The sequence below is a fragment of the Jaculus jaculus genome, chromosome 5 (assembly GCF_020740685.1).
Source record: "Jaculus jaculus isolate mJacJac1 chromosome 5, mJacJac1.mat.Y.cur, whole genome shotgun sequence".
Classification (NCBI taxonomy): Eukaryota; Metazoa; Chordata; class Mammalia; order Rodentia; family Dipodidae; genus Jaculus; species Jaculus jaculus.
Window position 1 is genome coordinate 56,537,682 of NC_059106.1, and position 284,964 is coordinate 56,822,645.

Here is a 284,964-nt window from a genome sequence, read left to right on the forward strand (position 1 = left end):
CCTGTTTGTCTCCCCCACCCCTGCTTGCAAATAAATAAATTAAATTAAAAAATTATTAAATAAAAAAAAAGTTACAGCAAACACGGGGACTTCTGGTTAAGATGGCAGCGTAGGAACCACGCCAAAGCAGCCTAGGGGAGAAAAAGCCAAAACAACCCAGCAAAATATATTTTTCTACTAAAAAGTGAGGTGTATAAGAAATCATCAACTGCAGAAGAGAAGGAGGAGAGATCCAGAGTGTCTAGAGCCCACAGAAGCAGGCAAGAGCAGCTCCAGCACCAGGTCCACATGGCTACGGCTGCAAGGCTCAGCCTGAGCTGCAGAAAAAGCCAGGTGAGGGAATCCGCCACTCACACCAGCCTCCTTGCAAACTCAGGAAACATGAAGAGTGGACAGCAGGGACCAACAGAGTGGCTACTGAGGAAGAGGATAGTGAGGACCAGCGGGAGAACTGCAGCCACCATCCACAGCCTCCCCTCCCCCACCACCAGCGCAAGCACCAGAGACCTGGGGAAGGGAGCTCACCGACACAGCACACAGCACAGGTGATCAGGGCAGTGACCCACCAACCCAGCCAGCCTACCTGAGCCCACAACGCAGCAAAGAGGGACCCAAGTGGGCACACGGCATAACTGAGACTGAAGCCATCCCCAAAAGTGACTGGGATTACACCAGATCAGTACCTGCCAAATAAGCCTGGCATATAGGCTTGAATCAGAAGTGCTAATTGCACCTTCCATGTCAGGGTAAATTATATGTTAAATCTGAAGGATGGTCGGATTTGCCATTCCTTTTCTTTTTTTTTTTTTTTTGGTTTTTCGAGGTAGTGTCTCACTACTAGTACAGACTGACCTGGAATTCACTATGTGGTCTCAGGGCAGCCTTGAACTCACGGCGATCCTCCTACATCTGCCTCCCAAGTGCTGGGATTAAAGGCGTGCACCACCACACCTGGCTGGATTTGTCATTCTTAAATAAGCTATATTTTGGGATTGGCATTTGTTACTTCCTGATTTATAGTGCCTTTGTTTCCTCTTCTGTTGTTCATTAGTGAAGGGGTCTCACTTGGTCACAAGCTGACTTGGAACCCTCTACAAACCAGAAATCTTAGCCTCCCAGTTGACAGGATTAACAGTGTGGAGCAGCATACATCCCTAGGGACTGTGACTTTGGTAGAGGTTCTGGTTGTCACAATACCTGCTCTTGCATAAATACTCTGTGCTGCTTTTCATTGAAAGTGTACATTGTTTAGTTAGATTTTAGAATATGCCTATATTTTGTCCACTCAGCCTACTTGAATACTTTCATATCAGGCAAACCCAACACCTAGGGTCACTTTTGTAGAAACTCTGAGAGTCTTGAGAGCCACACCTAGTGCCTGAAGCTCCTACCCTGAAGATATATAATATCAGATTGATTGATACATCTAATAATACTGCAGCTAACTAGAAAATCCAAGCATTAAATTAATCCAAGATGCAGATTACATAGTGAATTCCAGGTCAGCCTGGGCTAAAGTGAAAATCTACCTCAAAAAAAAGAAGGAAAGAAATTGCAGAAGACACTAGGAAATGGAAAGCTATCCCTTGTTATTGAATTGGAAGAATCAATATTGTGAAAATGACAATCTTACTAAAAGCAATCTACACAAATACCAATGGCATTCTTCACAGAAATAGAAAAAAAAATCCAAAAATTAATTTGGAAACACAAAAACCTTGAATATCTAAAACAAATTTAAAAAAATTTTTTGTTTGTTAATTTTTATTTATTTATTTGAGAGTGACAGACAGAGAGAGAAAGAGGCAGAGAGAGAGAGAGAATGGGCGCACCAGGGCTTCCAGCCACTACAAATGAACTCCAGATGCATGTGCCCCCTTGTGCCTCTGGCTAACATGGGTCCTGGGGAGTCAAGCCTTGAACTGGGGTCCATAGGCTTCACAGGCAAGTGCTTAACCATTAAGCCATTGCTTCAGCCCTCTAACACAATTTTGAACAACAAAAATAAGGCTGGTGGTATCACCATACCTGATTTTAACCTATATTACAGAACCATAGTAACAAAAACAGCATTGTACTGGCACAAAAGCAGATATGTATACCAATGAAATAGAATAGAGGACCCAGATGTAAGTCCAGGGTAGCTATAGCTACCTGATCTTCGACAAAAATGCCAAAAATACTCATTGAAGAAAAGACAGACTCTTCAGCAAATGGTGCTGGAAAAACTGGATGTGTATCTGTAGAGGGATGAAAATAGATCCTTATCTCTCCCCATGCACAAGGATTAAGTCCAAATGGATTAAAGACCTTAATATCAGAACTGAAACTCTGAAACTAGAGGAAAAAGTATGGGAAACCCTTCAACATATTAGGCAAAGACTTTCTGAATATAACCCCAATTGCTCAGGAAATAAAACCACAGATCAACCACTGGGACCTCATGAAACTACAAAGCTTTTCTATAGCAAAGAACACTGTGAATAGAGCAAAGAGGCAACCTGCAGAATCTTTGCCAGCTGTATATCTGATAGAAGATTAATATCTAGTATATACAAAGCACTCAAAAAATTAAATAATAAGAAATCGAGAAACCCAAGTAAAATTGGGCTATGGAACTAAATAGAGAGTTCTCAAAAGAAGAAATACAGATGGCCTATAAACATCTAAAAAAATGTTATATATTCCTAGTCATCAGGGAAATACAGATTAAAACTACTTCCATCTCACTCCTGTCAGATTGGCTACCATCATGAAAACAAATGATCATAAATGCTGGCAGGGATGTGGAAAAAAAAGAACCCTTCTACACTGTTGGTGGGAATGCAATCTGGTCCAGCCATTGTGGAAATCAGTGTGGAGGTTCCTGAGACAGCTAAAAATAGATCTACCATGTGACCCAGCTATAGCACTCCTAGGCATATATCCTAAGGACTTGTCTCACTATCTTAGAGATACTTGCTCAACCATGTTTATTGCTGCTCTACTCACAATAGATAGGGAATGGAACCAGCCTACATGTCCCTTAACTGATGAGTGGATAATGACAATGTGGCATATTTACACAATGGAGTTCTATCCAGCAGTAAAGAAAAATGAAGTTATGAAATTTGCAGAAAAATAGATGGATCTGGAAAGTATTATACTTAGTGAGGTAACCCAGGTCCAAAAGCCAAATGTCACATGTTCTCTCTCATATGTGGATCCTAGCTATGAATGATTGGACTTCTATGTGAGTAGGAATAAAATTCAGTAGCAGAGACCAGTAAACTAGAAAGGAGATATAAAGGGAATAGAAAGGGAGGGAGTGGGGGGACTTAATAGGATGGTATCGTGTATATATAAGTAGAACAGATTAATGGGGAATGAAAAGGCCTAAGTAAGGTCAGGGGAAGAGATTGACTAAAGGTAGAGGAGGGCTAATCAAAATCTAAGAAGCATGCCGCAGGCATGGTGGCGCACGCCTTTAATCCCAGCACTCAGGAGGCAGTGGTAGGAGGACTGCTGTGAGTTTGAGGCCACCCTGAGACTACATAGTTAATTCTAGGTCACCTTGAGCCAGAGAGAGACCCTACCTCATAAAAAAAATAAAAATAAGAGCCAGACATGGTGGCACATGCCTTTAATCCCAGCACTTGGGAGGCAGAGGTAGGAGGATCGACGTGAGTTCAAGGCCACCCTGAGACTACGGAGTTAATTCCAGGTCAGCCTGGACCAGAGTGAGACCCTACCTCAAAAAAACAAAAATAAAAATAAAAATAAAAAAGGCATGCTCCAAAAATCTAAGAGGATATAAATAAGTCACATGGAAACCTCCTTTTTGGGAGCAATGGGACACTCGGAAGCCATAGATTGTTACTAGAAAATTTTCAGTGCCAGGGATGAGATACCTTCCAGTGAGTTGTTGCCCAGGAAGTTCCCTGAAATCCCCAAAACATTATAGACCATTGCTGAAGCCTTGCTTTCCCACCAGGAATAGATGGTAAGATCCTATTGCTGAAGACTACACATACTTGGGCTGCAAGGTCACTGAGAAATCCTGCTGGAGCTGAGCTGAAAACCTCCTCCATGTAGACCAGCTGACAGAAAGCTGGAAAAGCCACACTGCATGCAGTTTAATGGGAGAGAAAGAAATCACAGTGAAGATACTCAACAGTGGATACTGAAAGCCTCATATTTGGCCAGACAGGCCAAATGAGCCAACAGGCTTAATAGTGGCATGTCTGTTATGGGGGAAACCAACCGCCCTCTAATTTGATGGGAGGCCTGCTCCTTGGGAGGGAATACATCTCTGATACTAGAAACCTACAACGGGGGTAATCATGAGTCCTAAGGGGTGTAACTTCTGCTGGTGTCTGGCTAAATATATATACTATGCTCACTGTCTAGGAAGCACTTCTCTTAATGTTCATACCCATATATTAATGCTACTCTCACTTTTGGTTAGAGAAGCTTCTCTTTTCAGATGGCAGTGACCTTGGGCTGACTCAGAAGGCACCATGGTGCTGAGAAGTGACAGAGGAATGCTCAGCACTGCAATATTTCTATCAAACCTTCCAAGGCTCAGGGTCCATTGTGGAAGAGGTGGCGGAAAGAATGTAAGAGCCAAAGGAAGGGTAGGACTCCTTACACCGTGCTCCTCCAGACACAAAATGGCCTGGATATCCATGACCTCACAGTGCCTGACACTACCTACACCAGACCATCATAATAGGAGGAAAAGATCATGACATCAAAATAAAAGAGAGACTGAATGAGCGGTGGAGGGGATATGATGGAGAGTGGCATTTTAAAGGGGAAAGTGGGGGGAGGGAGGGAATTACCATGGGATATTGTTTGCAATTATGGACATTATCAATAAAAATATAAAATTTAAAAAAATTAAATGTGGCTGGATATAGTGGCCTTTAATCCCAGCACTTGAGAGGTAGGAGGATTACTGTGAGTTCAAGGACACCCTGAAACTACATAGTGAATTCCAGGTCAGCCTGGGCTAGAGTAAGACCGTATTTTGAAAAACCAAAACCAAAAATGAAAAAAAAATAATTTAAATGTGGCCAGGTCCGGTGGTACATACCTTTAATCCCAGCACTCAGGAGGCAGAGTTAGGAGGACCACCATTAGTCCAAGGCCACCCTAAGACTACATAGTGGATTCTAGGTCAGCCTGGGCTAGAGTGAGACCTTACCTTAAAAAAAAAAAAAAAAAGCTGGGTGTGGTGGTGCATGCCTTTAATCCAAGCACTTGGGAGGCAGAAGTAGGAGGATCACATGAGTTCAAGGCCACCCTGAGACTCCATAGTGAATTCCAGGTCATCCTGGGCTTCAGCTTTCCTCGAAAAACAAACAAACAAAAAAAAGTTAATGTGGATGGAGGGATGGATGTCCTGACTCACACCCCAGTACTCAGGAGGATGAGGCAGGAGTATTTCCATGAGTTCAGGCCATCCTGTGCTGTAAGATGTGTTTAACATGACAATGTATGTTTAACATGCCTAAGACTCTTTGATCATCAACACCAAAAAACAAAACTACTGATCTAGAGTGAAACCCTACCTTGAAAAAAAAAAAAAAAAAAAGGGCTGGAGAGATTGCTTAGTGGTTAAGGCACTTGCCTGCAAAGCTAAAGGACCCAAGTTCAACTCTCCAGGACCCACGTAAGCCAGATGCACAAGGTGGCACATGCACCTGGATTTTGTCTGCAGTGGCTGAAGGTCCTGGCATGGCCATTGTTTCTATTTCTCTGTGTCTGCCTCCCTCAAATAAATAAATAAATAATAACAACAAAACAAACAAACAAAAAAATACAAAACCAAGTGCTGGAGAGACGTCTCAGTGGTTAAAGTCACTTGCTTACAAAGCCTGCTGCCCAGGGTTCAATTTCCCAGTGTTAGATGAGACAGGATCCCAAAACAGAGTCACCAAGGAAGGAGGATAGCAACAAACACTTAATCACATTCTCAAGAAACTGCCCAGCCATTATCCCTTCCTTGCCTAACAATACTCCCAGGTCATGGTTTTCTGCTCCCTTATCTCGTAAATCACCTGGTCACTGTTCTTATCAAACACCCTGACTATCTTAGACCTCTCCTAAAGAAACCTTTTTTATTCAACTTCTTCCTTCCTCACCTTCCCCCAACTGAAGAAGCCCTATAAACCCCATTATCTGAAAACTCAGGTTGGCTGTGGATGTTAGGTTTGGGAGTGACCAAGACCATACAAACCACTCTGGGGCAAAGATGAAATCTTTTATTATATAAATAAAATAAAACACCATTATTTTCAGTTTATATTTGTTAGGAACTGTGTTTCTGATATCCAATTCTGGCAAATTCTCAGGAATGACACCTGATATAGTTCAAAGCATTTTTTTTTTTTAATTTTTATTTATTTATTTGAGAGCGACAGACACAGAGAGAAAGACAGATAGAGGTAGAGAGAGAGAATGGGCGCGCCAGGGCCTCCAGCCTCTGCAAACGAACTCCAGATGCGTGCACCCCCTTGTGCATCTGGCTAACGTGGGACCTGGGGAACCGAGCCTCAAACCGGGGTTCTTAGGCTTCACAGGCAAGCGCTTAACCACTAAGCAATCTCTCCAGCCCAGTTCAAAGCATTTTTACAGCCTGCATGAGATCAAATACTTAACTAGACCCTTCCATGTCCTAAAGGTACAAAGATGAATGTGATAAGGGTTTCTCCCTTCTGGTCTAAGATCTTCATATCCTTAGGAGAGTTGATCTGGGCCCTGGCTCTCTAAGAGGGAGATTTGGCCCTTAAGGTAGAGGTACAGATTCAGCATGTGAAAGTCCACATAGGCATATCCACGTATAAGGTAGATACGGCCGGGGTGGAGCTCAGAGGCAGAGTACTGCTTGCTCCTGGTGAGAGGCCCTGGGTTTCATCTCCAGCACTGAAAACAAAACAAAACAAAATAAAAGCTTTTTATTTTAAATATAAAGTTATGGGGGTGAGGAAACAGTTCAAGCCTAAAAGCTTGAGAAAGAATGCCTGAGACCTCATGAGTTTGATTCCCTAGCATCCACATAAACATGCAGGCATGGTCATGCATGCCTGTAACCTTGGTCCCACGGGGGAGAACAGACTGGACAATCACCAGAGTTTGCAAAATCTGCAACTCCAGTTTCAAAAAGCGACCCCCCCCCAAGGAAATACACGGATGGGGTGACAGAGGAAGACACTAGATATTTTCCTCTGGCTTCCTCATGAGTGTAAGGTTCAGGAGTGACCAAGGACCACGGAGACCACTCTGAGGCAAAGATGGAAGTTTTTATTTGGGGGTGGAAGGCACGAGCTGCCAGGACTGACTCTCAAGAGTGGAGCAGTCAGCTTGGGGTTACAGATAGTGGCTTTATAGGCTCTTCAGTTGGGGGAAGGTGAGGAAGGGAAGGAATGTCTTTGTTGGGGCAGTAAATCTCTGTTCTTTACATTAGCCATAGGGTGAGACCAGAAGTGACCCAGTGAGAGACAAGAGGGCAGTAAATCTAGACCTGGAGCCTTGTGAGGCAGGGGAGGGATAATGGCTGGACAATTTCTTGAGGAATGTGGATGATTCACTTCACCCTCCTGCCGTAACTCCATTTGTCCTGACCTAACAATGAGCATGCATCTGAACGCGCATGCACACAAACACACACACACACACCATCCCACATACATACTATACAAAAAAAGAAAGAAAGAGAGAGAGAAAAGAAAAGAAAAGAAAAGAAAAGAAAAGAAAAGAAAAGAAAAGAAAAGAAAAGAAAAGAAAAGAAAGTTAACCAGGAAGGGGCTGGAGAAATGGCTCTGAGGTTAAGGCACTTGCCTGAAAAGCCAAAGGACCCAGGTTTGATTTCCTAGGACCCATGTACGCCAGATACACAAAGTGGAACCTGTGTCTGGAGTTTATGATAGCTAGAGGTCCTGGCATACCCATTCTCTCTCTTTCTTTTCTGCCTCTCTCTTTCTCTTTTTCTTCTGTCAAATATATATATATATATATATATATATATATATATATATATTTTATTTTTTTTTTTTTTAAACAAAGAAAGTCTTTTTCTCTGGCAGCCCTACCCAGACCATTCAGCAATGCCTAAAGACATTTGGTTGTCACACCTGGCAGGGGCAGTCTACTGACATCTAGTGGGTAGAGGTTAAGCATGTTGTTAAATCTACATTTGGCAGAACAGCCTAGCAATAGGGAATTATCCAGCCCACCATGTTGACAAGATAGAGGCTGAAATTTCTCGCTCTAGGCCTGGCCCGCGGCCCCTTCCCTGCAAACCCTATGCTGGGGTGTGGGGGTGCTTTCTTTGATAATGAGACCCTTTGGGAGGGGGCAAAGTGGTGGCTTCAGCTTTTGCTCCTCTCTCAAGAGCAAAGAATTAACCCGGAGGAATGAGGCAGAGGGCCTGAGGCTCGACGGAAAAGAACAGGGGCCTGGGGACATGGGGGTGGACACGCAGCCTACATCTGTCTGCTGTGGACTCAGAAGTTGTGGACGCCAGGGGTGAAATGGATGAGCTCTAGCAGACGTTTCCAGAATAGTAAATCCTAGACCTGTGGCCTCCGGAGGAAGCCCCTGTTATAGTAAAAAAAAAAAGGTGACCTGTTCCCTAACACCTGACTCTCTCATGTCGCTCAGAGGGTGTGAGGACAGGAAGAAGCAAAGACGCTAGTTCAAGGCTAAGGTGGAGAGAACACCCAGAATCTGAGTTCTTTCTGGTGTAACAAGTCACTTCCTGTATCTGGTCTCAATTTCCCCATTCCTGGAATGAGGAAGTTGAAAAGAAAAGATGCCTCTAAACCTTCCATCCACGTCTGAATCACCCAGAGTGCCTATAAAACAGATTGCCGGTGCATCCTACAGATTCTGTGGGATGGGGCCCAAGAATTCACATGCCAGACAAGCTGCCGGGCACAGCCGTGGGCCCACCTCAGGCAGACATGGCCAGTGAAAGCATTCCACCATCTCCAAGTGCCCAGGGGATCCTGAGCTGGCTGACTAGGCACCCCCAGGACATGGGTCCTCCGGGCTAGTCCTCATGTTGTGAGATGTCGCCATCTACTGGCCTTGTCTGTGCCGTGCAGAATGTGAAGAGCTGTGGCCTTCAGGGTCTGGTTAAAGGAGGGATCCTGGGAGCTTCACTCTCCCTAGCAGGTCCCCTTGGTCATATCTGGGTCACTAATGCACTCAGGTGATTGTCTGCAGTGTGGGTGTTGGTGCCTGGGTTAATTTGGCAAAATAAAAACAAAGGTGTTTGCAAGCCAGGGGGATGACATAGTCTCACCAAACAATTGCTATAGTTTGCCTTAAAAACAAACAAAACCCTCCCATTCCATCTGGGCGTGGTGGCATATTCCTGTAATCGAAGCACTTGGGAGGTTGAGACAGGAAGATTGATACAAGTTTGAGACCAGCCTGAGCTATATAGAAAGACCCTTTGTGACAAACACAGCAAACCCAGGGCTGGAGAGAAGATTTTGTGGGTAGGAGGGCTTCCTGGGCAAGCTCGAGAACGGGAGGGCGTGAGTGAGGCTGTGGTAGAAAAGAAGCTAACAGTGAAACCCATTCACTGAGCTACTGTAGGCTAATTGCTGAGGAGCTAAAATGTATCCTTGTGAAGCAGATGGAAAGAATCCCACAAAGGAATTGTCTAGAAAGGATCCAAAGGAAGGAAAGACAGTTTCAGTCTAAAATAAAGTAAACTGGAGTTCACTGTTAGGGTGGCCTGGCAACAGAAATGATTGACACGTAAATTGTCACACCTTGTTTGTTCACTTGCCCCTCCTCTTGGCTATGAAAACTATAAAATGGAAAGAAAATCTCTGTTCCGGGCCAAAGCTTCTTTGGTCTTTGGAGGGCTACCTCAAGGTTTTTGGCCCCTGGGAATTTTCCAACAAGACCATCTGAGTTTGATTTTCCAGGACCCTAATCCTGTGGGGAGCAGAGCCCAGAAAATTGCCAAGGCTCATGAAAATGGCAGGTTCAGTGAAAGACTGTCTCAGGGACACACAGATGAGCCAAGGAGTGGGACCCCTGGTGTTCTCCTCTGGCCTCTGCACCCAAGCACAGGCACTGTGAGCAAAATAAATAAATACATGCGCACACAAAACTGCCTGCTGCCATCCAGGGCTAGGGGTGTCACTCAGCAGCAGAGCAGAGGTTACTATGTGGAGGCCCTTGGTTCCACTGTAGCACCCTGTGGCCCAGGCATGAGGCCTAGTGGGACTTCCTGAGTCTAGCTGCAGTTTGGCGACCTGTCTCTGGCCAGCTAGGACTCAGCAAGACGCCTAATGGCTTCTGGCCTGCCACCTCCACGTGGCAATTGTAATTACCATTTCAATAGTCACAGTTTACTATTGGCCCTTACCTCTTCCCCCATCCTAAAATCCCCGCCTTCGTCCCCAGCATGATATAGGCAACTGCTCATAGCAATAAAGCGAGTTGTTTCTGCGAGTTCCTGCATGGAAAAGACTCCCGACTCAGTGTGGTTTTTCTCCGGTGGCCAGGAGAGGTCTGGGTCGTCTGACGCTCATCATCCCCTCAACCCCCAGGGAGGAACAAGCAGGCCTGGTCCTTCCCTCGGCACTGCCTACCTGCCCGGGAAGGAGCCCAGCAGCACCCCCAAGAAAATCTGAGCATGCAGTTGTTTTAGGGCTGCTGGAGATGTTGGCAGACGCTGTCACCAACAGAATCTCTCTCTGGCCAAGCTTCACTTAAGCCTAGAGCTGGGCAGGGTGGTGCGCACCTATAATCCTAGCCCTTGGGGAATGAGCTAGCACACCTGACGGTTGCAGATTCCTCGTGTATTAAACGTGGAGGTTATGTATTTACTTCAAAGAATTAACAGGACTGTGTGAAATTATCTACATAAAGGGCACAACATAGTATTTGGCACATGGTAGACACCAAGCAAATCAAATGCTGGTGAGTGTGTAATTTATGTGAATGTCAACTTGCTAGGACCTGTGATGGATTATATAGACTATGTGAGCCTCTGCACACCTCTGAGATATCCGGTCTTACTTGGCCCATGTAGTCACAAAAGAAGGGAAGAAAAGAGAAGCAGAGGCTTTATGATTCCATCAAACACTCCCTGACCCATTTCAGTGTCAGTGGGACTGTGGAGGAGAGAGAGGGAGAGTTATTTGAAGATAACTCTCAGGACAAGAGGCTCTGTGGAAACTTTTTTTTTTTTTTTATTTGAGGTAGGGTTTCACTGTAGTCCAGGCTGACCTGGAATTCACTATGTAGTCTCAGAGTGGCCTTGAACTCAAGGTGATCCTACTACCTCTGCTTCCCAAGTATTGGGATTAAAGGTGTGCACCACCATGCCCGGCTGAAACACTTTTTTTGTTGTTGTTTTTCGAGGTAGGGTCTCACTCCGGTCCAGACTGACCTGGAATTCACTATGTAGTCTCAGGGTGGCCCTGAACTCATGGCAATCCTCCTACCTCTGCCTCCCGAGTGCTGGGATTAAAGGCATGCGCCACCACGCCCGGCTTAAAATAGGATTTCTCACCAGGGGTAATGGAGCATGCCTTTAGTCTCAGCGTTCGAGAGACAGAGATAGGAGGATTGGCATGAGTTCAAGGCCACCCTGACACTACATAGTGAATTCCAGGTCAGCTTGGGCTAGAGCAAAACCCTACCTCAAAAGAAAAAAAAAATCTGAGCCATAAATAATAAACAAGGTGGGCTGGAGAGATGGCTCAGCCGCTAAGGCACTTGCCTGGAAAGCCTGACGACCCAGTTTCACTTCCCTGGTAACCCCATAAAGCCATATGCACAAAGTGGCCCATGTATCTGGAGTTTCTTTGCAGTGGCTAAAGGCCCTGGTGTACCCATTCTGTCCCCCACCCACTTACAAATACATAAATAATTTTATTTAATTATACACAGGGAGAGGGAGAGAGAGAGAGAGAGAGAGAATGCCAGGATCTCTAGCTAATGCAAACAGCTCCAGATGCATGTGTCACCTTGTGGGTCCTATGGCTTTGTAGGCAAGCACCTTAACCACTAAACCATCTATCCAGACCAATAATTAAAAAAAAAAAAAAAAAAAAAGGTGAAATTTCCCATTCCTTTGAGATGGGGAAACAGCATTCTCTGACTGGAGAGTAGAGTGCACAGCTATTTTGTTTTGCTTGTTTTTATTTATTTTTATTTTTTATTTTTCCCATTCCCCTGAAATGGGGAAACAGCCATCTCTGCCTGGAGAGTAGAGTGCACGGCTATATTGTTTTGCTTTTATTTAATTTTTAAATTTTTATTTATTTATTTATTTGAGAGTGACAGACAGAGAGAGAAAGAGGCAGAGAGAGAGAGAGAATGGGCACATCTGGGCTTCCAGCCACTACACATGAACTCCAGATGCGTGTACCCTGTTGTGCATCTAGCTAATGTGGGTTTTAGGGAATTGAACCTCGAACCGAGGTCCTCAGACTTCACAGGCAAGCACTTTACCGCTAACCATCTCTCCAGCCCTTGTTTTGCTTGTTTTTTTGAGTTGGGCTCTGTAGCAGTTATGCCCTGAACCACGGCAGTTAGCAGTGCTTATGAGCCAAAGCTAATGCCTGCTCCACAGTCCTTCGTTTGTTTTTTAAAAATATTTATTGGTTTGGGCTGGGCATGGTGGCGCATGCCTTTAATCCCAGCACTCAGGAGACAGAGGTAGGAGGATTGCCGTGAGTTCGAGGCCACCTTGAGACTACATAGTGAATTCCAGGTCAGCCTGGACTAGAGTGAGACCCTACCTCGAAAAAACAATAAATAAATAAATAAATAATAAAAATATTTATTAAGCCGGACATGGTGGCACATGGCTTTTATCCCATCACTCGGGAAGCATAGGTAGGAGGATCACTTTGAATTTAAGGCCAGCCTGGAACTACAATGTGAGTTCCATCCAGATCAGCCTGGTTTAGAGACCCTACATCTAAAAATCAACAGGGCTGGAGAGATGGCTTAGCGGTTAAGCGCTTGCCTGTGAAGCCTAAGGACCCCGGTTTGAGGCTCAATTCCCCAGGACCCACATTAGCCAGATGCACAAGAGGGTGCGCGTGTCTGGAGTTCGTTTGCAATGGCTAGAAGCCCTGGTGTGCCCACTCTCCTCTCTCTCTCTCTGCCTGTTGCTCTCAAATAAATAAATAAATATAAATAAACAAAAAAATTAAAAAACAACAACAAAAATAAATAAATAATTTTTTTGATTTATCGAAGTAGTTGTCTCACTCTAGCCCAGGCTGACCTGGGATTCACTATGTAGTCTCAGGTGGCCTTGAACTCATGGCGATCCACCTACCTCTGCTTCCCAAGTGCTGGGATTAAAGGTGTGTGTCACCATGCTGGGCTAAATAAAATATTTTTAAAAAACAAAAAAATTATTGGGCTGGAGAGAAGGCTTAATAGTTAAGTACTTGCCTACGAAGCCTAAGGACCCAGGTTCAATTCCCCAGAACCCACATAAACCAGATGCACATGGTGGCGCATGCATTTGGAGTTTGTTTGCAGTGGCTAGAGGCCTTAGTGTGCTCATTCTCTCTCCCCCCTCTCTCTCACTCACTTTCTCTCTCTAAAAATAAATAAATATAAAAGATTATTAATCTGGGTGTCATGATACATACCGTTCTTCTCAGCACTGGGGAGGTTCAGGTAAGAGGATGTCTGTGGAGGTTTGATTCAGGTGTCCCCCCCATAAACTTAGGTGTTCTGAATGTTAGGTTCCCAGTTCATGGAGATTTGGGAAATAACGTCTCCTGGGGGGAGTGTATTGTTGGGGGCGGGCTTATGGGTGTTATAGCCACTTTCCCTATGCCAGTGTTTGGCACACTCTCCTGTTCCTGTTGTCCACGTTATATGGGCCAGGGGGTGATGTCCACTCTCTGTCATGCCATCGTGTTCCCTGCCATCATGGAGCTTCCCCTTGAGCCTCTAAGCCAAAATAAACCTCTTTTTCCCACAAGCTGCTCTTAGTTGGGTGATTTATACTGCAACAATGTCCGTGAGTTCAAGGCCAGCCTGGGGCTACAAAGTGAGTTACAGGTCAGCCTGAGCTAGAGTGAGATCTTACCTTGAAAAAGAAAAAATGCAGCTGGGCGTGATGGCACATGTCTTTAATCCCAGCACTTGGGAGGCAGAGGTAGGAGGATCGCTGTGAGATCGAGGCCACCCTGAGACTCCATAGTTAATTCCAGGTCAGCCTGGGCCAGAGTGAGACCCTACCTCGAAAACAACAACAACAACAACAAAAAATGTACACACACCATATGACTATTTATTTATTTCAAAATCTCACATATTTCAAGCTGGCCTCAAACTTGCTATGAACGTCTGACCCTTGTCCTCCACCTTCCTGGGTGTGGGGCCGCAGGTGCTGAAGGAATCTCAGGAGGGGGACCCCATGCTCTGCCCGGATATGGCGACACCCCAAATCACTCACGAGAAGCGGTCTTGATGCAAACTGCAAGAGGATTTTATTCCAAGCACGCTGGGGCCCACAGTCATACACCTCTCAGGGGTAGAGGACTGCAGAGCCCCGAATGCAGGAACAGGACAGTTTTTATAGGGTTTCTAACAAAGCCTGTGCATTAGACCAATCATTTTTTAATATCAGGAGCCCGCAAGCTGTTAGCCAGTCAGTTTGTGCCACCCCATAGTTTCTAAGCCAATTAGTTTATGACCTTGGAGGTCAGCATTTGCGCAGGTCCTTAGGTGGGGGTAGCAGAGTATGGTATCAGCCTCCTATGACCTTGGTGGTCTGAGGCAGACTGCTACAGCTTATGGTGTGAGCTACTAAGGCTTACAGTGTGGGCTATTAAGGCTTATAGTGTAAGGCTATTTACAGAAACCAAATAAGTGGTTCACTTTATTACTCATTTCCCATCCTTGAGGGCTATCTCATGCCCTTTTTACCTAGTTTTATATTAGGAGCAGGCTCTGATATAATGAGAAGAGGGATTCTTTACTTGCTTCCAACAGAGAGTAAAGCCTGGAGTTTGAGGTATGCAGGGAGCCCGCTTAAGCTCCCCTTGGAGTGTGATAGTATTTCTGAGCTTCTGAATTCTTGGGCCTTTCATTTCCCACTTTTTCTCTTGTTAATAGTTCTAATCCTAGAATTTGGAAGGACTAAATGTAATCTTCCTCTCTTCCCTGAAGGCCCTTATATTGTTGTTTAAGCATCATGATCTGGACCACACTCACTCGTTCTCTAACAAAAGTAAAAATCTTATTAAGTATGCAAGGCCCAACTGAAAGCATCAGGAGCAAAACCATTAAGGGTCCCATCAGGGTGGAAAGCAGAGTAGTCATCCAGGAGGACTTGTTAAACCATCCCTCAAACCATCCTTGCTCAGTTTCCCTCTCCCTTTGACGTTTTTTTAGTCTTTCCCTGAGTTTACTCATGGAGTCTCTGATAGCTCCTGAGTGATCTACATAGAAGCAACATTCTTCCTTTAAGGCTGCACATAATCTGCCTTCTTTTAGGAACAGTAGGTCTAATCCCCTCCGGTTTTGTAGGACCACTTCAGATAAGGAGGTCAGGGACTCCTCTAGATTACTAACAGATTTCTCTAAAGCTTGGACATCCTCATTTATGACAGCATGTAGTTCACCAAGCCCTCTTTCTAATTGTGGTCCCGTGACCAGGGCTGTGGTCCCCGTCCTCACACCGGCGGCTATCCTTAAGCCAAGTATGACTGCTAGGGTAAGGGTTACAGGCTCCCTTTTGGATCGGGTGGGATGATAGTCATATTCATCGATGACTACTTCTTCAGGATGGTAGTAAACCTGGGGGACAAGCTGGACTATTATGCAGAAATTTTTGGATGGGTTAAAAACTGAAGTAGAAACACAGGGAGTTAGCCCAGTATCACATGCCCACCACCTGTTATACCCTGGCACTAGATATTGGTTGTCTGAAGTCTTACTATAGGTCAGAGTAACATTACAAAGATGTTGGTGGGACAGGGGGCCTTTCCTATATATGCCCCCCTTCCTGAGACCTCGGGGAGAGTCTACTTGTTTTTGGTCCCCCATGAACACCGGCTATTTTGTTCTTTAGTCATATTAAACTCTCCCATAGTTGCCATCCCCTCATAGTAGGGTGGTCCTGAGGATAAACAAAGCCAGCAGGCAGAGGTAATGTTGGGGTTGGTGGCATTTATGGCAAGGAAGGCCCCTTGGATTAGGTTAAAGAGCCTCTGTCTTGTCCCGTGTAGGGCTTCCGAGAGTGGGCTAGTCAAAGGGGTTCTAGCAGTCGTTATGCGATGGGTCTTGGCTGCCACTGTGGGTGGGAGCTTGGGTAATGCCACTTTAGGGGATCCCTGTTCTACTAGAACTTTATTAGGTCCTACTGGTCTTGGGGTGGGAGGCTCTATCTTAAGTCGTATAGTAAAGGTTAGGCCCTTATCCCATCCTGTCATATAAAACCTGAGTCCCCAAGTTTTTTCTTTTATCCAGTCTTGGGACTCTTGACCTTGGGGGGTGAAAGAGATGCTGAGAGGAACTGCTTTTTTCCCATCTAATCCTTCCTGCACAGTAATCAGGTCCCAGAAGGAAGCTGGGTGCCAGTAGGTATTGCCTGTAGTTTCACAACCCCAGTATTTACAGTAGAACTGTTTTATCCCTCCACAACTTCGTTTAGAAGTTCGGGGGTAGACATAAAATGGAGTATGCTGCATCTTACGTTGGGCTGGCCCAGAGCTGCACCCCGGGTTGTCTGCCATGTATTGGCCTTGGGAGATGACCCCTTGCGTGAGTGCCCGCTTAGCCACATGAGAGTGGACTTCTCTAGAGACCTCCTCCGGGGTGAGCTCTGGGATATCCCAAAATTTTATCCCGGCTACCAGGGCACATATATCTGGGGTCAGGACAGGCCACCAAGTCCAGGGGGGCGCTTTCCTAGCTGCAGTCCATATTATATCCCCCGTTTGAGAAAGCACTTGCCAAGTCAGCTTTTGGGGGCCATGGGGATTGGAGGCATCACCTAGCTGGAGAAGGAGAAGCCACACGGCGAAGCCTAAGTTTAAGGGGATTGTCTGTTCTCTCGGCTTGCCATTTGGGGCCCGGTGGCGGAGCAGGCTTGACGTGAGATGCATGGATCCAGGCAGGTATTCCTTCAACTTTCACAGCTGTTGGAGTGGTCAGTAGGACGAGGTAGGGGCCCTTCCACCGAGTCTCAAGGTTTCCTGCGCGGTGGCGTCTGACATAGACCGAATCTCCCACCTGGAAGCGATGTGGGACCTGTAAGTCTCCTTCTCCTGAGTAAGCCTCCCGGAGTCGCTTCCACGCTCGTTGTCTCACCCACTCGAGCGCCTTGAGCCTAGAGAACAGAGGCTGGGAAAGCGGCACATCAGTACCATGTATAGAGGTTATTTCTACCAGTGGAGGAGGCCCCCCGTATAGCAATTCATAGGGGGTCAGTCCAAATTGTCCGGGTGTGTTTCTGACCCTAAAGAGCACAAAGGGTAGGAGAGCTATCCAATCATTAGCGCCAGTCTCTGCGGTCAATTTGGTGAGGGTCTCTTTAATGGTTCTATTCATCCTTTCTACCTGTCCTGAGCTTTGGGGTCTGTATGCACAATGTAATTTCCAATCAATCCCCAATATTTTGGCCAGTCCCTGACTTACCTGGGCAACAAAGGCTGGACCATTGTCTGATCCTATTACCTTGGGTATCCCAAATCTTGGGAAAATTTTTTCCAGTATTTTCTTAGCCACCACGGTTGAGGTTTCTTTCTTGGTAGGATAAGCCTCTACCCAGCCTGAAAAAGTGTCTACAAAAACTAGTAAATACTTATTACCATACTTAGCTGGTTTTACCTCAGTGAAGGAAGTCCACTTCCCAGTGAGCACCTGGGCTGTCTCCCCTTAGCCTCTTCCCAGGAGGCATTCTTGAGGGATTAGCATTGACCATCTGGCAAGGTACACAATGCTTGACTACTGAACCAGCTATCTCTGGCAACCTCAGAATATGGTAAGGAGATGTCTGCAGCAGTTTTTGTAGATGTTTGGCCCCCAGATAGGTTAGGTGGTGTATTTGTTGAACGTACTCTAGTCCCTTTGCTTGAGGTAGAATCTCTTTTCCCTCTGAGGTAAAACAGGCCCCCTCTGGAGTTTTGGAGAACTGGCCTAACTTTCTAACTTCTTGCCAGTCACCTGGGGTATATCGTTGTTTACTTTTTTGGTTCTTTGGCTTTTTTATTATGGGCAGAAGGTTGACCCCCTGGGCAGCCTGCTTGGCCACTTGGTCAGCCATCTGGTTTCCTTTGGAGATAAAATCTTTGGCTTTTTGGTGGCCAGGGCAATGCATAATGGCCAGTCTTTTGGGTAGATGTAGAGCTTCTAGCAAACTTAGAATTTTTTCTTTGTTTTTAATTTTTTTCCCTGCTGAAGTAAGTAGCCCTCTCTGTTTGTAGATGGCCCCGTGTACGTGTGCAGTAGCAAAAGCGTACCTGCTGTCCGTGCAGATATTCACAGACTTTCCTTTAGCTAGTCGTAAGGCCTGTGTGAGGGCCATGAGCTCAGCCTTCTGTGCTGAAGTTCCTTCTGGCAGACTGCTGGCCCAGACTGTTCGTGTCCTGTCTACTATCGCCGCCCCAGCCATCCTCTTACCTTCTACAATGTAACTGCTCCCATCTGTGAACCAGGTTAATGTTCCTCCAGTCAGTGGGACATCTGTGAGATCCTTTCGGATCCCAGTTTCCTCAACCAGCAGTTGATGACAGTCATGAGTCACTGTCTCGTCAGTTTCTTCAGGCAGAAGGGTAGCGGGGTTGAGGATGGCAGGAGGGGCAAACGTTATCCTGTCGGTGAGGAGCAGGCTCTGGTAGTGAGTCATAAGGGCGTTAGTCATCCATCGGTCTGGGGGCTGCCGGATAATGTTCTCCAGGGCATGGGGGGCAATGACAGTTATCCTCTGCCCTAGAGTTAGTTTATCAGCATCTTTGATCAACGTGGACACTGCCGCTATGGCTTTTAGACATATAGGTCATCACTTAGCCATGGGGTCAAGTTTCTTTGCTAGGTAGGCAACGGGTCTTCTCCATGGCCCTAAGGATTGGGTTAGGACTCCCCGGGCTATCCCCTTATGCTCATCTACGTAAAGGGTGAATGGTTTAGTCACATCAGGGAGGGCTAGGGCAGGCGCACTTAATAGTGCCTTCTTGACGGCATCAAATGCCCCCTGGTGTTCAGAGGTCCAAATGAATTTTCCTTTCTCTTTAGTTAGTGGATAGAGGGAGGCTGCTAGGGTTGCAAACCCTGCCCCTCCACCTTCAGAGTTACCCTGGGCTTGGGGAGGGGCTCCGAGCCCCGTCCTCCCTAGTCTTCATCTTCTCCAAGGGTTAGGACCCTAGGTCTGGTGCTGTTCTTCTTAGGGCAGTCTCTTGCCCAGTGCCCTTTCTCCTTGCAACAGGCACATTGATCTCTATCAAGTTGGGTCCTGTTGCCCAGGTTCCCTATCTGCCTAGGGCCTGTCCTAAACTTTCGAATATTTCTCTCCCTTTCTCCTTTTTTTTCTACCACTGTGGCCAGGATCCTGGTCAGATTTTTCTCTTGTCGTCTATTGCGCCTATCCTCCCTTTCTTCTCTCTCTTTCTCACGTCTCTCTTCACGTTCTTCTCTCTTTCTTTCTCTCCTCTGCTCCTTTTCCTCTTCTGTCTCCCTTTTGTAATATACCTTTTCTGCCTCTTTTACTAAATCACGCAGCTCAGCTTCCTGTAATCCCTCCAATCTCTGAAGTTTCTTTCTGATATCAGGAGCTGACTGTCCTATGAAAGCTAATGTTATTGAGCCTTTTTGAATCTCAGAGGTGGGGTTAAAGGGTGTGAACCTCCTAAATGCTTCCATAAGCCTCTCAAGAAACACTGAGGGAGACTCCGTTGGCCCCTGCATCACCTCTCTCACCTTGGCCAAATTGGTGGGCCTTCTGGAGGCACCCAGGTAGGCTGATGAGAAAACATAAGAGACTCCATCAGCCTCGTGAGGCGTTGGGGTTCCTCTGAAAAAGGGGGGTGGTTAGCTTTCCAGTTATAAAGATCTGCAGAGGAAAAAGGCCAATATTGGAGGGGTTGTAGTTAGCCCCCCAAGCATGGGAGGACCTGCTTCGCGTAGTGGCAGTGTTACAATTCCATTTGCTCCCTCCGGGGTAGCATCTCTCCGGCTCCGCGTCCTTGCGGCCGGCCCTCCCATTTCCAGGGGCTCGGGAGGGGTGGAAGGAGGAAGCCCGGGCAAGTTGGGAGGCGAAGGCTTGGGAAGGGCGGAGGGCGGAGTTTCGGGAGGGGCTAGAGGCCCTCTTTCAGCTCCCGGGATTAGGTAAGGCGGGGTGGGGCAGGCTGAGTCTCTGGCCAAGCCGGAGGCTCTTTGATCTCAGGATAGATGCGAGGGGGAGGTCTGGCTCCCTCAGGAGAGGGCTTTTTTGCATTTTTGAGATTCAGGACTCTGGCACTTGAGTTCCTGGGTTTATTCAGCCACAGCCTGACCCACGGCAGGGGCTTGTCCATCAAATCCTTCCAGGTGAGGATATAAGCCTCTTGGTTGGGACGGGAGCCTGGTCCATTCTGAAAAATAATATCTTTAACAGCCAGAATAGTCTTAGAATTAAAGGTTCCTTCTGATGGCCATCCAACCTCATAAGTTGGCCACTCAAAGGCACAAAGCGTTTGCAGGGTCTCCTTCTAACCTCAACTGACAAATTATGGGCCCTAGATTTAACTTCAGTCCAATGGTCAAGAGTCAAGCTAAGGGGCGTTGTCACCATCTGTCCCATTTTAGAACTATAGACAAAGACACAAAGAACAACAACAACACACACAACTGAGACTAACAAATCCAGACACCAGCGACCCGTCCGCATCTTCCACAAGCAGGCAAAAGAATCGGACGGCCACAAAGGAGGAAGCTTCCACTCTAACAACAGTACCCGGTCCTCTGACCAACAGTAGGAGACTGCCAGAAGTCCCTGGCTCTCCTCACCTCCCAGGGCGTCCCCCAGGGTGGCAGCCTGTGATCCTCCTAGCACGTCTGCTGATCATGGTCCTCTGGTCCTTTATGGCCCTAGAGGACGGCTGCAAATCAAACCAAACCAAAAGTGCACGTCCCAGAAACCAGATACTCAGAACGAAAACACTGGCCGGCACACACTCACTCCAGAGGGGGCCCCCCGTACCTCCAAGTCAGTTCTCGGGTGTGTGTGTGGGGCCTTCACATCCCGAACAAGCCCCCAATTGAAGGAATCCCGGGAGGGGGACCCCCACGCTCTGCCTGGATATGGCAACACCCCAAATCACTCACGAGAAGTGGTCTTGATGCAAACTGCAAGAGGATTTTATTCCAAGTGCGCTGGGGCCCACAGTCGTACACCGCACAGGGGTAGAGGACTGCAGAGCCCCGAATGCAGGAACAGGACAGTTTTTATAGGGTTTCTAACAAAGCTTGTGCATTAGACCAATCATTTTTTAATATCAGGAGCCCGCAAGCTGTTAGCCAGTCAGTTTGTGCCACCCCATAGTTTCTAAGCCAATTACTTTATGACCTTGGTGGTCAGCATTTGCGCAGGTCCTTGGGTGGGGGTAGCAGAGTGCGGTATCAGTCTCCTATGACCTTGGAGGTCAGCATTTGCGCAGGTCCTTAGGTGGGGGTAGCAGAGTATGGTATCAGCCTCCTATGACCTTGGTGGTCTGAGGCAGGCTGCTACAGCTTATGGTGTGAGCTACTAAGGCTTACAGTGTGGGCTATTAAGGCTTATAGTGTAAGGCTATTTACAGAAACCAAATAAGTGGTTCACTTTATTACTCATTTCCCATCCTTGAGGGCTATCTCATGCCCTTTTTACCTAGTTTTATATTAGGAGCGGGCTCTGATATAATGAGAAGAGGGATTCTTTACTTGCTTCCAACAGAGAGTAAAGCCTGGAGTTTGAGGTATGCAGGGAGCCCGCTTAAGCTCCCCTTGGAGTGTGATAGTATTTCTGAGCTTCTGAATTCTTGGGCCTTTCAGTGCGTGACTGCCAGGTCACATCCTGGAAAGTTCCATCTATGGACGGAAAATGTGAGTAAATGCTATTGTGGGAAAATCTTAATCCATTCCTGGAATACTCAATCTTTGCCTCTCCTTTACTCGTGAAAAACCCTCTCTGCATTAAAGTTTGCCCATAAAATGTGCTGTCCAAAAAGCCCCAGGCATGTGGCTCTCTTGAGAAGCAGACACTCACCTCTGCAGTGAAACTTCCTCCCAGTTGCTGTTACTCTCTGAATTCTTCCTTTTTTTTTTTTTTTTGGTTTTTCAAGGTAGGGTCTCACTCTAGCCTAGGCTGACCTGGAATTCACGATGTAGTCTCAGGGTGACCTCAAACTCATGGCAACCCTCGTACCCCTGCCTTCCGAGTGCTGGGATTAAAGGCGTGGCCACCACACCTGGCTCCTCTTGTTTTTTAAATAAATAAATAAATAAATATAAATATAAATATAAATATAAATATAAATATAAATATATATATATATATATATATATATATATATATTTTATTTATGAGAGAGAGAGAGGGGGAGAATGGGCATGCTATAGCCTTCAGCCACTGCAAACAACCTCCAGATGCGTGTACCACCTTGTGCATCTGGCTTACATAGGTCCTGGGGAATCAAACATGGGTCCATTGGCTTTGCAGGCAAGTGCCTTAACCATTGAGCCATCTCTCCAGACTTCATTTACCTCTCTTAACCTCAATGTTGTCATTTGCCCAGTGGGGATACTAATTACCATTGACTCCAGTAGGATTGTTGTGAGAGTTAAATAAGATAATGCATATAAAGTGGCTACTCATGTAGTGTCTTGCTGATGTAAAGCACTGAGGACTTACTGTCTAATGGGTAGGACTATGTTTGCTTTTCTGGTACTACTGGAAGTTGAACCTGGATCCCCGTATATGCTAGGCAAACAATATACAATGGAGTTATGTCCCCAGACCTCATTAGTTAATTTGTAATATGCAAACGATTCTCATTTGTGAATTGCATAACTGTCACTTACAACAAAATAAAAGCAGAACAGTGAAGGGTAAGGAGATATTGATAACGTTCAACCATGGGGAATGAACTGGAATTGACAGATCAAAGCCAGGCTTGGTGGTGATTGTCTAATGCCAGCGCTTGGGAGGTTTAGGGATCTTGAGTTTGAGACCAGCCTGGGCTACATGTCATGATCCTGTCGTGAGGAGAAAGGGGAGGGGCGTCATACTAACCCTTCCTCCTACAGGACACTTCACAGGAATTCCTTATGCTTTTAAAAAATATTTTATTTATTTAATTATCCGAGGGGGGGGGAGGGAGAGGGAGAGAGGAAAAGGGGAGGGAGGGAGGGAGAGAGGATGGGCACCCCAAGGACTCCAGCCACAGCAAATAAACTCCAGATGCGTGTGCTACTTTGTGTATCTGGCTTATGTGAGTACTGAGGAATTGAACCTGGGTCCTTTGACTTCTCAGGCAAGCACTTTAAGTGCTAATCCATCCCTCCAGCCCCTCCTTATGCTTTAGAAGCTGTTGGCTTGTAGCCAGCTGTCCCTTAAGAGTGAAATCACACTGTGCTTCAACTAGGCCAAGCTGTTTTAATCATTTATTTAAGATATGCAAATTTTAGTCTGTGTCAAAACACAGGCTCTTTATTCAGAGAAATTTGGTTCATAGTCTCTTCCCAAACCTAAGCAGTGAGCTAAAGGACAAATATTGGCTTGCCTGAGTCAGTGGAAAATTCCAGATTTTTGTAGTTCAATGGGTGTTGGGATTAAAGGCATGTGCCACCACACCCAGCTAAAAATGCCTTTTAAAAGGCTTTTCATGCCCAGCACGGTGGCGTGTGCCTGTAATCCCAGAATTCAGGAGGCAGAAGTCAGAGGATCCCTGTGAGTTCCAGGTCAACCTGTGACTACATAATGAATTCCAGGTCAGCACAGGATAGAGTGAAACCCTACCTTGAAAAACCAAAAAAAAAGAAAAAAAGATTTTCACAATTTCTCTTTTAAATAAATTCAGTTTATCACAGATCTAATTTCCGCTATAATTAGTAATATGAAAGACCAGAATCCTCAAAGTCAGGAGCTGGGACTGGGTTTGTACTTTTATTATTTATTTATTTATTTATTTTTGTTTTTTTGAGGTAGGGTCTCACTCTGGCCAGGCTGACCTGGAATTCACTCTGCAGTCTAAGGCTGGCCTCAAACTCATGGCGATCCTCCTACCTTTGCTTCCAGAGTGCTGGGATTAAAGGCGTGCCCCACCATGCCCGGCTTGGATTGGTACTTTTATGATGAGGACTTAGATGGACACATAATTGTTTGTTTGTTTATTTATTTATTTGAGAGAGAGAGGCAGAGCGAGTGAGACAGAATTGGTGCACCAGGGCTGGAGGGATGGCTTAGCAGATAAATCGTTGGCCTGCAAAGCCAAAGGACCCAGGTTTGATTCCCCAGGACCCATGTTAGGCAGATGCACAAGGGGACACACACATATGGAGTTTGTTTGCAGTGGCTGGAGGCCCTGGAATGCCTATTCTCTCTCTGTCTTTCTCTGTTGAATACATAAATAAATAAAAATAAAATATTACAAAAATAAAGAATTGGTGCACCAGCATCTTTAGCCTCTGCAATTAAATTCCAGACGTGTGCACCATCTTGTGTGCGTGTGTGTTTGTGTCACCTTGTGTATCTGGCTTACTTGGGACCTGGGGGGTCAAACATGGGGTCTTAAGCTTCACAGGCAAGCACCTTAACTACTAAGCCACCTCTCCAACCCAATTCTTGTTTTGTTGTTGTTGTTTTTTTTTTTTTTATTTGTTTGAAATAGTCTCATTGTGAGTGACCTCAAACTTACTATGTAGCCTATGGTGTCCTCTAACTTGTGGCTATCATCTTGCCTGAGTGTGGGGATTACAGGTGTAAGCCACCATGTCTAGTATGGATACATATTTTCTAGAAAGTATCTGGTAATATGAATCAAAACCTTACCCAAGGACTGGAGAGATGGCTTAATGGTTAAGGTGCTTGCCTGCAAAGCCTAAGGACCCAGGTTCAGTTCTCCAGGTCCCATGTAAGCCAGATGCACATGGTGGCACATGTGTCTGGAGTTCATCTGCAGTGGCTGGAGGCCATCGCATGCCCATTCTCACTCTTTCTGACTCTAACTAAAAAAACAAAACAAAACAAAACAAAACAAAAACAAAATAAAAACACCTATGTGGTGGCACACACCTTTAATCCCAGCACTCAGGAGGCAGAGGTAGGAAGATCACCATGAGTTCGAGGCTACCCTGTGACTACATAGTGAATTCCAGGTCAGCCTGGGCTAGAGTGAGACCCTACATTGAAAAAAATCAAAAAACAAAAACTTACCTATATGTTTATCATATAACTTAGTAATTGCATAATTAGGATTTTTATTTTTCGAGGTAGGGTTTCACTCTAGTCCAGGCTGACCTGGAATTCACTATGTAGTCTCAAAGTGGCCTCGAACTCATGGTGATCCTCCTACCTCTGTCTCGGAGTGCTGAGATTAAGGGCGTGCACCACCACGCCGGGCTATAATTAGGAATTTTTGTTTTATTTACTAGACAGGATCTCATATATATAGCCCAGGATGACTTTGAAATTACTATGTAACTGGGAATGATCTTGACCTGGTGATCCTACTGCCTCTACCTCCCAGGTGTTGGAATTACAGGCATGCATCACCAAACTAAACTAGGCTTAGTTTGTTATTGCTATTATTATTATTTATTGCATTTTATTTTATTTTAGGTGTTTCAAGGTTGGGTCTTGCTCTAGTCCAGGCTGACCTGGAATTCACTATGGAGTCTCAGGGTGGCCTCAAACTCATAGCAATCCTCCTACCTCTGCCTCCCAAGTGCTGGGATTAAAGGTGTGCGCCACCACAGCCAGCTATTATTAGTTTTTAGACAGTGTGTCTCCTAGGTGATTCCAAATCCTGTAAAGTTGACACTGAAGATTAACCATCACGTGTGGATTCTCTTTAGTGCCTACCACTCTTCAGTTGATCTTCACCAAAAAGCCAAGAAGTGATTATCATTCTTGTTCTTTATTCTGAGGTGCTTTGGATGGAACCCATGGTCTTGCACATGCCAGGCAAGCGTTCTCCCATTGAACTACAGCCTGAGCCCAACTCCCTTATTTCTGAGGAGAGAATGTCTGTTCTTTGCTGTGGTGTGAATAGCTGGGAGACAGGTGGTATGGTTTCCCACATAAGGGTGGGCTTTTATTTTTTATTTTTTCCTTCTTGGACTGTTGTCAGCTTTGGCCTTATTTTGGTCCCTCTTATCAAGCTTCTTGCTCATGTCTGGGTTTTCCAGCTTCTGTCTGAAGGACTAGATGCTCAGCTCTCAGGGGAAGGGAATAGGCAAGCAATGAATAGCTGGGACCAAAGACCAACCAGGGGCCTGGTGTGGCAGAGCCCAGGAGTACACCTTCAAAAAATAGCTGCCTTCAAAAGCTAAGCTAAAAGCCCGGCATGGTAGTGCACACCGTTCATTCCAGCCCTTGGGAGGCAGAGGTAGGAGGATTACCATTAGTTGAGGCCACCCTGGGACTACAGAGTAAATTCTAGGTCAGTGAGACCCTGCCTTGAAAAAGAAACAAACAAACAAAAACAACAAAAAAAGCTAAGCTAATACCAGGTGTGGTGGTACACGTCTTTAATCCCAGCATTTGGGAGGCAGAGGTAGGAGGATTACCATGAGTTTGAGGCCACCCTGAGAGTACAGAGTGAATTCTAGGTCAGCCGAGGCTACAGTGCGACCCTACCTTGAAAAACAAACAAAAAGCTAAGACCAGGTGTGGTGGTATACATCTTTCATCCCAGCACTTGGGAGGCAGCTGTAGGAAGATTACCATAAATTCAAGGCCACCCTGAGACTACATAGTGAATTCCAGGTCAGCCTGGGCTGGAGCAAGACCCTATCTCAAAAAGAAACAAACATAATAAAAATATATTTAAAATAAAAAGCTGGGCTGGAGAGATGGCTTAGGGGTTAAGTGCTTGCCTGTGAAGCCTAAGGACCCGGTTTGAGGCTTGATTCCCCAGGACCCACATTAGTCAGATGTACAAGGGGGTGTATGCATGTGGAGTTTGTTTGCAGTGGCCGGAGGCCCTGGCGCACCCATTCTCTCTCTCTCTCCTTCTTTCTCTCTCTGTCACTCTCAAATAAATAAATAATAAAATAAAATAAAATAAAATAAAATAAAATAAAATAAAATAAAATAAAATAAAATAAAAAGCTAAGCTAAAGGCTAGAAAGATGGCTCAGCAGTTGAGTGGGATTTCTGGGCATGAGGGCCTGTGGGGGCCTGGAACTGCTGAAGTTCAACTTCCTAGAATTGACTTGTGGTAGTTTGTTTGTATGGCCCCATAGACTCAGGCAATTTTGAGTAAGCTTCCTACTTTTGACCCTAGCAAGCAGATTCCAGAAAGAAGGGGCATGTCACTGTGGGTTGATCTGAGTGCAGTCCTAAGGTGTTTGGGGGCAGATCTTCATTCCAGCCCAAAGGCACTTGGAGAGCAGTTTGAGCTGTTCTGTTTGTGCTGGGCTGTTGGTGGTGTCTCTCTGCTTGGATCTATGAAAGGAAACCAGCTTCTTCTGCCACTGATGGAACTTCTGGATGCCACAGCCTGAAATAAATCCCTTCCTCTAATAAACTGTCTGGCTCGATAGTCATCCCAGCCACATGGAGCTGACTACATATCCCGTCATTTGAACATCTGGGGGTGGCCATGCACATCTGTAACACCCATAACCTGAGAATCACTGGAGTTCATAAACAGCAAACTCTAGGATCAGTAAGAGACTCCTTCACAAGGAAAAACCAGGGGGATGAGTGATTGAAGGGGACATCTCATATCCTCCTCTAGATGCTGCTATAGCAGCAGCAACAACAACACACACAAGCAAATGATAAAATTTCTGTACAAGCCAGGCATGGGGCTGGAGAGATGGCTTAGCGATTGAGGCACTTGCCTGTGAAGCCTAAGGACCTAGGTTTGATTCCCCAGTAGTCACGTAAGCCAGATGCAAGGTGGTGCATGTGTCTGGAGTTCATTTGCAGTGGCTAGAGGCCCCGGTGTGCCCCATTCTCTATCTGCCTCTTTCTCTCTCAAACAAATAAATAAAATATATATTCTTAAAGCCAGGCATGATGGTGCACGCCTTTAACAGCACTTGGAAGGTAGGAGGATTGCCGTGAGTTTGAGGCCAGCAGGGGTTGGAAAAATGGCTCAACAGTTAAAGGCACTTGCTTACAAAGCCTGCCTGCCCAGGTTCAAGGCCCAAGCCACCCATGTAAGCTGGATGCAAAGAGTGGCCCAACAGTCTGGTGTTTGTTTGCAGTGGCAAGAGGCCATGGAGTGCCCATACACACATACACATGTGCAAATAAAAACATTTTTATTAAAAGCTAAATAACCCTGGATGTTCAGAAACTGCTTTTTCATTTTGTTGTTGTTTGAGAACTTCACAGGAAATGGAGCAATTCCTTCATACATGCAGCTCTACAACAAGGGACTGTCATAGAAAAACTTAAGAGTAGGAGACCAAGGATGGAGCTCAGTTGGTAGAGTGCCTGTCCAGCATGCAAGAGGCCCAGCACCACATAAACCAGGCTGGAAGTGCAGACAGTACTGCTAGTGCTGGGAAGGTGGAGGCAGAAGGATCAGAAATTCAAGGTCATCCGTGGTTATACAGTGAGTTCCATGCCAGCTACCAGCTGACAGATCTGCGAACACTTAAGTAGACACAAATTCATAATGAGCTTAAAGAAGAATCAAACCAGCCCTCATTTTGAAATACACACATTATCCAGGTGTGGTGGCTAATGCCTTTAATCCCCATTGAGGCAGAGGTAAGGAGGATCGCTGTGAGTTCAAGGCCACCCTGAGACTACATAGTAAATTCCAGGTCAGCCTAGGCTAGAGTGAGACCCTACCTCAAAACAAAACAAAACAAACAAGAAAAAGAAAGACATAGACACATTAAACTGGGCATGGTGGCGCACATCTTTATCTCTAGCACTTATGAGGGTGAGGTAGGAGGATCTGTGAGTTTGAGGTCAGCCTGGGCTAGAATGAGACCTTGCCTTGAAAACAAGCAAACAAACAGTGACAACAAAAATTCAGGGAAGAAAAACTTAGAGCAAGTGGCAATGCTAATGAGACATTAAGGGCTGGAGAGATGGCTTAGTGGTTAAGGTGCTTGCCTGTGAAGCCTAGGGGCCCAGGTTCCATCCCCCAGTACCCATGTAAGCCAGCTGCACACAGTGGCACATGCATCTAGAGTTTGTTACCAGTGGCTAAAGGCCCTGGCATGCCCCTTCTCTCTTTCTTTCTCTCAAATATTTTTTTAAAAAGAATGCGACATTGGAATTAGCTGGACTGGAATACTCACAGGCCCATTCCCCAAAGATTCTGATTCTAGGATGGCATTATGGCATCAGAATCTTTTGTAAGTCTTGAAGTCTGAACTCCTCGGTCAGTCATATGAGGTATGGGAGTTTCCCACTGACTTCCTGTGCCCCATTTAGTAATTAGAGTGAAATGGCTGTCATGGCCAATAGTAGAATTTGTAAGTTCTTCGGAATGTGTGAGCTTGTGGAACTGCCCTAGATGCTTCCTCAGGAAACAAACAGCTAATGTGGAGAAGGGTGTGTGTTTTAACACTAGCTTGGCAAGATCAGAGGTCTGAAGTGCTTGGAAGCCCAGGGCAGGTGATCTCCTTTCCTTTTGGCAAGTGTCAAGAATTTGCTTGAGCTGGGCATGGTGGCGCACGCCTTTAATCCCAATACTTGGGAGGCAAAGGTAGGAGGATCACTGTGAGTTCAAGGCCACCCTGAGACTACATAGTGAATTCCAGGTCAGCCTGAGCTAGAGCGAGACCCTACCTTCAAAAAACAAAACAAAAAAATTGCTGCTTCTAACTGAAATAAGCTATCAGCTGACAGCCCCATAAACAGGGAAGTGGACAGTGAATTCATAATGAGCTTGAAGAAGGAACAGCCCTGTCTGAAGTAAACCTAGCCTGCAAGCCAGTTAGTGCGACTAGAGGCTTGTTTTGGGGTACATCTAAGTGACCGCTTCAATTCCTCTTGCCCTCTAGGGTCTAAAATCATGGGCTGGGGAGATAGCTCATTGCTTGCACTTGCTTGCAAAGCTTGCTGGCTGGGCTTCAGTTCCTAGCCAGATATAAAAGTCAGGTGCACATGCGGCACATGCGTCTTGAATTCATTTATAGCAAGCAGTAAGAGGCCTCATGCATCCATTGTTTCTCTCTCTATTCACAAATAAATAGTAAAATCAGCCTACAACTTACCCATCTGCCTCTAAAGCCAAGTTTTTGGAAACATGTCCTTTTCATTTAGTTTTGTTAATTTCAATACGTATTTCAAAAGACTCTCTTGTGAATTTTTTTTATTTATTTATTTATTTTTTTTTTTTTAGCTGGACCTCTCTTGCTAAGTAGAATTAGCAGGTTGATATTTAAGTCTAGAGTTGGCATTCCCTGGTGTTGATGTTTGCGGCAGAATGTAGATGACAAATGTCCCCAGACCTCAGCTTCCCTTTGGGAAATAGAAAAGCAAGCAGTTTTTGACCTCCTTTGGGATCCAGACAGAGCCTCCTTTACTTTCATAACTGCAGGGTTTGGCAGAGGGCCTGGCACAAAACAGACACTAAATAACTCTTGACCTCATAAGCATTTTGTAGTAAACACCCATGTATTTATTATGCATTTGGCTCACAGTCTCAGGTCACTGTTTGCATCCACATTTTCCTATTTAATTCAAGGATAAGTAATTCAATTGTGTCAGTGTAACTAATTTTAAAGACCAGCATGGTACACAGGCAGAGGCTCTATAAGATGTCCCAAGGAGGGCCTTATTTTTAATGCCTTCTGAGTTGCTGTGGGCTTGGTTGATATTAATGAATGAGGCTGGAATTAACTTGACAAGGTGTGGGGAAACAAGGAAACAGCAAGAGCCCTGAGAACACTCTCAAGGGCAATCTGACTCTGACCTTGTGGCACAGAAGCTGGTTTAGCCAGATGGCAGGTTGGACAGCTGGGCAGCAGTCCATCTGTATCTGCTATGGACAAAGGAGCATTTCATTTATTTATTTTATTAACAACTTCCATGATTGTAAACAATAGCCCATGATAATGCACCTCCCTCCCCGACTTTCCCCTTTATTTATTTATTTATTTTTATTTGTTTTTTGTTTTTCGAGATAAGGTTTCACTCTAGCCCAGGCTGACCTGGAATTCACCATGGAGTCTCAGGGTGGCCTCGAACTCTCGCTGATCCTCCTACCTCTGCCTCCCGAGTGCTGGGATTAAAGGCGTGGGCCACCACGCCCAGCTTGACTTTCCCCTTTAAAACTCCACCTTCCATCATATCCCCTCCCCCTCTCAATCAATCTCTTTTATTTTTACTTTGATGTCATGATCTTTTCCTCCTGTCATGATGGTCTTTTGTAGGTAGTGTCAGGCACTGTGAGGTCATGGATATCCAGGCCATTTTGTGTCTGGGGAAGCCATTATTTTATTTTATTATGTTTTGAGACAGAGTTTCACGCTAGCACAGGCTGACCTGAATTCACTATGTAATTTCAGGGTGGCCTTGAACTCATGGTGATCCTCCTACCTCTGCCTCCCAGGTGTTGGATTAAAGAGGTGCGCCAGCATGCCCGGCTCTGGACAAAGCACCTTTGAAATGCTGGGTGGACAGAGAAGTGACTCAGAACTACAGAGAACAGGAGCCTGCGCTCTGGGATCCTAGTGTGGTATTCTGCCTGACAAGTGCTCTGCTACTGGACTTTATTCATTCCCACTAGCATCTGCTTTAAAATGACTGAAAAAAATAAAATAACATGGGGCTGGGAAAATGGCTTAGTGGTTAAGGCATTTGCCTGTGGTTTGATTCCCCAGGACCCACGTAATCCAGATGTACAAGGGGGCACGTGCATCTGGAGTTTGTTTGTAGTGGCTGGAGGTCCTGGCGTGCCCATTCTCTCTAACTGCCTCTTTCTCTCTCTCAAATAAAATATTTAAAAAATAAAATAGAATAAAATGACAGCCCAAGAATACAGATGAGATCGGAAAGGCACCCACCAGATAAAATAGCACCTACTGGATAAAGTTGCCATGAGGATTGAATGACAAGCAAAACAATCTAGCACAGGGCAGAAAGCAAAGTGAGCATACTAAATGGCTCCTGGGCAATGGAACCTGGGTCCTTTGGCTTTGTAGGCAAGCGTCTTAACCACTGAGCCATATCTCTAGCCCTTGAATAATTTTCTTTTTTCCAAATTTTTATTAACATCTTCCATGATTATAAAAAATACCCCATGGTAATACTCTCCCTCCCCCCACTTTCCCCTTTGAAACTCCATTCTCCATCATATCCCCTCCCCATCTCAATCAGTCTCTCTTTTAATTTATTTTTATTTTTATTTATTTGAGAGTGACAAAGAGAAAGAGAGAGAAAGAGAGAGAGAGAGAGAGAGAGAGAGAGAGAGAGAGAGAGATAGAGATAGAGGGAGGGAGAAAGGCAGAGAGCGAGAGAGAGAATGGGCATGCCAGGGCTTCCAGCCACCGCAAAGGAACTCCAGACACGTGCGCCCCCTTGTGCATCTGGCTAATGTGGGTCCGGAGGAAGAGAGCCTCGAACTGGGGTCCTTAGGCTTCATAGGCAAGCACTTAACCACTTAAGCCATCTCTCCAGCCCTCTCTTAATTTTGATGTCATGATCTTTTCTTCCTCTTATGATGGTCTTGTGCAGGTAGTGTCAGGTACTGCGAGGCCATGGATATCCAGGCCATTTTGTGTCCATAAGGAGCACATTGTATGGAGTCCTACCCTTCCTTTGGCTCTTACATTCTTTCCACCACCTCTTCCGCAATGGACCCAGAGCCTTGGTGAATAATTTTCTAAATGTTTAGATTTTATTCTGTATCACAATTTGGAGTCACTTAAGTGTTTTCTTTGTTTACACAGTCTCTGGTAGTCCAGGTTGGCTTTGGGGAAGGGGGAGGGTGGGAAGATGAAGCTGTGGTGATGAAACTCCCATTGGACACATGGCCTGTAATACTAGCAACTCAATAAAGTAAGGCAGGCTGGAGGGATGGCTTAGCGGTTAAGGCACTTGCCTGCAAAGCCAAAGGACACAGGTTCCATTCCCTAGGACCCACTTTAGCCAGATGCACAATGGGGTGCACTCGTTTGCAGTGGTTGGAAGACCTGTCATTCCCATTCTCTCTCACTCCCCCTCTTTCTCTGTCAAATAAAATAAAATATTAAAAAAAAAGAAACTAAGACAGAGGACAGGCTTCATAGCGAGTTCCATAGTGAGACCCTGTCTCAAAAATTTCTGGCTTGGCGTGGTGGTGTACTTTGGAGGCTGAGCAGTAGGAAGAAATCCATCAAAGCCAGCTTGAGCTACAGAGTGAGACCCTACCTGGAAAGAACCAAAACAATCTAACTGGTTTATTTATTCTTTTGTGCTCTTGAGACCGGGTCTTGCTATTTTACCTAGGCTGGCCTCAAATGTGAGATGACGATACAGGTGAGCCACCATCCATCAGGCACTAGAAATGAGTGTTTACTGGGCTGGAGATTGCTCAGCGATTAGGTGCTTACTTGCAATGCTTGAAGGCCTGGATTCGATTCCCCAGGGCCCACCTAAAGCCAGATGCACAAGGCAGCCAGTGCAAGCGTCTGGAGTACCTTTGCAGTGGAGGGAGACCCTGGCACGCCCATTCTCTCTCTCCTTGCAATAAAGTATTAATTTAAACCGAGAGCGGTGGCGCACACCTATAATCCCAGCACTCAAGAGGCAGAGGCAGGAGGAGGATCGCCGAAAGTTCGAGGCCACCCTGAGACTACATAGTGAATTCCAGGTCCGCCTGGACTACAGCGAGATGCTATTTCGAAAAACCAAAAAAGAAAGGGGAAAAAGATATCGCCTAAGCCACTGGTGAGTCGCACTCGGCAGTGCCCGGGAGGGCGCGAGCCGAAGGGCTGAATCGCCTCGATTGTTTGCGCCCCCCTGGCCGGACCCTCCCGGAGAGCACGGAACCAGCGGAAGCTCCCCGGGTGCACGTACGGAAGCCGGCCCGTCCAGGCCGTTATTCCCGACATGCTCCTCCCGCAGGATTTCAAACCCTCAACAACATCCACCTCCCCGCCCTAAACGCGGCCTGCCTCAGCAACAGGCGGTGGTCCGCTGCTCATTGGCCGCGCTTCCCACCGCCGCGTCCTGATTGGCCGCCGAGTCTCCGGCCCTCTTTCGGAGCTCGCCGGACCCTCCATTTTGTCGGTAGACGCAGGAGAGTTCAGTGGCTCGCTCGCTCGCTCGCTCGGAGGTGCTCGCGGGCTGCGTTCCATCCGTACCTCGGCTCTCCCTGGAGAGGGAGGGAGGCTTCGTGGATCGGGAGCGAGCCTCCGCCGCGGCAGTCAGCTCGAAGTCGGTGAGTAGGTGGCGCGGCCATGTTGGCTCCCGCCTTCTCCATTGTTGGCGAGGAGGGATCCGGAGCCGGCGCGCGCAGCCCTCGCTCGGCAGGGCCCTCCCCGAGCCGGGCCTCGGGCTCGAACTGGATTTATTGAGGTGCAGCCCATCCCCTGGGGAGAGATGCGCGTGGGGATCTAGTTCCTTCCCTGAAGAGGAAACCCGACGGTCGGACTGCGGGCTCTAGGGAGACGTGTTTGGATGGAAAAGACGGGTTCAGGCTTGAGAAAACACGACACAGGGAGCCCCGGGCAAAGGAAGGACTTTACATGGAGGGGAAGCTTGGCATGAGGACGCTTATAGTGTCGCAATATTGGAAAAAAGCATTATCTCTGTAGGAAATAGGGAATATAAGTATATATGCTTATCTTTTTCCGAGGCAAGATCTGTGTAGATCACGTTGGCCTTGAACTCACAGTGATCCTTTTCTCTCAGCCTCCGCTGTACTGGGATTATAAGGGAGCATAATCACGCCTGGCCAAAAAATATTGACCCTCGGCTGCCCTCGAACTCACGGCCATCCTGTCTCCCTAGTGTTGGGATTAAGGGCGTGTGCCACCACGCCTAGCTACAGATAACTTTTAATAAGTCAGTTACTTGGTGTGGTCATAAAGGTGAATTTCTAAAAACAACTTGTAGGATCAGCAGATACTTCCAAAGACATTTCCCAAAGCTTGATAAAATTTTTTTTACTAGCAGTTAAAGATGTCCAAAGGAAGCCATCGTCTAGGAAATCGGATCACTCTCTCTCTCCTCTGGTTCTTGAAGTAATCAAATAACCTTTTCTTTTCTAGCTAGGACTTCTCTCAAACTTGTGTGCTGAGGAGACTCAGATGTTGGCCTCAGCTCCTAGGCTGAACTCAGCAGATTGGCTCATGAAAACTAATGTATTGAGACAAAGGAAAGGATCTGGCAGAAAGCAACATCTATTATCCTGGGCTTGGCAGCAAGGAAGAGGACAAGTAGTGGAATTCCTGCAATCTGAAAACCACACTGAAAGGTATAAAATATTTTGTAACAGACCCATCCTAAGCCATTATAAAAGACTGCAGTTGTGTTTGGTGGACTTTGGAAGGCTGACTGTAAGATCCAGTGCAGCTTGGCCTCAAAAATAGTCAGGCTGGGTGTGGTGGCACTGGCCTTTAAGCCCAGCATTTGGAAGGCTCAAGTAGGAGGATCACCATGGATTTGAGAGGCCAGCATGGGGCTCAAGAAAGACCTTAGCTGGGTTTGAGGTAGGATCATTTTTCTTAGGAAGGTAATACAAGCTTGAGGTACATAACTGTAATCCAGCACTCAAGAGGCCAATGGTCGCTTTAAGTTAAAGGGCCACTTAAGTGAGACCCTGTCTCAATGTAAAAGAACAACAAAAAAGGCTAGGGGCTGGAGAGCCTAGCTTAATGGTTAAGGCATTTGTCTATAAAGCCAAAGGTCCCCAGGACCTTATGTAAGACAGATGCATAGGGGGATGCGTGCATGTGGAGTTTGTTTGCAATGGCTGGAGGCTCTTATGTGCCCATTCTCTGATTCCCTTCTCTCAAAAAAGGCCAGTCTGTTGGGCTTGCCTCAAAAAAAAAAAAAAAAAGTTGGAGCTATACAAGCAAAATTTTTTACACGGTAAGATTTTAGGAAAGTAGGATGGGTTTTCAAGTGAGTAATCCCAGAAATTTTTAATTGGAATTGTACTTAATATTTCTTTGCGTTTACTTACAGGTGACATAGAAGCTGAACGATGGGTGGCGGAGAGAGGTATAACATTCCAGCCCCTCAATCTAGAAACGTTAGTAAGAACCAACAGCAGCTTACTAGACAGAAGACTAAGGATCAGAATTCCCAGATGAAGATTGTTCACAAGAAAAAAGAACGAGGACACAGTTACAACTCATCAGCAGCTGCATGGCAGGCTATGCAAAATGGCGGGAAGAACAATTTTTCTAGTAATCCAAATTGGAACGCTAGTCTATCAAGTCCCAGTTTGCTTTTTAAATCTCAAACTAACCAGAACTATGCTGGAGCCAAGTTTAGTGAGCCACCATCACCAAGTGTTCTTCCCAAGCCACCAAGCCACTGGGTTCCAGTTTCATTTAATCCTTCAGATAAGGAAATAATGACTTTTCAACTTAAAACCTTACTTAAAGTACAAGTTTAAGATGAAGTACTAATATTTAAATTTAGCACTGTTTACATAGTCATGAATTGGTCTGAACCAAATTGACTTAAGGAGGTAAAACTTGTAATTTACAAATATAATCAAGACTATCATTTATGTGCTGTTTGCATGGTGACATATCAGTGCAACTTAAATAACTGTACTCGATACAAGTGAACCATTCAGGTTGATTTGGGAAATAGGTGACTTTTAAAATTGTCAATTGTGGAGACAGTAGTTTACAGTCAGTCAGGTTATATATAGCTGAAATATACAGGAACTGAAAAATGTAGACATTAGGAAATTAAATATCCTAAAGGCACCTAACTGCCAAAAGAAAATGAATTTTTACTAAAGATCTCATTTTACTAAATTGTACTTACTAATTGGTGTATGTGTGAAGGTCAATCAGGGCTTGCTAGAACAAAGCAGTCTATGGCCAAGTGGCCCGTTTTTTGGATCTCACTCTAGCCCAGGCTGGCCCTGAACTCAGTGATCCTACCTCAGCCTCCCAAGTGCGCTGGGATTAAAGGTATGTGCCACCATGCCTGGCTTTGTGTGTTTCTTAAGTATAGTGGATATGCATCAGCCTGCAGATGGACTAATTTTTTAAAAACTGATTTAAGTATCTAGAGAAGAAAGAGCCATGTAAATACATGTAATATGCTTGTAACATATGTAAGATTTTCTTTCATCCTACAAAGACTATTTTAGTATGAATTTGCTAGATGTATGACCATGGACTTTTTTCTACGAGGGCCTAATTTTAAAGGTCCCCAATTATTTTAAAGAAGCTTACCCTCATGCTAAAGTGCCAGTGTATGTACAATTGATTTGATTTTAAGCTACATATCAAAGTAAAGCCTAATATTAAGCTTATATTAAAAGATTTAAGCTGCTAAGACATTTCTTATTTTTGAGATTTAAAATTTAGTACAGGATCTCCACTCTATTCCCATCTTTAAACCCAAAGATTCATTTTTGTTTTCACCAATCCTGATGAGACAGTGCTTGGTTCCAGTGGCTCTGATGCTTGGTGATTAAGTGCAATTTAGGGAGACTAAGGCAAAAGGTGTAACCTCAACCCAAAGGGTGAAAATACTAATAGCTGTTAATGCTACTAATTTGATACCCATATTTTGCTGTTGACAAGGCAAGTTAGCTAAGTTGTAATTTTCCAAATTCTGATGCAATGTGGAAATCTTATGAAGCAATTTAAAGTAGATTAAAGAAATCAAGGAAGACTTCCAAGAATGGGAGGAGTCCACAAAAGAAAGGATGGGGTTACTTAATGCATCTGATGTGTTTGAACCATGAAATTAAAAATAAATTCTGCTCAGTAGCTTGCTTTTATTAAATAACTTATGTTGATAAGACTATTTGGCTGTCATTTACCTTGGATTCACTTAATTTCCTTGCAATGTTATTAAAAAGGGGCTGGAGAGATGATTTAGCAGTTAGGCACATGCCTATGAAGCCTAAGGACCCAGGTTGATTCTCCATGTCCCATGTAAGCCAGATGCACATGTGTCTGGGACTTGTTTGTAGTGGCTAGAGGCCCTGGAGTGCCCATTTTCTCTCACTGACAATAAATAAATAAAAGTAATTAAATTGGTTTTTTTTAAAAGTTAAATCAGCTGGGTGTGGGGGCACATGCCTTTAATTCCAGCACTTGGGAGGCAGTGGTAGGAGGATCACCGTGAGTTCGAGGCCACCCCGAGACTACATAGTTAATTCCAGGCCAACCTGGGCTAGGGTGAGACTCTATCTCAAAAAACCAGAAAGTTAAATCAGTAAAATCTCATAGAAAAAGAACCCCTCAAAACCGGCAAAATTAGAAGGGTAATAGAGTCATTTATAGTCTCAGGGCAGCTTTGAACCCACACAGAAATCCTACCCCTGCTGGGAATAAAGGCAAGCACAGCCACACCTGGTTTAGGAATCCTTTGTTGTTAAAACATTACACTCATTTTCTTTCTTGATTCGACTTCTCTCTAAAATCTAAGTCTCACAGCAAACTGCAGGAAATACTTGGAAGCAAGATATCACCTGGTGTTTTTGCCCAGGCTGACCTGGAATTCACTCTAGTCTCAGGTGGCCTTGAACTCACGCTGATATTACCTAGGCCTGGGACTAAAGGGATGTGCCACCACACCTGACACATATATATCAGTATAACTAGATTTATAGTTTGGAAATTGAGGCCTTGCTATCAAGGCCTCACTCTTGGTTAGTCTTCAGAAATTATTGGTAACATGAATTTCTCCTCTCGAACCAGAAAACAGCTGCTATAAAGAACCTACTGTGCAGAATTAAAAGTTAGCCCCTTGGGGCTTTCAGTAAATGACTTCAGCCTTTTTTGTTTCTGGAGGGGTCCACTATGTAGTATATCCATAACTAATGATCCCTGTAAGCAAACTGTGGGTGTGGAGGGGAGGGCAAAGGACTTTGGGGTACATTTTGCAGTTTCCCAGTGTATTCTCATAGGCATGAACAGTTACTTTTTATGTGTAAGAACTTCTCTCAAAGCCTCTTACACAAATGAACAGTCTACTGGGATAAGTCACACCTGTACGGTACAGCAAAATCTGAAGAAAACCAAAGATATTTTGGCTCCTAGACCAGTTTATTTCACGCTCCAGCATTCAAAGAAATGTGATCTCAAACTATATTACAAAGAAAGGCCTTTTACTTTTTAAAAACAAAACTGTCAGTTATCAAGGGGATAAATTTTACATGCCTCACTTTTTATTCCAAAGAAAAATCTCCATCTTTTAACACAAGGGTGAAACGGCTTTACAAACACACAAATATCATAATAACTAACACTGTTAAAAGAGGCAAAGGAAAAGACCCAAAAGGAGTCTTTCCCCCATAATGCCTAGCAGAATGTCTTGTAGATGTTAATAGCTAAAGACAAACAGGTTTTACTTCACCTATTTATCAGGTCATCACTGAAAAGTAAGAACATTTCACTCCTGGTACACCTAAAAGTCTTGATGACCGCTTCCAATTCCTCACTCAAGTTAACAGCCTTCCCATGTTAAAATATAATCTCAATACTTTATAACACTAATGTGGCCAAAAAGCAATACAACAACAAAAAATTTAAAGGAAACTGAAATTTGGAAAGCCAGTGAGATTTTGTATTACACTTCATCTAATTCTCAGAACTAAGTTTTCAAGGCAGTAAGGAATGAACCAGTGTTTGCAAAAAAGCCTGTCACAAGATAGATATTGGACACCTTTCTCATCTGTAAAAATAGGAATAGTGACCTAATTCCCAGGAGTGTTTTGAAGACTAGGAATATCTGAGAAACATATAGCTTGGCACATTAAGTGCTTAAGGAGTATCAATAGCTTTCAGTATACATGGGAACCAAAGATAGACTAAAACAATGTAACAGCTGCCAAAACCACATGGGCCCATTCTGATTTACATTTAAAACTTAAGAGAACCGTCAATTGTTATTTTACTTATAAATGAACACGGCATTTTTCCAGCAAAAAATAAAATGGAAGTACAATATTCAACTTTAAAATGTCAACAGGCAACTTAATCCTTCCCTCTGAAGGTTTTAACCTCAATTCAAAAGGAAATGGAGACGGGAGGTAGAGTACAAACATTTATGAATTACAGATACTGTTTTAAATATACAGAACCTCTACCTGTAAAACAACCAATTCAATGCTAATGATTATGCAAAGGTATAAAATAAAATCTTTAAACCTATAATTTTTGCTCTAATTATATCAATTTTATTGACTCCTTGAAAATACAAAGCTATAAAAACATTTCCAACTTGATTAAAACAGGAAAAAGAATTAAGTAAAAATCTATGGACTCTAACCTGTTTACCTGCCACTTTGTGTGATCCTATGCAGGCTAAAAATTTTTTAATACAGATACAAATACCTTCAGTTACGTGTATTCTACATTTTCAAAATGCTGTAAAGGCTTACACTCCATTTCCAGATTTTAGACTTTTACATAATTATATGTGGCAAAAATACAACAAATTCAAATGTGATGGAATCAATGTATGATAAACAAGCTTCATATCCTGATAATTAAGGAATCCAAAACATTTTGTGACACTACAAAAGTTATTCACTACACATAAAATGTCTCCTATAAAATTTATGTACATTTTAGTAATGTACACGTACGTTACTAAAAAGTATAATTTGGTGTTACAGAACAAACTAAGTTGGGATGAGAGCTGTTTGCCTCAATCTAATTATAGCACCCTGGGTCTGCTTTATATCTAGTGTAAAATTAAATACTTATCTTGAGGATTATTTTCTAGTACTTGAGGCAGTCAACTATTTAGTATTACTCTAGTATATTATACAGTCACTGCACAAAACAATCAGCTTATATTTTTTCATTTGTAGTAATGAGATGCAAACAAATTCTACTTTTAAGTCGCAGATAACTGTAAAATTATCTTTGATAGTATACTGGTTTTTAAAAATTAGGATATGAATGATGTGAAATATTGTTATAATACCTCAAACAAAACAATGAGGCCATATTCTAATGATTGACTAGATTGTGCTTGGTAGACAATTACTGCATGAAGGATTATGTACTCTCTCCAATTATCCAATACAATGTTTTGCCCAGAATAAGGGCTCAATAAATATTTGTTGAGCATACTGTCTAGGAAAAAGGTGAGAAGAGATGGGCCCTCTCAGCCGGATATCAAGTAGAAGTGGAATTAACCTGGGAAAGAGTGGTTAAAGAAGATGTAAACTGCATATGGTGTACAATTCAGATGCCAACAAAACAAACAGGCAGGAAATACTGGCACCAGAATAAACAAAGGCAAGACCTGCCAATACTGGCATAAATGGAATTGACTTTTAAGGGATAACCAAGAAAAAGTTTATATCGGACTGTTATCTTTTCCCATCCAATTCAGTTTGAGACAACCAATAGAGGCACTGTTTAGAGACTATGGCTGTCTTCCTTGATATTCAGACATCCTACTTTCCAATAACTTATCATGGATCTGTTGCCCATGAGTAAACCTGTTCATATTTAGGGATTAGTTTCCACAAGTACAAAGTTGAATTTCCTTTTATTTGTCCTAAAATGCTTACTTTCAAACTTGAAGGGACTTCAATTATTCCATGTAGTTTTCGATAATTCTTTTATCTTTTCAGACCAGTCAAAATATTCGTACAGTATTCATACTGCAGCACCTTCCACCCACCCTTTGGTCGCTTGAACTGCCCTTCTTTGGTTCTTTTTCCGCTTTCAGATCTTTCTTGAAGTGTAGTAAGCAGAACTGTACTGGGTATTCCAGCTGCAGTTTGGTCTTAAATAAAAGAAGGATGTTTGTCAGTTTGGTTTTCTTTATTCTTCTCTGTGGTATACAGGATTTTGTTAGTTGAACTGGATGTAGCAGCTTACTGGGCCAAATTTTCAAGAATAGTACAGTAGTTCTCAGGTCTTTTCCCTAGGCTGTAACTTAACAGCTCAAACTAGGAAGCACCTGTCCTTTCTTACTGAAGCATTATCTCTCACTTTTCTTCTTACTTGGCTTAAAAAAAAATGCAGAGATCTTAAGTAAAAAGAATGATGAAGTGTCAGCCTTCACGTGAGTGTTGACACGACTATTCTACTCAAGAGCCCAGTATCAGACACTTGACAGGTACTCAGTAACCGTGGAACTCAATAATGTAACCCAAAATTAGCTAAAAATCCTGTATAAGATCTTCAGGATCCTACCATGAGTTCAACTGTAATATAATCCTTGTGAAACTCGGTTAGATACATCATTTGGTAAGCAATATATAAGCTTCGAGTAATGTAGCCTGAGTCTAAAAATAAATTGACCAAAACAAAAAATCTATACAGAGACTAAATACACTTTAATTGGGCCACCTCTGCAATCTATACTTTTCTCAAATTATAGTCTCTTTTAAAAAAATATATCAAGGGCTGGAGAGATGGCTTAGTGGTTAAGGCTTGTGAAGCCTAAGACCCAGGTTCGATTCCCCAGAACCCACATAAGCCACATGTGCATATGTCTAGAGTTCATTTGCAGTGGCTAGAGGCCTTGGCACACTCATTCTCTTTCTCATAAATAAATAAAAAAACATAAAATAAAAGGATCTGATCTGGGCTTTGCCATCTACAGCCTCTGCATCCTATCTGTAATACGGGGAAAAATTAACTCCTTACAGAGCTTTGTGAAGAGTGAATGAATCAATAGTCTCTTGAACAGTGAATGCCTGACACATCATAAATACTGTAATAGCTATAATTGTCACTGCAAAATACCTAGAATTTAATCCATGACATATCTAAACCACCCCCAAAAGTGTAATCATTTAAATGCTCACCAACATGCAATGAAAAAGAACTTAGAATCAATGATCATAAATATATGGACCAATATATCTTTTTTTTAGGAAGGGGAAAGGAGCAGAATTGTATGATTCATCTAACAAAAGTATAAATTTATAATTAGCTGGTCCAAATCTCATTTTTACATATATATTAACACTATCAAATAACCTCTTTTATTATTATTTAACCCAAGAGGCTTAAATGAGCAATCATGGAACCACTTTGATATAAGGAATTCTTAAGTGGAATGTAAAGAATGTAGATTTCTGTGAATTTTATAATTTCTAAAGTTAGCTGTGCCTAATGCAACAATGATTAAAAATATACCTAAATCTACAAAGGATTATTTCCACTGTTATTTTAGAATAATTCAATACTATAATAATTCCAGTTAATCATCATTTCCTTCATTTTGTTTTTATTATAGCATGTTTGCTTAATTTACAGCAAGCAGAAAATAAGCTGGGTCTTGGTTTGATCCAAACATTGATGTTTTAAGGTTGTACACAATATTTGTTAAAAAGAACATATAAAAATACCTTTTTAGAAGCTTCTATAAGAAAGAAAATACAAAGTTTAACCCCACAACTTTCCTCTTTGCTAGAACTGCAAACTACTGCTACAGTTTTAAATAGACTTTTTGTTGTTTAAACTATACATCCAGGAAAATCTAAAAAAATTAAAGAAACGTGCATATAAATGATTGCATAGCAGAACATGAACATTAACTGCAAACAGTAAAGAAAAGAAAGTTAGAAATGCTATCAAATATACAAAGGTTCTAGAATCAATCCTTTTAAACACATTCCACACACAGTATTTAAAAACCATCTTTGTTCTCTACAGGCAAGGCCTACATTTTAAAACCAAAATTGAAAAATGTAAGCCTCTAAAAGGAATTGTTTCCCCACAGTATTTCTCACCCATTATCTGCAAGCAAGCAGCCTGAGATTATTAAAGATGGTAGCTTTTTATTTTGAAATGAGATTGGACAGTTCATGTCAAATTTTTTTTACCCCCAAATGATCTTCCAGAGAAATACTAGAAATAATAAATATTTAAGGGTATTTTTTCCTATTTTTAGCCATGTTCTACACTGATTATCAAAAACTAAGTAATGAGGCTCTTACTTAAAACTGACTAATCATTTTTCCAACATTAAATGTCATGGCACCACAGAATCACCTAGGATGGGAGTGTTCTTTCAACTTGCCTCACGCTAATAAACTGAGGTGTAAAGAGCAAGCCTCCCTCATGAAGAGGTAGGCCAACTTTGATAAAAATGCACATGCCAAGTGCTATAGGGATCAGTTTTTTACACTATGTTCACAAACAAAATCTACTTTCAAACAATTTGCTTCTAAAGCAGTAAAAAAAAAAAAAAAAATCCAACAACAAAACCTAAGTAACAATGGCCAACAATATTCCCTAAATTTTAGAGTTAAGAACATCTTTTCCCCTTAAAATTATTTGTCATCATTGACATGCTCAAAATTTAAGGGGAGTGTTTCTGATGTTTCTTATGTCCCAAACTTAGAAATTGGGGGGGGGGGGGAGGAGGGAAGCAGCAAAGGCTCCATGTTTCAGTAAAAAAACAAAACAAAAAAAGCCCCTCAATCTCCTTGATAATTCTACTTTACTTAACCCAGTTGGCATCATTCCCCAAGAGTGGGGTAAACAAAGGAACTATTCCATACTGCATCTTAAATAATCTATTATCATGGACCTCGACATCCTGACAAGACTTAAAGGTCCACCCTGAACCTAAATGTGTTTGAGGAGTCAGTGCTGAAATGTGGCTGCAACTTCACTTTTGTATCACTTGTATCATTCTATCTTATTAGCAAGCTACATTTCTAGGTTAACAGTTCTACCAAATATGGATATGAAAATTTATTTTTAATAAGACAATGTTGCAAATTATGGTCAACCAACATCTTTTCACCAAATACTTCAAGCATAAAAAATGAGAATCTTTACAAAAATATACAGAGACACCACAAATTGGTAGCTGCCCATAACATTAAACAAACTGGACTCTTAAGAGTGGCTTCTCAACAGCATATCATTTTAATTATAACCATTGCCTGGTACAGGGAAAACTAACAGGTGTTTTTTTCTTTTTACGCATCATTGCAACATTGTATTCCTGATAATTTAAGTATACCAAACTATGAGTAAATGAATGATACATGCCTAGGTTTATACTATCAGTGGCCACTGGACTTAGGACTAGTCCAAGACCTTGATCTAGATTTTGACCTAGACCTAGACTGTGATCTTGACTGAGATTTGGATCTAGGTGGTTCTTTTTTCCTTGATTCCTTTTCATATCTTGAGCCAGACTTATAATGTGTTTTGGAATCTGTTTTAGAGGTGCCTCTAGATTTGGTGTGAGATGCAGACCTAGAACGTGATTTAGCCTTCATTTCTTTCTTGGGCTGGGACTTGGACCGTGATCTTGAATTGGATTTAGATCTTGAAAAAGATCGATTTCGGTGTTTGAATCTTTCAAAACAGAGGAGAGATACAATTAGAGTAAAAATTAGATTCTATATTAATAAAATTTCGTTATTTTTAGAGCAAAAGTTCACTCTGAAATTGAAAATCATACGGGTCTTTTTCAAAGCAAAATTATTTACCTATCATTGTCGGAATGGCTTCTGCTACGCCGTGGTCTTCCAGTCGGTCTACTGCTAAAAAGCATATCAGAAAAAGCAAACAGTGACAAATGTCTATATAGCTGTAATAATTTTTTTAAGTAAGCTAACACAAATATCTTTAGTCACAATGAAGCATTTAACACATACAGTTCAAAAAATTTTTTTAAAATTGTCAAAATAACTTTTAAGATGTTAACAAATACATCTTTGCTTTTGAGAAAGGCTTTCACCAAGGCACCCAGGCAAGTCTAGAATTCCTGGGCCTCCCACCTCAGTCTTCTGAGTAATGGGATTACAGGTACGTATCACTGTACCTGGCCACAAACACATCTTTTTAAAACAATCATTGCACATCACACTTACTTTCTAGGACTATAAGATCTCCTATAGTTGTAATCAAAAGAACGACTCCTTGATCTCCTCCTTTCATAACTTCGGCTTCTAGAACGTCTGTATCTGTCATAATCATCATAGCGAGAAGAACTGTACACATTCCTTCCTTCCTTGGCTTTCATTTGATTTGGTGCTAGAATACAGAGTAGAAATACTTAGAAACATTAAAACTTAGCATTCAAATCCTCACTGTAGGACAACATTCCTGTATCTCCTTTGTTTTGTAACAAAGCATTTTGTAATGTTTGACAAATGTCTTAATTTTGGAAGTGTGAGATGTAACTAGAATGTAGTATTTTCAAGATGTGTATCAAAACATTGTTGTTAAAATGATCCTGATAATCAGTTTTTGATGACTTCTCACAAACTTTAATTTTTAAAAAATTATTTGTATGTGCAGTCAGAGGACAACTGAGGTGTTTGTACTCCACTTTCTTTGAGGAGATCTTTTGCTGCTTCAAATAAACCGACAGACTGCTATGAAATCAGACTAGATGATCTGGCCCCTCACACTGTTGTAGAGTTGGGATTACAGATGCATGAGCCACTCTGGACCGAGTTTTACATGAATGCCAGGGAACTGAATGTGTGCCAGCAGACTTTACAAGCAAGTGCCTTTAACAGTTGGGCCGTACATATCTCCAGGGCTTGCAATCTAGCATGTTGATCAACTCACATCCTCTACTTTGACTACAGGAGTTTTACTGAAATTCTGAACTTAGCCTATAATGAGAACAATGTGAAGTACCAAGATACAGTAAACACAAAATTGTGCAATGCACACAAAACAGAACATTTAATGTCTTAAACATACCCATCATCTTTTCTTAAGTGTTTGAGAGAATAGACAAGTAGAGAGGGGCAGAGGGGAGAGAGAATGGGTGCACCAGGGCCTCCAGCCTCTGTAAATGAACTCCAGATGCACATCTGGCTTACATGGGTCCTGGAGAATTGAACCTGGGTCCTTCAGCTTTGCAGACAAGTACCTTAACCACTAAGCCATCTCTCCAGCCCTCATCTTTTTTTTTTTTCCCCCGAGGTAAGAGTTTTGCTGTAGTCCAGGCTGACCTGGAATTCACTATGTAGTCCCAGGGTGGCCTAAAACTCAAATGCCACCACACCCAGCCCATTTTTTTTAAAGGCAGGTGTTCACTGTAGCCCAGGCCTAGAATTCTCAGGTTGGCTCTGAACTCACAAGTGATCCTCCTACCTTTGCCTCCCCAGTGCTGGAATCAAAGGTGTGCACCATCATGTCTGGCTTCAGCAGCTATTTAAATCTGTATCTTTTAGCATCTTCCAAGTCTGCACTATAGGTAAGCAAGAATTCAAATCCAGGTTTACATGACCCCTAAGTGACATATACTTGCATAATAATAAAAAAAGACCTGGACTGATGGCTTAGCGGTTAAGGTACTAGTCTGCAAAGTCTAAGGACTCAGGTTTGAGTCCTTAGTACATACATAAGTCATTTGCACAAGGTGGCACATACATCTGAGTGAGTTTGACGCAGCTAGAGACCATGGCGTGCCCATTTTCTCCCTGCCTCTCAAATAAAATAAAATATACAAAGTACTAAGATCTATGCCTACTCCTGTCAGTTCAGTTTTAATTACTTACTGAAAATCTTTAATGAAGAAATGGTCCAAAAGGACCAAAACTACAAATTTCATCCCTTCAATGTCACAACTGAGAGTATGATGAACTTTTTAAGAGTCTAAATTTTTTAAAATATTTATTTATTTATTTGAAACAGAGAAGAAGAGAGATAGTATGGGCATGCCAGGGCCTCTGGTCACTGCAAATGAACTCCAGATGCATGCACCACCATGTGCATCTGGTTTACGTGGGACCTAGGGAGAGGTGGAACATGGTTCCTTAGGCTTTGCAGGCAAGTGCCTTTACCACTAAGCCATCTCTCCAGCCCAAGAGTCTGAACTTTGTATCAGGCATTCCAATCTTCACATCCTACCTCCCCAAAACTTTGTAATCCAACTGAAAAATATAAATATTTAAGATGTTCTCAAAAAAACCCTTTTGTGTTTTGAAGAGATACCACCTGAAAATACACCCAGGAAGAAGAGTCAAAAAACCTTACTTAAACACAACGTACTATACGTTAACCATCAGGATACTCACTCTTCCGATCTCCTTGTGCGAACTGTATTTCAATTTGACGCCCACAAATCCATTTTCTGTCCAAATTATGTAAAGCATCTTCAGCATCACGAACATCCTCAAATGTGCTAAATGTTAAGGGGCTTGGGAAGTTTTACAAACTTTGATAATGAATGAAAATTTAGTTGATATGTTTAGAACAATTCATAATCTCCCAATATTCTTCAGCCAGATCCTGCTTAGTACTACTTGGTTAACTCAGCCATTTACACCACAGTATAAAAGCACTTGCGATTTCCTAAGGCATACACTTAAGAAAATACATGTGAATACATGCAGAAACAACATCTATTATAGCTGGGTCACCAAGTAACCTATTAAAAGATTTCCCCATGTCTTAAAAAATTAAATTCATAAAAACAAGGCAAAAATGAGCCAGTCATTTCTATGTTGGGCACTTAAAACAAAACCAAAAGTTTTAATATTTCAAATGAAAAAACAAATGCCAATAGTTCTGGTGTAAGCAAGCAGAATGTACCTTAAAAGAAGCAATTTTCCCCCCAGACATAGCTACTACTATTTTATGTAGTTGCCTTCCTTGCAGTGAACAGGGAAAAAAGACATGCTAGCTAGAGTATAAAGATAGTCTTGAGCAATATATTCAATCAATCAATTACTACGCTAAATGCATAGTACATTTGTGTAAACTACATAAGCATGCCATCAAGAAACAACATACCATTTTAAGAACTATTAGACAAAAATGCCCTAACTATGATACTGAAATATATAGCTTCTGGCAAACTGGTTTCAGCCAGGTGTGGTGTTGCATGCCTTCAATCCCAGCACTTGATAGGCAGAGGTGGAAGGATCACCAGGATGCTAGCCTGGGACTAATGAGTTCCAGGCCAGCCTGGGCTACAATGAGACCCTACCTTGAGAAAACAAAAACAAAAAAATAAGGGCTGGGGAGATGTCTCAGCAGTCAAAGGTATTTGCCATCATATAAGCCTGTCAATTTGGGTTCAATTCCCCAGTACCCATGTAAAGCCAGATGCACAAAGTGGCACATGCATCTGGACTTTGTGTGCAGTGGCAAAAGGCCCTAATGCTCCCACTGCTCCCCCACCACCTTTCTTTCTCTTTTGTATAAATAAAAAAAAATTTAAAAACTATTAACAAAAAATAACCAGTGGATTTAAGGTTGGTTTCCCACTTGAAAATTTCAAGGTAGTATTTACTAGCAATAAGCAAAAGCAGCTAACAACTGATTTTCATCTGAGAAGCTAGGCTGCCTTGTCTTCTCCCCTTAGTCTCAGCAATAGCATTTTTGAGAAGCACTGGGCTGCCTTATTTTGTACCAACCATCATTCTAATGGAAGACAAGTATACTCATGGCAGAGTCTGAGACAGAAAGGTTCCGAAAGGGAGACTTACTTTTGACATGAATTTTCACTCTGTCAAAAAAGTCACTATTTTAAATTTATCTAGTTTTATTTATTTCTTCTTTTTTTTTCAAGGTAGGGTCTCACTTTAGCCCAGGCTGACCTTGAACTCAGGGCGATCCTTGTACCTCTGCCTCCCAAGGGCATGTGCCACCACGCCTGGCTAGTTTAGTTCTATTCATTTGAAACATTAAGGGTACAAATTTGGATGGCTGATTTAGAAAATATTCAAGCGACACATTCCTTTAAAGACTGATACTATTTTTACTTCAAATAAGACGGTCTACCTCAGCCTCCCAGACTTCCCACTTTTGTTATGAGTATAGATTAAGCAGGAGGCTTTCTCAAGTTTTAACTGAGTTTTCAAAATATCTTAGTTCTGGACCTTGAATACTGTAACCAAACACCCCTTAAGGTTGTCTACACTTAGGCTCTATAACTAATGAAATAGAATCAGTTCACTTAATGGGCATACTTCATTAAGCCATGAGAACTGAGTGTAATTTAAAAAAGATCTTACATCAATAGCTATAGATAGAACAGAGAACCCTCTGATGGCTGCATAGCAAGGATCTACACTTTACCTATTAAACCACAGAAAGAAACAGAAGGCTAATTGGTAATAGGAAGAGGCACCCAAGCATCACCAGTCAAGAGATTTCTCCAATGGCCCCCACAATATGAAACCAAATAAATTAAAAAACAACAAAACACTATGAAGACAATAGTTAAGACTCACTAACACTACTGTTTCAGGTTACTTTGTATAAATATATTTTTCTATCTTAAGTAAAATATATTCAAGCCAAATTACTGCTAACATTGTTCCCAGGCTACCCTAAATAGGTAAACTCAAATCACCATTATAAACGAGATTGGATCACACTACCTATATATTCATCAATCCAGGTATGCTACTATCCTCTGAAACAGATTTACAACTAATTCCCAAAGCGTCCCTTGATCATTGGCCCTGAATGAGTAGCTTTTGGCCGTTTCTTACAGAAGGCTAAGTAGAAATCTGTAAGATGAAAGTTAATGAATTCAAGCAGTAAGAAAGTCTTCTGTTCTCAAAAATTCCGGGCCCAATTCCTTGATTTTGCAGAGATGTCTTCAAGGAAGGGAAGGTCATTTGACACTCTGGGTCAAGGATCAGTTTCCCAAATATTCTGACTTGGCACCCAGACAGGAAAGAAGGCCTTCTGCAACCCATTCAGGGCCAACTGATCTGCATGTGCTAAAGCAGTGCAGGGTTATCAAGCACTACAGAGCTAAACTACAAGTTAGGAGTCCATGTATTCCCAGCAGCCACTTAAAGACCTACCTATACACACAGTATTTTAGTGGATCTGACCCTACAAGACCACCCGAACTATTTCCTAGGTAGTTCCCAGTGCATGCACAAGTCTCTCCTTTAGGTAGGGCTCTGTGGGTGATTCAAGAATCTCATGTTACTCCAAAGAGCCTCTGATCACCTGGTCCAAAATCAATGCTGAATTTAAACTTAACAATGTCACAACCTGCTATACTTTAATTTACCAAGTGCATTTACACAAGACCACAATTACAATTTCAAAGGCCCACACAAATCAAGTTACAGGTTTTGTCACTAGACCAAACCAGCATAATTTTGAAAACTACTTAAAACATAAAAAAAAAGAAAAAGAAAAAAGGAAAATAGTTATTCTGTAGGATACATCAGGTATGACTCCTTTAATCTTGGCCATCATTCAACTTCATCTTGACCTTTAACTCTTTTAGTGCTTGTCAGAAGGACTTGTCATGAGATGCTTGGTCAAATATGACAGATGGCTTTATCTTTAACTTTGAAAAACAACCTTTTCCCCCTTTGTAGATAAAGCGAGGCTTTGTCTCCCATTAGGCTTGTCCTTCTTCCAGCTTTTCTTTATTTTTTCTTTTTCCCAAACTCTCCCTTCTCTTCAAGCCTGATCCTTAAGAGGTCTTTGGCTTGTCTACTTGCCTTAAATGTTGAACTCTACTCTAAAGGTTCTTTCATGCTTTCTCTTTGGGGTCGCCATAACTGTACAGCTTTACATTCTGAGGTAACAACAGAGGACAGCAAATTAGGGGACAATATTAAAGAAGTTTACCTCATTGTTATACAATTTGTTTTTGATCAAGTGATTCAATTAATAAACAATACTAAACTTTAAATTGCTAAGCACAAGAATATATTAACTTTTAATTTGACTTATTAAAGTGGTAGTAACCAGTGTATTCAAATTTAAATCACGTATTATAATCACTGATTTGAGTCTCAGAAGCATGAATGGGAATTTAAATATTTATTTTTGGATTAACTTTAAGAAATAGAGCAATGCGAATCAGAATTTTCAAAAATTTGAAGACACAAGACATTAGAAGACAAAAAGACTACTTTTTGATGTTACCACTTACATAAACTTGAATTGCAAACTTCAACACCCCTCACTAATCATCCATCTGAAGAAAGGATATTGAACATAAGCAAATCCTCTTGGACGTCGAGTGTAGAAATCAAGTGGAACATACACATCAACTATAGGACCATAACGACCAAATTCCCGCCGTAAATCTTCAGACCTAAGATATCATAAAAAAACTCAAATTTTTATGCTCATGGTCTTGCAATTACCTTTTAGCATATCTAAACTAATACAAGGGAGACTGTGGTCAACCACAGTGTGACCCCCCCCCTCCGAGTTTTATCCTTGCCCTAGCTGACATGAAACAGACAAACTTTCTGAATCAACAATAGACCCAACTTTAGAAATATACAAAAATGAGCTGAGTATGGTGGCACACACCTTTAATCCTAGCACTCAGGAGGCAGAGGTAGGAGGATTGCTGAGTTTGAGGCCAGCCTGAGATGACTACATAGTGAATTCCAGGTCAGTTTGGGATAGAGGCAGACCCTATCTAACTCAAAAACCAAATAGGGCTGGAGATGGCTTAGTGGTTAAGGTATCTGCCTGTGAAGCCTAAGGACTCAGGATCGATTCTCCAATACCCATGCATGCCAGATGCACAAGGGAGTTCATTTGCAGTGACTAGAGGCCCTGACGTGCCCATTCTATCTGCCTTTCTCTCTCTCTCAAAGAAAATTAAAACCCAAGTACTAGCAAAACTAAGATAGGAGGGTTGCCACAAGTTCAAGGTCAGCTTGGGCTTCAGAGTTTTTTGTTTTTCAAAGGGGGAGGAAGCAGATAGGGTGCTGCACTCCTTTAATCCTAGCAAGGGAGGCAGGGATAGAAGGATCAAAGTAAATTCAAGGCCACCCTGAACTACACAGTGAATTCCAGGTCAGCCTTGGCTAGAGTGAGACTTTACCTTGAAACACCAAAGAGCTGGAGAGATGGCTTGCCTGAAAAGCTTAAGGACACAAGTTCGATTCCCCAACACCCATGTAAAGCCAGATGTAAAAGGTGGTTTATGCATCTGGAGTTCGTTTGATGTGGTTGGAGGCTCTGGCGCAGCCATTTGGAGCCTGTCTCCCCTCCCCCCAAATCCTACCATCTACAATTTTTATTAATCAAAAAAAGGCAAGCCAGGTGTGGTGGCGCATGCCTTTAATCCCAGCACTTGGGAGGCAGAGGTAGGAGGATTGCCGTGAGTTCAAGGCCACCCTGAGACTCCATAGTAAATTCCAAGTCAGCCTGGGCTAGAGTGAAACCTTACCGGGGGGGGAGGCATACCACAGCTGGAGAAATGGCTTAGCGGTTAAGTGCTTGCCTGTGAAGCCTAAGGACCCTGGTTCAAGGCTTGATTCCCCAGGACCCACGTTAGCCAGATGCACAAGCACGTGTCTGGAGTGCGTTTGCAGTGGCTGGAGGCCCTGGCCCGTCCACTCTCCTCTCTCTCTGCCTCTGTCTGTCACTCTCAAATAAACAAACAAAAAAAAGGCATACCAGTATTAGATTGTTTTCTTTTAAAAAGCTATCCAATTATTTTTTTATAACCTCCCCCCTTTGGAGACAGGGTCTCACTCAGCCAAGGTTGGCCTAGAATTTACTATGTAGACTGGCCTCAAACTTAAGACTGGTAATTATGTCAATAGTAAGTATGGGGTGGGAAATCACAAATACATCTAACTCCTTACAGTTAAAATGAATAAAGGGGCGGAAGGCAGGTGTGGTGGTGCATCTGTTTAAACCCAGCACTCGGATGCTGAGGCAGGAGGATAGACATGAGTTTGAGGCCAGCCTGGACCCTGCCTCTAAAAAACAAAAGAAAAAAATGACAAATAGGAGATTTTGATAGCTGCTACATGAATTACTATTGCTTTTTATGCTCAATGACAAGAGAGAAGGAAGTAAATCACACAGCCATAGGAACACCCATTCGTGCTCTGCCCGTTGGCTCACACCTTTAATCCCAGTGCTCAGGAGGCAGAGGTAGGAGGATCGCTGTGAGTTTCAGGCTACCCAGAGATTGCAAGAGTGAACTGCAGGTCAGCCCCGCCTAGAGTGAGACCCTATGTTGAAGAGAATGAAAAACCAAAAAGCACAAAAAACCTCAATCATAGTTGGACTTGGTGGCTCACACTTATAATCCAGGCACTGGGAAGATAAAAGGATGGCCATGAATTCCAACCAGGCCAGCCTGGGCTACAGAGTGAGACCCTGCCTCTAAAAAGCATTAAAGCCAGGCATATTGGCACACGCCTTTAATCCCAGCACTCTGAGATGCTGAGGTAGTGGAACAGCCATGAGTTGGAGGCTAGCCTGAGCTACAGTGAGACCTTAACTCGAAAAAGTATCAAAACAATGAAAAAAAAAAAACACTCATTTTTGTTTACAGGTCATTTATGAAATATAAGCTATCACATGATATAAGATCTCACCCAAAAAGTTCTGACGGCAATTTACAGCAATTAAGAAAATTGCAGAAAGCAACCCTATCTTTCAAAGGCAGTCTCCATTAATCTAAGATAGCTAATGGGAGAGACTTTCAACACTCCTCCCCAAAGGGTACCAAAATTTCCACGAAATGGGTAATTTCTCTAATCTCCATTTTCCTGTTTCACCTATCTCAAATCCACGGAACACCCTAACAACAATGGCAAAAGAAAAAAGTTGCAAATGGTTTTCTCCATCTTTCTCAATTCCGTTATTTATTTATTTTTTTTTTGGAGGTAGGGTTTCACTATAGTCCAGGCTGACCTGGAATTCACTATGTAGTCTCAGGGTGGCCTCGAACTCACGGCTATCCCCTTACCTGTGCCTCTCGAGTGGGATTAAAGGCGTGCGTCACCACGCCCGGCTTCCCCGTTATCTTTTATTTTTGGCTTTCAGACAGTATCTCCCTCTACAGCCCAAGTGGGTCTAGAACTCGCAGCAGGCTGCCCTCAAACTCGGGGTGATTCTTCTGCCTGTTTCCCGAGTGCTAGGAAAACAGGCTTAAACCACCAAGGCCTGGCGTTATATTTGACTTTTAATTTATTTATTATTTTTTGTTTGTTTTTCAAGGTCGGGTCTCATTGTAGCCCAGGGTGACCTGGAATTCACTACATAGTCTCAGGGTGGCCTCGAACTCACGGTGATACTACCTCTGCCTCCCGAGTGCTGGGATTAAAGGCGTGCGCCACCACGCCCGGCTTATTTAATTAATTTATTTTGGTTTTTCGAGGAGTCTCACTCTAGCCCAAGCTGCCCTGGAATTCACTCTCGTCTCAGGCTGGTTTTGAACTCACGATCCTCCTACCTCTACCTCCCGAAGTGCTGGGTTAGGCGTGCGCTACCACGCCTGGCTAAAATACCTTTTTTAAAAAAACAAAACAAAACAACAAAATGCTCCTCGCGGAGAGGGGGGCGTGCACCGCCCACCCCGTGGACTTCCCATCAATGGGGAGCCGAGGTCGGACTCGCGAGCACGATGGGCGCGAGGGGCGTCCACACGGGCCGCACACCCGGCGGGGGTCGGCCGGTCCCCAACCCCAGGCCCTGGGCGTCCGCAGCCCCGGCGGCGCGGCCTAGTTCGGGCGGCAAAGAGCGCGCGGGAGCCGCCATCTTCGCCCCGCCCCTCCCCCGCGCCGCCGCTCGCTCCTCTCCTCTCTGGGCTCCCGCGGCCTCCCCGCGCAGGCCCGCCGTCCCGGTCCTTTTTCCTTCTACCCCCTTACCTGGTGTCGTCCGCCACGTTCCTGACGAACAGAGACGTGTTGGGAGGACGCAGGTAGCGGGACATGACGGCGGCGTGAGTCTCGGCCGAGAGCACTAACGGGATGAGCAAACCGTCCGCGGCTCCGGCGGCGGCTCAAACACACACACGCATACACACTCACGCAGCCACAGGGCTCCGCTACGGCAACCGTCTCTTCTCGCGAGACTTCGCTCCCGCCTCCACCCCCCCCACCTTCTCTCCCCTCTACCTCGGCTCAGCGCCCGCACTGGCAACGGCTCTTTTCCCGCGAGAGCTCCCGGCGCGCGCGTGCGCACGGCGAGCCCTGGAGCACGCGCCGTGGCCTTGGTCCCATTCATTGGCTTTCTGGCAACGCGGTCTGTCTTCCCTCCCCTCCCCTCCCCCCTCCTTCCCCTATCCGTTCTTTCTTTCTTTAGGGCTGCATTTTCCCGCCCTTTTTTTTTTTCCCTGGTTGCCAACCTCCTCATCCCCCATCCCCAAATCGAGAAGCGGATGCTATAGCCCCTACTCCAAACTTTATGTTTATTATTAGATAGATGAGTTTTAAAGTATTTAAAGCCCGGGCAGAATGCCCTGAAACTCCGTCCAGTCCAAGGAATGCCTAGAGTTTTGTTGTTTTTATCAGATAAATGACCAGCAAGATGGAATTAACAGTCTTTGTATTGATTGTGAAAAGGGAGGAGGTGTGCAAAAAACTAGGCCTACCCTGCAATGTCAGCACAGCTTTCCGTGCCTTTGGGGGGCTACTTTAAAAATTTTATATATTTATTTTATATATATATAAATATATATATTTTTTAATTTTTAATTTTAATTTTTTTAAATTTTACTTATTTTGGGCTGGAGAGATGGCTTAGTGGTTAAGCGCTTGCCTGTGAAGCCTAAGGACCCGGGTTCGTGGCTCGATTCCCCAGGACCTGCATTAGCCAGATGCACAGGGGGCAAACGCCTCTGAATTTTGTTTGCAGTGGCTGGAGGCCCTAGTGCGCCCATTCTCTCTCTGTAACTCTCTGTCACTGTGAACTAAATAAATAAAAATGAACCAAAAAAATTTAAATATATATATATATATTTAGAGAGATAATGGGTGTGCCAGGGCCTCCAGCCATTGCAAACAAACTCCAGACCATACACCACCACGTGCATCTGGCTTACGTGGGCCCTGGGGAGTTGAACCTTGGTCCTTAGGCTTTGTAGGCTGGCACCTTAGCCATTAGGCCATCTCTATCACCCTAGGCTACTTTTGTCCATACCTTCTGTATGGTCTCCACCTATCCATGCAGTTTCCCCGAATGAAAAGCTGATGAAGTCTCTGGCCCTGTATTAGTATACTTGTTGTTGGCTTCTGGAAGATGCAAAATGCCAACATGACAGTAGTTCTCTAACTTTTTGGTCTCAGAACACCTATGAAAGCCCCAAAGGGGTGTTCTTCCTTCCTTCACCTTCCTTCCTTCCTTCCTTTTCCTTTTCTTTTCTTTTTTCTTTCTTTTTTTTGTGGTGCTGGAAATCCAATCCATGAGCTCTTTTTTCCTCCCTCCCTTCTTCCGTTTTACAGGGTTGTTATTGAAGCTTGCTGGACCACCCTATTCTGCTTCTGCCTCCTGAGTGTGGTGATTACAAGTGTGAGTCCCTATGCCTGTTTATTTGAGAGAGAGAATGGGTGTACCAGGACCTCTAGCCACTACAGATGAACTCCAGACGCATGTACCACCTTGTGCATCTGGCTTAAGGGTGGTAGTAGGGAATTGAACCTGGGTCCTTTGGTGGCACTGCTTAGCTATCTTCAGTCCCCAACTCTTTTTTTGTTTTATAAAATGTCTGACCGTAGCTCAGGCTGGCTTAGAACTCACTATGCAGTCCAGGCTTACCTCAAGCTCTATCTTTTTGAGGCAGGATAGATAGGAAGACAAGGAAAATTATGGAGACATGGAAGAGGAAAGGAATCCCTCGTTCCAGAGTCTAGTGGAAACCTGCTGCCAGCTGAGAATCAAGCATTCCAACACAATTAATAAACATTTGCTGAAGGCCTTTCACTTTTCCAGGCTGCAAACTTGCAGTGTTCTTGGAATTTCACCAGAAACCTCCTTGCTAGTTAAAGCCATGTCTTAACTTCCTGGTGCAATCCTAGTGATTCCATGCTTTATTTTACCAGATTGTAATCCCATGCAGGGCACTCCCAGAGCTACCCTATTACCTCAATTATTGAAAAAGAGGTGAAGGGGCTGGAGGGATGTCTTAAAGGTTAAGGCTCTTGCCTGCAAGGCCAAATGACTCAGGTTCATTTCCCCAGGACCCACATAAGCCAGATAAACAAGGAGGCGCATGTGTCTGGAGTTTGCTTGTAGCCGCTGGAGGCCCTGGTGAGCCCATTCTCTTCCTCTCTCTCTCTCTCTCAAATAAATAATTAAAAAAAAATAGCAGCACATCTGTTATGGGAGAAACCAGCTGCCCTGTAATTGGACTGGACTGGAGGCCCACTCCATGGGAGGGAATACATCCCTGATACTGAAAACTTAAAACAGGGGTAGTCATGAGCCCTAGGGGTGTAACGTCTACTGCTGCCTGGCTAAATTTATATACTATGCTTATCAAACTGCCCGGTAAGCACTTCTGTTAATGTTCACACCCTTATGTTAATGCTACTCTCACTTTTGGTAGAGAATTTTCTCTTTTCAGATGGCAGTGACCTTGGGATGACTCAGAAGGTATCATGGTGATGGAAAGAAATGACCACAATGCTCAGTACTGCAGTATCTCTATCACACCTTCCAAGGGTCAGGGTCTAATGCGGAAGAGGTGGCGGAAAGAATGTAAGAGCCAAAGGAAATGCAGGACTCCATACAACATACTACCTCCAGACACAAAATGGCCTGGATATCCATGACCTCACAGTGCCTGACACTACCTATACAAGAACATCATAAGAGGAGGAAAAGATCATGACATCAAAAGTAAAAGAGAGACTGATTGAGATGGGGAGGGGGTATGATGGAGAATGGAGTTTCAAAGGGGAACATGGAGGGGGGAGGGTATTACCATGGGGTATTTTTATTTTATTTTATTTTTATAAATTGTACAGTTTTTATTATACATACATGGGTTTCTGCTTTTAGAGAAACAGTGCTTTAGTTACCGAAAACAAAGACAATATTTTCCTACTGTCATTCCTCGGCATGTATCAAATTAGTATATCTTTTGCATTATATTGTATCAGAATGTTTAATTTAATTTAATTTTTTTTTGTTACTTTTTTCGAGGTAGGGTCTCACTCTGGTCCAGGCTGACCTGGAATAACTATGTAGTCTCAGGGTGGCCTTGAACTCACGGTGATCCTCCTACCTCTGCCTCCCGAGTGCTGGGATTAAAGACGTGCGCCACCACGCCCGGCTTAATTTAATTTTTTAAAGATTTTATTTTTATTTTTTTTATCAGAGAGAGAGAGAGAGAGGGTGAGAATGGGCACACCAGGGCCTCTAACCATTGCATACAAACTCCAGATGCATGCACCACCATGTGTATCTGGCTTATGTGAGACCTGGAGAATCGAACCTGGGTCCTTAGGCTTCACAGGCATGTGCCTTAAATGCTAAGCCATCTCTCCAGCCTCAGAATGTTTAATTTTTAATTAATTAATTAGTTATTTTATTTATTTATTTGGTATTTCAAGGAAGGGTCTTACTCTAGGCCAGGCTGACCTGGAATTCACTATGTAGTCTCAGGGTGGATATGAACTCAAGGCAATCCTCCTACCTCTCCCTCCCAAATACTGGAATTAAAAACCTGTGCCACCACACTGGGCTTACAATGTTTAATTTTAAAACTTATTATTTGAGGGGGTTAGAGAGATGGCTGGTTGGTTAAGGTGCTTACTTGCAAAGCCTAATGACCAGAGTTCAATTCCCCATAACCACATAATGCCAGAAGCACAAAGTGCCATATGCATCTTGAGTTCATTTGCAGTGGCTGGATGCCCTGGCATGGCCATTCTTTCTGTCTGTCTCTTTTTTCTCTTTCTTTCTGTGCTTTCAAATAGACAAATATTAAAAAAAACAAAACAAACAAAAAAAAAAACACAAAACTAAGGGCTGAACAGGTGGCTTAGTGGTTAGGTGCTTGCCTGTGAAGCCTAAGGACCCATGTTCAGCTCTCCAAATCCCACATAAGCCAGACACACAAAGGTGAGGCAAGCACAAGGTCACACATGCCTCCTAGGTGGCACAAGCACCTGGAGTTCATTTGGAGTGGCTGAGGTCCTGGCACACCAGTTCTTTCTCTCTCTGTGAAAAACTTACTATTTGAGTTGCTGACTTGAATTTCATTAACAAGTTATTACGGCTTGTGGTGGTTTGAATAGAATAGATGGCCCCCAATATATTCAGTTGTTTATTTGTTTGTAGTTTGCATCTGCAGCCACCTGGCTGGAGGCAGTATCACTGGGTGGATCTTAAGGTGTGGTGGTGGGTTTCAGATTTCAATCTAAAGATATGCAAAGTGTGCCTAGCTGGAGTTCCTGAAGTGTGCTGTGTGGCTTTTGGTTTTTGGGTTTTGGCTTGTGCTTCTCTCTCTCTCTCTCTGCTTGGGCCTGTGAAGGCAGGCCAGCTTCTTCTGCCATTTATGGAACTTCCTCTGGATCTGTAAACTTCAATAGATATCCCTTCCTCCATAACTGTGTCTGGTCTGAAAGTTCATCTCAGCGAACCTGAAGATGTCTGCTACACAGCTGGAGGGAATGCTTAGTGGTTAAAGTGCTTTCCCACAAAGCCAAAAGACATAGGTCCATGGGGTATTTTTAATAATCGTGGAAGTTGTTAATAAAAAATAAAAATTAAAAAAAAAGAGGGGAAGCTGGGCGTGGTGGTGCAAGCCACCACTCAGGAGGCAGAGGTAGGAGGATTGCCATGAGTTGAGGCCACCCTGAGACTACCTAGTGACTTTTAGGTCAGCCTGGACTAGAGTGAGCCCTTTCCTCAAAAAAAAAAAAAAAAAAAAGAGGGGTGTAGTAGACAGATTCAGGTTCACTGAGATGAACTTTCAGACCAGGCACAATTATGGAGGAAGGGATTTATTGAAGCTTAGAGATCCAGGGGAAGTTCCATAACGGCAGAAGAAGCTGGCCTGCCTTCACAGGCCCAAGCAGACAGAGAAGTACAAGCCTAAAGGTCAAAAGCTAGAGCACACTTCAGGAAGTCCAGCTAGGCACACTTAGAGTATCTTTAGACTGAAATCAGAAGCCCCTCACCACAATTTAAGATCCACCCAGTGACATTGCCTCCAGCCAGGTAGTCAGCAAATGCAAACTACAAACAATAAAGAACTGAATTAAAAAAAAACAAAACAAAACTGAATATATTGGGGGCCATCTATTCAAACCACCACAAGGGGAAAAAGTGTTTCTCAGCAACCCTTTGAGATGTAACTTGAGAGGTACCAATATAGTACACATAGCTGATGCTAAAACATCAAAGGGCAAGGCTTCCTTGAGAAGCCCATACCATGCTCTCCAGGGTGCTTTGTTCTTTCCTTGAATGCCTTTCTAGTTTTACTTTGTATTTATCTATTTTCTTTCCCAGGGTCCCTCAGACCCCCAGGTGTCAAAGGTCCTAAAGGAGCACCATGTCTTCAAGAGGTGGTCAGAGCCTAGTGCTAGACATGATGGGGGCCTGGTACTCTGGCCCCCTCCCTTATTACAGGTCCCAGCGCAACCCACAGACCCGAGGAGCCAGTATAGTCTAGTGCTTGCTTTCTGTAATGCTCAGCCCCCAGGAAAACTAGCCCCATTTTAGTGCTCATGAACTTCCTGCAATGTGTGGCTATGGGCACAACATTTGTCTCGTCTGTTCTATGTGACAGGCCTGGCTGAGCAGAGACCTGGGGTCTCTACCTGCCTGTCAACTTTCTCCTTAGCTCTCACATTTCTGCAGAGCCATACACCTTTATGACTCCATCTTTCTTCAACTTCCTATGCCAACATCAGTTCAGTGCTATGCAGAACACCATGGGCTACCAGTACGGTCTGAACATCCCAGCACTCCAGAGGCTTAGGTAGGAGGATCACTGTGAGTTTGAGGCCAGCCTGAGACTACATAGTGAATTCCAGGTCAGGCTGGGCTAAAGCAAGACCCTACCCTGAATAACCCCCCACCCCAAAAAATCATGTATTTGAAAGAGAGGGAGAGGGCACCAAGGTCGCTTCCCACTGCAGGTGAACTCCAGATGCATGCTCCACTTTGTGCATCTGGCTTTACATGGGTACTGGGCAATCAAACCCAGGCCAGCAGGCTTTGCTAGCCAGTGCTTTTAACTGCTGAGCCATCTCCCCAGGCCTCCTTCTCTATGTTGAATAATCTCCAGTGCTGCTTCATACGGCGGGCACATCTTGAAATTCTTTTTTTGCATCAAAGCCAAGTATCCTGTTTACCAGAGTTCAGGTACCTAAAAGATTAAAAGAAGCCTCAGGCTGCTCCATGGGAGTAACAGCAACAGTGTGGTACTGTGCCTTGGCTTTTGTGGCCACCACAGCCTTCCAAGTACTGTGATTACAGGTGTGGAAAACCATGGCTAAATAAGCCCTTGAGGTTTTCTAGATATATACATATTAGGGCTAGAGGGATGGTGTAGCATTTAAAGCATCTGCCTGCAAAGCCTAAGGACCCAGATTGGATTCCCCAATATCCACTTAAGCCATACACCTGGGGTTCATTTGCAATGGTTGGAGGCCCTGGCATGCCCGTTCTCTCTCTCTCTCTCTCTTTCTTTTTTCTTTTTTTTTCTTTTGGTTTTTCGAGGTAGGGTCTCACTGTAGCCCAGGCTGACCTGGAATTCACTATGGAGTCTCAGGGTGGCCTCGAACTCACGGCAATCCTCCTACCTCTGCCTCTTGAGTGCTGGGATTAAAGGCGTGTGCCACCACGCCCGGTTTTGTAAAGCATTTTTTAGAATATATATTTTATTTATTTATTTGAAAGGAGAAAGAGGCAGTGAGAGAGAGAGAGAGATAGAAAGGGCATGCCAGGGCCTCTAGCCACTGCAAATAAACTCACTGTAGCCCAGGCTGACCTGGAATTCACTATGGAGTTTCAGGGTGGCCTCAAACTCAAAGGGATCCTCCTACCTCGGCCTCCTGAGTGTTGGGATTAAACATGTGTGCCACCATGCCCTGCTCAAGGTAAAGCATTTTTTTTTTTTTTTGAGGTAGGGTCTCACTCTAGCCCAGGCTGACCTGGAATCACTCTGTAGTCTCAGGGTGGCCTTGAACTCACGGGGATCCACCTACCTCTGCCTCCCGAGTGCTAGGATTAAAGGCGTGCGCCACCACGCCCGGCAAGGTAAAGCTTTTTTTGTTGTTGTTGTTTGTTTTTTTTTTTGTTTTGTTTTTTCGAGGTAGGGTCTCACTCTGGTCCAGGCTGACCTGGAATTAACTCTGTAGTCTCAGGGTGGCCTTGAACTCATGGCAATCCTCCTACCTCTGCCTCCCGAGTGCTGGGATTAAAGGCATGCACCACCACGCCCGGCTGGTAAAGCAGTTTTTAATGATACAGGACGCTAAGGTTCACAGAGCCAGCACCAGAAGAGCTGAGTGGAGAATCAGCTTATTTTCTCACAGCACGGGCCCAGGGGGAATCTCTTCCAAAGCCTGGACCCTAAGCTGTGATGGCTCTGAGTTTATATACCTTATCTTGGCCTATTCATTATTGTTAGTTCTTAGAGCTCAGAGCCCGGGGCCTATTGCCAGAGACCTTGAGTATGCAATAGGCAACTTTTACAGAATCAGAGAAAAAGTAATTAGTGGGCAGATGTCTGTAGCTGCACTATGGAGATAAAAAAGAAGCATAAGATGATTTGCAATAGGGGCTATAATACAGACCGTGGCCTTTTTTTTTTTTTTTAATATGAGAGAGATCGAGAGTGAAAGAGGCAGAGAGAGAGAGAGAGAATGGGTGCACCAGGGCTTCCAGCCACTACAAACGAACTCCAGATGCGTGTGCCCCCTTATGCATCTGGCTAACGTGGGTCCTGGGGAATCGAGCCTCGAACCGGGGTCCTTAGGCTTCACAGGCAAGCGCTTAACCACTAAGCCACCTCTCCATTCCAGACCATGGCCTTGAAACAGTGCAAAAACTTCAGTGTAAGCACATACACACACACAAAAAAATGTAGTACCGGATATAACTAATACAAAAGTCTTAGCTGGGTGTGGTGGTGCATGCCTTTAATCCCAGTACTTGAGAGGCAGAGGTAGGAGGATCACAATGAGTTCAAGGCTACCCTGAGAGTACAGAGTGGATTTCAGGTCAGCCTAGGCTATATAATGAGACCCTACCTTGAAAAAAAAAAAGTCTAGTATATCTAGTAGTCAATTAAGCTGACTGGGTTCTTTTCCTTGTGGTGGCCCAGTGTGCAACGGCTGCAAACAGCAACCTCTTTGGTAGTGTAGTAACCTTATGCTTGTACAGGTGGCTTCCAAGGGACCTTGGAGACAGTTTTCTGGTGGATATCCATAATTCTGATCTCATGCTCTTTCCAATCTAGGCTCTAGATAGGTATACAGGGTGCTTTTGGGAAGCCCTCGGGCACAGTGGCCAGGTTCATATTGGCCAAGTCATCCTATCCATCTGTACCAAGCTGCAGATAAAGAGCCTGTGATTGAGGCCCTGCACATGGCCAAGTTCAAGTTTCCTGGCCACCAGAAGATCCACATGTCAAAAACGTGGGCCTTCACCAAGTTCAATACAGAAGAATTTGAAGATATGGTAACTGAGAAGCTGCTTATCCCTCATGGCTGTAGGGTCAGATATATCCCCAGTCATGGTCTGTAGACAAGTGGTGACCTCTGCACTCATGGACTTGCCCTGCTCAACCTTACCAAGCACGATCACTCAATAAATCTCACAATACCAAAAATAAATAAATAAATAAATAAATAAATAAGTCTATGACAGTACAGGGCATAACTTTGGGATGGGGCTTCTAAAGTTTCTTATCCCAATTACCATTTCATTAAACTTCTATAGAGGTAGAGGGCTGGACAGATGACTTAGCGGTTAAGGCACTTGCCTGCAAAGCCAAAGGGCCCAGGTTCTATTCCTCAGGACCTATGTAAGCCAGATGTACCAGGTGGTGCATCTCTCTCTTTAATAAATAAATTAAAATAAATTAAAACTCTCTATAGAGAAGGATTATTTCAACTGTGTTGCTTCTTCTGACCATTGTCAGCAACAATCTTAGGAGGCCCATGCAGAAATTTGTTTAGTTCTGGTTTTTGCTCTTCAAAGTCTTGCATGTCTTATGAGTGTTTTATTTGTTTATTTATATTATATTATATTTATTTATTTATTTATTTTGTTTTTTCAAGGTAGGGTCTCTAGCTTAGGCTGACCTGGAATTCACTCTGTATTCTCAGGGTGGCCTTGAACTCACTGCAACTCCTTCTGCCTCCTGAGTGCTGAGATTAAAGGCGTGAACCACAACACCTGGCTTTTTTTTTTTTTTTAAGGTAGGGTCTTGCCCTAGCCCAGGCTGATCTGGAATTAATACTGTATTCTCAGGCAGACCATGAATTTACAGCGACCCTTCTGTCTCTGCTTCCCAAGTGTTTGGATTAATAGCCTGCGCTGTCACATCCGGCTCTGGTGAGTTTTTCTCAGGGTGACCAATTTGTGCTGAGCAGTGCCACTGGGGAGCATTTGTTTGCTGCTGTTTTAGCTGGCAAGCTGCAGGGCTTGCTGAAAACCTCAGCCAAGGTACTAGCTTGGTAGGAATCTGAGAGCAGTGTCTCTGGAGGCCAGCTGAACTTCTTTGAAGCTCACAGTTCAGACACTGCCCAAAATTACGGTTCAGAATCAGACAGCCCGAGTGAGCACTATGGAAGGACCTACAGGAAGCCAGTGTCAGCCATTAAATATCTTGGGCTTCAAATGAATAGCCAGATATGTATTGCCAGTTAATTCTTCCCCCTGCCCAGCTTTCACAGAGAGATTAGTCAGTAAATGGACATGTGGGAGACATTATCTGCAAAGTGCTGTGGGGAGGCGAGGAAAGAGCAAACCTGGGGCAGCCTGGTTGGTCCCTGAGGACTGGAGCCTTCTAAGGCTGTATGGAGGCGTTGAACTTTAGCCAGGTCTGGAACAATGGATAGATTTGGAACACAGGAAGTAGAACAGAAGTGATGGGGAGTGCATTGGGGTTAAAAAAAAAATGACCAACTTGATTTGGGCGTGGTAGCAGAGCTAGGATAGCTGTGAGTTCCAGGCCACCCTGGGAGTACATAGTGAATTCCAGGTCAGCCTGGGGTAGAGTGAGCCTCTACCTCGAAAAATCTAAATAAATAAATAAAAATTTTTTAAGATTAATTTTTATTTATTTATTTATTTACTAGAGACAGAGAGATAGGAGGAGAGAGCGACTGAGAATGGGCGCGCCAGGGCCTCTAGCCACTGCAAACTAACTCCAGCACATGCACCACCGTGTGCATCTGGCTTACATGGGACCTGGAGAATTGAACCTGGGTTCTTAGGCTTTGCAGGCAAGCACCTTAACCACCAAGCCATTTCTCCAGTCCAGTAATAATTCTTAAAACAAGTTTATGTAAGCCACCTTCCTATAACTCTACTATTCTGCAGCCCGAGGCAGGATGATCACAAATTCTAGGCCAACCTGGGCTACATATGTCTCAAAACAGAATGAGAGCCGGGCGTGGTGGCACAGAGGTAGGAGGATTGCCGTGTTCACGGCCATCCTGACACTACATAGTGAATTCCAGGTCAGCCTGAGCTAGAGTGAGACCCTACCTTGAAAAACAAAACAAAAACAAAACAAAAAAAAGGGGCGTGGGCTGGAGAGATGGTTTAGCCTACAAAGTCAAAGGATTCTGGTTCAATTCTCCAGGCCCCATGTTAGCCAGATGCACAAAGGCGCGCATTCATCTGGAGTTCCTTTGCAATGGGCCCTGGTGCGCCCATTCTCTCTACCTCTCTCTCTTTCTCAAATAAATAAATAAATACAATATATTATTTTAAAAAAAGATTCAAGCCGGGCGTGGTTGCGCACGCCTTTCATCCCAGCACTTGGGAGGCAGAGGTAGGAGGATCATAGTGAACTCAGGGCCACCCTGAGACTACATAGTGAATTCTAGGTCAGCTTGGGCCAGAGTGAGACCCTAACTCAAAAAACAAAAACAAAAACAAACAAACAAAAAGATTCATGTATCCTTCTCCATGGCAGAATATGTCATTTAGAATAAGTTGAGTCTATGTTCCCTAGCCATGGTCACTTATATTTGGCTCAGAAACAAACAAGAAATATTTCCTTAAAGAAGAGTTGGGTTTTACTGTTCATTTGACTTGGTTGGATCTCTCATGCGCTAGACAAGAAGTCTACCACTAAGCTACAGCCACAGCCACAGCTGACTCTATTTATTTGCTTGTTTGAGAGACAAAGAGAGAATAAATGAATGAATGGATGGATGGAGGTGCCAGGGGCTCTTACCACCGCACATGAACTCCAGGCACGTGTGCTATTTTGTGCACTTGGCTTTACATGGGTACCGGGGACTCCAACCTAGGCGGGCAGACTTTACAAGTGCGCGCCTGTAATGGCTGAGCCATCTCCCCAGCTCCTATTCTGAGGTGCTTGATTTGGCTGTCTTTACGTGTTTGTTGTGTTCATAAACTTTTCTCTGACGCTTGTCTGCTTACTGTTGCTTCTGAACATTTGTTTGCTGGAACATTCAGTCTTCTTCTCCTGCAACTACTCCATTACTTACTTTGAAAATGGGGAGCAGCTGGGCGTGGTGGCGCACGCCTTTAATCCTGGTGGTAAGAGGATGGCCTTGAGTTCAAGGCCACCCTGAGACTACAGAGTGAATTTCAGGTTAGCCTGGACTAGAGTGAGACCCTACTTCGAAAAACCAGGGGGGAAAAAAAAAGAAAGAAGCCGGGTGTGGTGGCGCACACCTTTAATCCCAGCACTGGGGAGGCAGAGGTAGGAGGATTGCCATGAGTTCAAGGCCACCCTGAGATGACAGAGTTAATTCCAGGTCAGCCTGGACCAGAGAGAGACACTACCTCGAAAAAAACAAAAAACAAAAAACAAAAAAAAGAAAAAGAAAAAGAAAGAAAGAAAACGGGAGGCAGCGTTCAAGGAAGGAGGAAGTGTTTGGAGAAAAAAACCCATCTGGTACTCCAGATGGATTTCTGTTGGATAAATAGGGAGCCTCAACTTGTAAGTACTTACAAAAATGTAGCCTACATTGGTTTTCTTGCACACTAAACTAGAAAGCTTGGCAATAGGAGGGAAAAAACATATACTTGTTTTGTAATATAATTCTTTGGAATTGGGAGAAAAATGGATCCTGGAGACAGAACTGGCAGAATTTAATTAAAAGCCATGAAGGTCAAGTGCCCCTGTAATCTCGAGGAGGAACTTTCATATATTTAGTACTCCCTGTTGCTACATGGGTATGCTTAACACCATCACAGGACCTGGGAAGATGGCCCAACATTCAAATTTGTTTGCTTACAAAGCCTACTGGTCAAGGTTCAGTTCCCAAGGGGTGTTGCAAACATCCACCTGTGTGGAGTCTCTGAACATGGTGCTGGTGCGAGCTGACTCCAGCACACCACTCTGCAGGTAGACTGTGTGGGGCTGGGTTCTGATGGAAACTTCCACACTCTTTTTGTGGAAGGTCTGTGATACCAAAGGCGTGTGTCTACAGCAGTGGTTGTTGGAACATATCACACTCTGGCAGTGTGATGAAGCCAAAAGCTATAAATAATATTAAGGCATCCCTAGCCGGGCATGGTGGCCCATGCCTTTAATCCCAGCACTCGGGGGGCAGAGGTAGGAGGATTGCTATGAGTTCGAAGCCACCCTGAGCCTCCATAGTGAATTCCAGGTCAGCCTGGGCTAGAGTGAGACCCTACCTCAAAAAAACAAAAACAAACAAACAAACAAAAAATTAAGGCATCCCAAAGGAATGATGTGTTGAAAATATGGTAAGGAGGTTTGCTGTGAGTTTGAGGCCACCTTCAGAATACATAATGAATTCCAGGTCAGCCTGGGCTAGAGGGAGACCCTACCCTGAAAACCAAAACAAACAAACAAACCCCAGTCGTGGTAGAGCTAATGGTAACAAGGCAATATACTGGAGAAGGAAGCAAGATAATAGTGTGGTAAGTGGCGCTGAGTGCTGGGAGAAAAATGCAGCACACAGAGCTTGGGTTGAAGGGGAGGCTGCAGTTTGACTTAAAATATTTTTATTTATTTATTAAAGAGGGAGAGAATGAGGTAGACAGAGACAGAGTGAGACAGATGATGGCTCCAGACACATGCACAAGTTTGTGCATCTGGCTTTATGTGGGTACAGGGGGATCAAACCCAAGCTTTGCAAACAAGTGCCTTTAACCACTGAGCCATCTTTCCAGCCACTGCAATTTGACTTAATACAGCAAGGCTTCAGGAGATGACGTTGGAGCAATTCTTGGAGGAGGATGGGGAATGAAGCTTGATGTAAGGGGGAAATTGGCTGGGCAGGCACTGGAGTTACTGCCTCTAAAACAATACTCGTTCTCCTTTCCTTTCTCGTGCGCGCACGTGTGTGTGTGTGTGTGTGTGTGTGTGTGTGTGTGTGTGTGTGTGCATACATATGCACATATGCAAGTGTGCTGGCAATTGAACCCAGGGTATGGTGCAAGCTGAGTAAGTGCTCTACCACTGAGCTGCATCTGCAACCTAAGCCTCTTTTTAGAAAGCCATGTCTGTGGCTGCAAAGGTTTCTGCACATGCGAGCATGCGCCTGCTTCGTTCTGGAGAGATCTGTATCCCTGGGCCCTCCCTGTAAGGACTGCCCGCTTTCCTTCTGACGCCTTCCAGGGGCTGAAGCTTACATACTTGGCTCTCATGGAAACTTGGCCGCTTGTCTAGTCACCCCACCCCGAACCCGGTGCCACATTCCAGTGACCTTATTTGTGTGCCTTGGAGCCCTGCCAGGTTGGGCCTGGGACAGGTTACCATGGTGACCTCCTCACAATCTCCAAAGAACTTTTCAAGGACGATGCCTCTGGCCTGAAATAGTTCTTGCTAGGCTTGCCACAATAGGCAGGATGATGATCTGGTGTGGTGAATGGAGTTTGGAACCTGCTGGTTATCCCTGTTTGAATTTACGCAGTCTGCATTGCAGGCGATAAGCACTTCTGGGGAGGGGACTCCATGACCCTCCAGCTTTAGGACTGGGAGAATGGCATTGCTTAGTTAGATACCTGGAAATCTTTTTTCTTTTTTTCTTTTTTTTCCCCCAAGGTAGGGACTCTACCTCCTGAGTGCTGAGATTAAAGGCGTGCGCCACCATGCCCAGCTAAGACCTCAGTTATTTTTATTTTATTTTATTTATTTTTTTGGTTTTTCAAGGTAGGGTCTCACTCTAGCCCTGGCTGACCTGAAATTCACTATGGAGTCTCAGGGTGGCCTCGAACTCACCGCAATCCTCCTACCTTTGCCTCCCGAGTGCTGGGATTAAAGGCGTGCTCCACCACGCTGGGCTATTTTTATTTTTTTGGTTTTTTCAAGGTAGGGTCTCGCTGTAGCTCAGGCTGACCTGGAATTCACTATTCTCAGAGTGGCCTCGAACTCTTGGTAATCCTCCTACCTCTGCCTCCCAAATGCTGGGATTAAAGGTGTGTGCCACCATGCCTGGCTATAACCTCACATTTGATCAGTTAGGAGGGGAGAGTGCTCATTTGTGGTGGGTTCTGTCATTCAGCCTGTAGTTTCTGAGACATCCTTGTGGCAGCTTGTGCCAGTATTGATGCACAGGTTTGTTCCCATTTCCTTTTCTTTCTTTTTTTTTCAAGGTAGGGTCTTGCTCTAGCCCAGCTGACCAGGAATTCACTAGGTAGTTTCAGGGTGGCATCCAACTCACAACAATCCTCCTACCTCTGCCTCCTGAGTGCTGGGATTAAAGACGTGTGCCACCAAGCCCGGCTGTCTCCCTCTTTTAAAAAATATTTTATTATTTTTTTTGCAAGGGAAGAGAGGGAGAGAGAGAGATTGAATGGGTGCACCAGGGCTTCTTCCTTTTGCAAATGAATTCCAGATGTATTTACCACTTTGTACATCTGGTTTTACATAAGTACTGGGGAACTGAATTCAGATGTCAGGATTTCAAGCAAGCACATTTAACCGTTGAGCAGTCTCTCTAGTCCTGTCCCCCTCTTCCTTCCTTCCTCCCCTTCTTCCTTCCTTCCTTTTTTTTTTTTTTTTTTGAGGTAGAGTCTCACTCTACCCCAGACTGACCTGGAACTCACTCTGCAGTCCCAGGCTGGCCTTGAACTCATGGTGATCCTCCTCCTCTGCCTCCTGAGTACAGTGATTTTTTATTTATTTATTTACTAGAGAGAGAGAGAGAGAGAGAGGGGGAGGGAGGGAGAGAGAAAAAGAGAGAGAAGAGAGGCAGACAGAGAGCAAATGGGTATGCCAGGGCCTTCAGCCATTGCAAACGAACTCCAGGCACATGCATCACCTTGTGCATCTGGCTTACGTGGGTCCTGGGGAACCAAACCTGGGTCCTCTGGCTCTGCAGGCAAGCACCTTAACCACTAGGCCATTTCTCCAGCCCACAGTACAGTGACTTTAAAGGTGTGTGCCCAGTCTGTCCCCACCTTTCCCCCCCCCCCCAAATTTTTTTTTTTGGTTTTTCAAGGTAAGGTCTCACTCTAGTCCAGGCTGACCTGGAATTCACTATGGAGTCTCAGGGCGGCCTTGAACTCATGGCAATCCTCCCACCTCTGCCTCCTGAGTGCTGGGATTAAAGGCGTGAGCCACCACGCCTGGCTTTTTTCCAAATTTTTATTAACAACTTCCATGATTATAAAAAATATCCCATGGTAATACCCTCCCTTCCCCCACTTTCCCCTTTGAAACTCCATTCTCCATCATATCCCCTCCCCATTTCACCTTTTTTTTTTTTTTTACAAAATTAATTTATTTATTTGCAAGCAGAGACAGACAGAGAGAGAGAGAGAGAGAGAGAGAGAGAGAGAGAGAGAGAGAGAGAGAGGGCATGCCAGGGTCTCTAGCCACGGCAAACGTACTCCATACGTATGTGCCCCTTGTGCATCTGGCTTACGTGGGACCTGGGGAATTGAACTTGGGTCCTTTGGCTTTGCAGGCAAATGCCTTAAACACTAAATTATCTCTCTAGCCCCTGTCCCCACCTTTCTATTGTCAACTGACACTTGAGATTTTTTCAATTTCTGTTTTATATTTATTTATGTGTGCGTGTGAGAGAGAGAAAGCAGTAGATAGAGAAAGAATGGGAGTGCAAGGGCCTCTAGCCACTGCAAATGCCCTCTAGATGCATGTGCCCTCATGTGCATCTGGCTTACATGGGTACTGGGGAATCAAACCTGGGTCCTTAGGCTTCACAGACAATCGCCTTAAGTGCTAAGCTAACTCTCCAGCCCTGTTTCCAATTTTCGATGCTCTCCCTCCCTCCCTTCCTTTGGTGTGTGTGTGCAGCCATGTCCATGTGTGTGATTGAGTGCAGGCCACCGTGCACATGTGGAGATCAGGGGACAACTTCAGGTGTCAGTCCTGTCCTTCCACCTTGTTTCAGGTAGAGCTCCTCGTTTTGTTGTTTATTACTGCCTTTGCCGGCCATGTTGGAAGATTCACTTCTTGTCCTGGGTATGCTGGGATTACAGTTGGCACTAAGGTGTCTGGCTTTCTGTAGGGCTGCGGTTCTGAACTCAGTGCTCACACTTGTGTGGCAAGCACTTTAACCACTGAGCCATCTCTACAGCCCAAAGCTTTACTTTTTGGTTTTTCTTTTTGTTACTTTTTTAAGTATATATTCATTGTTTAAACCAACGGGCTTCATCATGACCTTCAATATTAGGAGACCAAACTGGGCATGGTGGTGCATGCCTTTAATCCCAGCTTTTAGGAGGCAGAGGTAGGAGGATTGCTGTGAGTTTGAGGCCAGCCTGAGACTACAGAGTGAATTCCAGGTCAGCCTGGGGTAGAGCGAGACCCAACCTCAAGAGAGGAGAAAGAAAGAAAGAAAGAAAGAAAGAAAGAAAGAAAGAAAGAAAGAAAGAAAGAGAGAGAGAGAAAGAAAGAGAGAAAGAAAGAAAGAGAAAAAGAATGGGTAGAGCATGGTGGCACATGCCTTTAGTCCCAGAACTCGGGAGGCAGAGGTAGGATCGTCATGAGTTCAAGGCCACCCTGAGACATACCTACATAGTCTACAGACATACATAGTGAATTCCAGGTCAGCCTGGGCTACAGCAAGACCCTACCTTGAAAAACCAAAAAATAAAATATATATATATATATTTTTCTTTTTTGGGACCAAGCTCCTACACTGCAGTCCAACAGGCAAGAATGCAAACCAGTCCTGAAGCTGAGTGGTGGCACTTGCTTGTCACTCCAGCACTCAGTTGGTAGAGGCAGGAGGATCAGGAGTTCAAGGTTTTCATTGGCTACATAGTGAGTTTGAGGACAGCCGGGGCTAAACTGAGACCGTGTCTCAAAACATACAAACAAACAGATTACAGGAAACAAAAATGGAGTCACTCGTGCTAAAATTGCAGCAAGTGAAACTCAGTTGCTTCTCTGATCTGAGAAGATAGGATTAGAGAGCTGACAGCCACCTTTCCCAAACAATTGTTAGCCTAAGGAAGTTCCCTCATCACTTCTTACACAAAAAGGTAATGAGAGGTGACCAGATTGGAACTGAAAAGTTATTTTTCTATTGTTTGTCTTTCTGTCCTTTCTTCCTAGAAAGTAACTTTGGCATGACCCGTTGATGTTTCTTCTTTGTTCTTACTTTCTTCTGTCATTTTCTTTGTATCAAATGAACCAGTTGTGTTATTTTGTAAATGAAGTGTTTCTTGGTTCTATAATTGACAATGAAGTTGGTTAAATAAGCACTGCTATCATTTTGTCCTTTGATACAAATAAAGTTGTGTTGTACAGTTGTGTGGGCATTCTCTTTGATTTCTCTTGCACAACACCAGGAACAGAATCTCCAGGTCAAAGGATAAGCATCTATTTAATTTTACAGCAAGTTGCCAAACAGCATGTTTTGAGGCAACATGGGTACAACTGGTTCTTGAGGCCCTGGAGCTACCAACTTAAGTCAATAAGAAGAGAGTTGGGCTTCTTGACCAGTGAGATGTACTGTGCATGCATACTGGGGAAAGACCAAGAATGCTCACTGAGGGGGAACAGGTGGAATAAGGGGGACTGGTTTACAGGAGTCACGTGAGGTAGTTGAGGCTGAGGGGAATTGTGGGAATTTAAGGGAAGATGGGAGTGGGGGGCTCATGGTTACAAACCCAGAAATCACAACCCCAAGCCTGGATTTCTTTTAAACTTTATTTATTTATTGGAGCTAGAGAGAAAGATCAGAGAGAGGGAGAGAGAGAATGGGTGTGTCAGGGTCTCCAGCCACTGCAAACGAACTCCAGACATATGTGCCCTCCTGTACATCTGGCTTACGTGGGTCCTGGGGAATCAACCGAAGACCTTTGGCTTTGTAGGCAAACGCCTTAATGGCTGAGTCATCTCTCCAGCCCCCAAGTCTGGATTTAAGTGGTCATGAGGTCACTTTGGGGCAGCTAGTTTTTTTTTTTTTTTTTTTTTTTTTTTCCTGAGGTAGGGTCTTACTCTAGCTCTGGCTGACCTGGAATTCACTATGGAGTCTCAGGGTGGCCTTGAACTCATGGCCATCCTCCTACCTCTGCCTCCCAAATGTTGGGATTAAAGGCATGCATCACCAAGCCCAACTTTTTTTTTTGGTGGGGGAAGGGCAGCTAGTGTGTCTGTCCCATGCTTTACTTCTGTATATTTTCATTCTCATTTCAGATTGTTGGTGTCTTGTTCAAAGAATTGGAACCTTCCCCTGCACCCCCCACACACATGTAAAGCAGGAAAAAACTATTAAAAGAATGAAGTGAGGTACAAGTTTGGGTACACTGCTAGGAGAGTCAGTGGGCCACCTGAGAGAAAGAGGACTCAAAGGCCCCAGTGGTTGTTTGGGGCTTCTTTTTATGGGGGCTAGGGGAAAGGAGGAGTTGGTTACTTAGGGGTGTAGTTTGGGTGGTTCTCTATTTTGACAGACTGGCATTTTATATAAGTACCTTCCCACAATGCATCTGATTTTGGGGGGTAGGGTTTTGCTCTTAGGTCAGGCTGACCTGGAATTCACTATGTAGTCTCAGGGTGGCCTTGAACTCACAGTGATCCTCCTACCTTTGCCTCCCAAGTGCTGGGATTAAAGGTGTGTGCCACCACTCCGGGCTTGATTTATTTTTGTTTTTGAGGCAGGGTCTCACTGTAGTCCAGGCTGACCTTAAACTCATGGTGATTCTCCTACCTCAGTCTCCTGAGTGTTGGGATTATAGGTGTACATCACTATACCTGGTATGGGGTACTTGGGGTCAACCCAGGGTTTAGTGTATGCTAGACAAGCACTTTATCAACTGAGCTATTTTCTCAGCCCAAACTTGCAATCTCTTTTCTTTCTTTCTTTTTTATTTTTTTTACATTAATATATTTTTTATTTTTTTATCTTTTCACAATTTTTATTAACATTTTCCATGATTATAAAAAATATCCCATGGTAATACCCTCCTCCTCGCCCCCTGAACTTTCCCCTGTGAAATTCCATTCTCCATCATATTACCTCCCCATCTCAATCATTCTACTTACATATATATACTACCCACCTATTAAGTACCCTCCTCTCTTCCTTTCTCTTCCCTTTATATCTCCTTTTTAACTTACTGGCCTCTGCTACTAAGTATTTTCCTTCTTGTGCAGAAGCCCAATCATCTGTAGCTAGGATCCACATATGAGGGAGAACATGTGGCGCTTGGCTTTCTGGGCCTGGGTTACCTCACTTAGTATAATACTTTCCATATCCATCCATTTTTCTGCAAATTTCATAACTTCATTTTTCTTTACCGCTGAGTAGAACTTCATTGTATAAATGTGCCACATCTTCATTATCAACTCATCAGTTGAGGGACATCTAGGCTGGTTCCATTTCCCAGCTATTATAAATTGAGCAGCAATAAACATGGTTGAGCACGTACTTCTAAGGAAATGAGATGAGTCCTTTGGATATATGCCTAGGAGTGCTATAGCTGGGTCATATAGTAGATCGATCTTTAGCTGTTTTAGGAACCTCCACACTGATTTCCACAATGGCTGGAGCAGATTGCATTCCCACCAGCAGTGTAGAAGGGTTCCTGTTTTTCCACATCCCTGACAACATTTATGATCATTTGTTTTCATGAGGGTAGCCAATCTAACAGAAGTAAGATGGAATCTCAATGTAGTTTTAATCTGCATTTCCCTGATGACTAGTGATGTAGAACATTTTTTTTTTTTTTTGGTTTTTCGAGGTAGGGTCTCACTGTGGTCCAGGCTGACCAGGAATTAACTCTGTAGTCTCAGGGTGGCCTTGAACTCACGGCAATCCTCCTACCTCTGCCTCCCAAGTGCTGGGATTAAAGGCGTGTGCCACCACGCCCAGCTAGCACATTTTTTTTAGATGCTTATATGCCATTCGTATTTCTTCCTTTGAGAATGCTCTATTTAGCTCCATAGCCCATTTTTTTGATTGGCTTATTTGATTCCTTATTATTTAACTTTTTGAGTTCTTTGTATATCCTAGATATTAATCCTCTATCAGAATATAGCTGGTGAAGATTTTTTCCCATTCTGTAGGTTGTCTCGTTGCTTTATTCACTGTGTCCTTTGCAGTGCAAAATCTTTGTAATTTCATGAGGTTCCAGTGATTAATCTGTGGTTTTATTGCCTGAGCAATTGGTGTTGTATTCAGAAAGTCTTTGCCAAGACCAAAATGTTTAAGGGTTTCCCCTATTTTTTCCTCTAGTAGTTTCAGAGTTTCAGGTCTGATGTTAAGGTCTTTAATCCATTTGGACTTAATTCTTGTGCATGGAGAGAGAGAAGAGACTATTTTCATTCTTCTACAGATATATATCTAGTTTTCCCAACACCATTTGCTGAAGAGGCTGTCTTTTCTCCAATGAGTATTTTTGGCATTTTTATCGAATATCAGGTGGCTATAGCTACCTGGACTTACATCTGGGCCCTCTATTCTGTTCCATTGATCTACATGTCTGTTTTTGTGCCAGTACCACGCTGTTTTTGTTACTATGGCTCTGTAGTATAGGTTAAAATCAGGTATGGTGATACCACCTGCCTTATTTTTGTTGCTCAGTATTATTTTAGATATTTGAGTTTTTTTGTGATTCCAAAGGAATTTTTGGATTGTTTTTTCTATTTCCATGAAGAATGTCTTTGGAATTTTGATAGGGATTGCATTAAATGTGTAGATTGCTTTTGGTAAGATTGCCATTTTCACAATATTGATTCTTCCAATCCAGGAACAAGGGATATTTTTCCACTTCATAGTTCTTTTTTATTTTTTAAAGTAGGGTCTCACTCTAGCCCAGTTTGACCTGGAATACACTATGGAGTCTCAGGGTGGCCTCGAACTCATGTCAACTCTTCTACCTCTGCCTTCCAAGGGCTGGGATTAAAGGCATGTGCTAGCTGGCCTCAAACTCACAATGATCCTTCTACTTGTAAAGAAAGTGAAAGAGCTGGGTGTGGTGGCAAAAAAGAAAGAAAGAAAGAAAGAAAGAAAGAAAGAAAGAAAGAAAGAAAGAAAGAAAGAAAGAAAGGAAGGAAGGAAGGAAGAAAGTGAAAGAGAAAAGTAAAGGAAAACATCACACTTGATCCCAACAGACAGAGACTGTTTTTTGAGGCAAAGCGAAGGGCTACAACCTTCCTGGGTTATAAAGGCTGAAGCGCTGAGCTAAGCTAGGGTTCAAGTTTTTAAGGTGAATTCTAAGAAAAACAGACTGGACTAGATATAGGTCCAAGGGAAGTAGATAAGGAACTGTAGCTGTTTGTGTCCTTGCTCAGAATAAGCTTTTCAGCAAGTGACCAGGGAGAGTTCCTCAGATGGTTCCTGTCCCTTCAAGGCCTTCTGAGTTAAGGGACATTGATCAGGCAGGGGAGTTGTCAGGCTTGTGTGGGACTACACATACCTCTGATGTTCCCAAGACCTCCTAGTTTCAGGGACAGTTGTTAAATCTTCAGATCCCTCTGGTTTCAAGGAAGGGTCATTAACCCTTCACTATCTCTGCATCCTGAGTGCTGGGATCAAAGGCATGCACCATCACGCTTGGCCCAAAATTGCAAGCTTTAAAAAAGAAAGAATTAGTTAGGATATGCGTGTTGTGGGCACACACACACATACGTGCATGAGTATGCCAGAGGGTCTCTTGCTGCTGCAGACTGATGTCTGGCTTTATGTGGATGGCTGGAGAATTGAACCCAGGCCACCAGGCTTTTGCCAGCAAGTGCCTTTAACTGTTGAGCCATGTCCCCAGCCCCCAAACTTATAATCTTAGAGTCACTTGTTGGGCTGGAGTTGTTTGAGCCTTAGGCAAGTATTCTGCACAGCTAGTTTTCCAGTGGCTGTTCCTGTTATCAGACCAACCAAGCTCCAGAGTCCTCCCTTCAGGGTTTGACCCCTGCAGTTTGGGTGTAAAATGTCCTCCATAGTCTCATGTGTTAATCCCCAGCTGGTGGACTTTTGGGAGATGGCTCATCACTGGAGAAGGTGTGTCGCTTGGGGATGGACCTGGAGGTTTTCAGTCCAGCCAGCTTGCCAGTGCTAGTTAGCTCATTTGCTGCTTCCTGCTGATATATGATGATGTGAGCCAGCTTCCGGCCTCTACCAGGCTTTCCCCACCACCATGAGGCCTCCCCTTGAAGCTGTAAATTGAAATCAACCTTTCTGTAAAGGGACATCTGGTTGGGTGCATTGTCGCAGAGACTAAAAGATAATTCCATTTTGAACCTGACAACTTTCACAGCCTGCTGAAGTCTGCTTAAGAAATTCACAGTCTGTCACTGTGCTGAGCTCTCTTGGATATGGTGATGGTTTTGTAATTTTCACTGTGACAAATCTGCCACCAGAACAGGGAGGGAGAAGGTGGTAATGTCCCTTCAGGTCACTTAACCCAGTTGAAACTGAGACTCAAACTGAGGCCCCTGCCCCAGAAGACCCCCACCTATGCCTCAGGTTCATTTTGTCCAGTTAGTATCTGTAGTTTTAAAGTGTCTTTGGAGCTTCCTCAGTATGTCCTTAGCATACTGGTTCCCTGCCCTGGCCTGGAACTGTGACCTTGGCCTGAAACCCTCTTGGGAGAGAGGTTGTAATGAGAGACACTCATGTCCACACATTCAGGAGTCCGGAGCTTGAAGCTGACTTCCAAAGCAAAGCTGTAAATGGCATCCACTTTCCACCTATCAAAGGAATGGACTTAGTCCATTATGGCCTAGAGCGAGACCCTACCTTGAGAAACCAAAAAAAACAACAAAAAATATTATGTACATGTATTAAAATTGTCAATTAAAAAATGCTGGGTATGGTGGTGCACACCTTTAATCCCAGCACTTGGGAGGCAGAGGTAGGAAGATTGCTGGGAGTTCAAGGCCACCCTGAGACTATATAGTGAATTCCAGGTTAGCCTGAACTGCAGTAAAACCCTACATTGAGAAACAAACAAACAAACAAAAAAATAGGAGACTGGAGAGATGGCTTAGTGGTTAAGGTGCTTGCCTACAAAGCCAAAGGACCCAGGTTTGATTCCTCAGGACCCATGTAAGTCAGATGCACAAGGCGGTACATGTGGAGGCTGAAGGCCCTGGTGTGCCCATTTTCTTTCTCATTATCTATCTGCCTCTTTCTGTCTCCCTCTCTCTGAAATAAATTAAAAATAAATAAATAAATACAGCAGTGAGATGGCTCAGTGGTTAAAGGAGCTTGCTTGCAAAACCTGAAAGCCTGGATTCAATTCCCAAGTACCCATGTAAAGCCAGATGCAGAAATTGGTGCTGTGTCTAGAGTTTCTTTACAGCAGCAAGATGCCCTGGAGTACCCATATTCATTCTCTCTCCCTCTATCATGTATATATGACACACACACACACACACACACACACACACACACACACACACACATATATATATATATATATGCATTTAAAAAGAACAGGAGTCATACAGCTACTTGTACACTAATGTTCATAGCAGCATTATTCACAATAGGTAAAAAGTGGAAACAATCTTAATGTGTGTTGACAGGTAAATGGCTAATCCACATGTGGTATGTAATACATGCAATAGACTATTACCTGGTCGTCAAAAGAGATGAAATTCTATAGCTAGGAAAATGTTTCAATGTATAAAAATGATTACTATTCAAGCCTGATTACCGGAGTTCAGATTCTCAGAACCCACACAAAAACCAGATGCAAATAGTGCATGCTTCTGGAACCGCAACATACCCGTGGCAGTGGGGGCAAAATCAGGGGAATCCAGAAGCCAATTCAGACAGAGAATAGAACGAGGTTACCAGAGCCAGTGAGGAGGACTGGAGAGGATATCTGATGGGTGTGGAGTTTCTGTTTGGGATGATGTAAGTGCTCCAGAAATAAACAGCAGCATTGGCGATGGATATCTTGCCATGGGACTGAACACTTAGAAGTCATTCAGGCTGGAGAGATGGCTCATCGGTTAAAGGTGCTTGCTTGCACAGCCTGATGGTACATGTTCAATTCCTCAGACACCCAAGTAAAACCAAACATGTATTCATTTGCAGCGGCAATACATCCTGGCATGCCAACACACATCCATGCAAATAAATATTATTTATTTATTTATTTATTTATTTATTTATTTGGATTGTCAAGGTAGGGTCTCACTCTAGCCCAGGCTGACCTGGAATTCAGTATGTAGTCAGGGTGGCCTTGAACTCATAGCGATCCTCCCACTTCTGCCTCCTGAGTGCTGGGATTAAAGGCGTGTGCCACTACACCTGGCTTAAATATTTTTAATAATAAATAATAATAATAATAATAATTTTTAGTAATTCAGACACCAGGCATGGTGGCACATATCTTTTATCTGTGCATTTGGGAGGCAGAGGTAGGAGACTCACTGATTTCAAGGCCAGCCTGGGACTACAGAGTGAGTTTCAGGCCAGCCTAGGCTAGTGTGAGACCCCATCTTGAAATGACAACGATGATGATGACAACAATGACAGCAGCAACAACAACATATAACAAAACAGTGGAAATGCAGTTATTTCGGATGCTGGCTTATGCTCAGAAGCCAGTGCCAGGATGAGAAGGGGTGAGGCAACAGACCCTGCGTGAGCAGAGAGTCGACTCAGGCCACATTATCAAAGCCAGAGTCTGAAAAGGTGACATTTGGCCTGAGACTTGAAACATGAGAGAAAGGGATGGAGGATATAACTGAGCAAAAAGGTCACTCTCACCAGGCATGGTGGCTCACGCCTTTAATCCCAGCACTAGGGAGGCAGAGGTAGGAGGATCGCCACGCTTTTGAGGCCACCCTGAGAATACAGAGTGAATTCCAGGTCAGCCTGGACTAGAGTGAGACCCTACCTCAAAAAACCAAAAACCAAAAACCAAACAAACCAAAAACAAAGAGGCCACTTTCAGCTTCTGAGCATCAGACACATCTTCGGGCAAAGGCCATATTTGGGAAAGTGGAGGAAAGCAGGATTGAGCCTTAGAACCTTAATCCTGAGGGCTAGAGAGATCATCAGTGGGTAAAGTATGAGGACCCGAGTTCTGAGCACTGTATATGTAAGGAAAGTGTAAGAGAAAAGCAAAAGGGAACACTGGACTTGATCTCTACAGACAGACAGTTTATTGACAGAAACAGTGAGGGGCAGCTGCCTTCTCATAGAATGAAGGCTGAAGCACTGAATCAGGCTGGGGTCAGACCTATAAGGAGGAGCCTTAGAAACAGACTGTACCAGGTGCCAATGATAAGAAAGCTGTAGCTGTTTGTGTCCTTGCTCAGAATAGGCTTCTTTAGCCAGGATCATCTAAGGGAGGACACTCAAATGGTGTCTGGTCCTTCAAGGCCATCTGAGCTAAGGGGAGTACATCAATCAGAGGAGGTGTCAAGCTTAATGAGGCCGAATACCTCTGTGACTTCTTTATTGCCTGTTAGTTTTAGGGATAGTTATTAACTCTTTAGTTCCCTCTAGTTTTTAGGGAAGGCTATTAACCGTTCCCTATCTGTCTGTCTGTCTGTCTGTCTGTCTGTCTATCTTCATAGGCTGAAGAGATGGCACATGCATTTAGAGTTCGTTTGCAGTGGCAGGAGGCCTTGGAGTGCTCATTCTTTATCTACCTCTTTGTTTTTCAATTGCTCTCTCTCTTTGATTTCTATTTGTAAATAAATAAAAATTCATTTAAAAATAAAAAAAATTTACTCCAAAAAGGGAATGAAGCTAGCCATGGTGGTGCACACTTTTAATCTCAACATTTGAGAGGCAGAGGTAGGAGGATCACAGTTCGAGGCCACCCTGAGAGCCTACCTTGAAAAACAAAAATGAAAACAAAAACAAACAAACAAAAAAAGGGATGAAAATGACATAGTATGCCATGGCAAACTATATCATGTTGACAGAGACTTATTTTGGATTAAAGGTGCTTGAAGAATAACAAGAGCAAACAGCAGTCCTGGCCATTCCCATTCCCTCCTGGAAGGAGATACAACATGCTCACGAAAGCTGCTCTCCCTGTTCTGGGAGGAAAGAAACTTCTTATGAGGTAGGGAGTCAAGGTTGGGAGAAATCTTTACAAAGAGACCTTGTTAAATTAACCCTCATCTTTCTAGTCACTTCTCCACAATTAATACTGGTGTGTGTGTTCTTGTACATGACTGTGGTCTCTCACATGCCACAGCGCATGTATGAAGGTCGGAGGAGGAATTTTGCGTGTTGCCCTCACCTTCTACCTCGTTTAGAGGGAGGGTCTCTCCCTCCCCTCTCCATTTGCCAAGCTGGCTGGCCAGGGAGGACCCAGGAAATTCCCGTGCCTCTGCCTCCCTTCACTGGGTTTACTGAAGCCCACCACGGCTCCCAGCTTTTGAACTCAGGTACTCACATTATGCCACAAGTGCTTTATCCACTGAGCCATGGCCCTATTTTTAAATTATTATTTATTTATTCAACAGAGAAAGGGAGAGGGAGGGAAGAAAGAAGGGGGAGAGAGAGAAAGAAAGAACAAGTATGCCAGGGCCTACTGCCTCTGCAAACAAACTCCAGATCCCTGCACCACTTTGTGCATCTGGCTTTACATGGGTACTGGGGAGTCAAACCCAGGTCATTAGGCTTTGCAAGCAAGTGTCATCTGAGCCATCTTTCTAGTCCATCCTCTAGCTTTAAAAAAAAATTTTTTTTTAATTTTTGTTTATTTATTTATTTGACAGAGAAAGAGGGAGAGAGTGAAAGAATGGACGCGCCAGAGCCTCCAGCTATTGCAAACGAACTCCAGATGCATGCACCCTCTTGTGCATCTGGCTAATATGGGTCCTGGGGAATCAAACCTGGGTCCTTTGGCTTTGCAGGCAAATGCCTTAACTGCTAAGCCACCCCTCCAGCCCCTAACTTGCTTTAAATATGAGCACAGGGCTAGGAAAATAAGGTAGGTAGACACTCTTAAAGATTTACCATTTAAGGGTTAAGGCACTTGCCTGCAAAGCCTAATGACTGGAGTTGATTTTCCCAGTAACCATGTACATGTAACTGCACAAAGTGGCACATGCATTTGGAGCTCATTGGCAGTGGCTAGAGGCCCTGGTGTGGCCATTTTCTATTTCTCTCAATCTCTCTCTCTCTCTCCTTCCCCTTGTAGATAAAAGACCAAAACAAACAAACAAGGAGCCGGGAGTGGTGGTGCATGCCTTTAATCCTAGCATTCAGGAGGTAGAGGTAGGAAGATAGACTTGAGTTTGAGGCCACCCTGAGACTACAGAGTGAATTCCAGGTCAGCCTGGACTAGAGTGGGATATGCATATATATGTATGTATATTTAAATTTACTGGACATGGTGGCTCATCCCTGTAATCTTAGCACTCAGGAGCCAGAAGTTAGAGTATTGCTGAGGGTTTGAGGCCAGCCAGGGCTATGTAACAAAACTCTGTCTCAAGGAAAAATAAGTCAAATAAAATTACCATCCACATAGTTTAAGCTCTATCTTCCCACCTACCTCCTCACCAGCAATTCTGTTGCTAGGTGAGCCATAATGGGCCATACTATTTTCTGGGACAATAAGCCATCTGCAATCTAATTTTCTAATTATTTATAATTGCAAACTCCTGCTAGTATAAACAAAAGGACTCAAGTGGCCACATTATAGTTGGTAGGAGGAGAAATATAAGGTTATTTAACTAAAACTAATTTTCTGCCTTTCCCTTGAGCTATACTCTTCAGACTAGCATAAAATTATTCTTAATTAGCTGTGTATACAGGGACACAAAGGCTTACATTTGCTTTGCAACATATAACTACATTAAAAATAACCTCGTAACCATTTCATAGTTCAGCTGGTTATTAAATAGTTCCACTAGAGGGAAAACAGCATTTTTTTTTTTTTTTTAGGTAGGATCTCACTCCAGCCCAGGCTGACCTGGAATTCACTCTGTAGTCCCAGGCTGTCCTCAAACTCACATCCATCCTCCTACCTTTGCCTCCTGAGTGCTGGGATTAAAGGCGCGTGCTGTGACATCTGGGACATGTTGTGTTCTTTAAGAACCTGGTACACAAAACCAAATAGCTATGTGTTTGTTTAAGTCACAAGGAAGGGGCTGGGGAGATGGCTCAGTGGATATCGAACCTGCTGTTCAAGTGTGGTGAGTTCCGATCTTCAGCACGCACGCAAATGCCAGGTAGGTGTGATGGCTGCGAATAAGCCCAGCACTTAAGAGGCAGTGACAGGGGAGGCACAGGGCAAGCTAGCTAGTCAGAGTACCAGAGTTCTGGGTTCAAGAGAGAGACTTGCCTCTAACAGTGACTTTCTCGTTGCTGAGACAAAACACCTGACCAGAAGCAGTTTAAGGAAGGAAAGGGTTTATTTTGGTTTACAGTTTTGAGGGGAAGTGTCATCATGGCAGGGAAAGCATGACAGAGCAGAGGCTGGGGTCACATCTTGTCACAGCAGCGAGAGTGAGCTGGATTATAAAGTCTCAAGGTCAACTGGGCATAGTGGCGCACACCTTTAATCCCAGCACTTGGAAGACAGAGGTAGGAGGATCGCTGTGAGCTCAAGGCCACCCTGAGACTACATAGTGAGTTCCAGGTCAGCCTGGGCTATTTATTTCAAAAACAAAATAAAATAGAGTAAAATAAAAAGTCCCGAGGTCACTGTGTGACACACGTCCTCCTGCATCTCCTCCAAGGCTCTATTCCCCAAAGGCTCCACCAACTGGGGGTTAAGAATGAGGCTTAGTCACAGACACATGATGCTAAGGGAACATCTTACATTCACACCACCATACTGCCTCAGAAAATGAAGTGGGGGTGATGGAGGAAGACACCCTCTGGTCAACCTTTGGTCTCCACACACATGCACCCACATACACATACTCATGCAAAAAAAATTAAATCCTAAGGAACCCTATAAATGAGGTTTGTTGATTTTCTTTTCTTTCTTTCCTTCTTCCTCTCTTTCTTTCTTTTTTCTTTTTCTTTTTGGTTTTTCAATGTAGCGTCTCACTCTAGTCTAGGCTGACCTGGAATTCACTATGTAGTACCAGGCTGGCCTCAAACTCAAAGTGATCCTCTTACCTCTGCCTCCCTAGTGCTGAGATTAAAAGGGTGCACCATCACGTCCTGCCTTGCTTTTTTTCTTTTATTTTTTCTAAAAATGTAATGAAACCTGATGTGTTGGTACATGTCTTTAATCTCAGTACTAGGGAGGCTGAGGCAGGTGGATCACCATGAATTCAAGGCCAACTTTGGATGCAGAGTGAGTTTAGGACAGGCTGGGTTAGAATGAGATGCTGCTTCAAAATAAAATAACAAAACCAAAAAAAAAAAACCCTTAATAAAAATATTCATTTGATCACCATTCATGCAGAGACAGAATGGAACAGTGTAGGCAGAGATGATCTCTGAAGTGTACAGTGCTAGAATATTCCACATGAAAAACTGATCTAATCTCTTAAAGGAAGAAAAAAAAATAAAGTTAAGAAAAAAAGGGGGAATATTTACTGTCTCTCAAAAAAAAAAAAAAAAAAAGACATAGGGGCTGGAGAGATGACTTAGCAATTAAGGCACATGCCTGAGAACCCTAAGGACCCAGGTTTGATCTCTCTCCAGACCCACAAAAGGTGAGGCAAGCACAAGGTTGCACATGCCCACTAAGGGGCACAAGTGTCTGGAGTTTGATTGCAGTAGCTGAGGCCCTGGTGCGTGCGCCAATTCTCTCTCTTTTTCTGTTTCACTTTCTCAAAAAAAAAATACATGGACTGAAGAGATGGCTTAGGGGTTATGGCACTTGCCTGCAAAGCTAAAGGATGCAGGTTCAACTCCCCAGTACCCATATAAGCCGGATATACAAGATGTCACATGTATTGAGTTGTAGTGGCTAGAGACCCTAGTGTGCCCATTCTTTCTTTATATATATATATCTGTCTCTTTCTCTCTCTCAAATAAATAAATAAACAAGCAAATAAACAATATTTAAAAAAAGACATTATGCAACACAAAACAGGACCTTTTACTGTTTTAAAACAAAATCCGATAGAGAGGATCTGCACTGGAGAGATGGTTTAATGGTTAAGGCGCTTGCTGCGAAGCCTAAGAACGCTTGTTCAAATCTCCAGGTCCCACATAGTAGCCAGATGCAGAAGTGATGTAAGCGTGCAGTTTCACACATGTGCACAATAGGAGCGCACGCGTCTGGAGTTCTTTCTCAGTGCCTGAAAGGCCCTGGCACGCCCATTCTCTCTTTCTCTCTCTGTCTCTTTTTCTCTCAAAAATAAAATATTATTAAAAAAAAAAGAAAGGGAGGATCTGGACCATTTTGAACTGAGGCAGCTCTGCATAAACATGGAGATAGGAGAATGAACTGACCTCACGAGAGAAACTAGTCAAGCAAAGCTCACAGAAGTTTTCATGCCTAAGAGAATATGTTAATGTATAAAATATAAAAATACAGTATGGCTATGCCTTCTTAGGTGTGTAATGAATCACCAAACTTCTGTTGAATGCACTTATTTATTTATTTATTTATTTTTAAAATATTTTATTTTTCTTTATTTGAGAGAGAGAGAGAGAAATAGGCAGAGGAAGAGAGAGAATGGGTATGCCAGGTCCTCCAGCCACTGCTAATGAACTCCAGATGCATGTGCCCCCTTGTGCATCTGGCTTATGTGGGTACTGGGGAGTCGAACATGGACCCTTAGGCTTTGCAGGCAAGCGCCTTAAGCACTAAGCCATCTCTCCAGCCCGTTTATTTATTTATTTATTTATTTTGGTTTTTTGAGGTAGGGTCTCACTCTAGCTCAGGCTGACCTGAAATTCACTATGTAGTCTCAGGGTGGCCTCAAACTCATGGCAATCTTCCTACTTCTGCCTCTCAAGTGCTAGGATTAAAGGCATGTGCCACCACACCAGGCAATTTTAAAAATTATTGACAAATTCCATAATTATAGATAATAAACCATGATAATTCCCTCCCCCCACTTTCCTCTTCACAACTCCACTCTTTATCATATCCCCTCCCCCTCTCAATTAGTCTTTTATTTGGATGTAATCTTTTCCTCCTATTATGATGGTCTTGTGTAGGTAGTGTCAGGCACTGTGAGGTCATGGATATCCAGGCTTTTTTGTCTGGAAGAGCACATTGTCAGGAGCCCTGCCTTTTCTTTAGCTCCTATGTTCTTCCAGAGACCTCTTTTGCAATGGACCCTGACCCTTGGAAGACGTAATAGAGACATTTCAATGCTGAACACTCCTCTGTCACTTCTCAGCACTGTGGTGCCTTTTGAGTCATCCCAAGGTTACCATCACCTGAAAAGAGAAGCTTCTCTAACTGAAAGTAAGGATAACCTTAGTATATGGGTATGAACATTAAGAAAAGTACTTACTGGGCAGTTTGGTGAACATAATACATGAATTTAGCCAGATACCATCAGGCATTAACATTCCTAGGGCTCATGATCCCCCCCCATCATAGTTTTCCAGTACCAGGTATGTATTTCCTCCTGTGGAGTGGGCCTCCAGTTCAAGTAGAGGGCAGTTGGTTTCCTCCATAACAGACATGCCACTATTGCACCTGTTGGTTCATTTGGTCTGGCAGGCCCAACTTAAGGCTCATAGTGTCCGCTGTTGTTTATCTCCACTGATGACTTCTCTCTCTCCCATGGAGCTGTGTGCAGCATAGCTTTTTCCAGCTCTGTCATCTGGTCTGTAAGGAGGTGGTTTTCAGCTCAGCTCCAGCAAGATTTCTCAGTGACCTTGCAGCCCAAGCATGTGGAGTCTTCAGCAGTAGGTCTTACCACTTATTCCTGGTGGGAAACCAAGAGCCTCAGCAATCACCTGTAATGTTTTGGGGGCATCGGAGTCTTCTCTGGCCAGCAACTCACTAGAAGGTATCCCATCCCCAGGTTGATTTATTTTATCCTTAAATTCAGAGGTCATTTCAGAAGTCAGAGGCAGGTGTTAACATCTGGTGTTGGAAGTACAGATAGGTTTTTATTTTCTCCTTTATACTTTACTAACTTTTCTAGAATTTTACAATAAATGTCTATAATTTTATAATCCCACCCCATCTTATGTTTTTTTATTTATTGCTTATTTTTTTAAGATTTATTTTTATTTACTTATTATTTAGAGACAGAGAGAGGGAACAAGAGAGATAGAGGAAGAATGGGTGTGCCAGGGCCACTGCAAATGAACTCCAGACGCATGCACCACTATGTGCATCTGGTTTACGTGGGACCTGGAGAATCGAAGCTGGGTCCTTAGGCTTCGCAGGCATGCACCTTAACCATTAAGCAATCTCTCCAGCCCTTTTTTAATTTTTTAAATTTAATTTTAAATATTTTTATTTATTTATTTGAATAAGGGGAGGGAGAATGTGAACAAACTTGGAAACATGCACCCTTTTATGCATCTGCCTTTCATGGGTACTGGAAAATTGAACCTGAGTCCTTAGGCTTCACAGGCAAGCACCTTAATCACGAAGCAATTTCTCCAGCCCTACCTTATCGCTTTTTTTTTTTTAAGATAGGGCCTCTCTCTAGCCCAAGCTAACCTGGAATTCACCATGTAGCCTCATGGTGGCCTTGAACTCACAGTGATCCTCGTACCTCTGCCTCCCAAGTGCTGGGATTAAAGGTCTGTACCACCACACCCGGCCCTACCTTATGTTTTAAAAGAAAGAAACTGGAGAGCAGGGCCATACTCAGCCTTGTGCTAAAAACCAGCAAGCAGGTCAACCAACATCCGTCACACCTGACCTAGGCCCCATACTAGAAGAGGCTCCGAAGGTTGTCAGCTCCATGTCTGGCTCCCATAGGCAACCTCTGCTCAATCCTCAAACCTCAAACCATTGCCCGCCCCCCTCGTGCCTGTGCCTGTTCCCAAAGTAGCCTTCTCCCACCTCCACAGGCAAAGTGGCCTCCGTTTTCTGGGCTCAACGCCAGTTCTGCCCACTGTAGGAAAGTGTCTTAAAGCCCTACATCTCTCATTTGGAAGAGTCATCTGTCTCCTTCCTCTGACCATTGGTGACACTTTCCTTGGACCTTCATCATCTCCTGCCTTGCCCTGGAGTCATTTGCTCCCAGGTCTGTTTTCCTCTGTGGCTGAGGACTCCTCCTGGGCAGGCTCCGCACACAGTTTATCTTTAAGTTTCCAGTGCCACCTGAGGCATGCTACACTTCCAGTGAATGTTGGTTGGCCTCATGGGAACTGAAATAATCTTAATCTAAAAGAGGAGAATGTGCTGATGGGGCTCATATGTAACAATAACCTTCTAGATGCCAGTAGACAACCCCCAATGTGGCACCCAAACTGTTCAACATTGCCAAATGTGCCCTTGCAGAGCAAATCTGCCTCCTGGTGAGAACCATGCCGGGGGTCTATAAGGGCTTTTCTCAAGCCCTCCCTAGGAGTGGCCAGGAAAGTCATCTCATGGGTGAGGAAGGCAGAATTTATGAAGGACTTGTTGAAATGAGTCTTGTGTCTGAGTTTCCAATTTCCAAGTTAGTGCTCACCCACAACCCTGGGGGTCTCTGAGGACCCCAGTGGGGTCTTTGCTTGTCCTCTTTGGTGTGTCCACCCAGCTCCCCTCATGCTCTGAGTTCCACCCTGTCCCCTTCCCTTGCCCCATCCCCACAGTGTGTGCCAGGCTGTGACCCAATGGCTGGCCCACTGGTCCATGCAGGTTGGAGCTCAGGGGGTCACATCTTCAGGTCCTTGGGCTCTTCGCCGTGTTTGAACACGCTGATAGTGACCTGGCCCGTCTCTGAGCCGTACTTGTTCTTGACAAAGACACCGTAGCGTCCACTATCTTCACTGGTGACCTTCTCAATGGTGATGGTGACTTCTGTCCCCTTCACCTCCATGTGGTAGCGGTCATGGAAGGTAACGGGTTGATCATTCTTTAGCCAAGCGATTTCAGGGGAGGGGTCTCCTGAGATGACACAGGTCAAGCACAGGGTCTGTTTTGATAGATAGGAAGAGAGGAGGTCACTTCCTTGTGACTAGAACTGGGCACCTAGGAAGCTCCTAGTATAGGTGGCTCCTTAGAACACACGTATTATGGGCATTTTATTTTGTTTCAATCCCATATTTTCTGGCCTTGACTTTTATTTAATATTTTAAAATCTTTTCTTTTTTTTTTTTTTTTAAAGGTAGGGTCTTGCTCTAGCTCAGGCTGACCTGGAATTCACTACATAGTTCCAGGGTGGCCTCGAACTCACAGCTATTCTCCTACCTTTGCCTCCTGAGTGCTGAGACTAAAGGGGTATGCCACTATGCCCGGCATGACTAGTACTAATGCCTTATTTCCTGTGGTTGCCTTGGCAGCAAAATTAGAAAAATATGTAACATCTGGAATGACACATAATAACAATGCATGACATAAAACAGGCCCCCTATTGATGGTAGATGTGATTTAAATTTATTTATTTATTTATTTTTGGTTTTTTGAGGTAGGGTTTCACTCTGGCCCAGGCTGACCTGGAATTCACCATGTAGTCTTGGGGTGGCCTTGAACTCACAGTGATCCTCCTACCTCTGCCTCCTGAGTGCTGGGATTAAAGGCGTGTGCCACCACGCCTGGCTAAATTTTTTTTATGTGTGTATGCATGTGTGGATATGTATGATGTGTGAATGAGTGCACGCATGGTGTGGTGTGTGTGGCGGCTGAGGACAACCTCTGGGTGTTCATGTTCTCCTTCTCCCTTCTTTGCTGTGTTTTGCTGCAAGGGCATTTAACCACCGAACCATTTGCCCAGCCTCAGCTGTAATTTTTAAAAACTCTAGAGCTGTATGATTCTGGCCCTGGAAGAGCTTAAAGAATCATCAAACTCCCATGGAAACTGAAGGCACAAGTGACCGGCTCTGTGACCCAGGGCTGATTAGAGTGTTGGGGGGTCTGACATTGGGATCAATGGCTTTCCTTGATACATATGTCCTCAGGAGTTATTTGGTGAGTTAAGGCAAAGTTGAGACTTTTTGCCCAACCTACCACCCTTAGAGCTTCACAGTTTGAGCATCTGGGAGGGATCCTTGAGGGAATATGAGCATGGGACTGTTGGCCATGGCCAGGAGGGACAGTACCTTATCTTCCATGATGGTGGCCACATCTGGTAGGCCCCTGACCACCTTGGCCCGATCTGGAAGGGAAACAAGAGTGTTGAGTACTGAAGTCTTGATGCCTGTCCTCAGAACAGCTTTCCTTAGAGCTGAGGGCTCATGTGAAGCAAAGCTTCTTCCTTCTTCTATCATCTTTTTAAAAAAATTTTATTAGCATTTTCCATGATTATAAAAAAATCCCATGTTAATTCCCTCCCTCCCCCTCTATCATCTTTTAAATTTTATTTGTTTATTTATTTAACTGAGAGAGAGAGAGAGAAAAGAAGCAGATAAAGAAAGAAGGAATGGGGTGTCAGGGCCCCCAGCCACTGCAAACGAGCTCCAGATGCATGTGTCACCTTGTGCATCTGGCTTACATGGGTACTGGGGAATCAAACCTGGGTGCTTCGGATTTTCAGGTAAACATCTTAATCACTAAGCCATCTCGCCAGCCCCTAAATTTTATTTTTACTATTTATTTACTTGTGCATATGTGTGTGGGTGTATGCACCAGGGTCTCATGTCATTGCAAACAGATGCCAGATGCTTGTGCCACTTTTTTGCATCCAGCTTTATGTAAGCCACTAGAGAATTGAAGGGTCTTAGACTTTACAAGCAAGTGGCTTTAACCACTAGGCAATCTCTCCAGTCCTCTTGTTTCATCTTTAACTACCGAGCCATCTCCACAGGCCTCTTTAACACACCATGACATGCTACCTGGCCTTCATACATGGAAGATATGTGACATGGGGTGTTTCATTGAGTTGAGGTCGCTAAGCTTGGTGATATCTGGGACTGACAGTAAGATACCTCTTCCCTCAAACAGTGGGAGAGAAGGGAAGTGAGATTGCTCTGAACTTAAACTGGCCACATCCACCCAACAAACTGTCAGTGACCACCTAGAGACAGACGTGAGAGGAGGTCAGAAAAGTGGGAGCTCTCTAGATACCTCGGCTTTGGTCCCTCTGACCTACAGGCTATTGTGGGTAGGCAGAAAGAGAGTCAGTTGTAAATCACCAGGCAGAGAGTAGTGGAGGCCATGGAGAAGGGAGTCAGCTAGGCCCTAGACCATATGTCTTGAATTTCAGAGGTGGGTGTGGATGGCAACTGTGAAAGGCCCTGACTCCAGCAGGGGTGGCCCCAGGATCAGGCAACTATTGTGACCAGGAATTCTCATCAGCCTTCCACAGCTGCAGGGAAGAACCTATTTCTCTCACTGACTGATTTCTCAAATCCCAGCAACCATATGTTGGCCATTTCCATTTCCTTCTGGGGGGGTCTGGGATGGGGTGTCATATCAAGGAACATGACCTTCCAGGACAGAAAGGGATGTTTGTGTTTGGCAGATGGCTAGAGGGTGGTGTGAGGGCCCCCTCTGGCCTAAGCAGCCCAAGGTTGGCCCTGGGCTGTGATGTCTCCTCTGAGGTGGTTGACCCCTGCAAGGGCTCCTCACAGCATGGCCACTCAGACCCTTAAAGTGCCCAGATTATGGCCATGAAATCAATGCCTGCACTTCCTGTTAAGCCGGTGCGATCGGGGACAATGGTACCACGCAGAGAGATGCACCAGTGTGCCCATGCTGGTGCTCACTTGGTCTACTCACTCCTCACAGTCATCCAGGACTCTCCCTGTGGTCAGGCCGGCAGGGCTGTGGGGTCTACAGCCTGCCTTGTCCTTCCAGGAGGCTCTTAGTTCTTGTCACAGGCCAGGGACACCAGAGGGTTACCACTCCCAACAGTGGTTGGTGGGCATTGCAGATGGGACGAACTTGACTTTGTGGACTTGAGTAGTGACTTTTTTTTTTTTTTGCTAACTCAGGAACCACACCGCAGTGTCCTGGGCTTGTGGCTGATTCTGAGTTAGCCCTCTGCCCTGCCCTGCCCTTCCCCAACAGCCTTAGCTTTGGCTCATAAACTGTGCCCGTCCCACAGCCTGCTCAGAAAGACTAGCCCAGCCTCATGCCTCTCGGTTCCCTGCCTTTAGGTCCCAGCACGGGACACTAGGTACACCAGACCTGCACTAAGCATGCACTAAGCAAGCTCAGGCTCCTTATCTGTGTGCCTGTGTGCAGCTACTCCGCAGTGCCTTGCCCGCAGTCCTGCGAAACCCCCAAGTCCCTCAGAGCCTACCGGGGAGCTGGGATCTCAGCAGCCTGTGAGGAGGCTGCAGAGAAGAAAGGCTGGACAAAAGCAGCAGGACCGCGGAGGACTTACTCTTCTCAATGATGGCCAAGGCCCTGAAAGACAGAAAATAGGAGCAGGGTGTTGGGTTCCACGTGTCAAAGGACAGTCACGCTGCATGGGATGTGGGGGCGCAAGGGAAGGTGGAGCTGCCCTGAGCACAGTTCGTGCCATAACTGAGGGGCCCATGCTTTATAAGGAGAAGCGTGGAGGAAACTTACTTCAGTCTCTGGTGCTCAGCCAGGGCATCGTCGAAAGCTGTGGCGCAGAGATGAAGGAGAGGGTAAGACAGTGTGATGCGGACGGCCCTCCACTCTACTCCCTGCTACAGGGGTCTCTTGGGGGGGGGCAGTGGCAGGACTGGGGAGACAGGAGTCTCCCAAAAGACCATGGAATTGTCTTTTTTTTTTTTGCTTTCAAGGTGGGGTTTCATTCTAGCCCAGGCTGACCTGGAATTCACTACGTAGTCTCAGTATAGTCTTGAACTCACAGCGATCCTCCTACCTCTGCCTCCCGAGTGCTGGGATTAAAGGCACGTGCATCATGCCTGGTGGGATTTTCCATATATTTTTAAAATCTCCTTGTGTGTGTGTTCATGTGTGTGAGTACAGCACACATGTGGAGGTCAGAGCATAACCTCGGGTGTCCATCTTGTTCGAGGAAGGGCCTCTTCTGGTTTGCACCAGGCTAGAAGGCCTGAGAAGTCTTGGGGAGTCTCCTGTCTCCATCTTCCATCTCACCATAGGAGCTCTAGAATTATTCACATGCAGGCTACCACCATGCCCGCCTTTATGTGGGTTCAGGGGATTCAAACTCAGGTCCTCACACTTGTGTGATAAGTGCTTTATCCATGAAGTCATTTCCCCAAGTCAGATTTTCTTCTTAAAATATTTTTAAAATATATTTCTTATTTTTTCATATTTTATTTATTTATTTATGAGCGAGAGAGAGAAAGAGAGAGAGAGAAATGGGCACATCAGAGCCTCCAGCCACTGCAAACAAACTCCAGATGCATGTGTCCCTTTGGGCATCTGGCTTACGTGGATCCCGGGAAACCAGGGTTCTTTGGCTTTGCAAGAAACTGCCTTAACTGCTAAACCATCTCTCCAGCCCATTTAAAAATATTTTTATTTATTTGCGAGAGAGGGGGGGGGGGAGAATGAGCAGGGCTTCTTGCCACCGTAAATGAACTCCAGATGCACATACTACTTTGTGCACCTGGCTTTACAGGGGTACTTGGGAATTGAACCCAGGCCACCTGGCTTTGCAGGCAAGTGCCTTTAGCTGCTGAGCCATCATCCCAGCTCTCCTTTCAAAATTTCCATTTTTTTTTTTTTTTGAGGTAGGGTCTTGCTCTAGCCCAGGCTGACCTAGAATTCACTCTGTAGTCTCAGGGTGGCCTTGAACTCATGGTGATCCTCCTACCTCCGCCTCCCAGAGTGTTGGGATTAAAGGTGTGCACCACCATGCCTGGCAAAACTTTTATATGTTCTTGAGACAGTGTCCTGCTACATAGCCTAGGCTGGCCTTGAACTTGTCATCCTCCTGCCTCTACCTCCCAAGCACTGAGGCTGCAGGAGCGTGTCACCATGGGCACCCCATGGGCTGTTCTAGACTGCTTTCTCAGCAGACATGAAGATGGCTCACCTTGCCCGGAGAGATCCACTGAGAGCTGCCGGAGTTCCTTCCCAGCAGCAATTTCCAAGGTGTATTTGCCCTTGTCCGAGTCCTTGGGGTCCAGGATGTGGAGCCAGATCTCTTTCAGGGTGGTTCCGGCCCTGACCCGCTCACCACTCTCCAGGCGCTTGTCTCTGAATGCGAGGGTCAAGAGTGTCTAAGGTTGACGGCTTGCAGACTCCCTGCACACGGCCACTCGGGGCCCGTTGTTTTCAGATCCGTAGACTGAGGGGTGTGACCATCCATGAGACATTCGACACAGAGCCACTCATCCATTCATCACTCAGTACTCCATTCACCCAGCCATTATTCAACCTCTCCTGTCCTTCCTTCCTTCTGTGAATCTAGCGGCAGCTCAGCCTACATCTGTCATAAGCGATGCAGATTAGGAATTCTGAGCAAATGGCTTTCCTGGGACAGTGAGATGGTTAATATTGACTGTCCTCCTGACAGAGGCTAGAAGACAGATCTCAGGGCATGTTTGTGAGGGAATTTCTAGACTGGGTTAATTGAAGTGCATTATCTGTGTTAAATGTGGGTGGGCTGGGGTCCTGGACTGTATCAAAAGGAGAGAGCTGGGTGAGCGCCAGCATTCACCTCTCCCCATTTCCTCTCTGTGGATGCAATGGGACCACTGCCTCATGTTCTGGCCACCATGCTGTCCCCACCAGGGTGGACTGTACTCTCTCTCAAACTGTGAGTCAAAGCAAAGCCTTCTTCCTCCCTTTGGTTGCTGTTATTGGGTATTTTGTCACAGCTACAAGAAAAAAATTAATGAATACAGGTAGTGTCTGACAAAGTCCTCTGACTTTGGGAATCACTTGTGTACCTGTTTCCTCTCATCTTGACCCTCCCAGGGCTTCTTCCCACAGTCACTCTCCCCTGACCTTTAAAATATGTAATTATTTTATTTATGAGGGGAGGGGAGCGAGCACACATCAGGGCCTTCAGCTGCTGCAAATAAACTCCAGATGCATGCACCACCTTGTGCATCTGGCTTACGTGGGTTCTGAGGAATCAAATCTGGGTGCTTTGGCTTTTCAGGCAAGCGCCTTAACCGCTGAACCATCTTTCCAGCCCTCCTCTAACCTTTAGAAACCACACAAGCTTAAACGCCTTCCTGTCTCTACTTAAAATTCATTCCCAAAGACGCCTAGCCCTTGTCCCCAATATTTTATTGCTGCATGGCTCAGAAACTATGTCCAGAGAAGGAGCCGTCATTGTCCTGAAGCTCCACGTGGCCCCGGTTTTCAAACCTACCCTCGTGGGTCTTCAAACCAGCCTTCCTTCGAGAAAGGTGCAGCCACGTCTGCTCCGCACACCTGAGTCATGCACATGACACGAAGCCCTGGGAAGCCTCTGTTCTCAAACCGTCTGGGGAGACCTAGCTCCTGGCTGTGTACCTGGAAACCTTCTCCCTCCCGTCTGCAACCCCCGCCCCTCATTTAGTTGTCAGCACCATGGGTCCTTCTGCCTGGGCCTTCCCCCTAAGCCTGGCTGCCTGAGTTTACCACAGCTGCAGAGGCCTCATTCCTGCAGCCCTCCATTGCCTCCCCCACCCCATCCTCTCCTCTCTTCGTCTCTCCTTTTTTTTTCAAGGTAGGGTCTCATTCTAGCCCAGGTTGACCTGGAATTCATAGGATGGCTTTGAACTCATAGCAATCCTCCTACCTCTGCCTCCCAAGTGCTGGGATTACAGGCGTGTACCACCACGCCTGGCTCTCCTTTACTGAGATGGGGTCCTCATTATGTAACCTAGGCTGGCTTCAAACTCACAACCTTCTGTGTGTACTTCCCAAGTTCTGGGATTACAGGTGTGTACCACCACACCTGGTTTACGCAGTGCTTGGAATCTGGCAGGCTAGACAAGCACTCTGCCACCTGAGCCAGATACTGCTCTGGATCCACAGTCTCCTGTGGTCGTAAAGATCCCAGACAAATGGCCCTGTCGCCACCATTCCCATCTTCCCCAGGGAAAACCCTTCTATTCCTCTAATCGTTGATTCCCATCCCCAACCACACATAGGGACTGTAGGACAAGTGTGAGACCCTCACCTCTGCTAGAGCCCTGGGACTGGGCTCTGCTGGAAGCACTGGGCAGGGCGATGGGGGGAGGGAAGACCCCATGGGACAGGTGCTAGAGCTCTATGGCCTGGCTGAGGTCTCAGGGCCAAGGCCAAGGCCGACCTACTTGTGGAACCAGGCGGTTTTCATGTAGTCCACGTTGTAGAACTTGACCTTGCTGAAGAGCCGGATCCCTTCCTCGGTCCCCTGGATTTTCAGTGGGGTTGCAGAGAAAGCTGGGGACATAGAGGAGAAGGGTGAGCCTTCCCGGAGGATCTATGAGTGGTGTGTTTTGGGGTTAGCCTACGTGCTGCCGCCGTGGGGGGGGGTGGCAGTGTGGTGGGGACAGCGCTGGAAGGAGGTGGTAGACCCATTCCCCCAGCCAAGTCTCTCTGGCAGCAGGAAGGGTAGGGCAAAGAGGTGGGCACACTTACCACTGATCCGGCCCAACTCAGTGAAGACAGCGTCGAGAGCTGGGGGGAGACAGAGAATGGTCAGCTGGGTGGGGCTCCCCAGGGAGGCGCAGGGGTGGGACATCCTTGAGAACCAGTGGAGGAGCTCAGAGAGGATGACTTGGGGACGGGAAGGGATCTATGGCAGTCAGTGCTGGGTGGAGCACAGGGGCTGCTATGTATGGAGAGCTGGTAGGCCATGGGATGGTCTTCTAGCCAACCGGCCTCAAGAACAGCCTGGGCCCTCTGTGGGTAGAAGGACTCCAAGCCTGGGCACATTGTGGTGTATTACAGTATTATACATCTAAGCCCTGGCCACTGACTAGCTTTGCAAGTCACTTAATTCTTTTGTCTTTTCTCTCTCGTTCTTTTAAAAAATATATTCTGTTTATTTGGGAGAGAGAGAGATAGAGAGAATGGGTACACCAGGGCCTCCAGCCAGCCACTGCATCTGGTTTACGTGGGTCCTAGGGAGTCCAACTGGGATCCTTTGGCTTTGCAGGCAAGTGCCTTAACTGCTAAGCCATCTCTCTAGCCTGCCTGCCTGCCTTCCTTCCTTCCTTCCTTCCTTCCTTCCTTCCTCCCTCCTTCCCTCCTTCCCTACCTTCCTTCCTTCCTTCTTTCCTTTCTTTCTTTCTTCAAGGTAGGGTCTCACTGTAGCTCAGGCTGACCTGGAACTCATTCTGTAGTCCCAGGCTGACCTCCAACTCATGGTGATCCTCCTACCTCTGCCTCCCGAGTGCTGGGATTAAAGGTGTGTGCCACCACGCCTGCCAAGTCACTTAATTTTTTTTTTTTTTTTAACCTCAGTTTCTGCAAGTGACACAAGGATCCCATAACCCCCAGGCCACATGTCATAGCTCGGTTTCTTGCTTCATTGTGACTTTCCCATAGCCCTCCTGTCTCGTCTCTGACATTGCCAGCCCCTACCTTCACCTGTGAGGTCCAGCACAGTGTCATCCTGCCCTCGATCATCAGAAACGACCGCTCTGTAAGTTCCCTGGTCCTCTTTGGATAGCTGGAAAGGGAGATAAGGACAGTGAAGGGACATGGGTTGGAGAGGAGAAATGGCCTGGGCGCCAGGCTGGCTCCAACCCTGCATGGCTTCAGGCAAGATTCTGCTCTCCTGGGGCCTCAGCTCACTCCTCTGGGCTGGATGCTCTTCTAAGGTTTCTGGCAGCCCAGAGCCCTTGATTCTTATCTCAGGGACTTGGGGAAAGTGCGGGAGCGCATGCGCATGCGCACTCACAATGGCGGAAACCCGGCTGCTACGTGGAGCCCAGCCAAGCCCAGCACGGTGACCCTCCCAGCCAGAGCCTATCTGCGCGAGGCGCAATTTCTCCATCCTGCCCTGTCGCTGGGGCCCGGATGGAGGGACCCTCCTGCCTTTCCCCAGAAGGAAGCGTGTTTTCTTATGCTTAGGTCACCGGGGGTGGGGGTGGGGGCCTTCTGGCCTGTGCTTGCAACCCCAAGTAAAATCTAAACCAATTGTTTGGTTTATACCTTATACTGCTACTACTACTACTACTACTACTACTACTACTACTACTACTACTACTACTACTACTAAGTATTATTATTATTAATGTGTTTGGTTTTCTAGGTAGGGTCTCACTCTAGCCCAGGCTGAGCTGGAATGCAGTCTGTAGTCTCAGGCTGGCCTCGAGCTCACAGTGATCCTCCTACCTCTGCCTCCCAAATTAGGAGATTAACGTGTAGTTCATCATGCCCGGTTTACCTTTGCAATATTTTCTGGGCATGGAGCCCAGGGCATCTTGTGTGCTAGGCCAGTTTTGTACCGCTGAGCTCATTTCCTCAAAAAATGCTCTTTTTTCCTTTTTTTTTTTTTTTTTTTTAACGTGGGATCTGGGGATGGAGCTAGGGTACTCCAGCGTGGGCAGCAAGTGCATTATTTACTGAGTCATCTCTCTACCTGGGATTATGCGCTTTTTTTTTTGAGGTAGGGTCTCACTCTAGCCCAGGCTGACCTGGAATTCACTCTGTAGTCTCAGGGTGGCCCCAAACTCACAGTGATCCTCCTACCTCTGCCTCCCGAGTGCTAGGATTAAAGACATGTGCCACCATGCCTGGCTTGGTATTATGCTTTTAAGGTAAAATGCAGAGGTCAGGAGGTCAGGGCTGTAGCTCAGCTGGTAGAATACTTGCCTAGCATAGCTAAGTTTGATTCCCAGCACTGTATAAACCTGATATAGTGGTGCATATCAATGTTCCCAGCGCTCAGGCAATGAAGGCTGGAGGATCAGAAATTTAAGGCTATCCTCAGCTATATAGTGAGCTAAAGGTCAGCTTGGAATTACAAGACACTGTCTCAAAAAGAAAAAAAAAATAGGGCTGGAGAGATGGCTTAGCAGTTAAGGTGCTTGCCCACAAAGCCAAAGGACCTTGGTTCAATTCCCCAGGACCCATGTTAGCCAGATGCACAAAGGGGGTGCACACATCTGGAGTTCGTTTGCAGTGGCTGGAGGCCCTGGTGCTCCCATTCTCTCCCTCTCTCTCCCTCTTTCTCTATCAAATAAATAAACAAATAAAAGAAAACATTTTTTTTTTTTTTTGTTTTGTTTTTCGAGGTAGGGTCTCACTCTGGCTCAGGCTGACCTGGAATTCACTATGTAGTCTCAGGGTGGCCTCGAACTCTCAGTGATCCTCCTACCTCTGCCTCCCGTGTGCTGGGATTAAAGGCGTGCGCCACCACGCCCGGCTGAAAACATTTTTTAAAAAGAAAATAAATAAATGGAGGGCTGGAGAGACAGCTTAGTGGTTAAGGTGCTTGCCTGAGAAGCCAAAGGACCCAGGTTCGATTCTCTAGTACCCACATAGGCCAGATGCACAAGGTGGCATGTGCGTCTGGAGTTTATTTGCAGTGGCTAGAGGCCCTGACACATGCATTTTCTTTCTATTTGCCTCTTTCTCTTTCTCTCCCTTAAATAAATAAATAAAAATATTTAAAAAAATAAACAGAGAGGTCGCAGTGACCTCTCATTATCTTGCTATGCAGTACTTCCTTTGGCACCCGGGGTGCGATATTTGCCTTCCGGGCTTTTCAAAAGTCCTTTCCATCCAGGCAGTGGCTTTTTTTTTTTTTCTTCTTCACGGTAGGGTATCAGTCTAGCCCAGGCTGACCTGGAATTCATAGGGTGGCCTTGAACTCATAGCAATTCTCCTACCTCTGCTTCCCGAGTGCTGGGATTAAAGGCGTGTGCCACCACGCCAGGCCAGACAGTGGCTTTGAGGCAAGATCTAAGACAGAGTCAGGCCTTTTCTTGGGGACTGGTAGGCTCCTACATACTCCTTCCTCTCCTCCCCCCAAAGTCCCACCCATGCTGGAGGTGGTGACTGGAGTGACTTCGGACCCCTCTCCGGCCTTGTGTCATTCCTCTGAGCACTGCGTTCTTATCGATAAAGCAGTGCTGACGTGCTCGCCCTTGGCTGCATGCCCAGGGGCTATGGGATCTGCGGAGTAACTCCTCAAAGTTCAGAATGCTCTGCATCTATAGGGCGGACAAATTATATCAAGACTCTACACATGGAGTGGGGAGATGGCTCAGCAGTTAAAGGTGCTTGCTTGCAAGTTCTTCTGGTCTGGGTTTGATTCCTCAGTCCCCACATAAAGCCCGATACACAAAGTGGTGCGTGTGTCTGGGGCTTATTTGCAGCAGCAAGATGCCCTGGCGTGTTGTAGCCCACCTTCTCCCTTCTCACAAAAAAAAAAAAAAAAAAAAAAAAATTTAAAAGAAAAAGGGGCTGGAGAGATGGCTTAGTGGTTAAGGGACTTGCTTGTGAAGCTCAAGGACCCAGGTTCAGTTCCCCAGTACCCATGTAAGCCAGATGCACAAAGTGGCGAATGTGTCTGGAGTTCATTTGCAGTGGTTAGAGTCCCTGGTGTGCCCTCTCTCCCTCTCTCTCTCAAATAAAAAAAAAAAAAAAAAAAAATATATATATATATATATATATATATATATATATATTTAAAAAGACAATTATAAGAAGAAGACCTGGACTCACAGTTTCCTTTCTAGTGGGAAGCCTGTGATGAGGGGCGTGAGTAGCCCCGGCTCTCCTTGAGGCCCTGGAAGGCAGCAGCAAGCAAACATTCGGAAGAGAACCAGCTTTGGATGTCTTTCCTAGCCAGGGCACTCTCCTCTGTGGGCATGTGGGAGGACCTGGGTGAGAGTGAGCTCCAGGAGCACTTTGCTCTGTCTGGACCTGCATTGCTCAGAGACATTGTTCCTGTCCCTAGACTGTGGGGCAGAGAGGATCACAGACAGAGCAGAGGGATGCTGAGGTGAGACAGGACCAGTGACCAGCCCAGGGCTGCCAGCTCAGTGCCTGAGCCAGGCCTGGAGCCCAAGCAAAGGGCAAAATCAGAAATGCTGCTCCCATCTTGATTTTCTTTTCATTAAAAATTTTTTTGTTTATTTTTACTTATTTATTTGAAAGTGACAGAGTGAGAAAGAGAGAGAAAGAGAGAAAGAATGGGCGCGCCAGCGCTTCCAGCCACTGCAAACGAACTCCAGACACATGCGCCCCCTTGTGTATCTGGCTAACCTGGGTCCTGGGGAATCAAACCTTGAACCAGGGTCCTTAGGCTTCACAGGCAAGCGCTTAACCACTAAGCCATCTCTCCAGCCCTCTTTTCATTTTTTTAAAAAATACTAATTTGTATATTTGTATTTTAAACTTCTATTTATTTATTTTTGCATGTGCATGTAGGTTGTGTGTGTGTGTGTGTATGTGTGTGTGTGTGTGTATGGGTAAGCCACAGGTTAACATTGGGTGTCTTTCTCAGTCACTTTCCACTTAATTTTTTTTAGGCAACCAGCTTTTCTTTTTCTTTTTTTAATTTTTATTTATTTATTTGAGAGATTGAGAGAGAGAGAGAAAGAAAGAAGCAGATAGATAGAGAATGGGCATGCTAGGGCCTCCAGCCCTGACTGAGCCATCTCTGTAGCCCTTCTGCTTTATTTTTAAAAATATTTTATTTTTATTTATTACAGAGAGAGAAAGAGGGGGGGGAGGGAGGGAGGGGGACTGTGATAATGAGAATATGGCTCTTCAGGGCCTCCAGCTACTGCAAATGAACTCCAGACACATGTGCTCCCTTGTGCATCTGGCTTACATGGGTCCTGGGGAATCAAACCTGGGTCCCTAGCCTTAGCAGGCAAATGCCTGAATTGCTAAGCCATCTCTCTAGCCCACCACTTTATTTTTTAAAAATATTTTATTTATTGATTTGAGAGACGGAATGAGAAAGAGGCAGATAAAGAGAATAGGAGTGCTAAGGTCTCCAGCCATTGCAAACAAACTCCAGATGCATGCGCCACTTTGTGCATCTGGCTTTCGTGGGTGCTGGGTAGTAGAACCTGGGTCCTTAGGCTTTGTAGGCAAGTGCCTTAACCACTAAGCCATCTATCCAGACCACTACTTTTTTTTTTTTTTTTTGGTTTTTCAAGGTAGGGTCTCACTCTGGTCCAGGCTGACCTGGAATTAACTCTGTCATCTCAGGGTGGCCTTGAACTCATGGCAATCCTCCTACCTCTGCCTCCCGAGTGCTGGGATTAAAGGCGTGCGCCACCACGCCCGGCTCACTTTTTTTTTTTTTTTAGACAAGATCTCTCACAAAACCTAGAGCTCACTGAGTGGCTAGACAAGTTAGCCAGCAAGTCCCAGGGAGCCTCCTCAGGACTGGAATTACAAATACATGTAGCCATGCCTGGTGTTTTACATGGGTGCTAGGCATCTGAACCAAGGTCCTCAGGCTTACACAGCAAGTACTTTACCCACTGGGCAATATCTCCAGCCCTTAATTTTTAATTACTTTTTTTAAAGAGAGAGAATGAGGATGGGTGGTTCAGGGCCTCTAGTCACTGCAAACAAACTTCAAATGCACGTACCACTTTGTGTACCTGGCTTTATGTAGGTACTGGGGAATCAAACTTGGGTTGTTAGGATTTGCAGGCAAGTGCCTTAACTGTTAAGCCATTTCTCCAGCCCAATTTTTATTTATTTATTTATTTTGGTTTTACGAGGTGGGGTCTTACTCTAGCCCAGACTGACCTGGAATTCACTATGTAGTTTCAGAGTGGCCTTGAACCCATGCAATTCTCCTACCTCTGCTTCCTGAGTGCTGGGATTAAAGGCATGTGCCACCACGCCCAGTTTATTTTTATTTTGTATTTTTTGTTTTTTTGAGGTAGGGCTTCACTCTAGCTCAGGTTGACCTGGAATTCACTATGCAGTCTTACGGTGGCCTTGAACTCATGGTGATCATCCTACCTCTGTCTCCCAAGTACTGGGATTAAAGGCATGCGCCACCATGCCCAGCTCCCAATTTTTATATATTATTTATTGACATGTGTGTGTATGGGTGTTTGTGTGTGCCACTGCAAATGAACACTAGATGCATGAGCCACTTTGTGTGTCTGGCTTTACATGGGTAATGGGCAATCAAACCTAGGCCAGCAGGCTTTGCAAGCAAGTGCCTTTAATCACTGGGCCATCCCTCAGCCCCTAATTTTTATTTCTATTTTTGTTTTTTTTTTTTTTTGAGGAAGGGTCTCACTTTATCTCAGGCTGACCTGTAATTCACTATGTAGGTAGCAATCCTCCTACATCACCTCCCAAGTGCTGAGATTAAGGATGTGTGCCAACATGCCTGGTTCCTCGTTTTGATTTCTTTAAAACATTGCATGGGCACTGGGAATGTAGCTCAATTGGTAGAGGACTTGCCTAGCATGCACAACGCATGGCCTTGGGTTTGATCCTTAGCACTGCAAAAAGCCAGGAGTGGAGGATCATGTTTGTAAACCCAACACCGGGGAAGTGAAGGCAGGTGCATTAGGAGTTCAAAGTCATCCTCAGCTATCTAGGGTAAACATTGTATAAACTGGTATTTATCTTGAGTGGGTTTTTGGCACCCCTTCATTTTGCTCCCTGTATAAGTGCCTCACTTGCCTTGCCCTAGCTCTAGCCCAGTGCTCTTGGCACGGCTGGGCTGGCAGCTAAGGATGATTTGAGTCCGAGTCTCACTCACCTCCTCAATGCAGAGTAGCCCCTCTCCAGTCTGTGGGTTGTACTGCCCGTGGGGCGCCTCTTTCTTCTGGAAGAACCACTGGAAGCGGGTCTCCTTCTTGGTGTTGGTCACCTGAGGAGGGCAGTGCATGAAGGGACTCTGTGAGTCTTTTATTTATTTATGTATTTATTTTTTGTTTTTTAAAAATTTATTTATTATTTATTTTAGAGAGAGAGAGAGAGAGAGAGGGAGAGAGATAGAGAGGAAGAGGCAGATCCAGAAAGAGTAGACATACCAGGGCCTCCAGCCACTGCAAATAAACTCGGGATGCATACGCCACTTTGTGCATCTGGCTTTATGAGGGTCCTGAGGAATTGAACCTGAGTCCTTAGGCTTAGCAGGCAAGTGCCTTAACCACTAAACCATCTCTCAAGCCCTGTTTTTGTTCAAAGTCATCCTCAGCTATCTGGAGTAAACATTGTATAAACTGGTATTTATTTTGATTTATTTATTTATTTTTTTTGAGGTAGGGTTTTACTCTAGTCCAGGCTGACCTGGAATTCACTAAGTGGTCTCAGGGTGGCCTCGAATTCTTGGTGATCCTCCTACCTCTGCCTCCCCAGTGCTGGGATTAAAGGCATGTGCCACCACGCCCGGCTTCTGTGTCTTTTTTTTGGTTTTCCGAGGTAGGGTCTCACTGTAGTGCAGGCTGACCTAGAACTCACTATGGAGTCTCAGGGTGGCCTTGAACTCATGGCAATCCTCTTACCTCTGCCTCTCAAATGCTGGGATTAAACGTGTGCATCACCATGCCAGGCTTCCATGAGCCTTTAAAAACAATATTTTATTTATTATTTAATTTATTTGAGAGAGAGTGTGAGTGTGGGTGTGTTAGGACTTCCTGTCACTGAAAATGAACTCCGAACGTATGGACCACTTTGTGTATCTGGCTTTATGTGGGTACTGGGGCATCCAATAGGTTGTGAGGCTTTGTAAGCAAGTACCTTTAGTTGCTGAGTCATCTCTCTAGTCCTCCAAATCTGAAATACTAAGGAGATGGATCAGTGGTTAAAGGTGTTTTCTTGCAAAGTCTGCCAATCCAGGTTCAATTTCACAGTACCCACATAAAGCCAGACACACAAAGTGGCACAAGTGTCTGGATTTTGTTTGCAGTGGTCCTGGTGCAACTATTTCTCTCTCTGAAACAAACAGACTTCTTCTCCCATGGTCCATAGACACACAAAGTCAGCTAACCCTTCCTTATGCGGGAAGTCTCAGCTGGCCTCCAGTCTCTGCCTTTTGCAGATGGTGCTTCCCCTGCCTCCCGATCCCTCTTGGCTCTGCTTTCCTTGTAAATGTCTAGGTTTCTTATTTTATTTTTATTTATTTATTTGAGAGAGGGAAAGAGGAAGGGAGAGAGAGAGAATGGGTGTGCCAGGGCTTACAGCCATTGCAAACGAACTCCAGACTCATGTGCCACCTTGTGCATCTGGCTTACGTGGGTCCTGGGGAATCGAACCCGGGTCCTTTGGCTTTGCAGGCAAGTGCCTTAACTACTCAGCCATCTCTCCAGCCCAATGTCTAGGCTTCTTAACCTCCACCAGGAAGTCTTCCCATAAGTACCCAGCGTGTCCCTCTGCAATAATTGATCATTTCCTTGTCCGTATCTGACCAAGCCTAAGGCTCTTTTCCAATAGCTTAGCTTTCCACTGTGGCCTCCCAAAGCCCAAGGAGACCATGTCTTCACCCTCATGTGCCCAGCACCTTGCAGAGCATCCGGCACACAGTAGGTGCTTTGGTTTTCTGAGTGGATGTGCTTTAGGAAAAGGCCCCCACCCAGCTTTCCTTCTCCAGTTACCAAAGAGGCTTCAGGGTGCCAAGATGGACCTGAGCTTTGGAGTGAAGGGAACTTACTTAGGACCTGGACTTGGCCTCTAATGGTGGGATTTTTAAAAAAATATATTTGTAAATATTTTATTTTTATTTACTTATTTATGAGAGGGTGGGGAGAGAATGGGCACACCAGGGCCTCTATCTACTGTAAATGAACTCCAGATGCATGTGCCAGCATGTGCATCTGGCTTACGTGGGTTTCTACGGAATTGAAGCGGGGTCTTTAGGCTTCACAGGCAAGCGCCTTAACTGTAAGGCATCTCTCCAGTCCTTTAAAAAAATATACTTTTTTGTTTGTTTGCAAGCTTAGACAGACACAGAAAGAATGGTTGCACAACAGCCTCTAGCTGCTGCAAACAAACTCCAGATGCATGCGTCACTTTGTGCATCTGGCTTTCCATGAGTACTGGGGAACTGAACTTAGGTCCTTAGGTTTTAGAGACAAGCATCTTAACCACTGATCCATCTCTCTAGCTCTCTCTCTCTCTCTCCTTTTTTCTTTTTGTTTATTTTTCTTGCTCTAGTCCAGGCTGACCTGGAATTCACTATATAGTCTCAGGCTGGCCTCAAACTCATGGTGATCCTCTTATCACTGTCCCCTGAGTGCTGGAGTTAAAGGCGTGCGCCACCATACCCCACTTCCTCCTCTTTTTTTATGGTCACTTAATATTTATTTATTTAGGGACAAGGTCTCATGTATCCCACTCTGGCTTTGAACTTTCAATGCAGCTGAAGATGACCTTGAATTTCTCATCCTCCTTCCTACATGTTCCAAGTAGTGGGATTACAGACATGCACCCGCCATGACCAGTTTGTGTTCAGTGTTTGTGATTATACCCAGGGCTTCGCGCGTACCAGGCAAGAACCTACCAACTGAGCTCCACTGAGATCTAGTTTTAAGACTGACTCACTTCACATCAATCTGCAGCCTGGGCTCTAGGAAAGTGGGTTGTTTTGGGGTGAGACTGTACACTCCAGGGGCCATGCCTCAGATCCTGTCCCACTGGGTAGGAGACAGTGCTAGAGGTGGACTGGGCACTTGCCTTGCATGTCAGCAGCACTTGGCAGTCCTCTGTGATCTTCCACTGCAAGAGTTCCTGGAAATAGGGCCCTGTGGAGGAGGGGACACAAACAGACCCTTGTCAGAACACCATGCTGAATCAGAGCATTAGACTGAGCCATGGTACCTGCTAGCCAGGCAGGGGAGGTCAACTGGAGTACAGACTTTAAGGAGGTAAATTCTGTTTGGGGCTGGAGAGATGGCTCAATGGTTAAAAGCATTTGCTTCCAAAGCCTGATGGCCTGAGTTCAGTTCCCCAGCATTTACATAAAGCTGGATGCAAAAAGTGGCACAAGTATCTGGTGTTTGTAGCAGCAAGAGGCCCTGGTGTGCACCCCCTTATATGCACATGCAAATAAATATATATATTTGTCTTTTGAGGTCAGGGCTTGCTGTAGCCCAGGTTGACCTGGAATTCATTATGTAGTCTCAGGGTGGCCTTCAACTCACAGCAATCCTCCTACCTCTGCCTCCTGAGTTCTGGGATTAGAAGCATGTGTCACCACATCTGGGCCAAACAAATAGACATATTTAGAAAATTTAAATTTATGTTCAAGCAGAAAAACAGAATGGGCATGCCAGGGCCTCCAGACATATGCGCCACCTCGTGCATCTGGCTTTAAGTGGGCACTGGAGAATCAAACCTGGGTTGTCAGGCTTTGCAGACAAATGCCTTGGCCACTGCGCTATCTCTCCAGCCCCCAAACAAATGCAATTTTTAAGACTTGTGTTAAAAAAAAAAGATATGTTTTGTTCTACAGTGGGGCAGGACCTGACTGAGTCTTGGTGGCCCTCCCCAGGGTGGGGAAGCATTCCCCACAGCCACTAGAGTCTCTCACCCTGCTTTCGCTTCCAGTCTCTTCTCTGAGCATCGGCCTTCCTCAGAAGCTTATCAAAATCTGAGCACACAGAGGAAGTGGTATGAGTGAGAGAGCCGAGGTTGGGGGCCAGGAGGGGTGCGGTCAGGATGGGCGGAAGACAGGGTACCCCAGAGCTGGGAGCTGCGAGCCCAAGGGAAGGCAGGGTTCTAAAGAAAGGTGGGGTTCAGGGGCATGTGGAATAGGTGGTACAGGGCAAGTGGGGCCAGGCTGACCATCGTCCACCAGGGCGAGGGTGATCTGGTTTTTGGCTTTTCCGTCTTGGAGCTGGGCAGTGTACGACCCTTTGTCATCTTCAGACAGTTCTTGGATGATCACTTCCACCAGGCCCTTCTCGCGGTCGAAATTGATCTTGCGGTTCTGGGGGTGACAAGCCCTCACAGCCTTATTGTGCTGTCCTTGTCCTGGGCGCTCGGCCGTGGGGCATGGGCAGGTCAGGGCGATGTGTGCCAAATGATCAATCTAGTTCTGGGAACTAGGAGGGGCCCTGGACAACCCTTTCATGCTTGTATAAACTGGGGATCCTTAGCTCTATTATGCTTAAATTCCTTTATGATTTAGTAATAAGCTCTATGCCCCTACGGTGCCTCGTTGTTGGTTATTTTCAACTTCTTTTACAATTTAAGCTTTCATTTTTGAGTCAAGGCCTCATGTAGTCCAGGCTGGCTTCAAACTTACTGTGTAGCCTAGGATGACCTTGAACTCCTGACCCTCCTACCTCTACCTCCCAAGTGCTATTTCAGGCATGTGCCACCATGCCAGGTTTTCTTTTACAATTTAATACCCACTTTGCAAAATCAATACTCATTTATACTCACATGCTAACAGTCTAAAAAAGTTTTATTTTCCGCATTTGGGTCCTCACTCCCTCTGGCCTTATTTGCATGTATGTCGGAAGTGATCTAATTTTATTTTTCTGCAAGGGTGGCTGGTTGTCTAAACATTGTGTACGCTGCTAAAGCCTTCAGACCTTGTGATACCTTGGATAACATGTGTCACTGTGTGCTCTTTGTACAGAATTGCAAGTGTATTTCCTCATTCACACCTCTTGACCTGGGACAACTGCCCCCGCTGCGCAGGTGTGAATGGATGCTCAGAGGGGGGAGAGGCACTCACAGGGCTGGAGGCGGGTTTTCTGATGTTTGTCCCAAAGCTGTATCCCTTGGTCAAAACCATCATCCCTTCTATGTAGAACATCCATTGCCCTTCCTTCCTTCCTCCCTCCGCCTCTTCCTTCCTTGTCCTTCCTTCCTTCCTTCCTTCCTTCCTTCCTTCCTTCCTTCCTTCCTTCCTTCCTTCTTCCCTCCCTCCTTCTCTCCATCCCTCCCTCCCGTCCTTCCTTTCTTCCTTATCTTTCCCTTCTTTGTTCTTTCTCCTTTTTTCTTCTCTCCTCCTCAGCTGAAACCTAAGTCAGGTCTGTGCTCTACTACTAAGCTACATCTCTAGCCTTAATATATGCTTTCTGATGGCTTCTTTGCCATCTGGAGATGAAATTCACAAATCATGTGACATCATGCCATGGGCTTGAATCTTTCATAAGACCAAAATTATCCTGTTTGTATTAAAAGCAACTGAATAGTGGCAGCTCCATCTAACAACTTATCCACCTATGAATTGCAATAAAAAGTAATGCAACGCTCTGTTACATGAAAAAGAAATAAAAATCATTTCAATAAAATCCTGTGTTTTATATATATGTGTATGTGTGTGTGTGTGTTGGTATTTTGAGGTAGGGTCTCACTCTGGCCCAGGCTGACCTGGAATGTAGTCTCGGGGGGGCTTGAACTCTTGGTGATCCTCCTATCTCTGCCTCCTGAGTGCTGGGATTAAAGGGGTGCACCACCACACCTGGCAAAATCTTGTATATTTTAATATGTATATGCTATACTGTTTTATAATGAGCTGATTAATTTTATAATGAACTAATTAATGAATTAGGAGAAAAAATGCAACAAAATAAGAACAGGTAAATACATGAGCATAAGTAAAGTGGCTGCAAGAAGGACTCTTCATTTGGTTGTCTATTAAGCTTGTGCAAAAGCACTTTCTCTCAAATATGTAACCTGTCAGCTTGGATAATTAGCACAATGTAGTCCTCCATCTTAAGGGTATCAAGGCAGAACATTTGAAAGTGGCAGTGGGTGTGGAGAGTTGTTTGTGGAAATGTCCCTCGCATTGGTCAGTACATCAGGCACCCCAAAGGCCCACGTCCTGTTTCCCCTTTACTAAAAGCCAGAGTCATCCCTACCCCTTACCGCTGGGACAGGCACAGCATGCAGCCGTTCCAGAACTGACCGCTAGGGGGAGGCACCAGCCCACAGGTGAGGCCCTGGGCAGAGGACGCTCCCCGAGGACCCGGAGTTACCGGCGAGCTGAAGATCTCCTTGTCGTTGAAGATGAGGTGAAGCTCTGCGGCGGGCGACAGCTTCTCCACTTCCAGCCACAGCCGCACCTCCCCTTGCTCCAGGATGTCAACGTTCCAACCCGAGATCAGCTTGATCACTGAGGGGCGCAGGAAGGGCTTGGGTGGACACCCCCTCCCCTCCCAGTTCCACCAGCGTCGCCTAGATCCACCCTCGGCAGTGGACACGGGAAATGCTTGCCGAGCCTAACGGAGCCGGACCTGTAGATTCTCGTGAGACTGAATTGATCTCAGTAAAGCATGTCCCCTGCGAGGGGTCTGGGGCCCCAAACAGTAGTGACTGGCCTCCAACCCCCACCATTCTAATTTGAGCATGGGGTTCTGGAAAGTTCTCAAAATGATGCTAGTATGTGGCCAAGTTCGTGACTGGGCTTCAGGATTCTACCACCCAGAGCCAAAGGAGGGGGTTTAGATGATCACAAGTCCAGGTGACTGAGAGCTGGTGAGAAGAGACACAAGGGACCTCCCTGCTTTCTTCCCATACACATTCCTGGCTCTCTGAGGGCTGCCCTTTTCCCTGTCGGTGTTCCTCTGGTCTTGACCCATTAGCGAGGGTTCCCCTGTCCCTTGCCAGCAGATGTGTCTTTGCTTAGTGGTGTGTCCTTGCTCTACCTGGCTCAGCTCTGCTTGAGACACACCATGGGCCCTCAGGGACCACAGGGAAGCTGCCTTCTGGCTTACCTGGGTTTCTGATCTCATGGCTCAACTTCTTCAGTTTGTCCAGCTCTGGAGCAGGGAGGAACAAGGAAGAAAACAAAGAGGGGCTGGAGGGATGGCTTAGTGGCTAAGGCGCTTGCTTACAAAGCCTAAGGACCCAGGTTCAAATCCTCAGTACCCACATGAGCCAGCTGCACAAAGTGGCACTTGCATCTGGAGTTTGTTTGCAGTGGCTATTGGTCCTTGTAAGCCCATTTTCTCTCTCTATCTGCCTCTTTCTCGCAAATAAATAAATAAAATAAAAATTATTATTTTTGGGGGGTGAGTTCAAGATAGGGTCTCTCTCTAGCCCAGGCTGACCTCTCAAGGGTCGCCTCAAACTCATGGCGATCCTCCTACCTCTGCCTCCTGAGTGCTGGGATTAAAGGCGTGTGCCACCATACCCAGCTCTAAAAAAATTATTTAAAAAAAAACCCCAAAAAACATAGGAAGAAACACCAGGCATCCAGGGGCCATCAGAGCCACTCTAAGGTCACATGCTGGAAGTCCCAAGGAAGCACCACCTTGCTACCAGCTTGGGGTCACATGCTCCACAGGGCTGATGCCGAGTGCTGTGGGCACCAAGGAAGCTGCTGGGGCTCCTGCTGCTGGCTCTCCTGAGGTTGAGCATCCTCCCACCTTCTTCATGCCAGGCTCCTGTATGATTTCATCAGTCCTTACACACTACACGGGGTGGGCTGAGCATCCTCTGCAGACCAGCCTGGCCCATGTGTTCCGGAATCCCATCGTCAACCTGTCATCACACGCTGTCCTAGAGCCTAGCGTCTGGACCCCATGCCAAACGCACTGGTCCAGAAGACTCCAAGGATGTCCTGCAGCACGCTGCTGCCGCACCCCAAACTGCTGAGCCTCTGGACCTATGTGAGTGACTAGTGAGCAGTACGCGCTCAATAAACACACATTTGCAGGGTCAGAGCCCATCCTCAGGTCCTTAGCATGATGCGTCTGACCTCCTGACAAGCATCAAAATCCTATCTGTATAACAAGTGCTCTTTCAGATGGGGCAGCCGGAGATTCTAATCCCCTTGTACAGATGAAGAAACTGGGAGGAGACATGTCTTTGCTCAAGCCAGTAAATTACGGGACTAGAATTAGGACCTGGGTCCTCTGGCTTTTGCTACTTAGTAAAATCAAATGACCTGCAGGTCCATGAGTAAGGAAGACAGTGGGTCTGGGTTGTCCTAGTTGCTATGGAGACAGCAGAGAGCAAATCTCATCACCACCTGGCAGGGGCTAGTGTTCACTAAGGCCTAGGGCCATAGCTGGCATATGAAAGGTGCTTGATAGGTCTCTACTGGTTGATAGACTGAATGGGGGCAGGGACTGAAAGCTGCTTCATTCATTTCTGCTGCCTCTTGCTGGCCTCCAGGGTATTTTTATTTGGACTCCGGGTTGGGGTTCATCTCCCTGGGGAGGCCTGGGGAGCAGAAGTATCACCTTCCTCAGTCAGTGTGTGGCTGGCCGAGGTGTCCTCATCAGCGTCGGTGACCACCACCGAGTAGGTACCCAAGTCCTGAAGGTCAGGTTCTTTCAGGATGACCTTGGACCTGGCAGAGAGAGAGAAAGAGAGAAGAGCCAGTGCTGAGAAGGCCCTTGGCCTTGTGCACTCTTGGGTCTGGGAGATGGAGAACCTTGGCTCTGGTGGGCTCTGCTCCCTCCTAGACCTCAGCCAGACTAGGAAGCAGGGCCTGCTGACCTGTGCACCTCAGTGGCCTGACACACCAAACGCCCCATGGCCTGGCTCTCAGCACAGGCACTGCCCTGTGATCCTCCAGGGATTCAGACATCAGCTCTGTCTCCTGCTGGACACAGCTCAGACCATGGGGAAGGAGGGCTGAGACCTGGGGACATTTGAATGAGGCCCTGTGGTCATCTGATCCAGCACTCATTTAAAAAATTCTTTATTTTTTTTTTTGTTTTTGCAATTCTGACATTTTTGTACATGTATATATAGTATATTTTGATCTTATTCCACCCAACTGTCCTTTCTTCTCCTCTCCCCCATTGATACTTCTTCTTCCCCATGAATCCCCATATTTCATGTCTTTATTTTCCCATGCACTGAGTTAAATTAGGGTTGTTTGCATTATTATGGGTGGAAAGTTATTTACTATGGTTATACCACTGCTGAGCCTGAGTCCCCGCTCCCTGAGATGGAAGTTGGGGTAGGAGATTTTGAAGCCTCTGCCCCAAAGTTATGTCTTTTACTGTATAGACTTTTGCATTGGTCATGTCCTATACTGTATAGTCTTTTTTGTTGTTTGTTTTTTTTCGAGGTTGGGTCCCACTCTGGCCCAGGCTGGCCTGGAATTAACTATGTAGTCTCAGGGTAGCCTTGAACTCACGGCAATCCTCCTACTTCTGCCTCCCAAGTGCTGTGATTAAAGGCATGCACCACCACATCTGACTGCTGTATAGTCTTTTTGCTGGTTGTGCCCAACACTGTAGGGTTTTTTTTGTTTGTTTGTTTCAAGGCTGTGATCTATATTGCAGCTCCTATTCTGTACTGTAAATCCTCTTGTGTTTCCTTTTTATCTCCAGAGCACATCTGCAGGTATCTGTCTGCTAACTAGCTATTTTCCTATTTCTGTAAAACTTGCCTGTCCCATATTCAAGGACTCTGGCACTAGGCCAAGGTTCTAGGCTCTGAGACTTAACAATAATGAGAGTAGTCATAGATAAGGGATGTCAACGCTGAACCTCCAAGAATCAGCGTCCAGGCTTCGGAAAAGATTCCTCTGGGCCCACGCTGATGTGAAAATAGACTTTCGTTCTGATTGTCCACTCAGTCTCTGGGGCAAGTTCTGCGAGCCTCAGTTTCCCGTGACGGCTTGGTGCACTTGGCCTGGGCTATGCGCCTTGTGCCTGTAAACCAGGCTGGCCCCTTGCGCCACCGTCACTGTAGTGCTGGACTGCTGCCAGAAGTGGCCCTCAGACAGACGCTTACGGCTCCTGACTGGAAAAAGAATCTCCAAAACATGTCCCCACATCTACCCCTAAGTGCACCCTCCCTCGCTTCCCCGAGGTGTCAGCCAGCATCTTCCGTGGCCGACCAGACAGCCCCTGCCAGCCTGTTGTCTGTGTCCCCTCTGTCTGCCCACCAGCTCTGTCAGCCCACCGGTGCTGCTGAGCAGATGCCCACCCCCCCAACTCACTTGTTAACTTCATTCTCCACATCCACCCTCCGGGGGTCTGGCGGGCCCTCGTAGTCCTTGGACCACTGAAACTCTGAGGAGTCGGGGGCTTCAGGGGCCTCGAAAGCCAAGTAGATACGTCCCTCTTTGTCCACACCAACCTCGATCTCCTGGGCATCTGAGGGTGAGATCCAGCAGTGGGAACCAGGTATTTATAAACTATAACTAGGGTCAAGTCCCCCCTTCTTGTGACCTCTAAGGCCCAGCATGATCTTGCTCTCAGCTCAACTGACACCTCCTTCCAGGGGTCCTGCCCGATCTTCTCCCCTCCTACTCCTCCTCACTTTGCTCTTGCTCCTCCTTCTCGTCCTCTCCCAGCAGGCAGGGTTTCACTATATTAGCACAGGCTGGCCTTCATTCTCTATGCAGCCCAGGTTGGCCATGATCCTGCCTCAGCCTCTGAAGTGGATTGAAGGTGTGTACCACCATACCCAGCTCATCTCTCTAAAAATTCTTTTCCATTTTTAAAATTATTTTATTTATTTGAGAGAACGAAAGAGGGAGAGAGAGAGAGAGAGAGAATGGGCATGGTGCCAGGGCCTCCAGCACTGTAAACAAACTCCAGATGCATGCACCACCTTGTACATCTGGCTTACGTGGGTTCTGGAGAATAGAACCTGGGCCATCAGGCTTTTGCAAGCAACTACCTTAACCAGTGAACCATTTCCCCAGCCACATTTTATTTTTGTTTATTTATTTATTTTTTAGGTAGGGTCTCACTCTAGCCCAGGCTGACCTGCAATTCACTATGTAGTCTCAGGGTGGCCTTTGAACTCATGGTAATCCTCCTACCTCTGCCTCCCGAGTCCTGGGATTAAAGGTGTGTGCCACCACACCTGGCACCATTTTCATTTTTCATACAGTGCTGGGGATAAAAACTTGGGCTTTGTGTGTGCTAGGCAAAAGCTCCTCCACTGAGCCTTATTCATGTCTTTCTTTCTTTTCCTTTTTTTTTGTGTTTTTTTGAGGTAGGGTCTCACTCTAGCTCAGGCTGACCTGGAATTAACCATGTAGTCTCAGGGTGGCCTTGAACTCATGGTAATCCTCCTACCTCTGCCTCCCGAGTGCTGGGATTAAAGGTGTGCGCCACCCCGCCTGGCTCTCATGACTTTTTAAAACCTCCTTCTCCATGAAACAGTTTGCTTCTTTACTGCCTGTTCACTCCTGCACCCCTGTTCACACCTGCACCCTTCTCCCCACATCACAAGAGCAGGGACCTGCTTCCTCATTCACAGCAGAACTCCAGCGTGATGTGGGCCTCACCACCTATTTGTTGGATGAATAAAGGAATAGAAAGCCACCATGCTTTATAGTTGGACAGCTGAGCAAACCTGTCGAATCCAGCTGTGTGGCATGCTGGTTGCGTTGGTTTGAATGGGAACTGTCCCCCATGGCCTCCTGTATTTGAGAAGAAGCCTCACACTCAGCCCCCAGCTGCTGCAGCCTTGCTGGACGAGGTGGGTCACGGGGGCAGACCTTGAAGTTTATTAGTCCAGCCCGATGGGGTGTTCACCAGCTCGCTCTTGCTGCTGACGTATGAAGCTGTGAGCTGGTTGCCTGCTCTACCGCACTTTCTCCGCCATGATGAAACCACCCCTTGAAACATCAAGCCTGAAATCAACCCCTTCCTCCCATTTGCTTCTTCTGGTCAAGTGTTTAAGTGTTTTGTCCCAGCAACGACAAGGTAACTGCAACACCGGCTTAACCGTTCTGCACTAGGGCAAAGTCAGGTCTAACGTGTGGGGAGGACGTGGGACAAGCATATAGCAGGAGAGACCTCGGAAGCGGTGACTACAATGGGGTTGAGGTGCGGGCAGCAAACCCCACACAGGGTGACGGAGATGGGGCTGGGCTTTATTTAAAGGACTCACGAGGAGTTGTACGAGTTCCTGCACATCACATAGCATGGGTGCAAGCCACCCTCAAAGCCCACGGAAGAGGCATTCCCATCTTGGACCCTCCTTCCACGATCCCCCTGCGCTCCAGGGTCTGGCGCAGCGACGGGGCTGGCACTCTCTGGCCCTCCTACCTGGCTTGTCCTCCAGGAGCACGGGATCAGTGGGCATTGACGGCTGTCCCAGCCCAGCTGAGTTCACAGCCTGAACCTTGAACGTGTACCTCTTTCCCCGCTGCAAGTCAGACACCTGGGAGGAGGGAGAGCAAACCCTGAGGACCGCGGAGGTGCGCCCGCCCCAGCGCCGCACGGCCGCCGGAACCACTTGGGGTGGGACCTGAGGAGGCACCTGCTGCCCTGGGTTGGGCCCAGTGGGCCTGGCCAGGCTCCAAGTGTTTGTTTTGAAATAGAGTCTCCCAGGTTACTCAGGTTAGCCTGGAACTCTTTTTTTTTTCTTTTTTTTGAGGTAGGGTCGCCCTCTAGCCCAGGCTGACCTGGAATTCACTATGTAGTCTCAGGGTGGCCTTGAATTCATGGCGATCCTCCTACCTCTGCCTCCCAAGTGCTGGGATTAAAGGCATGTGCCACCATGCCGGGCTCCTTTCTCGCTTTCTTTCCCTTCCTCCTTTATTTATTTATTTTTATTTGAGAGAGAGAGAGAGACAGAGAGACAGAGAGAGAGAGGAAGGACGAGAATGGGCATGCTAGGGCTTCCAGCCACTGGAAATGAACAGCAAACGGATTCCAGATGCATGTGCCACTTTGTGCATCTGGCTTACATGGGACCTGGAGAATCAAACCTGGGACCTTAGGCTTTGCAGGCAAGTGCTTAACCACTAAGCCATCTCTCTAACCCTCTTTCATTCTCTCTCTCTCTCTCTTTTTTGAGGTAGTGTCTCACTCTAACTCAGGTTGACCTGGAATTCACTATGGAGTCTCAGGGTGGCCTCGAACTCATGGTGATCCTCCTATCTCTGCCTCCCAAGTGCTGGGATTAAAGGCGTGTGCCACCACGCCTGGCTCTCTCTGTTTCTCTTTAAAATATATTTTTATTTATTTATTCATGAGAGGAAAAGAAGGCAAGAGAGAGAGAGAGAGAGAGAGTATGGGCATGTTAGAGCCTCTTGCTGTTGAAAATGAGCTCCAAGTACATGCACCATTCTGTGCGCTGACTTTCTGTGGGTACTGGGAACCAAACCCATGCTGCCAGACTTTGCAAGCAACTGTCTCTAACCGTTAAGCCATCTCCCCAGTCTCCCAGTGTTTCCGACCAACGTCCTTCCATCCATGTCATAGCCACACCTTGAAAGATGAGCTATTTCTCTTCGTCTGAGCTCCCAAATGGCATCTGTTTCCTGTACCCTTTTCATCCAGTCCACCCTTTCCTCTGCCAATGTGACTATACTTCTGTCTTTCAGGACCCTACAAGGTCCAGTTCAATTTTTGATGTTTATGACTCGAAGTCTCCCACATCTGCCTTAGGCTCCTCCTTCTTACTCTCCATGGTCACCTCTTTGTTCATACTTTCCTGCCTTTGCTCTTACCGAGCCCTCTGCCCAGAACGCCCTTCCCTCCCCCCCTTGGTCTAGACTCCAACTCAGGCTTTCTCATTCAGTGGTCATCTATACATGGATGCCAGGAAGTGGCTCTGACCGTCCTCCTTGGAGCTCCCACACTACCTCAGACCCTCTCAATTTACCACATAATGGTGTAATTGCCTGTTACCAATGACTGCGGCCGGTTTAGCCTTTTATATCCAGGCCCTGGTCCAGACTTGGCACGAAGTAGGTGTTGAGAAGTGGTTAGTGAATGACTGAGTGCCAGCCAACTGTCCCCAGGTGGAAACCAGTGCCAAACCACAAGGGCCATCTGCCTTGGCCTGGGCCACCCGGTATGAGGAGGTGAGAGACCATCCGTCGTTTGTGGCTCTCTCAGGCCACTGGCCATCACTGGCAGACTCTGTTGTGAGGGGACTTGCCCTGGGGAAGCAAAACTGCCGAGTCCCAGAGGATGTAAAAATTTCACATAAGCTCTCTCTCTCTCTCCCTCTTTCTCTCTGTCAAATAAATAAATAAAAATAAAATAATCAAAAAAAAGGGGGGGGGCTGGAGGGATGACTTAGTGGTTAAGGTGTTTGGCTGCAAAGCCAAAGGACCCAGGTTCATTCCCCCAGGACCCACGTTAGCCAGATGCACAGGTGCACGCATCTAGAGTTCATTTGCAGTGGCTGGAGGCACTGGCGCACCCATTCTCTCTCTCTCTCTCTCTCTCTCTCTGTCTCCCTCTTTCACTCTATCAAACAAATAAATAAAAATAAAAAAATTTTAAAAAGTTTCACATAAGAGCCGGGAGTTGTGGCACATGCCTTTAATCCCAGCACTTGTAGGCAGAGGTAGGAGGATCGCTGTGAGTTCGAGGCCACCCTGAGACTACATAGTGAATTCCTGGTCAGCCTGGGCTAAAGTGAGACCTTACCTTGAAAAAAAAACCTTCCACATAAGGATACACTGTGGTTTAGTTCAGCAGCCCCACTCACTGGTGGTGGACATTTAAGTTATTTGCAACTACGTGCATCATAAGTGGTGAATGCCACAATCTTTAGGCCTTTGGGCCTTGTGATTTCTCTTCAATCCCAGAAACAGAAGTTCCAGTCTGAGGGAAATGTGTGTTGAAATGCTGATACATCTGGCTGATTCTCAAATGAGTTTTTAGGGAAGTCTCTGTCTAAGGTAGAGCAGGGTGAAGGCCACCAGCCAGCTTTCCACTACAACCTGGCTGTGTGATCCTTGGTAAGTCACTTTCTCTCTGGTCTGTTGCTGCCACCAAGTCAGGGACATGCTCTCTGAGGGTTATTTTAGCTTGGAGGTTCTGTGGTCCTGCCATTTCCAGTGGCAAGAAAGGCACAGGGGCAGAAACTCACCCTGAGGTGTGTGCTGGAGATGGCCTCTGGTGTGACTGGTTTCCATTCCTCCGAGCCTTCCTCCTGGAAGCTGATGCGGTAGCCCGTGACTGGCCCGGCCCCCGTATACAGTGGGGGCTCCCACTGCAGCATTAACGAGGTGGCCCGCACTTCAGACACCCGCACGTCATATGGGGGGCCTGTGGGAGATAAGAGATGGGACAGGTGGGTGGGGTTGGGCAGCCAGGCAATACCCAGACAGCCGGTTGGCCAACTTGATAGGTGGGCATGAAGCCAACTGACCAGTCTGGAAGCTGGGAAGCTTGGCAGTGGCCACCCTGCCTAGAAGTGCCTTCTCTGGGTAGAGTAGGGTTGGATAGCCTTGGCCTCATGACAATACTCTGCCCTGGGAAACTAGGTTAACTGTTCAAACTTACTCAGTATCATCTCCTCCTAGAAGCCTCCCTAGCTTTCCTGTCCCCATCTGAGATACCATGAAGCCTTCTAGATCTTTCTCATCTCAGTGTTGAGGGTGAAGTTGTGGGTATGACTCTGGAGGCAGACTTCCAGGGTCATGTCCCAGCTCTGCTGTTTCCAGTGACAGGGACTCAGGGAGTTATGGAACCTCCATGTTCCTGTCTCCTCATCTGTAAAATGGGTTAACAGTCCTTATGATAGGGTGCTATTGTGAGCAATAGGGAGATTATTTATGGAAAGTATCTATAAAGTATCCAACCAAATATTGGCTGCTTATAATTATTCAAAGCACCACATCTTGTCATTAGCTGTTGCCTGGGAGAGGTTTTGTATGGACATAAAATGAAATGAATAGGACCGTGTGGCTGAGGCTACTCCTGGGGTGCTGGGGAGCTCATTTGTGAGGCAGCCAGCAGGATTATTGATTGTCTCGGTCCAGGATTGGGGGGCCAGCGCCGGGGGGGGGGGGCTTCCATGGTACACTGGAAAAGTCCTGGGCAAACTTGAAAGTGACCTTGGGGTTCATGAGAGCTACATGGACAGAAGCAGAGTTCAGACAGTGTGTGGAGGTGGGGGACAGTTTGGGCTGGGATCAGGCCCTAGTGGTAGCTGGCCATGGGTCTTCTCAGGTGGGTTTGAGAGTCTGCGTCAGAGATTACAGGATCAGCTTGGAGCAGGGTCTGGGTCTGGGGTCTGGGACCAGCCGAGCCAGACTGGATGTTCAGGGAGTGCGTTATTCATCTCGGAGGACAGGCCTGGATGCCAGCCCCTGGGCTCTCACCTGGCTGGGGCATTGTCCACTCTCTGCATTCAAACAGGCTGCTGGGTGCAGACAGTTGGCCAATACCTGCCCAGTTTACTGCCCGGGCTCGGAACTCATAGAAGTGGCCTTCACGGAGGTTTTTGACCTAGAAAGACAGAGGGTAGAAGCTGGGGAAGGAAAGAGGGTACTGCGTGCAGGCCAGGGGAGAGCCGGGGCAGGAGGCCCCTGAGAGATTTCAGCTCGGCTGCTCCAGGGGCTGCTGGTGCTGGGGGCTGGGAGCGGGGGGGGGGGGGCGGGGAAGGGGAGGCCGGAGCTTCCTCGTGCAGCTCCAGGGGCTGTGGCCACTCTCCAGCCTCACCTTGCAGACCCGGCTTGGGGTGGGCTGCTGGTTGACTGGGTTCCAGTCTGGCTCCTCTGAATCATGCTGGTCCAAGAAGTAGCCCAGGATCTTGCCACCTCCACGACGTTTGGGGGGTCTCCACCCAATGACCATTTCATTCTTCCCACAATGCAGCAGTACAAAGTCATACGGGGCTGAGGGCGTAGCTAGGAGATGAGTAGATGGGAGGCAAGGAGTGAGGGCAGAGCTCCCTGGGGTGGCTGGATTAGGTAGTGGGATCCCAGGGGAGCCCATGAGCCTCCCATAGTGGTGCCTAACCTCTTTAGGAGTCAGCTTTTTGTTGTTGTTTTCTTTCTTTCTTTTTAGATATTTTATTTATTTATTTATTTATTTATTTATTTATTCATTTGAGAGAGAAACAGAGAGAGAGCACCAGGGCCTCTAGCCACTACACATGAACTCCAGACACATGCGCCACCTTGTGCATCTGGCTTATGTGGGTACTGGTAGATTGAACCTGGGTCCTTAGGTTTCACAGATAAGTGCCTTAACCACTAAGTCATCTCTCCAGCCCTGTTGTTATTTTTGAGACAGGGCTGTTCATCTGGAGGGTACCCTAGGCCTCTGATCTCTGGACCTGGGAATTTCCCCACCCCTTAGAGATGACCAGGATCATGCCTCACCATGACCTCAGGTCATTGTCACTTCCTTCCTCAAGGGAACGGCAGCCGGACCAGCTCCAGTTTTCCCTGACAGGGTTTATGTCCCATTGGCACCGAGATTGTACCCTCCAAGATACGGCCCTGGCTCCCGCCCAGACCAGGCTGGACCTGCCCTTGACTTACCCAGAGCCTGCTTGACCCTGATAGGCTCGGTGGTGGCTGAGCTCTCGCCTACCCCAGCCTCGCTGACTGATCTGATGCAAAACTCATACTCCTGTCCCGTCCTCAGCCCAGGAACCGTGAACCTGGGAGAGAAAAGCACGGGCTTTTACAGCTGAGGCTTCCTGAACCTTCTGGAACTGCCTTGTTGGATAAGTAGTCACCAGTGATGTAGGATTTGGAAGCTGTGGGCTATAGTATTTCCCTGATCCCTCGCGTGATGCCTGAAAGGGCATATGGAGGATGTGGTCTAAAGGTTGTAAAGGACATCTGCTCTCTTAGAATTCACCATCAAAGTGCAAAGATGTCAGAGGGAAATCGACTGAAGGCCAAGGTAGCCCTTTGGGGGCCTAGAGGTACGGGACAATCTTCAGGGCTTTGGGCCTTGGCCTTGGAAATTAACAGGTGACTATGTTATGATTAGCATGCATGTGGAGAGTCAAAATTATGGAGGGCATGGTGGTGCACGCCTTTAATCCCAACACTTGGGAAGCAGAGGGAGGAGGATCACCATGAGTTCGAGGCCACCCTAAAACTACATAGTGAATTCCAAGTCAGCCTGGGCTAGAGTGAAACCCTACCTTGAAAAACAAAACAAAACAAACAAACAAACAAACAAACAAACAAACACCCCAAAAAGTCATGGAGTTCTTTTTGTTTTTGTTGTTGAGACAGGGTCTTACTCTGTAGCTCAGGCTGTTCTTAAACTCAGGGCAATCTGTATGCCTCAGCCTCCTAAGTGCTGGGATTATGAACATGAACCACTGCATGACTGGACTCCACTAAATATTTTTCAAAAACAACCTTACTAATTTGCATGTGCTTGTGTGTGTGTATATACAAGTACACATGTATGTGCATGCATGTATAGATACTCCAGGGTCTCTTGCCATTGTTTTTCTGGCTTTACATGGGCACTGGGGAATTGAACCTGGGATGGGAGGCTTTGCACGCAAGAGCCTTTAACTATTGAGCCATCTCCCCAGCATCCCTGTGAAGTCCTTTTAAAGAGTGTCCATGGAGCTGGAGAGATGGCTTAGTGGTTAGGATATTTGCCTGTGAAGCCAAAAGACCCAGGTTCAAGTCCCCAGGACATATGTAAGCCAGATGCACAAGGGACACATGCATCCGGAGATCGTTTGCAGTGGCTACAGGCCGTGGAGTGCCATTCTCTCTCCCTGCTTGCAAATAAATAAATAAAAAGTTAAAAAAAGTAAAGAGTGTCGAGGGCTGGAGAATGGCTTAGTGGTTAAGGCACTTGCCTGTGAAACCTAAGGACCCAAGTTTGATTCCCCAGTACCCATGTAAGCCAGATGCACAAGGTAGTGCATGCATCTGGAGTTCATTTGCAGTGGCTACAGGCCCTGGTACACCCATTCTCTCTCTCTCTCTCTTTCTCTCTCTCACACACTCTCTCTCAAATAAATAAGTAAGTAAAATATATTTTTGAGAAAAGAGTGTTGAGAGAGCTGTCACCGGAGCCTTCAGGACTTCTAGGAAGCTGTCCTTATTCTGTTCCTTCTTGATGACACCCACATTGTCACCCTCTCTCTCCCTTTGCCCTTTGCTACATTTTCTATAGCAGGTCTTGCTGTGGTGAGGGTGCCTGTCAGCTAATGGTCACTTCTGTCCTCAGGCTCCCACAAGCAGCATGGCCTCTGTGAGTACTTGTCAAAAAAAGGAATGGCTCAGTGGAAAAAGTGCTTGCTGTGTAAGCATGAGGATACGAGTTCAGACCCCCAGCACCCACGTCCATGCAGGGAGGCCGTGCCAGCTGCCTGGAATCCTGGCGCTGGGAAGGTGGAGATGCGGGACCCTTGGGTGAGCTGGCTGGCTAACCTCGCTCAGGTGGCAACCTCTGGGTTCTACTGAAACCCTGCCTCAGTAAAAGGAAGTGGAAAGCAATTGAGGAAGATGCCTAAAGTCAGCCTCTGGCATCCATACATGTAGATGGGCGTGCGTGTGCAGACACACACACACACACACACACACACACACACACACACACACCAAACAATAAAACCCAGCTGAGTCCAAGTCCCCTGGCTCCATCTATGAGCTATGTGAGTTTTGGCTAGTTACTAAACCTCTCCGTGCCTCAGTTTCTCCACCTGTAAAATGAAAATAAAGATAATAAATTCTAGGAGCTGGGTGATGGCTCTGTGATGAAAGGTACTTTCTTGCAAAGCCTGTTAACCCAACTTCAATTCTCCATCACCTATGTAAGGCCCGATGCACAGTGGCACATGCGTCTGTGATTGTAGGATGCCCACGCCAGTGGGAGGTGGCATCAGAAGAACCAGAATCTCTGGCCTGCCACACTCACATTCCTTTGCAATGGCAAGAGACCCTGTCTCAAAGAAAGTGAAAGAAGAAAAGAGACACCCTGAGGTCTCCTCTGACCTCCACATGTGTACTATGGTACACACGGTCACACACACACACACACACACACACACACACACACACACACAACAAAAATCATCCCGACCTCGGCATCGCGACGAGAGCCAGAGGACCTTACTACAGAACGGCTTCGAGCAGAGCCCGGCCCAGGCTGTCCTGGTACGGGAAGGGGTGAGGCAGGCTTACTTGGTGTCCTGGATGGGTTTGTTGTTCACCGTCTGCCACTCGGATGTCCCCACCTCCCGGGAGTAGATGTAATAACCCAGGAGCTCCGTGCCACCGTCCACGGGCTCCCAGGCCAGGTTTACTGAGGTTTTGGTGTCACGAAGAGCTTGAACTCGAGCTGGAGGAGGGAGAGTAGCTGGAAGACAGAGAGGCCGAGAGAAGACGCTGGAGTATCGTTGCGATTGGCCAGGGAGGGAGAGGAGTGTGGGGAGAGGAGACCCACAGCCATGGGAGGGGCAGTGCCTGGACTCTAGACCCACACGGGGTTTTGGGCCTGTCCTGATTCACAGGGCACCTGTCACTCTCTCTTCTCTGCTCCCTCACAGTGTACTTCCCTCTTCCTTCTACCTGTCCTGCTCACAAACTCTGAGCTTTCCTCAGTCCTTATCAAGAGAACTTGACTTTCTTTCCTGGAAATTTCTGTACTTAGTCTCCCAGAGACTAAGCTCCTTGATTAGGGACCGCGATGGTTTGCTGGAGGAATGTATAGATGGATAGATGGGTGGATGGAGAGATGGATAGATGGGTGGATGGAGAGATGGATAGATGGGTGGATGAGAGGCTAGATGGAAGGTTGGAAGGGTGAGTGGGTGTTGATCCAAATTAAATTCTCCATCACCTATATAAAGTCAGATGCCATCAGCCTGGTCCAGCCCGACATCTACCCCATCGCATGGTACCTTGCTTGCCCTTCAGGGCGATGGGTTCGCTGGGCTCTGAGGGATCGCTCATGCCATACTGGTTCAAGGCTCGCACTCTGAAGACATAGGACTTCCCTTTCTCCAAGTCCAGAAGGGCAAATCTTGGGGACTTCACGGGGTTTTCTGTGATGATGGCCTCCCAGGCACCACTACCTATGACAGACTGAAGAGAAAGCAGGGCTGGCATTGCTTAAACAGCTGCCAGGGCCTGGCTGTGGGCTGGGCCCTTCTCACACAGGTTCTCACGAGCATCTCTCTGTAGCCCGGGTGGCTCCTGGGCACCTGAACGTTGGTCATTCTGCTTCCTTGACTTCCCCACTCCGGTGCCCACTATGGCCCTCGCCTGCAGCACGGCCAGCTCTAGGGTCTTGGCAAATCTTTGCCTCTCGTGTCACGCTGATTGCACCTATACCACAGTCTCCTGGGCCCTGGGAGCCACTTTTGGCTCTTCCAGACCCCAAATATACTCCATCAACAAAGCCAGTTGGCTCCACCTTCAAAATGTACCCAGACTCCAATGACAACTCCCCACCGTAACCTTGATCCAGGCCAGTGTCATCTGCAGCCTCAGTCATTTGAGAAGCCTTGTCACTGGCCCCTGGACTCTAACCTTAACCCTTTTTGCTCTTCTCTCTTTTCCCCTTCTCTTCTTCCTCTCCCTTTCTCCCCTGTTTCTACTCCACCCACCAGAGGCTCTCATGTATATCCGACTGGCATCCAACTCCCTACGTAGTGTAAGTTGGTCTTTAACTCCTGATCCTCTTGCCTCTACTCCCCACGGGCTGGGATAGCACACACGCGCCACCGCACTTCACGATGGTCTTTACAGCGACAGGACAGATGTGTTTACCAGAACCCTTCCAAACGCCCGTGTTCTTTAGATGTGCTACCGAGCACGTCCTCATGACCGGCTGTCAGTCTTGCCACACCCACTTCTGTTTGTTCACTGAGCTGCACCTCCCTGATGCACTGCAGTGATCCAAGTTCCACCTTGGAGCCTCTGCTGGATCCTCTAACTAGAATGCTCTATGCTTTTTTTTTTAATTATTTTTTGCCGGTCGTGGTGGCGCACACCTTTAATCGCAGCACTCAGGAGGCAGAGGTAGAAGGATCGCTGTGAGTCTGAGGCCGCTCTGAGACTACAAAGTGAATTCCAGGTCAGCCTGGGCTAGAGTGAGACTGTACCTCGAGAAACCAAAAACAAAAAATTATTTCTTTATTTTTCTTTTTTCTTTTTCTTTTTTAGGTTTCTTGAGGTAGGGTTTCACTCTAGCTCAGGCTGACCTGGAATTCACTACGTAGTCTCAGGGTGACCTTGAACTCACGGTGGTCCTCCTACCTCTGCATCCTGAGTGTGAGGATTAAAGGCGTGTTCCATCATGCCTGGATTTTTTATTTGTTTAATTTGCAAGGGGAGAGAGAGAGCATACCAGGGCCTCCTGTCACTGCAAATGAACTCCAGACATGAACCTTTAGGATTTGCAAGCAAGTGACTAAACCTCTGAGCCATCTCTACCCCATTTTCACACACACACACACACACACACACACACACGCACGCGCGCGCGCAATTTATTTGCAGGCAGAGAGAGAGACAGAAGGGAGACAGAGAGAGAAGGGGTGTGCCGGAGCCTCTACCTGCTGCAAATGAGCTCCAGGTGCATGAGCCACTTTGTGTGTCTGGCTTTTTGTGGGTACTGAGGAATGAAACCCGAGTCAGCAGGCTTTGTAGGCAAGCCCCATAACCAGTGAGCCATCTCCTCATTATAATATAATATTAATTAATTAATTATTAATTTATTCAATTTTTATTTACATATGTGTGTGCGCACAGACAGATCAGGATTTGATGCTGCAAGTGAACTCTAGACACATGCGCCACTTTGCATCTGGTTTGACGTGGGGGCTGAGGAATTGAACCCCAGACCAGCAGGTTTTACAAGCAAACACCTTTAACCACTGCACCATCTCCTCAGTCCCATTCACCTGGAATGTTCTGTCCTAGTGACCCCTTGGCTCCTTACTTCCTGTGGTCCCTTACTCAGAGCTCAGCTGCTGGCAGGTCCCTTAGCTGTACAAACGACGCCAGCAGCCCTCGCTCTCTTCCTCTCGTCACCTCCCAGTGGCCAGTGGCTTATGGAGTTCGTCTTTTACTGCCTCAGCTTGTTTCTTGTGCCTTCCCACCCCACGTGTCTCCAAGGCCAAGCGCAATCCTGGTACTTGAGAGAATGAATGACTAACGGGAGGGATTCTCACCACATCCCTGAAAGGTGGATGCTTGTTGCCCCAGCGGTGAGGAGACTCAGCTTTAGAGATTTAGAGTTTTGGGGACCTTGCCCAATAGCCATGCCCCTAGTTACAGCATCACAGACTCAACTGAGAAGAGATTCTGAGTCCTAGGTGTGGTCTGATGCTGGTGACCTGGGGGCAGGGAGATGTCCAGGAATAGTGGACCATATAGCCGTTACTGCCGTAGGCGCTCCGGGAACAGAACACTTAAGTACATGGGCTTTCAGGCTTGGAGGTCACCACCAGAGGATATTTTATCCATCCCCCTGCCTCAGGGCTGGGCACTGCTCAGGCCCTTCCAGGCAAGGACGTCTGCTCTCTGATGACCCTGGGGGCACATCTAGGGTTCTCAGCATCTTGGAAGTCCCCCACGTGGATCCCACAGGGAATACTTCTCGGGCTCTCTTGGGGATGCTCCTTGGGGCTTGTACCTTCTCCAGGGAGTATGTCAGTGGGGATCTACCCCGGGGTCTCGGCTCCTCCCAGCTCAGGACCACATAAGTCTCTCTGATCTCGCTGGCATGGACGTTGGTAGGGGGTGATGGGATGGTCACGACATCTGGAATCAGAGTCATTCAGGGAAGAGATGAGTGGGCTCCCAAGAGACCTCTAATCTCAGCTTTGCATCCCATAGATGGGGGACTGCAGGTCCAGAGAGGGACAGAAACCTGCTCCAGGTCACACAGCAAACCTGGCAGATTTGGTGCTAGAACTCTGGTCGCCCGAGGCTCTGCCCAGGGTTTATCCTTACAGGCCGTCATTTCACAGGAGGGCAGGCCACAGGGTCCCCAGCACTTAGCCTCTCCTGGGCAGACCCTCCCACCCTTACTTCCCTACATCTTGCACATGGACAGCCCCTGCGGCTGTGAGCCAGAGAACCGTGAAGGAGCCGGTGTTGGAGGCCAGCTCTGGGGAGGGGCCACGCGTACCTTCAAAGTCGTCAGTGCTGATGGTGATCTTCTTGCCCAGGTCAAAGGGAATCTCTAGGAGGGAAGAGGGGCCACAAGGGGGCTCGGTCAGGAGTCAGCCAGAGCCTGCCCCACCTCGAATGCTATATCCTGCTAGGCCTGGCCTGGTGGCCCTTGCCCTGTGGCCTCAGGGATGTGTTTTCTGGGCCCAGCTTTCTCAGAGACCAAAGTGAGGGTCTCATTTTGCTCTCAAACTGTTGGGGCAAGTGGGAACAGACAGAAGGAGTGAAGTATCTGGATGCCATGGAGCTGAGGCAAACTCAAGTCAGGGTAACTTCTAAGGTTGAGAGGGCTAGGTCCCCGCTCTCCCCTGGCTGGGGTCTTGAGGGTAGAACAGCGTTCTCCACCAGACACCTGAAGAAGCTATGGTCCTTCCGTGGATAGATGGCTCCAAGGGCCAGGGCCAAGTCATCCCATCAGATTAGCTGTTTCATCCTCCCTCAGATTAAGGATTCCTAAGGACAGGACTGAGCCTCCTCCGTCAGACTAGGGGAATTTAAGAGTAAGACCCTGCCTTTTCCACCGGACTAGGCCTCAGCAGTGTCTCTTCTCTCAGGCTGGGGTTTCTTGGCGGCTGAGCTGAGCCATCTCTCTTTTTGAGGCAGCCAGTCTCACGTGCACCCTGTTTTATGCTCTAGAATGTCCTTTCAGGGTCTCTGTGCTTACCCGTCTTCCTCCGGGCCGCCTCATGGTCACCCACGACAAGTGCTTCTGAAGCCTTGGATGGGAGGCTGCTGCCTGCTCTGCTGATGGCTCTCACACGGAACCGATAGCTCTGGCCTTCAGTGAGGCCTTGGATTGGGCACCGACAGATGCCCCCAGGTGCCTCATAGCAGCGCACCCACTCCCCAGAGTCACCCTGGCACCTGTGGGAGACAGATTTTTAGGCCTGTCCTGGTCTCACACCTTCCTAGCGTAACTCTACACGGGCTATAACCTCAACCAAGGCTACATGCCCACTCGCCTGGCTGTTGGCTGCCCTTTGTCAACAAAACCCCTCCTCTCTCCCATTTAGAAGACTTGCCCCAACTTCGGCCTGGCACAGCTTGGACGCCTCCCACAAACTGCCACCACCGTGCTGATTTGAAGAGCCGGCACTCCTGGAGAGATTACTGTATCCCTGGGGCCACGTTCCCACCCTCATCTCCTCCCCAGAGCCCTGCCTTCGCCATCATTCCGCAACAAGCTTGAATGCTCAGATCCTGACAGGACTGGGTGGAGCCTCAGGTCCACACAGCCGTCACTGGCCCCTAGTCTCCCACGGATTGGTTTTCTTCTCAGATGGGGCTTTCAGAGCCCAACAGCATGGAAAGAGATGGTGGAGACCTGTCCCTCCTCCTGTCCTCTCTGGAGCCCATGTGCCCCTCCCTCAGGTCTGACACAGAGGGACTATCCACCAAATTCACATGTGCTCAGGTGTCAAGAACTTAGCCCTTTCACCCTGGATTTCCAGGCATCAATGCCACAGAGGTTTGGAAGCCTGGATACTCCTCCACTGTCCCTAAGTTATACCACGTAGTCAACTCTTTGCTCTGTTCTGAGAAGATGGGAGACCTTCAGGCCAAGCTCAGGGCTGCCTCTTTCTCCCTACCCCCAAGCTAGGAAGCATTGTCTTAGGGCTCTGTCACACCCCAGGCCAGAGCCCGACTCACAGCTCAATGGAGTAGCTGGTGATGGGACTGCCCCGGGTGTCGCTGGGTGGGGCCCAGGTCAGAACCAGGCAGTCTCTGTTCACATCCAGGCACTGGACATTGAGTGGGGAGCCTGGGGCACCCGGCTTCTCAGCTGCAGCATCTGGACCCAGGAAGAAGCAAGGGACTTAGCCTTAAGCCAGTGGCCATTTGATGTTCTGACACCCTTCCTGCCTGATACCCTGATTCTCGTGCCTTCTCCACAGGCTCAGTTCTGACCTGGAGGACCAGGGCCTGAAGATTAGTCTGGCCCCACCAAACAGTAGCATTTGGGGAGGAGGCTTGTTTTACAGCAGGCAACAAAACAACTAACATAATGAATCTCTGAATCCCAAAGCAACCTCTACTATGTAGATGGGGAAACCCAGTCTCACAGAGATAAAGCAATGTGACCAAGGTGCCCCATCCCACAAGGTGACCAAGCCAGGATTTGGATGCAGATCAGGAGGTAGAACTCAACTGATGACCAGAACCTTCCAACCCTACGCGAAGCCCCCTCCCTCCCTTGTCTCCATCAAGTCTCTTCTCATGCTGCGTCCTTTTATCGTTGTGGGCGGGCGCTCCGGCAGTCCTCAGAGAGAAATCTAACCCTCTTATAGCAGAGGAACTGAGGCTGTGAGAGCCGTGGGGCTGTGGGGTGGGCTTGGTCAGGGGCCTCCAGCAAGGTCAGGGCAAAGCCTGGTCTCTGGGCCCAGCTGCCCCTCCTGCACACCAGACCTTACCTCTCACAAACACGTAGGCACTCTGCTCCTGGGCTCCGAACGGTGAAGCGACTCGGACCGTGTAGAGCCCCTCGTCCTCCTTGTAGGCACAGGATACCTTCACGGATGCCTGCCGGTCTGCGTAGAGGATCTGCCGGCGTGCTGAGGACCTCAGTTGCCTGCCTGTGGAGGGAAAAGGGGGTCCAGTGTGAGTTTTATGGGGATCCTAGCTTCATCAGGTGTGACAGTTCATCTGGACTGTTATTTTGACAGGGTTAGAATCAGCTAGGAGACAAATCTCTGGACATCTGTGAGGGAGTTTCTAGATTAGGTTAACTGAGGTGGGAAGACCACCCTAACTGTGGGACACACCATTCCAGGGATTGGGGTCCTGGACTGGATAAAAAGGAGAGGGTAAGCTGGGCGTGGTGGCGCATGCCTTTAATCTCAGCACTCGGGAGGCAGAGGTAGGAGGATCGCCGTGAGTTGGAGGCCACCCTGAGACTCCATAGTGAATTTCAGGTCGGCCTGGACTAGAGTGAAACCCTACCTTGAAAAACAAACAAACAAACAAACAAACAAACAAACAGACAGACAAACAAACAAAAAGGAGAGCGTAAGCGGGGCACCAGACTCATTGCTCTCACCTTCCTGGATCCAGTGTGAATAGCTACTATGTTTCTGTCACTGTGCCCTCCCTCTGCCCCTCCACCCCTCCACAATGGACTTATACCCTAGAACCGTAAACCAAAATAAATGCCTCCTTAAGGTGTTTCTTGTCATTGTCACAGCAACAAGAAAAGTAACTAATCCAGATGGTAGCCCATAAAAGTTTGGGGCCTTCCAGGTCCTGGCCAGGCACAGAGAGCTAAGATGGTTTTAGTCTGGGGCTTGGCTCAAGAGGACAGGGATAAGGGGACTTCCAGGGCTCTGCCAGTGTGGCATCTAAATTCTCCTCAGAGAAAGCTGGGGGGTGGGGCAGGGCTCAGTGGAGGTAGGGCTGAAGGAGGGAGTGAGGGCTTTAGGGAGTTGGTTGGCAAGATGAGAAATTTGGGGTGTTTTGAGGAAGAGATTCATGAGGTCTGGGGTCTCAGCAAGGGGACTTATGGGCTCAGTGAATGGCAAGGTGATCTTTAAAAAAATTATTAATTTACAAACAGAGAGAGAGAGAGGGAGGTAGGGAGGGAGAGAGAGAGAGAAAGAGAGAGAGAATGGACATGCCATGGCCTCTAGCTGCAGCAAATGAACTCCAGATGCATACGCCTGTTTGTGCATCTGGTTTATGTGGACACTGGGGAATCAAGCCCCGGTCGTTAGGCTTTTGCAGGCAAGTACCCTATCCACTGAGCCACGTCTCCAGCCCTGAGAATATGATCTTAGTGAAGGGATGGGGCTTTCTGAAAGCTGGGTCAGGTCTCCGTAAAGGGCCATGGTCTCATGGACAGAGTTAGGGTCTCAGTGAGGCGGGCAGAGGTTGGTGGAGAGACAAGAGTTCCGTGGGGAGGACCTCAGCTGGGGCTCTAGGAGTGACCCTGCCCTGCGCTGCCGCGGCGAGTGTCCTTCCTCTGGTCCCTGCAGAGGCTCCTCCTTCCTGTCAGCACTCTGTTCTAGATGATGGATGGGCTTGGGAAAGCACATCGGTGTTATTACAGCTGCTCCTCAGGCTCCTGTGGCCTCGGCACTCCTTCTCCTGCCCCCACAGGTGCCACCTCCCTGGGCTCAGGAGCGGGGCGCGGGAGGGGGAGGTGCTGTGCTCCTTGTCCTTTGGCTGCAGGCCTGGCCACAGACATGGCATGAGGTCCAGCTGTCCTCTGCCCTCACGCAGCAGCCTGCTCCAGCCCCCTCCTGCGACATCGTGGGGCTCTGTACCCTGCATCCACATGCTGTCTCTGAAAAGCCCTGTTAGCCATACAACACGTCTTGGCCTCTGGCCTTGGCCTCTGGCCTCCTTGACTCGAATGCCAATGCTCACTCTCGGGGTAGCAATGATATGGGCAGAGGACCAGGTCGGTGCCCCACCACAGCTGCCTGCTCAGACAGACCCTCGCTGGCAGCAGCGACAATGTCTTCTCTGACACACAGTACCTACTCTGTTTCTGCCCTGAGAGCGGGGCCTGGCACCCTGGGTGTGATTGTGACACCTGCCCAGCTGACCGCCTTGGGCTCTGGCTGGGGAGGGGGCATGGCAGACTCTCTCCCAAGGGTGTCCTAGGGTTGGGCGGGAGCAAGACTCTGTTCTCATGTGGTTTCCAGTCCCTCTGGCTCTCAGCTGAGCTACAGAGAAAGTGCCTCTGAAGGCTATGGCCTCACCGTCTCGGAACCACTGGATGCTCTGCTCGGCGTCTAACACGTCCTCTGAGAAAGAGCAGGTCAGAGAGAAGGGCTCCTTCTCTAGGGCAAAGACTGGCTTCAGCACTGAAGTGAACTCCACGCTGGGGCCAAACATGGATCCTGAGGGGGGGACAGAAATTGGGGGCTGAAGTCTTCTGAGACACTAACCTGGCTCGGGGCCTAGACAGAAATAAGGACCATCCTGGCATTCCCATTCCTCTGGATCAGGACTACAGTTCTCAAAGGAGTATTGGCAGGAAAAGGGGTCCTCTGGTAGAGGAGGGGATCAGATAGACCAATATGGCAAGTACCCCAGAGCCATTGGCTTTCTAGCCCAGTTCTGGTCGAGGATACTCAGCAGCTGTGGGAAGCTGAGGTCAGGGTCAGTATTAGTGGATGAGGAGTAGAATTCTTTTGTAGAGTCCTCTGTGGGCAATGGATGGCTCTATTCTGAAAAGTACCATGGGAATCCCAGACACCCTCCTCCCCTGGAGGCCCACGCCCCCTGCCCCCCAGGCCACTTACGTTTAAAGATCTCTGAGTCGAAGCCAGCATCCTTTCCCACGTAAGCTGTAAATCCAAAGCAAGTGTAGCTGAGGGGGGTTCAGATCCCATGACCTTACCAGATCTGGGGCCTGAGCCCTACGTGTGGGTTTGGACTGGTCTGTTAGTAGCTCCAGGGAAGGTCCTTTACCTCTCTCTCTTTTTTTGGGGGGGGGAGTAGTGAAATTTGTCCTTTATTTAAGAGTTCTCTCTCTCTCTTTTCTTCAAGGTACGGTCTCACTCTAGCTCAGGCTGACCTGGAATTCACTATGTAGTCTCAGGGTGGCCTGGAACTCACAATGATCCTCCTACCTCTGCCTCCTGAGTGCTGGGATTAAAGGCATGCACCACCAAGCCCAGCTCCTTTACCTCTCTTGTACCTCAGTTTCTACATCAGTAAAATGGGAGTGGTCATTCCCCCGTGATGGTGCTGGGTAATGCTGAAAGAGTTCCCATGCATACATAAAGCCCTCAGCCAGTGTCTGACACACAGTACGTGCTCAATAAATGCTGGTGCTCCTTAGCTGCCAGGCATCTAAACTCACTGTCCTGGTCAGAGACTCTGGGATTTCTGGAGGGATTGACATTGACAGAGCTGACTAGAGGCTTAAGGATGAAATGAACATGACCTCCAGAGGCCGGGTCAGAGCAGCTGGCATGGAGTGCTTAACTCTGCCAATCCCCTTAGCACCTCTGCCTGTCAGAGCTGTTATTATCCACTGGCCCAGATGAGGAAACTGAGGCAGAGTCACCCAGCTAAATTTAGCAGGCTGAGTCATGCATGATGGGAACCTGATCCCCAGAAAAGCACCTTCCGAGTGAGGTCCAGAGGGGACGGGAGGCCACAATGGGTGGCACTCAGACCCAAAGGGAGATTTGGCATTAGAACCTGGGCTCGTGTCTCCTAGCCCATGGCCTTCCATACAGAGCCTGAATGTGCCATGGCGATAAGACAGAGAAGGGGTGGTTGTATCAGTGAGCCCTAGGCAGGGGGACCCTCTGTCAGCCTTGATGGAGGGAGGGAGGGCTGGCAGGGGAAGGCAGGGCCTGGCATGTGACCTTGGATTTTACTGCTGGAACAGCTTATGGGGCAGCTGAAATGTCTACTCCGAGATCCTGCCTGGTAGTGGGGACAGCTGCTTTCCAAGGGCTATTCTGGGAATGGAGCAAAGGGTGGAAGAGTGCAAAGGACAGTTTAACAAGGAGTATGACAAGGAGGAGGGCGGGCTGGGCCCAGGATAGCTGCCCTGAAAGAGAGGTGTGTGTGTGGGGAATATGTGTGTGTATCTGTGGGCCCAGGATCCTAAGGACAGGGTATAGTATTCTCCCAGGCCCAGAGGTGTGGCCTCCTGGGCAGGGCTCTGTCCGGACTGCACAGGAAAGGGGTGCTATCCTCATGTAAGAGCTTGTTTTGCATCAAGCTTTCTCTACACCATGTCACTGGGTCAGCACGTGCCCATGGCAGGAGCGAGGAAACGGCAGCTTGGAGGGCTCTGGCGGCCCGTCCAGACTCACATGGCCAATAGCAGCAGAGCCGGGGTGCGAACCGGCTGATGGATGGATGCTGTGGCCTGTGATTTCAGAGGCACATGGGACAACCTCCAAGTTCAGGAGTGGACCAGGGAAGGCTTGGTCTTTGCCATTGGGGACTTTCAGCAGGGTGCGCAGGACCAGACTACTCTCTTGGAGGTGTTTAGCTGGGTCTCACCTCATGTCAGACCAACATGCTCATAGAGACTAGTGGGCAAGGGCATCTGGAATGGCTGTGCAGTTTCTGCACAAAGGTATTGGCTAAGGGGCACTGGGGCTGAAATAGGTATGCTTTGTGGCCTGGCTGGGGACTGAATTCATTCTGAAAATAGCCCCCCTTTTCTTTCTTTCCCTCCCCCTTCCTTTTCTTTTCCTTTCTTTCTCTCTCTCTCTTTTTAGATTTCTGAGTTAAGGTCTTGTCCAGGCTAACCAGAATTCACTATGCAGTCTCAGGGTGGCCTTGAACTCATGGCGATTCTCCTACCTCTGTTTTTTTTTTTTTTTTTTTTTTCTTTTTTGAGGTAGGGTTTCACTCTAGCCCAGGCTGACCTGGAATTCACTATGTAGTCTCAGGGTAGCCTTGAACTCACAGCAATCCTCCTACTTCTGCCTCCTGAGTGCTGAAATTAAAGGCGTGCACCACCATGCCCAGCCCTTCTCTTTCTCCTTCTCTCCTTCTCTTTCCCCCTTCCTCCTTCCTTTCCTTCCTTCATTTCTCTCTCTCTGTATTGTGCATGTGTGTATGTGCAGGGACATGTGTGTGTGCACCACGTGTGTGCATGTGGAATCCAAAGTCAACATCAGGTGTCTTCCTCAGTCGCTCTCCACTTTGCTCTCTGAGACAAGGTCTCTTCCTGATCCCAGAGCTCATGATTGGCTAGTGTACCTAGTCAATGAACCCAGGGACTCTCTATCTCTACTTCTTCAGCTCTGGCATTGCAGGCATGTGCAGCCATGCCTGGGGATCCAAACTCAGGTCTTCATGCTTGTGTGGCAAGCACTTTCCTCCTGAGCCACCCCAAGTCCTATTTTTCTCATTCATCTGCCCACGTCCCACAAAGGCTGGGGAATGACCCGTGTCTACGGTGACTGCAGACAGAGCTAAATTCAGGGCTAGCTCGGCATGGAGTGAGACTGTGTGCCTGGCATGTAGTGGGTGTTCAGGGGAGTCCAGTTCCCTCCCTCCCCTCTTGTTTGCTCCAGTTCCCAGGGGCAGAGGGTCCTGCCTGGACAGTCCACCTGACTGTTCCTGCTAGGCTGAGGAAGATGGCTCTCTTGCTCCACAGTCCCTCAGGGAAGCAAATTTCTGTGGTTGCCCTGGACCCCAATCTCAGCTTCACACCGGGGTCCAGTCTGACCACAGGGCCACAGCCTCATCTGCTGGTCATCATTTTGCTAAGGCCCTGCCTGCTGGGGGCTGGTGGACTTACTGCGGACGAGCACTTTGGCAAAGGAGGAGGCCTGGCCGTACGTATTTTTCACCACCACGGTATAGGTAGCCGAGTCCTCAACGGTGCATCTGTGAAGGAAAAATCATCCCCCCCCGCCCCCCAGGGCTGCTGAGCTCTGTTGAAAACACAAGGCCCTTCTGGGCATGGGAAAGGTTGGGTGGAAAGGAAGCTTCATGATGTAAGAGTAAGACTCTGGGCTCCAGTCCCTGAGGAGCTGTCTTTGGACTGGTCACCTCCCTCCTTTGAAAAACTGGGGACTAAACCAGTTCTGAGAGAGAGTGCTTTGAAAATATTTTGGGCCACACTGCGTGGTACTGGTTCCTGAGGATCCGAGAGGTGAAGCAACTTGCTCAGAGTCACACAGCAATTAGCATTCAACCCTTCTTGCCTGGACCACTCTCCAGGCCCTGCCTTCTGCCCTATGGACAGAAATACATTAGGTTCCTGGAGCAGGGCCTCTTCACACACGGCCGCAGACCAGCTTGCCAAGGAATCCTGCCAGTCCGCCATAACCGGGCATGATGCCAACCTTTTCAGTCTCAGGCCTGGGTCTCACCACTAGCCAGAATATCCTTATATGTACCCAGTGGAAGTTCAGGCTGGCTCCCTCCCAGAGTACCTCAGGGACCAAGTAGGAAATAGGAAGTGACCATCTGGACCTCTTAGCAAGCCAAGAAGCCCTTCTCATTTCCTTGACACACAGGGCAGGAATCCTTGCCTCATAGCTAGTCCCATAGGTGCCTAGGGACTCCCCCTATCCTTGTACACCTTCTCTCACTGTACAACCCAGGGACCCCCCGCCCCTGCTCAACTGTACACAGGTTATCTACATCTGGTCCCCACACTTCTCAGCTTCCAGAGGGCAAGACTCGACCTCCGATTCATCTCGGTGTCTCTGAGGTCCTAGATGGCAGAGGTGGAGGGCTTGGGATGTTGGGGAGAATGCAGACAATAGAACCAAACCTAACCCCTCAATGAGCGGTTCGAGACCCACTACCTTCCCGAGCCTGTTTCAAAGATGGGGGCATGGTGTGAGGGTCACTGTTTATATGGAAAGCATGAGGTACTCAGAGGCGCTTGTATGAGTGATGCATACCTGGGGAGGATGGTGCCTGTGAGTCCCGATGAGGCCTCTCCACACACCTGCCTCCTTCTTCAGAACCAGGCTGAAGACTGCCTGCCTGAAAGGTTGGCCAACTCTCCTCCTCAACACGCATTGGCACGAGTGTATGTTTGCAGGGGGGGTGTGTCTCCTGTCCCCTAGCAAGGAGCTTTCCCAGCATAGCTCAACATTCCATCCTCCTGCTAGCCTGAGTCTGAATTTCTCGTGTATTCCAAGGCATCAGTGTGCGCATGTGTGTGCCTGCACTTACGCGTGCATGCGAATGCCTGTGAACTAGCAATCAGCGTGGCTCCTGGGCCCCACTCAGACTCTCCTGAAGCAGGGGAAGTGGGGAGCTCCATGCTAGGAACAGCCTTCTAGCTGATGTGGCACACCCGCACTTCTGAGAATTCTGGGAATGAGCTCCCTCTATGGAGGTCAGGTGGGGGTCATGGTCACTCTGAGTTCACGGTCTCACCTCCTGATTTCCAGGGTCAGCAGCCCATAGTTGTTGGTGACACGGTACTTGCCAGCTGGGAAGAGGCGAGGATCAATCCGCACGTCGTTCTTGTACCTGTGGCGACACAGTACCTGTAGTGGGCAGTGTGTCTGAGAGGGTGGGGTACAGAGCTTTGCGGACCCGGATTCCAGCCTCAGCTCTGAGGCTCCTTGGCCTGTAACCTCCCCCCACCCCGGGGTGACATGTTCCCTACTGTGAGCCTCAGTCATCCTCACCCGGGAAATGGGCTGATCCACCATGAGGTGGGCTAAGGCACAAGAAGCCTTCCCTGGACCTGCTTAGTAGATGTTTAGAGATTCACTCCTATTCTGGGGTAGTTGTCCGGGGGCCCCTTGGGGCATCCCAGAGACCAGACTCTGCATTTCCCCTTCTCTCTGAGGGGATCCTACAAGGAAGCAACTTGCCAACTCCTCAGAGCAATTATTCTTTTTCTTTTTTGTTTTTTCGAGGTAGGGTCTCACTCTAGCTCAGGATGACCTGGAACTCACTATGCAGTCTCAGGGTGGCCTTGAACTCATGATGATCCTCCTACCTCTGCCTCCTAAGTGTTTGGATTAAAAGCATGTGCCTGCCTTATTTATGTATTACTTTTGAGACAGAGTCTCATGTAGCCCACGTTGGCCTTGAACTTGGTATGCAGCTGCGGATGGCTTTGAAGTCCCTGATCCCTTTGTCTCTGTCTGCTGGGATTATAGGCATCCACCACCATTTCTGACTTCTTACTTTTATTTTAGTTTTTTTGAACAGACTCTCACTCTGTCACCCCGGCTGCCTTTAACTTGAGATCCTCCTGAGTACTGAGGTTTCAGGCAAGCGTCCCCATATCCAGCTTGCTGTTAGTAATTTTAGCTCTCATTCCAATCACTGGAGGAAACTTTAAAGAGCTTTCTGTGGAGCTGGGCTGCAGCGCAGTGGTAGAGCGCTTGCTTAGCATGCGCAAGATCCTGGGCTGGACTCACAGCACGGAAACAGCGTCTCTATCCTAGTGCCACCACATACTTGGGGAATTTGCATCAGAAACCACCTGTTGTTCTCCCATAGTCCTCCCTCCTATTCTTTTTTTATTATTTATTTTTGAGAGAGAGAGAGAGAGAGAGAGAGGGAGAAAGAAAGAATGGGCACGCGAGGGCCTTAAGCAGATAAGCAGATGCAGACAAACTCCAGACACATGTGCCACCTTGTGCATCTGGTTTACATGGATACTGGGGAATCGAACCTGGGTCCCTTGGCTTTGCAGGCAAGCACCTTAACCACTAAGTCATCTCTCTAGCCCCTCCCTTTAAAAAATTTTTTTACTTCATTTACTTGAGAGAGAAAGAGAGATAGATAGAGGGAGATAGAGCTTCCCACCTGTACTAAAGACACAGGATTTACTCCTGGGCCACTCAATCTATAGCCTGTCTCCTTGCCTTGCTCTTCTAGGTGTGGCCAAATGACCATGGTCAACAGCAAATAAGGACAGGTTTCAGCTGGGCATGGCAGCACATGCCTTTAATCCCAGCACTTGGGAGGCAGAGGTAGGAGGATCACCATAAGTTTGGGGCCACCCTGAGACTACAGAGTAAATTCCAGGTCAGCCTGAGATAGAGTGAAACCCTACCTGGAAAAAGAAAAAGACAGGCTTCATGTCGCTGCTGCTGCTGCTGTTGATGTCCTTCCTTGAGGGGGCCACAGCATTCCAGTGCTGGGCCCACCCGCTGCGGCGATTCCCTGGGAGTCTGTGTCAGAGCTGCCTGTGGTGGTGCTGACTACATCCTGACCCAAGAAAGACAAACTCCCATCTCATTTAAGCCCCTAAGAAACAATGCAAAGTGATTCCATATTTAGGTTGGATCTCAGACTAATGAATTTGACATCAGTTTGTGTGTGCCTGTGTTACTCCTGATCCTTGTGTCTGCTGGGTAAATGCTGCGCTGCTGAGGCCCATCCCAGCCTATCCTGATCCGGAACTCACTATGTAGTCTCAGGGTGGCCTTGAACTCACGGCGATCCTCCTACCTCTGCCTCCCGAGTGATGGGATTAAAGGCGTGCGCCACCATGCCTGGCTCTTGATTTTTTTTTTTTTTTCTTTTTGAGGTAGGGTCTCACTCTAGCCCCGGCTGACCTGGAATTCACTACGTAGTCTCAGGGTGGCCTTGAACTTATGGTGATCCTCCTACCTCTGCCTCCCGAGTGCTGGGATTAAAGGCATGCGCCACCACGCCCGGCTCTTTGATATTTTTTAATATTCCATCTTTGTTCCCTCTGGACTTTTGAGTGCCATTCTTGCTGATGCATGGACCAGATAAAGTGATGCCTTGTGGGTCTGGAGGCCTAAGAGACTGAGGCTGTGGCGTGTGGCATGAGGCCTGGATTCTCTTGACCCTGCTTGCTGTGTGACCTTGCACAAATATATTCCTCTCTCTGGGATTCTGTGTGCCAGCAGCCATTAAATGGACAGTCCGAGGGGTGAAAGTAGGAATTCCCCTCACTGCCCCAGTGCTGGTGGTTGAGGTTGAAAAGAAGGGTGCCTCTGTTGCCAAGAGAGGGCACCCCCATCTCAGGATGCTATCTTCTTTGCACCTACCCCCTCCTTCCAACTGGGTGCCCTGTTTGTCTCCATGGTCACCAAACAGAGGCACACCCACTGTCCTCAGACTGTCCCCATTTAGGAAAGGGGCCCAACTAAGTCTTCTGTAGGGAGGGTCATGCCTAATCTGGGCACACAGTGTCTCTAGCATTCCCAGGCCTGGGGGCCAGCGCCAGGCTCCCAGCCCACACCTGTCACGAACATTCCAGCACCTCAGGCCAGCCCAGGCTCTGCCTTTCTGCTAAGATGCAGCAGCTGCAGCTCTGGGCATGGCCTGCATGGCCCAGCCCGCAGCCTCACGCTGCCCTGTCCAAAGCTCCAGAGAGGCCTCGTAAAAGACACTCGAATTGTGCATCTAAATCTTGTACGTGCTACAGCCTCGGCTGGCCTCAAACTTGTGATTTTTCTGCCTCAGCCTCTATATCCGGGAGGTGCTCAGCAGTTGTTGAATGGATAGACTGCCCTGACAAATCTGGATCTTTCTCCCAAGCAAGAGCTGCATCTATACTGGGGCCTGGACAGAACCTCTGGAGGCCCTGTCCTAGGTGAGGGAGGTTGGACAAGCAGTCCACAGAGACAGGAGGCCCAAGGGCCACCCCAGTCACTGGGGTTGGATGTTTGGTCCTTGGTGCCTACCCTTTCAGGTCTGCTTGTCACTGTGGTGCTAACCTTGTTGGCAAGAGCAGAATCCAGTCCCTCTCTTGAGAAGAGCCCGTGGAATGCCTGAGATACCAGCCTCAGTGCCCGGGTGGGCGGGGCTTGGCTGCAGGTGGGACAGCTGAAGTTCTGACAGTCACTCAGCCTAGATCTGGGCTGGAAGCAATCTGCTACTGGGACCAGCCACTTGCACGTAGGACGGCCCTGGTCCCCACAGCACCCTGGCACCCAGCATTCTGCTCCGCACACTTCTTTGAAGAAGTACAACTGAAACTGACCAGCCCGAGACTGCTCTCTCAAGAGGCTGCTCTTGCCCATACCTGGCCTGTGTGCTTTCAAGCCCCACTCCTTCCTGAACACTCGTGGACTTTAAGGAAATAGAGAGCTTAACAATCTCTCTCCTGCTCTGTGAGCAAGGGAAAAGAACTAGGGTCAGAGGCAGGAGGGCTGTGAGACCGCAGACAAGTCACATGAACTCCCTGAGCCTTGAGGCGGGGAGCAGGGGTCTCTCTATCCCATCATGAGGGGCCCTGAGCCTCAAACCGGAACAGAGTAAAGGGGTCAGGGTCAAGTGAGTCCTAGCAAGATGCTAGGTGTTATTTATGTGTGTGTCTCCTTGCCCTTCTCATGTCATAGGCTGTCCCCACCTTAACATGGGGCCCCTGGGCCACCTCCTCTGAGCAGCCTTCCTGGGTTCTCCAGGCCGTGTCAGCCACTTCCTCCCCTTTTCTTCTCTGATCTCCAATATGACCCCTGAATGTCCATCTCTGTGCCTGGGGTTCTCCCCAGGCTGAACACTGAGGGTGGGATGACATCTGGTGACACACTTAGTAAATACAGTTGATTTCCTTGTCCCTAGGAAGCCTGGCAGTGGCTCTTGGGTCCGAGGAAGCACAGTCAACAGTGAGTCCACTGGGAAGTGACCATGCCCACCCCCATGTCCACTGTCTTGTGCAGAGGCCCTCCTCACCTAGGAGGCCAGCATCTGGGGCTTGCTGTGGTTATGTTCCCAGAAATGCAGTGTCCTGCTTGCGCAGCTCTCTCCTTTCACCGTGTGTGTGCGTGCGTGTGTATGTGTGTGCTTCTCGTGTATGTGGGTACATGTGTGAGAACACGTGTGCATGTGCATATATGTGTGTGGAGGTCAAAGGACAACTTTGGATGTTGTTCCTTCCTTTAGACACTGTCCACCTTTTTTTTTTTTTTTTTTTTTTTTTTTTGAGGGTCCCTCACTGGCTTGCAATTCTCCTCAGTAGGCTGGACTGGCTGCCCAGTAAGCCTCAGGGATCTGCCCGTCTCCGCCTCTCCAGCTCTGGGATTACAAGTGTCCGCCACCACACCTGGCTTTTACTATGTATGTTCTGGAGATTGAACTCAGGTCCTCATATTTGCAAAGCAAGTACTTTACTTACTGACTTACCTCCCTCTTTCACTTTTAATAAATATTTTTATGTATTTATTTGACAGAGAAAGAGGGAGAGAGAATGAGAGAATGGGTGTGCCACACCCTCTAGCCATTGCAAACAAACTCCAGATACATGTACCACCATGTGCATCTGGCTGATGTGGGTCCTGGAGAATTGGACCTGGGTCCTTTGACCTTGCAGGCAAGCGCCTTAACCACTGAGCTATTCCTCCAGCCCTCACTTTTTTTCAATGTTTATTTATTTGTGTGTGTGCATGTGCATGCCAGAGTCTCTTGCTGCTGCAAACAAATGATAGTTGCACGCACCACTTTTTGCATCCATCTTTACATGGGTATTGGTAAATTGAACCCAGGCGGGCAGGCTTTGCAAGCAAGCAAGCAAGCACCTTTAGCCTTTGAGCCATTTCCCAAGCCCTATTTGTTTGTTTGTTTTTTGGTACAGAATCTCATTATGTCGGTGAGGCTAGCCTCAAACCCGTGATCCTCCTGCCTCCATCTTCCGAGCACTGAGGTCACAACCATGTGCCATCATGCCCAGCTCCCAGCTCTTTTTAAGTTCCAGGGCATCCATGTTTTGGCATTAAATCTTTTACCACCTGTAATGTAACTTAGAAAGAAGTCTTCCACTCATCCCAAGAGCAAGAAGCAGAGGCCAGACTAGACGATTAATACACATGCCTGAGACCACATGCTGAGTTAGAGAAGCCAGGCCTTGAACACAGGTTCCCCAGCCTTCCCCACATCCTTTCCAGCTTCCCTGCCTCCTGTCTGGCCTTCCAGAGCAGCTGCCTTCTCATGCTTCTAGAATTATATTTTTTCAAGGGCTGGCTTTCCAGGGGTCCTGTCTTCAGGCCCCAGAAGCCTGAGGGGGAGGTGGCTAAGAATAACCCTATATCATAGCTTCCCCCCCCCACACAGCTGTTGTTCTGTGTGTGTGTGTGGGGACAGTGCTCAGGGTTTATGGGCTTTTCAGGGGCAGAGGAAATCTGTGGGGAGAAGCGGGGCTGCAAGGGCCTTACAAGCCCAGCACGGGGGCAGGTTGGACCCAGCTGCTTACCAGGAGACCTGGAGTGGACAGGAGCCCTGGACTGTGCAGGTCAGCAGGACCGTCGTGTGCTCCCAGACAGCGTGTGAGCGGAGCGGGATCCAGAACCATGGTCCGCGGCCAGAGCACAGCTCAATCAGTTCCTTGCTGGCTCGGACCTTCTCCTCTGTCTGCATGGGGGAGGGCGAGCATGCCTCCGAGGAGTGGGGCACAACTTCTCCCCATCGTTGCCCTCACCTTTCCCCCAACACATACACCGGACCCACAGGCTAAGCCCTCTGTCCCAACCAAGTGGGAAGCAGCCAGGAGTGTGAGCTCAGTCCCCTCACAGTTGTCAGGAACTGTATTTCCCGAGTCTTCTAGGCACTGGGAGGTTACTCTACGAACCCAAGTCCATTTAGTTCCCACCTCCGCACAGAGCTGTTACAGCCCCTGAGCCCCAGGCCCGAGACAGGCTCATGAACGGCCAGTCAGTCCCCTTTTTGGGTCACACAGCTGAGGGTGGAGGCATCAGGACCCAAACCCAGGGCCGGGGCCCTTTCCTAGATGCCTCTCGAGAAGGGGGCAAGAGCAAGGACCCAGCACGTGGTGGTCCCAGGTCCAGGGCTGGGTCCCTCAGCGCCTCACCCGCTGCCTCAGTGCCTTCCAGTCCCGCCTCTGACGCAGCAGCCTCTGGGTCCGCAGGAAAGCCAGGTCCATCCTCTCCAAGTCATTGCCGAAGCCCACCCGCTTCTGCCCACGCTCCTCCAGCTCCACGGCAGAGGTCTGGCTCCTCAGCTGGGCTTCCCTATGGCGACAGAGGCCACCAAGCTCAGACAGGGCCCACGAAGCCTGGGGCAGCTGGCCAGGCCCACCCCACGCCTGACACACCAGTGGCAGCCGTGTTTTAAGGACAAGCCCAGCCTTGCACCCTCTCCTGATTGCGGACACCTTGGGAGGGGCTCGCTTATACAGCTGGGGCTTAATAATTGGGCCACCATCCACAGAGGGTTTGAGGCTCTTCTGTAGACCGTTGTTGGCTTGTTGTCACTGCCACCAAATGGACAGGTGTTCACTTCCTCGTTCCACAGGGAAGGAAGTCGAGACCCAGTGATTTGTCCCAGGTCAGCAGGACCATGTCTCAGGCCTCTGAGCCCAGGGTCCTTCCCTAAATCTATAATGAAGAGATTCCCAGAGATGTCCCTGCGTGAAACCAGCTATGTCCAACTCCTGGACCCTCCCTTGCCTCTGAAGCCTGTCAGTGACAAGGATGAACCCTCCCCGCTTCAGGCAGGCCCTTCTCGGGACTGGTGGTGAGAAGGCTTGGTGGTGACGCTGTGTCTGACTTGCACCGAGCTCAGCCCCTTTCTTCTACGTGGACCTGGGGACAGGTCCACTGAGTGCCAGTGGGGGCCCAGTGGAGAGGCAGTAGGCAGGGAAAAGGGATGGGACCAGACACCCCCACCTCAAGCGGGGATGGTCATGTGACTCACCATGACATCTCTGAGGTGGCCGTCAGGACCAGGGCTGCGGCCAGGGCGTGGTCGGCAGCACTGAACTGCTGCTCTTCCTCGCTGCTCCGGGGAGAAGGGACGGTCACGGCTCCTGTGGGACCGGCTGGGCGCTCCCACAGCTAGGGCTCCACCTCAGGGTGCTGTCAGGCAGAACCTTGCTCCCTTCCAAGCGCCTCCCTCCTCAGGCTGAGGTCTCAGGGAACAGGACTGTGGTGTCCACCTCAGATAGGCCTCCCAGGGACAAGGCCATGCCCCTTATTAAGATCTGGGTATACATAGCTGGGCGTGGTGGCGCACACCTTTAATCCCAGCACTCAGGAGGCAGAGGTAGGGGGATCGCCATGAGTTTGAGGTCACCCTGAGACTCCATAGTGAATTCCAGGTCAGCCTGGGCTAGAGTGAGACCCTATCTTGCAAAACAAAGAAACAAACAAAAAATCTGGATGTGAAGTGTCCCCCTAAGGGCTCATGTGTTGAAGACTTGGTCCCAAGTTGGTGGAGCCAGTCACTGAGAAGAGGCAGGGCCACGAGGGCCGTGTCTGGTCGGAGAGTGAGTCCCTTGGTGCATTTCTAAGTTGATGGCATCACTGGAGGGCAGAGGAAAGTGCCAGAGGTGAGGCCTGGTCGGAGGAAGTAGATCACGGGTGGGGGACGTGTTCTTGGTGCCTGCACCTTACCACAGGTCCCTTCCTCACTCGCTCTCTCTGCCTGCCCGCCGCCCGGCCCACCACGGTGTTCTGCCTCACCCCAGGCTCAAAGCCATGGAGCCAGCTGACTCTGGAGTGAGAGCTTTGCAACTGTGAGCCAAAATAAAGTAGTTTTCTCAGGTATTTTGTGATGGCAACAAAAATGTATCCAATGCTCTCCCCATCAAGGGTCTCCAGAGGGAAGAGCTACTACACCTCTTCTCTCAGGCAAGGTCTCTGGAGGGTTGTCCCACGTCTCTCCCGTGTGCACAGGGCTGTCGCGTGGCAGGGCTGTGCTCCTCTCAGAGTGGGGCTTCTAAAGGGCTAGCTATGCTTCTCCCGCTCAGGCCGAGGCCGGGCCACGGCTGGGGGGAGGCCAGAGTGCTCCCACCTGCTGCGGAAGGTCCTCCTCCGCACAGAGGAGCCCATGCGCAGGCTGTGCTCTCTCTCCTCCTTCTGCTCCTCCTCCTGCCGATGCTCCACTCTGCGGACCTGCACAGCCTGGGGGGGCTGGGACTCCCCCATGCTGCCGGGGCTGTGGGGCAGAGTCATGGCGACCAGAGCTGCCACCTGCCAAGGCAAAGGGGCACAGTCGTCCCACTGCGCATGCACCTGCCTTCCCCGGGCGCCCTGGCAGGGCCAATGGAGTGAGGCGGCCTCGCTGAATGGGCAGAGGAAGCGAGGCCCGGGGAGAAGCCGGGCCTGAGTGTGGCTGAGCCTGGCTTCTCCCCCTGTCCCACGGACTTAGGGGGTGAGTGAGAGTGCAGAGTCCCCACTGGGGAGCAGGGCCCTGGCTGCCAGCTGCAGCTCTGTCCTGTGGCATTCCCTTCTCTGAGCCCCGGCTTTCCAGACTGCCGTCCATTGGCTGGATTCAGGACGGGCGTCTTCTCTCGCCTGCGCAGACCACCCTAGTCCCACTTCTGAGCCATTGCATATGCTGAACCCCCCCACCCCCAGAGGCCCCGCCCTCCTCCCCTGGCAGCCAGGCTTCCAAGCCCCGCCCAAGAATGCTGTGATGCTGCCGCAGCATTGACGGGTAAGGTGAGGATTGGAGTCCACAACCTGGTATGATCCCGTACGATCGTAGCGCCTCATTCCAGTTTGTAAGTATGACCTCAGATACTGTGATTTGGTCTCCTTGTCTGTCAAGTGGGTCTGTCACATTCCCAAGATGGCCTCAAAGGTTAGCTAGGTGCTTAGCCATTAGTCAACACTACTCAAGTGTCGGCACTAACATCCTCTTCCTCAGAGCTCTTGGGAAAATATGATAGAGCTGGGCGTGGTGGCGCACGCCTTTAATCCCAGAACTTGGGAGGCAGAGGTAGGAGGATGACCATGAGTTCGAGGCCACCCTGAGACTCCATAGTGAATTCCAGGTCAGCCTGGGCTAGAGTGAGACCCTACCTTGAAAAACAAAAACAAAAAGATAGGCCAGGGCTGGGGCAATGACTGTCAGGTAGGCGCGTGCCAGGGCGTCAGCTGGGACCCCAGCACCCACTAAGTACCAGCTCACCTGCACTCCCAGTACTCTGCGGGTAGACTGCGAATCTCCACAGCTAGCTGGCCGGTTTAGTGAGCCGGGGATTCAAGCAAGAGACCTTGTGTCAAGTAAGATGGAGAACTGTTGAGGAACACAGTCAGAACCTGCCTCTGGCCTCTGCACATGTGCACACTCATCCACATGCACCTGCCCATGCAGCCATGCATACACACATGCACACAACACACACATGCATAAGCCAAATAAATAACTACGTAAATATGACAGCCTACTTAGAACTTCCCTCTAATTCTTTAGTACTTTTTTTTTGAGGCAAGCCCAATGGGCTGCCTTTCTTTTTTTCTTCAAGAGAGAGAGAGAGAGAAAGAGAGAGAGAGAGAGAGGGAGAGCAAGTGTGAGAGAGAATTGGAGCACCAGGGCCTCCAGCTGTTGCAATCAAACTCCAGACGCATGCACCCCTTTGTGCGCATGAGTAACCTTGCATACTTGTGTCCCTGTATGTCTGGCTTATACGGGACAGGGAGAGTTGAACATGAGTCCTTAGGCTTTACAGGCAAGCACTGTAACTGCTAAGCCATCTCTTCAGCCCCTTTGGTACTTTAAAAACATATTATTTATTTATTTGCAAGGCAGGAGAGAGAGAGAGAGAGACAGACAGACAGAGAGGAGAGATATTGGTAATGGGCACATCAGGGCCTCTTGCTATTGCAAACAAACTCCAGATGCATGTGCCACTTTGTGCATCTGGCTTTATGTGGGTCGTAGTGAGTCAAAACCAGGCCAAAGGCTTTGCCTGTAAATGTCTTTAACCACTGAACAATCTCCTCAGTCCTTTGGTACTTTTTGTTTGTTTGTTTGCTGATAGGGTCTAGCTGTAGCCCAGGCTGACATGGAATTCACTATAGAGTCTCAGGGTGATCTTGAACTCATGTCCATCCTCCTACCTCTGCCCCCTGGTGCTGGGATTCAAGGTGCGCAGCACCACTCCTGGCTCCCTTTGGTACTTTTTCTCTGTACTCCATAATTCGGCTCTGATTCAGAAAGCATTTTCTCTTATCATTTCGCTATCTCATATCTGGGTATATGAAATGTGTGACTCGTCAACAAGGTGTTAGGAGCATGGGCAGTGACAACACTGAGGGCTTACTGTGTGCCGGGCCTTGGGGAAGTAGCCAGCCTTGCCCATTGCGCCCTTTCCTCCCGGCACACAAGGGTTGCTCTGGGAACTACCATGGGCGAGAGTGAGGCTCTGCCGCCCTCCTGGGACACTGGTTTCGTGTCCCAGCAGCAAGGGCTAATGTGTTCTGATGTCAGTGCTGGCTCCCTTTCCTCTTGCTCTGTCTGGGTGAGCGTAGCCCGCTGGCTCTTGGCTCAGGTCTCCAGACCCCGCCCTGGCAATGAGGCTTGGATGCTTTTTAAAGCGCTGACTGATGCGCAGGATTAAGCAGGGACAGGTTCTCGGCCCCCACTGCCCTTCCCCACAGGCCAAGACGGACATATGGGCCTGCCAGGCAGAGAGAGAGACAGAGAGAGAGAGAGAGAGAGAGAGAGAGAGAGAGAGAGAGAGAGAGAAACATAACAAGGCCGAGGAGCTGTGCTGGGTGGGCCAGAGCAGACATACTGTGCCCAGTAGGTCGGGACAGGCTGGGAAGTGCTGTGGCTCCCCAGCTCCCAGGAGGCCACAGTAACCTGGCTGTGGTTCATGAAGGGCAACTTCTGCCCCGCTGGGGTGATGGGGCCTTGGTGTCCTGCTGAGCCTCCCCTGTGCGAATCTAGGATTTGGGATCCTGGAGTCTGCCCCCCTTTTCTGCCTAGGGGTTGTCCAAGCAGGACTTAGCCAGCATGTTCCAACTGTCCAACTCTGCCGGACTTGCCAGCTCCCAGCCCTGCCTGTGGCTGCTCTGCCAGTCCCTAAGGGGTCCCCAAAGACCCCCTCTTTTTTAGCTTTCTATAAAGGAAGATCCACCGCAGAGACCTAGAACCACATAGAAGAGTGGGAAGGGGCAGAGGGTCCCGGGGCTCCTCCTCATTTTAAGTTGGGGTGGTGTTCAAACTTCAACCCCCCAGATCCCTTTCACAACACAGCAAACACACACACACACCATACACACACGATAGACAAAAGCCATACACACACAATGCACACGCACACCACACATACACGATAGACACATACACACACTATAAACACACACCACAGACACCCACCCACCCACCATCCACCATCGATGTCCATAGAACACGCATATACAGACACACTGTATACAGACTCGTGCATACACACAAGGAGAAGTCACTCCCAGGTAGAAAGCTGGAGTTGGTCTTGCCGGAGGGCTCCCTCCCGACCTTGGTCCCTGAATGTGACTCACAGAAGCAGCTGCGTCCACTCAGCTGAGTCTGGGGAGAAGCTCCCAGAAGACGAGAGGGTCCTTGGTCTCCTCCTGCCCTCGGCTCAGTGAGGACTAGGAGAAGAATGTGATCCTGGATGTGGCACTGTCTTAAATATAGCAGCGCTAAGACAGTGTAGTGACAATGGACGGGAGCTGTGGCGGGGGAGGGGGCAGAGGGACGGCTGTCCTGTCCTGCCAGCGTCGCGGGGCAGCAGCAACAGGTGGGACGGCCCCTGTGCCCTCACACTGCTCCTCCCTGAATTCCAGTCTTCTGCCCAACCAACTCCAGAATCAGTGCCCTGCTCTGTCGTTTCTCTGTTTTCTTGTTGTTTTGAGACAGGGTGTTGCTATGTGGCCTAGGCTGGACTTGAACTTGCAACCCTCCTGACTCAGCCTCCTGGGTGCTGGGTTTATGGAGTGCATGACCCTGCCCTTCCCATCTCCTGCTGGCTCACTTGGGAAGCGCGTCCCAGGACTCTTGGGTTTGCTGTGACGGCTGAATGTGAATCTGTGCATTTAGCAGGGGGTGAACTTTCATCCTGCAGGATGCTGTCCTTTACACAGGCCCTGGCCCCAGTCCTTTCTGAGGCCACCTGGGAGTGATGAACTCAGGTGCATCTCAGAGAATTTAGGGCACCTCTGTGTCTGACTGCTGGGGGCTCCCAGTCCATTGCATCACTTAACTGTATGAACTTGGGAAACTTATTTAACCAATCACTTTTCTCTGGACACTGGGGGACAGTAATGCCTGCTTGACAGTCTGAATGAGCTAGGTGTAGTGGCACATTCATGTGCATACACACACATGTGAAAATAAATACACACACACAAAAAAATAAAAACAAGTGAATGTCTCAGCCATTTTGGGCTGCTATGACAAAATATCTTAGATTAGGTCATTTGTAAGTGACAGGAATTTATTTCTCATAGTTCTGGAGGTGGAAAAGTCCAAGGTCAAGGTGCCAGTTGAAGGCTTGCTGTGTGTCTTTAAAAAAATTTTTTTTTGTTGTTATTTTTATTTATTTATTTGAGAGCAAAAGAGAAAGAGGCAGATAGAGAGAGAATGGGTGCGCCAGGGCTTCCAGCCACTGCAAACAAGCTCCAGATGCATGCGACCCCTTTTGCATCTGGCTAACGTGGGTCCTGGGGAATTGAGCCTCGAACTGGGGTCCTTAGGCTTCACAGGCAAGCGCTTAACCTCTAAGCCATCTCTCCAGCCCTTGCCTGCCTTTTGCTACATGTCCCTCAGGTGACAGAGACAGAGGAGCTGAAGGGGCTAGGACACAGGTACCAACTTCTCTTTTGAGGCAGAACCCTCATGACCTACTCACCTCAATAAAGGCCCCAGCTCTTAATACCACTGCAGTGGGGACTACGCTTCGTCATGTGAATTTTGGAGGGTGTCAGTATCTAGGCCATTGCAAACTATCTTGCAGAACAGTTCTAAGAGTCCAAAATGATCAATGCATGTAAAGTGCCTGACTCATCTTTTTTCCCCTCTCCTTCTTTTTTGTTTTTTCAAGGTAGGGTCTTGCTGTAGCCCAGGCTGACCTGGAATTTATTATGTAGTCTCAGGCCGGCCTCAAATTCACAGTGATCCTCCCACCTCTGCCAAGTGCTGAGATGACAGATGTATGCCACCATGCCCAGCTTCCTTTTCTTTTTTAAAAATATTTTTTTGGAGGGTCTGGTGAGATGGCTTATTGGTTAAAGAAAGCACTTGCCTGCAAAGCTTAAGGACCCAGGTTCAAGTCATCAGGACCCACGTTAATTCTGATGCACAAGGGGGGGCATGAGTCTGGAGTTTGTTTGCAGTGGCTGGAAGCCCTGGCATACACCTTGTCTGCCTCTTCTTCCTTCTCTTTTTCTCCTTCCTTCTCTCTCTCTCTCAAATAAGTAAATAAAATATTTAAAATGGATATTTTAATTTATTTAACTGAAAGAAAATGTGTGTGTGTGTGTGTGTGTGGGTACTCCAGGGCCTCTTGCGGCTGCAGAGGAACTCCAGACACATGTGCCACTTTGTGGATCCTAGAGAATATAATCCTGGCCAACAGGCTTTTCAAGAAAGCACCTTTAACCACCCAGACATCTCTCCAGTCCTCCTGTTTTTCTTTTTTTTTTTTTGGAGACTTACCAACCAAACCAGTGTCCACAGTCATTTTCCACAGAACAACCAAACTGTCTGTGGCCAATGGCGCCACCCGGTGGCCATCAGGGAGAATTGCCTGGCTCCGTACCTCTCTACCTCCTCCTCAGTGTATGGACACAGGGCTCCAGCTTCCCATTTGGCTCTAGCTGTCCCTCTCCAGCTGCTGTTCCTCGTGTGCACACAGGTTAAAACTTCCTCTTCCTCTGTACAGTGGCAAAGCAAGAGGACACAATCAAGCGGCCAAGAGGTTGGGCAGTTGGGCTGAAATCTTAGAGCTCTGACCTCCAGCCAGAGCTAAGGCTGGAAGTGAGCCGAGAGTTCCTCCTTTCCTTCACTCCCTGTCTCTCTCTCACTCTCTCCCATCTTTGCCTCGCCTGCCTCAGCTCACTGTTTCCGGCTCATGTCTGGAAGGCAGGGTGGGGAGAGCGGGAGGACAAGCCTTGGTGGTGATATGAAGCCTCCTTGTCTAGAGCTGGGAGGACGCAGAAGAGCCCAGTGCTCTGAGTCTGCAGGAGTTTGTTTGGCTCTAGTCTCACGAATAGGCAGAAGCTCGGGCAGATCCTGGATTCTTGCAGATCCTGAGGCTTGGGGGTCAGGGGTTTCAGGCACCCTGGCTTTGCTGTCCAGGGGACGGGGTAGGGTGATTCTAGAGGCAGGAGTTGAGCCTATGAGAGCAAGCTCACAGGTGTTTGTTAAAAAAAAATTATATGTTAGGCACAGTTAAGCCTAGCCTTTGCTGGAAGTGGTTGGTTCCAAGGGACTCGAGATGGGAACACTCAAGATATCCCGCCTTGGGTGAAAGTTCCTGCCGACCTGAAGGATCCAGAAGTGCTCCAGGTCCAGACCGGACTGCTGGAAGCCATATTTGGTCCACACAGATCTCGAGGGCCCTACATCGAGCAAGTGGGCAAGGCCGTGCTGGAGCTAAAGGCTCTGGAGTGTCCGGACCTCACGGAGGTCATGGTTTACGGCTCTTACGCGTGCAAGCTGCGGACCAAGTGGATGCGTGGCACCGCCAGCGGCAGGAGGAAGGACGGCCCAGGCTTGAGGGAGCCCTGAAGGCCCTTGGGTGACGTGAAGCCATTTTCAGCCACTGTGACTGGAAGAGGAAATTGAGAGGAAGCTGTGGCCAGGGCTGAATCAGTTCTGGGCTTGGTTTTCAACTGTTACAGCTTTCATGTTCAAAGGAATGAAGCCAAAGCCAGGTATTGTTGGATCCAGTCTGTCTTGCTCTTGACCTGTTGTGAATATCCCTTTCCCAAACTGCTAACTAGAGAGCAGCATTTTAAAATAAATCAATTTTCCTTGAAAAAAAAAATATTCCTATTCTTGGGGTAGGGAGAGATTGCTCAGTGTTGGGTAAAAGCAGATGTTCAAGCATGGGGACCTGAGTTCAATCCTCAGCACATGTGAAAAAAGAAAAGCCAGACATGGCCACACATGCCTGTAACCCCGGCACTAAGAGGTCAGAGAGGGGAGGGCATCTCATGCTCACTGGCCAGACAGTTTAGCTAAAAATGGCGAGTTCCACTTTCAATGAGAGATTATGTCCCAGGGAAGTAAGGCAGAAGAGTGTTAGAGGAGGGTCCTTTCCTCTGGCCTCTGCACACGTGTCTATGGGGTGTACGCATCTGCACACACATGTGCATATGCCACACATATGCACTGGGCATGGTGGTACACACCTTTTATCCCAGCTTTCATAAGGCAGAGGCAGAAACATTGTCGGGAGTTCAAGGGCAATGACTGGGCTACAAAGAAAGACCCTGGGCTGGAGAGATGGCTCAGCAGTTAAGGCACTTGTGTGCAAAATTTAGTGACCTGGGTTTGGTTCCCCAGTATCCATGTAAAGCCAGATGCACAAAGTGGTACATGTGTCTGGAATTTATTTGTAGTGGCTGGATGCCCTGGTGTGCCCATTCTCTCTTTTTCCTTGCAAAGAAATAAATAAAAATATTTATTTTATTTTCTTTATTACAGTTTTTTTTTATTAACAACTTCCATGATTGTAAACAGTATTCCATGGTAATGCCCTCCCTCTCCCCACTTTCCCCTTTGAATCTCCACTCTCCATCATATCCCCTCCCCCTCCCAGTCAGTTTCTCTTTTATTTTGATATCATGATCTTTTCCTCCTGTTATGACGGTCTTGTGTAGGTAGTGTCAGGCACTGTGAGGTCATGGATATCCAGGCCATTTTGTGTCTGGGGGGAGCACATTGTAAGGAGTCCTAGCCCTCCTTTTGGCTCTTACATTCTTTCTGCCGCCACTTCTGCAATAGACCCTGAGCCTTGGAAGGTGTGATAGAGATATTTCAGTGCCGAGCACTCCTATCACTTCCTTCCAGCACCATGATGCCTTCTGAGTCATGCCAAAGTCACTGCCATCTGAAAAGAGAAGGTCCTCTACCAAAAGTGAGAGTAGCATTAATATATGGGTATGAACATTAAGAGAAGTGCTTACTGGGCAGTTTGATGAGCATAGTATATACATTTAGCCAGACAGCAGCAGACATTACACTTCTAGGGCTCATGACTACCCCCGTTTTAAGTATCAGGGATGTATTCCTTCCCATGCAGCGGGCCTCCAGTCCAATATTTAAAAAGAGGGCTGGAGGAATGGCTTCATGGTTAAGGCGTTTGCCTGCAAAGCCAAAGGACCTAAATTCGATTCCCCAGGACCTGTGTTAGCCAGATGCACAAGGGGGCGCACACATCTAGAGTTAGTTTGCAGTGGCTGGAGGCCCTGGTGCGTCCATTCTCTCTCTCTTTCTCTGTGAACTAAATAAATAAAAATTAATTGAAAAAGAAAGAAAGAAAGAAAGAAAGAAAGAAAGAAAGAAAGAAAGAAAGAAAGAAAGACCCTGTCACAAGTGCCACCAAGCCTGGCTTAAGAGCTATGTTTTTGTCAAAGCCAGAACAGGGATCTGTATTTTAGCATCTCCTGTTATGGTTTGAGTCTGAAATGTCACCCACAGGCTCTCAGGTCTGAGCACGTGGTCCCCAGATGGTGGCACTATTTTGGGTGTAGAAGAGCCTTTGGGATGTAGAGCTTAGCTGGGAGAAGTGGGTTGCTGGGGGTGGGCCTTGAAGGTTATATCTGCTCTAGTTGATGGCTTGAGCCCTCAGCTTCCTGATTCATCCAGATTTACGGAAGAGACTGGGCGTGGTGGTGCACGCCTTTAATCCCAGCACTGGGGAGGCAGAGGTAGGAGGATCGCCCTGAGTTCAAGTCCAACCCTGAGACAACATAGTGAATTCCAGGTCAGCCTGAGGTAGAGTGAGACCCTACACTGAAAAAAGAAACGATGTGAGGAGCTGCCACCTCACGCTCCCACTTTGAGGGGTGGCGCTGGTCCTGTCTTACCTGCTATGATGGACGGTCCCCTCTGAAACTGTGAGCCAAAACAATTCCTACCCCTCCATTTTGACACAGGGTCTCTCTAGCCCAGGCTGACTTCAAACTATGCAGCTGCGGATGACCTTGAAATTGTGACCCTTCTGTCTCCACCACCAAGTGCTGGGATTATAGGCTGGTTTATGTATTGATGGGGCTCTGGGCATGCTAGGCAAGCATTCTACCAAATGGGCTACATTCTCAAGTTTTAAAAAAAATTTTAAAATTGGCCAGGCATGGTGGCTCATGCCTTTAATCCCAGCACTTGGGAGGCAGTGGTAGGATTGCTGTGAGTTTGAGGCCACCCTGAGACTTCATAGTGAATTCCAGGTCAGCCTGAGCTGCAGTGAAACCCTGCCTCAAAAAAAAAAAAAAAAAAGATTTTTTAAAAATATTATTTATTTATGAAAGAGAAAGAGAGAGTAAGAATGGGCAGGCCAGGGCCTCCTGGCACTGCAAATGAGCTCCAAACCTCCAAACACATGCACCATTTTGAGCATATGGTCTTTATGTGGGCTCTGTAGCATTGAACCCAGGGCCATTAGGCTGTATAAGCAAGTGCCTTTAACCATCTGAGCCATGTCTCCAGCCCTCTTCCCAAGGTGTTTTTTTTTTTTTTTTTGAGGTAGGGTCTTGTTCTAGCGTAGGCTGACCTGGAATTCACTATGGAGTCTTAGGCTGCCCTGGAACTCAGCAATCCTCCTATCTCTGCCTCTGTAGTGCTGGGATTCAAGGTGTGTGCCACCAAGCCCGGCTCTGTTCCCAGGTTTTGAGAGGACAACTCTCTTCTCTGAGCTTCCTTTTGCTCCTTTGAAAATAATTGATAATCTGAAAGAATGGTTAATGGGAGGGGGAGTGACTCAGATGGCAAACTGCCCAGTGACATGGTTACCTTCCTCTCCCCACGCCCCTGTTCCTGTAGTACATCTCCCTTGACCAAACCTTTGTGTCAGTCAGGGTCATGATCCTGATTAGCAGCTGGCTGGAATTTAGAATCACCAGGGAAACAAACTTCTGAACATGTATGTGAAGGAGTTTTTCTAGATTAGGTTAATTGAGAAAGGAAGGAAGGCCCCCTGTAAATGTGCGCTGTGGTCCTGTGGGAAGGTGGCACCTTGGAGACTTGCCTTTCTCTGAGGGGAGGGGACCAGCAAGGCTGTAGACCTTCCTGCTCACAGAGGCGTCACAGCATGGGACTCTCAGGAATGCCAAGGTCCCTATCCAGCCCCTGGGGGACTCTGACACTGCCTTCTAGATGGCTCCAGCCTAACTACAGGTCTGAGCTGCTTGGGCTGCAGGCGGGGGTTGGAGATCTCAAGTGGGTATGAGGCCTGGTTCTTTTTTGTTCCATGTGCACATGGGTGAATGTGTGTGGGCCTGCACACATGTATGCATACGTGTTTGGAGACAATAAGTTGATATCTGGTGTTTTTTCTTTCTCTCTTATTTTTATTTAATTTCATTCATTCATTTCTTTCTTTTTTTTTTTTTTTTTCCGACATAGGCTCTCACTCTAGCTCAGACTGACCTAGAACTCAGTCTGTAGCCCAGATTGGCCTCGGACTCACAGTGTCCCTCCTTCTGCAGCCTTCTGAGTGCTAGGAATAAAAGCATGTGCCACAACCCCTTGCTTTTTAAATATTTTTATTTATTTAATAGAGAGAGAGAGATAGAATGGGCACATCAGGGCCTCCAGCCACTGCAAATGAGCTCTAGGTGCATGTGCCACCTTGTGCATCTGGCTCTACATGGGCACTGGGGAAATGAACCTGAGTCCTTTGGCTTCACAGGCAAGTGTCTTAACTGCTAAGCCATCTCTCCAGCCCCACCCTAATTTATTTTTTAAATATTATGCATTTGGGCCGGGCATGGTGGCGCATGCCTATAATCCCAGCACTCGGGAGGCAGAGGTAGGAGGATCACCATGAGTTCAAGGCCACCCTGAGACTACATACTGAATTCCAGGTCAGCATGGGCCAGAGCAAGACCCTACCTTGAAACACCAAAAAAAAAAAAAAAAAAAAAAAAAGCATTTGGGGCTGGGGGAAATGGTTCAATTCCCCAGGACCCACATGAGCCAGATGTACAAGGGGCCACATGCATCTGAAGTTCATTTGCAGTGGCTAGAGAGCCTGGTGTGTCCATGCTTTTTCTCTCTATTTGTCTCTGTCTCTCAAATAAATAAATAAATAAATAAAATGTTTAGAGCTGGGTGTGGTGGCGCATGCCTTTAATCCCAACACTTGGGAGGAAGAGGTAGGTGAATTGTCATGAGTTCAAGGCCACCCTGAGACTACATAGTGAATTCCAGGTCAGCCTGGACCAGAGTGAGACCCTACCTTGAAAAAAAAAAGCTTGAGGGCTGGAGAGATGGCTTAGCGGTTAAGCACTTGCCTGTGAAGCCTAAGGATCCCGGTTCGAGGCTCAGTTTCCCAGGTCCCACATTAGCCAGATGCACAAGGGGGCGCAGGCGTCTGGAGTTCGTTTGCAGAGGCTGGAAGCCCTGGCGCGTCCATTCTCTCTCCCTCCCTCTATCTGTCTTTCTCTCTGTGTCTGTCGCTCTCAAATAAATAAATAAAAAATTTAAAAAAAAAGCTTGAAAAAAATTATGCATTTGTGTATGTGCACATGTGTATTTGTGCTCCTGTATGTGAATGCAGATGTGTGTGAGCTGCAGCCTGCACGGGAAGGTCAGGAGGCAGGTTCGGGTTCATCCTCACCAGTCTACCTTCTGGAGCCCGGGTCTTTCTCCATGTTCCTCTGCTGCTGGTCACGCAGTGCTCACAGAAACAAATTCTCAGACAAATTCTGTCCCCGCTGCCCATCTGCCACTACAGTGTTGAGGTGACAGAAGGCAGAAGGTCCTCATGCCTTTTTATTTCCTTTGTTTTGAGTTAATGTCTTGCTATAGCCCAGGCTGGCCTCGAACTCATGGCGATCCTCCTACCTCTGCCTCCTGAGTGCTGGGATTAAAGGCATGTGCCACCACGCCCGGCTTCTCCAGTTCTGATGATAGAACTTGAACCACAATGTTTGATCCACTGAACCACCTCCCAAGTCCACTCCACATTATTTATTTATTTCTTGAGACAAGGTCACTTTCTTTTATTGTTTATTTATTTGAGAGAGATAGGGGAGAATGGGCACACTAGGGTCTCTTGTCACTGCAAACAGACTCCAGACACACCACACATGCATCTGGCTTTACATGGGCACTAGGAATTGAACCCCGGCCTTGCATGCAAGCGCCTTTAACCACTGAGAAATCTTCCCAGCCTAAGAGACAGGGCCTCTCACTGAACCTGAATCTCTGCGCTAGACAAGCTAGCTGGCAAGCTCCATGGATTCTCCTGTCTCCACCTCCCCAGTGCAGGAATTACAGGCGTGTGCCACTACACCCTGACATTAACGTAGGTGCTGGAGATCTGAACTCAGGTCTTCATGCTTATGTGACAAGCACTTCACTCACTGAGCCATCTCTCCAGCCTGAGATGTTGTTCTAACCCCACAGGGCAGCAGGCTCTCTCCTGAGCTATTCTGAGCTCTTCCTTATGTTCAGAACAATTGCCACCTCATGTCCTCGGGGAAGAGATGTTTATTGCCCTTCATAAAACACCTCTGTAGCTGGTTCCACTGACTTGGTGGGAACAGTCCAGCTGCCAGTTGCTTTCCACTGATAAACACGGTGAAGACAGTCAACCTTTGGCCAGAGATATGGGGTCAATGGCTCTGGAGAGATGTTAAATATTAATGTCACACAGATAAGAGCTTCACCTGTCCCAGCAGGGGGGTGAAGTGGGGAAGGAGAGGGGAAATGTAGCTGAGCACAGAGGCAGGAAGAATTCCACCAAGGGTTACACTGAGGCAAATGGGAGTTGATGTTGTACCTTGGAAATTTTGGACAAGAGGGTGACAGAGGCACCTGTCTCTCAGGGACTCACTGGGGGATCCCCCTTCCTTATGCCCTGTCAGTCTCAGCATCAAAGAATACTAACAGCTGTAGAGTTTCTTTTCTTGAGATGCCAGGCCTTAGGTCAGAATGTCAGCTTTGTCTCAGCCTTCCCCTCTCTGGGCCTCAGTTTCCTCCTCAGTAAAGGCCACTGGAGAAGAGAATGGCCTCAGGAGTGGCACTTCCCGGCAGCACAGAGCAAAGGTGCTTTCCCTTCTTGGATGCAGGCACAGGGCCAAAGGGGACCGTGCAGGTGTGTGCAGCATTACCACTGTGGTATTATGAGTCAGGCTGGACAGATTCCTGGGACTGCCTCTGTGTGGAGAGGGCCCATTTGAAATGGCTACTCCCCAAACAGCTTCCAGACCTGCAACTTGAAGGAGGTCTCTGGACCTCATTTCCAGAAAGCCCTGAAGTGCCTCCCCTCACCTGCATTACACAACCCAGACCTTACAAGGTGGTCTGTAAGGAACTAGCCACGTGACTGAAGCCACCTTGAAAACATCACACTAGGAAATGGTGGTCAGGTAATTGGGCCCTGTCTGCGTGTCAGGCGTGATTAAGCGCTTTGCAGACATCAATTCCACCCTCAGCACAACCCCAAAGTTAGGTGTGATTATACCCATTTCACAGATGAAGCAGCTGAGGGCTGAGGTGTGCTTCATTTACTTGTAATCTCCCAGACGGTAAATGGAGAGGCTGGAACTTGGTCTCAGATGGGCTGAATCCCATCATGAAGTACTTACTCCCTTGGCTTTCCCTATCTTCGTGTTCCTTTCAAAACCATTTATCTGGGCTGAAGAGATGGCTTAGCATTAAGGTGCTTGCCTACACAGTCAAAGGACCCAGGTTTGATTCCCCAGATGCAAAGTGCACGGAGTTCATTTGCAGCTGCTGAAGGCCCTGGCATGGCCCCACTCTCTATCTGCCTCTCTCTCTCTGTCTCTCAAATAAATTAAAAAACAAAAAACAAAAAAAACCTTTCTCTCAGGTTTTTGACTCCCCACCTAGAGAAGCCTCTCATGGGGGAGAACAGCTGGGAGTGAGCCTCAGGCCACGCTCTTTCATGAAGTTTTGTCACCATTCCTTCTTTGACCTCTGAAGAATTACAAGCCTGTCAGTCCAGATGCCTTCAGAGGAAACAGATGCCTCGCTCTTGATTGAACTAGATAGGAAGCTGGCCAGGAGGGGAGTGAAAAGTGACAGGCTTCTCATTGCAGGAGTTCTGAGCCCAGTATCCTAGGAGACGGGACCCTGGATCTCTGGGGCGTTGCCCTGCGCTGTCTTCCTGCACCCTATCTGCCCTGCCCGCGGGGCTCTGTGGCACAGGTCTCTTGCACATGCTGCCCACCCACACGCAGCTCCATTGTAGTTCTCATCACACAATTTGGTCCACAACTGGGCCCACATCCTTCTTCGTTTGGCACTTTTTGGGGTTCTCCTGGGGCTGCGTCTTAGAGCCTGTGTCTTGATGAGTGTGGGGCTGTCAGCTGGATGGGGCAGGAGGCATCCCAGACCTGCCCCATCGTCCCCTCAGGGCTCCCACTGTACGGTCAGGGCCAGGCCTTTGAAAAAGGAGTCCAGTTCCATTGGCCTCTCGGCCTCAGACACCCCAAAGCCTGGGCACGCTGCCTCAGCCTCAGACACTGGACCCTCGTCCTTGGGACACACAAGGGAGTCCAGCAGGCCCCAGGGACTTGGCTCTTGGTCCAATGGGGAATTAGAAAGGGAAGGAGCGTGCAAGGGGAGAGAGACAGGGTGGCCTTCGATCTGGACGGAGGCAAGGAGGGGGAGTGGGCCTTTCAGGTACTGTGGTGTCCCTAGGTCCCCACTGCATATTGTATTCAGGTCAGGCCCTCTGTCTGTGGGAAGTCCCAGAGGCAGATGGAGTGAGCTTGCTCCTGGGGTCTCCCCCACAGCCAAGGAGACTCCTTGTAGAGAAAGTTCATCTGGGAGACAGCTTCCAGTTGACACTTCTTGCTGGTGCTGATCTTTCGGCCTGAGGTGTTTGGAACTGGAGAGGGTCTCAGGACCCCACTCTTTCCCAGAACCTTCCATGAACACCCCATAGGAAGCAGGCCAGCTGTCCGGGGCAGTCTGCGGGGCGTAGGAAGGCTGGGTTTTCACCACCAGCTGTGGAGTGTAGAATGGGGTGTCGGCTTCTGGGGCTACCTGAGGTGCATAGGATGGGGATGCACCCTCAGGGCCAGTCTTTGGGATGTACGGCTGTGGGGACAGAGTCTGTTGAGGTGGCCTGTTGGTGGGCTGAAGGATGGAGATGTCTTGCTGGTCTAAGTTGTGGACCTCAGGCAGGCTGTGCCACCGTGGGGCCCTAGGGGGCTCCCTGTGCCCGGAGACCATGACTTGGGAGTAGTGGACGGGCTGGGCCAGACTGCTGGGGCCACTGAGGTCCAAGACGGGGATCAACACATGCTCCTGGATGAAACGCAGAGGCTGGAAGGTCAGCACTCGCTGGACATTCTGCAGGGACAAGAATCTTCCCTTAAGACATGTTCTAAATTTTGGCATATGTATGGATAAGGCCCTCTACAGGAGGGGAGGAAGGAGGGATGGATATTTTGGGGTTCCTCTCATTTAGGATTTACACAAGCCATCTACTCCACCCCCAGAGATTCCTCCAGATGCTTAGCCTCTAAAGATGAATGTGGCTTCTGGGCACATCTAAGGTCTGGGTTATATCAGGGAGCGATTTAGGCCCTGTGTGCTCTGGACGATGGATAAACTCAGGAAGTAGATGGCCCGGGCGTGGGTCTGCCTCGAGGTGGAGGTCCACACTGACACTGGCTTATGGGATCTGAGAGTCCCATGCAGGAGCAGAAATAGTGGGAAGGTCTATATTGAGTGTCAACTTGACAGGACCTAGGTTCACCTCTGAGGGGCTATGTGGATGAGGTTAGCTGCAGGGCATGTCTGTGAGGGATTACCTTGATTAGGTTAATTAAAGTGAATTAAGGTGATTAGATGCATTAAGATCTACTTTAACTGGGGATGGTACCAGTCCATGGGCTGGGGCCCTGGACGTATAAAAGGGAGAGAGCTGGCTGAGCGCGGGCCTTAGTCACGCTGTTTCCTCACTGTGACCTGAATGTGAGCAGCTGCCTTGAGCTCCTGCCATCGCGCTTGCCCCGTCGTGATTGGCCGTAACCTTGAACTGTGAGTGGAAATAAAACCCTTCCTCCCTTAAATTGATTTTTTTTGTCAAGTACTGTATCTTAGCAACAAGAAAGTGACACAGGTGGGAAAAGATGGGAAAGCTGGGGAAGCCAGGAGAGGATGACAAAAATGACCAGCAAACATGGAGACAGGGACTGTGTAGGGCAGGACTCAGCTAACAGCTGAGAGGCTATTTTTCTTCTTCTTCTTCTTTTTTTTTTTTTGGTTTTTCAAGGTAAGGTCTCTAGCCCAGACTGTCCTGGAATTCACTGTTGTAGTCTCAGGGTGGCCTCGAACTCACGGCGATCCTCCTACCTCTGCCTCCCGAGTGCTGGGATTAAAGCCGTGCGCCACCACGCCCGGCCTTATTTTTCTGTTTGACAGAGACTCTCCTGTAGCCCAAGCTGTCCTCCAACTCCCTAGATAGCCAAGGATGATCTTGAACTTTTGAGTCTCCTATCTTCATCTACATCCTGAGCACAGGGATTACAGGCAGGGGTTACCATGCCTATTGTTTTTCTTTCTTTCTTTCTTTGAGACAGCATCTCACTATGTAGCCTGGTCTGGCTTGGAACTCCCAATCTTATCAACCTTTTTTTTTTTTTTAGGCAGGGCTTTGCTGTAGCCCACACTGACTTGGAATTCACTCTGTAGTTTCAGGCTGGCCTGGAACTCACAGTGATCCTTCTACCCAAGTGCTGGGATTGTAGATAGAAACCACCATATCAGCTTTGGCTGCCCCTTCAGACAGGTACACGCCCAGGGCCTCCCTTTCTGCCCCTTGCTGTTCCTGGGCCCTGCATTTCCACTGGCCCTGGTCACTTTCAAGCCATGGGTGTCTTCCATTCCATCCACCTTCCTGGCCACACACCCTCCTTACATGGCCTGGGACCTGCCAGCCCTTCTTGCTCAACCTCAGGCTGGATGGGGACCACCTTCGGGAGACCGAGAGAGCTCCATCTGCCTTGTGGGTGGATCTCTGCACTTCCCAGGGTCTGCCCTGCCCTGTGGAGCTTGGAGGCCTCCTTTGGACACCTCCCTCTGGCCCCAGGTGCGTGACTCACCAGGGAGTTGGGAGGCACAGGAGGCTTCGTGATGTATTTGTAGCTCAGGTAGCAGAACACAGCGACCAGGAAACCCATGGAGAATAGCACAGCGCCAGAGAAGGAGTAGGTCCATGTTCGGTCTAGAGAGGAGGACGGGAGAGGGATGTGTGAGGCTGGGACCCTCCAGGGCCTTGTCCCAAGGGACAGCAATGTAACCCTCTTAGGCCACGGGCAGGTCTTGACTGCCCTCAAACACGAGATGCAGTGCGGGGATGTGGCTCAGTTGGTAGAGAGCTTGCCTCGCATGCTCAAAGCCCTGGGTCTGATGCCATAAACAGGGTATAATCCCAGCACTTGGCCAGTGGGGACAGGAGGATCAGAAGTTCAAGGTCATCTGCTACATAGTGGATTTGAAGTTAGCCTGGGAATATGAAACCCTGTCTTAAAAATATACATCAGGGGGCTGGAGAGATGGCTTAGTGGTTAAGCACTTGCCTGTGAAGCCTAAGAACCCCGGTTCGAGGCTCGATTCCCCAGGACCCACGTTAGCCAGATGCACAAGGGGGCGCACGCATCTGGAATTCGTCTGCAGTGGCTGGAAGCCCTAGTGCGCCCATTCTCTCTCTCTCTCTGTCTCTTTCTCTACCTCTTTCTCTGTCGTTTTCAAATAAATAAATAAAAATAAACCAAAAAATATTAAAAAAATATACATCAGGTGCAAGGAAAGTGACTCCCCCAGGTCCCCAGCTGTCCTGGCCCCACCACACATGACGGACACTGAATGTCTCAGCCCATGTGGCTAGCTCATGCAAGCTCCTCACATTGCTACCTGCTGGTCACACTTTGGTCCAGGGTCTGCACACCAGCTATGTCTGGCCTCATGAGACAGGACCCAAGCAGGAGGGTGCCAGGCAGGATGTAGGCTCCAGCCAGATCCTAGGGATTCAAAATGTAGTCTAGAAGGGGTCATGGGTCCAGATGGAGCTATCTCCTGTGTCCCTGTTGACGGGGCCTCTTCACCTTGTGGGGAGACCATGAGCTAGGCGGGGTTCTGCTTACTGATCAGCTGTGTGGCCAAGAACAAGAACAAGTTATTGAACCTCTCTGAGCCAGAGTTCCTCCTTTGTGAAATGGGGATTAGCTACTTGAAAGATCTGAGTGTGCCAATGTGTGTACATTTGTATTTTTCAGGACTGCTGTAAAGATGATGCCATATAATGCCGGGCGTGGTAGCTCATGCCTTTAATCCCAGCATTCAGGAGGTAGAGGTAGGAGGATTGCCATCAGTTTGAGGCCACCCTGAGACTACAGAGTGAATTCCAAGCCAGCCTAGGCTAGAGTGAAACCCTACCTTGAAAGAATAACAAGACAAAAAACAAAAACAAAAACAAAAAAACAAAAAAAGATGCCATATATGTAATAATGTAAATTAGATAATATATAAAGCATTTGACACAATCCTTGGCAATAGAGTTATACTTAATGTGACAGGAAATTGTCTGTAATGTACTTTATTATTATTATTTTTTTTTGGTTTTTTTTTTTTGAGGTAGGGTCTCCCTCTAGACCAGACTGACCTGGAATTCACTATGTACTCTCTGGGTGGCCTCGATCTCATGGTGATCCTCCTGCCTCTGCCTCCTAAATGCTGGGATTAAAGGTGTGAGCCACCACACCTGGCTAATACACTTTACTTTTAAGGATCAAGCACCTTATGTATGTCAGTAAGAGATATTCACCAAGGAATGTATAAACCATATAAAAAGAACTGTGTAAAAACAAATTTAAAAAGGGGACTGGAGAGATGGCTTAGCAGTTAAGATGCAACTCTCCAGCACCCATGTAAGCCATGTACGTATGGTAGCACATGCATCTAGAGTTCATTTCCAGTGGCGGGAGGCCTTGGTGAGCCCATTCTCTCTCTTATAAATAACAAAAAACAACCCCCCCAAAGCCCCCCGAAACTGTGGTGTCCTTCTGAGTGTAGTGGTGCATGCTTGTTGTCCCTACACTTCTGAGGCTGAGGCAGGAGGATGGTGCATTTGAGGATAGCCTGGTCTACAAAAGGAAACCCTGTCTTGCAAAGCAAAGCAAAAACAAACAAAAAAAAAGAACCATTGTGAGGGAGCTCATGTGAGGATAAGCCCACGCAAGGTACATGAGGGTGTGAGTGCCACAGGCAGGATGGCAGGAGTGGCTGAGAACAGGGTGGCATTCCCAGTGCAGCCAGGGTGAAGGTCACAGATCACATACATGTGTCCACGGAGGTTTCCATTCCTACCTCCCCAGTTCCCAGACTCTATTCTGGCACTGGAGGTCCTCACAGAGGAAGGGTATGCCCCATGCGAGTGGCCAGGGCTGGCTGTCCCTGAGTCTTGTCTCCATAAAGGCAATGCTTTGGGATTCCGGTGAAGTCAGTGTCTTCTGGGCTCTGATAAGTAGAATTTCCTAACCAACTATGATCTCTGGTTGTCAATTTGACAGGATTTAGAACCACTATGGAAACAAATCTCCAGGAATGTCTGTGAGGAATTTTCTAGATTCGGTTGAGGACCCACCATATCTGTAGGTAGGGGTCATTCCACAGGCTGGGCTATAGAGCTATATAAAAAGGACAGAACTGTCTGGGTGTGGAGGCACATGCCTTTAGTTCCAGCACTTGGGAGGCAGAGGTAGGGGGATCCCTGTGAGTTCAAGGCCAGCCTGAGACTACAAAGTGAATTCTAGGTCACCCTGGGCTAGAGTGAGACCCTACCTGAAAAAAAACAAAAAACAAAAAAAGACTAGCCTTGGCTGGCAGTAGTGCTCATCTCTCTGCTTCCTGACTGCAGATGCGACGTGACCAGCTGCTTCACGCTCCTGACAGGCGTCCCTCTCCATGGTGGACTGAAACCTCTGACAGTGAGCCCAAAGCAAGCCTTCTAGGAGCTGCTTTCTCAGGTATTTCATTGCAGCAGTGAGAAAGAAAGCCAATTCAAAGGCTGGGCATGGTACTCCATGCTTTTAATCCCAGCATTTGAGGCTGAGACAGGAGAAAAAAAAAAAAAAAAACACCAAACAAAACAAAACAAAACAAAAGCCAAAGCCAAACTACCGTTACTGATCAAACATAAAAAGAAAAAATAAGAAATAAGAATATGAAACTAACACAAAAATTGAGGCTGGGAAACATTGCCTTGGGCACATTATTGTATCGTTTCTCAGGGTTCTGAAGGTAGGTAGGCTCAGACCGAAATCACGGGAATGTGTGGACCCTGACAGAAATCACCCGAATGTGCTGCCTCAGGTGGACACTGACTTTCCCAATAGTTCCCAGTCATTGCTGTCACTCTCCTGCTCCAACCTTACAGCTTGGAGTGACATTTCTATTTCCTTCTCCTCCTGTTCCCCCTCCTCCTCCTTATTTCTCTCTCTCTCTCTCTCTTTTTTTTTTAAATGTGTATAGAGGTCAGAGGACAACCTCAGGTGTTAGCCTCATGAGCAACTCTTTATTTATTATTTATTATTATTTATTTGCAAGGAGAGAGAGGGAGAGGCAGAGAGAGAGATTGAGAACAAGCATGCCAGGACCTCCAGCCACTGTAAACAAACTCTAGACCCATGTGCCACCTTGTGCATCTGGTTTACATGGGTGCTAGAGAATCGAACCTAGGTCTTTTGGCTTTGCTGGCAAGCAACCTTAACCACTAAGCCACATCTCCAGACCAACAACTCTTTTTAAAAAATATATATTTTATTTATTTATTTATTTATTTGAGAGACAGAAAGAGAGGGAATGGGCACGCCGGGGCCTCTAGCCACTGCAAAGGAACTCCAGATGCATGCGCCCCCTTGTGCATCTGGCTAACGTGGGTCCTGGGGAATTCAACCTTGAACCGGGGTCCTTAGGCTTCAAAGGCAAGTGCTTAACCACTAAGCCATCTCTCCAGTCCTGCTTTTGGTTTTTTTAGGTAGGGTCTCACTCTGGTCCAGGCTGACCTGGAATTAACTATGTAGTCTCAGGGTGGCCTCGAATTCTTGGCGATCCTCCTACCTCTGCCTCCCGAGTGCTGGGATTAAAGGTGTGTGCCACCATGCCCGGCCAAACAACTCTTTTTAAGACAGGATTTTTCATAGCCTTGGAGCTCACCGATTGAACTGGATTAGCTAGGTAGTAGCCTCAGGGATCCTCTTGTCTCTGCCTCCCCAGTGCTGGGATTACCAGCATGGACCACCATGCCCAGCACTTTGTTTTGGTTTTTCGAGGTAGGGTCTTGCTCTAGTTCAGGCTGACCTGGAATTCACTATGGAGTCTCAGGGTGGCCTCGAACTCACGGCGATCCTCCTACCTCTGCCTCCTGAGTGCTGGAATTAAAGGCGTGCGCCACCACGCTAGGCTTATGCCCAGCATTTTTATGTATGTACTGGTGATTGAAATCAAGTCCTCATGCTTGCAAGGCAAGCATTTTACTGTCAAAACTATTGCCCAGGCCTTGAATCCTGACGTCTTTATTTATCTAATCAGAAAAGCAATTACTTCAGCAGAGAACCTAGCCCTAGCTTTTTTCCCCCCATTGCTATAGACAGAACCCAGGGCTGTGTGTGTGAGTGCGTGTTCAAGTGTGTGTGTGTGTGAAGTGCTCTACTACTGAGCCACACCCCAGTCCTGAGACTCATACTTCCATGTGCTGGGGAGGGGTCTTGCTTACAATTTCCCTGAACAGATGGCTCAAAACTATTTGTATAGTAACGTACTAGTGAGAAGATGGTCCCCAGCATTGGTCCTCAGCCATCCCTTACTACCTGTGTGACCTTGGACAAGTTACTTAACCACTCTGATCCTCAGTCTCCCCCTCTACAGTGAGTCCAGCAGCAGCCTTGCCTTCTAGACTGCATAGGAGGAGGGCGTGTCACAGTGCCTGGACCCTGGTCACCCTGTAGAAATGCTTGTCCTTCTTGTTGCCATGGTGATTCTTTGTCTTTGAAGATGGTGAGGATCCTTTTGTTGCCTCTGCTGTCCCCACCCCTGGAGATGCCCTTGCCCTGTGGATCCTGGGTTAATAAAGGTGAGCTTGTTTTGCCAGGGAGAGGAAATTCAGGCATTAGCTATAGGGTGGAGGTTAAACATTTGCTATGCCAGCCTACCTGCTAAGTCAGTTACAGATAAACAGAAATCCATCTTAATAAAACATCAATAACCTCCATGGGCTTTCAGAGCACTGCATAGCATCGCCTTGGTTACTGGGAGGGAGGTGTGGGGCTCAGCCGTGAACTTCGGAGCCCCACCTGCTCTGGCCTCAGCTGAACTTACCAGGCAGCGTCCTCACTCGGCACACGTAGGGAGCGCTCTCCTTTGACCAGGTTGGAACCGAAATTGTGATGACTCCAATGAACTCTGTGTCAGGGGTCAGGCCAACAAACTCATATTCTCTTTGTGTCCCTTCAAGGTGCTGAATTGGAGAAAGACAAAAGGGTGATTCCAAACACACAAACACACACACACACACACACACACACACACACACACAGAGCACACACGTATTTACTTACATGCATGCATACACACAACCACACATGTGCGTACCCCATATGCATACATGTACACACACAACACATGCACTCACATGTACACGTGTGTGCACCCACATAAGCTCATACAAGCACACATATGCACAGACCCCCAGCCCATATCGGAAAAGACACAGAAGATGTGATTAAGTCTCAATCTCCATGACCAAGCTGGTTTGCTTGGGGCACTCCATCCCTGCCGCTCAATGCCTGTGAGGGCTCCCCCTTCCCCCAGGCTTCAGCCACCAAGCCAGGCGAGGTGACAAACCACAGACCAAACCTCCATGAATTTAAAAGGACCCAAATCAGATGGGACCACAAGCTGAATTATATTAGATGGTAATAAGCATAAAATATTTATGCAACACCAGCTATTTGCCAAAAGCAGCTGTGCTAAGGGTTGCTCCTTCTCTGTCATCTCTAAGTGCTCTCCTGACTGCGGACCGAGGCCAGAATCCCCTCCCTTGCTGGCCCCATGTTCTATAGCATGGTCCCTGGCCCTCTTGTCAGGCTGGTCTCCCACAGCCCCCTCCACATGCACGCTTCTCAAGCCTCCTGGTGAGAGAGAAGCCTGGAGTTGGTCACTAACATTTGGGACGGGACGCAGCTGCGAACATATGTCACTGAGTAGATTGCAAGGGGCCCTGATGACCAGTCTTAATTGCTAGTTGATTGGCTTGAAAGCCACTCAGGAGATTAGAGAAACACATCTCTGTGTGCCTGTGAGCCTTTCCAGAGACAATTAGCTCCCTGCTCAGGACTCTGGCCTAATGAGTGGGCTAACTCCCTGATGGAGTCTTAATACGAAGGTTTTACTGAGAAGTGGTAAAAGGAGGAGACGGGCCCTATGTGGGGAAAGAAGGTCACAGGCCACGTGTCCTTCGGGTGGACTCGTGCCCTAACCCCTTCCTGTATGACGTTTCTCTGCTTCCTGGCCTCTGCCGGATGGGAGCTGCTCTCTTCCATCACTCCTTCCCTGTGTGATGAGCCGCGATCTCTGCACTTGTGAGACAAAAGAATGCTTTCCTCCCTCAGCCAGTTTCTGCCAGGTGTTTGGCCGCTGAAACAAGAAACTAACAGTGCAAGGAGCTGCACTTTGAACAAGGACCAGAGGAGACTGATGCTATTGGCCCGGGCCCTGTTGGAGGGAACCTTCTTTTTGTGGCTTCATACTCTAGCCAAATTGGTCAGCACTGTGCTTTCCAGAAAATACCCTAAAAAGGTTCCTGCTTCTCTCCCATCATGGTACAACAATGTAGACCCATTGGGGGAGGCGCCAAATGGAACAGACAGAAGCTTGTCTGTGCTATCATTTGCTGGACAATGTTGAGCATGTCTGAGCCTCTGTTTGGGATCTCTTGTCTCAGAGTTGTGATGGAGATGGAGTGAGGTCCTGGCATGCCTCAGAAATAGCATTGGCTCCCCAGAGTTTCCTGGAAGTCTTTTACATTTTACTGAGTTGACATCCTGCCCCACCTTGCAATATCCTCATTTTCTTTTACCTATAGCTATTCAGATTTTTTTATGGGGCAGTTTCTCTTTTAAGATATTTTATTTTTATTGATTTTATTTATTTGACAGAGAGGAAGAGGGAGAGAGAGAGAGAATGGGTGCACTGGGGCCTTCAGCTGCTACAAACAAACTTCAGACACATGTGTCACCTTATGCATCTGGCTTATGTGAGTCTTGGGGAGTCAAACCTGGGTCCTTTAGATTTGCAGGAAAGCACCTTAACTGCTAAGCCATCCCTCCAGCCCCAGATTAAAAAAAAATTTGCTTATGAGAGAGAGAGAGAGAGAGAGAGAGAGAGAGAGAGAGAATATGTGTGCCAGAGCCTCCAGACACTGTAAACGAGCTCCAGATGCATGTGCCACCTTGTGCATCTAGCTTATGTGGATATTGGGGAATCCAGCCTGGGTCCTTAGGCTTTGTAGGCAAGTGCCTAAATGGCTAAGCCATCTCTCCTGCCTTGTTCAGATTTTTAACTCCCTCTTCACACACTAGACTATAAGCTCTCTGAATGCTGAAACTGCAGAGGAGGAAATAAATATTCATTCAACCGAGTTGTGGACTTAATGACACACACTGGGGGAAGTACACATTTTTCTGAAGACAAAAAAAAAAAAAAAAAAACCAACCATGATTTGCATATTCCTTGACAGTTTATGCTCTTGCCTTCTACCTTTCATTAGCAGCTGTCTTAAGCTACTTCCTGTACACAGTTCCAGAAAATGATGAGAGCCAGCAAAAGACAGCAGGAGAGGCCAACTAGCATTTTCTTTCTTTTTTTTAAAAAAAAAGATTTATTTTTTAACTAATTTATGAGAGAGAGGGGAGGGGAGAGAATGGGCATGCCAGAGTCTCTAGCCACTGCAAATGAACTCCAGATGCATGTGCCACCATGTGCATCTGGCTTATGTGGGACCTGGAGAATTGAACCTGGGTCCTTAGGCTTCACAGGGATGCACCTAACTGCTGAGCCATCTTTCCAGTCTCCAATTAGCATTTTCTAGCATTTTTCTACAGTAAACACCTGAGGCTGTGAACGGAGGCTGTTCTCTAGGATGTTGGAAGATATTAGGCAAAAAATGAAGTAGAGCCAGTCATGGTGGTGCGTGCCTGTAGTCCCAGCACTTGGGAGGTTGAGGCATGGTGACTGACACAAGTTTAAGGCCAGCCTGGGCTATGTAGACCCTGTCTTTAAAAGGGGGGAGCCTCTGGTCAAATAAATATGAGAAATTTGCATGATACCAAACTAGAGTTTGGGCTTTACAGTACTTCCCACAACCTTTAACATGCTATGTAGCTAGCATGTACATGTGAACCTACAAGAGGGAGATTGTGACTCATGTTCTTGGTAGGCTCTAGGAGCTACCAAGGACATATTTTAGAAAATACCATTTTATTATTATTATTATTTTGAGGTAGGTTCCAGGCTGACCTGGAACTCACTCTGTAGTCCCAGGTTGACCTCAAACTCACTCCTACCTCTGCCTACTGAGTGCTGGGATTAAAGACATGCACCACCACACCCGGCCATGAAATGCCATTTTATGCAATCATGTAAGATGCACCCCTTTTGTGCTTAAAGCAGCCCAATCCGCTTGAGAAGGGAAGGTTCTCAAGAGGGCAGGACCAGGAGGTGACATGCTTTTACCATTTGGTAGGTGCGGTTGACCTGAAGCTCTAAGCGGTAGAACAGGTCCTGGAAGATCTTCTCCAGGGTGAGCTGGTGGCCGTCTTCCCCAAGGATGGGTGTAGGCATTGGATGGACCATCATCTGGATGGACCTCACTTTGGGGACACAGGTCACATCTGGTGGCTTGATGGTAGCTGGAAAAGGGAGAGAGACAAGGCTTGAGCACTTTGGGAAGCCATAGCTAAGGCAACAACAGCCGCAGAGAGGGGACCTGCTGGTGTCTCGTAGTGAGGCTGGCAAGGGCGGCCAAGGTAGCAAGGGACATGGTCCTGGGGTGGTAATTACCTTGGCCTAGTCCCATCCAGCCCAGCCTGGTAGCCTCTGTGAGTCTGACTGAAATGCTTCCTCCTCCACTCTGTTGGTGATAACAGCTTTGGGGGCACTAATAGCTGAGGGTTGACTATAAGTTATTTTTTTCCTGTATATGTGTGTGATTGCATACACGTGTGCATGTGTGTTGGTGAAAGGTAGACTTTCTGTGTCTTCCTCAGTCGTTCGTTCTCTGGTCTCTGCTTTATTCTTTTTTTTTTTTTTTTTTTTTTGGTTTTCTGAGGTAGGGTCTCACTCTAGCTCAGAGCTGACCTGGAATTCACTCTGTCATCTCAGGATGGTCTCGAACTCATGGCGATTCTCCTCCCTCTGCCTCCCGAGTGCTGGGATTAAAGGCGTGCGCCACCACACCTGGTTTCTGCTTTGTTCTTGGAGACAGGGTTTCTCACTGAACCTAACTTCACTGATTCCACTAGTCTAGCTAACAGGCAAGCCTCAGGCATCTCCTAGCTCCACTTCAGGACTCACTAATGTTAGGGGCATGTACCACCACACCCGGCATTTTCATGTGGTTGCTGGGGAGCGAACTCGGGTTTTCATGCTTGTGCAGCCCTTTACTCACTGAACCATGTCCCCCCACCAAATGCTAAATAGAGCAGACCTAATGCTGTCTGCCACCTCAGTTCCAGAGCAAGACCCAAGACATCAGTTTTTCAAGATGGAATTTTCCAATTAACTAAATGGTCTTTATTGCTTTGCAGACCGTTTTGAAAATTTGCTGCTCTTCTTTCCCTGAACACACACACACACACACACACACACACACACACACACACACACACACACACACACGTCTTGGACTGATCTACTCCACTCACCCTGGGTCTAATCTATAGAAGTTCTGCTGAGGTCCACCGTCCTCTGAGATTCAAATAGTAAAACATACTAGCCAGAGAGTAGCCACTGCCCTGCTGTTAGTACAATTGGAAAGTGGAGCCAATGTCCTCAGAAAAAACTAGGTCAGGAAACTGGAGTACCTCCAGACAGCGGGTCACTCCCTAGGTGTGGGATATCAGCCTGTGGAAAACCTTTCTCCACGCAGGCAGAGTGCAGGGTACCATGATGTGTTTGATTCCCCAGCTCCCATGCAAACAATTGGCATGGCCATGTAGGCCTATAATCCCAGTCCTGTGAGTAGAGATGGAAGAATCACTGGATCTGGGAAAACTGCAGCTCTGGGTTCGAAGAGAGATTGTGTTTCCAAAAAGCACACAGATGTGTGATAATGCAAATTGATGCTCTCTTCTGGCCTGCACATGCATGCATACGTCATTTACATCTGCACACATGTGTGTGTACACCACTGAACACCACAACACACATACTACACATGCACACACAAGACAAAAAAAAAAAAAAACACCAAGAAAGCAACACCAGATTATGAGGAAGTAGATACCTTCATGAGTAATTGTTTAAAGTTCAAATGATCAGGCTGGAGGGATGGCTTAGTGGTTAAGGTGCTTGCCTGCAAAGCCAAAGGATTTAGGTTCGATTCCCCAGGACTCACATAAGCCAAATACACAAGGTGGCACAGGCATCTGGAGTTTGTTTGCAACAGCTAGGGCCCTAGTGTGCCCATTCTCTCTCTCTCTCTCTCTCTCTCTTTCTCTCTCTCCTCCTCTTCTCTCCTTCTCCTTCTTTCTCTGTCAACTAAATAAAAATAAAATATTAAAAAATTTAAAGTTCGGGTGACTTTTATTTTTTTTGCATGTTTCTCTAATTTTTACAATCATTTTTATTTACTTAGTTGAGAGCATCAGAGAGAGAAAGAGGCAGAGAGAGAGAGAGAGAGAGAGAGAGAATGGATGTGCCAGGGCCTCCAGCCACTGAAAACAAACTCCAGATGCATGCGCCCCCTTGTGCATCTGTGCATCTGGCTAACGTGGGTCCTGGGGAATTGGGCCTCGAACCAGGGTCCTTAGGCTTCACAGGCAAGTGCTTAACCACTAAGCCACCTCTGCAGCCCTCTCTATTTTTTTTTTAATTTTTATTAACATTTTCCATGATTACAGAATATATCCCATGGTAATTCCCTCCCTTCCCACCCCCACACTTTCCCATTTGAAATTCCATTCTCCATCATATTACCTCCCCATTACAATCATTGTAATTACATATATACAATGTCAATCTATTAAGTATCCTCCTCCCTTCCTTTCTCTTCCCTTTATGTCTCCTTTTCAACTTACTGGCCTCTGCTACTAAGTATTTTCATTCTCACACAGAAGCCCAATCATCTGTACAGCCCTCTCTATTTTTGTATCTTCCAAATTTTTAAAATTAATGTGGATTACTTGAACAAGTCAGAAAAAATAAAACCATATCAACTGGGCTGAAGAGATAGTTTATTGATTAAAGCACTTGTTTGCAAAGGCTAATGGCCTGGGTTTGATTCTCCAGTACCATGTAAAGCCAGATGAACAAAGTGGTGCATGCATCTGGAGTTCATTTACAGCAGCAAGAGACCTGGGTGTACCCATTCTCTCTCTCTCTTTCTTTCTCCCTCTCTCCCCCTGCAAATAAATAAATAATGATGTATCTTTTAAAAACCCTATCAACTAACTACCTTGCTTTTTTCTTTTTGTTTTTCGAGGTAGAGTTTCACGCTAGCCCAGGCTGACCCAGAATTCACTATGTAGTCTCAGGATGGCCTCGAACGCACAGCCATCCTCCCACCTCTGCCTCCCAAGTGCTGGGATTAAAGGTGTGCACCACCATGTTGGCTTTGTTTTCTTTTTAAAAAATGTGTGGCTTCCATGCTTAGTGACTCATAATCCCAACACTTGGGAGGCTGAGGTAGAAGGATTGCTATGAGTTTAGAGCCAGCCTGGGCTATAGAATGAGATCTTGTCTCAAAAACAAACAGAGCTGGAGAGACGTCTTAGCAGTTAAAGGTGCTTTCTTGCCAAGCCTGATGGATGGCCTGGGTTCAGTTCTCCAGTACCCATGTAAAGCCAGATGCACAAAGTGGCACATGTGTATGGAGTTTGTTTACAGTGACAGGAAGCCCTGGCACACCCATAGTCACTCTATCTGCTGCTCTCTCACAAATGAATAAAAGTATTAAAAAAACAAAACAAAACAACCCAACCAGCCAACCAAACAAACGAGAAGCTGGAGAAATAAATGACTCAGAGGCTTAAGGCACTTATTTGTGAAGCCTGTCCAGCTGGGCTCAATTGTCCAGCACCTACGTATAGCTGGACATCAAGCTGGATGCTAAACAGTGCATGCACCTGGAGTTCATTTGCACAAGACCCCGGCACTCGCACATGCGCACACACACGTGCAAATAAAAAAAACCCTACCACTATAAAGTCAGCTGATTAATATCACCACATAGCTTGTGCGGGGTTTGACCGCTGATATTCATTCGTTCCTTCATTCACTCACTCATTCACTCATTCATTCCTCACTTCTACGTGGAGACTCTCCTTGGTGGAGGAACTCTGCTAAGGGAATGCCGCAGGTTCCAAGATGGCCCACGCAGGCCATCAGGGAGGTGAAGGACATGCACCCAAACTAACAGCCATCATTGGTGGCAACCTGGGCTGTGGAGACATCTGTGGGATGACTGGTTCTAGGCTGTCATGCAGATGCCAAATTTTACCGATGTCCCAGTCCCTTATATAGAATTTACATGTAACCTAAGTGTGTCCTCCTGTGTACTGTAAATAATCACTAGGTTACATATAGTACCTAGTAGAATGTAATGTGTTACCTAGGGAGTCATGACTAGAAACAATCATATATATTCAATGTAGGTGCAACTTTTTCCCCCCAAATATTTTCCATCTGTGTTTGGTTGAATGGGAGGCTGTGGATACTGCGGATATGGAGGGCTGGCTGTTGTGACAGAGATAACAGTTTGTGACCTGCTTAGATCTGGTGGTTAGGAATGGAGGTGGGGACACTCCTTGGAGTCTATGTTGAGTTGAGCTCTAAGGACTGGGGAAGACCCAGGCAGCATGAGTGGCTCTGAGGCAGCCCATCAGAGGCCGAGACCTTTGTCACACAGGATGTTCTGCCTAGAGCCTGGGCCAGGAGGGGCCTGTGAGCCACGGCAAGGAGTTGGAGTTAAGCAATGGAAGAGCCCATAGGGGTCATGTTTTGGAAGACCCTGGGAGGACAGGCAAGGGGAGCCCAGGGGAGAGGGGAAATGGATTAGGAGTCTTTGGTTGGTGGGGACTGGGAGGCTCCTCCAGACTATAGAGTGTTGGGGTGGAGATGGAAAAAACCCATTTTGCGTATGCCCTGGTTGGGGATGCCTTTCCTGAATGCCCATCCCCAACTTTCCTGGAGTGCAGAGACTTTCTAATCCCTGCACTTCAGAGAGTCACGCCTCTCCTCTTAACCCAAACGCCATGTGCCGTCTTCTTCCCTCGCCCTGAGGGGGTGGGGACACCCACTCACTGTGGTACAGCGGGCTGAACCGGTCGGTCATCTTGGTGGCCGAGCGGCCTCCTGGGCTGAGGGCAGTGACCCTGGCATAGTAGAGCTCTGTGAGGTTGCCCGTCTCCATGGTCAGGTTACAGGACTTCCTGGTGGTCTGCTGGCAGCCTGCCTTGGCCAGCCACTGTCTCTGTCCGTACCTGTAGGCAAGGACATATGGGCACGTTGTTAAATGAATGGCTCCGCTAGGCTTGAAGTTTGTTAATAATGATAAGAGCATCGAGTATTTACTCAGCAACACATGTCTGCGGGCCTCTGTGTGGATGGTTGCAGATGGCTCTCACAACAGCCCTTTGAAGCATCCGTGTTATGACCCCTCTTTTTCAGATAAGGAAGTTGAAATGGGCATGGGGTGAACTCAATGGAGGGGGATCCTGCCAGGCTAAGTCCACATTTGAAGCTTCATGATCACTCTAACCCCTGCAGGCAAGTCCTATGATCCCCACTTTACAGATAAGGAAACTGAGGCTCAGCAAGGGTGGGGGTGACATGCCACAGATCAAAGTGACAGGATTAGGAATGGACTTGAGGTTTGTGGATGAGTTGGAGCAAGGCGAGGGCTGGAGAGGGAGGGCCCCATTTCTGTGGATTTGAGTTCATCAGTAGTGATTGAACAATTATCAGGGCTTATTATATGCCCGACACATGTGCTAATGACATCCTCTTACTGAATCCACTTGACGATCCTGAGATGGAGGTACTGTCATCCTCACTCTACAGATGAGGCTTAGAGGTTCCCCGACCACCCACGATTGCATGGGTGGGAGCTTGCCTTAAAACTCCAGGCTGACTGACCACCGTCCCACCCCTTACTATTTACCTTAATTTTATCTTTTCACCACAAAGAATACAGAAAAGAGCTCTTTGTTAAGGTGGAGACATGGGAACATTTGGGGGGGGGGCCTAGCTGCAGAGCAGGGTCAAAGGGGGTCAGGTTGGACATGACACCTACGTCTTATACTCCACGCTGTAGACCGTGTCTGGAGGGCTCGTGGGTCCGCTGTCCCACATCAGGATGCTTTCGAAGTTTTGGGACTGGAATTTCACGTGGTGAAGGAGACCTGGTGTGTCTTCAGTAACGTGAGCTGCAGGAGGACAGGAGCAGGGTGAGCAGGTGGGCGTGCGGGCTCTGGCTCCCGGCCTTCCAGGGGACACAGGCTAGCACCCCACGCCGTGTTTTCTGTGTCTTTGCAGTTTCCAGTTCACGCTTTGGTATTTACTGAGAGTCTTGGCTTCTTTCTACGTCTGGCATGTGTTCACCGAGGCTCCTCGAGGGCTGCTGCTAGCATGTTGTTAGCATGTGACAGGGTCACGGGGCTACGTGGGCAGTGGGGCTGAGCGGTGGGGCGAGGCCTGTGAAAGTGGTCAGTGTGTCATAGGACCTCTGTGCGTGCTGAGTGTGGGGGGCCCTGGCAAAGCAGGAGAGTGAGGGTGTGGGAAGGGGACCTCTTGTTCACCCTCTATGAAGTGGGAGGAGAGCTTTCGTGATCCCAGCTCCGGAAAAGGGGACCAGATCAGGGAGGGTGGGAGGAGAGAGGAGATCAGAAGATAAGGTGCAACTCAGTGGTACAATTTGTGCTTAGGCCCTGGTCAACTCATAGCACAGAAAACCCAACCCCAAACCACACAGGCCCATGGACATTTCTTCTACGCCAGGTCTTTGTCCAGGCTACTGAAGACCATGACAACAGGAGAGTGGCCCAGGCCTGGGTCCCCAGGGGAACTGGAGAGGGGCTGCTGTCTCTGAAGCGGTCACTGTAAGTGAAACATCGCTGTCTGACAGAAGCCACCTCTTGGCCCTCCAAGCTTGGCCGGCGGAGACAAAGAAGGTGCTGGAAGATGACGGACATAACTGGGCATGCTCAGAACAGCTTGCTTGGCGAAGGGTGGGAAAGAAACAGGTGCAGCTGAGTGAAGGCCTTGGAGCCGTGTGTGCACAGATATCTTCACTGTGCATGCGCCTCTCTCCCCTGGATACACCTGTGATTCCTAGCAGGCCCAGGGCGGGAGGGAGTGAGCAGCTATTCCTACACTTCAAGTCTTCAAACAGTATTCTTATTTTTTAAAAATATTTTAGTTATTTGTTGAGAGATAGAGAAAGAGAGAGAATGAGTATGTTATGGTCTCCAGCCACTGCAAATGAGCTCTAGATGCATTATCACCTTGTGCATGTAGCTTTGCATGGGTACTGGGGAAATGAACCAGGGTCCTTAGGCTTACAGGCAAGCATCTTAACCACTGAGCAGTCTCTCTAGCCCTACAGACAGTATTCTTACAATAGAGAGCCACAAGCTGGTGGGGAGAGTGGTTTCAGAATATGGAGATGGTCCCAGCCTGCTGCAGGGCCCCTGGCTCCACCTATCTGAATCCGGGTCAGCCTGGCCCAGCAGCTGCAGCAATCCTTGCTTTTGCTTTTCAGGCTTCCCAGAGCCCATACAGTGGGATCTTGAGAATAGTATGGGAGTGTCCCACTGCCTCTCTCCAGTGGGGCGACTATGCCACAGCGCCCCGGGAAGTGGTTTGCATCCTGCATTGGATTCTGGGCACACCTGGGGTCAGTTAGAAGGGAGTGGTCCTGGGTTCAGGGCAGAGTCTCAAACTGAAGGAGGGAGATGAGTGGACGGGAAACAGATCTGAGCAGTGGCTTCTGGCGGGGGGGGGGGGGGTAGAAGTGCCCAGGAAAGAAGAGAGAGAGAGAGAGAGAGAGAGAGAGAGAGAGAGAGATTTGAGAGAAGGCAGGGTCTTTCTGGAGTGGCCAGGACTCCTTTCCCAGGGGATTGGAGATGGTTGTGGACGTGTCCTGGACAGGCCAGCTGTGCTGGAGGAGGCTGGGGCTGAGGCTTTGCCTGCCTGGGAAGAGAGTGGAAGGGAGGCGAGAAGGAAGTGAAGTGGGCTTCCTGATGTGGATCGGGTAGACTTTGGCTGGCCCTGTTTCAGGGTGTACTGGGAGGGCTCAACAGCTACCCTTTCTTCCCTTTCTCTTCCCCCTTTCCTCCATAAATCCATCCCTTCTGCACTTCCTGGTTGAAGTCTATATTGTGAAACCCTAGAGACTGGGAGGCACGCTGTGCAGAGCCTGGCTGTCTAGCTTTATAAAGGGCAAGTTTTCATGTTTGTGTGGAAAAGCAATGTATCAACAAGTGGGAAGCTGAGAAAAAGCACAGACATCCAACCACCAGTCCGAGGTGCTCCTGATTCAGCCTGGGAGCTGGGCTGAGGGCCCTTCTCTTCAGACATTCCTAACCCTACCTCCTCAGGCTGCTTCCACATCTGGAAGAGCTGGGGGGCATTGTCTCCTCGCTACAGCTGGTAGGGTCTAAGAGCATGCTTCGGGGCCTCTCTGAGTTGCATCTGATCTCCCCAGCCTGTCCCAGGGCCCACAGTATGCGGGCAGCCCTGTGCGTGTTTAGGGCCAAGTCAGCACTGGGGACAGCAGCTGGGACAGCTCAGTCCCTTCAGAGACCCTGAGGAGGCTGGTCCCCTTCTCCCATCAGGCCTGAGCTCTGACTTCCTAGGGAGTTTTCCTGGATTCCGTTGCTGGGGAATAGACACAGCCCTGGGTCATGTGTGAGGTTCCCAAAGGGATGGACCCCAAAGTCCACCGTATTAGACTTGACAGCAATGCCCCTTAGCTCTGTCTGCAGGAGGACCTGACGTGCCAAGGCATGTTAATGTAGCCCACCTGGGCACTTCAGGATGTTTGGGGGAATGCTTTTTCCGATCCAGCCAGAGGGGCTTGAGGAGACCCTAGAGAGGCACAGAGTGAGGAAGCGGCTGAACCCCAGGTTTTTCTAGCCTGTCACCTCCTCCTTGTCAGAAACAGAGGAATACATGGTACAACTTTTGCCAAACCCATTCAAGGGGCCAAAAGATGTCACTTCCCCAAGGCTCAGTCTCCACCTATTAGAGGTGGGGATCCAGCACTCCCAGTTAGACAGCTTGCCAGTGCCCCCAGTCTTGAGAGTTCACTGGTGGTTGAAAGCAACCTAGGGTCCTCCTTCTCCCTGACCACCTCACCTGAGCAGGCCATCTGTGTCTCCAGGAGAACCTTGCACCCAGCCCAGCCCAGCCCCAGCAAGGTATAAAATGAAACTGGCTGTGCTGGGGCTCATGAGGCATAGGGAGGCAGCCTGGCTCCTTGGCTTCTGGGGACTGGAGATCTAAGCTCAGGGCAGGGGACACTCACCAGCCAGAGATCCCACGGTCAGGAAGGTCAGTAGCGTCTTCATAGGCCCCACTTGGCCCCCTTTGGGCCTTTGCTGCGGACCCTGCTCGGAGGGCCGGCTGCATGCGATGCCTTGCCGCCTTGGCAGCTGGCTCCGCCTGGCTCAGGGCGGGGAAAGACGGGCAGGGTAGGACCCGGGCCTGTGGAGGCAGGGGTGCAAAGGTGCCTGGCCCGGTGCTCTGGAATTCCAGGGCCTGGGTGGGATCCAAGGGAGTTCCTTTCTTGGGTGCAGAAATGGCAGCGACGGCAGGCTGGCTTGTTTATCTGGTCCGGTGACTGATTCATCTCAGGACTCTTCCGCGGTTTATCAGGCGCTGAGAGGCAGGAGAGGCCAAACGAAGCTAGGATACACAGTCTTATCAGAGAGCAACTGGCACTGTATCAAAACCTGCCCTGGGTATAAATCTTTTGTCCTAATAATCCTATTCTCTCAGGTTTTACCCAGGAGGGTAATAATGGGACAGGGTGGGAAAACAAACAAACAGACCCAGAATGTTCCTTACAGCAAAGGAGAAGCTCTGACTCCTTGGCTTGGTTCTGAAGGGAGGAGATGCCAGGAGTCTGGAGCCCCGTTTCCTGGTCATATCCTGTTCCCCAGGCTGGACAGTGCACATGGGGACAGTTTCCTGCTGGCGAGGCTGCTGGGGTACGAACCCCAGGGAGTCTTGAGCTTGTTAAAAGTGCTTGTGTGTAAAGCCTGTTGTTGGTGGTTTGATTCCCCAGTACCCACATGAAGCCAGAGACATACAGTGTCACATGCAGCTGGAGATCATTTGTAGTGGCAAGAGGTCCTGGCATGCCCATTCTATCTCTGCTCACAAATAAAAATATTTTAAAAATTAATTCCAAATTATAGAAATTCTTTCTGCTGTGCTGGAGAGGAGGTCAGAACCCAGAAACAAGACAAATACACAATAAGACGGCAGGAACTCTCCTCTGGCCTTGAACTCATGATGATCCTCCTACTTCAGCCTCCTGAGTGCTGGGATTCAAAGCGTATGCCACTACATATAATCCTAACCCACAAAAGTCTCACTTTAAAAATTCTTCCAGAGGAGGCTAGGGAGATGGCTCAGTGGGTGAGAGCTTTTGCTACACCAGCATGAGAACCAAACTTTGATTCCCCAGAACCCCCATAAAAAGCCGAGTGTGGTCACGCATGCCTGTAACCCCCATGCTGAGGTGGATGTCGACAGCCGGTGTAACCGAAAATCAGTGTGAGCTCCAGGGGCAGTGAGAGAGACTCTGTCTCAGGAAATAATGCAGAAGAGCAATAGGGGATATGTGGCATCCTCCTTTGGACTCCGTACACATGTGCCATCACACATGCACATACACACATATACACATGCCCGTATGTACATACACGCACACATGCACATGCATGCTCGTGCGTGTGCATTCTCACTGTGATCTGCCCTCACTTGGCACTGTCCAGTATTCAGTGTTACTCTTTTTTTCTTTTTTCTTTTTTTGAGGTAGAGTCTCACTCTAGCCCAGGCTGACCTGAAATTCACTTTGTATTCTCAGGCTAGCCTTGAACTCACAGCGACTCTCTTACCTCAGCCTCCCAAGTGCTGGGATTAAAGGCGTGTGCCACCACGCCCAGCTCAGTGTTACTCTTGAGTGAACGGAGAGACCTGGCTTGGGGTGAAGGGGAGACACGATGTTGCCTGCAGAAGAATCTAGACCCTTTCTGCATAGCCACCAGTAGACAGAAAATCAGGGGTGTCATGGGGAAGTGTATCAGGCAGGCAAGATTTTCTCACTTCAAGGAGCTAACTATCCCTTTGAGGCTGGCTTTGGGATAGCTGCTTTGTGGGGTAGAAAGCTCTGTTGCTGGAGGTATTCCAGTGAGGCTGTGGCCTATGGGAGGGGGGCTGCCTGGATACTTTGGTCTCTAGAAATTGATGGCTTTTTGTCTCCCAGGGAGGAAGAAATTGTCACAAGTGCCAGAGGGTACTGTCACGCTGCTCCACATGGCTGAGCGCAGAGCAGGGACCCAACATTAACGTGCAGAATTGGTCCAGACCAGGGCAGACTCACCGTGCTGAATCTAGCTCAGGCTGCCAGGAGCTGAAATTGCTGGGGCTTGCGATAAATTTCCCTGCACGCCTTGCATTGCTTTACCTCTGAGCTTTGGTGTGAGCTGTTCCCTCAGCCTGGCCCACCCTTCCCATTTCCTTTTCCTAATCAACTTTTTTAAAATTTAATTTTTTTTTAATTAACAACTTCCATGATTGTAAAAAATATCCATGGCAATGCTCTGCCTCCTCCCACTTTCCCCTTTGAAACTCCACTCTCCATCATATCCCCTCCTCCTCTCAATCAGTTTCTCTTTTATTTTGATGTCATGATCTTTTTCTCCTATTATGATGGTCTTGTGTAGGTAGTGTCAGGCACTGTGAGGTCACGGATATCCAGGCCAGTTTGTGTCTGGAGGAGCACGTTGTAAGGAGTCCTGCCCTTCCTTTGGCTCTGACATTCTTTCTGTCCCCTCTTCCACAATGGACCCTGAGCCTTGGAAGGTGTGATAGAGATGTGTCAGTGCGGAGCACTCCTCTGTTCCTAATCAACTCTTGTTCAGTCTTCAAGTCTTATCTCCAAATCACTTCCTCTAGGAGGCCTCCCCACACAGAGCACCGATTTTCTCCATCCTTGCATGCGTTTCGCTGCGCTCCGTTTCCCCACGTTGCCAACCGGGGACAGCCCTGAGCCTCGCTCTCCTTTGCATCCCAGTGCGACGACTGCCAAAGAGCAGGCACCGGGCAATGCCTGCTGATTGAGGAAGTGTGCTGGGAGAAGTTGTCCATGGCTGGTCCCACTTGAAACATCATCCTTAAGGGATAGAAAAAAAAAATCTTAAAAAAGAAAAAAAAGCTTATATCGGGGCCGAAGAGCTAGCTTAGTGGGTAAAGTGTTTGTCAGCCAAGCATGAGGACTCCGGCTCAATCCCTGGTACCCATGTAAAGATGCTAGGTGTGGCCAGGCATGGTGGCATATGTTTTCAATCTCAGGACTTGGGAGGGAGAAGTAGGAGAATTACTGTGAGTTCAAAGCCAGCCTGAGACTACATAGTGAATTCCATGTCAGCCTGGGCTAGAGTGAGAACCTACCTCAAAAAAAAAAAAAAAAAAAAAAAAAAAATTGGCTGGAGAGATGGCTTAGTGGTTAAGGTGCTTGCCTGTGAAGCCTAAGGATCCAGGTTTAATTCCCCAGAACCTGTGTAAGCCATATGTACATGGTGATGCATACAGCTGGAGTCTGTTTGTATTTGCTAGAGGCCCTGGTGCACCCATTCTCTCTATCTCTCTGTTTGTGTTTCTTTGCATACAAGTAAATAAATAAAAATATTTTAAAAAATTTGGGCTGGAGGGGTGGATTAGCTGTTAAGGTGTTTGCCTGCAAAGCCAAAGGACACAGATTCGATGCCCCAGGACCCACATTAGCCAGATACATAAGGGGCGCACAAGTGTGGAGTTTGTTTGCAGTGGCTGGAGGCCCTGGCACACCCATTCCCTCTCTGTCTCCCCTGCTCTCCCTCTTTCTCTGTCAAATAAATAAGTAAATAAATAAATAAATAAATACATTTTTTAAAAAAATATTTTTTAAAATTCTAGGTCAGCCTGGGCTAGAGTGAGACCTTACCTTGGGGGATCAAAAACAAAAGCCAGGTGTGGTAGTGCTAACCCTAACTAACCCATCACAGGCAAGGAGAGGACAAGCATATCCCTGGGGCTCACTGGCCAGCCAGTCTAGCCCAGTTGGAGCTCCGGGCCAGCAAGGGACCCTGCCTCAAAAAGGGGTGGGCAAGCATACCTGAGGCTGTCCTCTGGCCTCTGCACTCAGGCGTGCATGTGCACATGAGCCTGCACACACACCTGTGTACATATGAACATGCATATGCACGTGCACACCACTCACCCGCACGCACACAAATAAAACAAGAAGGAAGAGTATACCGTATCTGGGTGGATGTGGGGTGGCTGAGGCAGGGCGGGTCTTGAATTTACATAGCAAGTTCCAAGCCAGCCTCGCCTACATAATAGCAAGATCCTGTCTCCAAAAGAAACAAACAAAAAAGAAACCCCAAGGACTGGAGAGATGGCTTAGTGGTTAAGGTGCCTGCCTGCAAAGTCAAAGGACCCAGGTTCAATTCCCCAGGACCCATGTAAGCCAGATGCACAAGATGGTGCATGTATCTGGAGTTCATCTGCAATGGCTGAAGGCCCTGGTGCACCCATTCTCTCTCTCTCTCTCTCTCTCTCTCTTTCTCTCTATGTATATATATATATATATACATACACACATATATGCTCACACACACACATATATATCTGCCTATTTCTCCCTCTCTCTCTCTCTCAAATAAAAATAAATTTAAAAAAAACCTTAAATCCATTTCCTCCACCAGAACCATCCAAAAACAACCAAACAACATTAAACAGAAAGAAAAAGAAAAGATCACACCAGGCCCCCAATGGTTAGTTATTTAGTGCAGGATTTTTTTAAAAACCCATAGTCCCTTTTCATCTGAGAAATTTTTATTTTATGCAATCCGAGGTGCATTTTCCATCGTCCCCTTGATCAGATCAGGAATCAAGTTAGGGTCACCTCTTGGGCAGACCCATGAGGGGTTTCCAGTGAGATTAACAGTGTGGGTTAGCAGCCCTCCTGGTGGCAGCCTGATGAGATCAAATCTCCAAGGGAACACCACTCCTGCTTCCTGGCTGTCTGTGCTCCTTGCTGGTGAGTACATCAACCCCGTTGCTGCTGTTTTTTTGCAGACATTAAAACCTAGCTTTGGGGCTGGAGAGATGGCTTAGTGGTTAAGATGCTTGCCTGCAAAGCACAAGGACCCAGGTTCGATTCTCCAGGTCCCACGTAAGCCAAATGCACATGGTGACACACATGTCTGGAGTTTGTTTGCAGTGGCTAGAGGCCCTGGTGTGCCCATTCTCTCTCTCTCTCTCTAGTAAATAAATAAATAAAATCCTTTAAAACAATTAAAAAAAAAAACACCTAGCCTTGAGCAGGAGGAATGATTCAGTGGTTAAAGTTGCTTTCTTGCAAAACCTAATGGGCCTAGGTTCAAGTCCCTAATACCCATATGCACAAAGTTGGCTCGTGCATCTGGAGTTTATTTACAGTGGATGAAGACCCTGGTATATTCATACTTACCCACTCTCTCAAATAAATAAGTTATTTTGTTTTCGAGGTAGGGTCTCGCTCTGGCCCAGGCTGACCTGGGATTCACTATGGAGTCTCAGGCTGGCCTCAGTTTCTCTGTGATCCTCCCACTTCTCTGCCTCCCAAGTGCTGGGATTCAAGGCGTGTGTCCCCATGTCCAGCAAAATACTTTTAAGAAACAGCTTCTTCAGCCTTCCAAATTGGACTGAAGACCAGAGACTTGCCCAGAATCTCCTAGGCTCTCAGCACCAGACTGGGACTGTTGAAGCATCCAGCCTCAGTAGACTGAGTAGCTACCAGGTCGCTCCAACTTTCCAGCCTGTGGCAGCTATCACTGGACTGCCCAGCCCACCCATAGTAAATCAATCTCAAAAGTTCCCTTTATAATGCATAAGCATGCTATCCATTCTCTTCCTCTAGAGAGCCCTGGCTAACACAAATGGTATATAAAATAGTCATACAACTCAAACATTTACTGGTAATAGATCAAGAAATTTATTTAAAAACAATCCATTGACATACATATAATTTTACATTTATTAAAGACATACTAATGAGATGGATATGTTTGTTTATTTTTACATAAAAAATTAAGTCTTGGGCTGGGTGTGGTGGTGCATGCCTTTAATCCCAGCACCTGGGAGACAGACGTAGGAGGATCATGGTGAGTTCATGGCCACCCTGAGACTACAGAGTGAATTCCAGGTCAGCCTGGACTAGAGTGAGACCTTTCCTCAAAAAACCAAAAAAAAAAAAAATTAAGTCTTGGGCTGGAGAGATGACTTAGTGGTTAAGGTACTTGCCTGCAAAGCCAAAGGACCCAGATTTGATTCCCTAGGACCCATGTAATCCAGATGCACAAGGTGGCACATCTCGAGTTCATTTGTGGTGGCTGAAAGCCCTGGTGTGCCCATTCTCTCTCTCGGTCTCTTTCTCTCCTAAATAAATAAATAAATAAATAAATAAATATTTTTAAAAAATAATTAAGCCTTGGCTGACTTGGTGCTATGGAACATGGAACATCCTTAGGTATTTTTTTTTTCCAGAGTTTAATCCGTATTTTTATTGATTTAGAAGCAGAGACAGAGAGAGAGAGGGAGGGAGAGTGATTATGGGAGTGCCAGGGCCTCTCACTACTGTAAATGAACTCCAGATGTATGTGCTACTCTGTGCATTTGGCTTTACATGGGTACTGGGGAATTGAACCCAGACCATCAGGCCTTGCAACTAGGTGCCCTCAACCACTGAGCCATCTGTCCAGGCCCATTTTTATTTTATTTATTTATTTTAAAATTTTCATTTATTTATTTTATTTATTTGAGAGAGAGAGAAAGAGGCAGAGAGAGAGAGAGAGAGGGAGAGAGAGAGGGAGGGAGAGAATGGGCACACTAGGGCCTTCAACCTCTGTAAATGAACTCCAGATGCATGTGCCGCCTTGTGCATCTGGCTTACGTGGGTCCTGGGGACTCGACCCTGGATCCTTTGGCTTTGTAGGCAAGCGCCTTAACTGCTAAGCCATCTCTCCAGCCCCCATATTTCATTTTATGGTCAATGCTAGGAATATTAGTTCACATAAATGTCTAATATAAAAAGGAATGTTTAGGTCCATTTCAGAAATTGTTTTAAATTCTGCCCTGATCCCAAGACAAAATTCATTTAATGATTTTTATAAAACTTAAGTCAACAACCTTAATAACAGTTTTTAACATCAGGTAGTCTGGCACAATAAAATCTAAACATAAACTGAGTGTGGTGGTGCACGCCTTTAATGCCAGCACTAGTGAGGCAGAAGTAGGAGAATCGCCATGAGTTTGAGGCCACCTTGAGAATACATAGTGAATTCTAGGTCATCCTGGACTAGAGTGAGACCCTACCTCGGAAAAACAAAACAACAACAACAAAAGTCCAAACATATTCTAATTTGATATTTACCTGCTGAATAAGGAATGATGGCAGAAAAATATTAAGTCTTTGTTTTTCATAGTTAAATCATTACATTTCATTTTTAAAAAGCATTACATTTCTTGTCTGTCTCAGTTTTGCATGTGTATGTAGGTGTGCATGCATGTGGAGACCAGAAAACATCTGGCGTTTTCCTCACTCACTCTCCATCTTATTTTTTTTAGATTTTATTTTTATTTATTTATTTATAATTTTTTGTTTATTTTTATTTATTTATTTATTTGAAAATGATAGATAAAGAGGGGGGAGAGAGAGAGAGGGAGAGAATGGGTGCACCAGGGCCTCCAGCCACTGCAAATGAACTCTAGACATGTGTGCCCTCTTATGCATCTGGCTAATGTGGGTCCTGGAGAATCGAGCCTTGAACCAGGGTCCTTAGGCTTCACAGGCAAGTGCTTAACCACTAAGCCATCTCTTCAGCCCCTATTTATTTATTTATTAAAGAGAGAGAGAGAGAATGGGCATGCCAGGGCCTCCAGTCACTGCAAAAAAACTCCAGATGCACGTGCTACCATGTGCATCTGGCTTATGTGGGACCTGGAGAATCGAACCTGGGTCCTTAGCCTTCACAGGCAAGTGCCTTAACCGCCAAGCCATTCCTCCAGCCCTCTATCTTATTATTGTTATTATTTTTTTTTTGAGACAACATCTCTCACTAAATCTGGTACTTACAGGATTGGCTAGACAAGCTAGTTAGCAAGTCGTGGGGACCCTCCTGTCCCTGCCTCCCCAGTGCTGGGATTACAGGAATGTGCTGTCATGACTGGCTTTTACAGGGGCGCAGGGGTTCAGGATTGGCACCTAGGCCCTCATGTTTATGCAACAATACCCACTGAGCCATCCCACCGGTCCTAAATGATTATGTCTGTATAAGAGCAGCGAACTTTGTTTGATACACAATGGTCTTGCATCTAAGATGGGGCGTTTCAGGCAGTGTTCGTTGGCGTTGCCTGGCGTCAGGGCATGTGCAGTGCAAAGTGCTATGCAGTGTTTTCAGAACCAAAGCTGCCGTGAAGACCCGCCATGCAACAGGGTGAGCACTGTCAGAGACACCTCAGACTCATTCCGTATTTGGTTAAAAAAAAATTAGGGGCTAGAGAATTGGCTTAGCAGTTAAGGCGCTTGCCTGCAAAGCCTACGGACTCATGTTCCACTCTCCAGGTCCCACGTAAGCCAGACACAAAAGGTGATGCAAGCGCACAAGGAAGGTCACACACGTGCATAAGATGGCGCACATGTCTGGAGTTTGATTGCAGTGGCTGGAGGCCCTGGCACATCCATTCTCTGACTCTCTCTCTCTCTTGCTCGCTCGCTCATAAAAGAGAGAGAAAGGGAATGGGTGCACCAGGGCCTCTGAGTGCTGCAAATGAACTCCAGATGCGTGTGCCACATTGTGTATCTTGCTTTATGTGGGCACTGGGGAATTGAACCAGGGTTGTTTGGGTTTACAGGCAAGCACCTTAACTACTGGGTCATCTTTCCAGCCCTGCATATTTGATTTTGAATTAATTCTTAGTCGTTGCATGTGTCAGAAACCATTTACTATTGGCGGCTGATTTTGGAACACTCAGATTCAGCTAAGTGACTTCACGTGGGGTTGCAAATCAACAGTTTAAGAAGCTGGGACTGGGGATGTGTGGCACCAAGCCGGGCATCTGCAATGGGCCTGGGGGGCTTTGCTGCAGCCACCCCCACCTCCCAGCTCCACCTGCAAGTCTGGCCTGGCTGATTTGGTCCATGAGGTAGAGATTTTGACTGAGAGGAGACCCCTGACAAGGACAAAGTCAGACACCCAGAGGATGTCTCACCTGGGTTGCAGCCTCCTGTGTGTGCTGTCAATGGCGCTCTCGCCACCCAGAGCCAGCCCTGCTCAGCTAGCTGTTGATTCTGAAGACATCCTAGGATGATTTTATTTTATTTTATTTATTATTTTTTTAATTATTTATTTATTTGAGAGCGACAGACACAGAGAGAAAGACAGATAGAGGGAGAGAGAATGGGCACGCCAGGGCTTCCAGCCTCTGCAAACGAACTCCAGACGCGTGCGCCCCCTTGTGCATCTGGCTAACGTGGGACCTGGGGAACCGAGCCTCGAACCGGGGTCCATAGGCTTCACAGGCAAGTGCTTAACCGCTATGCCATCTCTCCAGCCCTGTTTTTATTTTTGAGGTAGAGTCTTGCTCTAGCCCAGGTTGACCTGCAATTCACTATGTATTCTCAGACTGGTCTTGAATTCATGGTGATCCTCCTGCCTCTTCCTCCTGAGTGCTGGAACTAAAGGCATGGGCCACCACACCTGGCTCGGGATGGTACTTATTGGTAATGGATGCAGCAGTTAGGCTGGTCTCACTCTCTAGGGGGTGGGAGGCTGAAAGGACGCCATCACCAGGAACTGGAGCTCTGCAGGCTCCTCGGGTCGGGACCAGGAGGCGTTCACAGCCCTGGGCTCATTTCCCGGTGGTGTCACGCTGGTGTCAACGTGGAGGATGGCGGGCTGCATCCAGTCCTTTTTAATTAGATCAGTGACTTTATTATTAAGCTTTATATCTTTTGGGCAATATTTTGACATCTAGATGGCTGGAGAAATGGCTCAGTGGTTAAGGCATTTGCCTGCAAAGCTTAACAATCCAGGTTCGATTCCCCAGTACCCATGTAAGGCCAGATGCACAAAGTGGTGCATGCATCTGGAGTTTGTTTGCAGCTGCTAGAGGCCCTGGTGTGCCCATTCTCTCTCCCCCCTCCCTCTCTCACTCCCTGTCTTTCTCTGCTTGAAAATAAATAAATAAAAATATTTTTTAAAGATATATATATATTTAAAACCTTTTTATACTTTAGATCTCTTCAACAGTTTTATTAAAAGTGTATTGTTTTCTACAAACATCCTTTGCTGCTAGGTTAGAAACATTTACAGCTTAAATGATTAAAAGGTAGGAGGAAGGCCTGGAAGGATGGCTTAGAGGTTAAGACATTTGCCTGCAAAGCCAAAGGACCCAGGTTCGATTCCCCAGGACCTATGTTAGCAAGCAGCACAAGGGGGGCGCACACATCTAGATTTCGTTTTCAGTGGCTGGAGGCCCTGGCGCGCCCATTCTCTCTCCGCTCCTCCCTCTTTCTCTGTCCAATAAATAAAAATAAAAATAATTAAAAAAAAAAAGGGCTGGAGAGATGGCTTAGCGGTTAAGCGCTTGCCTATGAAGCCTAAGGACCCCGGTTCGAGGCTCGGTTCCCCAGGTCCCACGTTAGCCAGATGCACAAGGGGGCGCACGCGTCTGGAGTTCGTTTGCAGAGGCTGGAAGCCCTGGCGCGCCCATTCTCTCTCTCTCCCTCTATCTGTCTTTCTGTCTGTGTCTGTCGCTCTCAAATAAATAAATAATTTAAAAAAAAAAAAGGTAGGAGGAGGAGGAGAGGCGGCAGCAGCAGGAACTGGGACGCGGGATCTCCAGGCTTGCCACACAGGCATGGTGGCCTGAGACTGGGTGCCCTTCCCTTGGCCTCCATGTACACAGCTGGGAGCGGCCGCCCATGCAGTGTGAGGGGAGAGAATTCCAGGGGGTGGCCCTCAGAGGCTCGTCTCGAGGAAGGACACGGGTAAGTGATAGAGGAAGGCGTCTGAGGCTCTCTTCTGGTCTCTGTGCATGAAGTGTGCTCATCTGCACACATACATGCATCCATCCCACACACGTGACACCACACATATGCTACACATGCGCATGCAGAAAAGGGGGCATTTATTTGGAGGAGGGGTGACCATGAAAAGGTTTGGGGCCCAGAAACAGGTGAGAGGGTAGGGTGGGGGGGGACTCCAAGCCACTGTGGGACACTGGCTTCTCAGAGGGCCTACTTAGCACTCAGAAAAACTGAGGTGAGGCCGTATATGCTAACCCTGGAAGCACTGTCACCCAGAGAGAGCCTCTGCCACCTGCTGATGGCTTTGCCCGCCAGGACGGGGGCTGATCCTGGCACTCCACCTTCTCCTTCTATTTCACCTTAAGAAGCAGTAGGGAAAATGAAGCAAAGCCCAACCCCAGCGGATGACACTTTATAGGCAGCTTTTTTGTTTTTTGGGTATCAGTAGCCCAGACTGAGCTTGAATTCACTATGTAGTCTCAGGGTGGCCTCAAACTCAATGTGATCCTCCTACCTCTGCCTCCTGAGTGCTGGGAGTAAAGGCGTGCGCCACCATGCCTGGCCCTATGGACAGCTTTTGAGTCACTTCATGCCAAGGTGCAGGCTTCCTGGATGGCACCGACACTATCTTTAAAGAGTTGACTCATAGGACTGACTCACACTTTTTTTTTGTTCATTTTTATTTATTTACTTGAGAGTGACAGAGAGAGAGAATGGGCACGCCAGGGCTTCCAGCCACTGCAAACGAACTCCAGACGCGTGCGCCCCTTGTGCATCTGATTAACGTGGGTCCTGGGGAATCGAGCCTTGAACCGGGGTCCTTAGACTTCACAGGCAAGCGCTTAACTGCTAAGCCATCTCTCCAGCCCTGACTCACACTTTTTGATGTAGATAGAAATTCTGATCTGTTTTCCCTCTTCCCTTCCCTTCCCTTCCCTTCCCTTCCCTTCCCTTCCCTTCCCTTCCCTTCCCTTCCCTTCCCTTCCCTTCCCTTCCCTTCCCTTCCCTTCCCTTCCCTTTCCCTCCCCTCCCCTCCCCTCCCCTCCCCTCCCCTTCCCCTCCCCTCCCCTCCCCTCCCCTCCCCTCCCCTTCCCTTCCTTTCCCTTCCCTTCCCTTCCCTTCCTTTCCCTTCTCTCCCCTCCACTTCCCTCCCCTCCCTCTCTTTCTTTTCAAGGTAGGGTCTCACTCTAGCCCAGATTGACCTGGAATTCACTATGTAGTCTCAGGGTGGCCTTGAACTCATAGTGACAGTGATCCTCCTACCTCTGCCTCCCAAGTGCTGGAATTAAAGGTGTGGCACCATGCCCGGCTTGGTCTGTTTTCTGAAAAGAGCATTCACCCTATTTAGCATGCACATGTGCTCTGGGAAGATGGGGACAATGGTCACTGATAAGTCCTAACTCACAGGAGCAATGTTTAGTTACAGGTCGCAGTCAGAGAACTGCAGTCTTAACTCTTACCCGCTCCCAGCAGTTTGACCACCAAGCAATCACCCACATGAGACAGGAATCTGGGATCTCAGCTACCTACAAGTCAGGCACAGACAGCAGCCTACTGACCGCCACTCCTTCGTCAATTAACTCATTATTTCTTTCATGCATTCAACCAGTGCCAAGCTTCCCCCCCCCCCGTGCTAGGTACTGAACCAGGGTGTGGCAATGCCCCCCATTCTCCCTCCCCTTCTCCTAGCTCTCCAGAGTCCAGCAGCTGAGAACCCTAGGCAGTCCTGCCTTTCTTACTTTGTCCAGGAGGGTGTGTGTGTGTGTGTGTGTGTGTGTGTGTGTGTGTCTGGGGGGGATGGGTAGGTGTGTGTGCTGGGGCGATGCTTGAGCCTGGCCACATAGTACACTATTAATAGTCTGCCATGCGTTGGAAGGCACTGGCTTGGGGGAGGCAGAGGTCAAGGACTGTCGCTGGACTGCAGGATGGAGCCTAGCCAACCTTGTCACTTCTCACCCTGGCAGCTCACATAGAAGTCCCATTCTCGTCTCCTCTGTGGGCTGACCCTTTGCTTTCTCAGAGCTGGAAGCACTCACCTGCCATGGCTCGTGGGAAGGTGGCAAAGCATCTGTTCCAGGCCCAGGAAGCCTCGAGGCGGCATTCCAGGGAAAGAGACTTGTTGGAACAGCTCCGAGGGCTTCCGTGGAGCAGTCTGTGGCGACACCTGCAGACACAGGGCTGTACCATCGAGTCCCTGGGGTGTCGCGGCAGGGATGGTGCTCTGCACTTCAGTGAAGGAACTAGTCGCCACTGCGCGAAGTCCTCTGACCTCAATGTCACAGGGGACTCGGCCGCAGCCCAGTCCCCATGGCACTCACCTTTTTTTTTGAGACAAACACAACAGACTGTCTTTTTATGTGAGAGTGAGAGAGTGAGAAAATTGGCGTGCCAGGGCCTCCAGCCACTGCAGTTGAACTACAGACGAGCGTGTCCCTTTGTGCTCACGTGCAACCTCGTGAGCTTCGTCACTGCGCGTCTGGCTTACGTGGGATCTGGAAAGTCGAACATGAGCCCTTAGGCTTCACAGGCAAGTGCCTTAACTGCTAAGCCATTTCTCCAATCTGGCACCCACCTTTCTTATGCCGGGCTGTATGGGTCTCACCTGTGAGTACCTGAGAGGCTGGAGCTGTGGCAAATGTCTGTGATCCCCAGCTGCTGCAGAGGCCCAGGCAGGAAGATGGAAAGTGCAAGGTCAGCTATAGGGTGAGCTCAAGACAACTTATTGAGACCCAGCGTCCTCAACAACTGGAAGAGAGGGCTGTGGCTATAGTTCAGTGGTACACCACCTGCCTGTCTCATGTGAGGCCCTGGGTTCGATATCCAAGATCAGAAAAATAAAACAAGCCAAACCAAAAATACCAACAGCTGTGCCTCAGCGGGCAGCCTCCATACCAACAGCATGGGCACACTCGGTGCTAAACCCTTCTGTTCCCACATCCGGGACAAATCTAAAGTGAGCCCACACTGATCTCCAAAGGGCCCTAGGGGCACAGAGTTCCAATTGCTACAAAATGATGACTGTTAATTTCCTACTTCCATCCCTGCCTCCCCTTCCTTACCTCAACTGCCTGTTCCCCTGTAGGAATTACCTGGAATCATGTGCCACTGTGTACCCCAAACCCTCATTTCTGAGGATCCTTCTGGGGATCTGTTTGATATCTTTATACTCTTTTTATTCATTTAGTTATTGTGTGTGTGCCACAGCCAGAACATGGAGGTCAGAGGATACCTTCAAGGCGTCTGTGCTCCACCCTCTTTGAGGGGCCGCTGGGAGCACCTCCCATTGTTGTGGGCATGTCAGGATCACAGATGCATACGCCACTTTGCACTTGGCTTGTTAAGTGGGTGCTGGGGAATTGAAACTGGGTCAGTAGGTTTTGTAAACAAGTGCCTTTAGCCATCTCCTCAGGCCAAGATCCTGACATTCCTCACAGTTGAGTGGAGAAAAGCCTTTGAAAAGTAGGTGCACAAACCAGGCGTCCAAGCTGGGCGTGGAGGCACGCCTTTAATCCCAGCACTCGGGGGGGGGGGGCAGAGGTAGGAGGATTGCTGTGAGTTTGAGGCCAGCCTGAGATGACATGGTGAATTCCAGGTCAGCCTGGGCTACAGCCCCCACCTCCAAAAAAAAAAAAAAAAAAAAAAAAGGAGGGACATACATATTCCCATAAATTATTCCCTTTTTTCTAAAAACAGGGCTCTTTTATTCACGGTTTGGGGTAAAGTACAAACAGACATTAGGGTATTATTTAAATATGACATATAAAACAAAGCAAAGTTAAATATAAATACAAGTGTGCAAAAGCAACATGTAGTCTCAGGACGCTGAAGAATCACACATCACTCTGACGTAAGGCACCACGCACTTGGGCCCTCACCACAGCTCCCAGCTGCTGTGGATCAGGAAGGACTTTGTAACCCGTGAAGTGCCCAGCACACACAATGAGTGGATTACAGTGGATTTTCACGCTCTTTCCTCAAGGGGTTTTGTAAACAACCTGATGACCAGAAATGAATTGGAATTTAGAATTCCTAAGAAGCTCAAGCTAGATCAGAAGTTTAAAACGTGGGAAGAGATTCTTTTAGAAAGAGTGCATGTCACTGAAGAAGAAGATAGCACTCTGTGGTGGCAGCCTCGCGTCTTTTCAAAGCACCTCTGTGAAGTGGTCAGTGCGCGTGAGAGAAGGGAAGCTGCCGTGGCTGAGAAGGGGAAGGAGGCGAGGCTGGGCCCAGCCCGCTGACTAGGAGGTGAGGGGGCAGTGACAAGGAAGGAATGGGGTGACCTAGAGGAAAGACAGGTTAGAAGGTAGGCTCTCTTATTCCTTTGGGTTTGGGGCGTCACAGGTAGTGATCTCCTTGAAGCCTGGACGGATAGAGGATTCTGTCAGCCACCATGTGGCCGGCACCATTGATACGAGCCTCATGCCACACACACCTGAGAGCTCGCTGGACCCTCACCATAGCCACGTGGAAGTGGCCGATGAGGACACTGAAGCACAAAGAATGAGGGTGGCTTACTCAAGTCGCCACTAGTAAACTGTGAGCAGTGTTGGAATTTGAACCCAGGGCTATCTCACTGCACAATGCTATGTGTGACTCAGGGGCCCAGATTCTGAAGGACAACTTCCCTTTCTGTCCCCTCCAACCCATCAGCCAACTGGATGTTTGTCGAGACCCACCCTAGAGACTGCCAATTACTCAATCAAGAGGCTGAGACTCACTCAGGAGAGGCTGGGAAGGGCATGAGCTCTGATACACCAGATGTGCCTCCGGTGACATCCCTCTCCCAATTGCAGATGCTCCCCGGGGAGTGTTGGCCCTTGGTGTCTGCAGCAGCCTGACCGTGCTTGTTTCTTGATGCCCAGGAATGACCTTCCACCAGGTTGCAAGTCTCAGGAACAAGGAACAGACCCATCCAGTCCCTGACCACGGCCCTGACCTCTTGTAGCAGGTGGGTTGTTGCAAGTGGGGGTGGCATCTTACGGCTCAGTCCAGATGACAAATCTGGGTGTGACTCAGGGGTGTACCAGATCCCTCGGAAGAGCAGCACCAGATGGCATGAGACACTGGGGCCAGCTCACCTGGCCATATAATGCCCCAGCGTCCCCCCCATGGCCTCAGCCCTGTGCAGGCCTGCAGCCTTCCAGCTGCCTCCACTGCTGTCCTCGGGTTCTGATTCCCAGTCACCCTCCTCTTCCTCCTCCTCTCCCTCCTTAGGGCTGCTGTCCCAACAGAAAGTCAGTGTCTGAAGAGAAACCAGAGGTTCTTCAGTGACCAGATCCTGCTGTGGGCATGAGGCACCCCACATGGCCCACCAGGAAGGAACTTCCTTCAGAGGCTCCTCCAGGGCACCCAAGTTCTCGGAGAAATCCAGGCATGGGAGGGGCTCCTGCTGTCTGTCCCAGTCGGGTCTTTGGTCCAGTCTTTTCTTGATCAAATAGCTGGAGGACTCAGCTTCATCCCAGGGCAAGGAGACTACAGCACTGGGCCAGCTCCTGTCTGAAGCGTCCCAGGCAGAGGAGCCTTCACTCTTGTCCAGAGGTGTCCAGGAGGCCCCCCCTGAGTCCACTCCAGACTCATCTGCCTCAGAGTGCTGGGCAACCTGGAGTTCTTTCCTCAGAAAGGGAGGGGGCTCCAGGTAGGGCTGGAGGCTGTCGCTGTCTTCCGTGTCCTCAAGCTCATCCTCAGTGCTGTCCTTTTCTGACCCTCCCTGGAGGGTGGCTGGATCCCTGACTTGAGGGGGTGGCCTGACCCTGATGGTCGGTTCTTTCTGGGGACAGAGGAACAGGGCGTCTGGATACTGTGGTCCACTGGGTTGGAAGGTTGTCACAGGTTGTCTGAATCCAGAAAAATCCTGATGTGGAAGGAGAGGGGAGAGTAGATGACTCAGGCTTCCTGAAGTATTACTGGTTGAACCTGCCTTCCCCCATCCCCAGAAACAACCTCAAGATGGTTTCAAGTGGAAGCTGTTTCTTGGGAGCTGCTCCCAGGAAACCCAGTCAGGGAGTATGCAAGCCAGATGGTAGCAGAGGTGGGGGAGAGGCCCTGAAGGAGCACGAGTTATCAAGCAAGGACTTCAGTCCTGCTGGGGGTCCAGGGAGTCACTGTACCTCAGAGTCACCTCAGTGAGTGGGGAGGTACCTAGGGGATTATCCAGCTCTTCTGGCCATCATCAAAAGATATAAGTGCTTGGGCTGGAGAGATGGCTTAGCGGTTAAGCGCTTGCCTGTGAAGCCTAAGGACCCCGGTTCCAGGCTCGGTTCCCCAGGTCCCACGTTAGCCAGATGCATAAGGGGGCGCACGCGTCTGGAGTTCGTTTGCAGAGGCTGGAAGCCCTGGCGCGCCCATTCTCTCTCTCTCCCTCTATGTGTCTTTCTCTCTGTGTCTGTAGCTCTCAAATAAATAAATAAATAATGAACAAAAAAAATAAAAAAAAAAAAGATATAAGTGCTGATGGCAGGGCTTGCCTGTCACCTACGTCCCTGGGGACCCCCAGAGTAAGATCCCAGGTGCAGGCACTGGGGTGGGAGAAGCGGCTGGTGTGGGAGATGATGCTGTTGGTTGCCAAGAGGCAGTCTGAGGGCTGGGGCGATATACTAATTGTCCACCAGAGGTCGCTGTGCAGGCAGTTAGCTATGGTCTCCCCACCGATTTTGAAGCTAAGGATTGTGAAACTACTTTCCACCACCCTGTTATGACACAGGGACACTGGGAATCTGTCTTTGAAGTCTAACCTCTACCTGAGTGTTTAGAGATCCCCACCTTTAGTCGGGTCCTTGTCTGACCTCTCCAGGCCCCTCCTGCCCCAGCCAGCCCTGGATTCTTGCATGAGGCTCTGGCTTCTTGAGGTTGGCCTGGGTTGAGACTCGGCCTGGGTTAAGTTGTCCTTGCTTAGTGTCACCTTCCCTCTTTCCTTCTGGCTGCCTTGCCAAAGTAGCAGAGTTGGGGCATTCCTCTCTATGCCTGACAAATCCTTAGCAGAGAAGAGATCCCACTGAAAGGGACAGAGGTATCCCCCCTGCACAGATCTCCTGTTGGGTTCAGTGCAAAAGGAATGCATTGCTAATGGTGGAAACTTAGACATGAAGTAGAGATGGATGCAATGCAATCTGGGCCAGTTCAATATTGTCTGAACTACTGGAAACCCAGTTCCACTTCCTACTCCTCAGCACCCCATGCTTATTTCTTGCCGCACACCCCAGACTTTCCATACCAGGACCCGAGGCATTTTCACCCGCTGAAACCAGGGGTTCTCCTTGAGGCACTTCCAGATCACACCCCCTGTGGCAACGGCTAACAGCACAGGGAGCAGCGAGGAGGGCAGCACCAGGACTGGCCAGTTGGCCCCTAGGGAGGAGAGAGCACATTAATTAAGAAGCAGAACAACAGTGCCTGTCACTTCATGCGGCCACCTTACTCCGTCCTCAGGAGAATAAGCCCATCTCCGTGGAAACCCAAGGCTCAGAGAGGTTTTGTAATGTGCTCAGGAGCCACGCAGCCAGTATGGCTGAGCTGGGATTTCCATCTGCCAAGGTGTCTCTCGCTCTATATTTAACCACTGTATCATGAAACTTCCGAGGCCTGGGAGGGAAGTCCCCACGACAGCACCTCGTTCCACCCACCTGGGACCCCCAGGAAGATGCAGCTGGGCTCAGAAAAGTGGCTGTACTTGGGGGTGGTGAGGGTGTAGATTGTTCTGGCGCTGAGGCAGTGGCGCCCACTGGTGGCTGGCTGCAGTGGGATCTGCACGGGCTGTCCATGGGGGGTGGCAGGAAAGAGGGTCTGTTTGAAGAAATTGGCCGTGGTAAGAATGAGCAGAGTTAAGGGCTGGCACAGGAGGGGTGAGTAGATGGGGTGGGAACTGTGGGACTTTCTTCTCCCATCCTATATTAAAGTGCTAATGTTGGGGGTGTACTTCATTTATTATTTACTTCTTTGCAAGCACAGAGAGGAAAGAGAGAGAAAGGGGGGGGAAATGGGCACACCAGGGCCTCTAGTCACTGCTAACTCCAGATGCGTGTGTCACTTTGTGCATCTGACTTTACGTGGGTCCTGGAGAATCGAATTTGTGTCATCAGGCTTTGCAAGTAAGCACCTTAACTGCTGAGCCAGCCCTCCAGTCCCTGGGGTGGGGGGTGTCACACTTTCTAATGCTACCTGGTTTCTTCTCAGCTGAATCTCCAGGTAGGGGATGACTGGGGTTCAAAAGCAGCCTGCAGTCTGGGAAGAGGACTCAGTGGGTAAAGTGTCCGCTGTGAAAGCATGAGGACCAGAGGAGGCCTGAGGCAGCCTGTGTGGTTTCTCAGCACCCACGAAAACAGCAGGGCATGGTTACACCTGTCTGTAACCCCAGTCCAGCAAGGTGGGGGGAGGAGGCAGAGACTGGGGAATTACCGGAGCTTGCTTGACACCACTTCCTCCCCCCCCCCCCCGATTCAAAAATGTTTAAAAGGGAAGCTCTGGGTTGAGTGAGAGACTCTGTCTCAAAGAAACAGGCGGAAAGAAGGAGACACGCAGCATTCTTCTCTGGCCCGTACGTGTATGCACACAGAGTGCTCACATCTGCACACACATAACATCACGTACTACACTACAACACTTTACATACACATATAAATAACAAAAAAGTCTGTATTTAAGCTGGATGTAGTGGTGCATGCCTATAATCCCAGAACTGGGGAGGTCGAGGCAGGAAGATTGACACCGTCTTAAACAAAACTGTACCTATTTATGGGGTATCATGTGACGTTTCACTGTATGTGTGAGGTTCTGGAAATGCACACCATGCTGGATTCACATCCTTAGGGTCAGTGTAGGTATTGGAAGAAAGAATGAACAAGAACAGGGGTCAGCAAACTAGCGCCGTAGCTGACCCTGGCCCACAGTCTGACCTCCTAAAACTAGAACCCAGAGACGCTCACTCATTTCCATATCGTCTGTGGCTCCTTGTGCATGACAGCAGCAGAGCTCGGACCTTGTCACCCACAAGGCCAAACACACCTACTCTGGCCCTGTTCACAAAAGGGTTGCCAATCTGCCGTCACTAGACACTGGGCACAGTCAGCAAATGCACTGGACGCAAGTCTGGAGCTGCAGGTAACAGATACTTTCGTGGCCATCACTGGGTACTTTAGCTGTGCTTCCTGGAGCTCATCTGGATTTTCTGTAATAAATCTAATGTCTCAGGAGCCTGACCTCTGCACTCTTGCAGCACACTTGACTGAGAATTAATTGGACCAAAAAAAAAAAAAAAAAAAAAAGAGAGAGAGCAGGCTGGAGAGATGTGGTTAGTGGTTAAAGCACTTGCCATCAAAGCCTAAGGACTCAGGTTCCATCCCTCAGTACCCACGTAAGTCAAATGCACAAGGTGGTGCATGCGTCTGGAGTTTGCTTGCAGTGGCTAGTGGCCCTGGCACACCCATTCTCTCCCTCTTTCCTTCCCTCTCTCTCTCCAATAAATAAAAAATATTTTTTAAAAAAGAGGGGATTGCGATTATTTTGAAAATGAGGTGCCATCAGAACTGAATAGTGGGTTGGAGAAATGGCTTGATGGTTAAGGTATTTGCCCATGAAGCCAAAGAACCCAGGTTCGATTCCTCAGGACCCACATAAGCCAGATGCACAAGGAGGGCACATGCGTCTGAAGTTTGTTTGCAGTGGCTGGAGGCACTGGTGAACCCATTCTCTGTCTGCCTCTCTTCTGTCTCTCTCTGCTTGCAATAAATAAATTAATTTTTAAAAAAGAACTGAATAGTATATTGCTGAAGATATCATATCCTTTGGTTGCAGGATGTGGAAAAATCAAGATGAAATCGAGCTGGAAGCTTTCCCTCTGCTGGCTAGCCGCCAGAGTGCGGGAAGGTACGATGCAGACTGCAGCGAGAGAAGGGTAATCGACGGTCGCGCTCAGTGGCGGACCCGACACACTACAATGCTGACCTGCCAAGAAAGATGTGCCCACTGGTGCGACAGAGGCAACACTGTTGTGGGCAGACCAATCAGTCTGTATTGTGCCTTCTCCACAAAAAGGGATTCGTGCTTGGTACTGTAAACCAGGTTGAAAGTCCATGGCTGGAGAGGTCTTAAGCCCTAGTGGGGAAGCAACTGCTGTAGTTTTTGCTAAATAGATGTGCTATCAAACTGCCTTCTAAATATTAAAAAAAAACTTATTTATTTGTAAAAGAGAAAGGCAGACAGAAAGAGAGTGAATATGGGAGTTCCAGGGCCTCCTGCCACTGCAAGCAAACTCCAGATGCTCACTTTTTTGGGGGCATCGAACTCAGGCTGTCAGGCTTTGCAAGCAAGAGCCTTTAGTCACTAAACCATCTCTCCAACCCTTTATAAACTTTAGTTTTTTGAGGTAGGGTCTCACTCTAGCTCAGGCTGATCTGGTATTCACTCTATTCTCTGGGTGGTCTTGAACTCACAGTGATCCTCCTACCTCTGCCTCCTGAGTGCTGGGATTAAAGGCGTGTGCCACCTTGCCCAGCTTCTTTATAAATATTTTTATATCCACAGGTTACTATTGCTTTCAGCCTTGGTCAGGAAAGTTTATTTGTTTCCTACAGTGGGAGATGATTAATGCAGAGACACACAAAAGCACTGAGAATAAGTGACTACTGAGTGCTTTGCCCTAAATGAGATGCCCTTCAAGACAACATCGCTGAGGATGGGGAGAAGTGCTGTGGAACTCCATCATCCGGGCGTGACATGGCCATTACCCTCATAAAGTCCAGCAGCCGTGGTTACCTGCCCAGGACAGGAGTAATTCACACTCTGTCATGGATGGAGGAGGGGTGCGAGAGGCCCCAGCCCTCCCTCAGGAGTTAATGGTTGATGGAGGAGTTGGAGTCATTGTCTTCTGTGATATAAAGGTTGAGAGGAGTGGGGGGGGGGTAAGAGAGGGTAATGAGGTATATATGAACAAAATACAGTATATGTGTGTGTGGACATGTAGAGACATATGCATACATACATTGTTTGAAGTTGTGAAAAATAAAGAAGCCTGTGGTGTAGCTGACACCTGTCCTGTGAAGGGCGGGGTGCCTTGTCCTGGTGTCCTAAGTGGAACACAGGGTGTCGCAGGTGACTGTTGCTGAAGACCATGTGAGCTGGCCAAGAGTCTAGGGTGTGTGAGAGAGGGGACGAAGTAGGTTTAGCCTGAGGGCAGCCAAGGGCCTTCTCACCTGGCTTCCAGTGCCCTCCTTCCAGAATTTCACCTCATACTTCAGATCCATCAAGCGCATGCAAGGGGGCAGCTGGTAGGTGGCATTTACCCTGAGGATCTTCTCAGTCCGGGTGAGCACAAGAGCAGGCGGGGCTGGCTCCACTAGTAGAAACAAAACAGGACCCGTTAGCACCCTCTGAGGGTCCCACTGCCTATCTGCCCTGGTCTCATTGTGGACCCCTGGGGTACAGTCAGCTAGCTTCCAGACTCACAGAGTCTGTTGGATTGAGTCCTGGTTTCCTGTCCACTTGTCAGTGGATCGCCTGCCAGCTGTGCAAGGCACCTCCAGCTCTCATCACATTCCTGCTGTTTCAACCAGACCATCACACCTCTCATCTCTACACCTTTCCCTCTCTCCATCTCTTCTACCTCCAGCTCAGGAAGTCCTCTCCCTTAAGGACATTAACTATCTGGGTGACCCAGGATAGTCATACTATTTTAAGGCTCCAAATTTTTTAAAAAACATTTTATTTATTTATTTAAGAGAGAGAGGGGGGCGAGGGAGGGAAGGAGGAAGGGAGGGAGAATGGGCATGTCAGGGCCTCTAAAGCCATTGCAAATGAACTCCAGATGCATGCACCACCTTGTGCATCTGGCTTACATGGGTCCTGGGGAGTCAAATATGGGTCCTTAAGTGCTAAGCCATCTCTCCAGCCAAAAGCCCCCAAATTTAAAACTTCTTTTCTGGGGCTGGAGAGATGGTTCAGCGGTTCAGTGAACTTCCTGCACAACCCTGAGGCCTGAGGGGACCTGAGCCTGCCAGAGTTTGAATTTCCAAGATCTCACACAGGCAGCGGGCCGTGGCCACGTGCGCCTCTAATCTCTTGTCCTCAGGGGAGCAGAGGCCCAAGAACCACTGGCCCTGAAAACTCCAGAACCAGTAAAGAGACACTGGCTCAAAACAAGACCAGGTGGAAGGAACAGTGGTGGAAGGGCCACCCAGTGTTCCTCTCTGCCACTCTAGGCGGCCCCTCCCCCACCTCAAACACATGACAATTCTGCTGACATGGAACGTTTGTACCGCACCCAGGGGTTTGGGCAGGACATCTCCGGAGAGTGTTCTGGACTTTCCTCTTGGTCCCAAACTCGCATCCTTTTCAAATGCACATTCACCCTCTCTCACGTCCCCCACCCCCCCAGTCTCCTGCCATTATCACAGCAACTCAAATTCCCACGGGCAATATCTGAGTCAGATTCAGATGAGATCTGGGATGGTCCAGTCAGTGTAATTCCTGGACACAATTTCTATTTCCATCCTCTGCTCCCTGCATAAAATGTGGGGCCAGTGCAGGGCAGTAGTGATGGGGGAACAGAAATGAAATGGAAATATAGTCCCAAGCTTTAAAATCCAGCCAGATAAGTGTCATTAGAGTTTAAGGTCTGGATGATGTTCCTTGGCTCTCAATATGGCCCTCTGAGCTACAGCCTCCACCCTTTAAGCTGGCCTCCTTCTCTACCAAGGGTGGTAGGTATCACCAGCAGCTAACATTTCTGCAGCTTGCCAGCAGAAATGGCGAGAAACGAGCAGCCACCTTTGATTTCACACTCTGTCTGTCCCAGGAAGGCCAATGGCAGTATTTCTGAGGATATAACGTCCTTGAAGGATATAGAGTCTCCTGTGGTTGTCTTGGGTGGGGGTCCACTCTCATACAAAATCTCCTGTTGTACCTAGATACATTCTCCAAGTTTGGATTTCCTGGAGAACTTTGGCTGGTAATAATAGTCTTAGCCAGCGTGGTGGCACACGCCTTTAATCCCAGCACTTGGGAGGCAGAGGTAGGAGGTTCGCCGTGAGTTCGAGGCCACCTGAGACACCATAGTGAATTCCAGGTCAGCCTGGGCTAGAGTGAGACAGTATCTCGAAAAACCAAAAAAAAAAAAAAAAAAAAAAAAGTCTTCATCTTGCTTCTTCTTCTTTTTATTTTGTAAATTTTAGCGGGGGGAATTCGTGTGCCAGGGCCTCAGCCACTGAGATTGAACGTCAGATGCTTGCACCACCTAGTGGGCATGTGCGACCTTGCACTTGCCTCACCTTTTGTGCATCTGGCTTATGTGGAATCTAGAGTCAAACATGGCTTAGTAGGCAAGTGCCTTAACCACTAAGCCATATCTCCAGCCCTCCTCGCTTCTTTCTTAATAATTATCTTTCTCCCCACCCTCCTTCCTTCCCATTTTCTTACTGCTTCCTTTTAACCTCTTCATACTTCCTCCCTTCTCACTCATTCATACTTTTTTATTTATTTTGTGTGTACGTGTGTGTGTGTGTAGGGTGCATGCATGTTCACGTGAATGTACACAACACATATGTGGGGGTCAGAAGACCTTCAGATGTTGGTCCTCACCTTCCACCTTGTTTGAAGCAGGGACTCTTTTTTTTTCTTTTTTGTTCAGTGCTGTGTTCACCAGGCTAACTGGCCTGTGAGTTTCTGGGAGTTCCTGCCTTCATCTCCCATCTCACCACTTGCATGCTGGGATTACAGAAGCTCAACATGGCTTCTGGCTTTTATGTGGGGCCTGGCGATCAGAACTCAGGCACTCATGCTTGCATCACAAGTGCTTGATCTGCTGAGCCATCTCCAAAGCTCCCTCTCTGCTTTTTACCAACCCACTCATCCAGCCTCCTTCGACCCAAATCTTTTCTTCTCTACCATCCTTTCCTGCCATCCTCTGTTGAATATCTACCCTATTGTTGAATATTTATCTACTTTTTAGAGAAAGAAAGAGAGAGAGAGAGAGAGAGAGAGAGAGAGAGAGAGAGAGAGAGAGAGAGAGAGGGGGGAGAGAGAGGGAGAGAGGGAGAGAGGGAGAGAGGGAGAGAGAACTGGCATGGCAGGGCCGCAGCCACTCCAACTGACACTCATGCCACCTAGTGGGCATGTGAGACCTTGCGCTTGCCTCACCTTTGTGGGACTTGGAGAGTCCTTGGGTCCTTAGGCTTCACAGGCAAGTGCCTTTAACTGCTAAGCCATCTCTCCAGCCCTACCCTCTCTCTCTAAACACTGTTTTGCCCTTGATAATTTTCAGTATCTGTGGTGGTTTGATTCAGGTGTCCCCCATAAACTTAGGTGTTGTGAATGCTAGGTTCCCAGCTGATGGATATTTGGGAATTAATGCCTCCTGGAGGGAGTGTATTGTTGGGGGTGGGCTTATGGGCTTTATAGCCAGTTTCCCCATGCCAGTGTTTGGTACACCCTCCTGTTGCTGTGTTCCACCTTACGTTGGCCAGGGGGTGATGTCCGCCCTCTGCTCATGCCATCGTTTTTCCCTGCCATCGTGGAGCTTCCCCTCAAGCCTGTAAGCCAAAATAAACCTCTTTTTCCCAGAAGCTACTCTTGGTTGGGTGATTTCTACCAGCAATGCGAACTGGACTGCAACAGCATCCTAGACAGCAATGACTGAGCTGAGCTCTGAGGGGAACGCCTGGTATTCACTTTCCTGTTGTAACCACCCCTCGCTTGCACTGTCTTGACTGAAGTCAGAAAGATCTCTACACCCACACCTGATAGCCACCTATTACCATCAGTGTATCCAGGCAAGTTATCACTTTGTGACCTCGGTTTGATTCCCCAGGACCCACGTATGCCAGATGCAAAAGGTGGCATATGCATCTGGAGTTCGTTTGCAGTGGCTAGAGACCCTGGCATGCCCATTCTCTCCTCAATCTCTCTCTCTCTCTCTCTGCCTCCTTCCTTCTCTCAAATAAAATAAATAAATTTTTTAAAAAAGAACTTTCCAGCTTCCATGGTCATATGAAACCCACCAAATGAATCCCCTTTTCATTTTAGCTATTGTTGGCTCTGGTGGGAGGAGACCCCTGACTGACACCAGCATGATTAGGGTGGTGGTGACCCTGAGGGATATTCCTGGGGGGAAGGGCCTCCCATTTAGCCCTTCCCTACAGAGGTCTTACCTTCAAAGAGATAATTCAGGTACTTGGACTCCACCGGTGGGGACCTGATGCCTCCCCACGCCGCCTGCACCCGTCCCTTGAACTTGTTGTACAGGTCTTGTTTCTTCAGGCACATCAAGGGACACACCAGTGACCTTGTTCCTGCACATTTCTTCACTTTGCGCCACGGTTGGGAGCTAGGAAAGCTGAGGAGGGAGACAGGAGAGTAGGGCTCACAGACTCAGCCTGTGGGCTGGGGAGATTACAAAAGGCACATCCGGGCATTCAGCCAGATGCCACTGGACCAGCCGCCCCCCCCCTCCCCCCAGGCAGGCAGCCATCAGCCGAAACTGATTGAGAAGAGCCTGGTCAGGAGTTCGGTTCTGGAGTCACTCAGATGAGGATGGGACTCAGGCCTGTGCCCCTCACTAGCTCTGGGTTCTTCAGCAGATCCCTGCACCTCACTCAGCCCCAGCCTGCACTCTGAGACGCCTCTCTTATGGAGCTGCTCCCGACAGCAGCTATTTTCCATCTACAGTCTGCCTGTCATACGCAAGGTGCCCTATCAGGTACTGCGTGCATGTCTGAAGGAAATGTTTAGGGCTATGACTCTAACATCCTGAAAACACTGAGGTCGGACAAGAGACCTCTGCCCCGGGTGTTATTTCAAGCACCAGTGAATTGGCAATGCAGGAGAGATGAGGTCCTGCGCCCCAGGAACTTATATCCTCATGGGAGGGGATAAGAGGCACTAGTCACACCCACTAGATAAATCCCAGAGCTGATAGGTGCAGTGGAAAAAAACCCCCACAAAACAGTGTGAAGTGGGAGGGAGTGACTACTCTCAAAAGGCAGCCCAGAAAAAGACCAGGAGAATGTTATGGAAGCTGGGAGCCCAGTGCAGAGGAAGAGGTGGGGGGCGCTGCAAGGACATGCAACAAGGCTGAGGGCGACAGGCACAGTGGAACAGAGATGAGGGGGACACTGGTGGCAGGTCAGGTCAGGGGCCTTGCAGATCTGGGTAAAGGGTGTGACAGAAAGCCACAAGAAGGTGTGAATAGTGGGTGTTGGGATTCAAACTTGAACTTTTGTTTTTAATTTTAATGTATTTTATTTATTGATTGATTTGAGAGAGCAAAAGAGGGAGGGAGGGAGGGAGAAAGGGGGAGAGAGAGAGGGAGAGAGAATGGGCACGCCAGGGCCTCCAGCCACTATAAATGAACTCCAGATGCATGCGCCCCCTTGTGCATCTGGCTTACGTGGGTCCTGGAGAATCAAACTGGGATCCTTTGGCTTTGCAGGAAAGTGCCTTAACTGTTAAGTCGTCTCTCCAGTCCAAAATTGAACTTTTTAACCCACTCTGTACCTGCCTTGCTGGTACTGTGTTAACCCCCAGCAGTAGATACATTTCATTAATTTTATATATACTATCTTTATATATTCTCTGCTATTCTGTTCTTTTATTTTTCCCCCAAGGCAGAGTCTCATTCTAACCTAGACTGACCCTAAGCTCCCTGTGTAGTCCCAGGGTGGCCTTGAACTCACAGTGATCCTCCTACCTCTGCCCCATAAGTGCTGGGATTAAAGGCGTGCGCCACTAGGCCCAGCTATTCTGTTCTTTATTAAAGTGGACATGTCAGTCTCTCTCTCTAAAATATGCATGCAGTATTTGCAGGGTTCTTTTCTAACTTCCTCCCTGGCTTCTCTTTAGATAGGTCCATATTCTCTTTCCAGTGTAAACTCTTTTGATGATCAGCCTTTATAAATGATCCCCAGATGTGCTCCAAGGTCCTTAATTAGTTACTGGAACTCTTTACCCAACAGATGTACTTTTGCTAGTCGAAGATGAGCTCCCCTTTCAGCTTCATGCTTTCCTAGTCAGAGTTGACCCTGTGAGGTCATCCAGCTACAAGTTCTGTTTGCCTGAGCTTGTGTTTTTGTGATACCATCCCATAAATCACTCCCAGGTAAGTGCTGGGAGACCCTCTTTGGCTACAAGGGGAAGTGCTATGATTTGAATGTATGTGTCCCTCCAAGATTCATGCTGGAATTTAAATACCAAAGTGATGGTCTTAAGAGGTGTGGCCTTCTAAGAATTAAGTTGTGAGAACATGATGGGAATGGAGATCCTGTGAAGTGGCTTCAGAGAGCTGCCTGGCCCTCCCATCTCTCTCATCCTGTGAGGAGGGCACAGTCTTGGCATTTCCCCCATGTGAGGACACATTGAGAAGGTGCCATCTTGGAAACAGACAGTGGCCCTCACCAGACAGCCTATCTGTTGGGACCATAACCTTGGACTTCCCAGCTTCCAGAGTGTCAGAAATAAATTGCTGTGGTTTCTAAACGATCCAGTCGAAGGTGCTTTGGTAGACAGTAGCATGAAGGGACTGAGGACACTGAGGTGATTTAACGTGGAGAGTAGGCCATGGAGATGGTGAGGAGAGGCTGGATTCAGGACATATATTCTGCAGGTGAAACTGGCAGCATGTGCTCACGGTGTGGATACAGAATGGGAGGAAGTCAAGGTTATTCCTAGGTTCTGGGCTGGAGAGATGGCTTAGTGGTTAAGGCGCTTGCCAGCGAAGCCTAGGGGCTCATGTTCAACTCTCCAGGTCCCATGTAAGCCGGGTGCACAAAGTGATACAAGTGTGCAAGGTTGCGCGTGTGTCCAGGAAGGTGCAAACATCTGGAGTCCCACTGCAGTGGCTGGAGGCCCTGGGGCACCAATTCTCTCTCTTTCTAGCATGAAAAAAAAGGCCAGTCTGTTGGGCTTGCCTCAAAAAAAATAAATAAACAAAGAGTAATCCTAGGTTTCAAGCCTAAGAGATAGGAGCATGACGGGGGCAGACAGAGGGATAGCACCAGGAACAGGTTTCGGGGATGAATCAATTCACTGTCTTGTTTCTTGGTAGAGAGAATTACATTCTGTAAACATTTACAGAAAAGGAACTTGTATACTTATATTAGTAGATAGTAAAATATATACTCCCAAGTCCAAAGAAATACTAAAAATGAAGTCACTACAGAATCTTTCATAATTATAACAAGAAATGAACATTTTTTAAAACTGGGGCTGGAGAGATGGCTCAGTGGTTAAAAGCACTTGTTTGCAAAACCTGCAGGCCTGGGTTCGATTTCCCAGTGTCCATCCATTAGGGATGCATGCATCTTGGATTTGTTTGCAGTGGCAAGAGGTCCTGGCATGCCCACACTCCTTCTCTCTCTAGTAAATAAGATAAAAATATTTAACTTTACTTATGTGTGTGTGCACACACATCAGGGGCTCTTGCTACTGCAAACATATGCCAGATGCATACATCAATGTCTCAGGATGGCCTCAAACTCACAGCAATCCTCCTACCTCTGCCACCTGAGTGCACCACGCCCAACTTCAATTTGTGTCCAACTTTATGCAGGTGATGGGCAACTGAACCCAGGCTGGTAGGCTTTGCAAACAAGTACTTTTAACCACTGAATCTTCTCCCCAGCCTTGAGAAAAAAAAATTAGTATTTATTATTTATCAGAGAAAGAGAGAGGGAGAGAGAGAGAGAGAGAGAATGAACATGCCAGGGCCTCCAACCACTGCAAATGAACTCCAGATGCATATGCCACCATGCGCATCTGGCTTATAAGTCTGAGATATTGAACCAAGTCCTTAAGATTCACAGGCAAGTGCCTTAACCACCAAGCCATCTCTTCAGCCTGAGAAAATTTTGATGTATATCACTCAGTAACAGACAACTGGGCAAAGAAAAGCAGTAAACATAGAAAATAAGAACAAGTTATTAAGGACTTATTTTGGCTCACAGTTTCAGTCCACAGTGTGGTGAAGCAGGGCAGATTCCATCACACTGATAAAAAGACGAGGAGGAGGATGAAGAGGATGGGTGAAGAAGAGGAAGGACAGAGAAAGAGAAGAAAGAGAATGCCTGTGGGAGCTGAGTTGCTCATCTCTCTTTTATTGCATCTGTATCCCTGGGGCTGGGAAGATGGCTTAGTGGTTAAAAACGCTTGCTTGCAAAGTCTGTTGGCTGGTTCAGTTGCCCAGCGACCCATTTAAATCTAGAAGGACCTTCATTTGTAGCGGTTAGATGTGCATACCCACACGTAAATAAATAAAAATGAAAACAAGCAAATAAAAGAGCCACTTCCTAAGAGAAGATGAGTCACTGGTCAATAAGTGCATGAGGAGATATTCAACCTGGTTGATCCTCAGGAAAATGCAGACCATAGCCATGGAGGAGCACTACCCCACACCCAATAACAGGCAGATCCAAAGGCCGGTACTAAGTGTTGGGAAGCTCACGGAATCACTAGCACTCTTGTACATTGGTGGGAATGAATAATGGACCGTTGATGTTGGAAAACAACTAGTTTGTTTGTTATTATGTTATACATTCAGTTACCCAATCTCCTAGACTCTATCCCTAGATCCTTTTTCTTTTTTTTTTTTTTTTTTGAGGTAGGTCACACTGTCACACTCTAGCCCAGGCTGACCTGGAATTCACTATGTAGTCTCAGGGTGGCCTCAAACTCATGATGATCCTCCTACCTCTGCCTCCTGAGTGCTGAGATTAAATGTGTGTGCCACCACGCCTGGCAGATCCTAGATCTTTTTTTTTTTTAAATTATTTTTATTTATTTATTTGACAAAAAAAGAGGGGAGAGAGAGGGGGGAGGGGAGAGGGAGAGGGAGAGGGAGAAAGAGACAGCAAGAGTGCCAGGACCTCCAGCCAGTGAAAACGAGCTCCAGATGCGTGTGACCCCTTGCGCATCTGACTAACTTGGGTCCTGGGGAGTCAAACCTGGATCCTTTGGCTTTGCAGGTAAATGCCTTAACCGCTAAGCCATCCCTCCAGCCCTCTGTCCCTAGATCTTTATCCATAGAAATTAAAAAAAAGCCTAACTCTGCACACAATCTTGTATGTGAATCTTCATGCAGCCCCATTCTGATAATTCTGTTATGGATGAAATGAGTTCTCCCAAGTTCACATGCTGAAGCTCTAACTCCCAGTGTGACTGCATTTGGAGACAGGGCTTTAGAGGGACAATTAAGGTTACATGAAGTCCTAGAGATGAGGCGCTAACTCAGAGGGACCGGTATGCTTATAAGAAGAGAAAGATGAGGTTGGGGCAATGGCTGAGCCCTTACAGGCACTTGCTTGCAAAGCTTGTCAGCCTGGGTTCCTTTCACAAGCCACTCATGTATGAAAGGTGGTACAAGTGTCTGGTGTTCATCTGTCAAGAGGCACCCTCATATAAATACACATGTGAAGATGAATAAATAAAGCTTTTTAGAAATAAGAGAGAAAGAGCCACCAGGAGAACATACACACAGGGTCAAGGCCATCAGGAGGAAGGCCATCTGTCAGCTAGGAAACCTCACCTGCCAGTACTTTGCTGTTGGACTGCTAAGCTTCTGAGCCATGAGAAAGAGATTGCTGTTGCTTATGTCACCTACGGGGTCCATGAACTTCATCACTAACTAATGCTGCTCTCTGTTTTTGTTTTTTGTGTTTTTTTCAAGGTAGGGTCTTACTCTAGCTCAGGCTGACCTGGAATTCACCATGTAGTCTCAGGGTAGCCTTGAACTCATGGCGATCCTCCTACCTCTGCCTCCCGAGTGCTGGGATGAAAGGCGTGCGTTACCACGCCTGGCGCCTAACACTGTTTTTGCTGCCAGAAGTGAGTTGCTCATGTCACAAGTGTCTTAAAATGTGATGTGGCTTTGGAAGTGGCAACAGAGGCTGGAGAGTTTTGAGGTGCATGTCAACAGGGGCCTAGATCACATCCGAGAGAAGGTTGGAGGGAACGCAGGCATGAAGGATGACCAGTGAGATCTCAGCAGGCAGGAGGCATCCTTCAGTTCTGCCAGCTGGAGGACAGGTAACCCCTGTTATAACATAGCAGAAAACCTGGCTGACGTGTGTTCCAGTGTTTTGTAGAAAACAGAAGCTAAAAGGCTGGGGAGATGGCTCAGTGGTTAAAGGCGCTTGCTTATAAAACCAGATTACCCCCCTAGCAACTACATAAAGTAAGATGCACAAAGTGGCATATGCAACTGAAGCTTGTTTTCAGTGTCAAGAGGCCCTAGCATGCCCTTCTTGCTTTCTCTCACCTCATATATAAATAACTAAAAAAGAAGAAGAAGAAAAAGAAACTAGAAGTTAAAAGAGCTGCTCTTGGATATTTAGGTGGGGAGAGTTCTAAGAAAGTGTAGCCATGAGGCCACCCTGAGACTACATAGTGAATTCCAGGTCAGCCTGGGCTAGATAGAGAGAGACCCTACCTCGAAATAAACCAAAAATAAAATAAAATAAAAATAAAGAGAGAGAGAACCAGAATTTGAAATTCTGGAAAATTCTCAGTCTATCCATATTGCAAAATATGAGCCAGGTGTGTGGCACATGCCTGTAATCCCAATACATGGGAAAGGAAGGCAGGAGAATCAGAAGTTCAAGGTCAGCTTCAGCTATGTAGAGTTTGAGGCCAGCCTGGGCTACCTGAGACCCTGTCTCAATAAGTCAGAGAGAGAGAGAGAGAGAGAGAAAGATAGAGATAGATAGATAGATAGATAGATAGATAGATAGATAGATAGATAGAATATGCATTCTGGACAGAACACCAAGATTGTGGCTGGAAGATCACTTGGCAAACAGGTGTCATGGGTGCAACACATGGATTTGACAACGTGATCAAATGTGAAACGCACGGCTTTAATCAGCCACGTGAGCAGAGAGTGGCAGTGGAGACGGGATCACCCCAGCAGAGACGGGCCTGCTTTGACAAAAAGGGACTGAGACTGAGCACAGCAAAGGACCACTGCCAGAGGAAGGGTCAAGTGGACTGCTTATCTGTAATCATGTGTATCCTTTGGAGGCAGAAGCAGGAAGATTGTGAGTTCCAAGCCATCTCAGACTACAGCTGTGAGTTAGCTACCAGCCTAAGCTACACAGGGAGGCTGTATCTCCAAAACAACCAGCAAAGATGGGGGTGGTGACCACAACTGTCATGGCAGCTGAGAGGCAGAGGTAAGACGATTAGAAGTTTGAGGCTACCCTGGGCTACTCAGTGAAACCCTGTCTTAAAAAAATCAAACAAGAGGGATGGAGAGATGGCCCAGCAATTAAAGGTGCTTTCTTGTAAAGCCTGATGGCACAGGTTTGATTCCCCAATAAATAAAGCCAGATGCAGAAAGTGGTACATACTTCTGGTATTTGTTTGCAGTAGCAGGGAGCCTTGGTACATCCATACCCACTCTCTGTCTTCCTCTTTCTGTCTGACTCTCTCTCTCAACTAAACAAAATTAAAAAAAAAAAATCAAACAAAAAAACCCCAAAACAAGTTAGTGGGGGCTGGAGAGATGGCATAGTGGTTAAGGCCCTTGACTGCGAAGCCTAGAGACCCATTTAAGCCAGATGCACAAGGTGATGCAAGTGCCAGCTTGCATGTGTGCACAAGGTGGCACATGCATTGGGAATTAGATTGCAGTGCCTGGCATGCCAGTTCTTTCTCTCTCTCATAAAAAAAAATTACAAAAAGGGTACATGCAAATGTGGGTGCACACACACAAACACTGAAACTATAGTTACATGAAGGCCATCACTGCTGACATACAGAATTTGGTCTTTAAAACATTTTTCTGGGCTGGGGGTGTCGCCAGAGGAATATAAGATGTCCACCTCTATCACTTCTCTGCTTTTTAATTTTATTATTTTTTGAATGAGAATTCTTTTGTGTGTGTGTGTGTGTGTGTGTGTGTGTGTGTGTGTGTGTGTGTGTGTTTCTTTTTTGGTTTTCAGAGGTAGGGTCTCACTCTAGCTCAGGCTGACCTGGAATTCATTCTGTAGTCTCAGTGTGGCCTTGAACTCACAGAGATCCTTTTACCTCTGCCTCCTGAGTGCTGGGATTAAAGGTGTGTGCCACCACACCTGGCTGTTTTTATTTTTTAATTTTTTTTTTTTTGTGTGTTTTTGGTTTTCAGAGGTAGGGTCTCACTCTAGCTCAGGCTGACCTGGAATTCATTCTGTAGTCTCAGTGTGGCCTTGAACTCACGGTGATCCTCTTACCTCTGCCTCCCGAGTGCTGGGATTAAAGACATGCACTACCACACCCAGCTTCATCTGCTTTGTTTTTGAAAAGGATTCTCACTGAACCTAGAATGCACCAATTCAGATAGACAGCAAGCTTTGGGGATCACCCTGACTCTGCCTCCCCAGTACTGGGGTTACAGGTATGTACCACGAAGCCTAAGGCTAGTGTTTTACTTTAGTGCTGGGGATCCAGACTCAGATCCCCATGCTTGCACAGTAAGCACTTTACCCACTGAGCCATCTCCCCATTTTCTGTGTGGTGGTACACGCCTTTAATCCCAGCACTCGGGAGTCAGAGGTAGGAGGATCACCTTGAGTTCGAGGCCACCCTGAGATTATATAGTGAATTCATGCCAGCCTGGGCCAGAGCAAGACCCTACCTTGAAAACCCTTGCCCCGAAATTATTTATTTATGAGGAGAGAGGGATATATATAGAGAGACAGACAGATATTAGGCATACCAGGGCATCTTGCCACTGTAAATTAACTCCAGACACACGTGTCACTTTGTGCATCTGGCTTTATGTGAATACTAGCAAATTGAACCTGTGCAGACAGGCTTTGCAAGCAAGCGCCTTTAACCAATAAGCTATCTCCCCAGTGCTCCCTTTTCTATGTTGTGACAGTGTCTCATACTGCTGCCCCGGCAGGCCTCAAACTCCTGCCAATCCTTCTGCCTCGGCCTCCTGAATACTGAAATTACAGTACTGAAATTAAAGGTATGAGCCACCATGCCTGGCAAAAAAAATCCACTGATACGGGATTCTGGAATGTGCCTGGTTAATCCAGAGTGTCAGAAAGCAAATCTGTGACTGCTAGAGCTAGTGGGTAGAGACTGCACGCAAAGTGGCCGGAGGGAACCTTTGGGGGGAGTGGAGATGTCTTGATATGGATGTATAGACATGTAGCAAAATTCTTCATGCAGGACTTTGAAATGGGAGCATTTTGTACTATGTAAATTTTAACTCAATGATGCTGATTGATCAAGGTTGTCTGTTAAAATCAGCACTAATGAGCAAAATGTCATTCTCCAGCCTCGCACATGCCTTTAATCCCAGCACTCGCTTGGGAAGCAGAGTCCACCCTGAGACTACAGAGTGAATTCCAGGTCAGCCTGGGCTTGAGCAAGACCCTACCTCAAAAAGCAAAAAAAAAAAAAAAGTACTGAGTGACTATGGGTCATTTTCTTGTGATCCCAAGAACCACATACAACATAGAAGAAATTAATTAAAAAAATCCCAAGGAGTAGAATTTAGATGGAGGGGGGCATCATTATTATGGTTCCAACATCCTGTCTTGGGACACATGTCACTGCTCACTGAGAAGACCTTAAGCAGCAGTTACGTAGAGATCAACACAGCTCACAGACAGAATCTGGTCTTTCAAACCTTTTCCTAGGGCTGGAGAGATGGTGTGGTGGTTTGATTCAGGTGTCCCCCATAAACTTAGGTGTTCTGAAAGTAGTTTCCCAGCTGATGGATATTTGGGAATTAATGCCTCCTGGAGGGAGTGTATTGTTGGGGTCGAGCTTATGGGTGTTATAGCCAGTTTCCCCATGGCAGTGTTTGGCACACTCTCTTGTTGTTGTTGCCCACCTGATGTTGGCCAGGGGGTGATGTCCCACCCTCTGCTTATGCCATAGTTTTCCCTTGCCATTGTGGAGCTTCCCCTCGAGCCTGTAAGCCAAAATAAATCTTTTTTCCAGAAGCTGCTCTTGGTTGGGTGATTTCTACCAGCAAGACGAACCTGACCGCAACAGGTGGCTTAGCAGTTAAGGCACTTGTGTAAGGACCCAGGTTAGATTCCCCAGTGCCCAGGTAAAGCCAGATGCACAAGGTGGCACATGTGACTGGAATTCATTTGTAGTGGCTAGAGGCCCTGGCACACCCATTCTGTCTCTATCTGCCTTTTCTTCTGTCTCTCTCAAATAAACAAATAAAAATAAAATAAGATAAAATAAATGTAAAAATCTTTTCCTGGGCTGGGGATGTACCTCAGTGGTAGAGAGCTTGTCTAGCATGCATAAGGCCTTGCTTTCCACCAGACAAGGAGAAAAAGAGAGACAGAGAGAAAAAGAAAGGAGGGAAGAAGGAAAGAGGGAGAGGAAAGGAAGGAGGGAAGAAAGGAAGGAAGGAAGAGGAAAGGAGAAAGGAAAGAAGAGAGGGAGGAAAAGCATAAGACAAGAAAAGGAGGGAAGGAAGGAGAAAGAAGGGAAAGAAAATGGGAGGGGAGGGGAGAGAAGGAAAAGGGAGAAAGTAATTAAGTTTATTTCAGCCAACTACATAGGGAACACTAGGCCAGCCTGGCTGCAGAGTGTGATCCTGACTCCAAAACAAGACGTCTTTTTCCCACTGACTGGAGAAAGGGCTCGTTGCCACCTTTAGGTCAGGAGCTATATGAGATAACTTTGAGACATCTTGTCACAATAAAGGGCAAGAAAGATACCAAAGACTACGAAGGTCAAGGTAAAAGGACCCTGAAGAGACTTGTTGGCTCCGGATCAGGCCATGCAAGCTTCAGTGCAGTGAGCACGCTGCAATGGACTGACACCATCAGATACATTCAACGACTGCTCAGTCACCTGCGGGAGGAGATAGGGAACTAATTCATGTACCTTGAAAACTGGGAAAGAATGGGGGGTAAGGGCTGGAGTGAGAGCTCAGTGGTCAAGGCACTTGCCTTCCAGGCCTTATGACCAGGGCTCTATTCCCCCGTACCCACATAAAGCGAGATACACAGAGTGGTGCACACATGTGGAGATCATTTGCAGTGGCTGGAGGAGTGCCCATTCTCTCTCTCTCTCTCTCTCTCTCTCTGTGTATAAACAAATAAATAAAATATAAAAAAAGAACGGACGTGGTGGTGCACGCCTTTAATCCCCGCACTCGGGAGGCAGAGGTAGGAGGATCGTCATGAGTTCAAGGCCACCTTGAGACTCCATAGTGAATTCCAGGTCATTTTGGGCCAGAGTGAGACCCTACCTCAAAAAAAAAAAAAAAAAAAAGAACGGAGGTAAAAAACCATTAACCCTATCTTGCCTATTTGAACGGTACCCCTGAATAGCAAAAACTGCATGAGGGGGTGTCTCTCCTTACAAAAGAATTCCAACTAATGAATGAAAGCAAGAACACAATTAGAACATTGCTATCTTGCAATCCTTTGAAAGTATAAAAGAGGTGGGTAATATCTTAAAGATGCCGAGGCTGGGCTTGCAGTGTTTTCATAAGGTCATCTCAGCTCTCCTACCTCCCCCTGTGTGTCTCAGTGCCCCTGTGAAGAACAGTAGCGGACCTTCCTCATAGGGTGGCTGCTAAGATCATTTCAAGGGCTGGCATAGGGCAGGAGATGTGGCTCAGAGGTGGGGCGCTTGCATAATGTTGCGCATGTTATGCCCTGGCTTTGGGTCACAGCATGATAAGCAAGAGGCCATCAGAAATGTCCTGACACAGTGCCTGGTGTGCAGCAAACTCATAGTTGAGGTACTTCCTGCCTCCTGGTACAGTCTTGCTTCTGAACTCATCCTTCCAGTCTGTTCTTGCCCCAGGCAGCACTCCCACTCCTCACATCTGGATTCTGAAAATGCGGGGGACAGTGATGAGACAGAAAGATGCGCAAGCTTGGGCTTTCTCTTCTGACTCCATCACTAGCTTGCGGGGCCAAGTCAGGGCACCTCTCAGGGCCCAGCCATGGGAAAAGCAGCACCTATCTGGGGCTCCTGGGAGGAGAAAGTGACCTCACCCAAGGTCTCTGGACTCCTTGAGCCAGGGTGGAGCTCCTCCCCCTTCCTGCTCCAGCCCCACCCCCACCCAGTCCAGATTACTGTGGGTGGATGGGTATCTGCCCATCCTCCTGCCTTCCCACTGAAGCACTCCCAGCCATATCTCAGGGTTCAATTCAGTGGTAGCTCGGCCACCTCTACTCTCAGATTCCTCTGGGCTAGCAGGGGTGGCCTGGACTTCTAAGATGAGAAGGACCCCAAAGCCCTGTCTGTCTCAAGTCCCATGCCCTGCAGGATGCAGGCGCAGCCGTTGACCCTCTGTCTGTCCTCTCTAATCAGCTGGAACAACCTCAGCCTTTACCCCCGGCTCGTTGCAGCTCTGGCCGGCCTCCACCTTTGTCAAGGGTCTCCCCATCACCCACAGGCCTGCCGCCTGCTGTTCTCCATTCAACGTCCTTCCCCCCACCTCCAACCTTCTCCATGTACCTGCCGAATGGCATCTCCCAGAGACCCCGAGCGGACCGCACGAAATGTAACTAGACCCAGGAAGCCCCCCACCCCCGCCCACCCTCTTGCCATCACCCCACCCACTGACCCCGAGGCCCCCCTCTACCCTTGATAGGCCACAAAGTAGGTGACATCTGGGGGGCTGCCGAGTCCGGGGAGCCACGTCAGGTACACGCTGAAGTTCTGGGAGAATAGCGTCACATTCCGGGGAGAGGCTAGCTGGGGCCTCCCTGTGGGGGAGAGAAAAGAGAGCCTGCAACTATTGGCTGGTCTTGTGTGTGTTTGTGGTATAAGCGCACATGTGTGCTCACATACGTGTGTAGGCACGAGGACACCCGCAGGTGTTATCCTCAGGAAATCCTCCTCCTCTGTTTCTGAGGCAGAATCTCACTCTAGCCCAGGCTGACTGGGACTCATGGCGAACGTCCTACCTCAGCCTCCTCAGTGCTGGGATTAAAGGCGCGCACCACCATGCCTGACTAGGAACCCTTTTTTGTAAGATTATTTTTTTATTGATAAAGTCCATAATTATAGACAATAAACCATGCTAATTCCCTCCTCTCCCCCACTTTCCCTTCATAAATCCCCTCACCATCATATGCCCTCCCCCTCTCAATTAGTCTTTCTTCCATTTTGATGTCATTGTCTTTTTCTAGAAACTCTTTTTTTTTTTTGAGACGAGGTCTCTCCTTGGCTGGAGCTCACCAGTTAGATTAGCCTGGACTGGCTGCCAGAGAGTCTCTCAGATTCTCCTGGCTACACCCCTCCCCCGGCGCACTGCCACACGAAGCATTTTCACATGGGACCTGGGGATCAATTTCAGGTCCTCATACTGACATCTCCCCAGCCTTCCTGGGCGGTGTTGGCACAGGCGACAGGTGCTTGGCTGACCACCACATGTGAGGGGCAGCCTCTTCCCCTTCTCAGACCCCAGCACAGTAAACCCTCTGCGCCGTGGGGTAGGGCTCTGCATGCTCCGGCATTCAAGGGTAAATTTCAGCAGGTCACCACAGGGCAGGAGCCAAGGCATGGCCTTGCACCCCCGCCTAGACTCCAGAGGTCTTGCCAGCATATCCTCAGCATCTGCCTCGCTGGCCCCTGATACACAGCACGTACACGATAAACGAGTGCTGGGTGGACTAGTGTTGCTCTAATACAGGTTTCTGGAAAGGCTTCCTCACAAGTTTCTCTTTCCCTACCTGATGGAACAGGAAGGCCCCAGGAAAGGTGGCTGTCGAGGGGTTAGGAACAGAACTGCTCTCGCTGGTGGCTGGGTCCAGAGAAATGAGCCAAATATATATATATACACACATACATACATACATATATATATATCATTCTACTACCACTCTGGGTCCCAGGGTATTTGCCCAAGAAATTAAGGTCGTCCATAGCCCATTTCCACTATATATACTGCAAGTTGCCCCTCTCCCTCTCTCTCTCTCCCTCTTACACACACACACCCTTGTATTCCTGCTTCACCTGACCTGGTGTAACGTTTACTTTTCTGTTGTGGGGACAAAACACCCGACCAGAAGGTTTATTCAGCTTAGTTCTTTTTTTTTTTTTTTTTTTTTTTTTGAGGTAAGGTCTCACTCTAGCTCAGGCTGACCTGGAATTCACTATGGAGTCTCAGGGTGGCCTCAAACTCACAGCGATCCTCCTAACTTCTGCCTCCCGCGTGCTGGGATTAAAGGTGTGTGCCATCACGCCCGGCTTCAGTTTACAGTTTTAAGGGAAAGCGTCGCCACAGTGGGAGAGCATAGCACCGGCAGACATCTGGCTCATGCTGTTGCCTATCAACAGGGAGGTAGCAGAGAGAGTGGGCTGGACTTGAACACCCAGTGGGCCTGCTCTTTGCTCTGGGCCTTTGCATGAGCTGTTCCCACCATGTGGACAGGCCCCTGATGCCTGCCTGGCTCAACCCTTGGTTTCTGTTGCACACCTTGGATGCCACAGTCTGTCAGTGACATGTCCCCTGGCCAGCTTTAACTTGGTGCAACCTCCCTTCCAGAAATCCTTTCTTTCTTACTCATTGTCTAAAACATGCAGCCAACCACACCACCGCCAGGTTCCATGACCCACTATTGCCTTCAGAATTAAGTCCACACTCCTTATGGAGATGGCTGTCCGGGTCACCAGACAGCTCCCCACAGCTCAAGAGGCTGCCGGTCCCAAACCACCACCTTCTTTTAAAGGTGTTTGGGCCCAGCTATCCTAGAGTTCACCACCTAACCTCTGAAAGGTGACATTCAAGTGTTCTTCCCCCAGGGAGTCTTCCATCTCTAAGGGAAAATGGCAAGACAATGGCGATGACGCAGTAACTGCATCCCGTGTAGGGTCCTGCGTGGCAACTTTAGGACAGACTGTGCCAAGTATGTCCACCTGATCCTGCCAGTACAGGCGCGCAGGTGGGAAAAGCAGGGTCCTCAGGCCCTCAAGTCTGAGCTCCGGGCCTCCTCCAGGTTATTCTGGAGCTCAGCCTGATCCATTTGCCTAATGACCCATCTTCTGCCCCAAGAGAACTCGTGGGCCCCAGGGAGAATTCTTTCACATGGGCTGCCAATTATTTGGGGGGGGGGCAGTCACAGGCGCGCGTGGCTAGGGGTGGGTGCTGGGGATTGCACTGGGGCCCTCACACCTGCACAGCAAGCTTACCTGCCAGCGAGCCATTTCTGAAAAAGTAAGACTGCCTCCTTCAGGGGGGACAGCTTAAAGAGACCACGCGGTCCAACACAAAAGTAGCTCAAAGGAGGCTTTTATCTGCTTAGTCCAAGGTCACTTCCAGCCCTGCCGACCGTGACTCTTAAGGGCCTGCCCAAGGCCAGTGTGCGGTTACAGGGGTGTAAAGTGGAAAGGTCAGGTTTGCGTAATTGGGTCCTGCCCCAGGTGTTTTGTCCCTTGTTTACCAGCTGAGGTTCAGAGACAGAGTGAGGGTCCCACCTCAGGGCCTGGCTCCCCAGGGGCTCCGGCCCCGGGGTCTGGGTGGGGCATCGGAACCCTCCCAGCCAGAGGAGGGGGAGGGCGGGAACCCACCTGCCCGCTTGCCAGCGTCCAGGTACGGCGCCGGGGCCGAGCTGCAGGACGCAGGGGGACTGAAGGGGAAGCTGGGCAGGGGTTAGGCCACCCGGCTTCGGTCCTCCCGGAAGGCAGTTTCAGGTTCAGCTTTCGTTTAGTTCTGGGCAGAGGCAGCCCAGGTCCCCCCGGGGGCGCCCCGCCGCCCGCGCCCTCGCTCGCTTACCTGGGGCGGCCTGCAGCAGGCACAGGAGCAGGGATGCCCAGCGGCCCGCCCCGCTGCTCATCTCGGCCCGGGCGGCCGCCTCGCCGGGGCCCCGCCGCCCGCCGCCCGGCCTCGGGGCCGCTTAGGAGGTGTGGGTGTCCTGGAGAGGCGGAGCCGCAGGCGGGGCGACCGGGCGGGATTCACCCGGGGCCGCCCCGGATCACCTGCCAGCCACCTCCGCCGCCCTGCTGCGGAGGGAGGGAGTGGGGAGAAGCCGTACAGTTTTCAGGAGAAAAACCAATGCTTATTAACAACGAGGGGCTGGAGCGCTCCCCTGTGCAGCCCGTAACCAGGCTCCCAGAGCAGAGTTCGAGGCCAGTGTCAGGTGCGACAGGACTGTTGCAAGCGTTGGGAGTGGAGGCCAGCGCTCTTCAGCAGGCTTGCTTTCTAGAGCTCGGAGAAAATCGCGGCGGGGTGTGGGCGTGTGTGTGTGTGTGTCAGGCCTGGTATTATGCACACTATTCACTGTAGAGCTTGAGGGACTCTGAGAAAGCTGACCTGTCTCCACGGCTTCCAAATCCTGGCACACCACCAGAATATCCCAGAGTTAGCCTGGGAAGGAGGCGCAAGCTTTTATCCCAGCTGATGTTCCACCTCAGTGGGGACTACAGTGAGTGAGATCCTGCCACAAACCCACCAGCCAACCAACCAGCTGAAAGGCCCAAGAATTCAGAAGCCCAGAAATACTATCACGCTCCAAAGGGAGCTTAAGTGGGCCCCTGCATACCTCAAACTCCAGGCTTTACTCTCTGTTGGAAGCAAGTAAAGAATCCCTCTTCTCATTATATCAGAGCCCGCTCCTAATATAAAACTAGGTAAAAAGGGCATGAGATAGCCCTCAAGGATGGGAAATGAGTAATGAAGTGAACGACTTATTTGGTTTCTGTAAATAGCCTGCACCATAAGCCTTAATAGCCTGCACCATAAGCCTTAATAGCCCACACTGTAAGCCTTAGTAGCCCGCACCATAAGCTGTAGCAGCCTGCCTCAGTGATACCATACTCTGCTACCCCCACCCAAGAACCTGAGCAAATGCTGACCTCCAAGGTCATAGGAGACTGGTACCACACTCTGCTACTCCCACCCAAGGACCTGTGCAAATGCTGACCACCAAGGTCATAAGAGACTGATTGGTCCACGAGGGGCTTGAACAAATTAAACTAATTGGCTTAGAAACTATGGAGTGGCACAAACTGACTGGCTCGCACCCCGCGGGCTCCTGATATTAAAAAGATGATTGGTCTAATGCACAGGCTTTGTTAGAAACCCTATAAAAACTGTCCCGTTCCTGCATTCGGGGCTCTGCAGTCCTCTACCCCTGTGCGGTGTACGACTGTGGGCTCCAGCGCGCTTGGAATAAAATCCTCTTGCAGTTTGCATCAAGACCGCTTCTTGTGAGTGATTTGGGATGTCGCCATATCCGGGCAGAGCGTGGGGTCCCCATCTTGGGGTCCCCATCTTGGGGTTCCTTCACAGCCAAACAAACAAACATAGGTGTGGTAGCACAGGCCTATAAAACCAGCACTTGGGAGTGGAGCAAGGTCATGCTCAGATACATAGTGAGTTTGAGAACAGCCTGGGCTATGTGAGATCTTGTCTCAAAAAATAATACATAAGAAGTAGATATCTGGCTGGGTGTGGTGGCACACGCCTTTAATCCCAGAACTTGGGAGGCAGAGGTAGGAGGATGGCCACGAGCTCAAGGCCACCCTGAGATTACATAGTGAGTTCCAGGTCTGCCTGGGCTAGGGCTAGACCCTCCCTTAAAAAAAAAACAAAAAACAGAAAAATAAAAAAACCAAATTAGATGTTTGTTTATGTAAAGATACCTCAACACCATCGATATATTAATGGCGTAGGTAGCTCAGTCAGCAAAACCTTGCCTCGCAAGCATGAAGGCACGGATTCTGTCTCCAAGTGCGGATGCCAGGTGCTGTGGTGTGTGCTTGTAATCCTCAGGCTGGGGAGGCAGAGTAGGGTGGATCCTGGAGCTTGCTGGCCAGCCAGCCTAGCCAAATGGCGGGCTTCCTTCCCTCCCTCCCTCCCTTCCTTGCCATACTGGAGGCTGGGTTTAGGGCTTCATTTGTGCTACGCAAGTACTCTACACTCAACCTCTTCACTTTTTATAAGCTGAGGGCTCACTAAATTGCTCAGACTGGCCTAGAACTCACTCTGTCACTCAGGACCTGTGATCCTCCTGCCTCAACCTCTATAGCAACTGGGATCACAGCATACACTACTTATGCAGAATTTGGGGAATTAAATTCCATAAAGATCCAGGAGACCCCAGACCCATGAACCCTAACTATTGGGCCCTTATCTGAGTTAGCAGGGAATTGAAAACACAGACTCTGAGAAGGGTAAATTAGGAAGTTTATTTTAGGGAGAATTAGGATGCAAAAGGAAGGCTAGAAAGAAAGGCCCAAGGCCAAAAGAGCTCAAAGTTCTACCTCTGCCTCCTGGCTTCCCTTCCTTCTTTCCTATTTCTCTTCCTCCCTCCTTCCCTCCCTCTCTCCTTCCTTTCTTTTTTAATATTTATTTAAACCGGATGTTGTGGCACAGGCCATTAATCCCAGCACTTGGGAGGCAGAGGCAGGAGGATCACTGTAGTTGGAGGCCAGCCTAAGGTTACATAACCTGGGCTAGAGAGAGACCCTACCTCAAAAAGCCAAAACCAAAAAAATTAGTTATTTATTTATTTGAGAAGAGAGAGAATGCATGTATGGATGTGCCAGAGCCTCCTGATGCTGCAGGTGGATTGTAGACACTTATACCACTTTGTGCATCTGACTTTACATTGGTACTAGGGAATCAAACCCAGGCATTAGGCTCTACAAGCAAGTACCCTAAATCACTGAGCAATCTCTCCAGGATTTTCTTTTTCTTTCTTTTCTTTATTGGCTTGAGAGAGAATGAGAGAGAAAGAGGCAGATATATGTATGTATGTATAATATATATATATATATATATATGTATATATATATATATATATATATATATATATATATGGAGAGAGAGAGAGAGAGAGACAGAGAGAGAGAGAGACAGAGAGAATGATTGAAATGAAAATGGGCCCACTAGGGCCTCTAGCCACTAGAAATGAACTCCAGATGCATGTGCCACCTTGTGCATCTGGCTTAGGTGACCACTGGGGAGCTGAACCTGGGTCCTTAGGCTTTGCAAGCAAGCACCATAACCGCTAAACCATCTCTCCAGCCCAAATGATGGTATTTCTTGATATCAATCTCTATCCCTCCTGTACTCCAAGCTGGCTTGAAATTCATAGTTGAGGATGACCTTGAAATTCTGATCCTCCTGTCTCTACCACCTGAGTGCTGGGATTATAGGCCTGTGCCACCATGTGCAGTTTATGCAGTGCTGGGCATCGAATTCAGAGCCAGTGCATGCCAGGCAAGTTCTCTACCAACTCAGCTGCCTCCCGGCCCCTCTACTTCTATCTCCTGACAACAGCCAGGAGCACTTTATTGGGTCCCTGTCACCTGGCGGCACTGCTGTACGCCGCAGTGTTTATGTTGCAGGATTGGGTACTGGTGAATCAAACCTGGGTTCTTAGACTTGCAGGCAAGCGCCTTAACCACTGAGCCATCTCTGCAGCCCATCTTTTCTTCTTTCTTTCTTATCAATATATACATCTTTTTGTTTTGTTTTGTTTCACTGGTGTGTATTTGTATTTGTATCCACACGGTGGATATTATTAATATTTCCCTTTAGCATATGACCAGCAGAGACCTCATTGCTTGTTAGGTAACAGGGCTAATTATAGCGACAGCTGACATTTGGACCCTGCCTGTCTAGCCGCAAAGTCTGGTTTAAAAACTTCTGGTACTCAGTCTCCAGATGGTTAGTGGGCAAATGAGAAGAAACTTCCCCAATCTTGATTACTTCCTCATTTGTAAAGATCACAGCACCCAGTCTCACAGGGGGCTGGGTGGGTGCGAGAGTGCCGGTTTCCTTTCAGGGTTGAGGTAACAGGTGGAAGCAAGGGTGCTGAAGGTGTCCTCACAGTGGCCAGGGGCAGGTGGGCCAGAAGGCCTGTGTGGCTGTGCGAGCTGGACCTCGGGGTGCTCACACACTCTTCCTGGCAGCATTAGGTCACTGAATCCAGGCTGGATCCTGAGCCTGTACCAATTTCCCCCTTCCCTCCCAGCACAAGTTTTTCTTAACAAACCACATGCTGAGCCCTCATGGGCTTCTGACACTCCTGTTGAAAGTCTCTGGTCCAGGGCTGGAGAGATGGCTTAGCGGTTAAGCGCTTGCCTGTGAAGCCTAAGGACCCCAGTTCGAGGCTCGGTTCCCCAGGTCCCACGTTAGCCAGATGCACAAGGGGGCGCACACATCTGGAGTTCGTTTGCAGAGGCTGGAAGCCCTGGTGCGCCCATTCTCTCTCTCTCCCTCTATCTGTCTTTCTCTCTGTGTCTGTTGCTCTCAAATAAAAAAAAAAAGAAAAAAAGAAAAGAAAAGAAAAGAAAGTCTCTGGTCCACAGTGAGGCTCAAGGTCACACCCCAGCACTCAAAGTCTCCTTACTACCCAGTGAAATTCTCCTCTGGGTTTCTAGGCTCCAGCTGCACAGCCACACAGTCCTGCAGCTCCCCTTTCTCATGTCCTTGGCCCTTCCTTCCTCCCTTCTTTCTTTCTTTCCTCCTTTCTTCCTTCCTGTACCCTCCCTTCCCCCCTCCTGCCCTTCCTCCCTCCCTCCATCCCTCCCTCCCTTCCTTCCGTCCTTCTTTCTTTTTTGTCAGAGAGAGAGAGAAAAAAGAATGAATGGGTGCACCAGGACCTCTAGCCACTGCAAATGAACTCCAGATACATGAGACACCTTGTGCATCTGGCTTACATGGGTACTGGGGAATCAAACCTGGGTTCTTAGACTTGCAGGCAAGCGCCTTCACCACTGAGCCATCTCTGCAGCCCATCTTTTCTTCTTTTTTCTTATCAATATATCTATCTTTTTGTTTTGTTTTGTTTCACTGGTCTGTATGTATGTGACACAGTGCCATGTGGCGGTCCGAGGACCACCTCAGGGTGTGTGTGCTATTCTACCTTCCTTGAGGCAGGGTCTGTGGCCACTGCAGATGAAGGCCAGTCTCTCTGGCCCACGAGCTTTGCATTCCCCAGGCTCTGCTTAACCAACGTTGTAATGGCATTGTGGTCACAGATGCATGAGCCACTTTGTGTCCATCTTTTACATAGGTGCTAGGGAATCCAACTCAGGTTATTAGGCTCTGGAAGCAAGCACCTTTAGCCATTGGGCCATCTTCCCAGTCCCCCATTCATTATTTTTTGTTTGTGTTTTTAAAAATATTTATTTATTTGTGTGTGCATGTGGCGTGGGGGGGGGGCACACCAGGATGTCTTGCTGCTACAGATGATAGCCTTTCACATGCACCATTTAGCAACCAGCTTTACATGGATTCTGGGGAATTGAGAACCCCAGTTAGCAAGTTTTGCAAACAAAAGCCTTTAACCACTGAACTATCTTCCTAACCTCCTCCCTTTCACCTCTTTTTTTTAAAAATATTTAATTAATTTATTTATTTGAGAGAAAGAGGGAGAGGGAGAGAGAGAGAGAGAGAGAGAGGGAGAGGGAGAGAGAGCGAGCGCAAACTAGACCAAGGGGTAGGGATCACCTTCAATGGCCTGCCAGCCAGGTTACCTAAAGCCTCTATAGCCTTCAGAACGGCACCACAAACGGAGGACCAAGGTTTCAAAACCTGAACTTGTGGGGCACATTTCAGATCCAAACTGTAACACCTGGCATTTGTATTTTTTTTTTTTTTTTGAGGCAAGCCCAACAGACTGGCTTTTTTTTTTTTTTTTTTTTTTTTTAACGTGAGAGAGGGAGAGTGAGATAGACTGTGTATGTGAGAGAGAGAGAGAGAGAGACAGAGAATTGGTATGCCAGGGCCTCCAGACACTGTAATCAAACTCCAGACACGTGTGCCACCTAGTGCTCATGTGTGACTTTGCTTCACCTTGAGTCTGGCTTATGTGGGACCTGGAGAGTCGAACCTAGGTCCTTAGGCTTCACACGCATGCACCTTAACTGCTAAGCCATCTCTCCAGACCACACTAGGTAATTTTTAAACAACAGAAACTTCTTTCTCAGTTCTGGAGGCTGGAACATCCAAGATCAGCATGCCAATCTCTTGTTTTGAGGAGCACTCCATCCTTGGGTAAAGAAGAGCTGGAAAGAATTCTCTTCCTCCCGAATGCCCTCTTTCAGTGGCACTAATCCTTTCACGAGGGCAGAACTGAACTGATCATCCCTCACTGGGCCTCACCTCTCAGACATGTTGCATTCAGGGTTGTGTGAGCTTGAGGGGAAACATTCAATCTTTATGGTGGTACTTGGCTGCAATTCAAGGACATAAATTTTGCATATTTAATATCCTTCTTCCTTGAAACAGCCTCTACGACTTAGGGCCTGGCACACAGTAGCTACACAATGAACAGAGATTAAGCGCATGCTTTCAATATCTCGGCTAGTCAAGCACAATTTCATAGGCCCTGAACAACGCAGCCCTACCCCTGACTCTTAGCTGGCTCACATGTCTCCAGTCGGTGTTTACTGAGTGGAACTTGGCATATGACTCATTCTTAAAATACCTCAGTATCTCTTCAGAAAGTATGACCTCACAGTCATATTTCCTTCCACGGCTGGGATTTTACAAGCTCCCATCTGATAGCAGGTAGGCGAGGAGTTAGCTAGGAGTTAATTAAGGAAACCTGCAGCTGCATGTCAGCGAGCGTGTCTCCTGACAATCCGAATGTCCTATGTGGCGGAGCAGACACAAAGCCATCGTGAGGTGGTTCCTGCCACATCAGAAACTAAGATACCAGGTGCTTTTCCAATCACTACACTTGCACATGAACCAAAGTCCCCAGTCCTCAAAAGCTCCAGTCTTAGAGATGGCTTAGTGGTTAAGCGCTTGCCTGTGAAGCCTAAGGATCCCAGTTCGAGGCTTGATTCCCCAGCACCCACATTAGCCAGATGCACAAGGGGGTGCACGCGTCTGGAGTTCGTTTGCAGTGACTGGAGGCCCTGGCGTGCCCATTCTCCCTATCTGCCTCTTTCTTTCTCTGTCACTATCAAATAAATAAATAAAAATAAACAAAAAAAATTTTTTAAAAAAGCTCCAGTCTTCATTATAATATACTTACAAGGTGGTTTTACTTCCCCTAACTCCAAATATGGGCTTTCCTAAAGGATCATGGGAAGAAATGCCCTAAGAGGGAGATCTGGTCTACCATGATTTGGAAGGAAAAAAGGGTCACCATACTCCATGAATATGCTACCAATCTCATAAATATTCATAAAAACCTTTATTTAAAAAAAACTTTATTATTATTATTATTTTTGGTTTTTCAAGGTAGGGTCTCACTCTAGCTCAGGCTGATCTGGAATTCACTAGGTAGTCTCAGGGTGGCCTCAAACTCAGTGATCCTCCTACCTCTGCCTCCCGAGTGCTGGGATTAAAGGCGTGCGCCAACACACCTTGCTATAAAAACCTCTTTAAAATCCACAATGCAGAGCCCACTAGCTGCTCCTTGCCCACTCCCATCTCTCTTTGGAGCGTGTGCTTTGCTTTGCTAAATAAACTACTGAAACTGTGTCTCTCCGCTGAATTCTTTGAGAAGGACAATATGGTAGACACAATTTGACAGAGAAACCAGACCCAGATGACACACTCAAGCCCCTTTGCCTAAGGCCATATTCTGGCTTGCACTATGTTGTGCAAGCCTTTACAGCTGCATCCTGCTTTGAAATACGCTATCTGGTTAGTGCAGCCATAGGCAAACTCCCCCGGCTTCTGTCGTTTTCCGATTGTAGTCTCCGGTCAGAAGTTTAATCCACCAATAATATAAAGAACTCAAGGTGATGTCATGCTGCCTGCCATACGGCCTGTAAAAAGTCTGAGCCCTCAGAACTCAGCGCTCAGGTTATTCCCCTGAGTCCACGAATAAATCTTCTGGGGCTGGAAAGATGGCTTAGTGATTAAGGTGTTTGCCTGAGAAGTCTAAGGACACTGGTTCAATTCTCCAGGTCCCAAGTAAGCCGATGCATAAGGGGGCGCATGCGTCTGGAATTCGTTTGCAGTGGCTAGAGGCCCTGGTGTGCATATTTTTTTCTCTCTCTCTAATAAATAAATAAAACAAATCTGAATGCCTAAGGATAGTGTGTTCTGGAAAACAGAACACGCGTGTGTGGCCACACACATGCTTCACAGCTTCTCCCCGCCACCTGCTAAGAGAACGATGCCGTGGCTGGGTGTGGCTCGACCCCAGAGCACTTGCCTACCACGCACGAGGCCCTGGGCTCCCTGGATGGAGCGGGGGACTATGTCTGGGCTGGCAACGGTCAGGGTGTTGAACAGCGGAAAAGGCGCAGTTTGGGGAGTAGCTAAGACTTTTTGGCTGTTAGAGAAGAAAAGAACTAGTTTAGGGACCAGAGCTGCCCTGAATATGAGACCCCGAAAGGAAAGGTGGGCCCCAAGCAGACTTAGGCAAAACAAGAATTCTTTTTTTTTTTAAATTTTTATTAGCATTTTCCATGATTATAAAAAAAATCCCATGGCAATTCCCTCCCCCCCCCCCCCACTTTCCCCTTCGAAATTCCATTCTCCATCATATTACCTCCCCAAAACAAGAATTCTGACGCTCACCACTCTGGGAACTTCAAAGATGGACGCGGTGGAGGAGGGGCCCAACACATGAAGATTATGATTGGCTAGCGTGGGTCACCTGCCGTCTCGGATCCAATCAGTGTGGTCAGAAGGGGGAGCAGCTGATTGGCTAGTCTGGAAGGCGAGGGTGGGGGGAGGGGCTGCTGTGCCCGCAAACCTGCTGTGGTTTGGGACGGCGGCCGCGCTGTGTCCTTGCCAACGCACCCGGGAAGGCCGTGTCTCCGCGCTTCACCTTGGAAAGGCGGCCTTCAAATGCTTCCTGGACTCTTCCCGTAACAGGATCCTACCACATTTTGGAACTGCCAATTCTGTTAGGAATTTTTTTTTTTCTATTTGGCTTTTCGAGGTAGGGTCTCGCTGTAGCCCAGGTTGACCTGGAATTTACTATGTAGTCTCAGGGTGGCCTCGAACTCACGGCCATCCTCCTACTTCTGCCTCCTAACTGGCTTTGTCAGGAATTTTTGTTAGGTCCTTACTCTCACCTGCCTCCTGGCACCTTCGTTCATCAGCCAGCTCTGTCTTTTGGGGTCTTAAGAGTGAAACAAGGCTCTTCTCCCTCTGCCAACCTTTCAGGCACTGAGAGTCTCTGGAGCCTTCCTAGGCGTGATGTAGAAGTGACCATCTGCTTGCAAGAGGAAGAAAGAACGCCGTCCTGGGACCAGGACACAGGACCTCTGGCTCTAATGGGGTCCAGGGCCCTGCTGTTCCCATTTTACAGATGAGGATACTAAGTAAAGGCTGGTGTATGGACATGCCCAAGGTCACACAACTGGGAATGAGGGAGCTGGAACTTGAATTGAAGACCACACCATTCTCTTTGGGATCATTGTGCCTTTAGCAAGTCATATACTTTCTCTGGCCCCAAATTTCTTCTCGTTCGTGATGTGGGCATATCAGTGTGCTGAGAACCCCCTGAAAGGCCTGTTAAAAACCCAGATGGCTGGCACATCTCAAGAGTCCCTAATTCCATTTTCTCTGGAGTGCGGGCTGAGGGGTCCCGGGAGGTTCCAGTGATGGTGGTGCTGTCCGTCCGGGATCCACACTTTGAGAACCACCAGACTCTGATTCCAGCTTTAATAGTGGGGGAGGGGAATTTTATCTTTCCATTGACTTTGAGCCCTATTAAATGGTTGTGTGTGTGTGTGTGTGTGTGTGTGTGTGTGTGTGTAAGTGCACAAAACCAGGCAGCAGTAATTCTGTCCCACAGGGTATTTCCTTGTGTCTGTGACAAAAACACTTGGCACAAGCAACTTAAGGAAGGAAGCGTTTACTTTGGCTCAGTTGCAAAGGTTCAGTCCACCGTGTGGAGAAAGCACCGCCGGCAGGATCATGAAGCAGCTAGTCACACTGCATTGCAGTCAGGAAGCAGAGTGAGGAGTGCCTCCCGCCCATGGTGCTGTCCCTAGCATTACACCTTTGAGGAAACTGTTAATGCAAGCAGCACAGTCTTCATCTGTATTGGACCTTGCTACATTCTTTTTTGTTTTAATTTTTTTTTTAGTTTATTTATTTGAGAGAGGGACAGAGCGAATGGGTGCGCCAGGGCCTCCAGCCACTGCAAACAAACTCCAGACGTGTGTGCCCCCTTGTGCATCTGGCTAATGTGGGTCCTGAGGAATTGAACTGGGGTCCTTTGGCTTTGCAGGCAAACACCTTAACTGCTAAGCCATCGCCCCAGCTCTGCATTCTTCTTTAGTATCCCCTCAGCTGCTGACCAATGAAGCTGCTTGGAATGGATGGCCGTGGGTCTTCAGAGATCCTGCCCACTCTCTGTAAACAGGTTTCATAATAGATGCTATGATCCTAACCTCTGAGTGGCTCATGGGTTTAGAAAAGCATCTAAGAGGACGGTAAAGACATCAGTTAGGGAACTGAAAGGAAGGCGTCCCACGTAGATGGAAAAGGGCGCTCCTGAAAGTCATGAGGTTGTTGCATAAAGATCACAGTGTCGGCTGGGCGTGGTGGCACATTCCTTTAATCCCAGCACTTGGGAGGCAGAGGTAGGAGGAGCTGTGACTTCGAGGTCACCCTGAGAGACTACAAAGTGAATTCCAGGTCAGCCTGGGCTACAGCAAGACCCTACCTCGAAAAACAAAACAAAAAAAAACAAAAACAAAAAAAAGATCACAATCATGGTGTCAGGGGTAGGCTACCTCCCTAAGAGCTGCTGGCCAGGGAGGCCCCCAAGATGAAAAAGGCCTTTGCCACTGTTGGTTGCGTTCTAGACCTAAATGGTAAAACCCTATTGCTGAAGAGGTGCATGCCTTGGTCATAGGATGTGGAGAAATCAGGCTTGGAGTGAGCTGGGAGCCTCCTCCCACAAGCTGGCTTTCACAGTGCTGGGAGGTACTAAGTAGACTGCTGAGGAAGAATGACCATCAACAGTCCTGCTCGGTCATGGATGCCCACATGCTGAATTACCAACATGTCAGGCAAGAAGTTCCTGCCAGTGCGACCATGGTATAACTCTTGTGGGTACAGCCAGTGACTTCCCATTTGAATTCAAGGTCTTTTCTACAGGAGGCAGTTCATATCTGGTACTGTAAGCTTGCTCAAAAACCTGTGACTGGGGGGGTGGGTGGAGAGATGGCTTAGCAGTTAAGGCAGTTGCCTGTGAAGCCAAAGGATCCAGGTTCGATTCCCCAGTTTCCATGTAAGCCAGATGCACAAGGGGGTGCATGCATCTGGAGTTTGTTTACAGTGGCTAGAGGCTGTGACGCGCTCATTCTCCCTCTGTCTGTCTGTCTCCTCTCTCTCCCTCTCTCTCTGCTTGCAAATAAATAAAATAAGATAAAATAAAATAAAATAAAATAAAATAAAATAAAATAAAATAAACCCATGACTGGTAGACCATAGGCCCCAGTGGGAAGCAACTGCAGTTGTTTTGTTGAGTGGATGTGAGGTGCCTGTCAGCTTGCCTCCTGAACATTCGTGCTTGCTCCCGTCGTGTATTGCCGCCATCTGCCTTGATAGTAGAGAGCTTCGCACAGTGAGTGGTGGGTGCTGCTGGAAAGACTCATAACTGATCAAGCTGTTCAGAACTGTTGAAGTGTCATGGCTGCCCAATGCTCAAAAAAAAGAAAAAGAAAAAAGACAGTGGACATGTTACCCACCTTCTGAGGAGCTTTGTGGAAGAGGTGGCAGAAAGAATATAAGAGCCAGAGTATGGGACAGAGTGTTGAATGGTGTTTTTCCTCTGACCATAACGTGATGGCTTGGGGTAAAGAATGCTTTGGCATGGTAGCCATGGCAGCTTTGGAGCTGAATAATATGATGTAATGTAAGGGAGCTTTTGACCTTCCTGACGCTCCATCCTACATGGCAGAGTGGGGTAGAGAGGTCACGAGACTCTCACCTCGGATTCTAGCGGCTGCTTCCTCCTGCCCTCCCCCACATTGGAAGTGGTCTTGGGGAAAAGTTAGCTTATGTAGAAGGGAGAAGGTCGGCTAGCAGTGACACTCCATGATGCAGCTTCCATGAGGATGGGGTGGAGTTTGCAACTGCCTGTGTGTCGCCCAGGCAACTGTAACTGCTCACCTGAGCTCTGTAAGTACCTGTTGGAGTCTCTGTGCCTTCGACCCATCCCTGGGGCTCACTCTTTTCCCTTCCACCTGTCCATATTAACCGTGGGGCTCTGGAACTGCCTCCTGGTTTGCTGACTGAGTGTATCTGTGGGCTAAGAGGGAAAGCCACCTTCCTCCAACCCCACCTCTGAAGCATCACTCAAGGCCTCTCCCTCACAGTTTCTCTTCTCTCCCCAGAAAGCCCTCACTCCCTGTGCTGGCTCTCCTGCTACAGGTGCATGCATCCCTCCCTTTCTCCCCTTCTCCTTCTCTCTTTTGCCCATGTACCCTTTTTCTTTCTCTTTTCTCTCTCCTGTTGTGGTAGGTGAAAGTATGCCTGCCATAGACTCAGGTGTTTTTCTAAAATATATTCTTGGGCTGGAGAGATGGCTTAGTGGTTAAGGTGCTCATCTGCAAAGCCAAAGGACCCAGGTTTGATTCCCCAGTACCCATGTAAAGTCAGATGTACAAGGTAGTGCATACTACTGGAGTTTGTTTTCAGGGTTCAGAGGCCCTGGAGTGCTCATTCTTTCTTTTTTCTCTTTCTCTCTCTCTATGCCTCTGTCTCTCTCAAATAAATAAATAAATTTGAAAAATGTTAAGTATGTATTTACTTATTTGCAAATAGAGAGCAATAGAAGAGAGAGAGAACGAGCACACTAGGGCTTCCAGCCACTGCAGATGGACTCCAAATGCATGCACCACTTTGCGCATCTGGCTTTACATGGGTATCAGGGAACCAGATTTGGGTCCTTAGTCTTGGAAGGCAAGCATCTTAACAGCTGAGCCATCTCTCCAGCCCTCAGATGTTTCATTAAGGCTTGTAACTTGGGTCTCTAGCTGCCTGGCTGGAGTAGGTATCGCTGGGTGTGGATCCTGAGGTCCAGCCCAAAGGTGTGTTTGGGGCTGGTTCTGAATTCCAGCCCAGAGGTGTGCAGGGAGGTCTGAGCTCTGAGGGCCTTGCTTGTTGCTTTTTGGTCTCTTGCTGGCTGGAGGTGTTTCTCTGTTGGGATTTATGAAAGGGAGCTTCCTCTGCCGTAGATGGAACTTGGATCTGTAGCCTGAAATAAATCCTGTTCCTCCCATAAGCCATGTCTGGTTTGGAGGTTCATCCCAGCATCATGATCTGCTTATGCCTCCCCTTCCTGCCTCCCTTTCCCACATGACAATAAAGTCTTAACTCCAAGGAACTGTCCATCTTGGTTCTTCTGTTGCAAACCCTCAAACCTAACAGTAATCTGAGGTCATCACTGAGCTTTGGTGCAACTGTGCTTTCCTGTTGTCTGAGCTGGATCTGGGGTGAGTAGACATGTGTTGTGTCTCCTCGGGGGGAAAAAGTTTCACAAGGCAGACATGCTCAGAGATTTGTTTCCATGGTGATTCTAAATCCCATCAAGTTGACATTTCAGACTAACCATCACACACAGTAACAGCCACCTAGAGCAATTCAAATTTAGGCAGGCAAATGGGAAAAAATAAAGAATCAATGCCTCCCACATTAGCAAGGATAACTGTGGGCAATTCTCACAACCCTGCCTGTGTGCTCGCTGCTCTCCACACTTCCCGATCTGCTCGCTGCGGCCAGCCTGTAGGTAAATCAGCACACCTGAAGCCCTGCTAGCTGAGGCTCAGAGAGGGCATAAGATGGAACAGCTGCTATAGGAAGTAGTTTGGCTGTTCCTTTAAAAGCTAAACTGAATTATTATATGACCCAGCAATTCCCCTCTTAGGGATATATTCCAGGGATTTTAAAAGCATACGTTTTGGGCTACAGACATGGCTTAGTGGTTAAGTAAAGGCATTTGTTTGTAAAGCCTGATGGCTTGGGCTTAATTCCCTAGCACCTACGGAATGTTGGACACAAAATGGTACATATATGTATTATGTTTGTGCCAGTGGCAAGAGACTCTGGTACTACACTCCCACCCAGTATTCAAATAAATAAAATTTTAAAACAAAACATATGTTCCTTCAAAAACTGTATATGGGGCTAGAGAGGTGACTTAGCAGTTAAGGCACCTGCAAAACCAAAGAACTCAGGTTCTATTCCCCAGGACCCATGTTAGCCAGAGGTGCGATGTGGCACATGCATCTGGAGTTTGTTTGCAGTGGATAGAGAGAGGCCCTGGCACTCCCATTCGCTCTCTCTCTCTCTGCCTCTTTTCCTCTCTCAGATAAATAAAGAAAAATAATTAAAAATATACATGAATATTCATTGCAACAGACAATAGATGAAAGGTAGCTTTTTAAAAATATTTTATTATTTATTTGAGAGAGAGAGAGAGAGAAAGGCAGATAGAGAGAAGAGAATGGGCACACTAGGGCCTCTAGCCACTACAAATGAATTCCAGATGCACGTGCCACCTTGTTCGTCTGGCTTACATGGATATTGGAGAATTGAACCTGGGTCCTTAAGTTTGCAAGCAAGTACCATAATGCCTTAAGGGTTAAGCCATCATTCCATCCCAAGATAGCTTTTTTTATTTTCTTAGTAGCTAGTCAGCCAGGGATACAGGTCCATGAAGAATATGGATACCACCTTGTCCTGGTGAGACTAGAACTCCAGTCTGGTTCAGTCTAATGGTCCTTCATTCTAGAAAGTTCTTATAGGTATTCTTCAAACATGCTTCTCACCCCCTCTCACATTGGTAGACCCTTCCTGAGCCTCCACTCTCTTCTAGGGCACCTATGGGCCAATCAGGGTCCTTCCTACACAACCTGAACTTGGCAATGAGAATCGTCCCAATTGAGTGCCTGATTTACATCTCTAAGGTTAACAAGAAGCCCAGTCCAGACTACCACAAGGCCACTTGTTCGGGACTCCTCCCAGTTTGGGAGCTTTTCTGCTTTTTCTCTTCTCGGCTCAATTCTCTCTTAATAAATCGTTCATAATTTATCCTTTGTGCCTACATTTTTCAAGCCTTTGCTAAATGTGGACAAGAGCTCAGGGCCACTGGCTGGGGGAGTTCTGATCTGCCCAGAGCTCTCTCCTGCAATGATAGCATCATCATTCACACAGCCAAAACGTGGGAGCATTCAAACTCCCACTAACTGGTAAGTAGCCAAACAGGTTGTAGTATATAACCATCCATCCAGTGGAATTCTATTCAGCAGTGAACAGAAGGACGTCCTGGCTGGAGCTGTACCGTGGAGGAGCTGTGAAAACATTATGCCCCGTGAACAAAGCCAGACACGAGCAGGTGACATAGCACATGGGTTCATTTGTATGACTTCCTTAGAATGGGCGTGTCTAGGGAACCACTGCTAAGGCCATCAGTGGTTGCCAGGGGCTGGGGCGGGGACAGCCACCTGCAGTGACTGCTCCTGGGTGGACTCTTTTCTGAGTGGTGAAAATGTTCTTGAATTGATTACCTGTATAACAATGCGACTATGTCTTTTATAGTAGGCGAGTTATGTCTCAATTAAAGGGGGGAGGAGGAACTGGAGAGATGGCTTAGCTTGCTTGTGAAGCCCAAGGACCCAGGTTCAGTTCCCCCATACCCACGAAAGCCCGAGGCACATGGTGATGCATGCATCTGGAGTTCATTTGCAGTGGCTGGAGACCCTGGCATGCCCTCTTTCTGTAATAAATAAATAAAATATTAAACAGAACAAGAGAGGGCTGGAGAGATGGCTTAGCAGTTAACACACTTGCCCGTGAAGCCTAAGGACCCAGTTTCAGCTCTCCAGAACCCACGGAAGCCAGATACACAAGGTGAAATATATGCGCAAGGTGGCATGTATGCACAAGGTGGCTCACGTGTCTGGAGTTAGGTTGTAGTCGCTGGAGGCCACATCAGTTCCACCCCCCCCTCGCTGTCTCTCTCTCATAAATAAAAATTTTTTAAAAAGAGGGGAGGGACTTGGAGAGATTGTCTAGTGGTTAAGGTGCTTGCCTGCAAAGCCAAAGGACCTAGGTTTGACTCCCCAGGACCCATGTAAGTAGAGCATGCCGCTTAGTGCACATAGTGGCACATGTGTCTGGAGTTCATTCACAGCGGCTTAAGGCCGTGGCCTGCCCATTCTCCATCTCTCTCTCTGCCTCTTCTCTCTCAAATAAATTAAATAAATAAATTAATTAATAAATTAGAAAAAAATATTTTTTAAAAAAGGAGGGTTTCCATGGGTCTTCAGCTTGAGAATGGTGGAGCTGAGATTTAAACTTCAAGGCATATGGCTGTCTGAAAAAGAGCCTGTGATTTTTTTTTTACCTTGGCTCAGCCCCTGACTTTGGGCGAGCCTGGGGCCTCCCTTGCTGCTCAGTGGGGTGGGGTGGGGTGGGGTGGAACATTCCTTCCAGGTCCGGGTGAATGTGCAGGACTCTCCTTGTGGGAGAGAAGGGGGAGGGCCCTTCTCATCGGAAAGCCCCCTCTTCCTTTCCCATAAAATCATCTGGACTCTTCCAGAATTTATCTTCCCCTTCCAAGCAGGAAAGGCCCCCAGGCGCTTGACAGCAGCTCCCAGGTGTGCTGGCCACAGAGCGGGCATGCAGGGACAGACACTTACATGCCAAGACCCGGCTCGGAGCCCAGAGGCTGGCCAGAACCTCCGGGCAAATGGAGGATGTTTAGGATCCTGAGATACCTGGGGCTTGGCTCTCTGGCAGCTGTAGTCTGGTCCCTGCTCAGGGCCGCCTCCCTGATGTTGCAGACCTAAATGTGCATGGCATCTGTCTGACGGTCTCCTGCTTGCCTCCCTTCAGTTCTTTGCTTCTCATTTCCGTCTTTCCAATAGTGGATTTTCAAATACTCAGGGAATGCGTGAATGCATGTTTCTTTCAACCCACAGAAATACCTGTGGCTCACCGTTCCCCTACCTTTGCCTCCCAGCCGCAAAGTCAGTGCTATTAGTGGTGAGTGTGTGGAGGTGAGAAGATAACCTTGCCTTCCAGTTTATTTGAGACAAGGTCTCTTGTTCATTCCCCAGAACGCCAGGCTTGCCGACCCTCAAGCTTGGGGTTCTCCTGGCTCTACTTCTCATTTTGGCATACATGGTTCACACACACGTGCGTTACTGCATTGGGTTGACACAGGTTCTGGCGATCCGAACTTCGGTCTTCAGGCCTGATTAGCAAGCACTCACCACTGGATAATCTTTCTGCCTGCTAAATATTTTTCTATGTTCCCATGGGGAGAAATGATATCATCTATCTCTGTGTGGGGAGCTTTATGCAAATCTTGTCATTCTATTAAAACTCTCTCGGTCTCCCCGTGTGGTTGCTTCTGGTATTTTCGTTTAACAGATGTTCAGAGAACTTTCCAAGTCGTTACATCAGTACAGAGCTTCACTGTGAGACATCTTCTGTGTGCTGTAGCTTTCTTAACTGGTTTCCCGTGGGTGACTATCTGAACACTTTTTTTGGTTTTGATCGCTGTGTGCACTTGGGTGTGTGTCTGTCTGGGGCAGGTAATGAAGAGCTGTGGATCTGCCAGGTCACAGGGTGTGGGCATCTGAGGTGTCAACAGATACTGCAAATTGTCCTCCGCTGTGGCTGAACCAAAGTTCCCACAAGTAGAAGTCTTTTTAAATTTAATTTAATTTATTTATTTGAGAGAGAGAAAGAAGGAGGGAGAGAGAAAGAGAGAGGGGGGGCAGAGAGGAAGAATGGGCGTGCCAGGGCCTCCAGCCACTGCAGACAAACTCCAAATGCATGTACCCCCTTGAGCATCCGGCTTACGTGGGTCCTGGAGAGCAGAACCAGGATCCTTTGTCTTTTCAGGCAAACGCTTTAACCACTAAGCCATCTCTCCAGCTCCCCCCCTTTTTTTCAGCAAAACTCTTAAGAATATCCTTTTCCCAATATCCAGGTCAATTTTTTTTGAGGTAAGCCCAACAGACTACCCCCCTTTTTATGAGAGAGAATTGGCACACTAGGACCTCCAGCCACTTCAGTAGAACTCCAGACACATGCACCATCTCGTGCACATGTGTGCCACCTTGTGCGTCTGGCTTATGTGGGATCTGAAGAGTCGAACATGGGCCCTTTAGGCTTCTCAGGCAAGTGCCTTAAGCACTAAGCCTTCTTTGCAACCTCCAGGTCAAATTTTGATCATCACAAATTTAAACTGCTGTGTCCATAGGGATTTCTCATGATGAGTTAATTTGTATTTCAGTGAGCATTTTTTGTGAGATCCAGGTTGCTAGTGTTGAGAATTTGGTGTTTGGTGACCTGAACACTAATCCAACTCTATATAGACACCATCTGCTGTGTGATCTTGGGCACATCTAGGTACTTCTCTGGTCCTGGGCATATTCATATGCACAACTTCTCTGCATCCCGTATCTTTGTCTAAGCACTGTGGTCATGAGTGAGCTTTCTTTGGGGTTCTACTTCCTTGTCTTGAAGGAGTCCGAGCTTCTTTCTCTTGGCCCCCTGCTGTGACTACTGTACCTGATAAAAGCAAGATGTTGAGGTGCCTGGCCCCTGCAGCGCACACCTGCACTTCCGGTGGAAACATCTGAACCCGAACAAGCCTCCAGAGAGGACGTTCTGACCAGCCTGTGACTAACCAGCAGGGACAGAGGCAGGGCACCAGGAGGAAGACACTCCATTTGGTTTTTGTTTGGTTTTGGGTTTTGAGATGAGTTCTCACTCTGGGTAGCCCAGTTGGCCTTGTACTTGCTTTCTGAAGAAAGCCCAGGCTTTCTTTAAATTTGTGACAGTCCTCCCAAGGGCTGTGATTACAGGCACGTGCCACCATACTTGGGGCTTTATGATCTCCCCCCCCCCCCCCGCTTTATAAGACTTTGCTTTAGAAAAAGCAAAATGTAGTAGGGCATGGTGGCACATGTCTGAAATCCCAGCACTGGGGAGGTTGTTGAGGTGGGAAGATCAGGAGTTAAGACCAGCCTGGGCTACATCCTTAGCAAGATCTTATCTTAAATCAAAACTAAAACCAAATGAAACAAAGAGCTAGGATGTAAAAGAAAAAAAAAAACCAGAAATGTGTTAAGCATACAAAAATTGAAAAAAATGTAGACAATGATAAAAGACAAAAACCAAACATCATCCCATCCCCCAGAGATTTCTTATTACTATTCCTCGACATATCTTTGAAAGATGTGTAACGTAAATAGTATTTGCATATACATTTTTGTATTTTTTTTCATGAAGCATGTAGCATAAGGCTACCACTTAGACCCAGTTTGGTTGATTTTTTTTTTTTTTTTTTTTTTGAAGCTGTCTCTCACTCTAGCCCAGGCTGACCTGGAGCTCACTCTGTACTCCACACTGCACTTTTACTCATGATTTTTCTACCTCAGCCTCCTGAATGCTGGGATTAAAGTCATGAGCCACCACGCTGGGCTTCTAAACCCATTTTGAAACCTTTACCCTTTTTTTTTTTTAAAGAACTGCTGGAAGTCTGCCCCAGCTTGGGTCCCCTGGAGAAGGGGTCAGGATGGGCACGCTGTGGAAGGAGCAGAATGGCCCTCACTTAGCTGGACACAAGTTCTTGTCTCTAAAGAGCTGGAAAAACCCTGCTGCGAGGGAGCTTTGCTGGTGGGGTGGTGGAGAGATGCCCACATCACCTCCAAACCCCCACTCCCTCAGCCAGGCATTTGATAACCCATTGCACCTCCCATTATGGACACGAGGGGGCACCATACACCAGAAGAAAGTGGTGAGACCATTTTGCCAAGAGATTGATCTTTTGGGGCCTTCTAAGGTCCAGAGAAGACTGTCTCCCTGTATCCTTGACATCCTTTTAATCTGACATCCTGCAGATTAGGGGAGTACCCTTTCATGAGCCTATATGAAGGTTCTGGGAGCTAGAGGGACATGTTTGGGGAAGGCAAAAACAGTAAACAGCATTGAAATATATATTACATATAATATATACATATTTATTATATATTATGTTATATATGACATACACACAAATATGCATACATATACACACATATAACTACACACATACATATTCATACACACATATACATATGTATGCATAAATATAATTTAAAAAACATTTATTTTATTTATTTATTTGAGAGAGAAAGAAACAGAGGGAGGGAATGGGCACACCAGGGCCTCTAGCCACTGCAAAGGAACTCCAGATGCATGTGCCACCTTGTGCATCTGGCTTATGTGGGTCCTGGGGAATTGAACCTGGGTCCTTTGGCTTTGCAGGCAAGTGCCTTAAGCACTAAACCATCTCTCGAGCCCCATATAATATTTTTGAGCTGATGGCACTGCTATCATGGGCCTTGATTTTTCTCACATATGAGATGGGAATGACAATTCCCTACTTTGCTCTGCGCATGTGTGCCCGTGTGTGCATAATTTATGCAGAAGCGCTCTGAGAACACAAGGAGGCCGACAGCAAGGTGGAGAGTAGCCGGTGAAGGAAGGCCCCGTGTTCCAAGGCTAGTGGGGAGTCTGTTGCCTGGGTCCAGGGAAGGTAAGGGTGGTGGAGAGAAATGAATGGATCCTGACAGAGTTTAGATGTGGGGTCTGAGGAGAGGGTCAAGGAAGATGGCACGGCTTTTATTTTGACTGAATAGAGTCCAGAAGTAGTTTTATGACTATACTAAGGAACATGGTGAGGGAATGGGTTTAGGATGAAACCAAGAGTCCCTATTTGGAAACGACTTTGAGATGCCATGGAGTAGACGAGTAAAGACAGTGTTCTGTAAAGCTCACAGTAAATAGGTTGGTTAGGTTAGAGATCAAAACCAAATTGAGACATACATGTCCACACCCCTGCCAGTGCTCTTGGCAGACATCACTGATTCATCATAGCATGCGGGATCCATCTCAGAACTCTGGGGAGTTTCTACCAATCCAGAGAAGAGGACAAAGATGAAAATTTTCTGTCCTCTGGGGCTCAATGAAGCTTCCTAAAACATAAAGTGTGGGCTTTTGAGTCAAGAGTTATTGGCTGGAAAGCTAATATTTTTTTTTTTTTTCCTAGGTGGTTGTAGATATAACAAATATCTCTTTTTTTTTTATTTTTATTTATTTGACAGAGAAAGAGGGACACACACACACACACACACACACACGGAGAATGAACGGGTTCACCAGGGCCTCTAGCCACTGCAAACGAACTCCAGACACATGCACTCCCTTGTGCATCTGGCTAATGTGGGTCTTGGGGGAATTGAACCTGGGTCCTTTGGCTTTGCAGGCAAATGCCTTAACTGCTGAGCCATCCCTCCAGCCCTATTTTTTGTTTTTAAAAAATATTATATTTGAGAAAGAGGCAGATATGTGGAGAGAATGGCACACCAGGGCCTCCAGCCACTGCAAATGAACTCCAGACACATGTGCCACTTTGTGTGTCTGGCTTACATGGGCACTAGGGAATCATACCTGGGTCCTTAGGTTTTGCCAGGCAAATACCTGAAACGGTAAGCCATCTCTCCAGCTAATTTTTTGTTTTATTTAAAAAACTATTATATTTATTTATGAGAGAGAGAGAAAGAGAGAGAGAGAGAGAGAAGGAGGGAGGGAGACAGGGGGATGGGCATGGCAGGGCCTCTAGTTACTGCAAATGAACTGCATATGCCTGAGCCACGTTGTGCATGTGGCTTTATGTGAGTCCTGGGGAACTGAACCTGGGTCCTTTGGCTTTGCAGGCAAAAGCCTTAACTGCTAAACCATCTCTCCAGCCCACTTTATTTTTAAAATTTTGTTTTTCTTTGTGTGTGTGCGTGTGTACATGTAAGTATGGGTCTCTTGCTGCTGCAAATGAACACCTGAAGCATATAGCACTTTGCATGGATGCTGGGGAATCGAACCCAGGCTGGCAGGCTTCACAAGCAAGCACCTTTGTTCACTGAATCATTTCCCCAGTCCTAATATTTTTATTTTATTTTCTTTCTTTTTTTTTTTTAAATTTACTTATTTGAGAGTGACAGAGAGAGAGGGAAAGAGAGACAGATAGAGAGAGAATGGGAGCGCCAGGGCTTCCAGCCACTGCAAAGGAACTCCAGACGCATGCGCCCCCTGGTGCATCTGGCTAACGTGGGTCCTGGGGAATTGAGCCTGGAACCGGGATCCTTAGGCTTCACAGGCAAGCGCTTAACCGCTAAGCCATCTCTCCAGCCCTATTTTATTTTATTTCATTTCATTTCATTTTTTTTTTTGTGTGGTGCTAGGGTTTAAACCTGGGGCTTTACACATACAAGAAAAGTGCACTACCATTAAGTTACACCCCTAAGACGGAAGGCTAAAGTTACCAAATAACCTGAGCCCCAAGTTTCTTCACCTGAAAAATGTACTTAACAATAGTTCTTATCTCTTAGTGTGATCGTGAGGATTAAATGACATCATTCAAGAGAAGCATTTATCGAGACGCTGAGGACACTGTCTGTTTAACCAACAAAAACTACAACAGCAGCAACAGTTGTTACTGAGTTTTGATGCCAGCTTGAACATTCTAGAATTTTTCCTCGCTGCTTCTGACCTCTCCAACAAGGCTCATGTAATGCTACAGCTTTCCAGCAGGAGGCGCTGTTGACACTTCTCCATTGCCCATAGAGATTCAGAAGTCGGCTGCAGAAAGGTCCTCTGGGGGCAGTGAACCCCGCTGTGCACACGTTAGGAAAGGGCCTGTCCTGCACGTACCCAAACTTGGGTCGCAAGAGATCTAAGGGGGAACCTAGCACATGGGTGCTGAGTCTCAGGCGCATGACGGCCCCCCAAGCACTCAGTTTCAAGCATTCACCGGGTAGCCCCGGCTCACTTGTCAGCACCTTCCCCAGTGCAGGGCTGGACCTGACACACGGAGGCAAGTGCGGGACGTTGAGGGTTTCCCCTGGGAGGTCAGGACACGGCTCATGTGGGTGGTGACAGTGCCATCCACAGTGGGATCGTGGACCTGTGTGTTGCGACATAGAGGCCAGGCCACCAGCCGCTGGCCACCAGCCTCTGGGGGGGCCTTCTGGAAGCCTGCGGTGACTGGAGAGACAAGAGCCCCACTAGCCACACGTTTATTATTTATTTGAAACAGGATCTGGCTATGTCGCTTAGGACGGCCTCAAACTCTCCAGCCTTCTTCCTCAAGCTCCGGCGTACTGGGAGTACAGGTGTGTACCACCACCCTACCTGGTGGCATGTACATTTAAAAAATTATATTTGGAAGGAGAGAAAGGGAGGGGAGGAGGGAGGATGAGAGAGAGAAAGAATGAGAATGAATGGGCATGGGCATGCCAGGGCCTCTAGCCACTGTGAAGTAACTTCAGACACATGCTCCACTTTGTGCATCTGGCTTTACGTGGGTCCTGGCTTTGTAAGCAAGCGCCTTTAACTGCTGAGCCATCTCTCCAGCCCATGGGTACATGTTTAAAGAGTCCCCACAACCAGTGTTTCACATGAACTCCTCCACTGTCCTCTAAGCTTCAACATAGCTTTCTTTTTTTAAAAAATTTTTTTTGGTTTATTTTTATTTATTTATTTGACAGCAATAGACAGAGAAAGAGGCAGAGAGAGGGAGAGAGAGAATGGGCACGCCAGGGCCTCCAGCCCCTGTGGACGAATTCCAGATGCGTGCGCCCCCTTGTGCATCTGGCTAACGTGGGTCCTGGGGAATCGAGCCTCGAACCGGGGGTCCTTAGGCTTCACAGGCAAGCGCTTAACTGCTAGGCCATCTCTCCAGCCCTCAACGTAGCTTTCTTGAGCAAACATCATCTTTCCTGCCTTCCACATCAGTGTGGTGTGTACACACACACACACACACACACACACACACACACACACACTCCTGCTGAATGGTATGAAGTGACCTCATGGGAAGGACCTGGCAGAAGGCCAGTCACCTTGAGACATGGCTCTGACCCGTCCTTCTTTCCCCTCCCTGCACCCTACCTTCCAGGCCCCCCTCTTGGCTCAGCGCCCAAAGCCTGGAGCATCCCTGGCCCCAGCCCTCCCCGCCCTGCCCTCCCCACCCAAGCTGTGTAGAATTCCAGGCCGCGGTGCAGGTGAATTGCAGTGAGCCTCACTCACAGCCTCCCTCCCCTCCGGTCTTATGTGTGGGATCTGCAATGTCTGGCATGTGCTTGTGACACCAAATAGTACTACCAGGGGGTCATCCGCTGTCACTGCGAACAAAGAAAAAAAAGAAAATGAAAAGCAGCTTCATTCTGGGTGCCCTGATGCCCCAAACCACAGTGACACACCTGGTGGTTTGAGGAAAGGCAGCCTGGTATCAGCCCACGCAATGGCCTGGAGATGTCACATGAGTCAGTCAGGGTGGGCAGTGGCTCTTATTGATGTTGATTAAAATGTGTCTCCCCCCCCAACCACCAAGAGCAACATACATGGAGCGCAAAATAATGAGAATAGAAAAGCTTAGCATGATGAGAGGCAAACTGTACCTGTCACCCACCATGTGGAAAACCTTGCTGGGGACACACACCTTCCGTATGTACCTGGACTGTGCACCCTTCCCCCTTACCCAATGCGTTTCTACTGTACAGCACATTGGATAGGCTGACCCCCCCCCCCAGCCCCATGGGGTGGAGGACGAAGCCCAGGGGCTGGGGCATCGCGGGCTGGGTGAGAGACCCAGTGCTCTCCCAGCCCCCAAGACGAGAGAACGGACGCCCCAGGGCCTCCAGCCACTGCAAACAAACTCCAGATGTGTGTGCCCCCTTGTGCATCTGGCTAACGTGCGTCCTGGGGAATCAAGGTCCTTTGGCTTTGCAGGCAAATGCCTTAACCACTAAGCCATCTCTCCAGCCCCCTCCTATTCTTTTTCCCTTCCTCATCTTACTTCTCTTCCTCTTTCTCTTCTTCTAGCTGTTTTTTCTTTTTTTAAAAAAAATAAACTTTATTTTTATTTATTTGAGAGAAAAAGAGGGAGAGAGAAAGAGAGAGAGAGAGAATGGGCACATCAGGACCTCCAGCCACTGCAAACAAACTCCAGACACATGCGCCCCCTTGTGCATCTGGCTAATGTGTGTCCTGGGGAATTGAACTGAAGTCCTTTTGGCTTTGCAGGCAAACGCCTTAGCCACTAAGCCCCCCTTTTTTTTCTTGTTTGAGACAGCCTTTCACGTCGCCCAAACTCACGACTTTGAACAGCTGACCGTCCACTTTTCCTCCTCAGTGTTGGCATTACGGATGTGCCACACTGCCCATGGCTTACGCATGCTGGGGGTGGAGCCCCGGGCCATTGCCTGCCAGGTGAGGACTCTACCACGTGAGCCGTATCCCTAGCCTTTAAAGTAGAACTATGAGGGCTGGAGAGATGGCTTAGCGGTTAAGCGCTTGCCTGTGAAGCCTAAGGACCCCGGTTCGAGGCTCGGTTCCCCAGGTCCCACGTTAGCCAGATGCACAAGGGGGCGCACGTGTCTGGAGTTCGTTTGCAGAGGCTGGAAGCCCTGGCGCGCCCATTCTCTCTCTCTCCCTCTATCTGTCTTTCTCTCTGTGTCTGTTGCTCTCAAATAAATAAATAAAAAATGAACAACAAAAAAAATTAAAGTAGAACTATGAGTACGGTAGCTAACATTTGTTGGCACTTACTCTGCCCCAGACATTAAGGAAGTCAGTCATTGGACAACCTTCAGAAGGACAACCTTCATATATACTGTCCCTATTTTACTGTGAGGACATCCCGGGGACCAGTATTCTGTCAACCCTGAGCACTAGGCTTGGACAGGCAGAGCCCTAGTTTGGGGGAGAGTTGCCAGGCTCCTGCCACCATCTAGTGACTGGGCAAGTGGGCCCCTGGTCCAAGGTCCCTGGTCTTTTAACCATAAGGTAGGAAGATAGGACACAGCTGAGATTCAAATCCAAATGCCACCACCCCAGGCTGATGTCCTCACCCCCACCTGTAGCTGACAGTGCTCCCATGCTCCTTGCCAGCAGCAAGAGACCTGGCACTCAACTTAGGAATACACCTGCGTCACTATTTGGCCTCAATAAAGAGTACAGGGATGGGCTAGAGTGTTTGCCTAGCATGCACAAAGCCCTGAGTTTGACCCCCCAAAAAACTACATAAACTGGGCATGGTGGTGTATGCCTGGAACCCCAGTGTTGGGAGGTGGTGGCAAGACGATCAGCAATCCTAGGTCATCCTTAGCTACATAGTGAGTTCGAGGTGAGCCTGAGCTACATGACACCCTGTCTCAAAATATATATATATATGGGGCTGGAGAGATGGCTTAGCGGCCAAGGCAGTTGTGTGCAAAGCCTAAGGACCCATGTTCCATCTGTCTCCAGATCCTACATCAGCCAGATGCACAAAAGTGAAGCAAGCACAAGGTGGCACATGCCGCCCACTAGGTGGCACAAGCATCTGGAGTTTGATTGCAGGGGCTGAGAGGCCCTGGCAGGCCAATTCTCTCTCTTGCTCTCGGTCGCCCTAAAATAAAAGCAAATTAAATATGCAAAGCAAAAGCACATTCTATGCGAGGTGCTCTCTGATACTGTTTTCTCTAGATGTTTTTAGAGACCATTCTGGCTGCAGCCATCAGTTGGCTTTCATGATTCAGAATAGGCTGGGGTGTAGTTAGGTGGTAGAGTGTTTGCCCAGCATGCATAAGGCCTGGAGGGAGGGGTCCATCTCCAGCGGAGGGGGAGGGGTAAGACACTCATGGTGGACTGTGGCCTGAAGGTGAAAAAAACCCTCACTATCCAGACCTGTTCCGCTCTGCCCCATCAAGGCCCTCTCCTTTTCTTTTTCATTTCACTTCATTTCTTTTCTTTCTTTCTTTCTTTTTTTTTAAAATTATTTATTTATTTATTTGAGAGCGACAGACACAGAGAGAAAGACAGATAGAGAGAGAGAGAGAGAGAATGGGCGCGCCAGGGCTTCCAGCCTCTGCAAACGAACTCCAGACGCGTGCGCCCCCTTGTGCATCTGGCTAACGTGGGACCTGGGGAACCGAGCCTCGAACCGGGGTCCTTAGGCTTCACAGGCAAGCGCTTAACCGCTAAGCCATCTCTCCAGCCCTCTTTTCTTTCTTTCTTGGTGCCGGAGGTTGAACTTGGGGCCTCATGAATGCACGTCCAGTCGCTGAGTTACATCTCAGCCCAAGTCAGCACTTCCAGGATCAGTTCAAAATCTGCTGTATTTGATCCTGGCCACTGGCCGGCTCCAGAGCTGCGGCCCCATTTCATAGGGGACAGAATGGAGGAGCGGGGAGGACCAGGGCACCTAAGCACACAGGGATTAAGGTCTAGAGACAGGCTTTCTGCGAAGTGACTCCACAGTGAGGACCTGCCGCTGCACGCAGTGTGGCGACCCTGCGCCTGCTCTCTGCCAGGTGTCTCGTCCCTTCAGGCTCAGGCCAGCTCGTCCTCCAAGCGCCAGGCCGTGCCGGGTGGGAGTCCCTTGTTACAGTGGAGGCAGCAGAGGCTCAGAGCAGTGGAGCAACTTGGCCAAGGCCTTCCAGCCTGTAAACAAGCCAAGTCCAGTTTGGGTCTTTAGTGTTTCTAGAGCCAAGCTGAAAGGTAACAGGTTCTCAATAGATATGTCCCTCTGGCTGTCCCCAGGACCCTCTTGCCACTTTTGATTGTTCCACGAGCTGGACTTTAGGGACTTTACCCTCCTTCCTAGAGGAGGCTGGTCCCTGGGAGGGGCGCCCTGCCTGGGTGAGGGTCCCGGGCAGCGCTAGTTTCGGTTCCAGGTCCCTGCACGCTCACAGCCCCGCCCTGCCAGCTGAAAGGGAGAGGAGGACGGGCCCCTCCCAGCGCCGGCTGGGTGGAGGAGCTGGCCAGCGCCCCGTGCCCTGCCTCGCCACCTCCCCAGGCTCCCTGCTCCCCTCTCTCTCCTCGGCCTGGCTCCTGGCCTCCGGAGCGGCCCAAGAAAAGCTGGTCTTTCCTCCACCCTGGATCACGTTCCCATTCTCAAGGCTCCCTCCTCTCGCTGCGGTGCCTCAGGTCCTGTCCTTTTCCCTTCAGGGACGTGGCTGTGGGCTAGGGGACAGGCCTGAGTGTGGGGTTGGCCTTGGGGCGGGGCACACAAGCACAGCCTCCAATTCCTGCTTCATCGGGGGTCCGAGGCTGGCCCTGACATTCCTGAGCTGGACAGGGCCCTGTCCCCTGTCCCCTGCCCAGCAGGAAGCCCAGTGCTGACTCAAGAGATGGTTCTAGACCTTGGAGGGAGGAGGGGAAAGGAAGGAGAAGGTGAGCTGGAAGCCTGGGTGGAGAGTCAACAGCTGGCTCTGACGGGACACAGTGTGGTATGGAAGGTGCCAAGTGTCCTGAAGGTGTGGCGTTTTCGCCTCCACCCTCCTCTCAGCCACCTGGGCCCCACCCTCCCTTTTCAGCCAGCTCCTTACTCCCTCCAGGAAGCCCTCTCAGCTTGTCCCCACCCACCTGAGGGGCCTCACTTTGTATCCTCTGCGAGGAAAGAGTTAAGGAGGCTGTGAGAGGGGAAGCTTGCTTCTGCAAGAAGGCCTCTCCTGACCTGGGCTCACAGCGCATGCGCGCACACGCACACACCTCTGTCATTACTTGGTAGTTCTCTCTTGGATTTGACTAGGGACGGATGTTTCCCAAGTCAGTATTGGAGGATGCCCATTAACATCTACTCAGCCCCTAACAGTCCCGCCAGAGCCAAGAGAGTTCTGTTGTCAGATAGAATTGTGAGCGCAGGATTTGGGGCTTAGCTGATACAAATCCCATCTCTCTACCGCAGGTCATTTCAGATCCTTGAATACATCATGTATATTGTGAATCTCCAAGCTTCTACTATTGTGAATCTCCAAGTTTCTAAAATTTACTTGACCTTGTTTTTTTTTTTTTTTTTTCCCAAGGCAGGGTCTCACTCTATCCCAGGCTGACCTGGAATATATTATGTAGTCTCAGGCTGGCCTCGAACTCACAGTGATCCTCCTACCTTAGCCACCCAAGTGCTGGGATTAAAGGTATGTGCCACCATGTCTAGCAGAGAGAGACAGAAGGGGCACACCAGGACCTTTAGCCACTGCAAACAAACTCCAGAGGCACGTGTCACTCTACATCTGGCTTCATGTGGGTATTGGGGAACCAAACCCAGGTTGTTAGGTTCTGCAGGCAAACTTCTTAACCGCTGAGCCATCTCTCCAGCCCAGTTTTCTATCTATTTGTTTTTTTGTTTTTTGCTTTTTCAAGGTAGGGTCTTCCTCTAGCCCAGGTTGACGTGGAATTCACTATGTAGTCCCAGGCTGGCCTTGAACTTACAGCAGTCCTCCTACCCCTGCCTCCTGAGTGCTGAGACTAAAGGTGTGCGCCACCACACCTGACCAGTTTTCCATTTTTATATGATCTTGTTATGTCATCCAGGCAGACTTCAAACTCATGATTCTCCTGCTTTAGCCTCTCATTATAGATGTTTGCCCACATGGTGAGCCTAGAATTCTCCTGAGCATCTATTGAGGAATGCTGGGCTACAGAATATTGTGGAGGGAGCAGACCCAGCCCTTGGCTTATAACAACACAGCATACCTCTGTGGACTGAAGGCTTACTTTATGCCAAATCTCAGCATATTCTCAAAACAGGAGTGAGATGAGCATTCGAAAAGGGAGGAAGAATATCGAGGTGACTGGGTGAGTGAAACTGCTGTCACCTGCTGTCATGGGTCAGGGGATGGTGGAGGATCTGTTGGCTTTTGTCTTCTCAAAGAGAAAACTTCAATTGAGTGACACAAACAGTTTCGATAGTTTATTTAGCAAAGTGAAGCAAACAATTGGGGCCAGTTGCCTCAAAGGCAAGGAGCAGCCCAGTGGGTTCTGTTTTAAGTTTGACCGATTTATTTATTTTGTTTTAAAAAAATATTTATATATGAGAGAGAGAGAGAAAGAATGAGATGGATGCACCAGGGTCTCCTGCCACTACAAATGCACTCCAGATGCATGCATCCCTTTGTACATCTGGCTTTGTGTGGATACTGAGGAATAAAACCTGGGATGCCAGGCTCTGTATGCCTGAGCAATTTCTCCAGCCCTATTTATTTGGTTTTAAGACTTTATTGTAATGGGGGGGGGGGTGACAGTGAGACAAAAAGGAAGAGAGAAAGGGAGAGAAGAGAGAAGGAAGAGAGTATATGTACCAGGGAGAGAGAGCAAGAGGACCCAAGGGTGTAAAAGAGGGGGGAGAGAGAGGGAAGTTTAGACAGGGAAAAAGAAGAGAAAAGAGGGTGGGGGAATGCACGTGCCTGGAGCAGGAGAGTTGTGTTGTAGATTTTACAGAAGTTTATGAATATTTATGGGGTGGGTGACATATTCATGGAGTAAGATGACCCTTTTCCCTCCCAAATCCTGGTGGGCCAGATCTCCCTTTTAGGATATTTCTTCCCATGATCCTCTAGAAAAGCTCGCAAAACATGTGGGCTCAAAACCGCAATGTCTTTTGAGGACACAGATTTCGTTAGCACACCCGTGCGGCAACTGGAAAAGTGCCCTGCTCTCTTAGTTTCTCACATAGTGGGAACAATCTAACTGCAGCTTCAAAGATGCTAACCACAAGGAGGTGGTCTGATGGCCAGGCGACACAGCTTTTCTTGGTCACATCATACCCAATTCCTTGCCCACTAGTCTTAATGCTTTTTCCTAAGTCATGCTCAAATTCTTTTTTATTTTTACTTTTATTTATTTTAGAGAGAGACAGAAGAGAGAGAGAGAATTGGCACGTCAGGGCCTCAGCCACTGAAATGGAACTCCAGATGCTTTTGCCACCTAGTGGGCATGTGCAACCTTGCACTTGCCTCACCTTTGTGCATCTGGGTTATGTGGGATCTGGAGAGTAGAACATGGGTACTTAGACTTTGCAGGCAAGCACCTTAACCACTAAGCCATATCTCCATACCTGTTTTTCTTTTCGCTTTTTTATTTTGAAAGAGAGAGAGAGAGAAAGAGTGTGCCAAATTCTTATTAACTCTGGTGGGCTGGTAGAGTGGTGACTGGCTGGGATCCTGATATCTGGGGTAGCCTGGCTGCTGGTCCTCTACACACAGATTAAGGGAGGCCTGGAAGATTGTGGTGTTGGGGACAGGACACCCAGACCAGGGGGTGTCAAGGAGGCTGGTGCCTGATTCTCAGGAGGCTGCTGTCCAGGACATGGAAGGGTTTCAGAGTTGTGCCACCCCTGGGTCAGGCCTGATCAGGTCACTGTGGACGTGGTTCTGCTCACTGGGAGGAAGCAGGATGTGTTTCAGACCAGGACCACACATGGGCTTCAGCATAAAGATCAGAACGTGGGCTTGGGAGTCAGGAAGGTCTGAGGGCAAATCTCCACTCTTTCTAGTGCTGGGCAAGCTTCCAGCCCTTTCTGAACCTCGGTTTCCTCCTCTGTGGTGGGGACAACTGTGTTGTTCTCATAGGTTGTGATCGTTGTGGGGACTAAATGACCTAACTGCTGTGCCTGGCCCAAGGCAATCACCTTGCAATGAGATGCTCATCAACAGGGGCAGCTGGTTCTATTGACAACAAAATTCTGGGTTATTTTAGCCTCCTTCTTCTATTTTTTCTCAATTTTTATTAACATTTTCCATGATTATAAAAAATATCCCATGGTAATACCCTCCCCCCTCCCACTTTCCCCTTTGAAATTCCATTCTCCATCATATCCCCTCCCCCTCTCAATCAGTCTGTCTTTTATTTTGATGTCATGATCTTTTCCTCCACTTATGATGATCTTGTGTAGGTAGTGTCAAGCACTATGAGGTCATGGATATCCAGGCCATTTTATGTCTGGAGGGAGCACGTTGTAAGGAGTCCTACCCTTCCTTTGGCTCTTACATTCTTTCCGCCACCTCTTCACATTAGACCCTGAGCCTTGGAAGGTGTGATTGAGATGTTACTCACTACTCCAGTCACTTCTTTCTAGCACTATGATACCTTCTGAGTCATCCCAAGGTCACTGCCATCTGAAAAGAGAAGATTCTCTACCCAAAGTGAGAGTAGCATTAATATAAGGGTATAAATATTGAGAGAAGTGCTTAATGGGCAGTTTGATAAGCATAGTATATACATTTTTCCAGACATCAGCATATGTTACACCCCTAGGGCTCATGACTACTCCTGTTTTAAGTTTTCGGTATCAGGGATGTGTTCCCCCGCAGGGAACAGGCCTCCAGTCCAATTGGAGGGCAGTTGGTTTCCACCATGACAGACGTGCCACTATTGCACCCATTGGCTCATTTGGCCTGGCTGGCCAATTATAAGACTTGCAGTGTCCACTGTTGAGTGTCTTCACTGGTGATATCTCTTTCTCCCATTGAACTACATGTAGAATGGCTTCTTCCAGCTTTCTGTCAGCTTTTTTTTTTTTTTTCAGGGTCTCACTCTTGCCCAGGCTGGCCTTGAACTCACAATCCTTCTACCTCTGCCTCCCAAGTGCTGGTGTTAAAGGCATGCGCCCCCATGCCCAACTATTTCAGCCTTTCTTTGAGGAAAACAGTACAAGCTAGGGTCTTTGTATCTGCCAAATTAATTTCTCTAGACACTGACACTGATTACAACAGTGACGCTGGGACACCTCCTGAGAAACAGAACCGCAGGCAGCTTCTATTTGCTGTCAGCTGGGTTTCCACAGCAGGCCACAGACACAGGACAGACCAGGACACAGGAACAGAGGTCCTCTTAGCCAATTAGAATTTAGTAACGGCCATTCAGTGAAAGCTCAGTAGTGCCCCTATTGCTACTTGACAACCAATCAGAACTTGGCTGTTTCCCAGTTCCTAGGTGCTATCCAATCAGAGTCTGTCACTGGAGTTAGCTGTTTGTCCAATTAGAACGCAGCAATGTTCTGACTGAGTGCTGGCTACCCAATAAGAATTAGGATCTGTCTAGCACTGGCCAACCACACACATCACACAAAGCAGGACGATTGTCATGTGCCAAGAGGACAGTGTCAATATTGGGCTGGACAGAAGGGTCAGCAGTTAAGGCGCTTGCTTGCGAAGACTAAGGACCCAGGCTTGATTCCCCAAAACCCACCTAAGCCAGATGCACAAGGTGGTGCATGTGTTTGGAGTTCATTTGCAGTGGCTGGAGGCCCTGGTGTGCCCATTTTTTTCTTTCTCTCCCCCAAATAAATAAATAAATGAAAATTAGTATTAGGGTCTGGGGAGATGGCTCAGTGGGTAAAAGCACTTTCACTGCAAAGCATAATGACCCAAGTTCAGATCACCAGAATTCACAGAAAACCTGACGCAGTAGTACGTGTCTACAATACCAGAGCCCCATGCAAGGTGAGAAAGGGAGACAGATGCCCCAGATGCTCAAGGGCCAGCCACAGAGGGTTAAGACAAAATATCCTGTCTCAAAGAAGTCGGAAGGTGAGGACTGACACTCAAGGGTGTTCTCTGACTTCCATTCCTATGCGTTTCCTCCCCACACATCATACAGACCAAAAGAAAAAAAAATTTTTTTTTTTAATGTAGGGTCTTGCTATAGCCCAGACTGTCCTCAAACTCATAGCAGTCCTCCTACCTCAGCCTCCTGAGTACTGGGATTAAAGGCATGAGCCTCCATGCCTGGCAAGGCTTTTTCAAAAAATAATCCATCATATATATATATATATATATATATATATATATATATGTATATATATATATGTGTGTGTGTATATATATATATATATACATATATATATATATATACACACATATATATATATACATATATATATATAATTTGTAAAGAGAGACAGAGAAAATAGGCATGCCAGGGCCTTTAACCAATGCAAATGAACTCCAGATGAATGCACCACCTGTGCATCTGGAAAACAAGGGTCCTGGGGAATCAAATCTGGGTCCTTTGGCTTTGCAGGCAAATGCCTTAACTGCTAAGCCATCTCTCCAGCTCTGGCCCAGCAGTTGTGCTCTCAGTTTGCAAATGGGGAAACAATGTGGGTCAGTTGAGTAACTTTCCCAGAGGCACACGGGCAATGCGTGGTGCAGCTGGGGCACAGACCAAGGCCGTTAGCGGTGCTGTCTGATGCAGCCAGCTCCGGTCATGTATGGAGACAGAGCACGGCAGATGTGGATAGTCTCACTGGGGTGTGAACAGTGTGTAGTACACATCAGGTTAGAAATACTATGTGACTGAAAGACGATCAAATACCACAATATTTTGAACAGGTTAGATGGCAAAATGATATCTTACACACAGTGAGTTAAATGAATGCATTGGTAAAATCAGTTGTGCCTTTATCTTCCTGCATTTTACTGTAGCCACAAGAACATTGAAAAGTGTATACATGTGGTTCATATTGTATTTATATTGGGCAGGGATATCCTTAAATCTGTGCTGAAATGCACAATGCTTGCTGCCTATTTCCTGGGTAAAAGAGATGGTGATGATCATGAAGGCGGTGCTGGGGATGGTGATGGTGGAGGTGGTGATGTAAGAGGTGGTGGTGATGGAGATGGCAGAAGAAATGGTGGTGAGAGTAGTGATGGAGGTGGTGAATGTAGAAGATGATGGAGGTGGTGATGGAGGTAGTGGTGGAGGTGGTGAATGTAGAAGATGATGGAGGTGGTGTTGCAGTCAGGTTCGCATTGCTGGTAGAAATCACCTAACCAAGAGAAGCTTGTGGGAAAAAGAGGTTTATTTTGGCTTATAAGCTCAAGGGGGAAGCTCCATGATGGCAGGGGAAAACGATGGCATGAGCAGAGGGTGGACATCACCCCCTGGCCAATGTAAGGTGGACCATAGCAACGGGAGAGTGTGCCAAACGCTGGCATGGGGAAACTGGCTATAACACCCATAAGCCTGCCCCCAACAACACACTCCCTCCAGGAGGCTTTAATTTCCAATTGCCATCAGCTGGGAACGTAGCATCCAGAACACCTAAGTTTATGGGGGACACCTGAATCAAACCATCCCAGGTGGTGATGGAGGAAGTGATGGAGGAAGTGGTTGACGGAGGTGGTGATGGTGAAGGTAGTGGTGGGGATGGGGATAGTGGTGACGTGCTTGAGATGATGGTGTAGGACATGTGGCGGAAGTGGTGATGAAAGAGGAGATGACTGAGGTGGCGTAGGAGGTGATGTTGAAGGTGATGGTGGGTGTAATGTGGGAGATGGTGGTATAGGAGGTAGGTGGTGGAAGCAGTGATGAAAGAGATGTGGAGGTAGTGAGGGAGAAGGTGGTGATGGTCAAGAAGGTGGCGGTGTGGAGTTGGAGGAGGAGGTAAGGCTGGTGGGATGGGAGTGAAGGTTATCAGGAGATGACATCATCTTACAGTTTGGTCATTTGTCTTCTCCCAACATTCTTATGGTGCAGACTGACTTCCAATGTGATAATACTGAGCAGTGGAGCCTGTAGGCACGATTAGACCATGAAGCAGAGCCCTCAGGAATACAATTAGTGTCCAGAGGGCTGTTATGTCCCTTCTACGAGGGGTCATCCTTCCTGAGAATGCTGGCCCTCACTCAATACAGAATCTGCTAGCAACATGGTCTTGGACTGATGGGTCTCCAGGATGATCAGATTGAAATTTCCAAGTGCTGGGATTCTTCTGCCCGTTATCCCAGAACTCAGTTTACAGCCCTTTGTTATGGCAGCTGAAGACACATCTCAGTTTTAGTACCCAATATTTTTTAAAAAATGCCCATGTTTCTGAAAAAAAAAGTGCATGTTTGTTGTAAAGCAAAAATAATTCAAACAACACAGAGAAAGTGAAAAATCTCCTTTCATCCATTTACTTTGGAGTAGGCTCCTGGCCACAGCTGGGTGTGATTCTTCAGCCCTTTCCTGTAGATTCTTAAAAAAAAAACAAAAAAACTGTTTATCATTCCTCCCCCTCCCCCCCCCATTGGCTCAGGACTATAGCAGAGCATTGTCTTACAGGCATGAAGTGGTCATTGTGTTCCTAAACTCACCAGGACCTGTATAATATCGGGCCCACCAACAGCTTGCTGTGGAGGATGGAGGAGGGCAAAATAAAAAGGTATCAATGCAGAAGGGGGAACGTAGGACGAAGGTGGGGGGTTAGTGAAAGGAGGCTTAGCAGGGTACAAAGAAGAGTGATGGGAGATTATACAAATTTTTTAAAAATGTTTATTAGCATTTTCCATGATTATAAAAAAATCCCATGTTAATTCCCTCCCTCCCCCCCACACAAATTTTTTAAATAAAGTTTTTTTTAATAAAAATATTTGGTTTAGTATTTATGTAATACTGTAGAAATATTTTGCTTCGAGTAAGGGTTTCATGTAGTGTAGTCCAGGCTGGCTTTGAACTCACTATGTAGCTGAATATAGCTTTGAACTGCTGACTCTCCTGCCTCTACTTTCTCAGTGCCAGGATTACAGCCTTACACCACCATACCTAGTTCATCCAGTGTGGGGGATCATATTCAGGGTTTCTTGCATGCTACACAAGGGTTTAACCAAAGGAGTTACGTCTTATTTAAATTTTTAAAAAATTTCTTTGGACAGAGAAGAGAAGAGAGAAAATGCACCAGGGCCTCTTGCTGCTGCAGACTCCAGATGCATGTGCCACTTTGTGCATCTGGTGCCTGGGGATTTGAACTTGGCCAGTAGGCTTTGCAAGCAAGTGTCTTTAACTATTGAGTCATCTCCCCCAAGAACTTACAAAAATTTTTTTTGAGTTAAGGTTTTACTCTAGCTCAGGCTGACCTGGAATTCACTATGGAGTCTCAGGTAGCCTTGAACTCACAGCGATCTACCTACTTCTGCCTCCCGAGTACTGGAATTAAAGGCATGCACCATCATGCCTGGCTCCAAGAACTTTTTAAAAAAATTTAATTTAATTTTATTTGCAAGGAGAGATAGATAGATAGATAGATAGATAGATAGATAGATAGATAGATAGATAGATAGAGAGAATGGGTGTTATAGAGCCTCTAGCCACTGCAAACAAACTCCAGATGCATGCACCCTCTTGTTTATCTGGCTTATGTGGATATTGGAAAATCAAACCTGGGTCCTTTGGCTTCTCAGGCAAGTGCCTTAAGTGCTAAGCCGTCTCTCCAGCCCAAGAACTATATTTTCATGAGGCAAGCCCAACAGACTGGCTTTAAACAATATATTTTTATTTTTATTTTTGAAAGAGAGAGAGAGAGAGGGAGAGAATTGGCACACTAGAGTCTCAGCCACTGCAATTGAACTCCAGGTGCTTGCGCCACCTAGTGGGCATGTGCAACCTTGTGCTTGTCTCACCTTCTTTGTGTGTCTGGCTTATGTGGGATCTGGACAGTCAAACATGGGTCCTTAGGCTTTGCAGGCAAGTACCTTAACAGTTAAGCCATCTCTCCAGCTCTGACCTTTTTATTTATTTATTTATTTTTTAATTTTTTTTTGAGGCAAGCCCAACAGACTGGCCCTTTTTTATTATTATTTACTTATTTTCATTTATTTTTATTTATTTATTTGAGAGCAACAAACAGAGTGAGAAAGAGGCAGAGAGAGAGAATGGGCGTGCCAGGGCCTCCAGCCACTGCAAACGAACTCCAGACACGTGCGCCCCCTTGTGCATCTGGCTAACGTGGGTCCTGGGGAATCAAGCCTCGAACCGGGGTCCTTAGGTTTCACAGGCAAGCGTTTAACCGCTAAGCCATCTCTCCAGCCCTGACCTTTTTTTTTTTTAAATAAGAGAGAGTGAAAGTGAGAGTGAGAGAGAGAGGGAGAGAGAGAGAGAGAGAAAGAATTGGCATGCCAGGGCCTCCAGCCACTGTAATCGAACTCTAGATTCATGCAGTATCTTGTGCGCAAGTGCAACCTTGTGCATGCATCACCTTGTGCATCTGGCTTGTGTGGGATCTGGGGAGTCAAAGCCAAGCAAGTGCCTTAACTGCGAAGACACCTCTCCAGCCCAGAACTACGATTTTAAGAAAGGAAGACAGTGGGGTTGGAGAGGGCTCGATGAGTAGCTTGCTTGCTATGCAAAGCATGCGAACCAGAGTCCGGATCCCGGGCACTCATGTAAATGCAGGTGGGTGTGTTGGTGGCCCACAGCCCCAGCACTTAGGAAGTAGAGATGAGGAATCCGTGAGGCAAGCTGACCAACCAGACTAGCTGAGCTGGCAAGCTCTGGACTGAAGTGAAGAGACCATGCCTCAGTAAATGAACTGGGGAGTGTTTGTAGGAGACACCTGTGGCCTCTGCACATATGTGATCTTGTGGGCCCCCGCACACAAATGTGTGCCCACATGTATGTGAACACACACACATATGCACAGCTCACACTCATGAGCATGGCAAAAATTAACATAAAAAGGGAAGAAAATGGATGCTGAGAAGATGGCTCAGTGGGTAAAGTGCTTGCTGGGCAAACCTGAGGATGTGAGTTCAGATCCTTGGTACCCAAGTAAAATGGCAGGTGTCATGGCATGCACAAGGCTTGCGGGGAAAAACAGAAGGATCCCCAAGACTCTCTGGCTAGCTAGTCTAGCTCAGTCAGTGAGTCTGAAGCTCAATGAGAAAACCTGTCTCAAAAACAGAAAGTGGAAGAGCAGCTGAGGAAGATGCTGGACGTTGATCTCTGGTCTCCATATGCATGCACACACATGTGCACCCATACACATATGAACACACATACACACATGCACACCATACACACATACATGTGCTAAATACAAAAAAGAAACAAAAGGAGAGTAGGTCAGAGTTGATTGCCATCATGGTTACAAGGGACCTTTTTTTAAAATGTTTTTTGTTTATTTTTATTTATTTGAGAGCCACAGAGAAAGAGGCAGAGAGAGAGAGAATGGGTGCACCAGGGCCTCCAGCCACTGCAAATGCGTGTGCCCACAAGGGACTTCTTTGAGGGTGACTTGGAGCTGAGATGTGGAGGGTGGGTAAGATAGGGAGTGTTCCAGACAGAGGGGAGGGTTCATGCAGAAGGCACCAGAAGCAGATGTAGGAGGACAGGTGGGTGGGGGCCAGAGCAGGCAAGAGCTTGAGGCCACAGTGAATAGAGTGGCTTTATTCCTAGTGTGACAGGAAGCCCATGGAAAGCTCTGGGCAGGACAGTCCTTTGATATGCTTTCGCACTCCTGCAGTGGGTCAGGAGTGGACAGAACAGCAGAGTCAAAGTGACTGGAGGTGTGGACAGTCTGATAGGAGGGGAGAAGGGGTCAACCTGGGATTGGTGGTGGCCACAGAGGCTGTTGATGGGCAGGATGGGGGCTCTGAGGGCAAAAGGACCCAGGGTGCATCCTGACTTTCGGGTCTGGGTGCCTATAAGCTGGAGCTGTTGTTGGCAGGCTGGGAAGGCTGGAGAGATGAGTGGCGATGGTCAGACTTGAGCTTGGCAAAGGTTAAGTCTGAGATGCTAATGAGACATTCAAGCAGAGCGGTCAGGGGGACATGGGAATCCAGGCTGGGGCAGTGGGGCTGGGCAGGGGCACAGTTGATTAGGTGGGCGCTCCCAACTCAGGGCTCCTTCCTTACACTGGGGTCCCCCCACCCCCCTGATACCTTCCCAGAAGCAGGTAGCCCAAGAACTTCTGGGGCCATGCAGAGTGCTGTCCCCTCCCTCCCTGCCTGCCTGGCGCTGCTCCTCCAGCAGGCGACTGACAGACAGCAGATATACAGGCTTGCTAGGCTGCCCTGGCTCAGCGCAGTAAAGCAAATACAGTGAGAAGAAAAATGACACCTTGCCAAACAGCACCAGCCCCCCCCGCCCCAGGACAGCTTTCTTGGACTTTCTCTAGTTTTCACTGCTGGCCTCAAGTCAAGAATGTGTCTGACATTTTCTTTCTTGGTCCCTATCCAGCGCCCACCCCATCCCCGTGTCTGAGATTCATTCCCTCCTGTGGGCACTGTCTTCTCCCAGCATGGCTGTTCTCATGCTGGGAAGGCTGGGAAGTGCTAGGAGACAGCTGGCTGGATCTCCTCAGCCTCCCACAAATACCTGGGCATCCAGCCACTGGTTCAACATAGGCCCTGGAGGAAGATTGGTGAGATCCGAGTCCCAGTGACCATCTGTTTGCTCTGTGATCTCAGGCAAGTGACTGGCCTCTCTGTGCTTCCAGTGGAGTGAAGAAATGACACTGTCTGACAGGCTTGCTGGGGACCTGGGGAGTGAATGAAAACTTAGAAGTAGCAAGAGTTCAATGAATGATAACAATTCTTTTAAAAATTTTTATCTTTATTTATTTATTAGGGAGAGAGCGAGAGAGTGCGAAAGAGGCAGATAGACAGAAAGAATGGGTGTACCAGTGCCTCCACAAACAAACTCCAGATATATGCACCACCTCATACATCTGGCTTGCATGGGTCCTGGAGAATCGAACCTGGATCCTTTGGCCTTGCAGGCAAGTGCCTTAACCACTAAGCCGTCTCTCCAGCCCGTGATAGCAATTCTTATGACTTCCTTGGTCTGACCAAGACAAAGAACATAAGCTGCAGAAAGACACTTTGTGAGTTTGAGGACCACCAGCTCGACTCCTCAGTGCTCAACCCTTGAGGGTTCTTACAGCAGAACCCATGGCTGTATGGGGCTGCTGGGCTGTTCTGGGCCCAGTCCTTGGCTCCTGGTGGGTATTTCAGCCCAGAAAACTCTGTACCTCCTTCCCTGGCCGGAAGTGGCTTGTAGACTTCTTCATCCAGACTCAGCCTGGGGAGGCCTGGAATCTGCCATTACCGTCTTACTTCTTTGCCTTAAGACACGTAGCCCAGGAGAGAGTCCCAGTCCCGCCTCCAGTCACTCAGTAGCTATCTTGCCCCCTGCCCTGGGCTCAGCCCCTCCAGGACTCCTCTTGGCTGCTGAGCACTGTCCAGGATCCTCAGCTTGGCAGGGAAGCCCCAGTCCCAACTCACACACGTGCTCCATGGGTCCCCAGAGCCAGTCTGGGCATCTCCTTCCCACCCACGATTGGGCTTTCTGGCCTCAGTGCCTGTGCATAGCCTACTCCAGCCCCACTGTTCTGTGCCTCTTCTGGGTGGCTGTGCCAGGCTTCTCAATTTCAGAGCCTCTGACCCGGGGGGAACTGTCTGTGTGCTGTAGGGCGCTTGACAGCATGCCAGCCTCTCTCCTCCAGTGTCATTGAGAAGCGTCTCCTCTCCCAGGCATCGCCAAAAGTGCTTGGTAAGGACAGCTCATGGGTGTGCGTTTCAAGGCCAGGGATCCTGGTCACAAGCTTGTGGTCACAGGTCACATCCCAGCTCTGGCCAGTTGGCTGTTGTGCTGTGTGGAACCAGTCAGGCTTTAGTTCCAGCTGCAGAGTGGACTCGAAGGCTGGGCACATGGCTGATCCAAGCCCTGTTGTGCCGGACTGCCTCTCACTTATAGCTGGTCCTGAAAAACCAAAGGTAGGGGCTGAGATGGCTCAGTGCTTAAAGGCACTTGCTTGCAAAGCCTGTTGGTCTGGGTTTAACTCCCAGGCACTTCCATAAAGTTGGATGCAAAGAGATGTGTGCATCTGTTATCCCAGCATGGGAGGCAAGATTCAGGCGCATCTGAAGCTCATGGGCCAGCTTGTCTGGTGTTCATTCACGTTTCTGGCATTCATTGGAAGTGGCAAGGGACTCTGTCTCTAAGGAGGAGGAGCAGAGATACCTTGAAGTCCTCTGATCACCACTTGCAGTCACTGAACCACGCGAAAGAGAATAAATAAACCCCAGAAGCTAGAATCCAAACAATAACAATACCACCTCCTGACCATGGCCGACTTCCCCCCTCAGTTCTGCATTTGGGAAGCGCTGGTCTCCTTGGCCGAAAGGAGCTTGTCCAGGCCCTGAGCCTTGAGCGTGGTTCAATTGCTGACCCCGCTCTGCCACCAGCAAGGGGCATTGCTCCCGGGAACCCAGGCCTCCGCCTCGCCTCTCCCGGTGACCATGGCGGCCTCCTTGCTAGCTGGTTCCGGGTCCTCGTCCTCCAGCCCACACTCTACAAGGTCCCAGGAGAATGATCCCACCCCTTCTTCTGATTCTGCCTCCACCTGCCCACCCTACTGGGTGCCATCCTCAGGCCACTGGCACCTTGTGGTCTCTATACTTGGCCACTGTCTTCACGGGTCCTGGCTCTCTCGCCGCTCAGGAAACTTGGCTGACTCCTCACCTTCCACACTCTCCCCGCGGCTCCCTGTCTCTTGCTCCAGCGTTATTGTCCCCACAGCCTCCGTCCTGCTCAGGAGCTCTGATCTTGGTATAGTCACTGCCTCACGGGTCCTAACCTCTCTGACCAGACTGCGGCTCCTCATGCAGGGACCTGACCTCCCCACAGACACTGCGTCTCAGGCCAAACACAATGTCTGGAACCCAGTAGGCACCCAGCAGACTCTGCAGACCCCTGAAAGTGTCTATCAAGTCTGTCCTTCTTGACAAAGCCATCAGATGTCACCTGCCCCACCCTTTCTTTCCTCTTGAGCTCAGTAGCCTCTTGGCCCTGTGACTACCTCTTCAGGGACTGCAACCTATCTCCCCAGACCCCCGCCACCACCCCCAGCTCCTGCAGGGCAGAGCAAGGCAATGGGACCTTGGTGCCTGGGAGGTGGGAGATCCCTTGCATCCGCTGATTGTTCAAGGGGTGCACACACCTCAGCTCTCACACGGCCATCTTGGCAGGCCTGTCAGCCTGGATGGGCTCATGACTGCTTTGACAAAGAAACTATGGCAGAAGTGGCTGGCAGAGATGACAGTCCCATAGCTTGTCACTTGGAGCCTTCAGCTGTCACGTGCCTGGATGTCTGGCTGGGTGACATGATGAGAAGATGGAGGGCCCCAGATGAATCTAGCTTCATAGCCCTTGCCAAGCCACCAGAGATGTGGCGTTCAGGGACTCTTTAGATGAGATTACTCCCAGTCCAATGCCACCCAGTAACCTCGGTCTGTGCCATGTGAAGCCGGAGACCTGCCCAGCTGACCTGGCCTGAATTCCTCACCTGCAGAATCAAGAGATGTGATAAAATGCTTGTTTTAAAACCAGCTTTGTCATGGGTTACTGGGACACATGTCAGCTGTGATCTCCTGGAGGTGGCTGCCTGGAATGGTTCCTTGGACAGACAACTGACGCTGTGACTGGGATACTTTTGGTGGGGAAGGGTTTTCTGTGATCTATTAGTGATGTCTGCTATGGGCATGCAGTGGGCTCAAGAGTCACCTGTGCTGTGCTTTTCATAGTCTGGCAAATTGTGTGTGGAGAACAACAGGATGGAATTACATTGTATCTTCGCTGGTGGGACTTGTCACCCAGCTTGTCGAGCAGAAGTCTGAGGAACGGTGATTGCCTAGCATGCCCAGGGTCCCTAAGCTAGAAGGAAACAGAGTGGCTTCTGTGGCCATGAATTCTACACTTTTCCATGAAACCAGTCAAGAATCCAGGTGTGTCCCCAGGGGTGGAGCTGTCCTCTGTCACTGGCCTCTTTTGTCCTGACTGCTCACCCGTCTCTTCCACCTTGGCCTGCTCTTAGCTCTCATGGCCAGGCTTGGCTATGCTCTGGGGCTGGGGATGGCTGGCACCAGGCCAGCATCCCCAGAGCCTCAGAATTGCTGGCTTCCCCTTCTGTCATGGGAGGCTGGCGTTTCAGTGTCTCTCAAGGGTGGAGTCACCTGAGTTTGAAAAGAACTTAATGAAATACTCCTAGAGGACTCGTCTGGGGAATCAGAAGTCCAGGGGTGGGGAAGGGATGCTGAGGGCTCAGGCCCTGCCACCTGTTCCTGGAGGTATGATCTTGAATAAGTGACTTCACCCTTCTGATCCGCTGTTTAGTCACCTGTCCAGGGAGCATAATGAAACCCGCCTGGCTGGTGACTTTGAAGGTAGGGGATTGGATTCATTGAAGGCCCTAGAAGAATGATTGCTATGCACTGGGGTTTATTAAATATTTCTTAGCTGTGCCTGGTGGTGCAGGCTGGTAATCCCTGCTACTTGGGAGGCTGAGGCAAGGGTATCAAAAGTTCAAGGCCTTTCTGGGCTACCAAGTGAGTTCAAGGCCAGCCTGGGCAATTTAGTGAGATCCTGTCTCAAAAACAAACAAACAAATAGATAAAAAGGGCTGGGGATGTAGCTTAGTGATGGACTGTTTGCCTAGCGTGTGCAAGGCCCTGGGTTCCAGGGAAGGAACCCTTCCCCATCTTGATAAATGAATGAAAAAAATAGGTAACTGCTTATCACGTGAGCCATGTTTTCACATCTAATCTCATGAAGGTTGGTTGCCTCTCTATTACCCACAATGTCTAATGTGTATTTGCTGAAAACAAAATCTTTTTTGAGTTCAACTTCAGGAAGGTGTTTCCAGCCACAATACAAAGATCACAGAATGCATTCCAAAGTAGGCAGAACTTGGCCAGAGGAGATGAGTGCCCAGCTCGGCTGAGGCTGACCCAGGCTTAGGTGGCCTTGCCTGTGAACCAGGAAGTGGGCCAAAGAGGCCTCCGCACACAGAGAACACAGCACAAAGTTCCCTGGCCGATACCTGTCGACTGCTTTCCTCCAAGTACCCTATGGCCATCATTTTTTACCTAGTCACTTGTGGTTTGCAAATAAGTCTGCCAGGCCTCACATGCTGGTCTTCAAGTTCACCTGGGTCTAGAAGCAGCAAGTTGGTCAAGAAGCCCTTGGAGATGAAGTGCTCTGTCTTATTTCATTTTGCTGTTTTTTTTTTTTTTCCAAGACTTACTTGCTTTTATAAATATCTAATTAGAGCCGGGCATGGTGGCACATGCCTTTAATCCCAGCACTCGGGAGGCAGAGGGAGGAGGATCGCCATGAGTTCAAGGCCACCCTGAGACTACGGAGTTAATTCCAGGCCAGCCTGGACCAGAGTGAGACCCTACCTCGAAAAACAAACAAACAAATATCTAATTAATTTATTTGGGAGAGGTGGGGGAAGATGCAGATAGAGAGAGAATGGGCGTGCCAGGGCCTCCAGCCACTGAAAATGAACTCCAGATGCATGTGCCACCTTGTACATCTGGCTTACATGTGTACTGGGGAACTGACCTGGGTGGGTTCTTAGGCTTTTCAGGCAAGTGCCTTAACCACAGAGCCATATCTCCAGCCCCTGTTTATTTTTAATTAGTTGATTTGTGTGAACACATGCATGTGTGTGTATGGGTGCGTATGTGCCATGGCACACTTATGGAGGTCAGAGGACAGTGTGGTCTCTGGAGTCTTCTGTGAGAGTTTCCTGCCTCTGCAAGTCTAGCTGGCCTGTTGAGCTTCAGACTCTCTTGGCTCCCCCTCCCACTGCTATAGGTGTGTTGGGACCACAGATGAATGTGCCACTTGTGCCCAGCTTTACGTGGGTGCTGGGGAGGATCAAATTCAGATTGGCAGGTTTTGCAAGCAAGCACCTTTAACTGATGAGCCATATCCTCAGCCCCCCCCTTTTTAAAAAAATATTTATTTATTTGACAGAGAAAGGTGTGGGGGGGAGAGAGAGGGAGAGATTGAATGGGCATGCCAGGGCCTCCAGCCACTGCATACAAACTCCAGACATGTGTGCTCCCTTGTGCATCTGGCTAATGTGGGCCCTGGGGAATTGAACTGAGTCCTTTAGTTTTGCAGGCAAACGCCTTAACTGTTAAGCCATCTCTCCAGCCCTTGTTTTTCTTCTTCTTTTTCTTTTTTTTTAAATGAACTCCAGGCGCATATGCCCCTTGTGCATCTGCCTTACATGGGTCCTGGGGAATCGAACTGGGGTCCTTAGACTTCACAAGCAAATGCCTTCACCACTAAGCCATTAAGCCATTTACCCAGCCCACCCCTCTTTTTTTTTAACTCTGTAACCAAGGTTGACCTGGAATTCATCCTCAGCTACATAGCAAGTTCGAGGCCACCATGGGCTACATGAGATTCTGTCTCAAAAAGCAAACAGGGCTGGAGAGATGACTTAGTGATTAAGGCACTTGCCTGAGAAGCTTAAGGACCCAGGTTCAATTCCCAAGTACCTATGTAAGGCAGATGCACAAGGTGGCACCTGTACCTGGAGTTCATTTGCAGTGACTAGAAGCCCTGGAGTGAGCATTCTTTCTCTGTCTCTGTCTCTCTCTGCCCCCCCCTCTCAAATATATAAATAAATGAAATGTGAAAAACAAACAAAACATGAGGGAAAACAAAGGACCCCAGCTATGTATTATGGGCAGAAGGCAGGAGCTGTGACTCCCAGCTTTACGCAGATCAGAGGGAGCGTGAGACACCAGGGATCAGCGAGGACAAGACAGCTATAGTGACACAGAAGGACAGGATCCTCTGTAGCTGCTCCTCTATAGTCCAGGCATCCCCTGCGGTTCAGAACCCGGGACAGAGGGGTCTGCATCACTTCCATGAGGGCTCAAAGCTGTGGCTCCTACATGCAGAACCGAGAGCTGGGAAAGCTTACAACCACGGCTCCCGAGTTTGATGACAACAGCCCTGGCTTTTCAGGACAACCGTTTTAAAATAGCGCAGTGTTTTATGCCACACAGTTAAAGGATGAGGTCTTCCGAGCCACAGGCACGGGGAGCCTTTGCTCATGTGAGCTGGGTCACGTGCTAGGTGGGGTCCCATCCGTGACTCAGCCTAGCGTGGAGCCCGCGTGGCAGAGGGGGCGATGACGAAATCCCCCCTTCTGCAGGCGACACTCTGGGGCAACAGAAAATAAGGGACCAGAGAGTAAGACAAAAACTTGTGTAGTGATAAATGTTCAGCAGAAAGATAAACCGAAGAGAAAATAATTTTAAATAGGAGGGTTTAATTTTAAATAGGAGTGCTGAGCCAAACCACAGGGGAAGCGGAGGGGGGCTGCCGTAGGTGTGGCGGGAGCAGGGTGCCTGGCAGAGGAAACAGCCCCAAGGGCCGGAGCTAGATGCCTGGGACTCATCTGGGCACGGAAAGAGCTGAGACAGAATGAGGAAAGGGGTGTGAGGGGAGAGGAGGCAGAGGTGAAAGGCCCAGACCACAAGAATTGCAGATTTCCTGCTCTCTGCCCAGATCAACACTGTTTTTCTCTGGGGAGTCAACTCTTGAGAGAGTCCGCTTTATATTTCTGTTGTTATATGTTTGTACAATGAGCATGGTGCTTTCAGAAATAAGGAGGGAACAAACCCAACTGTTTTTTCAGTTTTGGAAGGTTGTGTATTTTTTGCTGAATTTTCATTTTTATGTCATACTTTAAGATAATTCTCTTTTTAAATAATTTTTGTTTAATTTTACTTATTTGAGAGAGACAGAGAGAGAGAGAGAGAGAGAGAGAGGAAGAGAGAGTGGGCTCACCAGGGCCTCCAGCCACTGCAAACGAACTCCAGATGCGTGCGCCCCCTTGTGCATCTGGCTGATGTGGGTCTTGGGGAATCCAGCCTCAAACTGGGGTCCTTAGGCTTCACAGGTAAGTGCTTAACCGCTAAGCCATCTCTCCAGCCCACTTTAAGACAATTCTTAGACACATCACATATTTTATTTATGGTTTAGAAAACTTTTTGTATAACTAAAACCCACCTGGCATCTTTTGTGGAATGAGGTAAGGTTAAAAAAAATAATTTATATATATGTTTCTTTCAAGGTAGGGTTTTACTGTAGCCCAGGCTGACCTGTAACTCACTCTGAGGCCTCAGGCTGGCCTTGAACTTACAGCATCCTCCTACCTCTGCCTCCCAAGTGGCACCATGTCTGGCAAAAATAATTATGTTAAACATACAAAGTAGAATACATTTGCAAAGTGGAAAATATGCTTTCCTCTAACCCTGTTATTATAGACATCTCCAGAGGGTCAGGAATGTAAAATGGGGTCCTGGAGAGAGTGATGGGGCTGGCAATCAGGGTACTAGATTTCCAAATCCTATTGCCTATTCTTACTCTCTAACAGAAGTTTCTTAACCACCTCAGGTTCAGTATATATATATGTAGACACACACATATTATATATATAACTTCATTTATGAAGAGAAAGAGAAATGTGCTAATGTTAGCTCAGGAAATATAAGCCCTTCAAGGTATATTGAATGAGGGATTTAACTCAGGGAATTGGGGATTTTCAAAATCTTTGGAGGATATATTAGTTACCTTCTTGTTGCTGTGACCCAATACCTGACAAGAAGCAACTTCAGGAAAGGAAGGGCTAGTTTTGGCTTATACGTCAAGGCCGCCGACCAGCATGGCGGGAAGGCGTGGTGGCAGGAGCTCGAGGCAGCTGCTCACACTCAGTCCAGGGTGAGGAAGCAGAGAGCCCTGATTGCAGGTGCTGGCTAGCTTTCCCCTACCCCCCTTTTTTTTTTCACTCTGGTCCAGGCTGACCTGGAATTCACTATGGAGTCTCAGGGTGGCCTCGAACTCATAGCAATCCTCCTACCTCTGCCTCCCGAGTGCTGGGATTAAAGGCGTGCATCACCACACCCGGCTTGCTCTCCCCTTTATGTTCAGCCTGGGACCCAAACCCATGGAACGTGCCACCTACAGTTAGGGTGAGTCTTCCCACTTCAATTAACCTAATCTAAAAAAAATCCCTCATGGACGTGCCCAGGGATTTGTTCCCATGGTGACTCTAAATGCCGTTGACACCCGGGTTAACCATCACAGGAGGGCTGAGCCAACAGGCTCTGAGCTGCGTCTTCAGGAGCCATGCCTCATATCTGTCCTCCAGTTGAGACTGTGCTCGGGACTGCCAGTCTGGAAGGCCATGGCAGAGCCTTCGCTCTGCTGGCCTCTCTGTATCTGGGCATAAAGAGCCCTGGGGCCAACTGGAGAAAATAACACCCCAACTTTGCTTGGCAGCAGGAACTGCCTACTTAACACCGCTTCATGCTGGCCCTCCTTTGCCTCCCAGAGCATCTAATTGACAGAATGTACTTCACATCTGGGGACTTAGGTACAAAGGATTGTGGAAGCTGACTTGACAAGTGGGGAGTCTGGTTCCTTGGAGGAGCAGCTACTAGGGCAGCAGGGAGCCAGAGGCCGGTGAGGAGGACTGTGTGAGGGGAGACGCCCCAAACAGAAAGCAGGAATGGAGCTGGGTGAATGGCAAACCACAAGAGTGACTGCAGAAGCGAGGAGAGCCAGGGAGGAGGTGGGCAGACGCCTCAGAGCCCATGGGGACTAGGAGGGCCCCGCAAAGCCAAGAGGAACCAAAGGGTAGAGCTGGATCACACAGCATTATCAGTGTGACATTCAGGCAAATGTGCCCATGCCATCAGGAAGGGTTTCAAAGTGCAGCTGGGGACATGTTGGAGGAAGTGCAGGGGGCTGCTGAACTGTGGGGACGGAGCCAGGCAAGGCACTGAACCCCACCCCTCTGACAATGATGACTGCTTTCCATGGCTACCTGAGAGCGATGACCCCAGTTGAGACTTAAAACAGAGCCTAAGTGTGGCGTGGTGACATATTCCTGGAATCCCAGCACTTTGGAGGCCAAGTTAGGAGGATCATCTCGAGTTGGAGGCCACCCTGAGACTCCATAGTGAATTCCAGGTCAGCCTGAGCTAGAGTGAGACCCCACCTCGGAAAACAAACAAACAAAAACAAAAAGAAAACACCAGAGCCTGGCCAAGAGGAAATACTCAGCAACTGTTGGAGACTCCACAAAGAGGTCCGCACTCCAGGCCTTCCTGGCCTCCGTGGACGACCCCTTGGAGTCCTAGAAACCAATAGGAGCTGCCAGCCTCCAGGGTGCATTGGTGGGGGTGTCCTTAGCCGATGGGAACTCTGTCACAGGTCCGGTCCCAGCCCTGCCCCGGAAGTTCTGAGTCCGCTGGGTGGGGTGGGTGGGGTGGGGGCCGTGGCAGAGGACCTGCATTGAGGGATCACGGAGCCTGAGCTGTGAGGCCTAGTGGTTTGACACTCCTGTGTGGGTGTTCCGAGAAGGAATGCTGAGCAGAGTGGAAGATGAAAAAGGGAAAGGAAGAAAGACTTTGGAGCCCGGCCAGGGTGGTACATGCCTGTGGCTCTAGCCCCTTGCAGGACTGAAGCAGTTGGATCACAAGTTCAAAGACAGCCTAGGCTCCTACAACCCCCCACAAAAAAACAGACTCTGAAGAAAAGCTGTACTTTTAGTAGGATCTTGAGGGAGGGAGGGATAGGAGTTGGAAGTGAAGGTGCAGAAGGCATTCTGGGAAGAGGGAGCAGCATTCACAAAGGCAGAGTCGCTGGGGGAGGGAGCTTGGAACATGTAGGGAGCATCAGGGTGTCTCTGTAGTGGATGGGTGAGGACTTCTTGTTCTCCTCTGTGAGCCAGTGGCCAGGCTCTGTGCCAAGGGCTTAACATGCCTGACATCCCCAAATCCTCACAACAGCCCTATGATATTGATAGTATTATCAGTCCATATTTTTGCAATTACTTTTAAACATTTTATTTGTCTATTTTATTTATTTATTTGAGAGAGTGCAGGAGAGAGAGAGTGAGAATGGGTACACGAGGGCTTCCAGCCACGGTAAAGGAACTCCAGGTGCATGTGCCACCACGTGCATTTGGTTTACATGGGACCTGGAGAATTGAACCTGAGTCCTTAGGCTTTGCAGGCATACGCCTTAACTGTTAAGCCATCTCTCCAGCCCCTCAGTCCATTTTTTTTTTTTGCACACACACATGTTCTGTGTGGTGTATGCATGTGTATGTGTGTGCAGATACACCCCCTGTGCTCATGCATGTGGGGGTCCAGAGGAGAACTTCAGGAGCCCCTCTTTGCTGCTCATCTGAATATTTCCTTGGGACTTCCTCAAGCTGGGGCTGCTGGTTTCGGCTGGGGATCTCCAGCACTTCTCCCGTCTTCGACCCTTCCCCCTCTGTTGACCCGGATTACAGCTGTGGGTGGTCGTGCCCAGCTTTTCCTCTGAGTGCTGGGAATCCAGTTCCTGGAGATGGAACTCAGGCCCTTGCACTCTTAGCCGCTGAGCAATCCATCTCCCCAGCCCTTACCAGTCCATTTTACAGATGGGGCAGTGGAGGGCCCATGAGTGTCCTTTTCAGATTGAGACTTGTTTTCATATGAAGATAAGGAACCTATTCGTGTCTACATCGCATGATGTTCCTGGGAGAAGAGGCTGAAGGAACAGGCGGGGATCAGTAGGGGACACACATGCATGCAGAGTGTGGCTTCAGGTCATCACAAGTGGTTTCATCCTGCCACTCAGTAGCTGTGTGGCTTTGGACCTGTGGCTCAACCTCTGTGCCTTGTTTTCATCTTCTGTCAATAGGGAACTGATGCCCACTTATGGTAGGTTTTACAGGAAACCTTTTCCCTGGGGAGACGTGGCCACACATCTCCACTCCAGGTAGGGCTCAGGTGACAGTGTGATTGCATCAGTACCAGCTGGGTGAATTAATGAGTTTAACGGGATAACTTACTACTTACAGAGCAGGTGAGGGGTTGTTTACAGGAGCCCGCAACGTGGTCTCACCAACAACAGATCTCATCCCAGTGTGGATAATGACCCCTCATAGAAGCTCTTCCCTCAATCTCGGGGTGAGGAGTTGCAGAGCATGGAGACCCCAAAGCTGCTCTTCAGTGGGCTCACTGACCATTGATCTATTACCCTCTGTTGTCCTCTGTCGCCCCTAGAGGCCATGAGACCTCACGTGTCATTGCATACAGCTGGCACACCGGCCACCTGGGTCTCAGGTGGGGGTCTGATGACCCTGCCCATGCCCTTCCTTCCATGGGGGAATGTCAGCAGGCCCAATCTCAAGCATCTCCAGTGAGTTGTCCCTGCTGCTTTTAATTTATTTTTATTTTTATTTACTAATTTGAGAGTGACAGACAGAGAAAGAGGCAGATAGAGAGAGAATGGGTGCGCCAGGGCCTCCAGCCACTGCAAACGAACTCCAGACACATGCGCCCCCTTGTGCATCTGGCTAACGTGGGTCCTGGAGAATCGAACCTCGAACCAGGGTCCTTAGGCTTCACAGGCAAGTGCTTAACTGCTAAGCCATCTCTCCAGCGCCCCCCTGCTGCTTTTGATAAAGCTGACAATAGTGTTTTACTGATTTCAACGTGGAGGACTTTGTCATCTGACAGTAGTGAGCTTAAATTAGTCCTGACCTGAAGAACTCTTAAACTGGTGTGTAGAGCACATGATAACTGGGAACTATCATCACCAACTTGGACAGGTGGGTCGGGGACTTCAATTTGGAGCCCATGGGGACCTGTTGGGGGAGGGTGATCTCAGGAGAAAGATAGCCAGCAAATGCCCCTGGGAGCTCTGTTAGGGAGTAAAGCCCTGGGTCACAGAAGGCGCTCAGGTGGCGAGCTCTCGGGCACCCCCAGCACTCAGGGATGACCTGGGGACAGCTCTGCACCACGGAAGCAGCTGGGGTTGCAGCTGTTCACAGGACTCCACATGCGCCCAGTACAGGGTCTGGCAGAGGGCAACAAGTGTCACCCGGGCGACTTGGAAGCAGCTGTGGCTGAGCCTGCAGAGGAAACCATCTCTCTCACAGCGCCCTGAGTCCCAGTATTGGCGCCACCACCTCAAGGCCCAACTCCCAGCCATGAGGACAGACGCTGGGTTGTGGTGTGGGTGGGGGATTCTTTCTTGTGTTCGAGACACAGTGACAGACACCTCCTGCTACTGCCGAGGAGGGGCTTCCACCACGGTAAGAACCTGTGGCTGACCAGGCCTGTGCCTGGCAAGTCCCCGTCCTTATTTAGAAGCCCGGAGCGCTCAGTGTGTGACTGAGGAAGCTCCTGCCGGGTTTCTTGGTCTCAGGACCCTGTGCATCCCTCCTGAATGCCACGGTGGTGTTCTGTGGCTTGCATCCCTTGCTAATCACACAGCTGGGTCTGGGGGATGCCATTACTCCAGTAAGCAGAGGCTGGGGAGGCCGTGCGACATCCTGCGCTGCACAGGACAGCCCCTGTAATGAAGTCTGCCAGCTCCCTGTGTAACTAGTAGCGGGGCTGAGATACCGCGTGAGGATAATAAGCTCGCCTGAGTTAACATCAGTGTTTTACAAGACATATTTTCCAAGTCAAGAAAAGGAGAGGCACTGCGATTGTTTTTGATGTCTTCTGTGCCTGTCTTCCCTGTGGATAGTGGATTCTAGAACCGACTTCTTCATTCCTGCCATTGCAACACCCCAAATCTTGGAGTTTCTGGAAAACCCCGTTGTGCGCTTATCAGTAAAGAGTGAAGAAGACAGCACTTCAGTATGATTACAGAAACGGCTCTGACTTCCCAGCCGTGCTCGCAGGGTCTATGGCATGCCCAAAGATTCACAGAGCAGCTTCTGGGAAGTTATAGGAAGTCCCTACTGGGTGCTTCCTGAAGCAGGCAGTGTGGCAGATGGGTGGGAACCTTTGGCCCTGCTGTTGCCAGGGAGACGGGAAAAAGACAAGTGAAATGCCCGCTGAGGTTGGTGCCCATCTCCCCCCACTCTCCCTCCCCATTTTCTGTTGTCAGCTTGGTGGTCCTGGAAATTTCTCCTGACAGCTTACATTTCACCACAGGGAGACAACATCAGGCCAGACCAGTGGGAATAAAAGAACGAGGAGAGAGAGGGAGTGGATGGAGGTAGACGGACAGGGAGGAAGGGATGCTTGCTCTCCACTGCCTTGGGGTCCCCACGGAGTGCGGGTGTGTGGTGAGGGCCCACGCCTGGGCCTTGCCCCAGAGCCCAGCCCTGGGAACAGTGATCAAAGTGGCCCGCCTGCCTGAGTCACCCACTGGAGTTTCGCAGGATGTGATAGGGTAATCTCTGGCGAGGAGACAGAGCCCAGTGCTTCCAGGCCCTGGAGAGGCTGCCAGGAATGAGGTCGGGAAGGCTGTGCACCCCGGAAGCATTGCTGCCTGGCTCCCCACATGCCATCTTCCCTGTCCCCAGGATCCTGGGAGTGGGCCGTGGGTTCCAGCTTCCATTGTTTGGGGGCTGAGGAAGCAAAGTATGGAGCACACTTATGGTGCACCTGCTGTATGTAGGCTCTGGGCTGATTCCTTCCTACACCTCACAGTGACTGTGCTTGGGAATTGTTTGTTCCACATTTTAGAGGTTGGGGAGGGGGGGTACAAAGTCGTGAGTAGAGGTGGGTGAAACATGGGAGCTGCAGAATTGGGACTCCATTAAGATTGGCTGGGGGTTGGAGAGATGGCTTAACGGTTAAGGCATTTGCCTGAAAATCCAAAGGACCTCGGTTCAATTCCCTAGGACCCATGTAAGCCACATGCACAAGGTGGTGCATGCATCTGGAGTTCGTTTGCAGTGACTGGAAGCCCTGGCGCACCCATTCTCTCTCTCTCCCTGCCTCTTTCCCTCACTCAAATAAATAAATAAATAAATAAAAATAAAATACTAAAAAAAAGAATGGTTAGAACCAAATTTCTGCAAGTCCTCAGCTAAATTACTCTGGTCCCTGGGCACGCCAGTACACACATTGATCAAAGGATTCAGGACATGCTACACTCCAGCTCTGGACAAGTGCCAGAGACACAGGGAAATAATGAGTCTCGCTGCCCTCCTGCAAGCTCTGTGGTGGGCTTGGCAGGGAGGGGCAGGCCCTGCAGTGTGGTACAAGCCGACTGACAATTGTGGTGTGTTGTGCTAAGGGCTGCAATGGGGCAAGCAGGGCTCAAGGGAGCCAAAGACCTCCTAAGAGTGTGGAGGTGACTGGTGACTTCCTGAAGGAGGTGATGTGTAAGCTTGAAACACATAGTGAGCAATAAGGGAGGAGGGCGAGGAGGAGGAGGAGGAGGAGGAGGAGCATGTTCTCATTTCTCATTCATTGCTAGGATTCCATGTTCTGCCTGAGAAGACGTTCAGGATTTCTACCCTGATCCTCACTCCCTCCATCATACAGACACACAGACAGACAGACAGACAGACAGACAGACAGACACACACACACACACACACAGTGTTGATGCCATCATTACCCATTTCTGGGATGACAGTCTGTGGGGCTCCAACTTGGACAAATAGCAGCCCCTTCTCCTGCATGGGCACTGGGGGTAATAGTGGCCATCAGAGAGCAGATGGCCAAGCCACTCCCATGCTCAGTAGAGATCGAACCCAGAGCCTCATGTATGCTAGCCAAGCCCTTGAATCAGTGAGCTACATAGTTCAACCCTTAAAAAGATATTTTTTTTTGTATGTGTGTGTGGTGTGTGTACATGTATGTCTGTATGTGTATGCATGTTTGCATATGTGTGAGCACATGTGAGTGGAGGCCAGATGTATGTGCATGTGTGTGTGTGTGTGTTTGTGTGAAGGCCAGAGGTGGAGTCTTCCTCAATTGCTCTCCACCTTATGTATTGAGACAGGCTCTCTCACTCAGGGAAGGGGTCACTCAGTCAGCTAGTCTGGCTGGCCAGCTGGCCCAAGATCTCCTGTCTCTGCCTCCTGAGCACTGGAATTGCTCAGAACTTATGTGAGTGCTAGGGTTCCAAACTCAGGTCCTTAAGCTTGAATACAGAAAGCGCTTTTACCAATGGAGCCAACTCCTTAGCCCTACAACTTTTCTCTTAATTTAGGGTACAAGTCCTTGCTGGCTACAGAATTAAGTGGTTTTTTTTTTTTTTGTTGTTGTTGTTTTTCAAGGTAGGGTCTTCCTGTGTTCCAGGCTGACCTAGAATTCACTATGTAGTCTCAGGGTGGCCTTTGAACTCACAGCAATCTTCCTACCTTTGCTTCTCAAGTGCTGGGATTCAAGGTGCGTGCCACCATGCCCAGAATTAAGTGGGTTTTGATAAAACTTTCACTCGGGGAAGTGAAGTGAGTATTATTTCATATCTGACATGGCACAATCGCATTTTACAGAGATGAAAACTGAGAATCTGGAAGGATAGGAAATCCACCGCTGGTCACACAGCACAGCAGGCAAACAGTGGATCCAGAATGGGATCTTGAGAAGCCTATTGTCAGAAAAGAAACTCTCCATCTCTCTCTGCTTTGCTCATTGCAGAAAAATCCCTGCAACTGGGTGAGCCTTGCCCACCCTCGCTCAGGGCTTGCCCTCACACGGGCTTACCCTCTTTATGCTCCCGTAACGGGAGAGGGAAGCTTCGGAGAAGGCATTCAAGGTGTTCCCATGTGTCTGAAGGGCAGGGCCCTAAAAGAAAGTCACTCCAGCATGCCTAGGCCAGCCCTCCTGGGCTGGTTTTCCCTTCCCCCAAACAAGGCAGTGGGTGTGGAGTGAGAGTGGCTGTCGCAGGGGTACTAACAGTAGGTGTGGAATAAAAAGGTCTTAGGTGATTGATAAGAGGGAAGTAACTTCTTATTGCTTTACAATAACTTTCCCTGTATTCCAAAATATAAACCCAAGGAACTCCCAACAAGTCCACAGAAGAGCACGGAACCCAGAGTTCCACCTCAGAGGCATAAGCAGGGCCCATGTTTGGGGTGTGCTTCCTTCCACCCTTTTATCTCTGCACCATTTTATAGTCATATCTGTGTTTATAATAAGAGATGTATTCACAATAACATTTTATTATTGTCAAAATAACACATGTTCACAGAGAGTTAGGAATGAACAAAAGAAGGTAAATGAAAACCTCAGATACTATGGCTTTCTAAGCTTTCCTTGTTTTTAAAAAGTACTTTTATTTATTTACTAAAGACAGAGAGAGAGAGTAATGGGCATGCCAGGGCCTCTTGCTGCTGTAAACAAACTCCAGGTGCCACTTTAGGTGCCTGCTTTACGTGAGTACTGGGGAACTGAGCCTGGGCCAGCAGGCTTTACAAGCAAGTGCCTTTAACGACTGAGACATCTCCCCCAAACCATTTTTTCTCACTTAAAAAAAAATATTTATTTGAAAGATAGAGTGGTAGGGAAAAGAGAGAGAGAGAGAGAGAGAGAGAGAGAGAGAGAATGGGTGCCTCAGGACCGCAAGCAGCTGCAAACAAACTCCAGACAAATGTGCCACCTTGTGCATCTGGCTTATGTGGGTCCTGGGGTATTGAACTGGGTCCTTTGACTTGTCAGGCAAGCACCTTAACCTCTAAGCCATCCTTCCAGCCCCAGTTTTTATCACTTTAAATAAATTTTTAAAAATATATTTCAGAGAGAGAAAGGTTAGGCATGCCAGGGCTTCCAGATGCATACTCTGCCTTATGTATCTGGCTTACATGGCTCCTGGGAAGTGAACTTGGGTCCTTTGGCTTTGCAGGCAAGTGCCTTAACTACTAAGCTGTCTTTCCAGCCCATTTTCTCATTTTTTTTTATTGTGAATTTGATTATAACGAATATAGTCACCTTTCTGAGAGGGGTTCTAAGCATGCAGGCTGACTTGCTGAAATCCTATAGTTCTAAATTTTACTTATATGAGATAGAAATAGATAGATGAGAGAGAGAAAATGTGTGTGTGTGTGTGTGTGTGTGTGTGTGTGTGTGTATTATAGGCACACCAAGGCCTCCTGCTGTTGTAAATGAACTCCAGATACATACACCACTTTGTGTGTCTGGCTGTATATGAGTACTGGGGAATTGAACCCAGGCCATCAGGCTTTCCAAGCAAGTGCCTTTAGCCACTGGACAATCGCCCTGGCCCCTGAAATCATGTTTTCAAATGACAGATGTAGCTTGGTTGTAGTAGAGCACTTGCTTAGCATGCATGAAACATTTGTTTTGAACCCGAGCAAGACACACACATTTTCATAAAGATGCGCCACTCTGGGCCTGAGGATCGGTAGAGGGCTCGCCTAGCATTCGTGAAGCCCTGGGTTCCATCCCCACCCTGCATAGACCACGTGCCGTGGCACATACCTAATCCTAGCGCTCAGGAGGCAGAGGCAGGAGACGACAAAACCGAAGTCGTGGGTTATAACTTCTTTTACACTCCAGACCCTCTCAGAACTCAATGTGAGCTGGGGACAGGACTCCAGAGTCCCCAGGCTGCTGAGGAGAGGCGCATCCGGCAGTAGTAGGCCTGTCTATCTAGCCCCTCAATCACCTGAAAATTTTTTCAAGGTCGGAGAGACTTTATTAGATTAAGGGACAGGAAGGGGAGGGAGTACAGAGAGCTCCTGCCATGAGGGAGGCAAGAGGGGGTGAAGACCCTGAAATTTTTTTTCGTGGTAGGGTCTCACTCTAGCTCAGGCTGACCTGGAATTCACTATGTAGTCTCGGGGTGGCCTTGAACTCACGGCGATCCTCCTACCTCTGCCTCCCAAGTGCTGGGATTAAAGGCGTGCCCCACCATACCTGGCTTGAAGTTTTAAAGATTTTTAAGTTATGTATGTGGAGGCCCTGGCATGTCCATTCTCTCTTTCTCTATCTGCCTCTTTCTCTGTCTCTCAAATAAATAAATAGAAATTTAAAAATATTAAAGTATCTTTTAAAGCTGGGCATGGTGGCTCACTCTAATCCCAGCACTCGGGAGGCAGAGGTAACAGGATCACTGTGAATTTGAGGCCACCCTGAGATTACATAGTGAATTAATTTCAGGTCAGCCTGAGCTAGAGCAAGCCGCTACCTTGGGGAAAAACGTTTGTGTGTAGAGGCTGTCAGTCCTATTCTTTTCTAAAAAAAATTATATATATAGTATTGGGGAGGGGTAGAAAAGAAAGTAACTACCATACTGGACCCTCCTCAGTGGCAGCTTCTTGTTTCAAAGGTTTAAGGAAGACTTTGAGGAAATAAAAGCTGTTTGAGCCGGGCGTGGTGGCACACGCCTTTAATCCCAGCGCTTGGGTGGCAGAGGTAGGAGGATTTCCGTGAGTTCGAGGCCACCCTGAGACTACCACTGAGTGAATTCCAGGTCAGTCTGGGCTACAGCAAGATCCTACCTTGAAAAACCAAAAATAAATAAATAAACAAATAGAATCAAAATAAAAGTTTTTGAAAAAATCCAGGTGTAGCTGCTTTATCTGCTGTGTGTGCTCGGTAGGAGAGATGCAGGTCCCCGCGAGGGCCTCTCTCGCCCTCCGTCTTGCCTCAGAGCCCGTCCTGGAACCCTGGGGCAGAGAAAGCGCCACTTTCGTTCCTGCCGCTTCGGACTGGATTGTGGTCTGTCACGTAGCGGTGAAGAAAGACAAGCAGGAAAAAGCGACATGCCCAGCACGTGGGCGAAGATGGAAAGCTGCATGTCTGTGATCATCCTGACCAGCTCCTTTCAATTCCCTTTTGTTGTTTTAGATGTTAAAAATATTTTATTTATTTGAGAGAGGCAGAGAGAGAGAGAGAGAGAGAGAGAGAGAGAGACAGAGAGAGAGAGAGAAAGGGTGCACCAGGGCCTCCAGCCACTGCAAACGAACTCCAGATACATGTGCCCCCTTGTGCATCTGGCTTATTTGGGTCCTGGGGAATCTAATCGGTGTCCCTTGGCTTTGCAGGCAAATGCCTTAACTGCTAAGCCATTTCTCCAGACCATATTTTTGTTTCATTTTTAAATTTCAGATTTTGATGTAATTTCACATGTACAGAGAAGTAGCCTGAGTAACAGAATGGATTCCATATCCCTGGTTTTAGTAATTTCTTTCTTTCTCTCTCTTTTTTTTTTTTTTCCAGGTAGGGTCTCACTCTGGCCTTGAACTCACTGCGATCCTCCTACCTTTGCCTCCCGAGTGCTGGGATTAAAGGCGTGCGCCACCACGTCCGGTTTAGTAATTTCAAAAATAATTACTTCTATTGAGAATAACACCTGGCATTCAGGTGTGTGAAGAGAAAGTCAAGTGTCTCACTGTCCCTTCCCACACACTGAGTACTTCTCCAAGGCCCTAAAGGCACATGCATTTATACAATTATGCTCTTTTTGCCTTAAAAAAAAAAACAAAAAACCCAAACCCCTGAAGTTCTGAGAACCGATATGTGGGGCTAGCTTGATGATGACTTCCAGCCTCGCACAGGGAAGCCATGCAGAGAACCATGAGGCAAAGTGACAACACAGGCCGAGTGGAGCGGGCCACAGGGGAGTTCCAGGGCGACCGCGTGGACGCTCGGAACACAGTCACTCTGAGATTGTCTCTGTTGGTATCTTTCTGCTCTCTGCACAGCTCCCCAGGTGGGCCTTTCTATCTATTTCGTTACTGTTTGTAACTGCCCACTTTGTCCTTCTTCCTCTCCTCAGCCTTCCTTTACTGGCAGATATCCAACCTGGTTTTTTGGGCTTTTTTTTTGGTGTTTTGAGGTAGGGTCTCATTCTAGCCCAAGCTGACCTGGAATTCACTATGTAGTCCCAGGGTAGCCTCGAACTCATGGCAATCCTCCTACCTCTGCCTGCCTCCCGAGTGCTGGGATTAAAGGTGTGTGCTATCATACCTGGCTAAACATGTTTTTTAAAATTAATTTTTAAAATTTATTTATGAAAATGAGAGATATAATGGGAGAGAGAGAGAGAATGGGCAGTCAGGGCCTCTAGCCACTGCCAACAAACTCCAGACACATGCACCCCTTTGTACATCTGGCTTTACATGGGTAGTAGGGAAGTGAACTCAGGCTAGTAAGTTGTATAAGCGAGCATCATTAACCTCTGAGCCATCTCTCCTACCCCGGCGTTTCTCATTTTTGTGGTGGTTGTCATAGGCAGTGGCATAATGATAATTTTGATCACTGTGTGTTTAGCAATTGGGTTATGTATGCCCAGAGAGTGCTCTGTGCACCTTATCAAAGACCACCTTTCAGTTACATGCCAGCCTGCCTGACAGAGCATGCAGCTTCGTGAGTGAAGTGTTGTCTGGACTCCGTCTTCCTCATGTCCGGTGCACTTGTAAGGTCAGCAGCCTACCTATCTGCATGTGTCGACTCCCTTTGACTCCATCCATGGGATGAATCTCTAAAGTCAGTTATAACTAATGTGTGTGTTTTAAAAAAATCTTGTTGCAATGCTGGGGATGGAGCCCAGGGCCTCACACATGCTAGGGAAGTGCTTTGTCACTGAGCTATAGCCACCTTTTTGCTTTTTTCTTTCATTTTTTACTTTGTGTGCGTGCACACACCTTTTTGTGTGGCTGCACATGCAACTGGGAACTGTGAGCGCACATGATGGAGGCCAGAGGAAAGCCTTAATATCAGACTCAGGTACGCCATCAGCTTTTTTTTTTTTTTTTTTTTTTTGAGGCAGGGTCTGTCTCTAGCCCAGGCTGACCTAGAGTTCAGTATATAGTCTCATGTTGCCTTGAACTCAGTGATCTTCCTACCTCTGCCTCCTGAGTGCTGGGATTAAAGGTGTGTGCTACCACGCCTTGGGGAGAGAGAGAGAGAGATACAGAAAGATAGAGAATGGGTGCACCAGGGCCTCCAGTCACTGCAAATGAACTCCAGATGCTTGCGCCACCTTGTGCATGTCGCTTAATGTGGGTCCTGGGGAACTGAATTCTAGTTGTTAGGCTTTGCAGACAAGCACCTTAACCACTGAGCAATTTCTCTAGACCCCTCCCCATCCACTTTTTAAAAAATATTTTATTTATTTACTTATTTATTTGAGAGACAGAAAGAGGCAGAT

At 47.9% G+C, this 284,964-nt stretch overlaps 5 protein-coding genes and 2 non-coding genes across 13 annotated transcripts; 2 read left to right on the forward strand and 5 right to left on the reverse strand.

Moving 5' to 3' along the window:
* Nucleotides 1-34,356: 34,356 nt before the first annotated feature.
* Nucleotides 34,357-38,080, forward strand: Pnrc2 (proline rich nuclear receptor coactivator 2). The gene is made up of 3 exons (XM_004657518.2): nt 34,357-34,514; nt 35,347-35,552; nt 36,266-38,080. The coding sequence occupies exon 3, from the start codon at nt 36,285-36,287 to the stop codon at nt 36,699-36,701; it is 417 nt and encodes a 138-aa protein (XP_004657575.2). The 5' UTR covers nt 34,357-34,514; nt 35,347-35,552; nt 36,266-36,284; the 3' UTR covers nt 36,702-38,080.
* Nucleotides 38,081-39,372: 1,292 nt separating this feature from the next.
* On the reverse strand, nt 39,373-55,991 carry Srsf10 (serine and arginine rich splicing factor 10). 6 transcript variants are annotated; one of them, XM_012948587.2, is made up of 7 exons: nt 55,800-55,991; nt 52,160-52,264; nt 48,258-48,361; nt 46,092-46,254; nt 45,708-45,761; nt 45,472-45,573; nt 39,373-42,028 (listed from the first exon to the last, which is right to left on the reverse strand). In XM_012948587.2, the coding sequence occupies exons 1-7, from the start codon at nt 55,862-55,864 to the stop codon at nt 41,968-41,970; spliced, it is 654 nt and encodes a 217-aa protein (XP_012804041.1). In that variant the 5' UTR covers nt 55,865-55,991; the 3' UTR covers nt 39,373-41,967. The 6 variants fall into 6 exon arrangements, with proteins under 6 accessions (XP_012804041.1, XP_004657573.1, XP_004657572.1 ...); XM_004657516.2 differs by lacking the exon at nt 45,472-45,573 and having other exon boundaries at nt 45,708-45,758; XM_004657515.3 differs by lacking the exon at nt 45,472-45,573.
* Nucleotides 55,992-61,388: 5,397 nt separating this feature from the next.
* LOC123461368 lies at nt 61,389-61,481 on the reverse strand. The gene has a single exon (XR_006637650.1). It is a non-coding gene; the product is annotated as a small nucleolar RNA SNORD88 (small nucleolar RNA).
* Nucleotides 61,482-64,166: 2,685 nt separating this feature from the next.
* LOC123461270 lies at nt 64,167-64,301 on the forward strand. Its single transcript, XR_006637557.1, has one exon. It is a non-coding gene; the product is annotated as a small nucleolar RNA SNORA70 (small nucleolar RNA).
* Nucleotides 64,302-89,107: 24,806 nt separating this feature from the next.
* Myom3 (myomesin 3) lies at nt 89,108-147,264 on the reverse strand. The gene is made up of 36 exons (XM_004657323.2): nt 147,104-147,264; nt 146,006-146,086; nt 145,161-145,320; nt 144,546-144,703; nt 138,794-138,889; nt 137,193-137,281; nt 134,215-134,259; nt 133,669-133,809; nt 131,380-131,541; nt 130,619-130,760; nt 129,633-129,832; nt 128,928-128,981; nt 128,430-128,557; nt 125,689-125,872; nt 124,970-125,144; nt 122,342-122,463; nt 121,515-121,702; nt 121,175-121,301; nt 119,938-120,116; nt 117,153-117,267; nt 115,085-115,241; nt 113,367-113,476; nt 111,894-111,938; nt 111,156-111,292; nt 109,006-109,150; nt 108,752-108,811; nt 107,896-107,963; nt 104,981-105,091; nt 98,860-98,947; nt 97,912-97,950; nt 97,605-97,713; nt 95,384-95,547; nt 93,958-93,994; nt 93,770-93,792; nt 91,542-91,597; nt 89,108-90,418 (listed from the first exon to the last, which is right to left on the reverse strand). The coding sequence occupies exons 1-36, from the start codon at nt 147,262-147,264 to the stop codon at nt 90,158-90,160; spliced, it is 4,317 nt and encodes a 1,438-aa protein (XP_004657380.2). The 3' UTR covers nt 89,108-90,157.
* A 14,368-nt stretch (nt 147,265-161,632) lies between these two features.
* On the reverse strand, nt 161,633-182,079 carry Il22ra1 (interleukin 22 receptor subunit alpha 1). The gene is made up of 7 exons (XM_004657322.2): nt 182,037-182,079; nt 178,803-178,935; nt 177,812-177,990; nt 173,024-173,199; nt 169,610-169,748; nt 164,338-164,459; nt 161,633-162,580 (listed from the first exon to the last, which is right to left on the reverse strand). The coding sequence occupies exons 1-7, from the start codon at nt 182,077-182,079 to the stop codon at nt 161,633-161,635; spliced, it is 1,740 nt and encodes a 579-aa protein (XP_004657379.2).
* A 14,440-nt stretch (nt 182,080-196,519) lies between these two features.
* Nucleotides 196,520-223,602, reverse strand: Ifnlr1 (interferon lambda receptor 1). 2 transcript variants are annotated; one of them, XM_045151344.1, is made up of 7 exons: nt 223,528-223,602; nt 220,393-220,516; nt 207,989-208,173; nt 204,038-204,180; nt 200,474-200,633; nt 200,065-200,198; nt 196,520-198,705 (listed from the first exon to the last, which is right to left on the reverse strand). In XM_045151344.1, the coding sequence occupies exons 1-7, from the start codon at nt 223,586-223,588 to the stop codon at nt 197,929-197,931; spliced, it is 1,584 nt and encodes a 527-aa protein (XP_045007279.1). In that variant the 5' UTR covers nt 223,589-223,602; the 3' UTR covers nt 196,520-197,928. The 2 variants fall into 2 exon arrangements, with proteins under 2 accessions (XP_045007279.1, XP_045007280.1); XM_045151345.1 differs by lacking the exons at nt 220,393-220,516; nt 223,528-223,602 and adding an exon at nt 218,507-218,633.
* Between the last annotated feature and the right edge of the window lie 61,362 nt (nt 223,603-284,964).

What these genes read in the sequence shown, in the direction of transcription:
- Ifnlr1 (XM_045151344.1), bottom strand. Translation starts at nt 223,588, where the DNA reads ATGAGCAGCGGGGCGGGCCGCTGGGCATCCCTGCTCCTGTGCCTGCTG. An exon ending in CCTGCTGCAGGCCGCCCCAG is followed by an intron (nt 220,517 to 223,527) that starts GTAAGCGAGCGA and finishes TCTCCCCCACAG; the next exon opens with GGAGGCCCCAGCTAGCCTCT. An exon ending in CCTGAATTATCTCTTTGAAG is followed by an intron (nt 204,181 to 207,988) that starts GTAAGACCTCTG and finishes TGTTTCTACTAG; the next exon opens with TGGAGCCAGCCCCGCCTGCT.
- Il22ra1 (XM_004657322.2), bottom strand. Translation starts at nt 182,079, where the DNA reads ATGAAGACGCTACTGACCTTCCTGACCGTGGGATCTCTGGCTG. An exon ending in GACCGTGGGATCTCTGGCTG is followed by an intron (nt 178,936 to 182,036) that starts GTGAGTGTCCCC and finishes GTCCTCCTGCAG; the next exon opens with CTCACGTTACTGAAGACACA. An exon ending in GTTCAGCCCGCTGTACCACA is followed by an intron (nt 173,200 to 177,811) that starts GTGAGTGGGTGT and finishes TCCCTTTTCCAG; the next exon opens with CTACCATCAAGCCACCAGAT.
- Myom3 (XM_004657323.2), bottom strand. Translation starts at nt 147,264, where the DNA reads ATGACTCTGCCCCACAGCCCCGGCAGCATGGGGGAGTCCCAGCCCCCC. An exon ending in GCCACCTCAGAGATGTCATG is followed by an intron (nt 145,321 to 146,005) that starts GTGAGTCACATG and finishes CTGTCGCCATAG; the next exon opens with GGAAGCCCAGCTGAGGAGCC. An exon ending in TGCCAAAGTGCTCGTCCGCA is followed by an intron (nt 134,260 to 137,192) that starts GTAAGTCCACCA and finishes TTGGATTTACAG; the next exon opens with CTTACGTGGGAAAGGATGCT.
- Pnrc2 (XM_004657518.2), top strand. Translation starts at nt 36,285, where the DNA reads ATGGGTGGCGGAGAGAGGTATAACATTCCAGCCCCTCAATCTAGAAAC.
- Srsf10 (XM_004657513.2), bottom strand. Translation starts at nt 55,864, where the DNA reads ATGTCCCGCTACCTGCGTCCTCCCAACACGTCTCTGTTCGTCAGGAAC. An exon ending in AACGTGGCGGACGACACCAG is followed by an intron (nt 52,265 to 55,799) that starts GTAAGGGGGTAG and finishes ATGATATCTTAG; the next exon opens with GTCTGAAGATTTACGGCGGG. An exon ending in CGCACAAGGAGATCGGAAGA is followed by an intron (nt 46,255 to 48,257) that starts GTGAGTATCCTG and finishes TCTGTATTCTAG; the next exon opens with CACCAAATCAAATGAAAGCC.